The 288,358-nt window shown below is 30.2% G+C and overlaps 5 protein-coding genes across 5 annotated transcripts in view; 1 reads left to right on the top strand and 4 right to left on the bottom strand.

Moving 5' to 3' along the window:
* The first annotated feature begins 19,457 nt into the window (after positions 1-19,457).
* LOC129971094 (kyphoscoliosis peptidase-like) lies at positions 19,458-87,934 on the top strand. Its single transcript, XM_056084570.1, has 10 exons — positions 19,458-19,760; positions 49,876-50,463; positions 57,130-57,494; positions 57,998-58,113; positions 58,252-58,356; positions 74,329-74,486; positions 81,384-81,504; positions 82,060-82,363; positions 84,441-84,695; positions 87,475-87,934. Exons 2-10 carry the CDS (start codon positions 49,884-49,886, stop codon positions 87,760-87,762), a joined length of 2,292 nt encoding a protein of 763 aa, XP_055940545.1. The 5' UTR covers positions 19,458-19,760; positions 49,876-49,883; the 3' UTR covers positions 87,763-87,934.
* Positions 87,935-95,367: 7,433 nt separating this feature from the next.
* On the bottom strand, positions 95,368-109,701 carry LOC129971553 (cyclin-dependent kinase 1-like). Its single transcript, XM_056085428.1, has 7 exons — positions 109,562-109,701; positions 109,142-109,186; positions 106,184-106,340; positions 102,885-103,008; positions 101,338-101,672; positions 97,745-97,886; positions 95,368-95,700 (listed from the first exon to the last, which is right to left on the bottom strand). The coding sequence occupies exons 2-7, from the start codon at positions 109,176-109,178 to the stop codon at positions 95,587-95,589; spliced, it is 909 nt and encodes a 302-aa protein (XP_055941403.1). The 5' UTR covers positions 109,179-109,186; positions 109,562-109,701; the 3' UTR covers positions 95,368-95,586.
* Positions 109,702-127,918: 18,217 nt separating this feature from the next.
* LOC129972932 (palmitoyltransferase ZDHHC6-like) lies at positions 127,919-143,828 on the bottom strand. The gene is made up of 9 exons (XM_056087255.1): positions 143,153-143,828; positions 141,761-141,852; positions 139,468-139,624; positions 138,544-138,675; positions 136,421-136,474; positions 135,716-135,868; positions 133,761-133,948; positions 132,228-132,268; positions 127,919-130,501 (listed from the first exon to the last, which is right to left on the bottom strand). Exons 1-9 carry the CDS (start codon positions 143,390-143,392, stop codon positions 130,404-130,406), a joined length of 1,155 nt encoding a protein of 384 aa, XP_055943230.1. The 5' UTR covers positions 143,393-143,828; the 3' UTR covers positions 127,919-130,403.
* A 9,108-nt stretch (positions 143,829-152,936) lies between these two features.
* On the bottom strand, positions 152,937-262,039 carry LOC129971726 (uncharacterized). The gene is made up of 22 exons (XM_056085703.1): positions 262,019-262,039; positions 260,392-260,661; positions 255,196-255,327; positions 252,569-252,676; positions 250,026-250,296; positions 246,105-246,264; positions 239,995-240,195; positions 238,755-238,988; positions 229,215-229,497; positions 227,550-227,652; positions 226,491-226,783; positions 214,117-214,516; positions 210,078-210,170; positions 193,910-194,080; positions 192,127-192,222; positions 187,902-188,012; positions 185,283-185,470; positions 179,790-179,938; positions 171,377-171,419; positions 157,091-157,277; positions 156,010-156,145; positions 152,937-154,803 (listed from the first exon to the last, which is right to left on the bottom strand). The coding sequence occupies exons 1-22, from the start codon at positions 262,037-262,039 to the stop codon at positions 154,752-154,754; spliced, it is 3,702 nt and encodes a 1,233-aa protein (XP_055941678.1). The 3' UTR covers positions 152,937-154,751.
* A 10,867-nt stretch (positions 262,040-272,906) lies between these two features.
* The window catches only part of LOC129971725 (uncharacterized), a 1,062,831-nt gene continuing 1,047,379 nt past the window's right edge, over positions 272,907-288,358 (bottom strand). Inside the window, exon 8 of the mRNA XM_056085702.1 lies at positions 272,907-273,131. Coding sequence (XP_055941677.1) covers positions 272,907-273,131 — 225 coding nt within the window. The remainder of the gene's footprint in view (positions 273,132-288,358) is intronic.

Raw genomic sequence — 288,358 nt, 5'->3', positions numbered from 1 at the left:
ATAGATGCTTAAATATTTCTGCTGAACCGTGTTGTGTTTCTAAAGTTATTTCCATGTTTTCAATAAACTAAAATACATTTTCGAATTATGAGTATTTATTCATTTCAATTAATCTGCTTTATTTTATTAATCAAAGCAAAATTTTATTAGCATTTTAGAAATCAGTTAAACGCAAATTAATTTGTAATAGAGATATAAGGAAGACATTCGGTTTTAATACTATTAGCGACATTAGGTCAGGCTAATATATTAAAGTTGATAAATTAACTTTTGTAACTGTAATTTAATAATAATGAACAAAACAATTTGTATATATACAAAATGTATAGAAAACCAAAGTAATAGTTCCAACTAAAACCATCATTGATCTAATTTCGCTAATTTTTATTTCAAATGAAAGCTCATGGCGTTTAGATAAAGTATCAATGATTTATCTTCTTTAATTTTAAATAGAAATCTCAAACATATTACTTCAGTTTACATTCATTATGGGAGAAAAGAGATCCTCAATTAATAAATTGGGTCTATTTCAACAATTTTAATTTTGCCATTTGACAAGCATAGATAATAATCAAAATGCTCTAAATTTACCATACAATTATAATTTAAAATTAAGTTTCTTCTGTTGAGTTAACATGTCGCTCAAAGTTGTTTGATATGACTAACTTAATGTTATTAATATGGAAGGCGAACAGCTATCGACGATGGTGGCTGGTATATAATTGTGTTATAACTTATTTATATGTTAATGGGATTTTAGCTATCGTTTAAAAAATAATACTATTAGACAAGTTTGGCATGAAATTTTCTAGCGTAGGATTCCGTCCTTTAAAATACAGTATATCTTTAAATTATATTAATTAACACGTTAATTGCTGTTTTATTGTCTATTTTGTATTTATTCTAAGAAATGCAGTTTTGATGATTAATGTGAGAAATGATCACCAAAACATTTAAAATAGAATATATATCTATTTTACAATTTGCAAAGAAAAAAAACCATTGAAAAGTACGGAAAATATTCTTTTTATTTCAAGTGATGTATAGAAATTATTTTTCCTAGATAGAATACGTAGACTATCACAAGTAAACTTTTCTTGAAACAAAGATAAAAGGCATACCATTCGAAATCTGTGCTATAAGAATGAGATGAAACAATTGATTTCTATCAAAATAATTTAAGATTCCGTTTCTAATCTGTTCAATTTTTGCAATTCATGTCATCCTTTTTTTTAAAAAGTAATATTGTGTTGAATCATTAACTTCTGAGCTTTAAATCATAAATTAAACAATTTCTGATATCCCAAAAAATTACATTTCAGAAAATTGCTGGCGTAACTTTTTTAAACCTTTTTTCAGTTCCATCTAAATTTAATGTAAATAAACATTTAGTAATATCAGAACATTCCAATAATAATAATTTTAAAACTTGGAAAAACTAATTAAATTTTTAATCATTGTTTTTTGTGAATAAACAAGCAAATCTCTTTCTACAATAGTTCCAAGTTACGGTCAACGAAAGGATAAATTCACCGTTATAGGATGCATATAATAACTATTACAATTTTCAGAAAAAAAAGATTGTTTAAAACACTATATTGTATATTATATAACACTAGTATAAAACACTAGGATATCTGAGTTAGTCTCCAAGTTTACACCTCATAATTATCTAGTATAAATATATAACAACATTCAAATATCAGAGTCTTAAACAATGCTCAAATAAAGAAGAGAAATTGTTTTACATTGATAATTAAATAAATGAACATATATTAATGAATTAGAAATCAAAAGTGTTGCAAGTTCTACTTAAAACTAATTACTGACGACTCACTGGTAATAAAGAAATATCGTAAATGTTTTTACTTTTCACCTAATCTACCCAATAGGCATTGAAAAGAATCATTAAGTAAGGTTTTTTGTAAACATAACAATTTCACTTAAAAGAAAGCATTTAACGTTCAAAACCAAGCCAAAAGGAATGTATTAAATACAAATAATTTAGTAAATCATATTCTAGTTTTAGGTTGGTTTCAATAACAGAAAAACATAAATAAAATAAATCTGACATTCAATTATAGTCAACAATTTTATATTTTTCATCAAATTGACTGAGATTTGATAAACTGAATTCGAGACGGAAATTTATCCTGCAAGTACCAACGGATTAATACAAATGCGTCCTGTTTATATGCTTTGACGATCTGTTGATTATCCCTTGTCATCAGTTGAGAGCATAAATTATCCAAACTAATTAGAATTTAGTATCATCAGGCGGAAGTTTAATTTCAGAACAAATTGATGTCTCCCTCAATGATTAGAGACTATTTGATCTGAATATTATTACCAATAATACTTTAATACTGTTTCTATGCTATTCGAGATTATTAGATTCATGCATTCTGATTAGAACGTCTTTTGTATCAGCCAGAACATAGCAAGCATTTGAGAAGGAACAGATAAATACGAGTTCCACAAATTTTTAGATTATTTCAAATTTTATTTATGCATTATAAATTAAGTAGAATTGATCAATTTTTAAAAAAATATAATTACAATTTATATTTTTATAACATTTTCACTAAAAAAATTTAAATTTCTACAGAAATTACAGTTGTTTTTTTTTAAATTCAGCATTTTAGTCATGATCACAAGCTGCCATCAAATTTTTTTTTGTTTTTCAATTGAACATCCAGATTTCTTACATGAATTATTTAGTTAAACATGCTATATGTGAAAAATATCAAGAAACATTTGTTTTGCCTAGCAGGCAATGCGGTTAAGAGAGAACTTCGAGATATATTTTACTTAAGAAATAATTGCTTTTGGTGGTAGATGTTATAATATGAAAAGAGGAAGCAGACCTTGTCCTAAAATAAGTCTGTAAGTCGAATAGAACAGCCATTACATGAATAATGTTATATATATTTTTAAAGATGCAATTTTATAGGCTAGTTTTTTGGCATTAAAATACGCCAAAGAATGGCATGCCACTAGCAAGCTGCAGTCTGTCCATATGTGATCGACATTACTCAAAAGTTTAATCTTACTAAATCATATTCTTATTTACATTTTGAAATCTGAATTTTTACTAATAATTCAAAAGTACTATTTTCTCGATGCTACACAAGTAATATTGCAGACATATATTCATATTCATAAAATACCGTAATCTAATCGTTTTTTGTAATTAATTGCTACCATATTAATTTAGCAGTAAACTACCATAATTTTTAAATGCAATTATTATAGACTAGGGAATATATGTTTTATATAATACAAAGCTAAAATAAAGCTTCCTAAATTATAGCATAAATTCCACATTTTTTACAAATATACGCTTTCAATATGATAGAACCAAAATGTTAGAAAAGTGAAATATTACAATGAGATAAAATCACATTATTTGATAATCATATGAAAAATATAACGAGCATTTCATTTATTATAGAATAGCAGATTTTTCTTAATCTGTGTTGTGACAAAATCCCACAAGATGCGCCATTACTTCAAAATTAATATCCCACAACGCATTATCACGTAATTGTAAAATCTGTAATCTGAATTCTGATTGATACTATTTTTATCTCCGTAAAAAAAGCTTCACACCTTTATTCTGAAAAGTTAATAATTTTAAAATGCTATAAATTAATATTACCAAGAATTTTACATGATAATTAGAAAAAGAATTTTAAAAAAAATATTAACTTCTTCCTAAGAGAATCATCAAACTGCCACCATATTGAAATTTGAATAGAAAATTAAATACAAATAATGGTAAAAAATTAAAATAATGGTATTTATACAAACAATAGGGAAATTCGAATAAAATAATGGTATTTGGACATCTAGCATTGTGATAAAGTATAATTTCAATGTATAATATCTATTACAGGTTAATTGTTCTTCAAAATGTAGTGGCATATTATGAAGCATTCAATAATTTTTATATTATGTAATAATTAATGACAAAAAACTAAAATATTAGCCCTCTTGTTAGCCATATTTTACAATTAATAACAATTTTCTAAAAATTCTATATCCATTTAATCTATTAAATTGAAAATGTCCCTTTGTCAAATAAACAGTTTCTGAAAAAGATTTGAGGAAAGGTTTAATAATTCTTCGCCACTTTATCTTATACATACTTTCCAATATATTTCTAGAAACAAACAACTAAGAAATTCATAAAATAATTAATTCATAATTTTTCAAAAATACCATGTACTAATGGCATTTATGTACAAGTGACCCGCGTTACATTTTGTTTTATTTTAATGTTCTATATATACAAATACGAAACGAGTTTAATATTTAAACATCGAATTTAAACAGAATACCATTTAAGTTTTACATCGCTAACATATAATTAAAAATAACTAGTTATATAGTTTTCTGCTTGAAAGAAATTATATCAAATTATTTTTTTTCATTGCAATAATAAGCTAAGTGACATTTTAGGATATGCATGCAATATAGTACAATACCTAATATTCAATAATTGTTAAGACATAAAAAATTTAACTGAATTCCATTTTTTTTCGAAGATAAGCACTTGTTTCGTTTTCGAAAAAGTTTTACAGTAAAAATTAAGGGTAAATAAAAATATATAGACAATAATAATAGTTTTAATTAATTAATTAAAACGTAATAGTTTAGATTACTTACCTAGTTTTGATTTTTTCGATTGAAATTTCTGGTAGATTTTTATAATCTTGAAGATTCCATAAATAACGATGAATGCACTCATGGACAAAAAATCGGACACTTTAAGTTAATCATAAGACAGCTGTACAATCGCGATGACATTAGTACTAAAATTCTAAATTAACTTACCACAGAAAAGGAGAAACCCTTTCTCCTTCAATAATATATAACAATTATATGAAAAGAAGAGAATAAAAGACGATTTCTCGAAACCTTCTAAAGGTAATAATAAACGTTGCCAAAAAGAAAATAAAACGCCGTTGAAATAAACATTTAAATATATTTTCAAGTAATTGATTATTTTAAATATCTAAATAATGTACAAACGATTTTTTTTCTTTACTTTATATATATTTTTTCTAAAGCGATTTGTTTAGTAAATAATGATTCATGTTCTAAATAACAAAAATATAATTAATGAAACATATTAATTCTTTTTAGCTCACATTAATAAGCTCAAAATTTAGCTTATTAAATAAATTAATATTTCAAAGGCGGATAATATAAGTGTTCAAATGTTTGTATTATCATAATTGAACCCAAAATTCTTTTGAAAATTTGCGCAGAAGATTAATTACAATTTTTTAATTAAAATTATTCACGTTTTGGCACCCATAAACAAAAAAAAAATATATACATAATCTTTTATTTATATATTTTTAGGCAGAAAAGAAAAGATATTGTAAACAGTTAAAACTTTAATAAGTAGATTTAAATATTGAAGATAATGGAAATTTCAAAGAAAGTAAAATTTTCATATTTTATTAAATAATTATATTTTTATATAATGCTATAAATTTTTAATTAACGACTATAATCAACTCTTTTGACTTGTATCGAGCAGTTTAATTTTTGAAAGAACATCTTTTGTCATACATTTTAAACGAACAGGAAATTGTTAAGTTATCGTGCTGCCCTCTATATTTAAAATGTTAAGCTCTAATAATAACATATTTTCTACGCTGCATTTGGCAGCAATTTTTAAAATAGGTGTTTTTAAAAATGATGAGGTAAAACACAAAAAGAATTAAATTTATAATGTCCATTTTTTTTCTATTTCTATAAAAATTCTTTAAAAAAAAAAGATCTATGAAAACATTTGCAAAATAAAATTTTTGAAATTGAATTAAAAGTTCCAAGCATTTCCAAAATTACAAAATATTACATCTGTAATTTTTTTTAATTTCAATGCATAATGTAAAAAAAGATTTAAAAAGTGAGTTTTTGAAGCATTTGTATAATGGTCTGAATGTTGTTTTTACATATAAGATAAAAGGAATATTTTTCATAACACTCGATATCAAAACTCGATTTTATTTTGTCTATAAGTTTTACGCGTGCATCTTTTAGAACAATGCAAGATACAGTTATTTGCCAGAAATAGTTTCTATAACCAAAAGCGAGAATAATTTAGGGGCTGAAAACGTTTGAATCGAAATATTTCAGCACAGAAAAAGGTGTATCCAAACGGAATAAAATATAAAATTTAATAGAGGCACTCTTAATTCGAAGAGATAAAAAAAAGTAGGTGAAATTCTGGCGCGAACTTTTTCATTAAATTCAGTGTATAAGTTTTTAAAAAAAATTATTATTGACAACTTAAGGTTTACACTTGCATCGGTAAAAAAAAAAAAAAAAAATAGTATAAGACAATTTTTAACCAGTTATCGGACTTAACCAGACTCGGTTATACAGCATAAAAGCTGCTATAACCGAGAAAGAAAAAAGAATGATTTAACAGCTGGAAAAATTTTCATCGAAATTTTTCAACAGAGAGAAATGTGCTTTCTTTTTAAATAAAATAAATATAATGGGGACAGCCAATATTCGAAACGATAGAAAGATAAGGGAATGAACATTTCTGACTCGAAATTACAATTCGAATTACATTACAATTCTGCGTATAAATTCTTAAAATACGAATAATGCCTTCGCAATACAGCTGAAAACACTAAAGTTAAAAAAAAAAATTAAAGTGTTTTTAAGTTAATGTATTTTTTTAAAAATGTCTTTGCAAGAGAAAAAAAATCATGCATCTGAATATATCGTTATTATAACATGTATACTGCATGACATTTTTTTTTTCCGATTTGATCATTTGTATTGAAAAAATATGCTTATTGATAACATAACTGAAAAGATGCTGAAATTTATATGATTATTCAAGTCTTTTAGGGAGCACTAATTAATTTTTTTTATTCAATGAAAAAAATGACCAAGATAAACTACAATATTTATGAAAACATTACATATTATTTTATGTAACCATTCTATGAAATCTAACCTAATTTTAAGAATTCTATAAAATTGCCTGCATACAATAAAATATTAATTTGCATGTAGTATATAGATACTGCTATTTTATCAATTCTGTTCAAACAGAGCCACTTTTTAAAAATTTATTCCATGAAATAGATGCATTTTATTTACTAGGAAATAACTGAACCTTTCTACTTTCTTATATGCGGAGATAAAGTATCGTTAACATTATAAAATTTAAATTCTAGACTTCGACGAATCTCTCTGCTCTAAATCTCCCTGAATCCGAAAAACACATTGTTGGAATATATTTGTCTACCTGTCAGTCTATAGGCACGTGATTCTGAAATGTTTTGAGCTAGATGGACTAAATTTGGCATGTGTTTTACATCAGATTTTTAGACTTGTGGTACTCTGCAAATAAAACTCTGAACACTCCTTTCGCCACAATTTGGCAGAAAGTCCACAATTTATGCGGGAAGAGGGGAGGGGGGATACAATTTTCTTAAACAATATGCGAGAAAATTGCGAAAAGTTGTTGGGAACTTGATTACTTTCATAGTCCCGGCCATAAATCGCCATTTAAAATCTTTCACCATCATGAAATATAAACATATTATGCATCATGGATCTAGACGATCTTCGTTAGCATTACTTGAATATCGCGATGTAAAAATGGGGAGCTGTAGAAATAAACAAGTATTGGTTGTTTTAGCTTTTTATTTTCAAAAGGATTTTGTTTTTGTTTAACGTTTATTCTTTTATCAAAAACTTTCAATCGTTGCTTGCATTTATTTACAACTAGCCGCCTTTGGCGACCAGCCGGTTCGCCAATCTTAATGTTCGTTAAAATTTTAATAATTAAATATTTTATGCAATTTCTACTTTAATAGCTTCTTCATCAAAATATTTTAAAACTTCAAATTTTGATTATCATATAATTCATTTATAATATTATAAAGTCCTCCAGTCATAACGTAATATGTATCTCTCTCATTTTCTGTTAGCACCCGTAGAATTTATGCTTTAAATTAAAGTGGAAAGAATTTATCTTCAATTAATATAATAATATTTTTTACTGAAACAAAGCATTTTTTTATAATCTGATTACTGAAAATAGAGTCACTCAGCGTTTAAACTTTATGGGCACTAAAGAATATCTTTTTAAATTTATGTAATATCTCAAGAGTTGGTCAACAAAATTTTCTTAGATTCATTATCAGCAGATCGATTAATTAACAATGTTTAAATTTAAATGCATCAAACACTAAGAAAATAAAACGAATCGTTTAAAATAAACGGTTGAAAACAAGTTTTAAAAAAACTACTTAAAAAACGATGTACTTAAAACTATAAGCATATACAAAAAATATATAACTGACATAAATACAATTTACTTACAAAAGCATGCAACTAACCCAAAAATAATTTAAATCATCCATTGATAACGTTGTCATGGCAACAATCAGAACAGAATGCGCATGCGTGAATTTTCTTCGCCGGTTACGTAACGCTAATACGTGATTTTTTCTACGCCAGTTGGGGTAACGCTATGCGGAATAGAAATTTTTAATTTCCTTTATTCTGTTTTATTTTAATTCAAAAGTACTTCAGAATGAATCTGAAAGATTGATTCATTAACAATGTTTAATTTTAAATGCATCAAACATTAAGAAAATAAACAGAACCGATTGAAATAATCCGCCGAAAAATTTTAACCCTAGCCTCATTACTGTTGGGAGAAAAAAAAACTGAAGCCTTTCTCGTTTGGCGCTTGGGATAATGGAATATTTTTTTGGCGGAAAAGTTGGCGGTGGGGAAAATGGAAGATTTTTTTGGCGGGAAAGTTAGTTTTTAATTAATAATTAAAATTCTAATTAAAAATTCGAAAAAAGAAACCCCAGGTGCACATTCCCAACCTCCAAGGTATGCATGTACCAAATTTGGTAGCTGTATGTCAAACGGTCTGGCCTGTAGAGCGCCAACACACACACACACACACACACACACACACACACACACACACACACACACACACACACACACACACACACACACACACACACACACACACACACATTGAGCTTTATTATAAGTATAGATGTTGTTAATAAATGCAACTATTGTTGAAAAATGTTTACAATATTGTTAATCCTAAACTAATTAATAATTATTGTTAGTTCTAAATTAATATAACAACTATTGTTGAAGACTGCTTACAATATTATTAATCCTAAATTAATATAACAACTATTGTTGAAAACTGCTTACAATATTGTTAATCCTAAACTAATAAATAATTATTATTAATCCTAAATTAATATAACAACTATTGTTGAAAACTGCTTACAATATTGTTAATCCTTAATTAATATAACAACTACTGTTGAAAACTGCTTGCAATATTGTTAATCCTAAATTAATATAACAATTACTGTTGAAAACTGCTTACAATATTGTTAATCGTTACCTAATAAAATAATTACAGCAAATTATACAAATTAGAAACAAAATTAGAAACTGTCAGCATAATTGTGATAAACATTTGTAGAATTATTGCTTATTCAAAATGCTAATCTGATATATTAGCAATTTGTAGGCTTTTACAATCGGTATATATAAATGATTACTGCCGTCTGTAAGATGGAGTAGAGTTAAAAATATCCAAGCTCCTTTAGTCTGCACTATTACCGATACATAATTCCAATTTCTGTTTTGGCATCTGAAAATTGAGATAAGCTTTTAAAATGCTTAAATTGATTGATTGATTTATTAGTGAACAAATAAAACTAAGTATGAATAAAAATTAGTTATAGGATCGTAAACTTCACATTTTATTTACATTTTTATGCTGTGCTGAGTTATAGCAAAGGTTTATTAGATGAGGGCTGTATTTTCTTATAATTTTGTATGTAAACCGATTTTAATTATTGGTTTTCAATTGGGTGTGTAAACATAATATATAGAGAATATCCCATTGCAAAGAAACAAAACTTTTAAAGTTGTTATTTTCATTTAAAAATTACACTAAATATTTTTATTATTATTTCTTGACCACTCTGCCAATGTGCGTAGTGGATGGATGGATAGTGGGTTTTAGTGGCGCAAGAGCCAAACTTGACTATACTGCGGCCAATGTGCGTAAGAGATTCTACTACAGCTTTCGTTACATTACCTGTGACAATTAGATCTGAGACATTGTTAAAAGGATATAAATTATCTTGGTTAAAGGATCTTGTTTAGGAATAACAATGCTCTTCTGCCATTTTATCAAAAATTAAAATGCATAATAAAATAAATAGTATGCGCTTTTACTAATGCAAAATCGATCTATAAAAAAAGAAATTCGCTAAACCCAACCATCATTATGATATATATGTATTTAATGCATGTATTGATCCTTTTCTTGCTTAAAAAAGTATCCACATCGATTTCTTACAAAAATAATTCAACATCTGAAGGTTAGAATTAAAAATAGAGGCTTCCTTTTAAAAAAACATTTATCAACGTGATTTATTAAGATCTCCAAATGGCTACCATTTGGGTCGATAGTATGCATGCACTTGAATCAATATATAAGGAAATCGTTTGATGTAAATTCTCTAAGGAAATGGCGCGGTAAAATGTATGGCGCAGAAATTAATAAAATAAAAAAATGCAATTACGTTTCAATTCAGTTTTAGTAGTTAGTTTTGATTTGAGTGTTCGCTAAGCATTATGGATAAAACAGAATCCCATTGCAAAGAAACAACGACTACATGTTGGAAGGGAAAATGAAGGCAAAAAGCATTTAATCAAATATGTGATATTTAAAAAATTATAGCGCGTTTATACAGGCAAATTATCTATTAATGAAATAGTGTTTAAAAAATCAATTTCTTGCAACTTGTGTATTTTTCAAAAAAAAAAAAAACAACAACCTACAATGTATTTATTCCAATAATTGCGAAAAATATTATTTTAAAGAAAAAAAATTAAAAGAACTTCGAACTTCTCATCCAAAACACTGCAGAGCATAATATTTAAAGATACATTCATCTATGTTTGTAGTATTTTTATATATTTTTATGGTAACGGTAAATTCAGCACAAAAAAAGCAATATCGTTGCAAAGCGACTATATCAAAGCGTAGTTACTGAAACAAGGAAAACTATTGTTGGAAAATGTACATAAGAAAATTTTGAAAATTTATTAGAATTTAAGAATAAATTGTATACAGACGTGAATTCAATTCCATTGGAAAGCTAATATTTTTAGTTTAAGGCAATGTAAAAATGGTGTCCATGCTAATACATGCTTTAAATTTGATGAGAATAAAATGTTATATTTTTTAATGAAAAATTAAAATTCTGAAAAATTCTTTTTTAATGAGTGCCATTGAAACAAGAAGTAATTACATACTTAACTCTAAGTCCAAAGATGTGCCTTGTAGAGAGTTTGAACATATCAACTTTAAAACATTTCATTTTGAAATGCTTGGCTACAAAAGAATATGAAATATTGAAATATTTCTTGTTTCAAAATAAAAAGCAAAAACTGTAATTGGAAATATTAAAATAAAATCAATATATTTCTTAAAAATACCAAAATTAACTGCGATTTAGTAAATTAATAGTCAACTCGTGAATATTTTTCAGTTTATAAAATTTGAAATCCTTCATCCTTTGACAACGAATTTTTAAAAAAAATCATTGTCATAAGGTAAAACAAAGAAACGAACTCCACACAAGAGAAATGAAGAAGTTCTAAATAAAACAAATTTGTTCTAGAATTTTTTTGTAAATGGTTTTTAATCGGGACGTAATTGGCAACAACCCCCAAGAAATTACTTTTACTAAGAGCTAATTAAATTAACTTTTAACTCTTTCCACTCGGATATCTCCTCTTAGACACCACTGAAGATGGTGCATCATTTTTTAGTTTTATTTATTTATTTAATTTTTATAGTTAAAAATACCACAGAATGGTAAGAAGATGTTTAATTTTTCGGGGAAATTCAACTGGAGAATAATTATTTATATTTATTTTTCAGAGCAATGAACAAGTTAGTATAAGGTGAATAATTATGTATCGAATTACTTTTAAAAGAACAAAGGGTTAAAGATTAATGGTATGTATACTTTTCATTAGTAGTCAAAGGGTTAAAATGCAACTTACTTTGATTATCGTAACTAGAAACAAATTCTGCAACTATCTTGGTAACAATCTCGACACAACAGTATAAGAAAAATCTATTTTTTTTCAAACTTTTCATGATTTTTTAAAATCTAACCTGCATTTTTTTCCACTTAATGTTAAAAATGGCAATCTAATCAAAAGATTAATAAAGAACAATATTTGTGCATATTGTATAAAAACAGCACAGAATGTTCTTAAAGCGTTAAATTAAATTTCCACCATTTTTTTTCGTTATATAAGCTTTAATATTTAAAATTATACCTTTTTATTCAAAACATGATTAAACCAATCAGATATTTCTTTCCTCTACATGTAAAATTAATTATTAAGAAATGTAATAAGCGTAATATGCTCTATTTTTTATTGAAAATTTGCTATATGGAATGCAGTTTATGAAAATTTAATTTTATTTAACTACAAATCACTTACGAGCAGTGTCTTCTTTATAAGAACATCGTCAATAAGGTAAACAACATCGGCAATTTGGTTTCCAGAATAAACTAAATAAAAAAAAAATATTTAATTTATCCTTTCAGTATTTTTTTTCTTTTTCGTTTCACTTGCATATAAACCTTACATTTTAATAACCATGGCAATATCATGGCAAAACACCGTCGTATAATTAGATTTTTAAAAGTTTCACCTCAATTTTTACATCCAGTATTCAAAGTAATTTTAATTCCGAAAGACATTAACTGCTTGACATACGAATTTGTTGAACTTCCCAATTAGATGACGCATCCTATTTTGGATATTTATTGTTATTTTAATTCATATAATAATATAAGGAGCATTTGAGATACTGAATAATTTCAAAATGATTTTTAAATACTTAATGCTGTTCGCTTAGTTTCAGACTTAAAACTAAAAATTCAGTAATTTGATGCGGGTGTCAGACATGTCTTCGTATGCGAAGGGTGCATAAAGTGCATTTTATTTTCAAAGTTTTTTTTTTACTTGGGAACTTTACTGTTTGCAGGAGGTGAAGATATTTTATTGCGACGTGAAATATTCCCTCGACTTCTATTCATATGTATGTTTTTTTCTGTTTTGTATTAGATTGAATGAACATAAAGAAAAGCTGACGCGCAAGTTAGTATTTCTCTAGTTTTATTTCGTTATCTAGCCATGGGGTTGTAGTGAAAGCTTATAAGCCAGTTAACAGCTACGCTACCCGAGCAATTGCTTTTGTATCGTGGTCATGTTATTGGGCTGCGAACCACAAGGTCCCAGGTTCTACCCTCGCTCATCACATACCGCTACATTGGTGACCTCGGACGATGAACCTTCAACCTTCTTACAGTTGTTGTGGCGCCATCTACCCACAGCAAACTAAAGTTGTCAGACTCACTTGAGGCAGCAACAACACGCTCGCCATAACGCTTGGCGCTACTCAAATGGGTACAGGCGCATTAGAATCAACAGCTAATACATCACCACTCAACAGCCATATCGTTCGACTCACTGGAGGGAGAGTCTGTGGTGAAAGCTTATAAACCAGTTAACAGCACCGGTACCCGAGCAATTGCTTTTGTATCGTGGTCATGTTACTGGACTGCGAACCATAAGGTCCCAGGCTCTATCTTCACTCATCTCAATTCGCCACAGGGTAAATACTGGAGGATTAACATTGGCTCAAATTTTGTCATTAAACATTTCGAAGCGTGAAAGATTCTGTGACACTCGAAAATACGAATTGATATTCATTTTGTTAGTAGTGGTAGGTTTCCGCGTACATATCGTACCTTCAGATTCTTGGGATGTTCAAATTTAATTGACTTGCTTCACAATAATAATGGATGGCGTATGTACTAAACGATTAGGTATAAGGAAGGGCCTTCTAAATAATTTTATGTATCAGTTCTTATATTGTTCAAATTCACCTCGATTTGTTTCCTGTAATATGATAACTAAACTAATTGATTCCATATTGTATACATCTATATTATAACCAATCACATATTAGCAAATATACTATAAGCCAAAAAAAGAGTTAAAGTTAATTAAAATTCGCCAAAGGAAAGTAAGGTAGTGATGGTAAATTACAACCCATTTAGAGACTGCCCAAACCATTGCAGATTTTAAAATAGTATAAAAATTTTTAATGTTAGTACAATAATGTGATCAGTATATACCACCTCGAATAAGATTACGAGGAGCATTTAGAAACGTATTTACAGTTCCATTCATCGCATTCATTTAAAATAATTTTAAAGGAATTTTTATAGCTTATTAAATTTGTTAGTCAATTTTGACCTCTCCTAGAAAAATTTAATTGATTATGTAGGAAGGAGAAGAATGTAGGAAATTTATATTATTAATGAAATTATTTTACATATAATAAGGTTTTTATAATTTTAATAAATTATGTAATACATCACAGGTTCTATAATTCATATATGTAAACATATTTTAGCAGATGCGTGGCCGAAAAGATGGAATTTTTGTAATTTTATCTTCGATTTATTTCATCCTGGGAGGCATAATTTGTACAGATAAAGTGCGGTAAAAAATATACCTGTCTTGTAACATTCACCGTTTCCCAGTACTAAGACATTTACAGCCAGCTATGTCGTCGCTGTTACTTACTAAACTCCTCGAGATAGCCAGATGGTGGATCTTTTCAACTGAGTGGTCTCGCATCTGTTTATTAGCGACTACAGTGAAAGATCACATGTGGAATTCCTCGTCCAAGAGGTATTGATAGTACCTTCAAAGAGAAAGGGGCGTCCAAACATCTGGATGCTAGATGTTTCTCTTTGTAAAAGGACCTTCCCACGACCCACTGGCGCCGCTGAGAGGGCATATTGCTGAACCCCGATTGGCCGGAAGAGGGCTTAAATGACCAATGTAAATTAAGAGGTGGAGATTGTCGCCGAAACAAAGTGCGGAGATTTTTTTTAAAAAAAAGGGGAGAAGAAACGAATTACTTGCGGACTGTTGGACTACGGCCACGAGTTCGGAGTCCGAGAACCAACTGAGTTTCAAGAAAGCCTTCGACTTTAACTGTTGTATCTCCTACTACAGGTATAAATAACTATTTATTTAATCAAGATTAGAACAAGTTGTTCTTTGTATATATAGGGCTGTAAAATAAAGAATTGTCTGGAAATTCCGCTTCGTTATTTGATCAGTCTAGATCAAGACATTACAGTCTACATCGCAGAGCAAAAAGAGATCGAAATTTTTCCTTCAATGATTTTATACTATGAGATTCTGATAGGGATTTCTTTGACACGTGTTATTTAGGTAAGGTAATTTAAGTATCTTTAAAAGAATGTGGTACACATCAAGGATTTTTATCTCTTCACTCGGAGCAAGTGAGTGTTCAAAATTAAGCCTTTTTATAGAGCGGTGTAACATTAATTAAATAAAAAAGGTGGATTTATATCAGAAAGTAAAAGATTACTTTAGAAGGAAGTTAATGTGGGTTAAATTAAGATAAAAATTAAAAAATTAATTAAGATATAAATTATATTAACAGATATCATTAAATATATATGATTGTTTATATATCTATACTAAAAATTTGAATAAAAAAACAATTCTAAGTTCCTTTATTGTTCTGTAAATAGCAAGTGACTTAAGTGAATGGATTAACGCAACTGTCAATCCAACAAAGCAGCTAATGAGATTGATAGAAACGTGATTTTGAGTGGAGCTACGTGGCATTACAACTGCCGCTGCTATTATGCAATATAAGGAATACAAATTCTGACTTACACCATTTGAGATCTCAGTTTGATTTTCATTAATTCTGATGGTCATATTATTTTGTGTAGGGCCAGAGGATGCAGTTGTTGAATCACTCAATTTTATTTGTTGCGAAGGTTTATTTGTGCATGAGTCAATACATATTCCTGACCGTGCTATTGCTGAATCATTAGTTTTCAAGCACGGGAACTTTGGACAGCTGGAAATGAAATGCATGTTTCCGCTTTCATGCATAATGATCTAATCCACATCATAAAAGTGTAATTCTGTCTCAAAAAGATAACTAATTTTATTTATTTATTAAATGAGGTCAGCGCCTATTAGAAATTATCACAGATCGCATTCGGATTTTTAAATTCTAAATTCTATAAAAAAATTATTATTTTGAGCTTTAAAAAAATAGTGAATTTAAAAATAGTATATTTCTATTATTTACGCTCTTGAACGTATGCAAATAGATTTAAATCTTGTTTTTTAACAGTTCGAAAACAAAGCAGTGAAGTAATAATTTCAATAACGTTGTTCACCTTAGCGAGAATTTTAATATTTATATCTCCTTCATGAATGATAAAAGAAATTCAGTGAATAAGAACAATCTTTCTTAAACAAAGAGAATGCGATTTGCCGATTGAATAAAAATGATTAAACTCTTCGACCAAAAAAAATTAGAATTTGGGAATTTTACATGATTTTGAAATTGCGTTTTTCCGATACCACCCTACCATAAAAATGACCATTGTCTAAATTACATTAAATTTTAATAAATTATAAAAAATAAATGAAAGCGAATTGAATTGAATATAAATTCAATATTTGTATTATGTTCGAAATCTTACAGGAAAAAAAAAGATTTAATTCTTTTGATTTAAAGCTATTTTCTAAACTTTTATTTAAACAAGTCGCTTAATCGCAGTTCTTATTTCAGCTCAAACCTAAATTACTTTTCAAATCCATATTCTGGAAAATAATCTGAATATTCTATGCATATTCCGAATATTCGAATGCATACTTGAATTCGATGATCGTGGAAACGAATTTAATTAATAAATTCCTTTCTCAGATCATTCCATTTTCCAAATATCTGATGAATTCCAAATAAACAATGATTTTCGTTCATTTGCATGCAGTCAAGTAATAAGATGCATGGCGATTCAATGAATAGAGAATTATGCTTTTTAAAATCTTAAAGTAATAGGTTCATTTTTTTTCCTAAAAATTAATTTGTGAATATTAATAACATTGTTTTAATTGTCTAGAGAAAAAAATGTTAAACCAAAAAAATTATTAGAATGATTCTTGATGGTAAACTCTCGAATTCGAAGAATTAAAGGTGAATTCCAGTTGTTGATGTTATTGTATTTTATGGCGAAAGAAATAACTGGTCATGCTGCGCCTGTTATATTGAAGAAAATGTAATTATGTTAAAATTTAGGAAATGAACAAATGGCGTTAATACCCATAATAATAAAATTCTTAAATCTTTGAATGTAACCTTATTAATGCAGTTTGTGATTTTATTTCTTTTGATATTTTAATTTTGCTAACATTTTTTTGCTGTTACTATCTCCACACATAATAAAGGAGAATATATGTTTAGTGAAAGCTTATAAGCCAGTTAACAGCTACGTTACCCGAGCAATTGCTTTTGTATTGTGGTTATGTTACTGGGCTGCGAACCACAAGGTCCCAGGTTCTATCCTCGCTCATACCAATCCGCCACATATGTATGAGTGAACGTGCGTCAGTGCATGAGTGTGTGTGTTCTACAGGACAAATCATATAACTTAGAGCTACAAATTAGTTAAATGTGTACTTTAGAGGGTGAATAAATTTATTAATTTTAATTAAAGATTAAGCGATATTTTGAATGGTTCTTTCCAATAACTTTTAAGGATATTATTGCACGGATGGATATTTGCAGCGTTTTAAAATTTTTCTTTTTGAATGGTAAAAATTTAGTTCGTGTACAATTTTTTTTCTGAATTTTAAAAGTATCTTTTGCATAATTTCCAATTATAGATTTCATTGTTGGAATGAAATGTAATAGTTTTCTTAGTTTTTATAGTTTCTTGAAATGTTTCGTCGAATAATGTTTAATTAGTGAAAACTAAGGAAGAAGGAATCCGCTTATTGTCAATGTAGCTGCATTATTTTATTATCTATACACTTTACATGACGAATCAATTAGCATAAAAGACAAGCAAATTTAAGCAAAAGTTTTAACGGCATTTGAATGCTATGTAACTCAAATCTATTGGGAAAGTTCATGCACACAATAAACAGAATAAAGTTGTAAAAATCATACTTTTTTAATGTTTTTTTCCATGTCACAATTTGATGCTCAGAAATATATGTATTCAAAGTTCATGAACACAAAATTATGCATAAGAGATTAAACAAAACATAATTAAACATAACCAAAATTCTCAATGAACCATAATTACCCAAAGTCGAGAAAGTAAACCAACAATAAATATTTATATAAATACCTATAAAATATTTTACATGTTATAATCAGTTTGATTGTTATGTAACATTCGTTCCGTGGTTGGGTTTAATTTTGAAAAAGCAATACAAAAACCGACTTCAGCACTTTCTCAGGTAAATCCAGATAAGTTGGAGTGCCAAAGATTTTATTTCCGGAGGTTTTATCATCAAATAAAAAGAAAACATTTACAAAATAGAAACAAATGTAAATTCTAAATAATGAATACAACACTTATTTTACACCTCGCCATTAGAGTTAGTTACATACGAAAGATGTTAAGAGTAAAGGTATTAAAAAAATGTAAAAATGAAATTTAAATGTACATTTTAACAAATTGTTATTAAAATATTTTAAATTTAAATAAAACTTTCTCATTTCATTCTTCATGATATTTTAAGAAAAATATGATCCTACATATGAATCATTTAAAAATCCGAAAAAAAAAAATATATGTATCACTAGGATTTCAAAAATAATTGTAATTAGAGATTTAAAATGATGATAAAATACTTATGTACATGTTATACAAAATATACTCATTGATTGCTGTTTCAGTGGTCAAATATGCATACATTTTGTCCGTTATTTTGTTAATTGAACAGAAATTATGTGCAATATTTTCAGATGTTAATAGAAATAATTGAACATAAAATTAACATTAATAATTATAAAGCTGATTACTTCCACTCTCAAAAAATCTAAGGTATGAGTTTCATCTACGAGGGGCAAACTTTTATTAATTAATTTTCTTTAAGGCATTTGGTCCATATTTCTTCATATAAGCAACATGTACAAGGAAATTTAACTAATGGCCTGAAAAACCCAGCTCCAAGAAGAAAAAATAAAAACATCAACTTTGACCAAATGCATATCCATCAACGAAAAGAAAAAAATAACTTTCCATACATTAGTCTTATTTTCTTTTGAACTTTCTAATACCCACGTGTATGATAGGGATAAAAGTTATGCAGCTTATTTTTATTTTTTTTTGCTATTGATTCCCATAGTTAGTGCGCAATCGCCGTTGCTATGGTAACATTCAAACACACAACAGTTCTCTTAACAAACGACAGGTTAGGAAAAAGGGAGGGAAAAATCTGTAATTGAAGGCTAGTGAATTCATGCTAGATTTTTCCCCATCTGTGGGACCTGTAGAGTCCCGTAGAATGGCATGACTTGTCAACCCGAGTGTCACGCGTCTCTCGCAGAAGAAAGTTCCACAGATTTCGGATTGAAAACTTTCGTCCAGTGAATCTGCTTTTGCAAGGCCAGTATGAAATTGTGCGTGTATTCCAAAGTGGTGAAAATGTATGCATTTTCTTTGAGGTGCGTTTTGGTCTGCAGTTAAGGATATGTGGGAAATGGAAATGGACAAAACTCCATATCCGGTCAAGATAAACCCAGGATAAGTGTGAGTTAATTTTAAAATATTGTGGAATAGGAAAAATATAACATCTTACTTCATGCTAATTACTTTTAAAAAATTATTTGCCTTTTAAAATTAAAAATATAAATTACATAAGTAGAAAATAAAAGTTATATAAAAAAGTTCTAATTAATAAGATAAAATATTTTATAATGATTTAAAAATATACATAATGTATTTTAAAACATTTATTATAATTTTACTACAGATTTTATAAGCGTAAAAATAATAGTTTACATATGCAGTCTTAACTGTGTAATAATAATGACAAAAATTGAAAATTAATAAAAGTACTATAAATGAAGTAATAAGATAGGAATTAAAAATTAATAAAAGTACTATAAATGAATTAATAAGATAGGAATTAAAAATTAATAAAAGTACTATAAATGAATTAATAAGATAAGAATTAAAAATTAATAAAAGTACTATAAATGAATTAATAAGATAAGAATTAAAAATTAATAAAAGTACTATAAATGAATTAAAAAGATAAGAATTAAAAATTAATAAAAGTACTATAAATGAATTAAAAATTAATAAAAGTACCATAAATGAATAACTTCGAGAAAAAAAAATAAGTGCATCATAAATGTTAGTTTCTTGAACAAAAATTATGCGAAAAATTTGAAAACATCGATTTCTTAAAAAGTCGCGTTTAGTTAAGTACAGTCACAATCACAGTTAAACACAATCAAGCAGTTACATCGAAATGGATTCATTTTTTTTTTTGTTAAGTTATCGGGCTTTTCTTTTTTTCAAAAATGCAGCAGATCACGAAATATACAAATAAAAAAAGCTACATGTTGTAATTTATTAAAATCAAATTCTAATTTCTTGAAAATTTGACATATTAGCAAATGTGAATTTTTTTTTATATTTAGAAATTTTAGATATTATAATATTTAATTTAAACAAGTCTGTGAAGGGCCCAATTAAGAATAATATTACTTCAGTTACGAAGAAATACCTATAAATAAATATTTTAAATCAATTCAACTATTTAAATACTATAGCATTCATGTTCAATAATCAAACGATCTTCCAATATGCATCGATTTAAATATCTTAAATTTTAATGTAAATAAAAAAGTTAATGAATTATATAAAACAGTTTTCAAAATTATAAATTACAACTATTTAGAATTATCTTTAGTTTTCTAATATATAATTCTTTATTAAAAATACTATGAAATTTTGGCATCAATATTTTTCTTACTAGTTGGCGCTACAGATATGGAACAAAATTTTAATCAATTAACTAATAATTATGTTCTGAAAATGTTATAATCGGGCATTGTTTTCGAGCATTCATACGTGCACAAAATTTCAAAATTCTGTTTCATTAGGGAGGGCAAGAAAAAAAAAAGATTTAGAAAAATTGCCATTTTTACATACATGAAATAAATTATAAAAATTTTATAATTTATCTCAACTATTTTCTTTTCTGAAGCTAAAATATGAAAATTTATTATCTGTTTTTCTTCTTTTTTTGCCATCTATTAGTTATCTTTCCTCAGCAAAATTTAGGTTGAGGAAATTGAAATACAGTACAGAATAATAATATATCTTGTTTTAAAGCTTGTATTTCAAATAAAAACTGTTAAGTGTTAATAAATGTGATAAAATTCAATGTAAAACTATCTTTCCTAAAACGTTCTCCAATTATAACCAAACTTTGACACAGATTTACTATTTTAGAAAAAATATATGTTAACAACATAACGCATGCATTTATCTAAATCCTTGTGTTTGAGACATAGCGTTTAAATCCATGATAATGTACAGATCGACACATAGTTAACCCTTTGATAGATTGAATTTCAAATATGAAAACTATCTATAATTTAGATGCAAAATCTACTTACCAAATTTAATTCTACTAGATCTATGCGATTTGAAGTCATTTGTATTCTGGCAAACAGAGTTCTTGTAATCGGATTTCATTAAAAATGTGATGGAAATCTACAGATTTGGTTATAGATCGCATGCACCGAATTTCATCTATATAGCATTAAACATTTTTGGTTTAATCATGAATTTTCATACACAGTAAACATTATTGAAAGGGGTTCAGTGGTTTTGATTAGGACTAGTAAAGGTATTTTCCTATATAGAATGTATTAGATTTATCCTAAAATAAAAAACCCTGGGTAGCAGACGACCACTGATACAGTATCGAAGGGCTGAAAAGCTTTCATGAAAATAAAAATTGGTGAAATCAGACCAGTGATTAGAACTGGAGATTGCTTCTTTGGCTTTATCAATAATTTTAAATATGCAGTTGATAAACTACAATATATTTGTGTAAGTACGATTACTCTTTATAAATACGGACCTTCGAAGGCCTGGTAGTAAGGTATTATCTTTATGACCAATTCCACCTAATGTCCATTGAGCTTGGGCCTGGTAAAAGTTAAGGTTGCCGTTTAAGGGTAAATGTCTTCTAGCTAATGTAGGATTTCTTAAGGCTGATATATCGTTCCAGGTGCCTTGTTTGTTGTTTTTTAACCATAGTTTAAAATTATAAGCGCACCATCATGTAGTATCAAAATAGAGTGTCCGTCTATCATAACTCTAAGCCTGAAATTTTATTCAATGTATAATTCAATTACCTTATTGTTTCGGAGAAGGAATTTATCAGTTATCTCCAATGAAATTACAAGACAACAGAGTAATTTATCATTTATCTCCAATGAAATTACAGGACAACGGAGATCATTCACCTGAAAATTCAGATTTAAAAGATATACTTGTTTTGCTTGTACTTAATAACCTTTCCAAGCTTCAAAAGAAAAACATTGTTTAACAGTTTTTTCTGAAACCATCTAGTTGTATTTATTGCGATTTAGATTATTGTGGCTGCAGCATTTCTGATACCTTTGTGATATTTTGATATCTAGTCTTTTTTCAGATAAAAAAAAGCTATTTTACATATTATTTATTCTATGTTTTTTATAACATTTTTCATATAAATAAATTTTCAATGTTATTTAACCATTTATAAGTTATCGAAGTTTAGTCACATTTAATAAACATCGATATTTTAGCTTAAAAAACAAGGCTTAAGTTGATAATTATTCATAATAATTGTTGTTAAAATTTCTCTTGAATATTAATCCAAGGTAAAATTATTATATGCCCTTCTTAAACTTAAAAAATAAGAATGAAGGCTGTAAACAAATCAACTTCAAAAACTGTTTTTATTACTTTTCATGCATATAAATACAAATAGGTAAAAAATTTTAAGTGAATAATTTAGAAAAATTAAACTAAAAATAATGTGTGTGAAATGCGATTTTATTTAACATATTACGCTTCGTCAGCAAAGAATACAACATTTTATCAATCTGCCGTTTTTCAAATGATTAAATAAAAGGATACAAAAGATTATTAGACGAACATTTTCTTTTCAGTTCGTTGTTATCGCCACTAATATGGAAGATGAACATGTGTGTTAGTGTTAGTATTCTTTGTATTAGAGTAGTTACTTATTATTCGTGTCAGGTTAAGCTGTATGACCGAGCTGGTACATTTGGCATTTGCGTATTTTGAAGGGTGGAAGTCTTAGGAGCTCGAATGCTCGATGGGGCTTCGTGGAGGGATCATTTTGAAATTTTAATTAAAAATTAGGAGATTTTTAGCGTTTTTTAAGAGATTACTTCATAAAATATTATAGCACAAAAATTATTTTTACATCTTCTTAAATTACCAAAAAATTAATATCATTTTTTTGTTAATTATTTTTCATTTTTAATTAGCCTTTTAAAGCATTTTAAGCACATTTTACAACAATATACTTCGTTGTTGAAATTAAACTTAAATTATTTTTATTGTTGCTGTTAAATTTTCAGCCTAGTTTTTTCTTCTATTATTGGTTATCAAGATAAAAAAAGATTCGGTTTTCTTTATATTGAATAGGTTTCAGTATAAGATATATCTTTAATAAAATTTTCGAAATATTGGCGCATTTACAATTAAGTTTTAATTTCAGAACCAAACAATGACAAAAAATTTTAATATGTGCCCATTTTAAAACAAAGCTACCCTTTTCTGTGATAAAATTGGATGTATTAATAGAAAATTAGAGAAATGCATTGTAGGTTTAACAGAAATATGTAAGGGCTCTAAAATAGCATGAGTTATATGTCTGTAAAATTGGAAGCTAAAAAAATATTTTACCGTGAAAGTCCCTAAGAACAAGTGGCAAAAAATAGACAACTGAAATTTTAACTTATTTAATTCTAATGAACCATGTGGCTCGCCAAAGATAACTAGTACAGAAATAAAAAAAAATGCATTAACGTATAAATCTGGTCGGTAAATATATATGTGTTATAAAATATTTACAATACAGCTTAAACATTATTTTAAGTGAAAATTAAAAACTATCACAGTTTTATACAGCAATCTATTTCTCCAACTTAAGATCGCTGTCAACCAGAATTAAAATAAGGACGAATGTTATCAATTATTTTATGTTACATATGATATGTTCATGAATTTACAAATATTTAGATTCTGCACCAGAACAAAAATGTGAGATCGTTATAATTGACAAAAAATGAAAGAAAGAAAGAAAAAGTAAATACTAAGAAGAACATATTCTATAATCGATACTCATTACTAAAGCAAGAATGCGAGAAGCATTCAAGAACAAAAATAATAGATATATTTTCCCAAAAAAATTAATGATAATGTTCAGAAAGTAATTCGTATCTTTAGTTTCTTTAATCTTTAACGAAACTTTAGTTTCCATTTTTTCTGGTTTCTACTCAAAATTTATCAATACATACTAAGTTTTAAAATACTTAACTTCATTATTCTTTAAAATTAGAACAATTTTCAAAGTTTTTAATAGCATTTATATATTTTATTAGATAACTTATCAATAAATGTTGATTGGAAATAATTTTCATTATTTTATTTGATATTCGCATTCAAGAAACCTAGAGTTTCCATTTTTCTGAATATTTATTTTTTGTTTCCTACTCAAAATTTATCAATTCATACTAAATTTGAAGGTAATTCAATTTCGTTATACTTTTAAATTAGAACAATTTTCAAAGTTTTTAATAACCCTTACATATTTTATTAGATAATTTATTGATCAATGATGGTTAGAAATAATTTTCATTATTTTATTTGATATTCGTATTTAAGAAATCTAAATTTTAAACTAAATTTTAAACTAAATCACACTAAATTTTAAAATATTTAATTTCATTATTCTTTAGAATAATTTTCAATGTTTCTAATAATGCTTGCTTATTTTATTAGACGATAATTTATTAATCAATGGTGGTTGGAGATAATTTTCATTATTTTATTTGATACTTTCCACTGTCCGTCACTAAGGGGGGGAAATAATAAACTTCTGCACGAAACAATAATGACAAGTGCTTCAGCTTCGATACTCATTGCTTAAAGTTTGCGGGAAAAAATATGTGCTGTGAACATTGCTCTAGCCCATTAAAAGAACTAAAAATCATACCGTTCATCATTTTTACTTTGTTTGACATGGTCGGAAAAGAAAGGTATTTGTCACGCAACCGAAGTTCCAAGTCTTCTGTTGCATTCCTTAATTTTTCTATAATCGATTTTCTATTTCTGTTTTTGAAAAAAGTAAGCATGTACTATTAGAACATTTGCACATTTGCCAAAATATTTTTTTTTGGTTTCATTGATTTTACTCTCACCAAAAACACAGAAAAGGTACATTAATTAGTTATAGTATGATTGTTTTATTGAAATTATAGTAAAAATTTAAAAGTGATGTAAAAGTGTCGAACTTCACTGTTGTCTATGAAATATTTGTAAAAGAAAATAGAATAAAAGTTAATGAGTTGCAGCATTTTTTTTTTTATATAAAAGATCCTCTTTTTTTTACTAAAATGTGTCGAGAATTCCTGAAAAATATCACTCTACTAAATACCATTATATTTTTTTATGTAAAAATGATTTAGCTAAAGAATTAATACTGAAAATATTTAAAGAATTTAATTTCAATACTGATGATTTTTGTATAATTTAAGTAATCAGAAATTTTGGGAACTTTACCAAGAGGCCATTATGTAGCTTTAAAATCAAGATGTTTTTCTAACAGGCCAATTTATAGCGTAGATTTGATTTTCATAATTAAAAATTTATCATAATTAGAAATTTGTTTATAGATTGCAGCGTAAATTCATCAAATAATTTTATTTTGAAGGGAAAAAAGTGAAAATATTTAAGATCATACTTCTAAAACTTTAATTTCGAAACCTTTCTCGGTTCGATTTGGTTGAAATTTATATTTCTGTATTTCTGCTATGAATAGTTATGCATATTTGATATTCAAGATGTCCATACTAATCATGGTCCAGCTGTTAATTTGTTAGAGATAGGTGTACAAAAATTACTTTAAATGAAAAAAATGATTAATTTTTATGTTTTTTAAATAAATAAATTCTGTCCTGAAAAATAACCAAATCTAAAATTTTTTAGCCGTTCTATCTATGATATTTAACAAAATATTTTTCACGCACTAAAATTTTAAATAAAGTTCGATTCTACTGCTACTAAAGCTGATTTTTGGTCAGGGCAATGCCGTGCTCCAATTAGCATATTACACAGAATTACTCCACTTAGAAATTATTAATTTAATAGGTATTGTTTCGATTAAATTTTGCTAGACTGACATAAAATATAGTCCGTTATATTGAAAAATGTGGGGTCTTACAATATTTGAAGATGGAAGTTGTTCAAGTTTGTTGCTTAGAAAAATAATTTTATCTTAAAAATTGGAAGCCGAAATTATCAGAAAAACGTCAATTTCTTTCAACATTGGAGAATGTTCCAATAAAAATTAGAAGATGAAAAGCAATACTATAATACATATTCCATAGGTTTATTATAATACATATTCCTTTCACCATATAAGAAGGTGGTCCAAGACCTGCATTTTTTTGCTACAGAAAACAGCTGTGTGCGTTTTCACGCTCTTCCCTAAGTTGAAAGCAGTTGATATTTAGTATCACAGAAAAATATTTTTAATTAAAATCTACTCCAGTTTACAAGAAGATTATATAAATATAAAAATATAATCGTTTGCAAGTTGACAGCTGAATCGAGATCTTTCAGAGAAAGTTATCGTTTGCATTTCGAAATATAAAAACATTTTGTGTTGTTTTCTTATAGAAGGAATTCCATTTCTCGTTATTTCTATGTTGATTTAAAATATCTTACAATGCTTATAGTAATAAAAGCAAATCTTAGTTTTAAAAAATAGGGAAATATTCAGCATTTATGTCTTCCTATTGCAAATCACAAGCAATCTTTAAATAATCTTCACCAAGAACTTTAAATAATTTAATAAAAACAATTTTTAAAAACTATGCATTTATTAGTATGTTTTAAAAACTATAATAAATAATATATAAAATAATTATACTTATTATATTATCATATTTAATATTTTCTATTTTTTTCCCCTTAATTTAGAATTTATTATTATAAGTAGTAAGGAATATTGAAATAAATTTTTCGCATATTCTCTACAGATGCGAGTAAAATTTCAATAAGCTATCTTGATATCTATTTTTCTGATATAAAACAAGTTAAATCTTATATTAAAAATAAATAAATTCCAAAAACTAATACAATTCACTTTTAAAAAATACCTTTGAATTAAATACCCCAAAACGATTTAAATTGTGAAAAAATCAATGTGTTAAAATAGAACAAAAATAAAAATTTTTCCTCAAAAATTGCTGATTTTGATGTACAAACAGCGAGATCAAATATTATCGAAAAATTTAATACCCCATTTATTATAGCTTTTAACAAATAAGATAAACTAATTGGATTGAAATAAACAGCTTATACATTGGAATAACTTAATTTTATTTTAAACATCTCTTTGGTACCGTGAAAGGAAAAACCTAGATATCACTAAAAAGGAAACAACATTTTTTTAATACTAGGACCTTTTTTAAATATGTTCCGACGAACCATTTAAAACTAATTTAAATGCCAACTGCAGCGGTCAAGCTTTACCACTTCTCATTAGTTGAAATGTTCTTTCAGTTTTCTTTTAAAGAATGAATATTTAAAGATTTTTGTTTCATAGTCTATCAACAAAGTTCGCAATTCCGGCATATTAGTCTGCCACATTATTGCCAGGGTTCCCAGCATTCCCCGTTTCTTTTTAACAGTGTTATCAGAATATTCTGATGAAGTTAAACCCTAGTCCTCCTTCATGGAGAACGCGGCTTAGAACCGAGGGATTTTCACCTCTTACTTGAATTAAAGAACTGGTCAGGAAACCAAAATAAAAATTCCGAATTAATGAAGCATTTAGGAAGAATGTTAAGGTCCACCCATCTCATATTAATGGTAGCAACGTTCTTCGAAACCTGATCCATCAACATGGCAAAAACATGAGTCAGAAAGTAGCCATGTTTGAACATGACTTTCGGCAATAAATTCATTTTGCTCTATACTCTTATCTTCTTTTAATGGCATGTCAGATCTTTGTTATGCAAGGAAATAGTTTTGTCTAAATCACTGCATAAAATGAAAATGACTTAATTGTGTGTATTATAACTTTGTGAATTTTTGGAAATAACTTTGTTTATCCTTAAAATAATGGACATGGGCAAAATAAAATGCCAAAATGTCATTCAAAAACTTAAAATAGTAAACTTAATTAATTTTTGAGTCTTTATCATTGTATTGAAGTAAGTTATTTCTATCCAAAATTAAGTTAGCACAGAGAATTTAACATGTATTATATGAGTAGTAGATAGTAGATTTTTAGTAGATAGAATCGTCAAATAAAATTGAAATAAGTCACCGAATCTTGAATAAAAAAAGATTTAGCCTTATTCTCGAAATAGTCGACTTCAAATGCAGTGCAATTTCTATTCTTCCATTCATTACCGTAGAATTATTAGCCCTATTTCGAGACGCTTCCGTGTCATTAACCGTTGCTTAATTCAAGCACGCAATCTGAACACGAGATGATGAGCCAGCATGAACTTTTCGAAGCTGTTCGTGCTGATAATTCATAAACGTTTCCATTCGGAATAAAAAAGAATAAAAACTTAGAACCATATCCGTTCTAGAATGATTATTCTGCTAATCTAATTCATTTTCTGTTCTCAAGTCTGAAGATGAGACTCGATGACATTTTCGGTGAAAAATTATTCTTTTTACAGAAAATTCTCTTAAGCCTAATATTCTGATGATTTTTAATTGGATATCGGAGATCGATATTGTTCTGCAATTAAATTATTGCGTGTGTTAATTGAGTTTTTTTTTAATATTGAGATTATGGTCTTGAAGCGATTAATTTGTTTCCATGGTAATACTAGTATAATGAGATGGATAATTAAGAATATATTGTATAAATAACTTTAGAACAAAAATTTTATATCACTATAATGAGAACATTCAACAAGAATCCGCTTATTTTTATTTATTTTTTTTAAAATTCTGAAATTCTTTGATATATTAAAAGAATTCATTTTACTTTTAAAACAAGAACATTTGTTCGAAGTTTTCGTCATTGAGTGTTTTATTAATTATAGAATCTTTTAAAATAATAATCATCCTCATATCTATAATTGATAAAATTATCTTGGAATGATAAGTATATGCTATTTCATATTTGAGGAAATATGATTATTATTAAAATATTATTACGATGATTATTATTATATGATTATAAATATTAATTATTTGTATATGGGTATCATTATATAATTAGTTAAAGGAAAACACGAAATACTGAATAAATAACAGAATAATATTATAAGTGAAACTGGGAAGATTTGATCATAGCTTTCATTTTCCTAATATTTCGAATATTAGCATCTTAAAAAGCTTAATTCGTAGAATAAGATATATACTTATACTAAATTCGTATCTTACACAGTAAAGTAAATATGATTATTGGTAAATCCTGTAAATAAATATATTTCAGGAAATTACCAATGATCAAGTACTTCTAAGGACTCCTACATTAGAGAGATTTGACTATATTTATTCTTTCAGTAACTGTTAAGTCAATAATATGGCTAAAAGGAATTTCAACTATCCAACTTAATACTTAATTTTTGAGTTATTATATAGGCGGTTATTATGCATTATTTATTATATTTTTGGGTTATTATAATGAATCCACCTCTGCAAAATGTTGATTCCAAATAGCACAATTTACTTCAATCGTTTACAACCAATCAACATTAAGCAAATAACAAGTGGTACAAATATTAACTTTTGTTTTGGGAAGCTTTTGATGTCAAGTCTCTTGAATTAGCCAGACTTAAATCTTACAAACTTGATTTATTCTATTTAATATATAAATAGAATTAATAAAATTTAAGATATTGAATAAGTCATATCAAATTATAGCTTGAAAAATGCTTAAAATTTAGAAAAAAAATCCATCACTTAAATTAATTAGCAACAATTAAATTTGTGATACTATTAACAAAATTACAGCCTGCCTAGATAGGTATATCTTCTAGTATAGATACGTAAACTTATTTTAGCAATTGCGTGGCGGAATGGAAAAATTTTTCAAAATTTTAAAACTTCGATTTATTTCACCACGGAAGGCATAATTTACGTACAAAGAATAAATGGTAAGAAACAGAAATTATTCCCTTCAGTGACTTTACTATGAGATTTTGATAGAGATTTCTTTGACACGTATCGATTTAGGAACGGCACCTTAGGTATCTTTGAAAGAATGTTGTAAGCATTAAAGATTTTTATTCTTTCACTCAGAGCGTGAGGAAATGCCGAGACCAGCAGTTTTATAGAGCGCGTGTAAAATGAATTAAGTAAAAAGAAGGAATTGGATCAGAAATAAGAGAACATTTTAGAATGAAATTAATATGGGCTAAATTAAGGTAAAAATTAGAAATTAATTACGATATAAATTACATTAAGAGATATTATATATATACATGCAATTTTCTGCCCAAACTCTGAAATGTATCGTTTCATTCACACATGTTTAATTATAATTATGCATCTTATTACTTTTCAGAATGCAAAGTGCTAACTGTACAATAGATCTAAATATGGTTCTACACAAAGCATATTTCAAAGCTATAATTTACACCATTACATTAAACGCAAACAATTCTAATAGAAATTAAAAACAAAGCTAATAATTTTGTAATAACCAAGCAAAATATTTACTTACCATTAAATAATTCTTTAGCTTTTCTTAATATCAACAAAGCTGGTGATGAAATATCAAGCTTCTTAATGTTCTCTCGGGTGATTATGAAAACAAACTACAGCATGTCAGTTAGTTTTTCTCATACACTAAATGATGAGGAAATGCAGTTTGTCTCATGCTATTGCACATTTTCCACATCTTTACGTTTCCAATCCCTTCGACATGTCTAGTTCGATTAATGACAAATTTCAGAAGCTATACTTGGGCTATTTTATGAAGGACATCGTAATCTTGAGCTTTGAACAGATAATAAGAATGACACTCGAGTTGGCATTTCCCTCTTCAAACTTTTTCACCACATAACATTTAGTTTTTTTGCTCACAATTGATTTAACTTGCACCAAACTAATTCACATAACCGATCTTCAGTGAAACTGACGCTTCAGTCTGGAACCCTAAAGTAGGATTTACATTCAGTCAACTACAATCCATCTAGTAAGACCACGCAGAAACTGTACAACAGCAATACTTGTCCCTTCAGGTGGGTTCACACGAGGCCAACTATTGCGCGCAATCGTTGTCTCTCTATTGTCCCCGTGTGAACAGTTAAGACAACGTTGATGGGACAATGGCTAATAGTTGTCCCGACGGGACAACCATTTGCCATTGTCCCGTTGCAGTCACGTGATTTTCCTGAAGTAGGCGTGACCTTCTATTGCGCGCAATAATAAGCCTCGTCTGAACCCACCTTTATAATTGTCTGAATTTAAACTCGCCTTTAGGGCCAGGAGGCCGAATTCTATCGCCGCGACTCTAATATTTATAGGAATTGTACGCATCTGAAAGCTAAAAAATAACCAACATGAGTGGTCTCTCTAAACTTTCTTGCATACCCTCTAATAAAGGTGTTATCATTACTAAAGGGTATGTGAAGTCCCTCCTCCCTTATAAAATTGTAGATTTTGGCAAATCTGTTGCCTGCCATTGGCGAAAATAGTAGTAACGAAATATAAATTTTTGGCTTGAATCTAATACTTTTACTGAATCTATCATGCGAACTTTGGCGATTTTTGGACGATTAATCTCAGACAAGCAGCTAAGTAAATATGAACGTATCTGAAAATCGAATTTGTATCATGGACACCCTTTTTTTTCGGACCGATTGAAATTAAAATGTCATATGAAATTGCAATTGTAGTCACAAGATCATGCATCAAATTAAGTCGTTGCACTTTGGGGCTATAACGTTTGCATGCTTATGAAAGTACAGACTAACAAAAGATCAATCCTCAGATGGAGTTGGTTTCAAATACAACAGGTATCTACACTTTAGATGTTAAATCTATGTGCCAAATTTGTAGTGCTATCTACGTGCCAAATTTGTAGTGCTATCTACGTGCCAAATTTTTTTCGTTTTGTAGTATCGTGTAATTTATGCAATATCGTGTTAATTTATATTCAGATAACTGAAGATACATACTGCCTTTGAATGGATTTCACTCATGATTTGATAGAAATCGATAAATTTGTTGTAATGACCATATACCAAGTTTCATCTGTCTAGTTCATAGTGTATTTAACTTATCCAGATTCACAGACAGAAATAATTTTGAAAAGATGTTTTTCGAAGTATAGAAGATCTAAAACGTGAAAATTTGTCAAAATTTCGAGCTTGGATTTTTTAATGGTTTCTCTATACTTCGCACACAAGAAAGAAAAAATTAAAAGTGCTTATTTGCCCAAGATTGGTAAATGATATTTCATCAAAAATTCTTGAATAAATATTTGCTCTCTTGTTTAAAGCGATTACCAATTGACTAAAATGACATTTTAAAATCATATTTCTGTAATCATCTGCTCTTTGTTGTGACTTTTATCAAACTTTGTAACTACAAATCCAATAGTCTGCTCTACTAACAACAGATGTACAGTAGAATTAATTAATTACTGATTGAGATTTGCTTCGTCATGATATTCGCGGCTTCTGTATGTAACTGATTTCAGATTATTTTGAGATGATGATGAATAATATGAATTTAATGATGAAGATAATGATGAATAAGAAACCTATGCTTTATAATAATCAAGACAAAGGTATTTTCAAATGATATCCATGCGAAATCCCATTTTCACCATCCTTTTAAGCATGTAGTTTTGATATGGTTTACCTTACACTCAATGGCAGATTTCGACATTTTGTGGCAGCAGACAGTATATATTATGATGCTTCTGTTTAAAAACTGATTAAATTAGTATCTCATATCAGTTATTAGTATCAATATCATAATATATTTATAAATTAGTAAGTATTCAATGAAGAATTAGTAAGTATTAATTTTTCATTTTAGTAGCGTTGGAAATGTGGTTTTCCCCCCCATTTCTCTATGCTTGTACTACATTCATATTTGTTCGCAATGCTATTTTAATATAATTCATTATTTATAAAATTATTCATTATGTTTATCCATATCAGTAAAAATATACAAATAAAATGAAACAGGATTCTGATCAATTTCACTTCTTAAATTTTAACATTATAATACTGTTTTAAAATTGTAGAATTTGTAATCCTTTGCGAATTTATTTGCCAATTTGGATAATAACATATTTTTATTGACCTGTCGACGCCCCAGTGCTCAGCCCAGTGGCTCTAAGTAGCTAGCTGCCTATAGACTAATCGAATTGTCGTGAAAAGTATCAAAATGTGGAAAAAATACATAAGAGCAATTTATGGGTTAAGCTGTTGAGTTAGCTTTCAAAACACGGGATTTAAGTTTGCACCCGGATATATCAGCGGATAAGGGTAAGAGAGGAGGAATGAAAGATGAAATATCGTTTTTCTTTTCTTTTACATAAAAAGTATTAAACTAAAACAAAAGCGTGAACTACAAAGCTCTAAGTATTAAAAGTACCTATAAATCGAACTGTCGAACACTATGACAGATTAAACTAGATTAGTAGTAAATTTTTAAAAAGTGTACGTTTGGAAAACTACTTTTTTTTTAATTTTAGGGAAATTTTCTTAATTCCATATAAACACATTTTGCATAGAAGGGAATAACTGGTAAAAAATTCAGATAATTTTTTTTAATTATTTCAAAGAGCTATAGAAAATAAAGTTTCCAAAATTGTACATCTTTTTTTATTTTACTCCTAACCGAATCAAACTTTACAATATTCTACAACTCATTTTACAGATTTTGTAATAGCTACAATTTTTTAGTTTATATATTTTTCTCTCAGTTAAATAATTTTTTTTTATTTAAACGCGAAAAATCGTTTCAAAGCCTTTCAATCCCTTATCCGATAACATATTCGGGTGCAAACTTTGAGGTCTATTTCGAATATCTAATTGAACAACTTAAACTAATAAAATCGTTATTATGCAATTTTTTACAGGACAAAGGACAATTCGTCTGGGTTACTAGTCAGAAATCTACCATTGGTTATATTCACAAAGTACGTTAAATCTGCTCATGCTTGAAGTGTACATACTTTCATTGTTGTAGATGTCTGGAGTTTGGGTGGCTGACCACCATTTCCGGTGTCTCGTCATTTGTCCCCGATATTCACAGCTCCGAATTTTATGTATATTGAACCCTCTTTTGGTATAAAAAGAAGGCTTTACGTGACTCGCAATTAAATAAATCCAATAACAAAGAAAGTGTCTAATTTCAAAAATGTTTTTTCCTAAAATGCTGAGAAAAAATCGTTTGTTGTTTGAATAGTAATTTCCTTTAGCATATTGCTAGCATTTATTTTGTGTTTGACATTTTTTACAATTGTAAAACATATTAAATGTTTATTTTTATTTGAAAATCACAATTTTTGGAAAAAATAAATAAACTGCATCTTTTTATTTAAGTTTTTAATTACTATTTAATTTGCCGAATTGGATTTCTTTAACAATTATCTACAATTTCAAAATGCAGCAAAAGATACTAATGTTTTAGAAAGAGAAAGAATTTAAAAAAAATTAAGAATCTATTTATAAAGACAAAAGTTCTATGTCTTATTAGATTTATAGATATTACTTTTAAATTAAAATCTTTAAATTCAATATGCCCAAAATGTTCGATCCCTCCTAAGTTGAAGAATTAGTTTATCCAAAGAAAAGTAAGAAGTGCAGAAAGTAAGAAGTTAATCCAATTGCGACATAAAAATATATTAATATATTCATTAATTCAAAAATATGATTCAATAAATTTTAAATGCAACATTTGCATTTCATTATCATTTAATATGATTTTTATCATGTATGTAAAAGAATTTTCAAATCGATTTTTTACTCTTTTTTCTAGAGTATTAAAACTTTGTTCACTTTTCTGTTTTTAATAACATTACACTATTTTAAATTTTCAGAATCTGTCAATCCTCATTAAGATTAAATTCTAAATCTCTACCGGTGGTGCCACAAAAAAAATTTTTTTTAGAAAAATTGATATTGAGATTCTATAATTTTTATTATAATCTGTTATAAATTAAAGGTTTATAGATAAATAGTAATTAAAATTAAAAATTACTTTTTAATACACCAATAAAAAGGTTTTAATTATTTTTAATAAATATATTATTGATGATTTTTGAGTAATATATTAATTTTTTTAATGCTTGTCTCGTATAATGCTTTTTTTGTCAAAATAATTTATTTTTTATAAATATCTTTAAAAATCAACAAGGAATCGAAGCAATTAGGTGCACTCACATTAAAAATATTATTTAATTATAAAAGAAACTTTCGCATTTTAGTGAAAACAGAATACAGACTTTACCACCGGCATCCATTCTAAGGTCAATACTACTATTTGGCACTTTCTGAGAACTTATTCGTGTATGGCAAGGCGCCAAAAATTAAACCTATCGATCAAAGTTAGCCGCTATTTCTTTTCGCAGACAGCAAGTGCATCCATCATATTAGATGCCAATACGTATGTCATCATTCGACGCAATGGCACGCCAGAAATCAGTTAGTTAACTCGAGAATGCAACTATGGATTCGTTGATCAGCTGTTTAAAATACAGAATTGAACTAATGAAATCTAAATTTTTTATAATATTATTATTTCCATTTATATTGTTTTTCTTCAAATGGTTGGTTTAATAATGAAAGAAGATTTAACCCTTTAAGCTAAAATCGTAAATATTAAAGAGTTATAGTTATTTTCCCATATAGAAGTATAATAAAGAGAAATTGTCAAAAAAAATTCGCACAAAAAATTGTGTATGTGTTAACATGATTTTGCAGCTCTGTGGTCGAGAAGAAGAAATTTTTGGAATTAGATTTCAATTTATTTCACAGAAGAGGCATATTATATATAGGGAAAAAGCGATAAAAGATGTGTCACCTGTATCGTGACACAAGAGCAAAAGAGACAGAAATTTGTTCCCTCAGTGATTTTACAATGAGGTTCTGATAAGCATTTCTTTGCCACGTGTAGATTTAGGCAAATGAATCTTAGATATCTTTTTAAAAAGATGTGCAGATGTTAATGATTTTTATCGATGGATATCGATTTAACGATGAAATCTAGCATATACAATTTGGACATCAAAACTGAATATCTTAAATTTCCAACCCATTTGATCAAAATACGTAACTGATTCTATTCATTATATATATATTATTTCAAATTCAATGGTTAATGAGTAAATAACTCAATATTAACTGTAATAAAATTATTTTTCTGCATTTAGACTCATTATTTTAGCTATCATCTTTTCAACAGGCAACCCTTCCACACAAATAAAAATTATCTGCAGCCTGAAATTCTGATTTACTACTGTTTGTTCCAGAATTCCCCATCTGTTAAAGGCCGAGTTATTCCACAGAGGGTTGTTGCTTAGTGAAAAAGTAGTTTTTCTTTCTTTGGTAAACGCGGTTTTTTTTTCTTTTCTTTTTTGTAATTCTTTTTTATTATTTCTGTTTTTATTTTCTTTTTGATTTGTCATAGTCTGATTTGATTTTAAAATTTTGAAAGTCCTCATTTAACATTTCAAGAAAAATACTGTCGGGAGGGTCTCTCCAAAGCTTTTTCGAATGCTATGTAATAGTAGTTTTACCCCCCCCCCTCCCTCCTTAACTTAAAATGAGAATGCCTTGCATGTCCTTTTCTGAAAATAGCTCCGAAATATAGGTCAAGCATTTTTACTGTGAATATAGTGTTGTCTTTGACCATTAATCTCTGACAGGTAGTTAATATAGACTTCCTGAAAATCGAATATGTCTTTCGGGCGTCTTTTTTTCCACACATTGAAACCAAAATTTAGCATGGAACTACAATTGTAGTCACAAGATCACATACCAAATTTCATTTATTTATGATGTTTTTTTAGTTATCGCGCTTACATACATGCAAAAGTACAGATTAGTAGATGGCCAACAGAACCTGAACGGATCTTTCTCAATTAGATGAGAGTCTACAGTTATATGACAAACATGTGCATCAAATTTTATCCAACTCATGTTCACTTGTACTGTGAAGGTTGAACAAACAAATCTTCTCTGAATGGATTTCTTTCAAAACTTAATAGAAATCTTCAAATCTGGTGTAAAAAATTCACATCCAAACTTCATCCATCTAGTTCCAAACGCTTTTGAGTTATTGTATTCACAGGCAGATCGACAGACAAATATCATTCCAAAAATATATTTTTCGGAATCAGGGAAGTTTTAAATGCCAAAATTTAAAAGAAATTAGCCAAAATCTCTCGAGTTTGAATATTTTTGATGATATCAATATCTGCCTTTTGTATAGTTCACATATTATGAAGCATTAAGAATTTCTTGCACAGCTTAAAGGTCACTTATATTTTAATGTAATCAAAACTGAGTGACACAAGCGCGGATGATATCTAGAAAAATGCGAAAGTAGACGAATGTGAAATATAATAATTAGATTTCTTTTCCAGTTGTGGCTGATGTTATCTATCCATTTCTGAATCATATTCTAGATTTTTATTCATTTTCACCGTTTATAACTTCGCATCTTTTTTACTTATAGAAAAAGTATAGTAATCGTATAAAAAATTTGAAGTCTAGATTTTGACGCATCTCCACGTTTTAGATCTGCCTGAATTCGAAAAACACATTTTTAAAAAAGGCTATCTATCTGTCTGTGACAATAATAACTCACAAAAGCTTTGAGCTAGATATTTGAAAGTTGGTGTGTGGTCTATACACTTGATTTGTGGATTTCTATCAAATGTTGAGCAAAATCTGTTCTGAGGAATTTCATCTGTTCGGCTGTTCGAATATAAGTTAACAGGATAACTACAAAACGAAGAGAGCTGGATGGATAAGATTCGGTACACAGATTTTACATCTATAGTGTAGGTGACTGTCAAAATTTGAGCCAAAACCAACAAAGGGTCTATCGGTCTTTACTTTTGGAAACATGTAAACGCAATCATTCAAAAACGGAATGACATAAATATATCAAATTAAGTATATGATTTTGTGACTACAAGTGTAGACCTGTGTCCAGTTTTGGTTTCAATCGTTTTAAAAGAACGCGTCTAAAAAACACAAATTTGATTTTTGGATACTATTTACTGCAAATCAGGGATTAATTGTCCAAAAACTCGCCAAGGATGACACGATAGATTCAGTAAAAATGCCAAATTCATGCCAAAGTTAATATTTCGTAACTATTGTACGGCAGTGCAATGTAAGGCGTTCTCCAGCATAACGTTTGTTAGAGAATATGCGAGAACAGCGAGTGGGGGGGTGGGTGACCGCTCTCATTGGTTCCTTATTTCCTCTTTGTTTAATGTATCCTGTAGCTGCTTACGAAATCAGCAAATGAAGAAAATAAATTAGAGTTTTGAAATACAAGAAATGTCTTTGAATGAAGGTAAATGGCAATCATCTGTTTACATTTATATTTATGCCCTGCCGACTAATTATTAAAGCATATAAGTATTTATTAATTAAAGGTTTCAAGTATTGAAATTTTACAAAATAATAAAAATTTAGCAGCTTAAACACCAGTAGTTTTTTAACTGATAATTTGTTAATTAACAATATTTTCATAATATTAATGCATAATATTAAATGCATGCTTCGGATAAGATTTTAGTGAGGATCTCTGTCAGTAAAAAAGGTCATTGCAATAAAAGATTTTTAACAAATTATTCTATGAAAATTCAATTAGAATAGCATAATTTTAGTTTGGGATAAAAATAGCAAAAATTTTTTATAATAATGCATAAATTATTTTCATACATATGTTATCTTCAGTTTTATTTCCATTAGTCAATACTTTGTTAGAAAAAAAAAATTATATCTTCTCGCTGTTTCAACAAAACTTTTTCCATTTTTCTTTTAATTAAAATTTTTTTAATTGGTCTTCAATTTAATTAAAAATCAATTTGACAAAATAGTGCGAGGGTATATCATTAAGTAATGAACATAATTTTGCCCGCAATATTAAAAAAATGTATGAATGACGAAAATAAATGGATATGAAGAAGTATTACCAATTTGTTACTTAGCTATGTATTACTATATTACTATCATAGCTATGTGGCATTAGTCCCAGTACTGAATCAGTTTGAAAATCCCAGTTTCGTGTAATGTCATCGGCCTGTTTCGAGTAGTAGTCGTCAGAGCCAAGACTCTGACCAAAGAAGAACCCCTTTGTAGATGCAAACAGTTGAAAATCTGTGTGTGACATATCCGGGCTGTATAATAAGGGCTCTAAAACGTCCCAACTGGATCCTTTCAATTTTGCAAAAACGATGGAAAGGTAACTGAAAGGTTTCGAATGGAAATGTTTTGGAGCGTCTCTTATACAGCTAGGGCTTGAAATTCTTATTTTATCTACATTGTTTCAGACTATAAAGCAAAAGTGGATGTATCAATATAAGACATCTATTACTATCTCAGCAGCATAGAAAGCACAGGAAAGTATTGACAGGAAACTAACCGTTTGAGACACTGCATACAAATGCTCCGCATAATGGTTAAAAATATCGTATATAAGGAAAACATTTCAATATTTCCTCCCTCTTCCCTTTCTTTTCTTGAAAATGTCGTGTCAAGCCCCAGATAAGTGTTTGCCAAAAATATATCTTTCGTTTTATACTTATGGTCATTCTTTTCCACTTAAATTTGGTATCACACGAATTAAGTTCACTATGAAATGTATACTGTTAAGAAATCTGAAATAACTGTTGAACAAAAAGGATCAACGATTTCTAATCTCTCTCTCTCTCTCTCTCTTTTTTTTTTTTGACTTTATTACATGAAAGCCTATGGTTGATTGTATGTTTTACAGTCTGTTTTTCCAGTAGAATGCTTCGTATTAAAATATCTCATTAAAATATTTTAATTTTATTTTCATAAAGATTGCTTTTTTTGTTGATAGTTTCTTATGAAATTTAGTGTGATTTTGTGACAACAGTTGTAGTTCTACGTCCAGTTTTAGATTCTATCGGTCAGAAAAAAGACTCACAAAAATACATATTCCTTGTCGTAATTATTGAATCTTATCCATATCTCATCGATTAATCGTCAAAAATTCTCTGAAGATTGCATGCTAACAGGCTCTTTTGTAACTATTATTTGCCAACTGCTTGCAGTTAACAATACACAAGTATAATTATTAGAATATACAAAAAAGCTTTGGGTAATTACTATAATTGGTTTTCTCTACTTTAAAGAATTTTTTTTATGTATCCATCATCTAAGGTCTGTTTCTAACCATATGTACTAATCTTGGAAGAGATCATTTCTTCTATTTATCTCTTTAAAAATAATTACCAAAATAGATAGTGGATGGAATTTCATGCGCTTCACCATAACTTGTTCCTTTATTTATTCAAAATATCTTGAAATAAAAAAATAAATCTCTTGAATATTAATTAATATTTTGTTTATCTTTTACTTTCTAAATAGAACTGCATCGTTTGCATTCCCCCCTCCCCCTTTTATCATGTTTTCAGAACAAACAGGCACACTTCAATCAGCAAATTGAAAACGAAATTCTATGCTCCCGTAATCTGATTGTTTTAAACATTACAATGAGTGCAGAACGATACCTACATGACTGACAACAATTCAACCTCTAATAACATAATGGGATATGATAAACCCATTTCCATATCAGAGCGATAAGTTTGAATGAAACCATTTTTCTTTTTAAAAAAAAGCATTTTGTCTCCACTTTATTCGCTTTTTCATCACGTTAATGCATTCTTCTACAGATTATCTATGCTCACAGCACTTCAAACACTCAACAGTGAACAGACATTGTGACATTAAGAACTCCAGAGATTTGAAAGTACTTTTACGTGGGCGTATGGGAAACTTAATCAAGGTATTGAGGCCATTAAGTGTTCACGTTTCATTCGGACTCTTTTGTTCGAAATTGGCACGCTACATGTGGCATTAGTTTTTTGGGAATAAGCCAAAATTATTTTATTGTTTATTAAAATTAGATTTTTCTACTCAGCAGATTAAATTTTATTCATGCGATGATTTTTATTTTGACATTTTTTAATATAGAATTAAATTATTTATATATAGTTATAATTCAAGTTGAACTTTCGAGTCGATGTCCAAATTTCGAAGCTTATTATATTTCATTTAATAAAATCATCTAAAATTAGCGAAAAATGTGTGAATCCTTTTTATGCATTAATCATTATCTTATTAAGTGATAATAATTAATGCATTAAGATTCAGGAGACTATAAAAACACGAGAAATAGCTGAAGTCAGGCGTAGAGAAAATTCTCTCTTTAAAATGTTGATGGCCAGCGAGTTCTATCTGATCACTTGTGCCATTTTATTTATTTAATAACAATTTTCTGCGCATGTATGTGCTGTTGATATCTGCAAATGCTGTCTTTGCGTAAGTTTCGGCTGTGATTTTATGCCTTTGTTTTTTTTTCTCTCTTGGGGAATAAAGAACCAATCAATCTCATAGTAAAGAAGAGAATCTTATATATAGTTCGAACGGAAGTCGAGCAGATTCCGGATAAGTAATCTTCAGCTTTGGCGACCCTTTGACGACAGAAATGAAGTCTCTTGAATATATGCTAATCTTGACGTTATCTTTATTAGAAATCAATATCCGAATTCTTTTAGAGAATTCGATATCTTGTTTCGGAAACTGTAAAAACACGCGCGGCAGAGCTGAAATCAGCTTTGTATTATTTTCTCATTTAGGAGTGTTGATCTTCAACGACATATCTCTGAAGGCCTTTTGTTATCTCTGTTAATTAATAAAGATTTGCTGCTTAAACAGTAAATCTTGCTTTTTCTATTAGTACTTGTCTTTGTGTACGCTACCGCTGTGTTTTACTACTTATTTTTCCATTCTTTGTTGGGGAATATTGCATCATTATTTGCTTAAACTTGCTGGACAATCTCCTTTTTTACTGAATAATTTTATGTTCACACAAGGAAAAAAAAACACTAAATAAACGAAACAACATAGGACATATTTTTAAAACAAAAAAAAAAATTGCAATAGGAGAATTGTTTAATTTTTGATCTTTCTAATCGTATTAGCCAAACTTCACAATTTAATAATACATTTAAATTATAAAGATCACTTAAATAATTATCAAGGCATGGAATAAGTAATTTAAATACACGCCTTCGATTGCTGCTTTTATATATTGTTACAAAATTTTTCTATACAGCAAAATACCGTCGATCAATCGTAATGCATTTAATCTCTAATAGTTCAGCAACTTGCTTGCTTGCTAATCCTCTAGTCTTTTTCTACCTGTCGGCGACTCCGACCACTCTCACACACACAACTTCCGCCGATACATACAATTCTTCCGATACACACGACTTCTCCTCCAGCTTCAGATTGCCCATCTTTTATAGTACCGGGAGGCGGAGCTAGAATCTTCAGACCAATCAGGGCGTACCTGGCTGTATCTCGGGTCTTAGTGGATGGATCGTGAAAGTTCTCGAACTTTCCAGTAGTACCCATTTAGTCGCCAAACTCGCCAAATTCGTCGCCAAGTCGCCAAATGGTCGCCAAGCTCTCAGGTCATTGACGCACAGGACAGATCTTACAAAGGGTTTTAACGGCTTTTCCAGGATGACACTATTCATGCGGGATAGCAAAATTACAGATTTGTAACAATATATATATATATAATACTTATTATCTATTTAAATGATACTTCCTCTGCCCAACTTAAGTTGTCCCATTTATGATTTTTCAAACTGTCTAACAAAATTAATTTCTATTTAAGAGACAGAAGCCTGTAATTGTCAAAGTCCTTCGAATCTTTCCAGGAAAAGGATATATAAATTAGGAATAAATAAAAGATTTTTGAGTGGCTAATAACAGTTCATTCGAATAGCTTTGGCTATTTCATCAAAATTCGTCTAGTGGATGTACGGTAAAATAAGTCCAAAAAGCTGGATAACGGAAAAAGACGTTTTCAGTATTCATGTTAATATAAAAGCATAAAAAGACATATGACACGAAAAAGGCAACAAAAATATAGCCAACATATATACAGAGAACAGCATTAACAAACAAGCCCACTATTGATAGTGATCGGCATCTACAGCGTACCAGCACTACGAAAGAAACTCCAGAAAAAAATCAAATAGTTCTTCGTCATCTGGTTTATGTGGCTTCCTAGAAGAATGTGACGTCACATGGGATATTTACATCTAGGAGAATCTCTAGTTCTCGGCTGATAAGAGAGATAAAGCATAACTCTTGCATTTCCGAAAACTTTCATTTTTGTTGCCAGATAAGAAGTCATTGGCTTGTTATCTATCAAGAATCTCTGTAAGTCTTTCTTTCCTACCATAAATTAATACAGCAAGAAAATGGTATTCCAAATCTCTAACACTATTTTCTCCAAAATTATTGTAAAAAAATCTATTCGGGATTTGCTGCTATCATACATTTCAAAAATAAATAGCTTTCGTTGTGTTTGATCAATCAATTACACTAGGAAATACAATTCGTTTAAAGTTCTCATTTATTATAAGACGTGCTCAAACATCAGACCAAATAACATGAAATGCTCTTAAATGGTCAAATTAGATACTTGAAGTCTTTTTGATGCCTTACGAGAGAAAACAAGTGGATTATATGTCATCAGTTGCTGGCCAAAAATTCAGATAGTATGGAGTACAGTTAAAAAAAAGGTAGGGACGTTGTATATTTTGTTTTATATTTCATATCGTAAAGAAAAAAAACTGAGTATGGATTTTGGATGCCTTCCTTTCCAATAATTTGAATTGATAATATGATTAAAATTTAACATGTGCCAACAATTTTGTCCTCAAGATCGTATATCAAATTTAATTTAATTGAATTTATACACATGCAAATTTACAAATTAGTAAAATGTTCCAGTCTTTGAAAGTTTTAGTCTAAAGTTTATTACACATTAATTTTGATGATAAATCTGTTGATCAAATTTCATCTTTATAATTGTTTGAGTTTTTGATTTATCTAGTTCACTGCGTACGACTTGATAAACAAATGGATTTCTTTAGAATGCTGACTGAAACCTACAAATTAGGCAATAAAACTGCATACCATATTTCATCTGTCAAGCTCAAAGCGTTTTTGCGTTATCGTATGAAATTATTGGAAACTTGGAACTTGGTTCTTAGTTCTTGGAACTTGGACAGATATAGTTCCAAGAATATGTTTTTGAAATTCAGGAAAATCTGAAACGTAGGAATTGTTATAAACTCGAATTCGAATTTTTGATAATCAATGCTTTTTCTTTGTGTAATTTAGTATACGGAAAATAAAAAGTATTATAATTTTTATGTTCTCCAGCTTGATGAAAATTTACTTGAGCTTTTCCTAAATTTTATAATTATTGGAGCTGTACATTTGACATATTTGGAACTGTCATATTTAATATTAATATGCCTACGAATGCTCTAACTTCATTAATTAAATCAAGGAATATAAAGCATCTATTAACAAAGTGCATTTTAGGTTATCTTATTTCAAAATTTATGTTAACCTCTCAAACTAAAATTTTATTATATAAAGTTGCCAGTATCAATTTAGAAACTTCAGATTTCCTCCACGACCAAATACATATTGCAGCAAGAACTTCAAGTAATTTTTGCAAGTATTCACCGAAAAATGAGACCGAGGATGTTGTAATCCAAACGCTTTAGTGTAATAATTAATTATTATTAATTAGTGCTTAGGGTACTATAAGCCTCTTAACAGGCAGAAGTTTTTAATAAACTATTTTCGTCAATAAATTCGAATATGAGCACCATTGGTTGATCGAAGAACAAATATTACGGCATTATTCGAATTCTCGCCTAGTATTTTCCCCACATTCGGTAATAGCCGATTCAAATTAAAGGTACCAAAAGGAACTTTCTCTTTCGTTGAAGCCATTTTGATTATAATCGAACGTAAAATCATTATTTCTGCATTCGCTTCATTATCTGTAGGACTAAGGAAAGTTATGAATGCGATTATTTCATGGTAAAACTTTTACAGTGTTATTTTCAACGGTTTCTTAGGTAATATTTTTTTTCAAATTCAAGGAAACACTTATAAAATCTGTGTACCATATAGTTACTCTATCTCTACATATCTATCTAACTGTCTCTACCATATCTAACTAACTATAGTTTAGTCATAAATAGTAACCACTCTGTATAACAATCTGAAATCTTATTAAATAAATTACTATACCTCTATTAATGTATTCTTTTGTGGTGCATAGCTTTTTGGCGATTTTCTGATTGCACATAAGATCGCCAATCTCCATTAGATGTAAGATGCCAAGATTTCGCAAAGACGCTTGCATTCCAAGTTTTACTTGATGATTTTTATATTACGACAAGACCGACATTATAAATAAGATGCTAAAATGGTTGGTACAACCTGTAAAATGCATCTTTCTCATTAATACGTCCTTTCAAAGTTCTCCATGCGAAAAAGATCTTACTACCATTACGACTGGACCTTCAGATAAAATAAATGTAAAATTTTAATAGTTCCTCAGTATAAAAGATCCAACTCATAAGATATTGGTCCACAAAGCAAATCTAATTCAAAATATAAGTTAACATTTTTCTCTTTGTAACTACAACAAAACTAAACATCACTAACTGCTATAGATTGGTTAAAAAGCTAACAATAAATGTGTCAAAGATGCATGACCTAGATATTCGATTGCATTCCTTTTCGCTTACATATTCAAAAAAATGTATTAAAATTATCCTTGAAATCATAATATTTATTAACCTAACTGTTTATCGATGGACTGATAAATGTTGCAACAAAATCAGGAAAGAGAAGGGGGGAAGGAAAATGAATTGGAAATAATCATTCGGATTCCACCACCACCACCACCACTGAAAACTAATAGGGAAAATGGGGAATCAAGCCAATGATTTCCGTTTGCGTGTTTAAACCATTTAAAAAAACATCCACTGTGATCGAAGTCCAAACTAGTCATAAACGTCTCGTTGGTATCCAGGCGTTGAACAAAGCAACGTGTTCGTCGTCAAAACTAGAACTGCTAATCATTATCAAAGTACGTGTACACCAGGGCGACACATCAATAAATGAGTGTGTACTAATGTCTCAACAACAGAGAAATGTGAAGAACAATGAAAAATTAATAGGAATAAAACCCATATTTAAATATTAAAAAGGTTCTTTCTATTATAAAGAGCCTTTTGATCAATGCGTTTTATATTTGTGTCAAAATTACAGAGGGGAATTTTGTATTGCAAACTATTTTATAGATATAGGTTATTAGCGTTTTTTAATAAATTCCTAGACCCTTTAACTTAAATATTAAAAGCTGGTATTGATGTTTTTGTATGACGTGTTCTACTTCTGTGAAAATCGTCTGCGAATTGGCCAAAATAGATTTAAGAATATTCATTATGCAAACGAAGTAATGCATATTGCATGAATATTAGTTAAGCAAAATACATAATTCGTTAATGTACTGATATATCAAGTGCTTTTATAGGTTTCTGAACAAAACGTTCAGATTTAAATAATTAGAAATCATCTACCTTATATTAGCTTTAAGAATTACTAATCAGAGAAAATATTCTTTCAAACTCATTATTTAAATAGAATAATATATAATGATCAATTAAATACAAAGCATTAATTTTTAATACACTAAAATATTAAATAAATATATATAAATAAATATATTTATATTTCATACAATATATATCTCATACAATGATTCATGCATTAAATATGATATTTAAGTTTAATTTCTTATATTTAAATTTGAGACTAATTACGTGAATAAAATACTTTATCAAAAAAAATTAAACGGATTAATTTATTTTTATTGTGTTAAAAGATTAACCTGTACACACAATGACATATCGATCATAAGCAATTGATTTAAACATTCAGCTGTCCTAAGTAGAGTACATTCTGAGGACCCCTCTTTTAACATATTAATCTATTAATTCCACATTTCAACTCATTTTTAGCTTAATCAGCATGTTAATTCTACTATTAGCTCTCTCTCTCTTTCTATATATATATATATATATATATATATCTTGTTCGAATTTTCAATCGTTAATAAAATACTTTTTATTCATCCACTCGAGTTCAAATACATTTTTTTAAATTTGTCGTGGATGACACTTGATGTTAATCAAGTTTTTTTCTTCAAATATTAATTAATTAATTAAATTTGTCCAGTAACTTCTATTTGGTCGCCAAATCTGTCGCCATGTCGCCAAATGGTCGCCACGTTTGCCACCAATTTTGTAATTATTTAATAAAAAGCAACGAAAGTAAAAAAAATAGTTGACCTAAGTAGGAATTGACTTAAAAAATTTTGTTTTATATATTACTTGTTTATTTATTATGATTCATAACTATGCAGCTTAATGCAATTTGAAACGATACACGGTATATATAAATGCTATATTAATTAAATGAATGTAATAGCACGTATAGAGAACATTACTTATTATATTTGACTAAGTATTAAATTTAGTCTAATATATTTATGATTCATAAAATTTATATTATTAACAAATTTATTCGTTTGGAAATAAGGCTAATCACATGGTTTAATAGGCCTGCCTGCCATCTCATACAGGATAATAATTATAGGCAGCTGCCTAATCAGAACCTGATTAATTATATTTGACCAAGTGTTAAAGTTAGCCTAATATTTTATGATTCCTAGAATTTGTATTTAACAAATTTATTCGTTTAGAAACTAGGCTAATAACCTGGTTCAATCGACTTGTCTGTGGTCTTTATCAGGCCAATGGCTCTAGGTAGCTGCCTAGTCAGAACTTGACTAATTTGATAAAGTGTTAAACCTGGCCTAATATTTTATGATTCAAAGAATTTGTATTATTAACCAATTTATTCGTTTGGAAACTAAACTAATAACATCGGGTTTAATCGACTTGCCTACGGTCTCCTTTAAGCTAATGGCTATAGGCAGCTACCTAATCAGAAATCTCATTCTGTCTACAATGTCACGAATAAGTAATTTTTTATTTAATTTTTTTAAACTCATTTTGCAGATAAAATAGCATATGATAAACAATTAAACGCAATGCGTTTTTTTATTGGATTGAAATATTAATTTTTCGATAAATTGTCAACGTGTGATTATTCATTCATTGAATAACAGAATTTTTAATATTTAAATATGTAAAATAGTAAAAAAAATTACATTAAAAGACAGTAATCGCCTGGATACGCTTAAGTATCTCAGATACCATTTTAGTTCTTGTATTGATGGAAATAAAAATTATTGCCCCCAGTGGGATATGTTATCAAATTAAGAGATTAAATTAATTCATAAATCGAACCTTAATTATTCAGATCAAACAGTTTGAAAGCTGTTTGAACAAAACTCCGATTTCTGAATCGTAAGAGAGCTAATTTTTACTGAAAATGAATTGAAGTTTAGGTATCGAAAAATATTTTTGCATTGAACATTTGCTTTCCTTTCTTTAACCTCTTGATCTATGAATTTACAACTCCCTAATTAGATGAAACATCCTGTTTTGAACATTTATTATTGTTTAAATTACTATAATAATATCAGGACATCTGAGATATTGAAGCATTTTTCAGTGCTTTTTGCACTTATTTTATAGTTTCTATTAATTGCAGATTTAAACTTAAAAATTCAACAATTTTTGCATTGAACATTTGCTTTCCTTTCTTTAACCTCTTGATCTATGAATTTACAACTCCCTAATTAGATGAAACATCCTGTTTTGAACATTTATTATTGTTTTAATTACTATAATAATATCAGGACATCTGAGATATTGAAGCATTTTTCAGTGCTTTTTGCACTTATTTTATAGTTTCTATTAATTGCAGATTTAAACTTAAAAATTCAACAATTCGATGCACGAATGAGACTCGTCATTGCAACTTCAGATTATTTAACTGCCACCTCCATATTAAATCAGTCACTCAAAGGAAGACTATTTATCCTATTCTTTTGTTTGCAAATAATAACTTATTGCAAAAACTCATTATTGGAAATTTTTAAAAATAGTCTGATTCATTTGATACACAAATAAAAAATATTAAAAATTTCTCGATAAAAAGACGTTGCCTATTTTTATATTTCATACTAATTATACATAAAAAATATAATTGAGAAAATGTGATTTTTGGACTGGAAGAGGTCTGAAACGTAGAAATTCGTCGAAATGTTGAATTCGAATCTTTTCATGATTTCAATACCTTATATACTATTTACACGATAAAGTAACGGCATTTAAAGTAACAACATTATTAAAAACGACATTTAAAGTAACGAACATTATTAAAGTATCGACATATTATTAACAATCTTAAATAAGCGATGCTCTATACGCTTAAAAAATGAAAAACTGAGTTGAAGAAGTCCATCAGATTAATAAAGGGAAGCAAGTTAACTTTAATTAACGATTTCCTTTCGGTAGGTGACTCTATGGGGTGTGGTTCCAGTCGAAGAATACAGGCAATCACCTCAACCCCAATTCAGAACTCTGCCAATCACAACAAAGACATGGTGCTACCTGTGGCTTGGATGTCCCAGGCCAAGAAAGCTGTACCCATCTCGGCAAATGCATCCGCGCAGACCGACGCCTGTTCCAGAATGTCGGACACTGACGCCCAGACGGACATCGAGCTCACGCCCATAATGGGCTGGGACACGAGGGACGTCGAGACCCAGACTCCAGTGGACGAAGGGTTCGACAGTCTGGATAGGATCCTTGCCAAAGCGGATCAGTTCTTGTTGATGCCCAAGTACAGATCTGACCACTTTGTTACCACCTGTGTCGATGCGTCTGTCCAAACGACGTACAGCAGGGCTGAAGAGTCCACGCAAACAGATCCAGAACCTTCGAGAGATGACTATCGTCAAGATGTGAAGGAAAACGGAAGTTTCGATTCGATTTTCGCAGATCTGTCCAATAAATATGACACTGAAAACAGAATTGATGATTTATTAGCAAGGTCTACGAAAATGTCATCCATGGAATCTCAGACAGAACCGGTTAACAGAGGTAAGTGGAGCAGAATTCATTTTTGCCCCTTTTTTGGAATTAAAGAAAAATGTCAGTTATTTTGAAGTTAATGTCATAGTAGAACGGATTATTAATTCATTAATTGAAGTTTAACTAACTTGAGTAATTATTAACTCTTTTATTACTGCACTGACCCAACCGGCCGTGCAAATTCTATCCTAAAAGGTCAGTTTCTGTTTCAATTCAAAAGTGCAGGATGTAATATGATTTATCACCAAAGATGTTCTCGTTTTACATCCTGTATCCCTCTTTTGAAACAGAAACCGGCCCACCAGGGTTAAATTTGTACGGTCGGTTGAGCCGGGTAAGTGATGAAAGTGTTGAATGATAGTATGATACTCCATCAATACACAGCAATTTAATAAAAAAAGGAAAGAATAAATGCGTACAATTCTACAATCGTTTGTAGCATTGACTATTGAAGCTTAATGTATTTATTCTAACCATGACTAATCTATAATAATATGGCTGCTTTAATTCAAGACTTCGGTAATTCCTGGTAATTTACCTATTCCTTCCTGGTAATTAAACTATTAATATGTAATAAAGTTCACCTTTTCATTTATTATGTGTACAAATAAAGTTCACCTTTTCATTTGATGAGACTGAAAAAATATGATTTTAATAGAATTGTTCTATTTTAAAGAACCCGGTGGCGTAGTGGTAGCACTTCTCGCTCCCAACCCGCAGATTCGAAACCCGATCCTCGGGTTGCGCAAAGCCGACTCAGTCTTTCATCCCTTCAGTGGGTCAATTTAATGAGGTTCAAGCATGCTTGGGTTTAGTTTAGTTTAGTTATATTAACGTCCCGTTGTAAAGCAACACTAGGGCTATTTTGAGACGGATCTCGTCATTTTGAACCACGGTCAGATGACGAGGACGGCACCTGAGCTGGCACCTCCCTCTCCACACCACACCACACCACACCAGCGGGAGGACGTTATTATTTACGGATTTAACGTGCAACAGACCCCCTTACACGTCGGCTCTTCGGTGGAATCGGGTCTCGAACCTGAAATCCTACGGCTCACAAGCCGAGACCTTACCACCAGGCCACCGCGGCCCATCAAGCTTGCTTGGGAACTAAACACTGGGGCTTTCGCGTTAGGCTGACCACCTTACCTGGACATATGTCTTGCACGCCAGGAATCTCGGTCAAAAATGCAGATATGGGCACTGTAGGCCTTATCTCACATGGGCTGCCGTGCCGCTGAGTTTAGTCGTTCTACTTTAAATCATTGCGCGTGCAAATCAAGAAATACATATACTATGAAATAAAAGCCGAAGGGCATCTGCATTAATATTCAAAGATTTGTATATTAATTTTAACAGTATCAAAAGGACGCGATTGAATAGTTTGATGGAACATTGAAATTAATTTGAATTTCGACGTAAGAATGAAAATTTTTATAAGAGATTTGTATCTTTCTAAATTTTCAAGAATCTCTGTAAATGAAATTGGTATCATAAAAAATAATTTTTCAATTTAGAAGTAAAAAAAGTAATTACTACAATTTTTTTTAATTAATTTTTTCAAAAAGTGTAAAAATTATTTTTATGTATTAATATTTTCGTAAGATATAGCTGAAAAAAACTCCCCAAAATTGAAAACTTTTAATCAAATTATATTTTAACCCTTTAAAGGGCCATTTTTTTTCTAGTCATATTATGCTAAAATATTTTTAGGCTTGAAATTAGAATAAGAAAAGGGATTCATTTAGCTTATTAGATAAATTTAATTAATTAATTAATTAATTTGGTTAATTAATAATTAAGTAACAAATCAAGACACATCATTTTGTCTGAGAGAAAGAACTGAAGCATCTAAGTTTCTGACTTACTAAAAAAATTTGTCAGAACTTATGCCAATCTACATAATTTCATACAAAGATTAATAAATTTGGTGGGAAGCATACTTCCCACGGCCCTAGAGAGGGTTAAAAAACTTTTGGATTGTGAAGTGGCTTTCATTTTCTATAGAACAGCACATATGCCAAATTTCATCAAGGGCAAGCAAAAACTGTTTATTTGTATAAAAGACACACAAATCAACATTCATTTTTACATACATATTAACACAATAATAGGGTTCTACATCTGGTCATTTTTTTTTGTTCGCTTCAAATGTTAGATACATGTATTTTAACATATTGTCGTCTAATGGTGAAAATAATTTCTTATATACTCTCTAATTTGGGTAATTCTGGCAAATTTGTATACATTTGGTTAACTTACCAAAACTTCTTTTTTCAGAGTCAGAGCTCATTGCGATTAAATGTAGCTTCATTAGGCTATCTTTCTTCATCATGATATGTAATATAGAATTGCCATTGGCTTGATAGTTAGATTTTCAATTCGGAACCATGATGTCTAGACAATTGCTTGATACAAAGATCCACCTAATATGGAGTTCCGGTATAGGCAACCCAAATTTTCGTAAATGAGTTGACGTCCAATCACTTTTGCAAATGTTTTAATAGTAGAGTCCTGGTCAGATCATGCCACCACAATTCAAAATCACAACAGGCGCTCTGAACCCATCGTGAAATCCAGAACCGAACATTAATTTCCAAACACTTATAAACTAAGGAAATTATTGAAGTAAGAAGATATTGGATTTTTAGATTCAGATTGGGTGAAATTTCAAAATTACCATTAAAAACAAGAATTTATATGAAAAGCAAGTAAGAGCTTTTTTTTCTGTCAGGTCGTTGAAACACAAGGTCTAGAGTTTTGCTACTTGTCTGCCTTCATTGTTGGGAAACCTAGATATCAAACGAGCAGGAACGTACAGGGTTAGCAAGAAATAAGTTACCCACTTCAGATGGCTCTAAAATGCGTTCTATTGGTCCAAATAAGACTACAGATTATTCAGATGATGGGGTTTGCATTTATTAATTTTAAAAACTTTGTACAAAAATTCACCAATAGATGGTGCTGTAACAGAAATGGCATTTATTTGCATATGTTGAAAATGTGAAACATAATTTGCTTTACAGTGCATGCCTATTACCACTTTTCTTTGGATAAAAAGAAGGCGGATTCTTCACGAACATTAGTTTCTTTTCTTTTCGTCATGCCTACGTTACAAGAAAAAGCGCTACTGGTGAAATTGTTCTACCAGAATCAAGAAGACTCCGTTGCACCTCTAAGGGAATTTCGTTGTATGAAGCAGATACGAAGAGGTCCAATGTCTCCATGTGCCCTACGCAGGACGATGCAGAAATTTGAAAAAAACTGGGCAACTTGGCATTCTTCCAGGTAGAGAACGAAAATAAATTCCAGCTTCCAGCTTCGAAAATGATGCGACCACACTCATTGAAGCCAGCAGTCAGTCGCCGCATAATAGTGTAAGTTTGCCAGTTGTTTCCCATGTTCTGGATATGCCGTATTCAACTGTACGAAAAATAGTACAGCAGATTTTGCATTTTTATCCATACAAAATTAAGTCTGTACACCTGTTGCATGATGGAGACTTAGAGATCCGTAAAACTTTTTCACTTCAGTTCCTTGCTCGAATGGTGGTTGATACAATTTGGCAATAGAACATTCTGTGGAGTGATGAGGCCCACTTTTACCTCAATGGACGAGTTAACACCCACAACTGTCGAATTTGGGTAGAGGAAAACCCTCACGTTATCCAGGAACAAGCCTTGCATCCTGAAAAAGTGATAGTATGGTGTGGTTTTACATCTACCTTTATCATTGGGCCGCATTTCTTTGAAGAGATAACTTCAAATGGAATCCAAACCTGTTCCGTCACAGGACAACGGTACCATGATATGTTGAGGGATTTTGTAATCTCAACTCTTCTACAGCATGGATGCCTTCAAGACATCATTTTCATGCAAGATGGTGCACCACATCATATTGATCGTCGTGTAAAGCGAGTGTTAATACAGAATTTCACAGAAGCACGAGTTATTTGCCGTTATTTCCCAATAGCATGGCCTCCTGGCTCCCCAGACATCACCCCTTGCGACTTTTTGTTGTGGGGTTATTTGAAGAACAATATCTACCGTCAAAGGCCATCATCTCTACCAGATCTGAAGGACAACATTTGGCGCCATATTCTTAATATTCCTACAGACTCATTCCTGTCATCTATAGAAAATTTGGTTCTCCGCTTAGAGCATATTGTTGAAAACGAAGGAGGACATACTGAGCAATTTTAATTTTACTTTATTTAACAATTATAAGCCGTATTAAATGGTTTTATGTGTATCACAACGCCACCTAATGGTGAATTTTTATACTATTTTTTTTTATTTAATAAATGCAAAGCGCATCATCTCAATAAATTTCACTTTTTGTTTATTGTTCTTTCAGATTAAAAAAAATTATTATCCGTTTTGACACTAATTAGCTGAATTTGATCTTTCTGCTATTAAATCTTCAAATAAAGAAAAATATGATGACTAAAGATAGTATAACAAATTTCTAGTTGAATCTTAGAATTAGTATGTATGCAGTGCATTACCATATGTATTCGAAATAATCATATAAATAATGTATATGTTATATATATGTACGAATTGTCTAACATATAAATGAATATATTCTGTACATAATTCTAATCTTAACATATGAATAGATATAATCTGACAAACAATATATTTGTAATGTTTCATATTGGACAGCCTATATATCCATATAAATATCCTGGGCATAATCATATTTATTGTTCTGCAATATGATACCAAAGTTTAAACTTTAAATAATGAAAAGCAAAAATCAAATGATTTGTAAAGATAAGAGTAATGTAATTTTAACAACGTTCTCGATTTAAGGTTAAAATGCATGCGTATCAAGGATCAGATATTCACCTATTTCCAGGTGCCGTTAGTCCACAGTTAATGGATAATACCCAAAACGTACAGCAAACATCTCATGGAACACTATATGGAAAAGAAAGTAATCCAGAACAAGGGATTCTGAGCGAGGCCGCCAGGCCTTATGTAGTGGAAACATTTTGGGACACACTGGAAAGGCAAGTTGAATCTTACCAGTCGCCTTCTAAGAATGCGCAGAGTCCTCAAAGATTTCTTGGCGAAGCTTATACCCTGTTGTCCCAGGCGCTTCTCGACCGGATGATAAAAAACGCCGAGCAACCTTGTCAGTCCTGTTTAGCTAGGAGAGGTGATAAAGCACGCTACTCAGAAATGTGTTGTATTAATTTTAAAATTTCAATGTTATTCTTATGCTTGTCCATGTTGTCTTCCGCTGAATGTTCACATGTAGCTTTATCTGCTTGACTGTTTTACATATTCCTTTCATTTTGCATGGGTATGATACAAGTCGAGCACAATTCCTATTGCTGAGCTAAGACAGGTACAGGGAATGATGATGATCCAATAGATGGCATTGTGTATATATCACTTCGGTGCTTGTAACTTCTCTATTGCACTGCAAGTTACCGCAGTCGTTCAATATTTAAGTTCCCACTCAATGTAAGATTTTGATTTTATAACATACAAGAAATCTCTTTGTGACAAGGGGATAACAGATGGGATGGGGAACGAATTATAAAACAAAAAAAAAGATATGGCAACCATATATAAGCGGTAATTATACAGTTATGAGGGAATTTAGATGGATTCTCCATTAATTTGTTTTTGATATCTTCGACTAGGCCCTCAGTATAATTTAATCTTAGTATGATTCAGATGTCTTCGATTTGGCCTTCAATATAAGTCAACTTAATCTCAGTATGATTCAACATGTCCTCAACTAGGCACTCATTACAAGTCAGCTTGATCTCAGTATGAGTCTAAGCTTTTTTCAGAAACAAATCCAAGTTATTTCAAAGGATAGCTGCTTACTGCATGAATTAACAGATTTCATCTTTTTAAGCTCGGTCTTTACCTGAATTTTTAATCTGTGTTTCTTACCAAAACGGAGTTGTTCATAAGTATATGCCTTTTTATTCGAATGGTTATGTAAGATTTCCATTACGTAAAACTATTAAAGAGCAAATGGCACAAAGCTAAAACAAAGACTTTGGTATAATATTTATTAGTAGATTTTATTCATGTGACATCGAAGTTATTACATTGGCCATAGCCTTGAATATCTGGTTAGCGTTATATTAGAGAATCATTATTGGTAATTTGAAATTCGTTCAAGATAGAAGTGGTAAAGGAGAAAATATAATTGATAGTTCTATTACTATATAAGTTCCTCGGGATATAGCACTCAACGTTCGGATTTTCGGTTTATAACATCAATTATGATGATATCCCTTCAGATCCTTTGTTAGACTACAGCACGAGTAAGCCTTTTACAAACTGTACATTGCTGAAGTTACACAAATTTATATTTCATTCATGTCTTAGGTTCTGGTAGAAACTACCGCTCGTCTTTTGTCCAAAAACAGTTTGTTTGTTTTGAATCCGAACTTTGCATTCGGTTCATTATTACATGAATCTTAAAATGAAATCATGTTTGCAGACTACAAATGTAAAAAAGGGGCAAAATTTGCTTGAAGATCGCGAAAGATAACCTTGAAAGGACATGACCAAATAAAAAAATACTTATATATTGAACGACCTTCTTTCAATGTCTTAAGAATGCAAACACTGGAATGCTGCATGTTTCTCATAACGCAAAAAGGTCGCTTCTGCATTCCATTTCGTTCTCTTTCAGCCAAAGCTGCCAACACCGCGGACAGCGAGGCGGCCGGCGTGCTCTACATGAGCGAGTTGCTCTCGCCCTTCGCCCACCTGGAGAAGGAACTGGGCAGCGGTGCCTTTGAGGACAGTCGCCTGTCGAAGGACGCTGTCCAGGATGGTATCACCAGGCTGCTGATGGACGTAGAGGACAGCTTAAGCAAGCACGCCGTCCTCGACTATGCCCTCAAAATGAACCTCAGGGAAATTGGAGTACAGACAGACAACGATCCGATAACAGACGAGGCCCCTGAATATGCGGCAAGACCACCACCTTGCAAGAAGCAAGAAATGATTCCAGATATGAATGTTTTTGAGGAAATTGACAAGCATGCCACTGAGGTAAGATCAAAAAGCTGGTGCCGAATATTGTAGAATCAATGCTTAGATTTTTTCCATCAATTTATAGTAATATCTTATTGTAAGTATTCTTGATGCATTATCTCCCAAGTATCAAAAATATCCTCGATACATTATTTCTCAAATATAAAATATTTGACGTAGTAATTTTAATATGTAGGATACCAAAATATTTATAAATATTCAAAGCAATAATATTGTGATCTGCATTTATATATGTTTAAAAAATATCCTAAGAACTTATTATTTAAGTGATCATTTGAAAAGTGTTTTTAATTTAACTTCATATACATTGCTAGACTGAACACAAAAAATATTACTTATCAACATAATGTAATGATACAGATTCGAAAACTAAAATTAGAAAATTTAGTGAAATGAGAAATTTCAATATTTTGCATAATTTATTTTTATTTTTCTAATTTTCAAAATCTAACGATGCAAGATTTTACTTCAATAACGTCTTTTTTGTTTCTTTTCCAAAGGCTCCAGAATCTACAAAATCTTCCTTGAGAAATTTAGTAAATTACCTGTGTGCTGCCGCTGAAAATGATCTGTTCAAAGTTCGAGCATTTTTCAGATGGATATCCAACAACATCACGTAAGTTTTGCAAACTTGTTTTTGCATATTCTAAATATCTGATTATGATGTTTATATTATTTATCATAACTAATCTGTGCTTTAGTAATAAACATTTACATGCTACGTTATTTATCTGTTTTGCTGAAATATTTTAAGGTATGACTGGAAATATATGGATGTAAAGCTTGGAGCTGATCAAGTTCTGGTTCAAGGAGAAGGCGTGTGCAAGGATTACTGCAAATTATTTGGGGAAATGTGCAAGTAAGTACACTTAGCCTGTTCGAGATTAGGAATACTATAGCACTTTATTTTCATTCTGTTGTAAAACGACATGAATGCTCATACATTAAATTTAATTAACTTGCATCTAATTCTATAAACAATAATTCTATAACTTGCATCTAATTCTATAATTCTTAAATAAACAAGCTTCCTTAAATAAATAACTTTAAATAATTCTAAAAAGTCTGTAGAATGACAATTATGCACTTTAATAGATATTATAGCGCATTTATTATGGATGCGGTTTATGTTGGATATTACGGATGATAGCTTTTTTTGAAATTTTATTTCAACTTTTCTTTGTGTTTCAGAAAGATTTGTTGAGGTATATCAGGGCATAGATTAAAGATGTACATATTTCCATAACATCTGCATCCAATATGCTTTATAAATCGATCACCCGTCTATTTTGTGCATCTCACCAATATGTTTACTACCCACGAACGTGCTAGTAGAAAATCTACTTTAAAATATGTGCCATTTTAACCCAAAAAAATAAAATACGTTTTTACTTTTAAAAATTTCGAAAGAATAGTATTCGCAATAACATTTTCAAACAAGAAAAAACATTTCGGAATTTCAAAATACTGAAACAGTCTTTAAATGATCTTAATATTTTTGTTTTCTTAACTCCTTTCTTTATCATAGATGAATTAATTCTCCTATAATATAGAAATTTTTCACAAATTCTCTTTCTGCGAAAGATAAGGCATAAGGCAGATAAATATAAGGCATCTAAAAAGGTAATATATAAAATTCAATTATACATATGAGAAAATTAAGAAAGCAGAGTGGAAAAACCCTTTATTAATATTAAAAACAGCATTATTAAGAAACATAATGACAATATCAAACAAGAACAATCTATTAGAACATTTAAGGCACAAGAATTTAACGCAAAAACCGGATATCTATTAGCCAAAAACATTCAAAAACTGTAATAACAACCTCTGGAGTAAAATGCCAGTTTTTTTCTTTTCCAAATACAACTTAGTGCAAAATTTCACTTGCTAAAAGAAATATTTAGTAACACTTAATTTATACTTTTCTTATCAAAGTAATAAGATTATTCCATTTTTGGAATAAGTCAACAAAAAGTTTTAAGTTTCCTTCCGTATTAGCAATATGCATTCTGGAAAGAATCCATGGTTTTATGAGTAACTAAAAATTCATAAGAAGTTAGAATAAAAAGAATTTCATTTTTTTTCTCCGTATGGGTCAGTGATACGCATCATTCATTCTGCGCCAAAAGCGCCAAAATGAGCGAAATAAAAGTTTCAAATTCATTTAGTTTGCAAGCCTCGTGCCACGCAAACTAAATGACGTCACGCAAATTTAAATGCTTGGCAACGGTCTTAATGCCGGTCAACGATCTGACTGGGCAAAAAAAAAAAAAAAAAAAAAAAATGTCATAAACAAATTTTATGGAGCAAATGTCACATAAAACATTTAAAATTCGGGTAGAGTTATTCTAAAATTCATGTTCTTACTTTTTTTGTCTCATAGAAGAAATATTCAGAGAAGTATTGCGATTGTGAAAAAATTCAATTTTGTGATTTCGACGAATTTCCATTTTTCAGATCCTCGCTCAGGAAAAAGATTTTTTTGGAATTATTTTAGCTGTAGAATGCGATAGCTCAAAACTGTTTGAACTAGACGGATAAAAATCTGGTATGGGCTCTTAATAACGAATTTGTAGGCTTCTGTCAAATTTTAAACGAAATCCATCTACAGAAAATCTATCTGATTGCCCAATGACAGTGAACACGATGGTCACAACCCGTAAAGAGTTAATAAAAATTTAAGTATTCAGATTTAACATCTAAAATGTAGATCTGTATATTGAAACAAATCCGTTGAGGATTTCACCATTTATTGATCTTTAATTTCGTATGATTGTAAGCGCCGTAACTCAAAAACGCACCATCTCAGTTCAATAAATTTTTGTTATTTTACAAAAATTGTAATTTTGTTTTGAATTTTAGTTCTAATTTCCTGGGGAAAAAAAGATGATCAAAATACATATTGGGTTTATATATATATATATATATATATATATATATATATACAAAAGTATTAGAATCGAGTTAATAGGAAAAACAAATAATCAAATAAAAATTAAACCAAAAAAATTATAAAAAATATAAAATATATAAAAAAAAGAATCCGGCCTGAAGACTTTTTCAAGGGTCACCCTCAGGCAGGGATTCAAAGAAAGGGATTTTTTCTGTGAGGAAATACAGATATTGTCTAATAATGATTCCTCGTGACCCGAAAATCCCCTGAAATTATGCTCAATTTTAGTTGCGATTTCGAAACTGTTTTTGTTTCGTTTTCATTTTAGTTTCGTTTTCAAACTTTTTCTTACTTAAGATTGGTTACTTATATATATACAATGAAATATAAAACTCGAATCTCTTGTTGTCGTGTGACTATTTTAAGTCAAGTTTTTTCGCAGTAGCTTCTGAGGGTAAAGACCCCTGAGCACCCGAGAGCTGAAGTCTAAATTCGAGCTCATATGAAAATGGCACACACACATACACTCGCTTGCACAACCTCTTTTTACAGGGGGGCTCATTCGCACCTCACAGGTAGAACACAGGGTAGAGAACAACCATGCGCGAACCAGGATTTGGACCCGGGACGCCTAGATCACGAGGGAGACGCGCTACCCCTAGGTCAGGAAGCCAGCACTCAAATCTCTTGAACTCTGAAATAAAAATCTGAGCACTCTTGGTAGTCACGGCCCACACTTTTATGCTGGAGAGAATACCTTTATGGAAGAGTATGCGAAAAAGATTCGGAGAGACCACACTGGCTGGTTTTTTATGTGCATATGTCGCTTCAAAAAATATTGAGGTGTTTATTGGAATCGAAGTAGTAGGCTGATATTTTTAATAAGGCAGTAGATAAGGTAAACTTTAATAATAAGCTAATAAGCCAGAATTTTAGATGACTGAAGTACCGTATTTTGTGATCACTTTGAATTATTGATTGCGAAAATATAAGTAGGAAATGTATACGTAAAGAAATAGAAAAAGGATGCCAAATTGATGACTAGACTTCCGATAACTTCCAGTAGGATAATAATCTTGAATTGTGATGCATAAGAAAGAGCTAATTTGGTACTTTTAGGAGTCGAGATATATCATTCGTCACCATTGCTGTAGCTTGCCGACTGACTGGTGTAATGAAGTTGCAGTCGTTCTGCAATGAAATATAATAATAACAGATTAAATAAAGTTTTTTAATATATTAGCATATTAAGCAAGTAGATTTTTTTTTATTATTTATTTATTTACTTGTTTTTTAACATTTAATTTATAATTGTGTATTATAAATATTATGGAATCTTAAAACCAATTTTTCTCATATTCAGTAACAGATGGCGCCACATCATTGGAACCAAAACTTCGTTAAAATAATTCTAATAATTGATAGTGTAGTTAAGTAAATACTAATATGTATAATACTGTCATCGTGAGTGAAGTGAATACAATTTCATAGTGCTGTGTGTCGAAAAATAAATGAAAAATTTATTGTTAAAATTCTATTTTATTCGAACATAAATCAAGATTAATAAAAAGAATTTATTAAATACAAAGAACAACAATTTGCATTGTTATTTTTTCATTAATTCGACAGAATTCATCACTCAATTTGGCGTGAAATGTAACTTTTCTGCATGCACGATGAAAATCAAATAGCATAAATAAAATTGCTTTAACCTTTAACCAATAAGTAGGCAACTGCTATTACTTAAAGTTACGGGAATTGCGACATTTTGGCTGCTTTTGGACTACGGAAAAAGTACATACATAAAAAGAATCAAATTAAGTCATAAAATCAGTTTGTGCCTGGTAATAGCAATAAAAATGAATTTTGTAATATATATATATATATCCATTTCACACAAATTGAAATAACCAGTGAGAGTGATCACCCTGAAACTTTCTTGGCGTTGCATGTACTTGGCGTCTTGACGAACAAAATAGCAATGAAATATAAATATTTGACTTGAATCTACTAATTTTAATGAATATGTATTTTCGACTTTTCTTCTTTGCATCCGACTGAAATCAAATTTAATATGGAACAATAATTATACTCACAAGGTAGCATACCAAATTTCAGTTATTTAGATGATTCAGCTTTGAGTTATCGCGTTTAGATTTATTTGAAAGTACAGACCGACAAACAACCAACAGATTTGATTAAAAAATCTCGTAATAATCAACACTATAGATATATAAACCCCCGTTGAGGCACCTCGAAATGAGGATGAGATGCCTCCGGTATGGTGGTTGGATCTCGCCATCCTGGTGTGTACATAAATAGGTGGGGGATCTGGCTCCTCCCATCGATGATGGGACGTACTTCCTTCGGGAAGGGTTGTACCGTGGCCGGTGATGGTCCTTAGGACTAAGCCACAGTTACCGCCAATGTTGCTGTTGCGGCTGTCCGGTCAATCAGTTTTCTTTATCCGTGTGCCTTCGGGTGGGTCGGAGAGTCAGTGATATGACTAGACTGTAACTAGATATTAAAATTATGCTCTTAATTTTATCTATCTAACTCTTTACTTTTTGTAAATTATCGTCTTAATTTATACTCTTACTGCCGGACAGATAGACTTCCTTTGAATAGATTTTTTCCATATTTTATAGAAAATTATAAATCTGGTGCAAAGACTCCATACTGTATTTCATTCGTCAAGCTCAAAATATTTTTTGAGTTATGTTCATAGACAGATATATATACGTATATGTATATAATTTCTGGCTAGGGAAGGTCTGAAACTTGAATTTTGTTAAAATCTCAAATTTTTAATTTTTTATGGTTACTATGTATACTTCGTATGCGAAAAAGTAACCAGCAAGAGTGGTCTTGGTCTCCCCAAAACTTTCTCGCATACTCTCTAATAAATGTGTGGTTCAAGATAACGTCTTGTATGTTAGTGGCATATATTAGTCATAAATATTAATATTTGCCTTAAATTTGGCATTATCTTGTGCTAAAGTTATCGTGTGATTCTTGGCGAGGTTTTTTTTTTTTTTTTTTTTTTTTGGTGATTAATCCTTGGCATGAAAATAATAGTATGGGAAAATAATTGTGAATAAAATTTGTGACTTAGACGCGTTTTTTTTCCAACGGATTGGGACGAAAATTTGACGCAGAACTGGAATTTTAGGCACAAAATGACATCAAATTTGATATATTTAAGTTGTTGCGTTTATAAGTTACCGCATTTACATGTTTCTGAAAGTACAGACTGACAGACGGTCAACCTTTTGTTGGATTTGGCTCGAAATTTGATAAATGTCTACACTATAGATATTAAATCTGTGTACCAAATTGCATCTATGTAGCTCTCTTCGTTTTGTAGTTGTCGCGTTAATTCAGACAGACTTCTTCCTCTGAACGGATTTCGCTCAAAATTTGATAGAAATCTACAACTTTAATATTAAGATCGTATACCAAATTTCATACATCTAGCTCAAAGCGTTTTTGAGTTATCTTTGTCGCAGACATACGGACATTTTTCAAAAATGTGTTTTACGAACTCGGAGAGGTTTGGAACGTGGAGATTCGTCAAAATCTCTAGTTCGAATTTTTTGACGATTCAATACTTTCTCTACATTTCGTATACGCGAAAGTAAGAAGTTAGTACTTAACAATGACATCAGTATCACTGTACAATTTTTCTTTAATTATAATAAATTTTTAAAAAAATATTTTAAAGTATACATTACACCAACATTCTTTTAACCCTTTCTAGAGCCGTGGGAAGTATGCTTCCCACCTAATTTATCAATCTTTGTATGAAATTATGTAGGTTGGCATAAGTTCTGACAAATTTTTTTCGAAAGAGAGAAACTTAGATGCTTCAGTTCTTTATCTCACACAAAATGACGTGTCTTGATTTGTTACTTAATTATTAATGAACCAAATTAATTAATTAATCAAATTAAATTTATCTAATAAGCAAAATGAATCCCTTTTCTTATTCTAATTTCAAGCCTAAAAATATTTTAATATAATATGACTAGAAAAAAATGGCTTTTTAAAGGGTTAATTTATGAATTTACTAAAGCTGTGCGCGTGAAAGTTGCCGTAATCTCAAATATATTTTTGTGCATATCTTAATGATTGCTTTATAATTAAGACTTAAAAAGTATTTGCCTATTAAGCGCATGCCATTGGCTAATATTGCCAAATTTTTGTTACGAAAGAATATATTAGAGAGGGATCTTTGGCTATTTTTATGGGGGGGGGCTATTAATCGCCGGCATTCGATCAACAATTAAATACCAAAGAAATTTTTAAAATGGAATTAAGACAGACAAATTGAATCTAAAATATTTTTATGCTGCAATATTTCAGATTAGAGGTTCAAATCTCTTAAATTTGCATCACTATCGTTAAATAAATTTTTTATCATGACTGAAAATGAAATTTTTTATTTTTTTACCATTTCCATTGTTATTTTTATATAAGGCGATTATATGAAATACTCTAAAATATTGATGATGTTTTTATGGCTACTCGTAAAAATAAGGCATGGTTGTGAGAAATTGATTTTTTTTTTTTTTTTTACTCTTGATTTTTCAACAAATGTAAACCTGAAAATCATTTTTACTTTTGGCGAATTTTTGGGTGATTGATACGATTATGGCGTGCTTTGTGAGAAAAAAACTGCATTGTTATTAACTTTCACCGTTATTAGTTTGTTTTCATTCATTCTAATGACTCGGATACTTTATCTATAAGTAAAATTTCTCTCAATTTCAATTTATAAATCGATAATTTTGTATCCATAATCAGAGGAATTTTTAATTTCACTTATTCTTTTTTTTAAAAAATGAAGAAATATGAACAATTATAATAAAAAAAAATTAAGCATAGAATAAGCAAATTTTCTGTGATCTAACCATGATTCAAAAGTACTAGGTCCATTCCATAAAAACTGTAGTTTTTTTTTTTTTTTAAGGATCGTTAATACAGCTAAACTAACACCATTTTTTTATAATTTAAAATATTAAGTTAGAAAAAAATTCATTAACCAACTTAATGTAATCGTCAAAAAATTCAAACTCGAGAGTTTGACGAATATTACTTCGGGTAATGTTGAAATCTCACTTTAATAGCATTATTATCGCTTGATATTGAGCAAATGCTCGTGCAGCGTAGCTGTTAACTTGCTTATAAGCTTTCATCACAGACTCTCCCTCCCCTGAGTCGGAGGTGAGTGAGTAGCACGTCCGGGTCACCAATGTGGCTAATTGGAATGAGCGAGGGTAGAAACTGGGACCTTGTGGTTCGCAGTCCAGTAACATGACCACAATACAAAAGCAATTGCTCTGTGTAGCGTAGCTGTTAACTGGCTTATAAGCTTTCACCACAAAATTAATGAATTAAGTTATATCCTGTTATTGTTATTATTAAGTTATGTATTATATAATATAATGTTGCATTGAAATAATCTTATTAGAGGATACAGTTCGAGGATTTTTTTCCTTTAAAATATTCATTAAAGAAATAAGACATTTTTACTTTCTCGTATTCAAAGTATAGAGAAAGCATTGCAGTCGTCAAAAAATTTTAACTCAAGAGTTTGACGAATTTCCATGTTTTCTTAGACATCTCTGAGTTTAAAAAACACATTTTTTTTGAAAATTTTCATTTGTCCGACTGTGACAAAGATAATTCAAAAACTCTCTGACGTAGACAAATGAAATTTGGTATAATGTCTTTACACCTAATTTGCAGATTTTTGAGTAAAATCTGTATTAGGAAGTTCATTTGTCCGGCTGTTCGATAACTGCAAAAGGAAGAGAATTAAACAGTTTAGATTCAGTACCTACATTTAATTTTTATAGTGTAGACACCTGTCAAATTTTGAACCAAATCCAACAAAGGCTTCATTGGTCTGTACTTTCAGAAACATGTAAACGCGATAATTCAAAAACGCAGTGACTTACATACATCAAATTTGGTATGGAATTTTGTGATTACAAGTGCAATTTTGTGCAAAATTTTTCTTTCAGTCGGTCGGGAAGCACGCGTCTAAAAACAAATTGGATCTTCGGATACTATTAACCGCATGCAAGGGATTAATCACCAAAAGAATGCGCCAAGGATGGCCCGATAAATTCAGTAAAAATGCTAAATTCATGCCAAAATTTAATATTTTGTAACTATTGTACGGCATTGCCATGCAAGGCGTTCTTTAACATGACCAAGTCTATTAGGGAATATGCGAGCAAATTTGGGGGTAGGGGAACCCCTCCCACTGGTTTTTAAAGAAATCTCAACTACACTGAAATTTCGATACAATTCGATTTTAACGGTAACCAAAAAGCACCAAGAAAATATTTCGCCGAATTATAAAATATACTCAAGTGCATTATTATTTATTATGAAAACTTTGATGATTGAAATCGCCAAATTGGCGAAATTTTGTCTTGTAGCTTTTTGGTCGTCTTTACAATTTCCGTTATTTTCGATACATTTTCGCTCTCAAAATTTCTATAAATTATTTTTTATTCATTATTCAAATAGAATTTTTTACTTTAGAATCAAATAAAAGTTGCTTCAATTAATACATATCCTTTTTAAATCCTTTTTTCAATAAAATTCATCAATTACTTTCATCACTTCTTGTTCCGTGTAATTTTGTGCCATACCAGCTTTCAAATGCAGTAACTGCCTCTTCAAATTATTCACGAGTTGCATTTGTTTAATAACCACCTCGCGAAGCTCCGATTTTTGTCTGGAAAGTAATTTATTCGACTCCGTCAACTCTTCTATTTGCTTTTGGCTAGATATTTGGGCATTTTTACCTCCAAGATTCATTACATCAAGTTTGGATCGCAATTTTTCCTTTTGCGCCAACGTTTGGCGTAATCGTTTCTCTAAATCTGCTATAGTGTTATCTGCAATCTTTTTAGCTTGTTTCGCTTCAGCGATGAAAGCATTTGCAGCATTTAAATCCTGTTCAACTTTATCCTGTTTATCAGTTATTTCTTCTAAATCTTTTAACAGCTTTTCGCTCCTTTGTTCCAAATGTAAGCATTTCTTTTTCGTTTCTGAAAAGTTTTTCTCCGTGTCTTTTAAACGTTTCTCCAGTGATTCTATAATATCTTCTTTTTCTAAACATTGCTGAATAAGGGCCTTCATTTCTTCTTTTAAATGTTTAAATCCATAATCTAGCAGATGTTTTGATTGTGTATCAACTGATACAAAGCCGGTTGGATTCTCAGGTGGGATATTAACTGTTCCTGAAGAAGCTACAGCGTTTAGAGTAGACAATTGCTTTTTTGTGTTACATGCTTCTTTACATTCCTCATTGTTTTTAATTTTATCCGGTTTCTTGAATTTCATTTGAAAATTAACTTTATTGCCCTTCGAAGAAAAAACTTTCTTTTTTGAATTATTATTTTCTTTGATGAGATTGCTGTGAGATGGTACTGCTTTCCTTTCATTTTTTGAGTCATTTGGTTTGATTTTGCTAAATTTTCCAGTTTTTATTTTCTCTTGCCGGTTACTAGCTTTCTCATATGTTGTGTCATTTGTTTCAATTTGTTTCACATTAATATTTTTGCTTTTCATTAATGAGTCATTAACATTACTAAAATGTGACTTAACTGAATTATTATTATTATTTTGATGAATCTCGTTTTCTTCAGAATTCTCGCAGATTGTTAGGTTATTCTTTTCTTTAATAGTGTTTTCATCTGATATTACTGCATTTTCTTGAGAACATTTAGCTTTTATTGCACTTTCCGATTCCAAATTTTCTTTATAAATTTTCATTTCGTCCAAAACTGCATTATCTGTTTGAATATCCATAATTCCTTATCTCAAATATTGATATTTGTGTACGAAAAAATATTACCTGTTTCAAGAAAAAAAAGAGTTAAAATGTTTTTAAATCTTATATACCAAAATAGCAATAGTAGCATAAGTATTAGTTCTTTCTTGTATCTTTTTTATACAAATGCATTTAAAGACTCATTGCATAACCTGATTTTACACTATAAATAAGCGCATGATGCATGGTTTAAACTGAATTGCTCAAGTTTCTACAATGAGATAGAAAGTCGGTTTTACCTCAAATGATGTGGCAAACATAAAAAAAGTTGATGATATTAATTAATGTTGGATTGGCGATTCGTTGGCGATAATTTTGGCATCTTTATTTATTTGTTTATTTATTTTCATTTTTACATCAATACTTTTGACATCTTTTAATATAAACAGCGTAAACAGATGCTTGTATTTTTTTTCCTTGTAAGATAGAAGCGGACAGGATTGCAATGCCAATTTGGTTTTGGTGTTACATTTGGCGAGTTTTAGATCTTTCACCGTTGATTAACACGTACTCTATAAACATGCGTATCATTTATTGCTTTAAAATGAAATTGAGATAAAGAGTCGGCTTTACCTCAAATGATATGGGAAAACAAAACAAAAGAAAGAAAAATGATAATAAGTGTTTCAAAAGCTTTGGATGTGGTCTGTAAGGACATGGTAAAGTGGGAAATTTTGTGTAGTTTCTTTAAACTAAACAAACTTCCTCCGACTAATAAAAAAACTTCATAAATCTGGACTTATTTCAACCTCATCTGTTTTCTACAAGTAACAAGATTGACAATATCAGACATGTCGTTTTTTGGCTTCAAAAAGTTCTCATATATACAGAAACAAGTTTTAAAACGTTTGGGAATTCTGCCATTCTCTTTCCCGCTTTTTTGAACTTCCGAGATGCAGCAAAAAGAAATTAGCGAGAATGGTTTCCCAAAACCTTTCTACTATATATTCTAAAAAAGACATTATTCTAGAGAACGCCTTGCATAGCATTTGTGTACTATAGTTACAAATATTAATCTTTGGAGTGAATTTCACATTTTTATTGAATCTATCGTGTCATCTTTGGCGAATTATTTGGCGATTAATCCCTGTCATGCGGCTAATAGTATCCAAAAATTGAATTTATGCTTTAGATGCATTTTTCCGAACAGATTAAAACAAGAATACAAAATTACGCTTACAGTGACAAAATCAAATACCAATTTTAATATATTTAAGTTAGTTATTAAGATTTTGAATTATCACTTTTACTTGTTTCTGAAAGTATAGACCTTCAGACCGTCAAACCCTTATTGGATTTGGCTCAAAATGTGATATGTATCTAATCTGTACAATTTAAATCTGTGCACGGAATTTTATCTATCAAGTTCTCTTCGTTTTGTAATTATACAATTAAACTTTATTCGAAGAGCCGGACAGACATACTTCCACTGAGAGAAGTTTGCTCAAAATTTGATAGAAATCTATAAATTTGGTATAAAGACCATATACTAAATTTCATCTGTCTAGATCAGAGCGTTTATGAGTTATCTTTGTCACAGACAGGAAGATGGACTTTTTCCAACTCAAGGTGGTCTAAAACGTGGAGATTCGTCAAAATTTTAAGTTCGAATTTTTTGACAATTACTCTATTTTCTCCATACTACGTATACGAGAAAGTAAAAAAGTCAGAATCAAATTCCACAAAAATTTTTGATTCGATAAAAGTAATTATGAAATTATGTATCTACATTTTATAAACACTTTTGTTTCTGTATTATGCAAAGCCTTTGGACCTCATCATTTCAATTTCCAAGGAATTATAAACTAAGAGTGGCAGCATTTCATTTTTACGCCTAATTATTCTCGCGAGTTCGCAAATTGTACAGACTAAGTCTGTGGCAAAGGATACCGACGTGCTCTGATTGGTTTAAGCCTTGGCATCTTTTTGGCAATGTTTTGTACTCATATTAGTCTAGTTTTCGCTTATTTGGCTCAAACCTTGTACCTTTCATTAGTATTATGGAAGATACGAGTGAATATCAACACGGTCTAATTTATATTAATATAATTGTTTTCTCTAATTATTAGTAGTAATACTACTAATACTAATTAATAATAATAATAATAATAAATGTTACTAATAATACTAGTAATACAAGTAACTAATGTTGTTTATGCACAGAAGTATAAAAACTATATAAAAGTAATTACTCAACATATGATGAAGCAATTAAATAATTTTCATTTTTCTATGATTTTCGCGCCTTTATTAGATAATTTATACAATCATTACAACTTGTTGCTGAACTTTTGTTACTTTCCCATCAACTACATATAGGGAGATGATTACTTAATGCCCAAAACGTATAAATATGTAAGCTTTAACGGAATATGTGATTTCGTAGCTAATTTTTTTTAGTTATATCAAAATAATATTAAGAAGAAACACATACAAAAATTATTTATAATAAATTGTAATTTTTATATCTCCTGAATTTAGGTTTCAGGATTTGATCTTTTCTGCTTTATATGCGTTCCAGATTAATAATACATGTAAACCGTAAAAAATATAGGTAAAAAATTCACATATTTTATTTATTTTTATAAAAATATATTTCGGTATGGCATCTTTTTTTGGCAAAACATTGCCAAAAAGATGCCAAGGCTTAAACCAATCAGAGCACGTCGTTATCCTTTGCCATAGACTTAGTCTGTACAATTTGCGAACTCGCATATCTAACAGATTAAAAAAAAAAACTTTGAATATAATGACTGAACAAGCAAGTATAAAACAAATACTGCAATTCTAATCAGGTTGAAAATTGATATTTAAAACTTTTGCTACCATTAAACAGCTTTTGACGGTGTACAAGAATTTTATCTCAACATTCATGTAGCACTCAAGTAGCAACCAATCAAATCGCATGCTTTTAACTGTCATCATTACTGAATTTCGTGACGAATCATCAGATAACGTTTATGATGGTGGGCATACATTTTTATTCTGCTTGTTTCATGCATTCTTCAACAGCTGTGTCGCTTTGGAAGTTTTCCGGGTTTTCTTTCCAGAATTAGGATTCCTTGCCCCAGATTTCCTGGAAGTTACTTATTACTATTAATCAGTTGTTTCTGGAAGGAAATTTTAATGACATCGTTTTCCAAGTAATAAAATTTTCCAAGTAATTCCAAGTAATAAAATTTCCAAGAAAACTTCATTTTTGAAACTCGTAATAAAAATATCACTAATTTATGACTATCCTTAAGTCTTATATTTTAGGCAAGATTTAATCATAAATTATATTTTTGAACTTCTTAGTAAAATATATATTTATCATGCAATAAACATCTTAGATGACTCGTAATAAAAATACTTAATAATAAATAATCTGTTAATAAAGTAATTATAATTGTTGCCACTCATTTTATATTTCGCACTTCCTATTGTCTTTTTTAATTATGTAACTTGTTATTCAGCTAGCAATACTGGCAACGGAAGAAAAATTAGTGTAGAATTTCATCCATGTTTACGTTTTTGATATAGTTTCTGTACATAATGTAAAATAAATAGTTTTATAGATAAAAGATCGTCTTCAGTCACAACAATAATAAATGTAAATGGCCTAAGTGAAGATTAGTGTGCATCAGCTGTTTGTCGCCAATATTGCAACCCATCGGATCCCTCTTATAGCAACCGTACTCTGTTTTGTTTACTACTTTTTGCAATGGTTGAGTTGTACATAAACTACAATTACATTATGAAAAATGTTAAATTAAAAATATTAAAAAAAATATCGATTAAAGATTTTAATTTTGTTCTTTATTATAATTAAAATTTATTAAATAAAGAAAGTTAAGCTTATAATTAAAAGTTATTTTCTTCTTTCTTTCTTTTTTTAATGTGAATACGAACAGAAAATATTTATTCTTTTGCAATTTTTAATTGTCAATATGCGCTTTAAAAAAATCGTCTGTATTCTCACTTTAAAAGACAGCTGCAATGGAATTCTTCGCAGTTCTCGTAATTCTTTTGGTGTTATAACGGTTGGTTCCCTTCATAATTTGTTATGTTATTAGAGTATTTCGAACCTGTAGAAAGGATGAAGAGTGAGTTAAATATGCATATATTACGAGTTGATGAAGTTAGGAAAGAATGCTTTGAAATTTTGTATGGAGAATGTTCCGATTGCTTATTTCTCCGTTTTTTATTCTCTTTTGGTTATGTACTGTTTATGTTACCCACACAGTCTTTATGTTCAATGTGCTAGCGAAGCTACTAGGTTCCCGCTCCCGCTGCTAGCGAAGCCGTAGGATGTTTTTTTAAGTTAAAAAATTCTGCCCGGTGCCTTCTACAGATGCCTTCGGCATCTGTAGAAGGCACCGGGCAGCATGGGAAAAAAAAATGCTTATCAGTAAAAAGCTCTAATTAGATGGCGGGAAATGGTAACCGTAACTAATCCGCGGAAGTATTTGTTTATTTTGTCCGCCATCTTTATTGGCGACTTGGCATTGTTGGCGCAGCAGGGTGCACACTAAAATTCACTTTTACCATGTAAATAATAAATTTTATTAATTATACATAAAATATATCACATATTTTTGTTTTTAGAAAAATATATTTTTGTCATTGAATAAATCCATTCATTTTTAAGTTATTTTATAGTCTATTAATATTTAAAAGTCAAGTTACAAAAAATATTCAATCAAAATGTTTAGCAATCATTAATTCCGACGAATCAGGCCAAACGCGGCTATACCTGGCATTTCAATATATTAAAAAAATATTTCTATAAGATTTCTATCCTTTCAAGTGCTGCAAATTCAGATTTTCAAGAATATATGGAACATAGAATAGACCTTCGCTGAAAATTGTGCATCATGGTACCAAAACATGTATCACTTGAATGAATTTCATTTGAAGAAATTATCTTAAAATAAAGATTAGCAGATTTAACAATATTCTTGTAAAATAATTTAAGTAAAATCTTTTAGTATCAACGATCTTTAATACTGAAATTTTCAAATCAAACATTAAATGATATTTTAATTATATGAAATTATGATTTTAAAACTTAAATTATTAATGTAATTTATTAGAGAATTTATCCATTTATTATCTCCCAACTTCCTTCTTGTATGTAATGCGGTAAATTAGAAATTGACCTTCGATTTAAATATGAAAGACATTAATACACTATTAGCCCGCGTTCCATATGGCGACTTTTCAATATAACAGTAACCTATCAAACATGAAAATTAATTCCTCTAAGTCCGTAAAGTCAATGGGTTCGCTTATGTAGTGGGTTGTGGTGTAACACAATCAGCAGGCCTCAATAACAAATAACGACGTTTATTGACACGAATACACAGACGAGAAAACTCAGCCGAGACGTACACAAGCAATATACAGTAGCACGCTTAGAACAAATAGCAGTCCACAAGTAGTAATCGGTATTAAATAACAAACCACAGCACACAAAGCGAGCAGACAGAACTCAGCAGGAGGAGAGGATCTACGTAGTTATTCACGAAAGTGTATTTAAACGCCTTCTATCCTCCACTGTCCCCTCGCATTAGCTGTACTCATCTGCCGATTCACTACTATAAGACTGGCTGCTCAACAGATGGACTCGATGCAGCTTCTATATTTTCCCCCAAGACTAGGCGTACAGCTAAATCCACCAATCGTTTGAGCTCCACTCAACGCTTGCGCTTCGCTGGACTGATCCAATTAGTTCGTCACTAACTAACGATAAGATTGACTAAACGACTAGCTTAGGCTTATACAGCTGGCCTTTTATAGATTCCAGAACAGGGCAGAGAAGGTTCTCGAAGAATCAAGCGTAATTCGCCACCTATTGATCCTATCGGCAAAATTCCAGAAGATTCTAGTATCATGCAATTTGTCATCAAAATCGCCAAATGGTCGCCAAGTTCGGGATTCGTTGATCCGGTATCCGATCAGCATTCAATAGAGCTAATCGTAAAACTGTTTTTCCGATGAGGGAACTAACTGTGCTGGGAAGTAACATTACAGATTCGTTACAATATCAGTGCTATCAATTGAAAACTTTGACTAAGAACATCAATCACCTCTTACAGGCTGGCCAATATCCGGGTAAAACGCATACATGGATTTGCGAAAGGATTCGACTACAGGCCCGGTCACCAATTCCACCCCGGAGAGGACATCACGCATGCCTGGAATGCTGTCTTCATTTTTGGAGCCTGGCGTCTCATAGACGTCACTTGGGGAACAGGTAATAATTTTTTGCAATATGTTTTAGTTCAGTGTTATTTAGTTCTCTTCACTTTTAAATCCTAGGGAGGGGGAACACTTGAGGGACAGATGACAATTACCGAAGCATATTTTTGTGATCAAATAATTCAAATCATTAAATGTATCACTTTTGGCGATAAGGAAACGTGTATTAAAGAAAGAAGGTTATTAATTCTATATTCTGTGCTTTTAACCAACATTATTCAAAATGTGGTTGACTTTTGTTTTTGCGTATATCCAAGGTATATTAAGGCCGATGAGGATGCTTTCTTGATTTTTCTCCATTTGAAGCCTAAATGTTTATGTTTTCATGAAAGACAAAGGCAGCGAACCCTCATATAATGGAATAAGTCAGATTTCGACTCAGGTAGCCCCTAGATCGAGTTGATCAATTGAGGATGCCTCAATTATTTATCTTTGTAGCTAGGTATTTCCATGAACAAAGTATATCCATGAACTGAGCTAGATATAGTGGACTAAATAGTATTAGAGCCCCCACTAGTCTTTAAATTATGTGAGAAATAAATTATTTTTGTAAATTGTTAAAAAAAATTGACATAAACATATAGCAATTTTTTTAAATTATTGGTCCCTTTTTTTTTTTTTTTTTTTTTTTTTTTAACTCAGCTCTCAGCTGTATTGTCCGCATTAAGTGTCCGCGCTACATGATCGTAGTTTAAAATTTCGAAGATCTTTTTAAAACAATCCTCGAGTAGCTTCAAAACTAGCTAATAATCTAATTAAATTGTCTTTTTTTCTGTCTTCTGAAATGTCTATCTTAAATTTTTCTCTAATGATTTTACTTAATTCCAGCGAAACAAACAATCTTGATTAAATGCCTTTTATTTATTTATTTTTTCTTGAAGTTTGTTATCCAAGAATTATGGAAATAAATATAAATTATTTGAATTTTGTAAAAATATTTAACATATTATTCTGAATGTAAGAACATCAACCAAATAATAAATTCAGAAAACTTCATTTATTTTTTAAGTGGGTAGATTTCATCCCTTGAGCAATATTTTTCTTTCCGTTTCTAATTATCTATAAATTTAAATTGTAAAAAATCAAGTATCAGACCCTCATCCCCAAACACTAGTCCGATTTTGCCAATTTATATCCGGTCTGAAAGAATTCCACATATATCATCAAGGTTCGCTTGTTCCCCACCAATCCTTACTATTGGAAAGAAATCTAAAGAAAAAATGCTTTGGCAAAAATCTCATTTTCAATATCTATAGCAACTTCACTAATTAATTTCGCTACTTCGCAAAGATTATTGCATGTATAATTTGAAATAAAACTTTCTTTTGCTACGAAAAAATGTAAGTCATACATTTAATATTATCAGAGCGAACAGTAAGAACCGAAGGCTGCTACTTTTACTTTAATATTTCACTGAAAAATAAAAGTGTTTGTAACGTCATCTAACCGCAATTCGAAGTCGAGCTGTCTCGATACGGGACATTAAATTAAACTCCATTTAAAACATTTCCAATAATTGTCCTACTTTTTTTCTCTTTATATATTTTTATGGAAGAATTATTGAAGTTTTCCAAATTCTTGCTCTGAAGCGAGGATGTTGTCACATAAAAGACTTGCCACCAATTACAAGATTTTATCACCACTTTTAAAAAAAGATTTTAAAAGAAACTCATTTATTTTTCAAATGCGTGCATTTCAATCCTTGAAGAAATGCCTTTCGTCGTTCTAGCCCTTTTTAACTTGCCAAGTTATCCAGACACTAAATGTAACCTTGATATTCAACGATTTATTCCTTCTAATACATAAAAAAGATTCCTTGAGATATGTTCTAAGCGTTATGAATAATACATACGAAAGACGAAAGACGTATGGCGGAAAAAAAGAAAAATAAATGTCTACTGGAACCAATAACTACCAACACTCCACTAGACAGAAAAATGGATTTCAAAAAATGAAGAAACGACTCGTTTTATTTCTCCCTCTTCTGACATGATAACTGTCAACCACTATCCAAACTCGATAGGTATTTTATTCTTTCTGTCACCGGACGATTTCAGATGAAATGAACGGCAAGACAGAGACTCCGACCAGAAATTATTTCCACAATGTCTCTCTCACGTGACTGGTGATTGATTGGGGATGACCGTTGTTCTCGCTTTGGTTGGCACAGTCACGCTTAGCAGGTCACGTGTGAAGGCGCCCTTCGGGTCTTGTGTATTACAGGGCCAATAGGACAGCCGGTAATAATGCCTCATGGAAGTGCACTTATATAATTAATAATATTTCATGTCCTCATAAATAGTCGATATTACGCTCAAATTTTGATTAATGGTTTCGAAAATTTAGTGTTTTGGATAATATTTAAGTCTCGACATCTTCCATTTCTTTTGCCACGAGCAACCTTCCAAATTCAGTTAAAAAAATGCTTTACAATTATTACGTGTTTATTATTTTAAATTAGAGCTATAAGTGTTGCCACTTTATGTGATGTCATTTAACCGCTTAATTCACAGGTGCGCGTATCGAAACAGTACATTTCCGAGTTGCCGCTAAGCTGTTGGTAATTTCTTTACGATTGTTTTTTCTGTTGGTGATTTGGCGAAAATAACGGCCCTTGGAATATAATGGTACTTGACTATTTCCGAGGTCCGTAAAAAAAATCGCCAAGATGTTGGCAATTTCTTTACAATTTTTTTTCTGTTGGTAATTTGGCGAAAATTTAACTGTCGCCAATGGTTTTTGGAATATAAAGGTACTTTTCCGTTTCCAAGGGTCGTAAAAAAATCGCCAAACTGTTGGCGATTTTTTAAACTATTTATTTTTTGTTTTTGTTGGCGATTTGGCGAAAATAATTTAACTGGCGCCAACGGCCTGCGGAAACGGGAAAGTACCACAAATTCTTTACAGTTATTTATATGTTTATTATTTTGAATTTGAACTACAAGTGTTTCCACTTGATTTGATGCCGTTTAACAACTCGAGGTGACAAAAATTTCACAGATGCTTCTGCCACCAAAACAGTCCATTGTATCTCGCAGCAAAGGCCACACTAAGCATTCGATACCTTATAAAAATAGGAAAAAGATTTATACCTTATCGACCTGAAACCGTGCTCCTGTAAATTGTGTTCCGGCAAACAATCTCATTCGACTGGCCACAAGCATCGATTTTACTTCTGTGACAATTGCCTGCTGACGTGTGTGGCGCGTCGTTGGCCATTCTGTGACAAAAACAGCTTGACGTGTGTTACAAAGCTTGTCTATCAGATAGTCTATAAAAAATTCTGCTGCTAAAAACGACAGACATTTTATTTGCATTAATATATTTCAAAATAATATAACAAGATATGAAAATAGTCCGTTACATCGTAATCTGAAAAATATTAAAAGACCACCAGCAAATATATTTGTACATTATATTAATATTTCAGTAGTTGTCCCAGAGCAAAATAACTAGAGCGTATTATGAAATGAGTCCAAGGTATCACTATTTAATCCTCAATCGAAGGAGGAATTTTTGTATATTTCCGTATTAGTAATATTTCCGATTTTTTTAAAAAAAATACGTTAAAGGTAGGTAAGATATGAAAAATGACTTCTTTATACTCAGAGCAAACAATAATATTTTAACTTTTTACATTTCAAAATGTAATTTTTTTTGTGATATTTACTACTAATTTAAAAAAATCCATGCGAAAAGAATTTAAATTGTATCTGACTTAGATAAATTCCAGTTCACGACTCTTGTAAATCAAATGAAGATATATAATAAAATTATGCTTAAAAAACTCCTAAAAAAATCTTGACTTGAAGTCCTTAATCATTTGATAACTTAGCCTATGTGATAATCAGGCTTTGGTCTGGGTAACATGGCTTTACATGGATGTGGAATTATGTTTTAAAGTGTGGGGACGACTTAATTGTTGTCAGCATTATCTGACCAAAAATTATGAGATTCATCCAGAACCAGTACGCATATATTTCTAAAATCGGCAATTAAACCAAGAATTCAGATACTTCATTCGATGCAGATATTATTTATAAGCAAGACAAAAATTTTCCATAAATCAATCGTGATTACCTCTTGCTATACTTAAAAATACAAATTTATTCACCGATTTTACCAGTCATATAAATTAGAGTTAAACATGATGCAGAAATGATAGATTTATTGAATTGAATCAAATATTTTTGCAGCAATCAATCAAACAATGATTGATTCATTGAATTGAATCAAGCATTTCTGTGGCAGTCAATTAATCAATGATTAATTCATTGAATTGAATCAAACATTTCTGCAGCAGTCAATCAATCAATGATTAATTCATTGAATTGAATCAAACATTTCTGCAACAATCAATTAATCAATGATTGCTTCATTGAACTGAATCAAACATTTCTGCAACAATCAATTAATCAATGATTGCTTCATTGAATTGAATCAAAGATTTCTGCAGCAATCAATTAATCGATGATTGCTTCGTTGAATTGAATCGAAGATTTCTGTAGCAGTCAATTAATCAATCAATGATTGATTCATTGAACTGAATCAAAGATTTCTGCAGCAGGCAATCAATCAATGATTGATTAATTGACTTAAACAGATTCAAAGGATTTATGAATCTGTTCAATTGACTCTGTAAACTCAAATTTATTTTCTCGTCCACCATTTTTATCCAATTCATCCTTCTAAACAGAGTGACACTTTCATTACCAAATCTGCCTTATAAAAGGGTAATTTCCATTCGGCTCGTCCCTGCAGAAAATTGAACATCCAGGCCAATGAATAGGTAACCACCCTTGACATCCAATCTTTCTATCGAATGAACAGAATTACCTTCGGGGGGGGGCAATTTTCCCATGCAAAAAAAAAAATAACCACCCAGCTTTCTAAACGATTAAAGCACGATGACGTGACACGAAACGACAACATACTCGACACGTAATTTGCAGTCGTTTGTTTCTATGATAATCGAGAACATCGAATACTTGAATACCCCCCTCTCCCTCCCCAATGCTTTCGAATCAAATGCTGCCTGCCTTGGAATAAAACATTGGAGTTTTCGTAACAAGGTAACATTGGTAACAAGGGACATGTCAGGTGATCATTGGGCGTATCTGATGAATTTCCTTTTTGATGTATTTTAAGACAGAGTAACTCTTCTCAAGCAGACAATAATACAAAATAAATGGGTTTTTGGAATCTATTTTGGGGTCTTCACGTGGAGGTATCAACAACGAACGAGTTAATATTGATCGATAATTGGAAATTTTTGCTCTTGTTGTTGTTTTCGAGCTTTTAGCCATTTTAAGATCCCAGAAGCAATAGAATCAATTTTAAAACGAATATCATTTAATATATTAAGATACGAATATACTTACCGAATACACGATGTATTAAACAATTTTTGATATAACTACACATTTTTTTACTTTCTCGAGTATATAGTATATAGAAAATATTGTAATCGTCAAAAAATTCGAACTCGAGATTTTGACGAATCCACATTTTAAACCACCCTAAGTTCAAAAACATTTTTTTTTTTTTTAAGGAAAATGTCCGTTTATTTGTCTGTCTGTTTTTGAAATTCTTTGAAAGTATGCGGGAAATCTACCATGTCCTGATATAATTTGGATTATCAGTGGATTGCATCTTCTTTTTATTTTTGGAATAAGAATGAAATCATAAGCTACTCTTCCATTTTTAGGCATATGCTATCTGTCAAACCAATGCAACTGAATTTCTTTTCTTAAATCTCACCACCCCCATTCTGGTTGCCACACTAGATGCAGCATAAAAAAAAACCCTGTTATGATGTGTTATCTTCTATAATAAAACTGTTACCGTATTATATTCAGTGTGTGTATGGAGGGGATGGTCTGTAACAGCTATTTGTAATTAGAGAAAGAATTTGTGACCACCCTATAATATATAAAAATGACACCTAAACCAACATTTGCTTCTTCCTGTCTCACCCCGGCCGTATCTGGACTCCAGATGGGGGAAATTATTTGCGTCATGCTGACATATATGACAATATTCAGTGGTATCAAGTCTCAAATCCGCTTTTCTCTGATACCTAAACCAAGATCTCAACACCAAACTATTGAGTCTGCAAAAATTTGATCTCAAATATTTTTAAAAACACAGTTTGTTCTTTGCAGTGTCAAATTAAAATGAATTCTACAATTAAAACTGAAAGTTCTGACACCATCTCATTTATATATTTAAAATAATTTAGAGCCTTGTTCAATCACTAGTCCGATTTTGTCAATTTTTGCATCATATGAAAATTTATGACTTCTAGATATCATTGGATATATGTCCTCCACCACCTTCCATTTTTAAGTGAAATTTCAAAAAACTCTACTTTACTGTATATTTCTCTACAATAATAATAATAATAAATGTGTTAGTTTCGAAATTTTTATTTGTGATTTTTTTTTAATCCGAAGGTACTTTATTCGTCTGACTCCATAATTCGTAAAACAAACTTTGGCAGAACTCCAATTGCACCGATTTCGCCAATTTGGAAACACTGCTAACCAATCAGAATGCTCTATGCTTATTGTACAAATTTATTTTAAAACAATACTTTCTTGTGTTTATTAAATTATTACTAATATTATTCTCAAAACAAATTACTAATATAAAATTTACAAAACAAATTACTAATATAAAATTTACAAAACTTATCGATCTACCGGTAAAATTACCTAATGTTCTGCCTGAAGTAAAATTCAACATTTTGTTTTCTCATTATTTTATAATAGAAATGAAACAAATGATTAAGATAAAGCCTTAATGAAAAGGGCTTGGAAAAAATATTTCTCTGTATTTATAAAATTACTTTAATTCATAATCAAACACGTCTTCTTTTTTTAAAACTCAGGTTATACAGATCACACGGGGAAATTCCAGCGCAAATTGAACGAGCATTTTTTCCTCACTGACCCAGAAGTGCTAATTTGGACGCATTTTCCTTACAGTGAAATGGAAAGTAACTACTCCAGGTAAATAGAAACATTTTTTTTTTCCCCTTCAGTCTTTCATATTGTTTTTTTCTTGTTTCTTTTCAAAACATTGGTGTGGAAATTTCATTCTTTTAATAATAATATAAAATAATATAAAAGTTTTCAAAAACGCTCTTTTATTAGTAATTTAAAATCAGTATAGTAATTTTATCAAAAATTAGCAGAAAAAATTGGTGTGGGAAGAGGTTAAGATTTCTTAGGCACTTGCTCAAATCCCTCGGAGTCGCATTCGACAACGCTATTTAGCAAAAACTTCTTTCATGCAGAAATAAGGATTACAAGTCCTCAGTACAAGCTGATACCCTAGATACAGGCCATTCTTGTATATGATATCATGATGTCTCCACTTCACTAGTTCTTCGAAACATCGCTCGTTACATTTTGTTTTAGTCGTTATTCAAATCAGTCGTTATGGAAGGTATCCGTTATGCCAGGTTTGACTGTATTTATTTAAAGCCTTTCATTTTTTAAAAAATTATAATATAAATTTAAGAAAATAACATTTTAGTCTCTTAACTTTTTCTTCATCTTCAGATGGCAGCTTCTAGACAAGCCACTCAAACTGGACGAGTTCAATGCCCTTCCAAAAGTGACTCCGTTCTTCTTCGAATACAACCTGCGAATCCGATCCCGTCCTCAAAATCCCGTCGTGTTCCGATTCCAGACAGAGCTTAAAATCACGGCCCACAAGCCGACGAGGTATAAGTACAAACTGTATTCGGTGGAAGACAGAGAGAATGGGGCGCTCAACAACTACGTCTTCTGCCAGCTGAAAGAGGATAGACTGCTGGGCTCCTTTGCCATCAGCCCGCCGTCCGAAGGAATGTATTATTTCAAGGTAAGAGTCCGTCTGCACTTTCAGCAGTAGAGGACTATGGCGTCAATAGGATAACTATAGAAGGCCTATAATTTTTGGATACATCTCTCCGAGTTATTACAATAGCATATATATATATAGACATTGCTATTACCCGAATCTCAAAGCCTGAAAAAGAAAATGAGGTACTAATGCAACAAATGCCCAACTGAATTGCACAAAATAAGATTATAGCACTTTAAGAGATCTAAACTCCTCACTCCCTTAAACATTTGCTTACTTACGTCACTGGATAATATAATTTCGATCGAGTTCGTATTCGGAAGTTGGAGATTGGAAAATTTGATTCAGCAAAAGTTTATGAAACATGTGAACCTGATACAATCTTTTATCGTGGATCTATGACGTACAGAATGTGTGTTTTATATACAGTCGCACACAATCAAAAATAATTTTGATGAAAAAAAAATTTTAATTCTTTTATATTATAGTAGGTATCTAGAGGAGGCTCAAAGTGGAGTCATCAATTTAGGGATTAATTTATCTATTTTATAAAATTTTTCATGCCATTTTAAATAGAGACTGTCTTAATTTCGGCCTACTTTTGAGAATTATTTGCTCATTAATCAAATTATTATTACTTAGTCATAGCATTTGGCTACATAATATATATGAGAGTTTTAATTTAGTATTCAAAAGCATCTAATAAACTAGAATTTAACTACATGAATAACAACAAACATTTTTTTGTTTAGTGTTTGGAATTTCTAACTAATTTTAATTATATTAGATATTGTTATGGACATCCGTCAGGAGGATATTGTGCAAGAAGTCCAACATGCTTATTAAAAGATAATGATACTTTATTACGCGAAAAACATGAAGTATATGAAATAAAAACACAGTACTAGCAACACACGTGTAAAAGGCAAATCATAATAAAAGGCATCAGAATGCAATTAGAGAGCTCGCTCTGTGATCAGCATTCAAAAGAAAGAATTCAACTGATTCGATTTAGCTCCGACAGGGCATAGAATTTTTACGAAGGATCCTCATAGTTCAGCTTCTAATAGAGATATTACTTCAATTCTTGTATTTTTGAGAACTTTCATTTTGTCGCCAAGGTGTAAGACATATATTAAAATCTCTCTTTTCAGCCATGAGTCTAATATTGCATATTAATTGTAGCTCATAAGACTATTGCATATTCATAGTAGTATGCTGATTTCAAATAAGAAGTTTTCCCCAGTCATCTCAACTTTTTGAAATTTAGTGTACCTAAATTATAAAATTCACAAAATTTTAAAGAACAAATTATTCGTCGAAAAGAAGAATCCCATGGGAAAAAAAAAGAATATTGGTTTAGTATTTGTTCTCGCACAAAAAATACTGTGGTGAATAAAAAGACAATATGATTTCAAATCTTTGATAATGATGAAAATTAAGTTCAGGTACACTAATGGATAATTTATTTGAACTTAAAAATAATCTAATACTTCGAGAGTTATTTCGTACATTGGTTGACAGAGCGATGAGCAACAGAATTAAGATGGGTATAATACATGTTTGTAATTATTCTCATTAAAAAAAATATTTTTATTTATTTGAGTTTTAATTCTACTTTAATTATTCGTAATATTGTAGAAGTTATATTTAAATAATAATAAATAAATAAAGGCCGTAATAAAATCAGCCTTTTTATATTTTCACCACTTTCTGGTCTAAATATCACAAATGCCAATGGGGCTTTTAATGATCCTACCTTAACCCCTTAACTGTTTTATTTTCTTTGCACTCTAATAAGATGAACCTTCTATTTTGGGAATATTTATTTTGATTCAAATGGAAATCCATTGAATACTTGACTTATCTATGTATTCGAAGTAATTTTAATATTGAATTATAATCATTATATGGTTTATTTTTTTCTTACAACTATCAAAATTCGATGCACATATGGCACTCGGGCAAAACAGTTAAGCATTTTAAGTAGTATTTTGAGCTTAGCATTCAGAGGATTAAATTGATATTCTCCAAAATGATATTTAGTTATTTAGAATTAAAAATGTATTTAATAGATTTCAATCACACTTTATAGGTATATGCTAGACCCGAATGGCAGATGTATGAAGACACAACACTCAAAAATGTAGCCATTTTCTTGCTGGAGTGCTTAAAAGCAAAGAAGCACATCAATCCCTACCCCTTGCACGACGTACCGTGGGGTCCTGCACAGTCTTTCTATGACTTCAAGATGAAGTTGATTAACCAGGTAGGACCTGTCATAGTAACGTGGGGTGGAAAGAGGAAACTGACTCTAGAAACAGCGACAGTCATGCTCATCACACAGCAAGTAAGCATCCATTTCTATGTAGATCATTCATAAGTTTTTCAGTTATGTTAAAGTTGAAAATTCTTTTAACTTCCGGGAAAGGTGGAATAGCTTCACTTTCTGGAAGTGAATTAATCTGAATTTTAATCATCTTTCCATTTTAAAGGGTCAACTCAAGCTATTGTCAAATATAACGTGCCAAATTAACACATTCACTATCATGAACATCATGCATGTATCACACTTAATTTCTAATTGTATCGGAACATTTATTGTACAGTTCAGCAACGGATTGTAAAACCCTCCGCGCTTTTACGCATGCGTTAGGGTGAGTTTAATCCGCCCAAATAGAGGTGAAAAGAAAGATGAAAGGAGATGTTTACATTTACTAGTACCAATAGGTATCTAATAGGGGAATTCCAAGGTCAAAGGGAATACCAGAAATGCGCTCATCGTTCCGCGTCTCACCCCTTAATGAGACGGAGTCGTCGAAATGTGGTCGTCTCAGAATACGTTGACGAACTATATTAGAATGATTCCTTATCTACCATAATTAAGAGATAGCAAAGAAGGGGTTATTTCATTAGATAAGTGGTTCGAACATCAGGCTTGAAACGTGGCAGTAAAGATATTAAAAATGGGGACTGCTGTATTTCTTGCATTTATTTATTGCTCATGATCTTACACTTTAGGTATAATGGCAGTTGCGGATGGTAAAAAATGGCTTGATGCCCAGATGATCATTGAATCGAGAACCGATTGGATGGGAAATCAGCCATGTAGAGAGCAGTAGCGTACATGTGGCGCTTGATTTTTAATCACTTATGACATATGATTTTTTAATCACTTAGTTGCCATAAATGACTTTCCAAATGTGAATGACACACGGGGGAAATTATTATTATTTTGCTTTCTCACCAAATTTTATTTTAAAAAGTGAGATATGCACACTTATTGGATGAAATATACTCAAGTTTTCTACAAATGGCCCCGAGATATCTATAGCCCATCCATCGCTATATCATTGATATATGGGCCTGATAAACGTCAAAAGCAACGACACCAAAACATCCAACGATTGGAGAAGGGATGTAATATCCTTTGACAACAAATCAGACCAAGAAATCTTCCCCTGCACCCAGTGTAAGGCTTTTGGTGAAGGACAAGAGATGTAGGAGTGTTGACAATTGATGTAAGGAGTCTGAATGACCACCTACGGCAAGTCTCCAGAGGGCGACGACGAAGAGAGCAATTAAGAGCGGGAAAATTGTCTTTTTAGAACCTCCTTGCCGTATGTAATGAAAAGTACATATCAAAATCTATTTTAATTTTTAAAAAAGCAAATAAAAGATGTATAGAATTTATCCTTGTCATTGACTTTGATAAGTCACACAATTTAAAAAACCAACAACACCGAAATGTCACAACTGTCTCTTATAACGTCCCCGTCATTCAAGCAGCTTTCAGAAAAGTGGCCCAAAATAACCCTCGTGTAATTTTAAGTCATATATTAATAAAACTAAACGTAATATTATGCCACAACACAAGATAATGTGCTCAAATGACGTATGACAATTACTTTTGTCGTATAACTGTAAAGCAACTTGAATTGGCTCCGTTGAATTTCATTTACTTTTTTTTAATTATCTGCCTCTATAGAAAAAATTTTAAATTCTCTCATTTTCAAAACAGTTCAAATTTATATATGCGTGTCTTTTTTAATATATCACATCAGTATTAATTTTCATTTTCTTAAAGGAGTTATTATTTATTTTACACCAAATCTTAAAATTATCCCTTGATTATTTTTTAATGAACCTCAGTAAGATTCAATGATACTTTGGCATCATTTAATTTTAATCAACGAATCATCTTAAATGATTCAGATTCCGTAAATGATATTAAGTCAAAATGAGAGTTCTATCCTCGAATTTTTCATAAAGTTCCTCTTTACAGCACTTGTGTGTTTCATTTGGAATTGTATTTCATCATATAGTGAAGCAAATTGAATTTGACTTTTGGAAAAGCACTCCTTCCTTTTGATCGTTTAGGCCTAAAATTTGATTCAGGCCAATAATTTATGTCAAAATCTCATATCAAATTTCATTTATCAAACTTTCTGCATTTTGCGTTATCACATTCAAATATCCATAAATAAAAAAGCAGTGAACTAATTTACGAACTTAGTCTAAAATTTTATAAGGTTCTATAATTCTAATGATAAATGATAAGACAAATTTTCATATATATAGTTAATTATACGTTTTACTGTAAATTATCCTGTTCAAATAAACGGAATGTAAACGTCCAGACAACAAATTTCTCCCGAAATTTGGCACAGATATACAATTTTGTGATGAGATCATATAAAAATTTCAGCTCTCTGTTTCTATTTTTCAATTATCGGGTTGAGATATAATTTCAAAAATGCTTCTTTTTCAGAAGAGGTCTAAAACAAACTTGGAGATTCATTCAAATATAATGAATCCTCAAGAATAATGATCCAATCTTTTTAATGATTACAGCATTTTAGTTTTTATACGACTGAACGAATAAATGCGAGGGAAACAAAGGGATACAAGAATATAAAAAAATGGAGAAATGATTTAAATCTTTTAATGATTGCTACAGAGAAACTGCAGTCAAAACTTTCGCCATCTTCCGAGCAGTAGAGTCATGACTGCCTGGAAGATATCGAAAGAAAAAAAATCTCGTTTCCTCTTACCCTTCCGCTCTCAACTATTCCAACTTTTTGATATCCATTCATAATGTGAAATGCTTCATCTCTAAATTGTTTCAGCTCTTTGACGCCAATAACAAGGAGATGGATACCAGAGGAATCATCAGCCGTGAGGACTCCGATATCCGCATCACCTTTACCATCACTCCCCCAAGAACAGGCTACTTCAAACTCCTCATCTTCGGGATTCCAAAGCCCAAACTCAAAGGCAAGTGGCGACTGCCGCTCCTGGCCTCCTTCCTGATCGACTGCAAGCTCACCAAGAACCCTGGGGATGACGATCCTTACAATTCCAACACCAAGAAAGATACCAAGAAGAAAAGAATGAGGGTGCCCACGGTCAGGTGAAGGGGACCTGGCCGTAAAAAGGGCTCCTGGACATGATGGCCTCTTGCAGTGTTGAGTGCTTGGATCGCGCCTCAGGTTATCCATTGTTTGGTTCATTTGCTTTATTTTTCTTTCATTCTGCGACATCTGGGAATGGAAACTGTTTTATTAACAGAAAGTAATTAATTAGCTGATGGTTAATTTAGAATATCTTAATTTTAGAATTAGAATTTTTAGAATTTTTTTTATAATCAACCATAAAATGTTTATGATTGAAATTTAATTGTAATGCTAAGACTAAACCTGTGACCTAATATTTAAATTTTAATTAGATGACGACTTATTTGGGATATTTATTGCTATTTCAATGCATATTCAATGTAAAGAACAGACAGGATACATAAGCGTATTCAAGTGAATTGTCATTTTAATTAATAGCTAATTGGACTTAAAAAATTTCTAATTAATTGCAAATTTATATGCATCATTGTATGCCATTGGATTAAAGGTGAAACAAGCCTCCTTGAATTGATTAAGTCAGAAAATGTTATTGTAATGTTACCAGATTGGAGAAATCGTGTTGCTCAAGATGGTGCCACTAAAAGAGTGAAATTCATAAGTCATCAAAACATATGAATGATGTTCCGCCCAATTTTCATGAAAAATTTATTATCTCAAAAGATAATATAAAATGACGTCGTTAAAAGATTGAAAAGCATGGTATCTTCTAAAAGCCCTGTAATGTCCGTCCAATTTTAATTAAAAATTTGTCTCGAGAAACTTGCCAGGTATAAGGTGTCATCATCAAAAGACTTAAAATCTTAATATCATAATTAAAAAAACTCAGTGATGCCCTTCCATTTCTGATACATTATCAAAAAACAAGTATGTATCAAATAGCATCACCAAAGACTGATAATCACACGTGGTCGAAAAGTTCAATGATATCTGTCCAATTTTGATTAAAAGTTTATTGCTCCAAAAGATAATGTAAAATGATATCAATCAGTTTAAAAATCATGTATCATCAAAAGGATCAATGATATCCACTCATTTATAATTTTAAAGTTAAATATTTCCATACTGAAAATTTCTACTTTAATAAATTACAAAATCAGTGTTAGAGTATTTATTAATTTTGCATGTGTGATGCTGAAGATACAAAGAAAAGGTTTAATTCTGATGAAGCTTTAGCATTGGCTTTAGTGTTTAATCTATGAAATTATCTATTTCTATAAAATAGAATATATTTGAATTTAATTTCAAGCTTCAGAATAAAATATATGCAAATGTATCATAAATAACCTTTTGATGTTAAATTCAAAACAAATACTACTTCAACAAATTGATGTGGGTATCTTCTGAAGAAAGAGCGAAAATAATTTGAACGGGAAAAAAAATACAGAAAACTTAAACACTCGACTTAGAATAAAATCATATATTAAGGATCATATCATTTATGATGACGAACTGAAATGCAACTTGCACTATAACAGCAATCTTTTTACCCATTTACCAAAAGAAATTAATGAAACTATGTGATGTCACAATCACATGAGGAACATAGCTATATTTGTCATTGGAGATTTAAACTAAGATGTGATATTAACCCATTTTGCTTCTTAAGCAAGAGGCTTTATAAATTTGACCCGAGTCATATTAGTATTAAGTGACTTCATTAAATTTAAATTTATTTCAAACCTAAAGAAATTGAAGCAACATATGAAAATTTTTTTGAAGAACGATAAAAAAAAATAATAATTAAGGTTTGAAAAGGAAGGTTAATGGAAATTATATTTGTATATATGAGCTTAATTAATTCCAGATAAAAGAAATTTTATAACAATATTTCTTTCTACTGTATTTTTAAAAGAACATTTCTTTTCCATTCATGGACAGTTTTAAATTAACATCCTTTCATCGGATCAAAATTTAAAAATTATCACATAAGAATATAACTGATATAAATTGCACCCTAATTTTATCTTAATCACTTCTATTATATAATACTATACAAGAAATTAATATGCACAATTTTGATTTTATTAAAAATGCGTCTTGAAAAAAATTATTATTAATAACCAATTAAATTATCGGTTAAAAGAAAAGCTCTTTTCTTTTTGCTGAACTCACTCTGCATATACAATTCAAAAGTATTGCTTGAGAAATACTTTGAAAACAATATTTATCTACTAGTTTAAGTACACACATAATTTAATACCACATTTCGGCATTGAATTTGAAAACAATTGAAATTCTAGTTATGCTTCAAATTTTGCATCGAATTCTTTTAAAATTATCAGATGAAAAGTTCATAGAATCCTGGATTTTATTCACATGTTTCAAAAAATAAAAAAAAAAAAATCTTATTGGCCTAATTTTTAACTATACTAATAATTAGCGAATTAAATTATAAGTATATCTTATTCAATAAGTTTTAACACATTAAAAAAAAATTGTTAAGTGAATTCATATTGTATGAAAAAGAACTATTATAAAAAAGGTTGATTTCAAAAATTTTGAACTTTATTATTTTTATAACAGAAATATAACTTTATGAAAGTTCTTTTCACTAAAAGAATAATGCTGCATGTAATAAATGTTATTTTCTTATCCATTATCACTAAAAAATAAATTTTAAAGAAATTGAATATTTGTGATACTTATAAATTATAAAAATTATTAGTTACTTTTTTCGTTCCAAAATAATTCTAAATTAATTGTGATGCAATTTTGAATGTACATAGCAAATACAGATTTTTACAGTCAATTAGCTTTTTAAAAAATCCATATGAATTATTTAAAACTTAAAAAGAAATTTTCGTACAGAGGCTTTACAAATCCTAAAGTGTAAAAATTTTCATTAAAATTTATTACTTACATTTCCTTTTCTTCTCTAAAAGAATTATACTTACATTAACAGATTTAGTCTGAACCTTAACATTCTTTGTTGTGCAGATAATAAAATGACACTATTTATTCAATTGTTATTGTTTGTTTTATAATGAAATCCCTCAATTGTTGTTAAAAACCTATTTGCAGCAGGCAAAAGACAAGCCATTTTCATTGTTTTTATTTAAATTGCTTCATTATTATTATCTTTTTAATATCTAAAATAAATGCTGCAGATAGTCGAATAATGACTACCTATTACTATACTATATTATCTATTAGTGTACTATATTTTCTTTCTGTAGGTATATTTGTAACATTTTTTGAAATTAAATTAAAATTCAAAAGTAAATACTAAATACAGTTTTCAAGAAGGAAAATTATGAATGATCGGAAATTCCATAGCCAGTGCATGTTTAAACCTGAAGATAGCATTTTGCATAAGTTTGTACAACTGAAGTTTTAAGAAAGTTATTTATCCTCAAACGATACATCTGAATTGTAAGTATAATGAATTCAGTAAATGCAGTTTTATCTTCCTCCCCTTCTTCAGTTGTATATTTTATAAAGGATTGTGAATTGAAGGCCAAGGAGTAAGAATGCCCAAATTAACACCAATAAACGCGAAGACGCGTAATATGTAGAATTCTAGGTAAGTGTAGTAGTATGCAAACTTGTAACAGATTAAATATTGCAACATTTTTGAAGGAAAGAAAAAAAGATTGCCAATTTAAAGAAATCTTAGAATTATTGTTTTAATAAAGTTGAAATTACTATTACTAAATAAAAATTTAAATCTTGTTAAATGCAGTATTATAAAAAATTTGTTAAAAATAATCTGAAAATGAATCAACTATTTTTAATATTTGACTTGAAAAGAATTGCTTCTAAAACTATAAATGTTAATTTAATTTTTTTTTAAATATCACCATAGGAAATTTATAGATATTAGCTTCAATGCCGTTTCCCCTTTTCTTAATCAATATCAAATAATATAATAATTCATTGGTAAAATTATTATTTAATAAAATTAATGACTTGGCATCTTTTCATAAATATACCTAAAACAAAACAATATTTTTTTATGTGATTTTCACTTGTTTATGTAGATTCTAAAAATTCAATTGAAAAATAAAATCTTGTACCATAAGGTCAATGCTTACTTTAAAATTATGTTAAAAATTGACTAATTGTTTTTAGAATAAAAATTGATTTATTAGATTAATTTGTCACAAGGCATATAATAATTTTCATGAAAGCATTTTGTTAATTCGGGCTAGTAAGAATCATTTGTTCAAGAACATTTAAAATGTACAAATTAATTTTTGGGAATAAGATCTGTTACAATTTTGCCATAGAAGGAATAGTTCAGAATAGATAGTTAACCAATTATCTTAATATGCTTTTACTTTAAAAATATTGTAAAATAAGTTTTTCATAGACTAAATAAGAAATTTCATGCTAGGTAAAGAAAAGCAGAGAATAAATTTTTCTCATGTAAAATATCCAAGGTTAGTCTGCCCATTTTTGTCTATCCGTCCATTTATATATTTGCATCTAAATATTTTTTGCTTGTATATATCAGAATTGATTATCTTAAAGCATGTAAATACTTGTGCACAGTTACTTTCAATTTTTTAGTGCCTTTTGTATTATGAAAATTCAAACAATGCTGTATAATCGAAACTTTTCTCACCTTCATTAGTAGGATAATTCCTGGTTTTAAAAATACATATATCTGATATATATTTAAAAAATGAAAATATGCATATCAAGGATGTATTTAAAGTCTTCAAATAATTCCAAAATTTTCTATCATTTTTTAATTTTTAATCAGCAATCAGAAGTATTCCAGATTCAATATACATTTAAACTTTACTTATTACTATTTATTGCAGATCCTTATTAACTGCATATTAAATGTTCACTCAATAATTCTATACAAGGCTCCCATGGCCATTTTGCTATTAAGTCCTGAATCCACGAAAGATCCATTATATATATGATCTTGAAGCATATTAAATTTGTCAAACACCAAATATTGTTTCATTGAAGTTGCATAGAAATATAGAGGAGAATGCCAGTTCAGGCATCTGGTTTTAGTTTGAAATTACAAGATCCATCTAAATGTATCGGCAAGGTAGGCAAATAGGCCAGAGTTATTCCAATGATAGTATGTTTGGTGTTATAATTCGATTTTGAGTTCATTTGAATTTGTTAACAGAGACAACAAACAAATCCATCATAGATATAAAATAAAAATGTAAAATACACCAGTCAGAGAAATGAGAAAAGCAACAGTGGAGTGTCAAATCCTCAGTCCTTAATTAGAAAAATTAACTTTAGAGCAAGCTTTCTAAGAACCAAAGTTCTGTGCTTGCTTTGCCTTATTAGAAACAAAATCACTCCTACCAGCTTATATTTGCTGGGACATGTTTTGTAACATTTCTACATAAAAATATTCGATGGCAAAATTCTACTATATAAGCTAAATTTCATTGTTACTCAAAACTCCAGGAAAAATTTGGAGCAAAGATATGTAACTTGACATAGTCCCTCTTCCCATTTATTTACAATTATAGGTCACATTTGGAATCAATGAAGGCTTCCAATACAACCTGTACTATTGATACAGATATTTTACTATGAACTAAAATGGTTGCAATTATGTTATATAGAATTTTCTTGCTTCGTAATGAAAATTATTTTTAAAGCCCAAAAGCATGATCGGTAAAACAACATTTTTCGTTTCAAATATTTAAAAAAAAATTCATACTGATTATTTCAAACAATTACATTACATTATTCAGAACATTACTAAAGTAAATCTTCTGAATATGAGTAAGAAAGTTAAAAGTGAAATCCTCCAAATATTTCAACATTCATTCTTGAGAATAAAGGAATCAATAAAATATATATTATTTACATGCAAACATACCATTGACATTTTAATAAGTGTTCAACATTTGAAAGATTACTTATAAGATTATTACAGCATTGTTTGTCTGTACATATTATTAGAAGCTGTTTTACAATTATTGAATATGTAAATAAGAACTTTGAATGAACTCTGCAAGCACAAAAATGTGCTTATGCCCTTATACATTCCGTCCAAACTGAATAATAAACATTTTGTTACACTAAAACAGCATTTGTTTCTTTGAATATCAATTTGAATGCATGAAATGTTAGCATTGTTAGAGCAAATTTTTATACAGCAAATTATCGTATAATAAAATTTTCAACGACAACGAAAATATTGACTTTTTTGTGTACAATTTGTTAGTAATATGTAGAAATGTATCAATTTCTACTGAAATAATGGCTAATAATTGCTCAACTGTCTCAAGTTACATTCCATAAATGAATGATGGAAAATATGTGTATAAATACATGTTTTTTTGTGCCTATACAGGGCGATTTTTTTTTTTTTTTTTTTAAACTGAGACTCTTCAGAGTTCTGTAGCTGAAAAGCTCCAAAATTTGGCTTGGGGACTAATAACATGGAGAAAAGGAATCCACGAAAAAAAAATTAGTTCCAAAACTAATCGATGGGGGAAATTTGGAACTTTTTACATAAATTGGAGATTTAACTGCAAAATAAAATTTTTGACTATGTTTAAAATAATACGTCAAAAAATTTAATCTGTAGGTAAAAACTAGTTTTATTACAGCTTCTGTCATATTTTTTAAAATCAAGTATTAACTTGAAGCTTTTTATTAAAATTTATCAAATAAATGCTTAACTATATTAAATAGTTTCTTGGTTGCTTTATTCATCTAGCTGCTACAAAGTTTCAGCAAATAAAATAAATAGTGAATGGGACAATAGGTCTTGTACTAGCAAATACAAACCCATATAAAAGCAAAACTTCTATTGATATAATAAACAGAATGTATTTAAAATTAATTTTTTTCAGAACAATTTGTAAAATCACAAATCATTTCTTCACAAATCTTTAGAGCATTAACATTATAGCAGTACTTATAAAAAAATTTCATCGTTTTAGGAGTTCATTACCAATACTTCAAATTAATAATTGTTCAATAATACACAAATTCAAAATGAGTTTAACTTATTGATTTCGCTGCAATTTACAAAAATTCCTCTCAGAAGCTGGAAGGCATAGGTAGATTTTTTTACATCTTAGTTACATAATATAAGCATAAATTGTTGATGTTAAATATGCATAATTAAATATACATGATATTAGAAGCAATCAAAATTAGGACTTGAAAATCCCTTTTCAGCCTTTAACTTCTAAAATATTGCTTAAATACAAAAGATGCTTGTCTTAATGAAGCGCTAATTTGGCTAATTGGATTTATTTTTCTGTCTTCAACATTAAAAAGGTTATAGAGAAATTAGAATTTCAATTCCCCACCACTTATGAACTTGTTCAAGATTTTTACATTTCAAACAATATATTCCAAGTTAAAATCCAAATGAAATTACTCTAGTTTTTCCTGTTCACAAAATAACATGGGCAAAGTGTTTATATATATAAACTTTTAAACGAAGGATAGTTTTGAATCCTAGGGACCATGATCAGTAAAGAACTGAAAATTTTTCCCTGAAGTCTTGTTTACGAGAATCATTGCAATAGGTAGTCTTCCTATAAAAAACTATTCCTGCAAATACAAGCATTAAGGAGTAGGACGTAGGGGAATAAGTATTTAACAAACATTTTGTTGGTTAAATACTATTAATTTTTTAAATATTTCAAATAAGAATAATTGTTATAAAAGATATAAAATATTTATTAAAACTAAATTTACAAAATGGGTGTTCAAAGACAGTACCACATGCTGATTTACCTAATTTCACAAGACAGACCTCGGGTCTCTAAGCAGTACAAAAGAGTATAAAAAATACAAAAATATACAGGTGCTGAGATGAAGAAAGAAAATTTTCTTGCATTCCCAATCTTCTATTCTACACAATCTTGAATATCAAGCATTGTTGATTATAGTTGGAAGAGAATTTTTATCAAAATCATCAAAATATGGGTGTTTCAATGCATCCAAGGCACTTATTCGCTTACCGGGATTGTAGATCAACATATCCTAAAAAAGTTAAAATTTAATTTAAAAAAGACCCTGAAATATTATTAGACTAATATAAAAAATAATGAATTAGAATATTTTAGTAATAGTACAGTTAATTAATATGATTTTGTTATAACTCACAAGTTCAGTTAAAATCTTAATCCATTTTATCTCAAAACATAACAATGGCAGTTAGGAGTAAATGCACTCATAATTCCATAAATCAAGAATTTAAAGAAAAATTTTAGAGAAAATTACTAGCCCTTTAGATTATGACTCAGCAAAGTGAGACTTGCAAGAAATAGAAAAATGTCCTCTTCCACTCTCCAAATTATCAGAAGATGTCTTAAGAATACTAATTCTTATGATCTTCCATTGGAAATAGTTTATTTTACACGTTATAATATAATAGTGCCATTAGTATGTCTACTTTTACTGTGACCCAATGATAAACTTTTAAACATGGAAATAGACATGCTTTGTATTGTTAGCTAATCTAAAAATATAAATTTTTTTGATGCTGTTAGTCTGTTAAATTTATATAACATTTTAAACAAAAAAAAAATTAATATTTCTACAACTAAAACTAACCAAATTATGAAGATATGAACTTTGTTATTTTAGGGTTCTTGACAGTGGCCTTGAAGAAGAGCTTAGCACTAAAAGGAAGACAGACTTTTGAGGTGACAAAGTGATCGAAAATAATGATATTCAAAATTTTTCAGAAAATTTCACAACCTCAGACAGTTGTAGCTGCAGAAATGTGGAATATTTTTTTTTTATTTGTTTAAACTGTTACGGATATTTTACTAAGTATGACTAACAGAACTAGAAGACTATATAAAAATTCAATGTCTACTCCCCCCTTTCAGAATTACATTTTGACCAAAACAACATAAAATATAATTGTTTATGACATTTAGAAATTTTTTTTTAACTGGAACAATATGCCTATCTCCAATGGTTTAGAAATCAGTCCTGATTTAGTGAAGACACCCTGTATAGTAAAATTAAAAACACAACAGACTAATGCAGTAAAAGAACGAATAGCACAGTTAAAGACCAACAAAGAGATAAATGGTACATTCAATATAGAATGATTTATCTTCCTTTGTTCAATTAAGTTTAAATCACCATGGAGACAACATAATCCCCTGACCTGTTATATCAAAACCAATAACTAATGAGGGATAACAATAGATCAATTTAAAATCATAAAACCTACATTGATTACAAATCTAAATTTCTAATGTGAAAGGCAAAAAGAGCACATTCCAGTTGCTTAGTTTCCTTAGGTTTTCATAATCATAATTTAGATGCCAATAATATGGAAAGAATTTTAACTTGTTAAATTTAAGTATATGCCTATTAGGTTTCTACATTTTGTTAATGAGTTTGTTTGTACCAAAAATCAAAAGAAATCTGTTATTTACGATAATTCCAGCTACTCGGTATCTTAACAAACCACTTCAGTCAACAAGTGTTCTTTTACACTACAATCTTTCCTAATATGGCTAATCTGAATTGAAATCATAAACATTTTGATCATAAAAACAGAATCAATGACAAAACAAAAGATAAAAACAGTAATTTATTATCCGTTTTGAAAAGATTAAAAGTATATTCTAAATATTTTTCTAAACAGACAATATATATTTTTTTAAAGCAGTGAAAGTAACTATTTCTTAAACATCATTTCAGTATTATTTCAAACTATCCAAAATTTCAGTTAAAATTTTTTGCTCATGAATTTTTTTTAGTATAAGTTAAGAATATATAAACTAAAAAAAAAAAAAAAAAATTAAGAAATTCAAGGGAAATTAATGCTGGTGTAAGCCAATTGTTTGATTTGATTAATTTACCAATCAAATTATGCATACCTTAACGGAGATCAGATCAGTTACATAAAATTATACAAAGTATTTTAGTTTTTTTATACATACTTTTAATACTAAAATATTTTTTTGCAAAAAAAACCTTTCTTGCGCTTTAGGGTAATTATTAAAAACTTTAAAACTGTTTCAAACACAAAAATATAAATGTGATGCATTAGATTACTTACTGCTAGCAAACTATGGCCATCAGTTCCTAGTCTAGTAGAGAGCACAGCTAAGGAATTTTGTCTCCAGTTTGGGAATGTTGTTTTATAATCTGGGAGTTCAGTTACGCCAGGCCAAATATCATCATTAGGTGTTCCTAAAGTCCTAAATAAAAATAAAATGGTTTTATTAACTTAAATGATAACAAACCATATTTTTCAGTTAAATCAGGAAATTGATAATCCTGATTGGATTCCATTCACATCTGATCATTAAGATAACACTAATTGATTACATGTGAAAGTGAATTTGTGTAGGTAGGTTGGGAGGACTACATCTACATACTATTAAACTTGCTATACATGCTAAAAAATACATGCAAAATTTATATAGATATATATAGCAAATTTAAAAATGTGAACTATTTATAAATATGAAAGTATGAATTTCAAAAATTACCTAACTTATCTATAAATCTTAATCTAGCTTGGGTAGATACTGAATTTGCAACTTAAAAAGTTATCACTGAATATATAGCAAGCACAACAGAATTATCAAGCCAAATTTTTTTATTTAAAATTCCCTCAAAATAACCATTATATTTTTTAAAAAATAAGCAATAAAAATAAAGAGCACTTTTGATAAATGGTAATGATACAAGTTTTAAAGAAAGCTGTCGGCTGAAATTCAGCTGTGCTTTTTATTACTACCAGTCGTAAATCTGACATCATAACCGATATATTACAATGGCAAAATGCTTTCAGAAAAATGTATGTTGCTACGAGAGCATTGCTATTAAAAAAACAATCGTATATACAGGGTGTTTATAAAGTCCCGGACCCATTTTGATGTTTAATAACTCATAAAATAGTAAAGATAGATTTAAATTAATAACATAAATGGTTAAATAGACTCAAAAAGTTTCATGACTCTTGTCAATGAACTTCCACATGTGCCCCCTTTGTCGCACGGAGAATATCAAGTCGATAGTCAATTTCATGCCAGGTATGGGCAAGCATGTCGGCATCCACAGAGCCATTTGCGCACATTATGGCGATTAACAATGCCAGAAACATGAAAGGATGCTTCATCGGAAAACAATATGCTCTTCAGAAAATCAGCAGCATCTTCTATCTTCCTTAGCATATCTGTTGCAAAGGCCATCCTACTAGGCCTATCGTTCGGTTCCAAAACTTGAACAATTTGAACTTTGTGTGCATGCAGTCTTAATTTTTTCTTAATAACCTTGTACACCGTCGAAATTGGCATATCCAATTCTGTTGCCGCTGATCTCACAGATATTCTAGGATTGTGTAAAAATGTCTCTCTGACACGCTCAACATCAAAATCACTTGTGCAAGGACGTCTGGAACGTTTCTTATCTTCGATACTTCCAATTTCTAGAAAATTCTTTTTCCACCGCAAGATGCTGTTTTTGGATGGAGGATCTTTTTGGCAAATTCTTCTGAAATTTCTCTGTGCTTGCACTATCGATTTCATTTCTATGAACCCCCATAAAGTCTGTGCTTTCTCTTGTAGTGTATGCATTCTCCTTAATATCCGCTCGAATAAAACATCACATACAAAAGTACTACGTAGAACAAACACATCAAAAGTAATCGTAACATTGCAATAGTTGCCAAAAACAAAAGAGAGAAAAATGCAATTAATAAACAGACAATATTTAAAAAAGTACAGATATTTAGACTGGAAAATGAAATTATCTGAAATTAACCATACGCGCAGATGATATTTACAAAAGTAAAAATATTCAAACCTGAAAAGGAAAATATATGAGTTATCCCATCAATAAATGCCATAAGTGTGTTTATATCTTTATTATTTTATGAGTTATTAAACATCAAAATGTGTCCGGGACTTTATAAACACCCTGTGTATATATATATATATTAGCAAAAATGCATTAAATGGTGGAAATTTTCTATACCCAATATATATATATATATATATGTCAAAAATTAATATCTTAGGCTATCTGACAGCCAACACAGAAAAGCCATATCTGTGTTTAGAGTGCATTGTGAAGCTCTGCTAAACTAAAGGGAAATTATCTTTTAAGCAGTTAAGAGTGTTTGATGTGTATAAAAGTCATTCCAAATCTTCATCTTAGTGCAATCAATGTACAATTTCTCATTTAATAAAAACAAAATCTTATTAACTTTATTATGATTTCTTTTACTATGCAACCCCTTGTATTGTGTTCAGTGTGTATATGTGTCATCGCTTGACTTTAAAAAGGACTTGAGGGATTTTAAAAATAAATTCCATAGTTATCTGGTTAGGATTGTAATGAGACCAGATTATCTCCAATCACACAGAAGATAACAAATCTCCTATAGACCCTGATTCTCTTTATTTTTTTAAAATTTAATTTTACTATTCAGCAAAAGATGTCTCAAGCTTGGCACTAAGCTCAATTTTTAGCTCATTTTATTCCATTAAAAAAGTAGAATAAAAATCAATGAAAGTAAGAATTTTGAATGCAGTGTAAGCAACATTTTCTTCTTTACAAAGACAGTTGCAATCATCAAAACATAACAGAGATTTTGATGAATCTTCTCATTCTCATTTATTTTCTAAAATTAAAAACTGCTTGGGATTATAATTCAGAAATGCTACAAAGTAGATAGATGAAATTTAATATATAGTCTAAATCCCAAATTATACAATCTAAGCACATTTTGACAAAAAATTTTTTTTAAAGAAAATCGATCTACATGCCCATGAGTGTGTATATGAGCTTAGCAGCTCAAAAACATGAGCTAAATAGATGATATTCTGCTTGTGAAATTATTACAAGAATTTTAGATCTGTATCAAATTGTGGACCAAAATTCTTGAAGGATTGACGGATTATTTGTTCATACATGACAGCCATAATTCAAAATCGCAATGAGTTAGATTAGTCAATTTTAATATATCATCTTCATTCTAGAAATATATCTATATTATATAAGTTTATTACGATATCCACCAAGTGAAGAGATTGTTCTCGCGCATATGAATACAGTAGCTCCAAAATGCAATACATATGAATTTGAATGTCTATCAAAACCAAAAATTTTGGATCCAATAAAATGATGGGATGGCCTTCAAAATGCAGTTTTGATTTGGTCACTATATAAGGTAAGAAGATGGTGTAAAAATTTGAAAGAGCTGAAAGAGGGACATTTCCATTGGTCTGGACAGATTTCAACCCCTGAAGAATATCTTTTGCATTACTATTAGATTTTAAGTTGACAAGCTATCACTGCTTGTGTGTGTGTGAATTTGAGTTCAAAAATGTGTATATATCATATAAATTTTTTATTAAATTTTATGAAATATTTTAGTGAACGACGAGTCAATTTTATGGTAACAAATACAGCAACAATTCTTTTACATTAAGAAATGTAGCAAGCCCTTGTGACAGATTCCAAGTATTATATGGGTTGTCTCCATTTATAAATTCTAAGTTAGCAAAATTAATAAATTAGTTTTGATAAACTTTTCCATTTTAACCCAAACAAGAAGCTTGAAATTTAAAGATTAGTATAAATGAAGAAAATATTAACAAAATGGAGGATAATAGACAAACAATTATTTGAATTTCATACCTGAATATTCTGTATAGTTGATCAATTTCAGAATCTCCACGGAACAAGGGCGCTTTATTCGCCATCTCAGCAAATATACAACCAATACTCCAAATATCAATTGGTGTAGAGTACCGTGGTGAACCGAGAAGCACTTCTGGTGCTCTGTACCATAAAGTGACAACTTCATGAGTGTAAACACGCACTGGAACTCCAAAAGCTCGGGCAAGACCAAAATCTGCAATTTTAATGGCTCCTTGTTGATCAATCAAAAGATTTTGAGGCTTTAAGTCCCTGTGTATGATTCTTCGTCGATGACAATACAAGATGCCATCTAATATCTGATAAAGATAACTCTGAAAGAATGCAGGGGGGAAATGCTAAATAAATCCACCAAGTCAACAGCAAAATTCTTACTAACAATAAATGTGAAAATCTCTAATGGTTAATTAGCACTAAACAGTATTTCAGTTAATAATAATAATGCATTACTAGAGTTTTCTCCCTACCTAAAAACAGTTTTTTCAATTGCAAAAAGAAATGAAGTAATGTATTGGACACTTATGAAAAAAATCAGTTAAGCTGTAGATAAATTTGATTATTATAATTAAATAATAATACAATAGAAGATTCAAAATCAATTCAACATAGATTCAAATTTATTATCATTATAAATATATAATTATTAAATTGGACGCTTATAAGTAATGCCTATAACCTCAATTCTGAAATTTAAATTTCTTAGATTTTCTCTAACCAGAAAGCTGGCAGTCATTTCACCATACAAAAGGAAAGGTAGCTTCAGTTCATATCAGTTTCTTAAATGACAACTTGCCTGATTTTGCCTGAAAAATTTTGTCAGAATCCCAAATTTGGAAACTTAAAAAATATTTTATACACTTTTGGAATATTAATATTTTGATGTTTATGGTACAAATGAATTAGCTATGATAAAAACTATTATTATAAAGCATATTGAAAAAAAAAAGACTTTAAATAATAAAGTGGCAAATTAGAATTTACATGAATGTACTGATAAATAAAAACAATAAAAAAATACAAAACTGCAGCAATGCTACTAAGATGTGGAGACCAGAGCAAAAACAATAAGAATCATTATCTTCAGCAATGATAATATCAAATTATTATCATTGTTATTAGTATTATCATTGTCAGTAGACAATGATAATATAGTCACTAAATAAACTGCCATGAAAAATCTATTCAGATTTATTTATTAATGAATCTATATGATCACATGCATTTTAAAAAAAGGTACATTAAAAATATTATTTTATAATTTGCTTACACTTACAAATGTCATTTTTGAAAAGGGGAGAAAGTGCATGCATATGTAAAAAACAAAAATTACAATACAAGCTTTAATTATTAATTAACATTAACTTAATTATTAATTAAAGTTCTTTTTAGAAAGCTATAGAAATCATGCATGTTAAAATGACTCCATATAAAATTAACCAAATTATATTTTTCTAAGTTTTTTAATTTTTTTAAAGACAAATTTTTATTGTATCACATAAATTTTATTAAAGAAGAAAAATAATCACCTTAACAAGTGGTCTTTCCATAAACTGCCCATCAGGTATGCTATCAAGATACTTCTTTAAATCCATAGACAAAAACTCGAACACAAGATATAATCTGCTTTCCTGCATCACCACTTCTAGAAGTCTAAAATCAAAAATTATTTGGCTCACAATTTTTATTAAAAAATAGCTATACATAAGGAAATTATTTCACCATTAAGAGAATTTGATAATCAAAAATATTGTTTCAAAAATTTTGATCGAGCTTTATTGATTTTGCAATAGTTAGATGTAACTTGAATAGAAGCACATTATTTCTGAAATATTTTCATGTTAAAAAAAATTACTAGCTTAAAAATATTTTTTAATAAAGCCTTCTTTTGAGATTAATTTTTCAGTTTCTAATATTTTCGGACTAACTTTTTAAAAACAATCCATAAAATGAATTTAATAAAATAAGGGATTGGATTTCTACAACAGTTTGTGAGAAAAATAACTATTAATTAACTTTTTTATTATTAACTATTAATTAAAAAATTAACTTTTTGCAGAACTAGAAAATATCAGACATTTCCATCTTCAATTATCAAAATAAAATCTAATTAAAACCTTTATAAATTTATTCCTAATTATTTTAAGATTAACTTAAACAAAATGTGAGTCACTTAACATTTTGTAGCAAATGCAATTTTGGAAGGGGTGGGAAAAGCAGACTACGGGAGAGAGCAGCTTTAAAGATATCAATACAAACAAATAAATAAAAATTTAAAAATACATTAATGTTGTTTCCTTATTTTAAACAATAATCTTACACTTGCTAAGTTATAAGTTATTAGTATTATATATTTATTACCACATTTCTTAATATGCCTTAATGCATATAGTAATAATAATTTGAATAATTAAGAAAATTTTAATTTTTGTTAAAAATTTTCATGTCAGTATACTTTAACTCATTTTCAATTCTAATGATCAGATATCTATTAATGCATACTGCAAACTAAACCATTAGATTGAAATTTTAAAGAAATTAGTTATTTTTTAAGCAGGTAAAGTTTCGTTTCCAAACGAATACAGGAAACAGAAGTTCATGGAAAGTAAAACTAGTTTACAAATATAAGTACAAAATCAAATTTCAAAGAAATCAAACTCCTACAAAAATAAATCAACTAAAAATAAATGTAATATCATAAGACATAACTGTGGGCAAGCAAACCACTAATGAACTTAAATAGTAATGACAAATAATTGAAAACAACATCACTATGCATGTTCTATAAAAATACTAAGTTATTCAATGAAATATGTAACATGCAATTTTGTGTAAAACACTTCTCAACTTTAATTTGATATAATTCATATATAATTTTGAAATTTTCACCTTAAAGCAAGATTTTTGTTCAAATGCACTGAAATTTCAAATCATATTATTAACTGAAAGCTATAATTATTGAATAAAATCATGCATTAAAAAAGTCAACTCTTTTAAAAAAACTTTTTTGCTTTTCACCAACATAAATATTTGTAGCATTTTAGCCATCATTTCCAACTGCCTCTCAAGCACATTTGAATACTTAATTATCATATTTACAATGAACAAACCCAAATATTTACATATCTGTCATGAAATATATATAACACGTTTATACTTCAATATTATGTGGTTCATAAAGCAATTGACTATTTGATTATGGAAGAATGTTTCTTTTGGGCATTTCAACTTTATGACATTAGATTATCATTTGGGTCACAAAGCAATATTATTGTATTTTTAGTACATCAACAAAGACATTTCTAGTAATTCATTTGTATCACATCTTTAATAAATTTGCCAAATCTTGCACAATAGTTTTATTTCCTTATTTTGAATTATGAGGGATAGAATTGAAAAAGCACTAAGAATCATTATCTTTTGGACAATTGGAAAGTTGACGTCTCTCTAATCAATTGATATACTATGAAAGAATTATATAAATTGCAGTTTTCATATCATTTGTATCATCTTTGTGATGTGAAATTGCCAACTGATAAATTTTTTTTTGTTGTAAAATCATTCAATCTTCCACATTTTCTTATCACCTATAGTCATGCTTTGTGCTCAACACTCTAATGGATTATCGTTCTCTGAAAATTGTTATATTACTGCCACAAAGTTGTATTTCAAAAAGATTTTGAAAGTTTTTACTGCAACCATCATACAAAACTATGAACATAACTAAATCTCAAAGAAGGAGAATATTTTCAAACAATTTCCACAACTTTTATTTCCATGCAGCTAGATGATTCAATGTAAATAATATTACATTCATTTTCAAGCTCTTTGTAGAAGGAATTGGAATCAATACCCTATAGAAACATTTAAACAAATTTCATGCACATTATATGCAACTTCTAAATCAACAACAAAACCAGTTAATGTATCAACTATAATGCTGATCTCCACAAGTGATCTAAATCCAGGTATTAATCATAAAGTATGCTCATAACATTGATCTCACACTTTATTTTAGACAGCACAACAGAAAACAGTTCAGACATTGGCTTGTATTCTTCATCTAATTTTCCAGCATCATTTTTAAAACTACAAGATGAATATGGATCCTTATTCAATAACAAACAAAAAATTTTAAATGCAGAGTAGCTTTTACTTGTTAGAGAAAAAACTTATATGGTGTATAAATTAACTTCTACACAAGATTTGTTATCTGCTCAAACTGAAGAGGTAAGCAAGTTTACTTTTCATAATGATAACTGCATATAATTCATTTCAGAAGAAAATCCAGATAAGAGGTCCAGTTTCAATGTTACTGTTTTCTGAAGGCAGCTTCAGGAACAAGCTTCATGATAAAACATTTTAAAAGTTGCTTTGTCAGCACAAAAATTCATTTTCTTCTAAAGTAAGTCCAGAATCTGTTTTTTTTTTTTTTTTTTCAATGCTTAGCTTTAGTTTTATTGTTAAATATGACAAAGTAAAAACTATTTAAAATGGCAGATTTCATTCATTCAAATTTCACCTCTTATTCATAAATAAGAGGATATGATTGTCCTTTAATTCATGACATTTCACCATGTTACTGAAATTTGAGTAAATAATAAGCTACTCTGGTCTTTAAAAAAAAAAAACTTTATCAAAAAAGATGAAAATACAGCATGGAATTCACAGAAAAGGAAAATTGAAAAGCTGTTCAAAGCAAAGAATAAACATTAGGATTAAAAAACCGCTTTGCTTCATAGAAAAACCAAGCAATGTTATTTGGCATATACAATTAGCATGCTGTAAAAAAATACCATAATATATGAAATTAGTCTTGAATGATTACCCAACAATATTAGGATGTTTCAGTTCCTTTAATGAAGATATTTCTCTGAGAGCAGTTGAAGGCACTCCTTCATCTTCATTTTCTATTCTTATTTTCTTCAGTGCAACAATCCGACCAGTCTTTTTGTGTTTTCCTTTGTAAACAACTCCATATGTACCTAAACAAATATAAAAACATACTTTTATCCCTATACTGCAAAAAAATAAATTATCTTAAAAACTAACAAAATATTTTAAAAAATAGAATTTTTGAAGCAAAAAAATTGTGCTTTACAATAAAAAAAGAAAATTACAATAGCACATATTGTTTAAATCTATTCCTGTAATGCCTGAAACTGCAATAATTGGAATTTTTTTCAAAATTGAAAGTTATGATGTAACTGATTAACTCTTAAAAGATATTAAGGTAATGGCCCCTTCAACATTACAGCATTTTTTTTTTTATTTCCCTAGTTATGTCGAATTTTAACTTTTTAAAACCTGAGTATCTCGCATACATACTCACTTAATACAGTAAAACTTACATCATTCACCTCATCTTATGTCTTTTTTAGTAATATAAAAATATTCTCCCAAACACACAAAAATTCCATGTTTTAAAAAAATCCTTTTTACTAGTATATCAAAACAATATACTCTTAAAAGATATATTAGGACAAACAATTAATGTTAAGAATGTCCAAATAAATTCTAAAATCAGAATGCTAACTCTACAATATTTGCTGCCAAATAACAAGTGTTTTTTTATTAGTAAGAATATTGAAATGAAATTTATTTTAGAAAAAGAAGAAATCTATAAGAAAAACTAAAAACCTGGATGCAGCTAACTCTTTAGACTTTTCCATATAGGTAGTAGAAAAGCTAAATGATAAAATAAAATGTTTGCCTTTGATCGGCAAGCAATTTTCTATATCAGAAAACATATAGGATTTCAAATCCGTATTAAACTAATCTCTCTACAATCTAAACGTGTTTCATTTTATTTCCCAGCCCTATCATATCATATGTGACAGTAGATTGATTGTCAAAAAAGGGGAAAAAGACATTAAAAGAAGACACAAAACTTAATTCCAATATCTTGAAGGGAGGAGAGAGAGAGGGGGGAAAATACTCCACCTCCAACTCATAATTTAAAAGAGGAAGAGCAACTTTCATAAAATAGTAAATAAGTTCAAAAATCAATATAAATGGTATGTTATATAAGATTCTGAACCTATAAATCAATTTTCACTCTCTCTCTTTTCTTTTTTTTTTTTCTTAAGCATAGATATTTTATAATGTGCAACAGATGTCTAAGAAAATTCAAGACCTTTTGGGATGGAGAATAAAAGAATCAAACCATTTTTTTTTAATCAAAAATAAAATTATGCCCTAATCTGAACACTTTATGTATAGTAGAAAAATAAATTTTTTTCAAATGAAATAACACTTTAAAAAACAAAAGATTTAATCAATTTTTCTACTTCCAATCATTATTTATGTGACTGAATATATAACATTCAATTTTTCATGTTTTTAAAATAAATATCTTCCAACTATCTGAATTCCAATTTCATTTTAATTTCCAAGTTTAAGGAAGTTATGAATTTTCCAACCTGCTCAAAGCCTCATTTCAGTAACTTTGACAGTTCACAAAGAAGCTATAATACCACAAGTAAAATCATGAGACTAAAATAAATACATGTTTAGATAGATTTTGAAAAAAATCTCCCTTTGAAACTACATTAGCTTTGTATGCATATGCATGGTTATTTTTCTGATTTCTGCCTTTTTGCAGTACGAACACTGCTGTCTGTTCATGAATTTAACAAAGGACTTTAAAAAACTGCTAAAAAAACAAAACCAAGGTTTTTTTTTTTTTTTTTTAAATAACAAAGATGAATACAGCTGCGATTTCTCTATGTAGCAAATGCATATCCAATTTGTGTTTGCTTTGATTATATAATTTGAAAAAATACAAATATATATATATATATATAATATGAGAAAAATTTTACTTTGAAATTTAAAAGCATTATAGAAATATAGAAGGGAAAGAGATGGAACAGTATTTTTTTTAAAATTTCAATTGCATGAGAAATTATTTAAATTTATGTTTCATTGTTCACATTTTTAAATATTTATATAAAAGATTATCAGTATTATTACTACATTGGATCTAAGAATTTTGTATTTAGGAAGGTTTAAATTATCTTTTTGCCTTGAATTATAATGTAAACTTGGACATTCTCTAGTACAAAGTATTTTAGATTATTTGCAAAACCATTCCACACAATAGTATTATGACAAATAAGGAGTTTTACTGTATTCTAAAGCTAATGTTTCATGGGAGAAAAAAATAGAATTAAAAGCAGAGTCAAATTAAAGGAAATGAAAGAAAACCTTAGTAAAATCACTTTTCTGTTTATTCATATTTAAGATGATCAATCTGATTACTGAATTGATAGACAACTAAGTGTTATATTTAGACAGATTTTGTTTAGTAAGCTTTGTCAAATAGTCTTTTTACTTTTAATATATTGTATACACTTTTAAAAACAAAAGAGCTAAATTGAGGGTGTAATTTATGACTATATTAAGTTAAAATTATTGGCAACCAATACAAATAATTTTTACTTGAAAAAAGTTGTATAAAAATTGCAACTTTTGCATATAAAATGCATGCACTGTATAAATATTTAGTTTCTGATAGTGATTCAACAAAAAAAAAGGTAAAATAACCAAATTTTCTTACAACCAAAAGCATAATAATGATAGAATATTACATAAAAAATAAAAACAGTAACACATTTTTTCAATGCTAAAATTTCTAATAATTTTGTTTCTAGTTACTGTAAAAATTGTACAATTCAAAAATTTTTTGATTTGGTTTTTCAAATTTTTAAGCTCAAAAATATTCTTTAGATCTAAAAAAGCAAGCTCTTAAATTACATATATATACATTAACATAAAAACTTACCCTCTCCAATTTTTTCAACTTTTATATAATCCTCCATGTTGTGATCTGTTGACAGAAATAAGAATATTGTAAATAAATTCATAAATAAAGATGATTGAAATAAGCATAAAAATCACAAGTATAGGATTACATACAAAAAAGTAACCGTTCATAACGAAGATATATATAGTAAACGATTAACTACTACACTTGTTTACCAGTAGCAAAAGAAATGAAGCCTTTTGGAAAATTAAAATTTAAGAAAAGTATATTTTATACTAGTAGCAAAAACCACGTGCGTAATGATTAAACAGTAATCGATTAAAAAAACATGCCATATCCAAAATTCAAATCAAAATCTGATTTGAAGGTCAGTACATTTGAGACAAAGAGAAAAATAATTACCAATAAAAACCATTTTATTTAATTTTTAGTACTTACACAGAAAAGATGTTAATGCTCTAATCAATTATAAATAAATCGCAGAGATGGCTTATCTCTACGAAAAACAAATGTTACCGGTAAAAAAAATTACATACAACCAAATTCAACGTTCAAAAACGGAGCGCGCTCATTTTGATTTTGACTTGCATTAAACAGTTACAGTTAATAATTTATTTATGTATATTTCTTTTATTATTATTTGGCTTAACAGCTAACGTTATTTAGCAAATGACTTTAATAAAATATAAATTCAATTTAAAAATCATATTAATGCACATATTGTGGAATATTTTAATCATTTTATATTTAAAACTCAATACAAATAGTGATAAGTAATAATTTATACTTAGTGCTCGACTTAGGCTAATTGGGGCCCCAGGGCAAAAAATTCTTTGGAGGCCCCCTTCTGCTTCACTACTTTAGTTCATTAAAGAAGAAACGTAAGATAAACTTTCTATTCGATTTGGGCCCTCCTCTGATGTGGGGGCCCGGGGCAACTGCCCGTATGCCCCTGCCTTAATCAGACTCTGTTTATACCACGCAGTAAAATATCGTATAAAAAATATCCGAAGAAGTTAGTGCTCCAGTGAGCGCACAAAATTAGACTGAAGAGAAAATAAATTAAGTTCTAAAATGGATTATAATAAACTCTCATATACATCGAGCTACTTCAAATACAATACGATATACAAGAACTCTAGTCCTTATTAATATAGGCTCTGGGATTATCCAGATTCATTGAAACCAGATCATATAAGGATGATTGACGGAAAAGTTTATTTCTTTAGGAAAAACAAAAACTGCCGATAAGTTAGTAATTTAATGATTTCAAAAACAATATATATATATATATATATATATTTTTTTTTTTACATTTTGTTTACTGAGTAATGCATCAATCCTTTTATCGCCATGCATCACTTGCATCAAATCATCACTTATAAATTAAACAATTTATATTATAAATCGATGCATAAATTACACATAATACACAAACACGTATATTCAAGTATTTTATAGAATCCTTTTTTATGACAGGATGTCCAACTTTTGAAGTTGAATGGTTTAGTAATGTATTTATTGCCTTTAAAGCAACAAAACCCGGTTTCCTAAGGAAGGAACTTCCCTTAAGATATGTAACTAATTTTTTTCTACTGTGTAGTCCTCAAAAATTTCTCCTTATCCACAACGGGAATAATAATTCAGCATGGTCATTCCCAAAAGTGCGAGGAAAGTGTCGTAGAAGTGTGCCAACTTTCAGCAAACGAGTCACCAGATTCAGCAAGATTCATCATATATAAAGGCCGTGAATTTTATAATTATGCTTTTTCACACTTTCTCGCCATAACATTATCTAGAGTCCCTTTACATTTTATAAATTCTATTATAATCTGATCAGAAAAATTTCACAAGATCTGCTGAATAATTTCGAGTTATGCATATTTTCTTTTTTAAAAGACGTAAAAAGAAAGAGCATTTACTTCTTGATGGGCTAGGGGGGGGCTGCTCAGGTCAGGGAATCCGATGCACTGCAGCTGCTGCATCCTCAAATGGCTGGAAGGTCATGAAATGAATAAATAAAATTAAAGTTGGACGATTTTTTTAAACAAAGATTTCTATGAAAATTTTCGAAATAGATGATTGAATATTCTCTACTATATCTCTATTCCAGATATTAAGATGATATTTATTAAGCATATTTGTGAACAACAATTGTAATCGCTTAAATTCAGTAATATTAACTACTAAGTTAATTTCATTTCAATATACTTTTATTTAATTTGAGGTTTGTAACGATAGAATTTTGCAACCGACACCCTGGTGAATTAGATTGAATATCTATTGCACTTTTATGTTCTCAACAGCAGAATACTATAATATTTTCATAACTTAATCAGTTATTTAATTAACCCTTTATTTACCGAATTATTTTAGCAAAAATTTTTCAATTTTATTCTTGTACCATTAGTTAAGTTTCCCTTCAGAATGAATGCTCCACTCCAAGGGGAAAATGAACATTTTTAAGTAATTAAAATATCTTAATTAATTTTATTAATAATTAAATTTTTAAAAAATTTTTTAGCTTATATTAACTACTTGCCACATAAGTTAAGTTCCTCGAGTTCTTTTAAATACCGCTAGAAAAAATAGTCACATCACAATGACATAAGTCAGATTTAAACGGTGCTTTTATGTACCGTCGGTAAATAAAGGGTTAATCTAATCACATTTTTATTCAATTGTAACAGCGCCTTTTGGCAATCAATGTGAGAAAAACTGACTGCAAGATTTTACGATATTTACACTGCGTAAAAAAAGTAGAAGGACAGTGTCTTTTTGCCAATTAATATCTCTTATTTTCTCCTAACTACCAGATATTTATGCAGATTAGTTTGTTTTCATTTTAGGCAAAAACTAAACATCTGCCACTAATATTATTAAGAAAATTAGTATATATAATTTCCGATGCGTAAAAAAAGTAGAAGGACACTTGCTAATATATTTAATTTAGTGAGTTGTTTTTTATTTAAATAGTGATTTTGTGTTTTGTTTATCCTTTTCTGTCAAAAAAATCGAATTTGTTTAAAAGTTACGTTGTTTCTCCGTTCTCAGAAATGCCTAAAGGAATACCTTTGAACGATTTGCAAAAAGAGCAAATTTCTGCATATCAAAATGATGGTAAATGGTGTCAGAGAGATTGCTCGATTGTTGCAGGTGAGCCTCAATACAGTTTCAAACTTTATCAGAAATCCGTATAAAAATGGAAATAAAAAGAAGATTGGTAGACCGAAGAAGTTAACACCACGTGATGAAAGAAAACTTGCTCGTGTGCTGAAGAAGAACAAAGGAAGTGTTTCAAAGGCAAGAAATCAAGCAGGACTTAATCATGTGACGAAACAAAGTTTACAACTATATTAAAAGATCTAAAAAATTCATTTTCAAAAAACGGAAACATCATCCTAAGTGGAAACAAGCTCACATTGATAACCGTTTAGCGTGGGCTAAGGAGCACATGTCCTGGACTACAGAATGGACTTCTGTGATATTTTCTGATGAAAAGAAATTTAACTTAGACGGTCCAGACGGATATCAGCACTACTGGCATTGTCTGGGGACTGAAGGCGAACACTATTCAACACGACAAATGGGAGGAGGGAGTTTGATGGTCTGGTTGGCTGTTGGATACGGAGGAAGGACAAGTCTGGTTTTCTTAAATGGTAGGCAAAAACATACAGACTATATTCCAGTGCTCAATTCCGAGCTTCTTCCTTATGCCTCTGACATGGGGGGTGAAGAGTAGAAGTTTCAGCAAGACGGAGCTTCCATTCACACCGCGACTGGAGTCAAAAATTGGTTCCTAACAAATAATGTGGATGTTTTACCATGGCCAGCCAAACGTCCTGACCTTAACATAGTGGAAAACATCTGGGCAATGAAATAGTTCGTTGAGTTTATGCTGATGGAAGGCAATTTGATTCGCAAACTCATCTTCGAGAAGCATTGAATGACTCGTGGGACAATTTTTGTCAAAATGAAATTCAAACTCTATACAATTCACTTCCAAACAAAATATTTGAAGTTATAAAGGCCAATGGGAAGACCATTCCTTATTAAAGTCACTATTTTTTCATTCATTATAATGCTGTCCTTCTACTTTTTTTACAAAGTTTCAAAAAAGAGAAACTATTTTTGTTGCCATTAATATTTTATGTTTGAACATCATAATTCTGATGTTAAAATTGTATTTTTGAAATATTTGTTAAATGTTTCTAATAAAAAATTTTAGTAAAAATAAAATATTTTTCGGTTATTGTTACAAAATCTAGTGTCCTTCTACTTTTTTTACGCAGTGTATAATAAAATATGAATTAAATATTATTATTGTGTTCAAAAAGTATCTGAAATGGTGGCATAAAACAAATGGCATCAATTTATTGTATCTCCTTCAAAATAATTTCTTTCTACCAGGGGTGTTTGTGGGACCCCAAAAAATCCCCTGAAACTTTTACGGACTTACTACCGACATTTTGGAGTTTCGAGAAGGGGGGGGGGAGAGAAATGAAAAATTACGATTATGAAGTATTGAATGACCTAATTATAAAAGTTTAATGAATTACTTTTTTTGCAAAATTAATAACCATTAATTTTGCAAAATTAAGACCTTTGAACCCAGGTCACGTGATCGCACATCTGGTCAAACGAAGTCTCTCCCTTTTTTTTCTGCCGCGCCTACTTGCCGAAAAGAATCCAGAAGAGAATGTCCGAGAACCGGGGGAATGAGTCATAACTCGCAATAAGGAAAGAACAAAAAAGAAGTTTTCCCCCTTCTTTCCACGCATTATCACTGCCTTTGGAGAAAGAAAGGAAAAGTTTTCACCACACACACTGACCTTGCGTTTTCTGCTTTCAAAGCAAACAAAATTACCCAGATCAAAATAAATAATTCATTATTATTCCTACTTCCTTTTGAACGACGATCCCCGGAATTTCCGGGTATCGAAGTTCAAAATCCCCGGAATTCCGGGGTTTCCCCGGAGCACAAACACCCCTGTTCTACTGTAATGCGCTTCTGCCATTGTCTTTTTCCAATCATGAAAACATGCTTTAAAATCACTTTTACGAAACCTCTTCAGTGTTTCCTTTCACCAAATAAATGGATTCAAAACTATGAAGAAACATTTCAAACACGGAAATAATAATAATAACAACAAATTTATTACGAGATTATAGAGCTTGTGGAGCCTTATTTGTTAAATGTTAGCTAAAAATTCACAACAGCAAATGCACTGTGAGAAAGAGCATTATTATGGTGCAATTCCGAAGAGTTTTTTCGTCCCGTTTCAGGCCGGTTTGGACGAATTTCTTTATGCAAACAAAGTAAACACACACAAATAATAATCTTCATTGATTGTCTGGACAGTTGCTAGGAATTTATAATGCAAAACACCAAGCAATCAATCAACATTATCTTGATTTTTGAGCGATTTCGAAGTGGTTTCCGCTAGCTCTTGATCTTTCAAGCAGCATTTACTTGATTATTGCGCTATTTTTGTATCAAAAGCAAAAGCATATATCTGAGTTTCACCACCGGTAACAATAAATTTTAGAAGAGAACCGCCTTCCGAAAGCAAATTTTGGCTACTTGAGCATCGTTGTGTTTGGAACAAATTTGAAGATTTCAAGAAATGACGTGTTGTAGCTCTAAATTATTTGACAAGAACGAAATGATATATAAATTTGTTCAGTAAAATGTCGATTCCTAAACACAAGTTCTCAGACCTTACCGATATCTTATCATTAACCGAAGTGGAAGGTCTACCAAATCCCAGGATCATCTACAAACAAATTTTCTACAGTGCGAAAATTTTTTATGGCACTCAATTACGGTTGATTTTGAAAAAGAGTTGTTTTTAAAAGCTACATGCAACATTTCAATCTCTTTCGTAATAGGAAAAATAAAATGTAATGCACGCTTTTTACTCACTAATATTTGCCCTTTTTGATTATCAAGTGAGTGAAAATGTTTCCTTCATTAAATGTAAATTTAATTTCTGGTGATAATATGAAATAAATTCCTGACAATTATCAGATGCTTTAAGAAGGTTTTAAAATATTTGCAGACGATATCTACTATAGTTGCATTATAAATGAATAATTCCGGATGCATTTTGTTCATAGTAATATAGACTTGAAAATAACCAAAATTAAAAAAAAAAAAAAAAAAAAAAAATGCTTCTGAAACAAAAATAAACGTGTTTTTAAAAACCGTATTTATAAAATTTATTGAAATATTATTTTCATTAACATATAGACAAATCAATGGATAGTTAATCTTTTATCAACTTTTTGAACTAAATTCATTAAAAATATACAATTTGAATACTAAAACAATACTTCCACCCATTTAGCTTGTTGATTTTCTTAAAGGATTTCACGTGTACTGCGATGTATGGAGATACATGGCAGATTGATTTCCAAAAAAAAAAAAAAAAAATAATCTTTTTAGGGCTCAGGGAAGTTTAATATGTTAAGATTCATTAAATCAACGAAGACGAATTTTTTTGATGTTTATAATTTTTGTTTTTTGCATTTGTAGTTGGCGTTTTAGTTGCAAGATTTTTCCTTCTGAATGCTACCTTATTCGGTATAATTGATTTTTAATCAGATAAAATTGAAATTTTTTTTCATAGCATCAGAAGGTAATCTTGGCGTTCAATGCAATGAAGAGATTTATTCCATTCCACCTTCCGATATACCAAAACATTCAATAATATTTATAAAATTCTTGTCGGTGTCATCAAATTCCACAAGAATTTTTTTTCTTGTAGAAGATACTCTGTTACGAATATTCTCTTTTTCAGAGATTTGTAAACCATTATATAAATGCTTCAACTGCTGTCTCATAGTTTTCCTCTCTTTAATGCTGCTCTATTTTATAAAATCTACTATAATTTTTTAAAAATTACTAACAGTTATGCGACCAACACCTCATCCACTTTCTTCTCTTCCTTTATTTTGTTTTCAGTCATCATAATAAGAATTGCTTAGGAAAATGCAAATAAATCACCAATTATATAAAAGCCAGTGGGAATGGATTCTTAAAATTTTCCGTTACTCTTTTCAATATAGGTCTACTTTCTCCCGTCCGTAAAATTACGGATTCTCGGTAAGGGTAGCGAATGCCTTGCTTGGATGAATAATAGTAACCAAATATAAATCCTGGTGTGCATTTAACTTTTTTACTGAATCTATCACGCGAATATATATTTTGGATGACATTTTTTCTTATCAATTGTAACCAAAATTTGACATGGGACTAGAATTGTAGTTATGAGATCACATACCATCGTTGACATTGTGGTGAAGCTTATAAGCCAGCTAACAGCAACGGGGCACGAGTATCTACTTTTGTCTTGTGGTTTGTTACGCGGCTGCGAACCATAAGGTTCCAGGTTCTATTCCAGCTCAATTCGCCAATCATCCACAATATGCATGTGAAAGTACGTTTATTGCATTGCGTTTACATGCATGCGAAAGTACAGATCACTAGATGGTCAACCCTTTGCCAGATTTGGATCAAAATTTGATGAGAATTTACATTTTAGATGCTGAAATTGTGAACCAAATTTTATCTATCTAGTTCACGTTTTGAAGTTACAGAGCTCAATTTTATTTGAACAGCTACACTTCCACTGAATGGATTTCATTAAAAATTTGATAGAAATTTGTTCTAAGGTCCATATACCAAATTTCATTTGTCTAGCTCAAAGCGTTTTTTTTAGTCAACTTGTTCTCAGACAAACATAATGTCAAAAACGCCTTTTTCGAGCTTATAGAGCCTTGACATGTAGATATTCAACGAAATCTCGATGTTTGAATTGTTTGATGATTACAATGCTTTCTCTGTACTTTGTATGCGAGAAAGTAAAGAACCTTAGAAATATTCATTTGTCTAGCTCAAAGCGTTTTTTTTAGTCAACTTGTTCTCAGACAAACATAATGTCAAAAACGCCTTTTTCGAGCTTATAGAGCCTTGACATGTAGATATTCAACGAAATCTCGATGTTTGAATTGTTTGATGATTACAATGCTTTCTCTGTACTTTGTATGCGAGAAAGTAAAGAACCTTAGAAATATTCATTTGTCTAGCTCAAAGCGTTTTTTTTAGTCAACTTGTTCTCAGACAAACATAATGTCAAAAACGCCTTTTTCGAGCTTATAGAGCCTTGACATGTAGATATTCAACGAAATCTCGATGTTTGAATTGTTTGATGATTACAATGCTTTCTCTGTACTTTGTATGCGAGAAAGTAAAGAACCTTAGAAATATTCATTTGTCTAGCTCAAAGCGTTTTTTTTAGTCAACTTGTTCTCAGACAAACATAATGTCAAAAACGCCTTTTTCGAGCTTATAGAGCCTTGACATGTAGATATTCAACGAAATCTCGATGTTTGAATTGTTTGATGATTACAATGCTTTCTCTGTACTTTGTATGCGAGAAAGTAAAGAACCTTAGAAATATTCATTTGTCTAGCTCAAAGCGTTTTTTTTAGTCAACTTGTTCTCAGACAAACATAATGTCAAAAACGCCTTTTTCGAGCTTATAGAGCCTTGACATGTAGATATTCAACGAAATCTCGATGTTTGAATTGTTTCATGATTACAATGCTTTCTCTGTACTTTGTATGCGAGAAAGTAAAGAACCTTAGAAATATTCATTTGTCTAGCTCAAAGCGTTTTTTTTAGTCAACTTGTTCTCAGACAAACATAATGTCAAAAACGCCTTTTTCGAGCTTATAGAGCCTTGACATGTAGATATTCAACGAAATCTCGATGTTTGAATTGTTTGATGATTACAATGCTTTCTCTGTACTTTGTATGCGAGAAAGTAAAGAACCTTAGAAATATTCATTTGTCTAGCTCAAAGCGTTTTTTTTAGTCAACTTGTTCTCAGACAAACATAATGTCAAAAACGCCTTTTTCGAGCTTATAGAGCCTTGACATGTAGATATTCAACGAAATCTCGATGTTTGAATTGTTTCATGATTACAATGCTTTCTCTGTACTTTGTATGCGAGAAAGTAAAGAACCTTAGAAATATTCATTTGTCTAGCTCAAAGCGTTTTTTTTAGTCAACTTGTTCTCAGACAAACATAATGTCAAAAACGCCTTTTTCGAGCTTATAGAGCCTTGACATGTAGATATTCAACGAAATCTCGAGTTTGAATTGTTTGATGATTACAATGCTTTCTCTGTACTTTGTATGCGAGAAAGTAAAGAACCTTAGAAATATTCATTTGTCTAGCTCAAAGCGTTTTTTTTAGTCAACTTGTTCTCAGACAAACATAATGTCAAAAACGCCTTTTTCGAGCTTATAGAGCCTTGACATGTAGATATTCAACGAAATCTCGATGTTTGAATTGTTTGATGATTACAATGCTTTCTCTGTACTTTGTATGCGAGAAAGTAAAGAACCTTAGAAATATTCATTTGTCTAGCTCAAAGCGTTTTTTTTAGTCAACTTGTTCTCAGACAAACATAATGTCAAAAACGCCTTTTTCGAGCTTATAGAGCCTTGACATGTAGATATTCAACGAAATCTCGATGTTTGAATTGTTTGATGATTACAATGCTTTCTCTGTACTTTGTATGCGAGAAAGTAAAGAACCTTAGAAATATTCATTTGTCTAGCTCAAAGCGTTTTTTTTAGTCAACTTGTTCTCAGACAAACATAATGTCAAAAACGCCTTTTTCGAGCTTATAGAGCCTTGACATGTAGATATTCAACGAAATCTCGAGTTTGAATTGTTTGATGATTACAATGCTTTCTCTGTACTTTGTATGCGAGAAAGTAAAGAACCTTAGAAATATTCATTTGTCTAGCTCAAAGCGTTTTTTTTAGTCAACTTGTTCTCAGACAAACATAATGTCAAAAACGCCTTTTTCGAGCTTATAGAGCCTTGACATGTAGATATTCAACGAAATCTCGATGTTTGAATTGTTTGATGATTACAATGCTTTCTCTGTACTTTGTATGCGAGAAAGTAAAGAACCTTAGAAATATTCATTTGTCTAGCTCAAAGCGTTTTTTTTAGTCAACTTGTTCTCAGACAAACATAATGTCAAAAACGCCTTTTTCGAGCTTATAGAGCCTTGACATGTAGATATTCAACGAAATCTCGATGTTTGAATTGTTTGATGATTACAATGCTTTCTCTGTACTTTGTATGCGAGAAAGTAAAGAACCTTAGAAATATTCATTTGTCTAGCTCAAAGCGTTTTTTTTAGTCAACTTGTTCTCAGACAAACATAATGTCAAAAACGCCTTTTTCGAGCTTATAGAGCCTTGACATGTAGATATTCAACGAAATCTCGATGTTTGAATTGTTTGATGATTACAATGCTTTCTCTGTACTTTGTATGCGAGAAAGTAAAGAACCTTAGAAATATTCATTTGTCTAGCTCAAAGCGTTTTTTTTAGTCAACTTGTTCTCAGACAAACATAATGTCAAAAACGCCTTTTTCGAGCTTATAGAGCCTTGACATGTAGATATTCAACGAAATCTCGATGTTTGAATTGTTTGATGATTACAATGCTTTCTCTGTACTTTGTATGCGAGAAAGTAAAGAACCTTAGAAATATTCATTTGTCTAGCTCAAAGCGTTTTTTTTAGTCAACTTGTTCTCAGACATACATAATGTCAAAAACGCCTTTTTCGAGCTTATAGAGCCTTGACATGTAGATATTCAACGAAATCTCGATGTTTGAATTGTTTGATGATTACAATGCTTTCTCTGTACTTTGTATGCGAGAAAGTAAAGAACCTTAGAAATATTCATTTGTCTAGCTCAAAGCGTTTTTTTTAGTCAACTTGTTCTCAGACAAACATAATGTCAAAAACGCCTTTTTCGAGCTTATAGAGCCTTGACATGTAGATATTCAACGAAATCTCGAGTTTGAATTGTTTGATGATTACAATGCTTTCTCTGTACTTTGTATGCGAGAAAGTAAAGAACCTTAGAAATATTCATTTGTCTAGCTCAAAGCGTTTTTTTTTAGTCAACTTGTTCTCAGACAAACATAATGTCAAAAACGCCTTTTTCGAGCTTATAGAGCCTTGACATGTAGATATTCAACGAAATCTCGATGTTTGAATTGTTTGATGATTACAATGCTTTCTCTGTACTTTGTATGCGAGAAAGTAAAGAACCTTAGAAATATTCATTTGTCTAGCTCAAAGCGTTTTTTTTAGTCAACTTGTTCTCAGACAAACATAATGTCAAAAACGCCTTTTTCGAGCTTATAGAGCCTTGACATGTAGATATTCAACGAAATCTCGATGTTTGAATTGTTTGATGATTACAATGCTTTCTCTGTACTTTGTATGCGAGAAAGTAAAGAACCTTAGAAATATTCATTTGTCTAGCTCAAAGCGTTTTTTTTAGTCAACTTGTTCTCAGACAAACATAATGTCAAAAACGCCTTTTTCGAGCTTATAGAGCCTTGACATGTAGATATTCAACGAAATCTCGAGTTTGAATTGTTTGATGATTACAATGCTTTCTCTGTACTTTGTATGCGAGAAAGTAAAGAACCTTAGAAATATTCATTTGTCTAGCTCAAAGCGTTTTTTTTAGTCAACTTGTTCTCAGACAAACATAATGTCAAAAACGCCTTTTTCGAGCTTATAGAGCCTTGACATGTAGATATTCAACGAAATCTCGATGTTTGAATTGTTTGATGATTACAATGCTTTCTCTGTACTTTGTATGCGAGAAAGTAAAGAACCTTAGAAATATTCATTTGTCTAGCTCAAAGCGTTTTTTTTAGTCAACTTGTTCTCAGACAAACATAATGTCAAAAACGCCTTTTTCGAGCTTATAGAGCCTTGACATGTAGATATTCAACGAAATCTCGAGTTTGAATTGTTTGATGATTACAATGCTTTCTCTGTACTTTGTATGCGAGAAAGTAAAGAACCTTAGAAATATTCATTTGTCTAGCTCAAAGCGTTTTTTTTAGTCAACTTGTTCTCAGACAAACATAATGTCAAAAACGCCTTTTTCGAGCTTATAGAGCCTTGACATGTAGATATTCAACGAAATCTCGATGTTTGAATTGTTTGATGATTACAATGCTTTCTCTGTACTTTGTATGCGAGAAAGTAAAGAACCTTAGAAATATTCATTTGTCTAGCTCAAAGCGTTTTTTTTAGTCAACTTGTTCTCAGACAAACATAATGTCAAAAACGCCTTTTTCGAGCTTATAGAGCCTTGACATGTAGATATTCAACGAAATCTCGATGTTTGAATTGTTTGATGATTACAATGCTTTCTCTGTACTTTGTATGCGAGAAAGTAAAGAACCTTAGAAATATTCATTTGTCTAGCTCAAAGCGTTTTTTTTAGTCAACTTGTTCTCAGACAAACATAATGTCAAAAACGCCTTTTTCGAGCTTATAGAGCCTTGACATGTAGATATTCAACGAAATCTCGATGTTTGAATTGTTTGATGATTACAATGCTTTCTCTGTACTTTGTATGCGAGAAAGTAAAGAACCTTAGAAATATTCATTTGTCTAGCTCAAAGCGTTTTTTTTAGTCAACTTGTTCTCAGACAAACATAATGTCAAAAACGCCTTTTTCGAGCTTATAGAGCCTTGACATGTAGATATTCAACGAAATCTCGATGTTTGAATTGTTTGATGATTACAATGCTTTCTCTGCACTTTGTATGCGAGAAAGTAAAGAACCTTAGAAATATTCATTTGTCTAGCTCAAAGCGTTTTTTTTAGTCAACTTGTTCTCAGACAAACATAATGTCAAAAACGCCTTTTTCGAGCTTATAGAGCCTTGACATGTAGATATTCAACGAAATCTCGAGTTTGAATTGTTTGATGATTACAATGCTTTCTCTGTACTTTGTATGCGAGAAAGTAAAGAACCTTAGAAATATTCATTTGTCTAGCTCAAAGCGTTTTTTTTAGTCAACTTGTTCTCAGACAAACATAATGTCAAAAACGCCTTTTTCGAGCTTATAGAGCCTTGACATGTAGATATTCAACGAAATCTCGATGTTTGAATTGTTTGATGATTACAATGCTTTCTCTGTACTTTGTATGCGAGAAAGTAAAGAACCTTAGAAATATTCATTTGTCTAGCTCAAAGCGTTTTTTTTAGTCAACTTGTTCTCAGACAAACATAATGTCAAAAACGCCTTTTTCGAGCTTATAGAGCCTTGACATGTAGATATTCAACGAAATCTCGATGTTTGAATTGTTTGATGATTACAATGCTTTCTCTGTACTTTGTATGCGAGAAAGTAAAGAACCTTAGAAATATTCATTTGTCTAGCTCAAAGCGTTTTTTTTAGTCAACTTGTTCTCAGACAAACATAATGTCAAAAACGCCTTTTTCGAGCTTATAGAGCCTTGACATGTAGATATTCAACGAAATCTCGATGTTTGAATTGTTTGATGATTACAATGCTTTCTCTGTACTTTGTATGCGAGAAAGTAAAGAACCTTAGAAATATTCATTTGTCTAGCTCAAAGCGTTTTTTTTAGTCAACTTGTTCTCAGACAAACATAATGTCAAAAACGCCTTTTTCGAGCTTATAGAGCCTTGACATGTAGATATTCAACGAAATCTCGAGTTTGAATTGTTTGATGATTACAATGCTTTCTCTGTACTTTGTATGCGAGAAAGTAAAGAACCTTAGAAATATTCATTTGTCTAGCTCAAAGCGTTTTTTTTAGTCAACTTGTTCTCAGACAAACATAATGTCAAAAACGCCTTTTTCGAGCTTATAGAGCCTTGACATGTAGATATTCAACGAAATCTCGATGTTTGAATTGTTTGATGATTACAATGCTTTCTCTGTACTTTGTATGCGAGAAAGTAAAGAACCTTAGAAATATTCATTTGTCTAGCTCAAAGCGTTTTTTTTAGTCAACTTGTTCTCAGACAAACATAATGTCAAAAACGCCTTTTTCGAGCTTATAGAGCCTTGACATGTAGATATTCAACGAAATCTCGAGTTTGAATTGTTTGATGATTACAATGCTTTCTCTGTACTTTGTATGCGAGAAAGTAAAGAACCTTAGAAATATTCATTTGTCTAGCTCAAAGCGTTTTTTTTAGTCAACTTGTTCTCAGACAAACATAATGTCAAAAACGCCTTTTTCGAGCTTATAGAGCCTTGACATGTAGATATTCAACGAAATCTCGATGTTTGAATTGTTTGATGATTACAATGCTTTCTCTGTACTTTGTATGCGAGAAAGTAAAGAACCTTAGAAATATTCATTTGTCTAGCTCAAAGCGTTTTTTTTAGTCAACTTGTTCTCAGACAAACATAATGTCAAAAACGCCTTTTTCGAGCTTATAGAGCCTTGACATGTAGATATTCAACGAAATCTCGATGTTTGAATTGTTTGATGATTACAATGCTTTCTCTGTACTTTGTATGCGAGAAAGTAAAGAACCTTAGAAATATTCATTTGTCTAGCTCAAAGCGTTTTTTTTAGTCAACTTGTTCTCAGACAAACATAATGTCAAAAACGCCTTTTTCGAGCTTATAGAGCCTTGACATGTAGATATTCAACGAAATCTCGATGTTTGAATTGTTTGATGATTACAATGCTTTCTCTGTACTTTGTATGCGAGAAAGTAAAGAACCTTAGAAATATTCATTTGTCTAGCTCAAAGCGTTTTTTTTAGTCAACTTGTTCTCAGACAAACATAATGTCAAAAACGCCTTTTTCGAGCTTATAGAGCCTTGACATGTAGATATTCAACGAAATCTCGATGTTTGAATTGTTTGATGATTACAATGCTTTCTCTGTACTTTGTATGCGAGAAAGTAAAGAACCTTAGAAATATTCATTTGTCTAGCTCAAAGCGTTTTTTTTAGTCAACTTGTTCTCAGACAAACATAATGTCAAAAACGCCTTTTTCGAGCTTATAGAGCCTTGACATGTAGATATTCAACGAAATCTCGATGTTTGAATTGTTTGATGATTACAATGCTTTCTCTGTACTTTGTATGCGAGAAAGTAAAGAACCTTAGAAATATTCATTTGTCTAGCTCAAAGCGTTTTTTTTAGTCAACATGTTCTCAGACAAACATAATGTCAAAAACGCCTTTTTCGAGCTTATAGAGCCTTGACATGTAGATATTCAACGAAATCTCGATGTTTGAATTGTTTGATGATTACAATGCTTTCTCTGTACTTTGTATGCGAGAAAGTAAAGAACCTTAGAAATATTCATTTGTCTAGCTCAAAGCGTTTTTTTTAGTCAACTTGTTCTCAGACAAACATAATGTCAAAAACGCCTTTTTCGAGCTTATAGAGCCTTGACATGTAGATATTCAACGAAATCTCGATGTTTGAATTGTTTGATGATTACAATGCTTTCTCTGTACTTTGTATGCGAGAAAGTAAAGAACCTTAGAAATATTCATTTGTCTAGCTCAAAGCGTTTTTTTTAGTCAACTTGTTCTCAGACAAACATAATGTCAAAAACGCCTTTTTCGAGCTTATAGAGCCTTGACATGTAGATATTCAACGAAATCTCGAGTTTGAATTGTTTGATGATTACAATGCTTTCTCTGTACTTTGTATGCGAGAAAGTAAAGAACCTTAGAAATATTCATTTGTCTAGCTCAAAGCGTTTTTTTTAGTCAACTTGTTCTCAGACAAACATAATGTCAAAAACGCCTTTTTCGAGCTTATAGAGCCTTGACATGTAGATATTCAACGAAATCTCGATGTTTGAATTGTTTGATGATTACAATGCTTTCTCTGTACTTTGTATGCGAGAAAGTAAAGAACCTTAGAAATATTCATTTGTCTAGCTCAAAGCGTTTTTTTTAGTCAACTTGTTCTCAGACAAACATAATGTCAAAAACGCCTTTTTCGAGCTTATAGAGCCTTGACATGTAGATATTCAACGAAATCTCGATGTTTGAATTGTTTGATGATTACAATGCTTTCTCTGTACTTTGTATGCGAGAAAGTAAAGAACCTTAGAAATATTCATTTGTCTAGCTCAAAGCGTTTTTTTTAGTCAACTTGTTCTCAGACAAACATAATGTCAAAAACGCCTTTTTCGAGCTTATAGAGCCTTGACATGTAGATATTCAACGAAATCTCGATGTTTGAATTGTTTGATGATTACAATGCTTTCTCTGTACTTTGTATGCGAGAAAGTAAAGAACCTTAGAAATATTCATTTGTCTAGCTCAAAGCGTTTTTTTTAGTCAACTTGTTCTCAGACAAACATAATGTCAAAAACGCCTTTTTCGAGCTTATAGAGCCTTGACATGTAGATATTCAACGAAATCTCGAGTTTGAATTGTTTGATGATTACAATGCTTTCTCTGTACTTTGTATGCGAGAAAGTAAAGAACCTTAGAAATATTCATTTGTCTAGCTCAAAGCGTTTTTTTTAGTCAACTTGTTCTCAGACAAACATAATGTCAAAAACGCCTTTTTCGAGCTTATAGAGCCTTGACATGTAGATATTCAACGAAATCTCGATGTTTGAATTGTTTGATAATTACAATGCTTTCTCTGTACTTTGTATGCGAGAAAGTAAAGAACCTTAGAAATATTCATTTGTCTAGCTCAAAGCGTTTTTTTTAGTCAACTTGTTCTCAGACAAACATAATGTCAAAAACGCCTTTTTCGAGCTTATAGAGCCTTGACATGTAGATATTCAACGAAATCTCGATGTTTGAATTGTTTGATGATTACAATGCTTTCTCTGTACTTTGTATGCGAGAAAGTAAAGAACCTTAGAAATATTCATTTGTCTAGCTCAAAGCGTTTTTTTTAGTCAACTTGTTCTCAGACAAACATAATGTCAAAAACGCCTTTTTCGAGCTTATAGAGCCTTGACATGTAGATATTCAACGAAATCTCGATGTTTGATGATTACAATGCTTTCTCTGTACTTTGTATGCGAGAAAGTAAAGAACCTTAGAAATATTCATTTGTCTAGCTCAAAGCGTTTTTTTTAGTCAACTTGTTCTCAGACAAACATAATGTCAAAAACGCCTTTTTCGAGCTTATAGAGCCTTGACATGTAGATATTCAACGAAATCTCGATGTTTGAATTGTTTGATGATTACAATGCTTTCTCTGTACTTTGTATGCGAGAAAGTAAAGAACCTTAGAAATATTCATTTGTCTAGCTCAAAGCGTTTTTTTTAGTCAACTTGTTCTCAGACAAACATAATGTCAAAAACGCCTTTTTCGAGCTTATAGAGCCTTGACATGTAGATATTCAACGAAATCTCGAGTTTGAATTGTTTGATGATTACAATGCTTTCTCTGTACTTTGTATGCGAGAAAGTAAAGAACCTTAGAAATATTCATTTGTCTAGCTCAAAGCGTTTTTTTTAGTCAACTTGTTCTCAGACAAACATAATGTCAAAAACGCCTTTTTCGAGCTTATAGAGCCTTGACATGTAGATATTCAACGAAATCTCGATGTTTGAATTGTTTGATGATTACAATGCTTTCTCTGTACTTTGTATGCGAGAAAGTAAAGAACCTTAGAAATATTCATTTGTCTAGCTCAAAGCGTTTTTTTTAGTCAACTTGTTCTCAGACAAACATAATGTCAAAAACGCGTTTTTCGAGCTTATAGAGCCTTGACATGTAGATATTCAACGAAATCTCGAGTTTGAATTGTTTGATGATTACAATGCTTTCTCTGTACTTTGTATGCGAGAAAGTAAAGAACCTTAGAAATATTCACAATATTGGTCTGAGTTTGTAGTTCCCTTCAATCTGGCAAACATTGCAATTTAATATCGTCTTGTATATTTTAGGTGACACTAATGATTTCCTTGTGTTATTGAAATTTATTTAAAGTATTAAAAAAAAAAAGCAGGCTAGAGTGATTCTCTGTAATTGTTTTTACATATTCTCTAATAAAAGCGTTATCTCCTTTCTGCAACATAAAACCATGGACTATGGGCAAGGCTGTGAACACCATGAACACTCAGATTTTTATTTTCACATTAGAGTTGTATTAGTGTAGTAAAGAAATCTGTACTTGTGTATTAACTAATGCTAAAGTCGGACAATAGTTACTAAAGATAAATTTTTGGTGCTTAATCATTGACATGCAAGTAATAGACAATTAATCGAAAATCAAATATATGTACAATGGACACCTTCCCCCTCCCCCCATCAAATTGAAAGCAAAATCTGATCAATAACTAAAATTGTGCTTAGAAGATCACATACCAAATTTCATTGATCAAAGTTGTAACAATTAAAAATTATAATATGCATACACACATAAGAGTACAGACATAGATTTAACACCAAATTTGATATAGAAACATTTTAGATGGCAAATCTGTGCACTAGATATCTATACAGCACTTTATATTTAGTGGTTATTGTGTTCATTTATATTCGGTCAACAGACAGACTATCTAAAATAAATTTTGTTCAAAATTTTATTAAAAAAAAATCTACAAATTTGGTGTAAATTCCATAGACTAAATCTAGCTTAAAGTATTTTCGAATTGTTGCATGCACAAAAAGACATAATACCCCCCCCCCCCCCGCCGCATTTTTTTCTGACTCGGGAAGATTTGTCAAAATCTCTTTTTGATGATTACATTATTTTGTCTTTGTAAATATACAATAAAGTAAAAAGGAAATTGGCAATTACTATTACTAAAAATACGCTAAATTTATTTAGATCAAATACATTCATAAACAAATCCATTAATATTTTATTGATTTTCACTATCAGAATTCACATGTGTAAGGCAATAAATTACATGACTAAGTTTAAAGATTGTAGAAAACTTCTAATTATATATACACATGAAATATTATGTATGACATACATTTTATACAATCTTATTATAATGAAATTTATAAATATTAGGAAAAGTTAATTTACATTCCTTCAAAAAAATAATACTAAATAAATGAAATAATCATATAAAATATAGTAAATGTAATGTACAAAAAAATACAACCTTATAAAAGGATCTCAGTTCAATAGGAAATATAAGTGACCTTATTAACAAAAGAATATAAAAAGGAGCAAACTTTATCACTGTTTTTTCCCCTCCTCTAAGCATTTGCATTTTGTATAGAACTCTCCTCAATAAGGCAAATTATTTTATTAGTGTAAGTTTCATTTGAATTACCTCTTATAAGATATATAATTAAACAGATAATAATAGTTTTTACATTAACATTACTCACACATATTTTGCATATAATTAACATAATTTGAAATTTCATTTATGGTAGATAATTTATTGTGAAATTAAATAACAGCTAGGATAAATGAAAAAGAAATGTCTTTTCAGATGAAATTCATAACCTGTATAAAAATAGATCTAATATATAGAAAGTCAATAAGTCTTTTTATTTAGAGTTTTTTTCTTCTCTTATTAGAAAAGATATTTATCAGATTTTAAAATACAAAGGAGAGTTAATTTGTATTTTAAAAACAATTTCAGTGCAATAATCTATCATGATGCTGCTGAAATAAATTTTTTTTAGAAGTGAATAAATTGCATAAAAAGGGGGAAAAAACCCACCTCTAACATAATTTTTTTTTCGTTGAGTAATTAAGAAAATTTTCTTTTCTTAAGCTACCCCTAATTTTTTAAATGTGATTCTTTAAACAAATGATTTATTATGAGGCTTTTATTCACTTTTATTTTCGATTCTTCTATTCTTCAAACTTCTAGTTTACTTCCTATGTTAAAAAATAAATTTTCCAAGAGCAAATTAATATTTAATGGTTTTCACAAATTTTCAGCATAATATTAAATACAAATTTCATTGAAATATTTGTTTGTAATAAACAAATTTTCTTTTATAATTAGCTATTCACAGCATGAATAATAGCGGAGTATAATATCCTAAGTTTTCTCAATTAAGTTGAGAAAATAAATTCAGAGGAAAAAATTGAATTTAAAAATAATGATATATCATAATTTTGGAAGATCCAGGTTAATCACTATGCAAGAGCATATTACTCTTACATCACAAATTTTATTATTTACCATTTTTTTCTGCCATCAAATACAATAATGCAAAAACTTAAAGTACCAATAGATTAAGTAATTTTAAAGAAATGAAAGAAATTTGTTTCTCTGATAAGTTTACCAGAAAAGATAAATAAAAAAAAAAAATTACCCAGAATGATAGAGCACCTGGTAAAAGTATTCAGACAGTGTTTTAAATGGCATGAAAAGCAATATTTGGTTAATAAATATTTATTAATATTAAAAATAAGGAGATTTACTGATTTATAAATGTAAATTTCAACATATAAATAAATAAAAAAAAATTAGCAAAATCCTAAAAAGATTTAACAAGTGAAGAAATTCATAAATATATTTTGCTGCAGTTTACTTATCATTAAGGAAATGGCAAATTCATAATTAGCTAAATAAAACATACACTCAACTACTTATACTATTACTTTTAAGCTTTAGAATCAAGTTGATGATGGCATTAAGATAAAAAGTTAATGATACTGAATAAAAATGTTTGATAAAATCATTTCAATTCATACAGTATTAAAAACTTTATAGTTTCCATAAATTTTTCAGCTTTAATTTGTTATAAAATTTCACACAAGAAAATTAAAAAAAATAAATAACCAAAGCGATATTTTATTAAATAAATATAGAAAATTTGACAAATTTACAATTTATATAGAGAGGCAATGCGAGTTTCAGTAAAATATATAAGTATTTAAATAAAATAAGCACACAACAAGTTTAGAGCAAAAACATATCACATTATTCATACACAGCTTTTTTTTTCTTTCAATATTTGAGAACATATAGTTTCTATTTTTATTAACTATATTATCATGTGATAACATTACAAAATATTATTATCACATAACAGATAGACTAAAAAAACTTAACAATTATATATTTTTCTATTAAATCTACAGATGTTTATTCATTTAAAATGTTCACTACAAAAATAATTTTATTTCGGGATATCTAAGCAGGAAAAGATTGATCATATTTCATTTTAATACAATTCAGAACTATATAAAAATTAGAAATTTAAACTATTAAGAGCAATTTGATTTTTAAATGAACCTGGAGCCTTTAGCTTTATGTCATTTTGAAGAAATTTGGAAGCTCTTTGGAAAAATCGTTTGGTTTATTTTGTAAATCATATACATTCTTCTTATAATGTTTGCTTATTTATTGTTGCAGGGCTCACTTTATCACAAATGCAAATACAAATGTTGCAAATTTGAGCAAAGATGTTACAAAAATCGCACACTTTTTTCGGGAAAGTTGTAATATCACAATCATGATAATTTTTTTGAAACTTTTGTCACTTCTCCATCAGTAGTTGTGAATTCAACAGCACAACAACGTGGAAACCATCCTTTTGAATCACGTTCTTCTAACAGAAAAAGAATAAGCATATCAGATTTGATAGGTATAGTATAACTTCATAACCATAAAAATTATGAAAATTTGAAAAACCCTATAATAAAAATTAAGCAAACCAAGCATTTTAACTTATTATAAACAAGCTGTTAATGTCTACTAGTTGCTGCACAAGGATTACAAAATGTATTTTATTATTTAAGGCCTTTTTTTTTGCATAATTTGAGATTCAGGAATCTCTAACAAAAGCATTTTTAAGCATCAAATTGTAGCATGAAAGTTATTTTATTATAATAGCTTTATATTTGTTCTGCTTATTGTAGTTGAGTCCCATGATATCATTGTCCATTAAAAACTATATTAAGGTAATCTATTTCAAATTGCATATTTTCCTTGGCAATAATGTATTTTATTTTGTTTCCTTATAAAAATTGTTCAAAAAATAAGGAAAACCATCCTAAAGAAAATAAGCAGAGTGGAAGAAAGTCAAGCAAGGGAATACTTGATGAAATAATGAAAACTGTATAAATTTCATTGCAATAACAAAATATAGTTGGAAATTATGCAAATTTTTGAAAAGTTCCAAAATATAAGAAAAAAATTAAATTGGTATTAAAAGTGTCACTTAATCTTTAAATAACTAAAATAAAAAAAAATATCATGCAAGGCACATTTCCATTTTTCAGTCTATGGGAAATTTGAATAACTCTAGGTCAAATGATCTGTCCTATAGGATGTCAGCATTAATTTTTTATTCATTGAGATAAGAGTTACCAGTTTATGTATGTATGAGTGTGTGTATGGGGAGGGGTGATGAGAAACAAAATCTACTTATGCTACTCAATAGCTTCTGTTTCCCATTCATCAATTTTAAAAGTTAAAACATTTGTTAAATTGTAAAAGACTCTGTTTAATAAATATTAAAACCATTGAAGTCTTTCTAGTTAACATCAACATGAATAAAAAATTTACATTAATATTAAAACAAGAATATTATACATTCTGAATAAAAATACAGAATAAGCAATTCCTTCATTCATCAAAATAATTATTTAATTTATATATATATCAACAAGGGTATCTAGAATGCAAGAGCAAAAAGAAATTTTGGTGTGCTTTTGTAAGTTCAGAAATATTCAATCCTTCATCTACAAAAAAAATCCAATTTTGCAATGACTATTTATATAATTTCGTACTTTATATCATATACAAAAATGATGCATAACAGAAAAAAATAATTAATTGAATATTATGTTTAAAGAATTATTAGATACCAAAAAATTTCATTACTTTATTTTTCATATCAGAACTTAGGAAATGTTATTAGTTAAAGTAGATTTATAAAAACCAATCTCAGATAAGATGCTGTTTCTTTATGGTCAGACCAATTTAAAATATTATTATTATTATTATTTTTTTTTTGATGAAGATGAAGTTACTTTGAATCACAAACATTTCAACAATCAAATGAATGATATATATTTATATTTCAAAGACAAAAGAAATGCAGCTGTCAAACATCAACAGAAAAATAAAGAATATAAGCAGCATTTTAAGACAATTTTTGATTTTCTTTTCTGAATTTTTATTAAGAAAGTCATATATTATCATTAAGAAAATCATGTATAATATCAAATCATTACTTCATACTTTATATCATGAATCAACCATATTATACTTTATTTTTTGGTACATAAAAATTCAAGATATTTCTATTCATTAAACAAAACTTATATTACCTATTTCATTTGTACTGCATTTTTCGCCATATAGCCATCTCCTGAAAACAAACAATGGTAAATGCTTTATTAAAAATTATTTAATATTTTTTCAATGTTGATTAGGCAATAAAGGATACAAATATATTTTTCAATTTCAAATATTATATATTTTCTTAAAAGCAGAAGGCAGGTTTGAAGACAGTGAAGACACTTTGGATTTTTAAATTCTCTTTAATATCCATTCTGGGAAGGCATAATTATTTACTAGCAGAGACGCGGACAAGGTACATCCACCACAGTGTGGACAAGGCACGTCCACAAAGGGAGAAGTAAGGAAAGGATGAAACAAATGATCACTAGTCTTATATAACATGGGATTTCCGGCCACGTATCAATTCAATACTCGTGTTGACCTTGGCAAAGGCAACTGATTGCGCAGTAATTTTTACACAGCTTTAGTTGAATTAAAAAGTGGAATGATATCAGGAAATAAGAGAATATTTTAGAATGACTTTGACATGGGCTGAATTAGGCAAACATTTAGGAAATTAATTTGGATTAAATTAGATATTAAAATATCATTACATATATATATATAGGTGGAAGAGGAGAAATTCATATAATAGGAATTTCTACACATTTAATGAAATTCAGCATTTAAATTATTGTAAATCAAAATTCCGCCTTAAAAAAGTTTAGCACTATAAGTTTTATTTTTATAATCTGAAGTTTTGTAAAACTAATATCAATATTTAAATTAGTCATACAAAAATTTAATATAAGAGAAATAATTTTGAACATTTTGCAAATTAAAATTTACAGAAATTGATGCCCTATTGAAGGGACGAGAGTACTATAAATCTTACATAAGCATTTAAAAATCAAAATGCTCATTTCCAAATTTGTAAACTATTGAATTATAATGATAAATTTAAATCTGAACAAAATGTGCCTTAAAATATATATGAAGATTCAAAAATGGAATCTCCAATTTCATGAGATATTTCAAACAAAGACAATCCAGAGACATTTATTTAGTCTATTTGGAATTTTTAACACATAAGGCTTACAAATATAACAGTGCTATTTGGTGTATTAATACATGAGAAAATGGGACACAACGTTACATGTTTTTATTTTCTGCTATGGCATTAAGAAAATAGAGATCTTTAAGTGGTGTTAGATCTTTTACATGCATAGCATATCATTAATATTAAAAAGTATAATATTTAAGAATAATATTTATACTTAAATGTTTTTGGCATTGATGAATATTATAATACTGTAGGAGTACATTGTTTACTGGTTATAAACAAAGCACTTTTATTAAATTGAAAATTATTATTTGAAAATTGAAATATACAGTTATATAAGGATTCCTATAGTTATCTCTACAAAATACCACATTTGATAACTGAATAGCTTTAGAGAAATTCACTATAATACTAAGTTTTCTAAATTTTTTTAAGAAGCATAATGCATTTTTTTTTTTTTTTTTACCATTTAAACAAAGAAAAATCTCACATCACTTATTGTTGAATGAGTACTTACTTCCTCCACCTTGTGACATAAACTTTATCACCAACAGATAATGGAATACGATATTCATCACTGCATGGAGGTGATAAACAAGTTCTAAATCCTTTGGATATTGGAAACCATGATCCATTATAACTCTGAACTATAGTGTACTGCTTCTTCCTAGCCTTTTTATCTTCTTTTTGAATTATCTGTTCAATCTAAAATGAAAAAACAATTTCGTAAATTTTTAGTATGTGTGTGCGTGGAAATTAATAAAATATTCTACCACTGTAATTATTTTATTTTTATAAATTATTTTTTAAAATTCATCTAACTATGCCTAGCAGAAAAATTTGAATACAATCTAAAAAGTATTATATTTTATGGATTAAACTAACAAATCACTTTAGTATATTCAATCATCAATTTGACATCAAAAAAGATAATTTTGCATTACATCTTATAGCATTCAATTCAAAATGCATATATATAATTATTTTGGCCATTTTTTAATTAATTATTTTGTATCTATGAAAAATAAAAATTGATACTTTTGAAAGTTCTCAGTGGCAACTTGTCAACTCAAAAACTAGCAATAGTGTAAAATATATTTTGTAAGAATTCATTTTCTCAGCAAATCTTACCAAGCCAAATGAAGTATTAACTCTAATGTTATCTGATATGCTTGCACAAAGTGATTCAATGACGGATATGGTCCAAAATTAGAGAGAAATATAGAATTTTTATGAAATATTCAAACAACTTGCTTTTTGTATTCTGAATTACCATGTTCAAATATGAACAAATAAACACACATTTTCTTTGATAGATTTGGTCCAAATTTTGATACACATCTATAGAATAACAGCAAAAAATGCTGCTAAATTTTATCAAGCTAGCTTGTTACTTTTTTTTTTTTTTTTTTTTGCCGTCTTGTTTATATACAGGTTGACTGACAAAAAACACTTCTTCCTTTTGAAAAATTTAGGCAAAGATGTATGGCAAATTTACGATTTCAGTTTAAAGACATGTATTAAATTTCATCCATTTTAGCTTGAAATATTTTTGAATAATCCCTGTTCTTGAATTGACACATATAAATAAATAAAAATATTATAAGTATCTGACAGATATGTTAAAGAGTTGATTTAGTAAAATCTAGGGATTGAATTTTTGACAACCAAAATACATTTTTTATATATGAGAAGTAATAAATAAATGGTAATTTTTTATAAGTAAAAGTTCTTACATTCAGCATAAAATGTATTTCTTGCATTTTAACAGAATGAAATAAATAGCATTTAATGATTTTTCAACTAACTGAATTAAAAACTACATTTAAGCAAGAGCATAAAAAAACAGTTTCACAAGGACATGGAAATCCTTATTTATATTCTTTATTAACAACTCTAACTTCCAAAATAGGTTTATTTCCCCTGATATGTACTGTATTCCCCAATATGTATGCAAATAATTAATTGCTAAAAAAACCAAAAAAAAAAAAAAAAAAAAAAAAATGCTAAATTGCAAAAACTATTATCATTCATACACTAAGTGAAATAAAATTAACAGAAACAAACAGATAGAGTGAAAGGCAATAAATAAAAGTGACAGTCTATGACTTTCCTTATGATTAAAGTCTCAGAGTAATTCTGAAGAGACTGTACACCTAATTTAGCAGAACTTCATGACATTCTGCTAAACAGATAAGACTTATTTTATGCTATGCCTAAGAAAATCCGTACTTGATTTTCCATATACTATAACAATGAAGACAATGTAAATAAATGTAATAATACCGCCCCTCACAAAAAAGATATTCTTTCTGGAGGATGCAAGCACTTGCATATTATTCTTTGAATAATATAATTTTGAATTAGATGTTAAAAATTTGTATACAAATAATGAAAACAATATATATATACAACAAATAATACTTTGATTTTAAAAATATTAAATGTTGAAATAAAAGCAGAATAGCTTACAGTGAGTGTGTAAGGATGACAACATAGAACAACTGGCCAATCAGTTAAGCCATTTCCTTGTGGTTCCCAAAATACTTGTTTGATATTTTTCCACCATCCTAAGTTATAAGGATAAATAAAAATATCACCTTCTGCTCGTGGTCGACTTGTAGCCTAGTAAAAAAACACGAGGAAAAGTAATTATAATGTAAATAAATTATAATTTTAATAAATTTCATGATTTGCAGTATTACATTTCATTTATGAAAAAAACTTCAATTAAATCATATTATCATGACTGTTATATACACTCTATTGAATTCTACACAGATGAAAAGATTTGTTATATTCAGTTTAGTTTATAGTATTAAAAAATAAAAATTAGAAAAAAAGTCAATATATGCTGCATACATGATACAAATTTAAAGCACCAATAATAATATTACAACATATCTATTGTTTTCATCAACAGATAATCAATTATTTTTCAGACAATATTCCATTGCAATACTTTCAAATTTAGTAAACCATCTTCAATTGTTACAATTTTTCGTTCTTTTTAAATCCATAAACACAGTAATTCTTCAAACATAAAAAAATATTTGGATCAATATACAGATAACAACAAAAAAGAAGTAACTATTTACTTAAACTAATTTTTTAAAAGAAAAATGGAGAGTACTAAATCTTCACATGACAACTCTTAAAAATTTTCAAATCACTTACCTTTATTACAATCCAATTTTCAATGCTTGTTTCATTTCTTATAATTTGTTTCATCTGCAAAATCAAAGCCCTAATTAAAAATGTAGGCAGAATAAAAATTGCAGCAAATAATAATAAAAAGGTTTAAACAATTCAAATTTGAAAAAAAAAAAAAAAAAAATATTGATTTTTTATGTTTGATATTAAAAAGGATAAATTAATGCCTTAGTCTGAAAATATAATTATTGAAAATTTGTAGATTATTATGTTTCAGTTTGAAATTATACATACTTATATAGAAGACTAAAAAGTCATGCAAAGACCTGTTCACTAAGAAATACGTAAATTTTAAGTTTTTAATTGTGTGCATAGTTTATTAGCACACACATTTTTTTACACCTTTGACTAATAATATATCTAACTACATAACTTTTATTTAAAACATTTTTGAAAATTTATTTTAAGATAAATAAAAAAAAATTACAAATCAAGTTTATGGCAGTGACAAGGGTTATAACTACCATAAAAGCTGTACCTTGAAACTTATGAGTGATGAGGAAAAAAATTGTATAGACCTTTTACATAAAAGATTTTATTTAAAAAAAAAATGGAAAATTAAACTTTACTAACAATATTTATATTTTCACTTTAAGCTGAGAATTGATTTAATCAGAAATAAATTTGTATTCTATAAATTAAAAAAAATATATATATGCAAATGTATTGATGATGAATCATACTAGAAAACATCAAAAAGTTTGTACATCACATTCTTTTTGATTTAGCAGAATAAAACAGGAATAAAAGATAAAATATATAATAATAGATAACAATAAGGCATTTATCAAAATAATAATAATCCAATTAAAGTGCACCATTTTAATTATTAAGAAATTGGTAAAACCAGCTGTTGAGTTCTGTGAATCAAATCCAAAGTTCTTAGAAAATTTAAGACATAATATAATGAAATATGACATTATAAAACTTTTCAAAACAAATCCTTTTAACTTTCATGTATATGATTGCCCATTCTTAAAAAATTTTATTTACTAGTTGTTTATGTGATTTTATTATTTATAATATTTTGTTTTTATTTAATTACTTTATTTGTATTTTTTATTCTTTGTATATTTATTCATACAGTAAAGATTTATACTGAACATAGATGGCGCAGTATGCGCTAACCCATATGTATGTTTGGAATGTGGGGGAGGTGCACTTAAGCTGTTTTTGTAAACACTTGACTCTGAGAGTTGGTGAAACTGGTGCAAGCAGGTACCGCTCGCTCTTTTGTTAGCGGCAAAAAAGAAGTATTCGTTCGCTCTTTGTTAGCGGCATTTTCTAGTTTAATTGTATATAGTATTATGTGTTACCTTATATATGTGTAGTCATCGTCCATGTGTTGTTATATGTGTGTGTGTGCAAAATAAATAAGAAAGGAGACAAGAAAGCATCTTTCCTTGGCTTAAATACACGCAGCCAGCTACACTAGTTATTTATTATGTATTCTGTCTTTAAAAAACAACAACATAATCTTTATTGAATTTTCCTTTTAATTTACACATTACTTAGCTAATTTAATCTATATCATAATATGGATTATAATATATCATATCTATATAAGCATCTACAGCCATGTGTTTACGAGATGAACCAGTAAAATATAACTATATTATCTTTTTTTATATAGTTAATGATGTGTACAAATAAAATACTGGAATGAAGTATAATTCAAGAGATAATTATCAGTTTTTTCAGAATAAACTTTCAATTTGGTCTGACAATTTAACATAATTGTAAAGTTCATTATTGTCAGTTACTATTTTAATATTTGATCTTTTAAAAAAAATATTCAGAAGAGTCGAATTTTTGTTTTGTTTTGTAGTTTTAAATTAATTCAAATTTTACACATAGTTGCACCTTCAGCAACCAGCTTTGTAACTTTATGGCACTTTTTTGTTTTGTTTATGATCATAAAAAAAACCTATTATGACTCAGATGCCATATAGTATTGTTTAATAACTGAATAAAAAATAAATTAATAGAATGAGCATACCGATATAATGTAATTTTTACAATAAAAAAAATGTAGTTAAAGATATTAGTGATTTATGTAATATATAAATGTATAAATATTTACATACTTGAACATAAAATAATCCACCAACGGCCAGTACAACTCCAAGAGCCAAACCAAAACTGAATACAGTAAAGGCTAGCTGAGGTATAGTAAGGTATACTATGTATTGGTGATCTCCATATAAAAAGTACCAATTCTAAAAAAATAAAAATAAATCAATAAATGAAATTAATTAAAATATATAAAGACATATTATATACATAAAAATCATTATATAAATTTAAAAACATGCAACGATTCTGAAGAGTAGATATTTGAAATGAGCTGATAAATTTGTAAAAATAAGAACTTATTTTCTGACTTATAATTACAGATATATGAAATTACTGCTTTAAAATGGATTAAATTACCACTTTAAGAAAGCATTTTAATTAAATCCAAGCATGTGCATGCAAAGTAATATGAATCATCAAAAAGCATCAAAAACAGATAAGAAAGGATGGAATTATGGTTAATTAAGCTTTCAAAATAATGGAATCCCTGGATTTTTGTTGATTCAGCAATGTAATTGCCTTGGGATGTTAAAAGGTAAGACAATTTCTTCTCCTGACAGTAACATCATTCATTTTGAGAGACACAGGAAATTTTTTTATAAATTTGCATAACTCATATGTTTAAGTAGGAATACTTTAGATGAATTACAAATAGATTTATCTTTAAAATTTAAATATTAAAAATGCTTCAAGGGTACAGATATATTGAAGATATCCCATACACATTAAATACAAACAGACAGAATCAAGCTTTCTATAAAACATTTGTGATCATGTGATAAAGTGATTTCAGTATTGTTGGAGAAAATTAATAATAAAAATTTAATTAAAGTACAGGATTATAATGCTGAAAATAAACGAAAAACAGAAATTTGGTGAAATAAGATAACTTTAAAATGTATATATACAAAAATATCCACAAATTATTAACTTACAATTCGGAATGCTCGATAAAGTCCTATGAATAGAAGAATTGATGATAAAATGCAACCACAAACAGCTGAAATAAGGAATAAAGTGAATTTGGCATGATTGCGATGACCACAACAATTGTTGATCCATGGACAATGATGATCCATTTTCATCACACATCTATTGGGAATACAAATATAGGTAAATAATTTAAAATGTAAGAAATCAATACATTCTGAAAATCTAATTGTTTTACATGTAGATTGTGTTATAAAAGGAACTAACTAGAAACTAATACTTTAAAATACCGTTATATATATATATAAACAATTAGTCTGCTATAATAATATAATAGAAAAGAAACATTTTAAATAAGTATATATAAAATAAATCATTTCATATTCCTGCCTCCAAGATACATATATCTTATTTTAAAATTTGCTTTGAAAGAAATTACATAATGAAATTGCTCCAAAATAGATAAAATCCAATTTTATCAAGAGTTTTCCAACAAAATATAAAAATTAAGAAATATAATAATGTTTGATTAAGGAAGAAAAGTGATAAAATTTGAATATAAATTGTGTGGGACAATTAATTTGAAGCGGTATATAAGACGCGTGAGGATAGAAGCTGGGACCTTTGGGTTAGCAGTCCAGTAACTTAACAATTATACCAAAACGATCGTTCGGGTAGAAGAGTTGTTACTGGCTTATATGCGATTCACCACAAATTGGATACCAGTTTTAATGTAGTATTGGTTGAAAATTTGAAAGAAACAACACAGTGATGTTAGTTACAAGATAGATATAAATTTTATTAATAATTTTCCAATAAATAAATTAAGGAAATTTTGTGTAACATCAAAAGTCTAGTTTCAAATGTTTATAAATGTGAATTAGTTTTCTTCAGTTTCTTCAAAAAAATTTTTTAAGTAAATTGTTTGCAGATTATAGAAGACAGTGCATAATATAATTCTGTTTTAATGGTAATCAAAAAGCACCAAGAAAAACTTTTGCCAAATTATAAAAATATACTCAAGTACGCTATATAGTTTGACGATTGAAATCACCAAATTGGCGAAATTTTTTCTTAGTGCTTTTTGGTTGCTATTACAACTGACAAGTATCCAGTGCAGATATATTAATCAGGAATTATATCAGTGTCAGATTTCATATTTTGGATGAAAAGATAAAAAAATTCTGCATTTGAATTTAATTTTAATCTAAAAGTTGATTTATAAATATTTTATTAGTCATTATTTTCTCTTATTAAGAGATTTATGTAACTCTTAGTTATTATCTGTATGGAACTTTTTGCAATATTTATAAAATTTCACAAATAAGAATCAATTAAAATTATATTTTAACATTTCAAGGATTGAAATCAAGAGAAATATTCTTAAAAAGTTTGAAAATTTTTGTCAGATGAAAAGTTCCAAAGGAATGTATGATCAACACCCATTTTTCATGAAAACAACAACTTTAAAACATAAAAATTACTTTTTTTTCTTTCTTTGGATCATTTACCTTAATACAACATAGCTATTTTGAGATGGATGATTATAGTTTTGAACAATGATGAATACTTTTCCAAACTTTCACATTCACCAATGGGTAGATCAATGATCAGAAATTATTTAACCATGCACTATTTCTGCGTAAAGTCAACTGTGCAGATAGATGACTTTTAATGCAATCAGGAACTAGACCTCTCACATTGTATCCAAAGCTTTGCCGCTAAGTCACTACAGCTTTCAATAAGATATTAAAAATTGTTTAAACTTAAAATGACTTTAAATAGGCAAAATCAAAATTCGGCTAGACGACTTATTTTCAGTAACCTCAGATGCCCTGGGAAAAAGATGAAGGCATTGTGAAAGATGGTGGTCAAATTGCATTACAATGTAAGATGAAATGATCATATTGAGAATTTATCATATGCATTCATTGACAAATAAATGTTAAGAGCAAAATTTTGACAGCATAAAAATATAAAAAGGCTTCAATTAATTCAGATAAAACTTTAAAATGATCCAAGTATTTACACCTAAAGAACAGCACAATTTTACATTGAGAGATTAAAATAAAATAAAAGCAACAAATAGATTAATATATTATGTAAGGTGAAATAATTGTAATAATATCTAATTTTTCTAGAAAAATGAAAATAATTAAACTTGAAAAATCACGACTTCATACTTATATTCATTCTGATACAGTTAGAGGTAAAGAAAACTTTCAGACACTATTATATGTTTAATATGTCAACATTTTCCATATTCAAAGAGTACATTTTCTAATTGTAAAGCTTTACCTTTTACATTTACGGCAATGATGAGCTCTTGGTGCTTTATAACCATTACATAAAGTACAATATTGAAGGTAACGGCATTCTTCAATATTTTCCTATACAATAAAAGAAATTAAATATAAAAAACAATAGAATTAGATACAAAGTTTAATAAAGCCAAAATAGCAATAATGATAATTTATTCTATATCCAAGAAAGGCAAAACTGTTATGAAAGGATTCCAATGATTATAATAATCCTCACAGTAAACATAGGAGACAATAAGGTGAAAAAGTTGAAAATTCATTGGTAATTTTATTAACCCAATAACAGCCAAAAATTTGGTACGAATATAATAATTTTGCATCATGAAACTTGCAATCTTTTGGCACCTACATAGCATAAGTTATTTTTCCCAAACACTCACATCTGGAGGTTTCTATGTTATCAGAAACATGTTTCACATAAAGAAAAATTATTATTGTAAACAACTACTGCAAATGCAATGGAAGATTTTTTTTTTGGAAAAAAATGTAAACTTCAGAAGAAAGTTAAAATATATAAAATAAAGTTTAGCAGTATAACAAAACATTTTATAAAAAGTTGAGTGAAGATTTGAAACAAATTTTGATCATGAATCTTATTATATGGTAGTCTTAACCCTTCACATACAACTGGAAAATGCATCATATTTTAATGAAAAAAACAATCATGACGATACACAAATTAGCAATAGAAGCCACAGTGTTATTTAAGTAGAATTGTTACTACCCAACAAAAATATAATAATTTAAAATTTTCAATTAAAAAAAAAACTACCATCGACAAAATCTTACTTAGATAAACCGATGTTTAAGTTAAAATACATTCAGTAATAAAACATACATAATAATAATTCACATAGATTAAGCATATATTTGATTTACTAGCAAAAAGTAATTTCAAACTGTATGTTTTTATTCAGCATATTCAAAGAACCAAAATAATATGTTGATTGAAAGTAAAGGGTACAGAATTAAGTTTCAAATGAAGAAAGCTATTAGTTTAACATAAATATTCCCTGAGAAATGGGTTTTTTTTTTTTACAATGACTGTATGGGAAGTTATGTGTTCAATAATATTTTGATAATAAAAAATTCGAGAACATAGAGATCTTTTAAGTGATACTAATTGCATGTTCTGATAATACACTAATTTTCCTAATTTATAATAAATCTAAAAACATCTGTAAATCAGAGCTAAGCAATAAACATTTAAATAAATATGTTTCTATAATAAAATCGCAATATTAGACAAATTATAATTTAACTTAATACTAATACTGAATAAAATCAATTACCTAATATCATATCCAATAAAAATCTATAAATTAAATTAATGAGACACTGATTACAATAAAAAATTTATTGTACTTACAGGATGCCAGCCTAGTGGAACATAACCAGGACCAATAAACATGGCACAAAAGAAATTGTAAAGTGTGCAGCTCACAAGAAAAAGAAATAACACATAAACACAAACAGACATCCATGATGAAAAGAATGGGAGCCACATCGACGTTATTTGCAGAGTAGAAAATGTTATGCAATTTATGATGATCATGGCGATTATGGGCCCCCAATGGCTAATACGGTAAAAAATTTCAGACATATCCATTATTATAAGTTAAATAATGCAAATATGGACTGAATAAACTTTATATATTATATTATAAATGTGTTATAGAAATACAATATTGATATAAATATTTGGATAACTTTTTCTAATCGTAAATAAATTGATGCAATTGATTTGTACCATGAGCTAAAAACATTACAGGCCAGAAAATGAAGTTAATAATCATGATGCATTACTTTATGACTTTTTAATAATTCATAAGAATGCATCGATAATACATTACATATCTTATCATATAAGTAATATTTATTATTGTGCACAGTAAAGAACGCAACGCAATAAGAATAAATTGTTTTGCATGGCAATGTCAATTTTTGCAAATGCAAGAATAATTTACATCATTACATTATATTTATTTATAAAAATAAATAATAAAACAGCAACTCCTCGTCAGCTGAGCTGCAGCACTTTTAAATAAAATGTGTGTATCAAAATTCTACGGATACAGTTTACCCTCCTTGATTTTTTTTTAGAAAAAAAAATTGAACCAAATATGTCATAGAGGCAAATAAATAGTTATATTTGTTAATAAATATTTTTAAATTTCCTTTTCCTACGATTCAATTATTAAAAAAATCACACAAGATTCTTATTGAGGGAAAATACACAAGTTTTAAGTAAAGTAGGGAATACTACATTGATATACATTCTCATTGAAGAACATGCAATATTTTTTTGTGATATGTAAAATATTTGTCAAGCAGAATTCTATGACTTTTCATTAAAAAGCTTTTTATAAAGGAAGTTAGCTATGCTTATGTCTAAGTTCAAAATTCTTTTTTTAATACCGCGCAAATGATCGTGTAATGTTCTGTGATCAATAATTCCTACCGAATTTAATAAAGGTTGGCCATTAAAAAAAACAGAAAGTTTTTTTTTTTCTTAAAAAAAAGGAGAAACATTTGTTCATTTTCTTAAGATTATAAAGTATTCTTTAGGAATTAAAATGATTATGTATGTTGTTCAGAAATGAGTAAAACTCACTGAGTTTTTCAACTCCAATGAAAAACCAACTATTCTCTATTTTATTATTTTCTATTTTAATCGTTGGCTTTTTTCCTTTCATAATACTGAAAAAAGTAAGCAAAACTTTTCTAGATCGACTGCATCTAAAATAATGAAAAGCATTTGCAAGAGTTAGCTTGATTTTATATCATACTATCTTTTAGGGAATTTTTATAGGAAAAGACATATAAATGCTTTACTTGCCTAAAAGGGAGAAGAAAATCAAAGATAAATTATGTTTTAAATTTGACAATTTCGGTAAGCTATTAAATTAATTAGATGCAAATGGTGTATAAAATCTGAGTGTAACAGATTTTATTTCTGCAAATTTTCGTCTCCTTATTTTCAGTTGCGATATTAGCTTTATTATCCAACTTTTAGCTTTTAACATATTCATTGCCACGTCTCACATTAGTGGTTCACACCTACTTTATAACTGTACCGAACCATATATCTAATTAGATGACTCTTTCTCTATTATAGTTAAGATATTTCAAAGAAAGGAAAATCGGTGGTCGGAATATCAGGCTTGAGTATTAGCAGTTAACGTATTAAAATTTTCTTTTTTTCTTTTCTTCTTCGTTTTTTTTTTTACATTCGATTTCAAATGACCTCTTTTTTAAGCGAGTTATTATGATACCTGCTAATCATCTAATGAAAGGAAAATATTATTTGTCATTATTATTGCCTTTTTTCTTGGCTTAGTAATTATATATGGTTATTTGAGCCACTCCGAATTCTTTGTCATTCTTTTCATATCTTTCAACTCCCTTAGAGGAGTTTCCCAAAGATTTAGAGAATGGATTGATTGATTAAGGACTTTGGTTAAGAATGATATATTGCTTGAGAAAAACTCAATAAACCTTTTGAAACTGTAGGAAGTTTAAATCATCTTGAAAATATTCAGAGAATTATTTTTGTCTTTAATTGAGTATACGAGAATTATTTTAATAGAAACTAGTTATAAAAGTACGTTTATTGCTATGAGTAATCTATTTGGTCTTCCAAATAATAAAACTAATAATAAAATTTTTTTATAAAAAAAATTGAAATTTTTTAGCTGAAATCCAAATATTTCTTAGAGGCTTTTAATTATTGCGTTTCTGAATCGAGTTAGTTTATATTGCCTTTTTAGTTTAGCCAGTTTAAAAGAATATGAAAACACTTTATGAAAAAAAAAAAAAATACTGATAAAGAAAAAAATGCATTCTTTACAAAACTGGAAAAAAAAAAAAAATCCTTTTTGCATTTTGAACAAAAATGACCACCCACTTGCACTGACCGATCTTCGCATAGATATGAATTATCATCGAGACAAAAGATAGGTTTTCTTAGATAAAGGATTTAATTTGTTGATTTTCTGCTATCAAAATGTTCCATAACATTTGCTTAATTTGGAAACCAAACATAACCATTTTAAAACTGTGAATGTGAAGAAGTAATATTTATTGAGTTTGATATCAAAAATATTGCAAAATGTGGAATAAGTAATAATACACAATAAACTTAAGTACTCTAAATCAAATTCATAAAAAATAATGATAGCATATTAAAGATGGATTACGTTAATTTCTATATATGTGGTAGAAGGTAAGTCATGTCACTGACTCTCCGACGCGCCCGAAGGCACACGGAAAAAGAAAACTGAATGCCCGGGCCGCCGCAGCAGCAACATTGGTGGGAACTGTGGTTGAGTCTTAAGGGCCGTCACCGGCCAAGGTACAACCATCCCCTAAGGAAGTACGTCCCATAGTCGATGGGAGGAGACAGATCTCCACCTATTTATGCGCCCTCCGGGTTGGAGAGATCCAATAAATAATCTGGAGAGATCTTCAAAAGAGGATGCCGAAAGCATCTTATCCTCTTTTCGAGGTGCTCCCCCAGGAGGTTGTTGTAGATGGTAAAATAACTTTTTCTTATTGGTAGACTGTAGCTTGAGGAAATTCTTAGCACTATTAGAACTAAAGAAAAAACATGAAACAATAGGTAAAATCAATTAATAAATCAAATATAAAAGGATATACTTTTTTAGTTCATATAGAGAAGAATACTGACATTAGTATCTTTCTTTCTATTCAAAACTAATGTTATAATTGAGCGTAATTGTAGAATAAACGGAAATTCGAAAACACATGCTTCACAAAAAGATTTTTGGCAAAACATTGAAGAAAATTATTTTTGTGCTATATTTTTTCCCAAATTAATTATTGCATTATCTGTGGTTGTTTGTGAAATGAATGGTGTCCAACATTCGGAGTATAGTTAGTGGCTTTGTTTCTTATATTTGTCCAATTAAAGTACTTCTAGATACTTACTAGGTAAGTATTAAACTTGGTTCTCAAAAAGACTGAAAATTGGACAAAAGTAGCTTAAAATTTTGAAATTTCTTTAATATGCTTATCTGATCTATGCTTCTGTCGTCATTTAAGGTCGGATTGAGTTCTCTAGATCCCCTTAAGCGATGCAAATCTCGGAGTACCCTTTCCTCCTCCAAATATTCAAATAAATATTTTTATTAATTTTAATTTAATTTCCATGTTAGCAGCTTTAAGTAGCAAATTTTTACAAAGTGAATTAGCAAAGAGTTTAGTTGCAGATTATTTTCTAAAAAGTTGATTTCAAAAATATATCGCGTTTAAAAAAAATACACAACTGAAATTTAAAAATAATTCTTAACAAAATTGTGATAAAACTTTTCTTAACATATTATAAATAATGTTTAATAATATGATTAAGCATTTTTTTAAAGTTTTAAGGTGCCATATTTTTTTAGAATGATAAAAAAAATAACATGAAATTTGCAAATGTTAATTAATAAGAAATGCTACTAGAATAATGTTCCAAGATTAATTTAAACAATACATAATTTTAATTTCAATAAATCTGATTGTCCATCCCTTATAATTAAATGAAGGCACAAAGTTAAATTACTTTCAAAATACCGCAAGAAAATTTTTAGGACACGAGGTTTCCTAAAGATGGCAAATCCTTAGTTCCCTAGGCAAATCCTTACATTACCTGTTTAATAATCCAACCCTGTTCCATGCAATTCTTTAGAATTTTATACTTTTTTTATCATGTTTTTTTTTGTTATTTAATCTTTATCTTGTTGCATAAAAAGATGTTTTCTTTCCTGTTCAGATAAGTTTCTCTCTAATCTCTGAATGATAATAGAAATAAAATTCAGCTAGTTTATTTGTTGGCGTTTTTCTAGGACTGATCGTTATGCTTAGATCAGCCAAAATTAATAAAAGCTCACTTTAATGTGATTACGATTAAATTAACGTGATTATACTTTATTTAATATTCGATTTAAAATGACTCTACTGTGTCTAACGGTATTACTTTATTCCAAATTTTAAGTAAATTCAATTGATTAGAAATAAAATTTTTGTTTACAGAATTTGTTGCCAGTAATTCTCCAAAAAATTACCTTATGATAATAATTTTTTGCACTACTTTAAAAGTAAAAGCATTTCTTATGATAGCGTTTTAAACATTGTACAAACTATTTCTAATTTTTTTAAAAATGCATCACAAGATACGAAAAGAGAACAGTAATGGTTTTCCTAAAGGAACAAAATAAATTTTTTCGAAGAGAGAGTAAATAGGTACAGGTGAAAGGAAAACCCCAATGGCACATTGATTTTTTTGAAGTTTAAGGGGAGGATGTACGGCATTTATAGCATACTACTTATTTAAAGCGATTTTCAAAATTGTTATAAAATATAGATTGAGAATAAAATACAAGTACACAAAAATTCCTATTTTATTCCTATTGATTTATTCCTAATGATTATGGTACTATTTTTGTTTATGCTGAAAACTCATTGCGACAATTAATTTTCTAAATAATTTTTTTCTACTGAAATGGAATCTACCACAAATGAAAATAGACGCAGTGAAATTGAGAGCAACCTAATGCATGTAAACTAACATGTACAGCTAATAACCATTTTTTGTTTATAGCAATATATTATTTGTGAATTCAGTACTTTAAATTAATCTTATATGTTGTCATTTATTAATAAAATTTAAACTTACACCCTTTTCAAAATCTTTATTTCCTCAGTAGCACGCATTCATTGTACAATGTTGTATGATAATAAAAAACCTCCACAATATTGTGAAATATTATTGAATATTGTATAATCTTACATAATATCACACAATATTGTATAATATTATAGAATATTGAATAATCTAACATAATATCACACAATATTGTATTATATTATTGAATATTGAATAATCTAACATAATATCACACAATATTGTATAATATTATTGAATATTGAATAATTTAACATAATATCACGCATTAATGTATAATATTAATGGATATTGAATAATCAAACATAATATTATACAATATTGTAAAATATTATTGAATATTGAATAATCTAACATAATATCACACAATATTGTATAATATTATTGAATATTGGATAATCTATCACACAATATTGTATAGAGATGCATAATCCACGATTTTTTGAATAACAAATAATATTGCTATTGTTATTTTTAAATATGCTTTCCAAATATCTGTTATTTCAATCATATTATTAATTAAAAATTATTACTTAATATTAAATATAAAATTTATTAACTGTAATTAATACTTAATTTACTAATTTAATTAACGTGGGATTGAATTAATTTATCTGTTTCAGCTTACTTCTTAAATTTTATTTTTTTTCTCAAAACTATTTATTTAATTTATTTATTAAAGTGAATTGAATTAATTCACTTTAATGAATATTTCACTTTAATAAATAACCGTGGGATTGAATTAATTTATCTGTTTCAGCTTACTTCTTAAATTTTATTTTTTTTCTCAAAACTATTTATTTATTAAAGTGAACCATTTTCTGGAAAAGATGAGTTAAAAATATATGTCATTTCTTTAAAATGTTTACTTTAGTCCTATATTCTACCAATAGATGGCGCCAGCAGTAAACAGAGTACATGTAATCAAAGTCAATCATGTCACGAGCAATTAAAAATGATCTGTATGGAATAGCGCATCATCAAATACAAATATCGGTCACTCCCGTAAAGTGGAGCGGTGACTTCGCACTTTCCAGTGAAGCCTCGCACTTTCCGGTGAAATCACCGCTCCGATAAATTTCAGTGATATGCAATTCAATGATACGATACGATAATTCCAATAACCGGTCCGTCCACTTTTCAATTCAATCACAGATTTCTTTCGAGAGCTTCCATTGGACAGATCGTATTGATTCTTACTTTCCAGTAAAGTCACCGCTCCGGCAAATTTCAGTGATATCGTATCGATTGTTATTTTCTATCGTGATCTAAAACCTGTAATCGAAATACCATCAGTAAGATCATATCAAGGATTTGAATCACACCCCTCTTTGAAAAGTATTGATCACTTGTATTTGTGACTTTTTGATATTGGTTACGTAATAACCGCTCTGAAAATATTCGTCATCCCTAATATTGTAAAATGTTGTGCTACTAAGATTTTTATCTGATTTTTAAAAGGTAACTAAATTTATCTCAGATAGTAATTAACAAGTAAAATTAGCAGTACAAATTTTAAAATTAAATATTTTATATCTGTTCTCAAATTCCCATCAAGATTGCATTTATTCTGTCTAAAATGTTTACCTTTTTGATCTTTTACCTTTTTTGAGAACAATGAGACAAGACGCCAGTTATAATAAAAATTGTGAAAATGACTTTATTTATTTATTCATACAACAGTAAGTAGGAAGATTGGGTAGCAAAATTGTCACAACCACAGATTGGTGTCAGGCAATTTGCTTACAGTAAAAAGGGGGTTAATATTTTAAAATCTTAACTAGATTAAAGTCTGATTTTGAATATAACTTTCGTTTCACTTTACTTCTTTCTTTAAATTTAATTCACTTTGGCACAGAAGCAATAATACTGATTTCTTGAATGTTGTTTCATGATTTTTGAAAAAAGGAAAACTTATATCAGGCATAAAAAATAATGCATTGGTATAGTATATTATTTTTTAAGTACATAGTCATTTGATGAATTAAAATATAATTTTTTTTTGTGAAATCTAATATTTTTTGGGAAGAATTAATACATTTTTATTCAGTCTTAGTAAGTATAATAATAGGTTTTTTTTAAATGTCAAAAAATGTTATAAATTAAACATTGTATACGTAAAGTTAGCACTTTTAAAAGCTTTTTAAGAAAAATAAACATTTTTTTTCAATTCTTTTTCTAAAATTTATATGAACAGTAGTATATTCTTAATACCTTAATATTACTTGTAGTCGAAGTTTGTTTATTCCTTATTAAATTTTCAAGAACATAAAATGACTAGAATAATAAATAAAAATATAAATAACAACAGATATTAAAAATTATGAATATAAAAAATATAACATGATATATATCTGATAAATAAATGAAAATATTTCTCAAAAAATAAAATATATAAATATTATGAAAGACATTAAAAATATAACAAACAACAACAACAAAAACTTTGATAAAATTAAAAATACTGTAGAAATAAATATAAATATCATTAGGATAAATCTAATGGATTAAAAATAAATTATAAAAAATGCACAAATGTACATGCTGATATCTCTTCCTGAAATTTGTGCTTTTCTTTACTTTTCCTGTTTAAAAATGTTTTAGATATTTATATAGGAATTCATTAGCTTCGTTTATTAATAAATATAACTTTTAAGTGAAAAATTTATTTTTATTGATTAAACAAATAAAAAATAATCATGTAATTAAAGATTTGTAATTTTTATTTTTTAATTCTTACATTTTTTTGTAAGTTTCAAAAATAATGTATTGTGAATCAATGTTTTCGTTAAAAAGGCATGGATTTCTATACGCAATTTTAACTGATTTTTAAATTAATTTCACTACTATTAACAATCAAAGAAAAAATTCAAAAAGGCTTTTATTTTTTAAACATTTTTATGGCTTATAACATGTGAAGTTCTTCTAAAAGAAATCATTTTTTACTAAGAAATCAAGAATTCTTTAATCAATGACAGATTCTTTTGAGAGAATAAGTTAAGAATTTCTTAATCATTTTCATAACCAATGAATTAATTACATAAAATAAATCACAACAAAGTTAAAACTGCATTATTTTTCAAGAGCCATTCAAATTCATAATTTATGAAATAAATTTATAAGAATAAGTTAAAAATACTTTAATCAATCAATTAGATATAATCAAACTGAAAAAAATATCTTACAATAAAAAAAGTCTCATTACTTTAATAGATTGAAAAACAACAACAACAAAAAAAAAAAAAAAAAAAAAAAAACAACCCTCGGCTAATATTTGATACAGCAAATATTTATATCAATAGAGGACAAAATTTCCTCTCCTTTAAATTTTGTCTAAAAGAGAAGAATTTTCAGGAGTTATAATTTTAACAATAATATTTCAAATTTTAAACAATAAATATTTATAATAAGTCACATCTATTTAGATAATAATTTTTGTTAAATTTTATTAGCTTACAATTCATTTAGGCAATTACAAATTCAGAGACCAATTAATTAACATTTAAAAAAAATAGCAATTGATGAAACAAGTAATATTGGTTCCAGCTTTTTGTAATAATTAAACGGGAAAAGAATAAAAATGAAAGACATAATATGCATTTTAAACTATTTTCCGCAATAAAGATTGTAAGAATTGGTATTATACAGCATATTTCCAATTCTTCGAATAAGTATTAAAAAAATACTTCACTTTACGTTTAAGTGACTATATTTATTTACTGAATTTTACTAAAGAAAAAAATCTAGTTATTGTAAGAAATGAAAACTCTTGATAGTATACCGTTATTTATAAGTAATAATCAGAATAAATAAAACGGGACGAAAAAAAGTATTTTTCTTTTAAGAATTAGAAATTTAATTCATTTTTTTTCTTATTTGTAAAACAAATGAAATGATTAAATTGAAAAAAAAATTAGCTATAGTAAAAAATATTTTGTGAATAAGAGGTTTGATAAGAGAAATAAAAAGGAATCTAACCCTATAACATACGTCAATGTTTATTTGCATAAGTTATGCTTTTTCTTTTTAAAACAAATTTTGAATAATTTAATAATTAATAAATTCTCTTTGTTATTAAAATAATTTAATTAGGAGCTTATTAAGGAATTTGTTTTATTATTAATAAAAGTTAAAACTTCATAATTTTTAATTACAATATAGCTTTATAATTTCTATACACTTACGCTTTATAATTTTTATTAAATTTTAAATTCAAAATAAATTTTTTAAAATTTTATATATTTTACATATTAGGTTCCATTAAAAATACAACTTCAATAATAAAGAAAAAACAATTCCGTTGTATAGTTTTAAGTAAATACATAATGCAATAAATGAATAATAAACGAGAAAAATTTCTTCTTTGTGTTATAATGGAAAACTTTTAAGATTTTGCTTTCATTAAAAGAATTATTTCATTTCTAAAATTGAAAATTGTATCAACTAATACAAAATAATCCTCAGAATTTACTCATTATTTTATGCTGAAAATTCTTTTCAGTCATTATCTTTTCATTTTCATGCGTATAATAAGGAGCAAGTTTTAAAAATTGATAATTCGATTTAATACTAATTTGCATATTCAGTAATCTTCTGTTTTTTTTTGACGTAATTTTCCTCATTTCCACTGATTATCCCATTAAAAATACTGATGACATCACTTGGTTTAAAATAATTTATATAAATTTAAATTTCTAAAGTTCGTCTAAACATATGTTATAAAAAAGAAAAGAAAAGAAAAGAAAATTCGAATCTGGGGTTGTTTTTTATTTAAAAGGCCTTTATTGAACAAATCTAATTTTCGCATGATACTCTGGTTTCTCTAATGATATTTTCTGTAAATATTGTACTTTTTTGGGATATTATAAACTATATCTAAAACCCCAAATTTAAATATAATCTAATCTACACAAACTGCTCATTGGATATTATTTCTTGATAATTTATTTTTTTAGAAGCTCTGAAATTTGTAATACTGTAGATAAATATGTTACACATTCTTTAATACTTTCTCTTAGGTATGAAATTCTTAGTTTGAAACTGCCATAATCTTTCAAATTTTGTCCAATAATTATAACTGGAATAAAATGCATGAAAATACATTTGTTTACAAATAGATGTATACAATACACACTCGACTTTATGATGTATTTTCATACAAGAGCTATTTTTTTCCCCACATAAGATCATATGAATGTCCATTTTTTTTTTGAAAAGGCAGTGTGTATGTTATTTTGATTATACAAAGGAATCCGACTAAAGTAAAAACAAAACAAAACAATTATTTCATTGAAATTACAATCTGGCCACCTTTCATTTGCGGTCTAGTTGATGAATTAAATTAAAAAAAATAAAGGAAAAGTGGTGTTGTATCCACGAATTTTCACCTTCATTTAGAATTCGGAAACTAAATTCATCGTCTTCAGAGGCATTACACAGCACTCACTGGACAACGTTAACGCATGCGCAGTTACATTGACGATAAGTTGTTATTCGCTTTGGGCTTATTTTGAGAATGAAACCACACCATACCATTGGTGAATCCATTCTCATTAGAGTCGTGCGAAATTCAACGCCATTTCTTAAGAACCATACAGATGTTTATCAAAATTAAGCCAAAATTCTGCCAAATATTTTAAATCAAGTTGTTCTGATTCATATCAGAATTAATTCCAGCGTAAAAGAATTATTTTTTATTCTTTCATTTTTCTTTCCACGTTCGCGTACGCAGAAAAGAAAAAGAGCCAAACGATTTCTTGATACGGTATTTCAAGCGCTTATATGATTGGTCAGCGCAGTTATCCATTTTTTTTTTTTGATACTGCACATTATTCCATAAAGTACTGCTTGTACTTATGCTTGAAATCCTCAGTAACATTCATATAAGGGCGTTATTTTAAATAAATCCTAAGCCATCAAGAATAACATACAGTTCCAATTACAGCTGAGAAAATGCACATACATGTATATATATATATAGATATCTGTATACATATACATTAATAACATATCATACTCCAAACATAGCTCCATCAAACTTATAAATTACTCTACATTATGCAATATACATAAAGATTCCAACAATTTTTTTTATCACTCTGAGTTCTTTTAACACTTATTTAAAATGCCACTCATCAATATAATGTTGAATTTACAGCGAACATCTGCGCAGTGTCCGCCGTTTTCCTCAAGTTCTGAGCATATTAATTGGACCACAGATTTTTTATTATTGAATATCAAGTTACTGGAGATTATTCTTTAGAAGCTAAAGTCTTTGTCGTTATCCAATTTTGATCCATCTGTCTATTGAATAATCTAACGCTGATAACCACCTGGAAAATAATAAAATAATAATTAGAATTTTAAAATTGAGAATTGAATTGAATTTGGCGTTGATAAAGACTGAAATTGAAAAAAAGTATGATTTGAAATTACGTCTCTTGCTGCGTTAAAAAAATATTAAAAATATATGAGATTGTAAAAAATTTTCAAAAATGTGAAGCGCAGACAGCAATACTCTAAGTAAACTGAAACATTATATGTAATTACATTTATAATATAATTTTAAAATTTTAATGATTTAGGAAACCTTTTCTATATAATATTTATTATGGCCCAATTTTCATATAGTATTATGTCCATGCCTTTATAAATTGTGTTTTGATCTTTGTATTTAAAAAAAAATTATCTACTGTATAATAAAATTTCTTAATTTTTATTATTTCCTTCCTTTAAGATACAATTTTTATAAATGTTAAAAAATCTTGCAATAAATTTTTCTCTGATTTATCAATAGATGGTGCCACTGATATGGAATGAAAATTTAATTAAAATAATCGATTAACTGATAAATTTTAAAAAGCTTAAATTATTGTACTGTATTGGAAACATAAAATTGTATAATCATAGAACTCTATTATATCAGGAATGAGAGAGAAATAAATACTGAAATTCAATCTTTAGAAATATGACAGAAAAATGAAAGCAAGCAACAGAGACTAACTAATTCGAATAGCATTAATTTTTATAGAGTCAATTCTAAAGAGACATAAAGTCAGTCAAACATTACTATGTATGCATTTTAGCATTTAATTATATGTTTTTTTATGCTTAATTTAATTTTTTTCTATTTTATAATCTTAAGATCTACAGTTTTCTAAATTCATTACCTGATGGTATAACTGATAAAGAAACACAGTTTAATTTTATTAATAATTAACTGCTAACCAAGCTCTTAAAATAATATGGCATTTTAATCAAGAATAAAGTCTGCAAAATTTCATTCTTCTAGCATGTAAAGGAGTGCAAATTCGGCAACAATATTCCATCTTTACAAAGTACTCAAATTATAGAAAAAAATTTGTTTAAAATAAATGAAACAAAAGAGATTTAGTATTATTTCTCCTTTATTTACTGACAAAATAAAAGAAGAAAATTTTTCTTTCAATAGGAACAGTTACTGAATGCAAATCCTATTAAGTTTGTAATAAAAAGAGAAACAAAGTAAAATTAATTTATTTTCGAAGAATAAGTTTCACCTTTTCTTCTCGTTTTCAGTGTCTGCTAGGAAGTAAAGATATTTGTATCTGGGCTCTGGTGGCACGGCTTCAAATGCATTCTTTTGTCCGTGACAACTGCTACTTTGGACCTTGTAACCATGCAACTGAAACAGACCTGAAAAAAAAAATCCGAGAGTTTGTTACAAAAAGGGAATCAAAAAACAGGACAAAGAAATATGGTAGAGTGTCATATTTTATTTCCTTTAGTTAGGCATAAACTTTTAACTTTCTAATAAAAAGTCAGAAATGTCGTTTCCATCTGTTTTCTAGCTTTTTACGAGCTTTTTACCAGCAAATCGCTTTTACAAGAGCATCGAAAATAATGATAATGAAGCTGTAAAGTAAATAAACCTGCATAAAAAAGAAACTTTTATAACTTAGACTCCAAATTTCAGAGATCCAGGCATACTTTGCTACTTTGAAGTATACAACACTGCTTTTCTGGGATCTGTTTTTCTCATATACCAATTTTTCATTAATTTAATATGAAAATTAGATCAATATTCTTCAAACCTGGAATAAAAAATTCAGGGAATATTTGATCCCAATGGATTTTGCGTGTAGACTAATTTACAAGGCTATTCTTCGGTGGTTCTGAGGTTTGAACCTGGAATCACCTGATCCCAAACGCTAAAACCGTACTACAAATCCACCATGGCCCAGTAATAAATAAGGAATAGTGTTATGTGTTCTTTAGACTTTAATAAGTTTTCAAACTTAACTACAATTAAGTGATTTAAATAATAAAAAAAACTTAAAAAATCTAATTGAATATTTGTTATTGAAATCTTATTATTAAAAAGTTGATAAATGCTACGGGAATGAAATTTTGAGATTATTCTAAGGGTATATTAGTCTTTGGCAACAAAAAGGAAATTATTAGAATTTTGGTGATATATCGATTAAGAGCGAAGATAGGATATCCTTCTAGAACCTTCGATGCCTTGTAACGGGAACAATAAAACGTGTACGTCTAAAAGATGAACCATCATTGGATTGTAAAAAGGAAAATAGATAACTTAAGGAAAAAGAATAATAAATGCATCCACCTTATACCCACCTAAGGCAACTTTGGCGTTGCGGTCGGTGTAGAAGTAAAGGGAAGCATCCTTCAAGAGGAAGTAGCGCCTGCGCCAGGTCTTCCAACGATTGCTGTACTTGCTGAGGGGACCCTCGCAGTCAACATTCGGTATCGATATTGAAGGAAGTTGGGCGTTGCGTAGGCTCTCGTCCACATATGGGTCCACCTGTGAATAGATATCATTATGAGTCAGTTCATATAATGCTAATGACAAAAGTAATTGCACTTGTCATTTAAATCTCTACAAATAAAACTATAACATCAATTTTTTTGTTTTCTATATAAAGTTAAGCTACTGAATAGATAATAGACGAATTTATAAAATTTCCTTGGGTCTTAATGTGTCTTTTAAAATATAAAAGTTTTTCTAATACATACATTTTTGTGCATATTAATTAATTAAATTATAAAAATAAAATGCCATTTCAAAAAAATTATTAGATAAAATAATTTAATAAAATGTAAATAAATATCAATACAATTTAAATTATTTTTAATCTAGAAAATGCTAATGCAACGAAAAAATTTCAAGTTTTCAATAACATTTGAAATAAAGTTCTTAAACTTCGTTAAAAAATATCTAATTAACTAAGGTTTTTTAACAAAAAAATATCCACCCAATGATATTCAACACAATAACTACATTTGTATTACCGATAGAAATATATAGAAAAACGAAATATTTATTAAAAACAACCAAACAAACATAACTAGCATAAATGAATCTTTTTAACACACTCCTTAAAAAAAATGTTAACCCTTTATCACCGCATAAAAATTATGGGCTTTTGAGTCTTGTACATGCACGCTTTGTGCTTTTTAGAGTAGGAAACAAATCAAGAATGAATTTGGGTGTCTTGTTTTTTCGACTGCTTAAAAACAAAATTTGACACAAAACTGCAATTTAAAAAAATCGCATATCACATTTCCTTTAAGACGTTCCGTTTTTGAGCTATTGCGTTCATATGTACGCGAAAGTACAGACGGACAGATGATCATCCCCTTGGTCAAAATGTATGTGAATCTATAATTTAGATGTAAAACTGTGTATTAAATGCCATTCATCTAAATTATTGCATTTACTTGCCCAGGAAAGAAATGTCCAACAGACGATCAACCCCTCGATGGATATGATTTAATATTTGATATGAATATATATTTTAGATTTAAATCTGTACTGTTAATTGCGTTCTGTAATTTCCGAGTTCGTTTCCCCTCAAAATAAACTTCCTGTGCATAGATTTCGTCCAAAACTTGATAGAAATCTTTAAATTTGTTGCTAAGTCTGTACATTAATTTTTCACTGTGTAACTCAAAGTCTCTTTGAGTTAACATATTCACAGAGTGAAAGTCGCTATTCCAGAACTTTGTTTATCGACCTCGGGGTGACTTTGAGATTCATAAGATTCATTAAAACCTTGATTTTTTTTTTTTTTTTGCGACGGTTACAATATTTTTCCTCTCCATATATTGTATATGTGAAAGTAAAAAGAATGATTTTGCCAGAAAGATGAAATTGTGTACTACAGCAAACATGCATGGTGTGCAATATTTACAAAATTAGGATTGGTACCCAGAGTTTTACACCTTTTGTGTGAGTAGGGATATATTCAAATTTCAAAATCGAAATATGAAAATCTATCTTTTTACTTTTTCTCGACTCTTTTGCCAAATGGACAACAGTGTGGCGTATTGGAATGTGCGAAGATAGAACCTGGGACCTTGTGGTTCGCAGCCCAGTAACATAACCACGATACAAAAGCAATTGCCCGGGTAGCGTAGCTGTTAACTGACTTATAAGCTGTTCACCACAGAGTCTCCCGCCAGTGAGTCGGAGGTGAGACGAACGATATGGCTGTTGAGTGAATATGTATTAGTTGTTGATTCTAATGCTCCTGTACCCATTTGAGTAGCGCCAAGAGTTATGGCGAGCGTGTGTGGGTGAGTGGTTGCTGTTGCTGCGTCAAGTGAGTCTGACGACTTTGGTTTGCTGTGGGTAGATGGCGCCACAACAGCTGTACGAAGGTTGAAGGTCACCAATGTGCGTATTGGGATGTGCGAGGATAGAACCTGGGACCTTGTGGTTCACAGTTCAGTAAAATGACCACGATACAAAAGCAATTGTCCGGGTAGCGTAGCTGTTAACTGGTTTATAAGCTATTCACCGCAACAGCCTTAAATGAAAAAGACAAAGATCTTTCATGTAGCACCATAAATGACATCACATAGTAGTGAAAATGGACTGTTTATATTTATCTGGAGTGCAATTTCGAGAAAATAAAGTTTATGTAAAATCTCACTAATAAGTAACCTTAAATGACCCTAAACAATGGGCTTTGTGATAATAGATCAGCCAATGAAATATTGATACATTAATAAGGAAGGTGTCAAAGAAACTCTGGATTAGATTCCGAGGAGTTATTTTGGATTGAAGTTTATCATTAAACATGCAATAGTCGTGCAAATTATAGCTGGATATCGTACAGAATTTTTGATAGTTATGATTAATAGTACAGAAGTTTTGATAATAGGGTTTTTCGATTAAACTATCTTTATGATATAACTAGCCGCCTTTGGCGACCAGCCGGTTCGCCAATCTTAATGTTCGTTAAAATTTTAATAATTAAATATTTTATGCAATTTCTACTTTAAAAGCTTCTTCATCAAAATATTTTAAAACTTCAAATTTTGATTATCATATAATTCATTCATAATATTATAAATGCCTTCAGTCATAACGTAATATGTATCTCTCTCATTTTCTGTTAGCACCCGTAGAATTTATGCTTTAAATTAAAGTGGAAAGAATTTATCTTCAATTAATATAATAATATTTTTTACTGAAACAAAGCATTTTTTTATAATCTGATTACTGAAAATAGAGTCACTCAGCATTTAAACTTTATGGACACTAAAGAATATCTTTTTAAATTTATATAATATCTCAAGAGTTGGTCAACAAAATTTTCTTAGATTCATTATGAGCAGATCGATTCATTAACAATGTTTAAATTTAAATGCATCAAACACTAAGAAAATAAAACGAATCGTTTAAAATAAACGGTTGAAAACGGTAGAATTTATGCTTTAAATTAAAGTGGAAAGAATTTATCTTCAATTAATATAATAATATTTTTTACTGAAACAAAGCATTTTTTTATAATCTGATTACTGAAAATAGAGTCACTCAGCGTTTAAACTTTATGGGCACTAAAGAATATCTTTTTTTAATTTATGTAATATCTCAAGAGTTGGTCAACAAAATTTTCTTAGATTCATTATGAGCAGATCGATTAATTAACAATGTTTAAATTTAAATGCATCAAACACTAAGAAAATAAAACGAATCGTTTAAAATAAACGGTTGAAAACGGTAGAATTTATGCTTTAAATTAAAGTGGAAAGAATTTATCTTCAATTAATATAATAATATTTTTTACTGAAACAAAGCATTTTTTTATAATCTGATTACTGAAAATAGAGTCACTCAGCGTTTAAACTTTATGGACACTAAAGAATATCTTTTTAAATTTATGTAATATCTCAAGAGTTGGTCAACAAAATTTTCTTAGATTCATTATGAGCAGATCGATTAATTAACAATGTTTAAATTTAAATGCATCAAACACTAAGAAAATAAAACGAATCGTTTAAAATAAACGGTTGAAAACGGTAGAATTTATGCTTTAAATTAAAGTGGAAAGAATTTATCTTCAATTAATATAATAATATTTTTTACTGAAACAAAGCATTTTTTTATAATCTGATTACTGAAAATAGAGTAACTCAGCATTTAAACTTTATGGACACTAAAGAATATCTTTTTAAATTTATGTAATATCTCAAGAGTTGGTCAACAAAATTTTCTTAGATTCATTATGAGCAGATCGATTAATTAACAATGTTTAAATTTAAATGCATCAAACACTAAGAAAATAAAACGAATCGTTTAAAATAAACGGTTGAAAACGGTAGAATTTATGCTTTAAATTAAAGTGGAAAGAATTTATCTTCAATTAATATAATAATATTTTTTACTGAAACAAAGCATTTTTTTATAATCTGATTACTGAAAATAGAGTCACTCAGCGTTTAAACTTTATGGGCACTAAAGAATATCTTTTTTTAATTTATGTAATATCTCAAGAGTTGGTCAACAAAATTTTCTTAGATTCATTATGAGCAGATCGATTAATTAACAATGTTTAAATTTAAATGCATCAAACACTAAGAAAATAAAACGAATCGTTTAAAATAAACGGTTGAAAACGGTAGAATTTATGCTTTAAATTAAAGTGGAAAGAATTTATCTTCAATTAATATAATAATATTTTTTACTGAAACAAAGCATTTTTTTATAATCTGATTACTGAAAATAGAGTCACTCAGCGTTTAAACTTTATTTGCACTAAAGAATATCTTTTTTAAATTTATGTAATATCTCAAGAGTTGGTCAACAAAATTTTCTTAGATTCATTATGAGCAGATCGATTAATTAACAATGTTTAAATTTAAATGCATCAAACACTAAGAAAATAAAACGAATCGTTTAAAATAAACGGTTGAAAACGGTAGAATTTATGCTTTAAATTAAAGTGGAAAGAATTTATCTTCAATTAATATAATAATATTTTTTACTGAAACAAAGCATTTTTTTATAATCTGATTACTGAAAATAGAGTCACTCAGCGTTTAAACTTTATGGGCACTAAAGAATATCTTTTTAAATTTATGTAATATCTCAAGAGTTGGTCAACAAAATTTTCTTAGATTCATTATGAGCAGATCGATTAATTAACAATGTTTAAATTTAAATGCATCAAACACTAAGAAAATAAAACGAATCGTTTAAAATAAACGGTTGAAAACGGTAGAATTTATGCTTTAAATTAAAGTGGAAAGAATTTATCTTCAATTAATATAATAATATTTTTTACTGAAGCAAAGCATTTTTTTATAATCTGATTACTGAAAATAGAGTCACTCAGCGTTTAAACTTTATGGGCACTAAAGAATATCTTTTTTTAATTTATGTAATATCTCAAGAGTTGGTCAACAAAATTTTCTTAGATTCATTATGAGCAGATCGATTAATTAACAATGTTTAAATTTAAATGCATCAAACACTAAGAAAATAAAACGAATCGTTTAAAATAAACGGTTGAAAACGGTAGAATTTATGCTTTAAATTAAAGTGGAAAGAATTTATCTTCAATTAATATAATAATATTTTTTACTGAAACAAAGCATTTTTTTATAATCTGATTACTGAAAATAGAGTCACTCAGCGTTTAAACTTTATGGGCACTAAAGAATATCTTCTTTTAATTTATGTAATATCTCAAGAGTTGGTCAACAAAATTTTCTTAGATTCATTATGAGCAGATCGATTAATTAACAATGTTTAAATTTAAATGCATCAAACACTAAGAAAATAAAACGAATCGTTTAAAATAAACGGTTGAAAACGGTAGAATTTATGCTTTAAATTAAAGTGGAAAGAATTTATCTTCAATTAATATAATAATATTTTTTACTGAAACAAAGCATTTTTTTATAATCTGATTACTGATAATAGAGTCACTCAGCGTTTAAACTTTATGGGCACTAAAGAATATCTTTTTAAATTTATGTAATATCTCAAGAGTTGGTCAACAAAATTTTCTTAGATTCATTATGAGCAGATCGATTAATTAACAATGTTTAAATTTAAATGCATCAAACACTAAGAAAATAAAACGAATCGTTTAAAATAAACGGTTGAAAACGGTAGAATTTATGCTTTAAATTAAAGTGGAAAGAATTTATCTTCAATTAATATAATAATATTTTTTACTGAAACAAAGCATTTTTTTATAATCTGATTACTGAAAATAGAGTCACTCAGCGTTTAAACTTTATGGGCACTAAAGAATATCTTTTTTAAATTTATGTAATATCTCAAGAGTTGGTCAATAAAATTTTCTTAGATTCATTATGAGCAGATCGATTAATTAACAATGTTTAAATTTAAATGCATCAAACACTAAGAAAATAAAACGAATCGTTTAAAATAAACGGTTGAAAACGGTAGAATTTATGCTTTAAATTAAAGTGGAAAGAATTTATCTTCAATTAATATAATAATATTTTTTACTGAAACAAAGCATTTTTTTATAATCTGATTACTGAAAATAGAGTCACTCAGCGTTTAAACTTTATGGGCACTAAAGAATATCTTTTTTTAATTTATTTAATATCTCAAGAGTTGGTCAACAAAATTTTCTTAGATTCATTATGAGCAGATCGATTAATTAACAATGTTTAAATTTAAATGCATCAAACACTAAGAAAATAAAACGAATCGTTTAAAATAAACGGTTGAAAACGGTAGAATTTATGCTTTAAATTAAAGTGGAAAGAATTTATCTTCAATTAATATAATAATATTTTTTACTGAAACAATGCATTTTTTTATAATCTGATTACTGAAAATAGAGTCACTCAGCGTTTAAACTTTATGGGCACTAAAGAATATCTTTTTTAAATTTATGTAATATCTCAAGAGTTGGTCAACAAAATTTTCTTAGATTCATTATGAGCAGATCGATTAATTAACAATGTTTAAATTTAAATGCATCAAACACTAAGAAAATAAAACGAATCGTTTAAAATAAACGGTTGAAAACGGTAGAATTTATGCTTTAAATTAAAGTGGAAAGAATTTATCTTCAATTAATATAATAATATTTTTTACTGAAACATAGCATTTTTTTATAATCTGATTACTGAAAATAGAGTCACTCAGCGTTTAAACTTTATGGGCACTAAAGAATATCTTTTTAAATTTATGTAATATCTCAAGAGTTGGTCAACAAAATTTTCTTAGATTCATTATGAGCAGATCGATTAATTAACAATGTTTAAATTTAAATGCATCAAACACTAAGAAAATAAAACGAATCGTTTAAAATAAACGGTTGAAAACAGGTTTTAAAAAAACTACTTAAAAAACGATGTACTTAAAACTATAAGCATATACAAAAAAAAATATAACTAACATAATTACAATTTACTTACAAAAGCATGCAACTAACCCAAAAATAATTTAAATCATCCATTGATAACGTTGTCATGGCAACAATCAGAACAGAATGCGCATGCGTGAATTTTCTTCGCCGGTTACGTAACGCAAATACGTGATTTTTTCTACGCCAGTTGGGGTAACGCTATGCGGATTAGAAATTTTTAATTTCCTTTATTCTGTTTTATTTTAATTCAAAAGTACTCCAAAATGAATCTGAAAGATTGATTCATTAACAATGTTTCATTTTAAATGCATCAAACATTAAGAAAATAAACAGAACCGATTGAAATAATCCGCCGAAAAATTTTAACCCTAGCCTCATTACTGTTGGGAGAAAAAAAAACTGAAGCCTTTCTCGTTTGGCGCTGGGGATAATGGAAGATTTTTTTGGCGGAAAAGTTGGCGGTGGGGAAAATGAAAGATTTTTTTGGCGGGAAAGTTAGTTTTTAATTAATAATTAAAATTCTAATTAAAAATTCGAAAAAAGAAACCCCAGGTGCACATTCCCAACCTCCAAGGTATACATGTACCAAATTTGGTAGCTGTATGTCAAACGGTCTGGCCTGTAGAGCGCCAACACACACACACACACACACACACACACACACACACACACACACACACACACACACACACACACACACACACACACACACACATTGAGCTTTATTATAAGTATAGATAAGCTGCTTTGTGGTGGTTAATAATTATTAAAGGATTTGTTTGTAAGTGTGCGTATGTTGGCACTCGGTAGGATAGTTATTAGACTAGAATTATCAAATTTAGCACAAATATAATTTAAAAGATCAGAATGTGCCCCATAAAGAGATTTTTAAAATTTTAATTGATTAAAAATTAGGAGAGAACATGATGTTTTCAGGAAATATTATAGCACAAATTTGATTTTTGCATCACTTTAAAATTTAAAAATTCTCTTTTTAATAATAAAAAATTCATTGTCTTGTAATTAGTTAATTTTTTTTGCTTGATTTTCAGTTATAAATTTCATTGTTGTAATAAAATTCACACATTTTCAATGTTCTGTCAAATATTTAATTGTTTGCTTTTTTTTGTTGTTGTTGCTGGGAGGTAGGGGAGGAAGATTCTGGCATTAGCCCAGTAGTTTAGTTCATGAATCAGAAAGGGAAATTACATTACTTCAAAAGACAACATGCAATTTGAAATAGATAATCAAAACACTTAATGGAACTTTGATATCATGAGATTCGATTTTCATTGAGAATCATAAATATGCAATAAGAGATTTAAATTAAATTAAAGCAATTAATACTTCGAACAAAATAACTGGTCCGAAAGGTTATTAACTATACATAAAGAAAAAAATGAATGTAATAATATTTAAAGCTTTGGTTATGATCACATTTGGAGCCATCAAAAAGATATTAGGGTCGCGAAATCCTGGCGAAATTATTGTTTTGTCTTCAGCATTTATAACCGAAAATAGTTAAGGAAATTATTTTAAATCAAGGCATTTCTTTGGAATCTCCTAAATAATAATTATTAATCGAATTTTCTAATAGTTATAATGAAGAAATATTTTATGTTCTTAATCTTTTTCCAGCTTTCGGGCCACGGCAAAATTTATCCGCCAACAATGGAAATATGAATCTTCTTCCACCAAAAGAGGCTCTATAAAAAGTTTGAGAGGCCCTGTTTAATCAGTGGTTTAGCGATAGTAAACGATCAGTTTGATTCACGATAAGTTTTATCCACTTTCTATCATTATCAGTATAAATGGCGCCAGCTATACGAAGATTTTTGTTTTTCTTTCCCTTATTATATTTGTTTCAAAAATAACATAAAACACGCTGATATTTTGTATCTATTCTGATTCCTAAAACTGACATTTGGTGCATTTATTTAAAATCTTGCTTCCGGTCGTTACGCCATTGTATTTAACATGCAGCTTGAAATAAGCCATGACGCAGGATAATTTGGAAAAGGGTAATTTTCGAGTCACGAACTAATCTGATCGTTAGAAAGGTCATTAGAAAGACGAAAACATTTCCCTCATGGATTTTGTCGGATTTCATCAGTTCCTGTTACTTGTTATTTAAACCTTAACAGCAGAACTGAGGTCAACTAAACAGAGTTCCACATTTTCTTTCAGCATTGATAATGTACGAATCCTCATAATTTTTCATTTAAGCATTTTAGAACAGAATTTAGGTTACCAAGCAGAATTTGACATTTATTTTTCATCACAATGGCCAGCCATTTTCCTCCACACAGCAAAAAAGTTAAATAATACTATTAAGCAAAGTAAGAACGTACAAGATCACCGTTTACTCTGTTTATTTTCTCTAGTTTGCAAGCTAACGATATGTGATATGATGCATCATAAAAGACCATATGTTTGCGCACCATTTTGTTCTGGATCCGAGGCAGCCATCAAAAAGTTGATCGAAGAAATGAAATCTGCTTCAGAATTTTAAGTTATCATGTGCGAACATTATTATTTTAAGTCATGTGGTTTCAATACGATAGAAAAACATGTCGTGTTCTCACATGACTCATATTTCACAATCACCAACATTCAGAAAAGCGATGATTTTTGACCATCTCAAAATCAATCGAGTTCTAAAATTTTTTTCTTGAGATCAGAATATTTTTTCGCGAAGAACCAGTTTAAACAGGTTTTAAAGCATCACGTGACTATCAGATTGCGCATGCGTCGATATTTAGAAAACTATGTTTTTTTTTTCTTTCCCATTCCAAAATCATTGCAGCACCAAAACTTTTTTTGCCAGCTAGAAAAATAGAAAATTAATATTATATATATATATATATATATCGATATGGACGATAACTTTTTACAACCCTGCCTTTTATTGGCCAGACAGGAGAATCGGGTAAATGGCGGACATTCGCGCCAAGTTGCACCTTTTGTTGGTGATAAGTCACCAAATGTGACATTTTTATCCAAATGTCTGTGCCATATTCTAATAACCCTGAAAGCGAAAAATTGATGCCTAAAAAGCAATAAACCACCAGTTTTCTTTCCGTGTAGTTTGAGGCAACTGATGAAAAACCTTCAGTTTTTCAATTTTACCATATTTCAGACATAAAAGAAAAGAGAAAAGGTGTCCTTTGTATAGACGTTCATTAAAATAATAATTACTAAAGAATTTATTGTAATATGAAATTAAAAATATTCTGATGCGGTATTTAATAATTATTTTTTTTTACTATTATTGACCAAAATAATGAATACCAAAGATTTTTTTTTAAATTTTTAATCTCAAACGAAACTAGAAGAAAGAATTTTTAAAATCTTTTGAAAGATTTACCACTACCTTTTATTTAGTAAATCTTTTTCACATACTTTGAAAGGGATAAAAAGTGGAAAAAACGTGAGTACCAATGCATTCATAATGCTGACTTTTATTTCAAAGATTTAAGAATATAAAAGCTTACTAAGCATAAAAAGAATTTATGAATTAAACCCTTTTTTTTGCTTCCTATTTTGTCACTTGTGGAAACTTATTTTTAGATCATCTTTTGAACCAAAACTTTCTTAATTAATTTTTTGTAGCTCTGATGATATTTTTACAGGTAATGGAACAAGGAAAAAAGTTTAATTTAAGACATTTTTTAAAGCATCATACAATAGATAATTATTTTAAGTTTGATATAAGAAATTGAATGACTTTTTTTAAGTTAACACTTTTTTTGTTTAATCGAATTAAATGAAGGGAGAAAGATTAACTGCATTATCAGAACAACACCAAAACATTTTAAGGAAATTAGCTAATTCAGAATCTGTTAAGATAAAAAAAAAACAACTGAAAAATGATGTGTATTTATTATATGCAAAATCCTTTATATCAATGCTTCTTATGTGGATAGATGTTGAGTTCGCAATGGAAAATACTATGGATGCGAAAAATTTCACATGATCTTTTATGAATTTCTTCAACATTTTTAAGCAAAAGTAATTAAGAAGCCCTATTTTTATTAAAAAAAATCTTTTAAACTTTTCAAATAAATATTCTTTTAGTTATGATAATTTAAAACTTTTTTATTTAGTTATTTACCAATTTTGTACTTGTGAAAGAGATTTTTTGTGATTTGTACCCCTCTCCCCTACCCAGAAAAAGGCCATGAAAGGTAACAATTTAAAATCTCTGATTTAAATTCTTTAATTTACTTTAATTCGTCTAAAAATAACAGTTTCTAATAAAAATTAATTTATTTAATACATTTAGATGATACTTTGGGATTATCTCGTCGATCATTTTCGCCAAACCCGATATTACCGCCAAAAGGTGTCTTTGCGCCAATAACCGCAAATTGCTTTTCATTATGATGGTGCCAAAAGATTGGCGCATTTCGCGAGCTTTGGCAACCGTGACATCTCTCGGGGGTCATGTGACAACTCGAAGGGATAATTCCAAAATACCATTTAGAAATATATCTAAAATAAATAACAGTTTTCTGCTAACGAATCATCTTCAAACAAACCATTATTTTAATGAAGAAAAATCTTTATATTTTTTAGGTTAATATATTTGCGAACAATCTCGAGATGAAAGAAGTTTAAATTGGATAAATTGATATTCATTTTGATGTCAAATTTCAAATTAATTTCATTATTTCTCAGCTATATTCTTATTTATGTAATGCTATTTATAAAAAGTTAAATTTATAAAAGTTAAAAGTTAATTAGAGGAAGCATTTATTTATTATTTACTTAATATTGACTAAAGGAGGTAAATAAATAGTTTAAATAATTATGTATAAATAGCTGTTTCTGCTGATTAGCTAAAATACCACGAATACTGGTTATGTATAATTTTCTTATGCTTTGTCAACAAAGCATTTTTAAACAACAAATTGTGATAGATATTAAATACCAGATTATTGCGAGCTTGGGCCTTTTTAATGGAGACCAGTTTCCATGGCATCGCATTTCTATTAAAAACTTGAGTTAGAGTAACTTAAATTCAAACCGCACATTGTTTTCCTTTGTGAATATATTTTTATTTTCTGATTTCTCATGTGAACTGCTGAAGTGATTAACAATATCTTTCTTGCATACTTATCATCTCATTAACTTATACAACGAAGAAAAGTGTGCAATTAAATATTTGGTGAACCAATAAAAACGCTTTAAATTTCATGGCAAAATAAAACTATTGCAGAAAATAAAGCAAATTAAAAGAAAAAATGCTAAAATTAAGGGAAATATACCACAGCAGCTAAATTGGTATTATTAACGATAAATGCAAAATGATGTAAAAATAGTTTTGTGCAATAATATTTTCTGAAGTATGTTTCTATTTCCCACTGAAATTAATAAAATTTTCTACTCAATTATTGTGTGAAAATTTCGTTAAATTTTTAATTGATTGAAATTAAATTTTCTGGATGGCCCAATCTACCTTAATAAAAAAGTATATTTGAGTTAAATCTGATCTCCAAAAGGCAAATACTACGACCAACAGAGCGCCAAGATATATATGTAGTATAATTTAGGAAGATACGTAGCTGAGAAGATGACACTTTGGGAATTTCAACTTTGATTTACTTTACCATTGAAGACATAATTTATGCATGGGGATGAAAATGGAACGCCCTAGAAGTCAAAAACTAAGTCACAGAAATATTTCCCTTTAGTGATTTTACTTAAAGATTCTGAAAGGGATTTCTTTGAATCATGTCGACTTAAAAAGGAAGCCTTAGGTTTCTTTGAAAGGAATGCATTAGTGTTAGGGATCTTCGCTCATGGAGTGGGAAAAAAAAGTCTGCAATTTTTTAAAACACGTGTTAGAAATAATTAAAAAAAAAGAGTGGGATTGGGAAGTAAGAGAAAGTTTTAGAATAAAGTAACAAAGACTAATTAAAGATAAAAAAATATAGGAAATTAATTCACACACACACATGCACTCACGCACGCACGCACACACACACACACACACACACACACACACACACACACACACACACACACACACACACACAACTTAGCTTAAATTCTGTTTTGTTTTTAACCAATTAACTAACTTTGTTTTTAGATAATAAAAATAATTTCAAAACCTCACTTCGAGGTACACATTTCCAACTACCTAATTATAAATGTCCCAGTTTTACATTAAACCCGTCTGGCTTGTAGAGCGTTTATGCATACATGGTTTTATTTTTAATAGATACTTATCACCTGTAGTTTTTTTAAAAAAAAATTAACTTATTCCCTTTAATCAGGGTCAAAAAGAATTTCGAAACCATTATAGATAAACATATACTTTCAGTTGAAAAAAAAATGCTCTTATATTACACAGAATTATATTTTAGCTTGTTTAAGTTCATAAATGCAGACCTGAAAAATTATGATACCCAAATTTTCATACAGTTTTTCAAGCTTTTTTATTATATTTAGTAAAATTTTCTTGAAATACTAATATTTTAAACAAAATTAGAACAGAACACTTTATAAACCTTTTAATACCACAGTTAAAGACGATTTCAGATTATATCATTTCCCGAGGAAGATTATATAATGTTTCAGATTATATAATTTCCGCTCCGAGGAAGTCTGCCAATCAATAGGTAGCTTGATTGATTTAAAAGAATCAACATCAAAGTTTCAAAATTCTGTCAGATTTGGGTGCAGAAGTGGTGAATATTTTTTTGTTCTAACTATGTGAGTATGTCAGACATTTTTGAAATATATTAATTTTGCTATGAATTTCTTTCAGTACTACAATTATTGACTGAGACTGCATAAAATATAATTATTTATGTTATTTTAATCCTTTTTTTCCAATTAGAAATATATTTGTCTCTAATAAAAATTCTAATAAAATGTCTAATGAAAATTCTAATGTCTAATAAAAATTCTTCTTGAGAAATTTTTATTTGAAAGCGTAACTTATTTGCGAAAAGTCTTACTGCATTAATTTATCTACTTTTAAATCCTTATTTTTTTTTATAAAAAATACTTTCTCAAACTTGATAAATTAGCATCTTTCATCAAACCACTTGAGCTACGAACTTTTCAATCTGTTTTGTGTTTCCACAAGTTTTAAAGCGCAGTTATTTATTTTACAATCAAATCAGATTACGAGCCGTCCGACTTCGGGGAGCATGTTTTGAAAAATAATTCAAATGAGTGTTGACTTTATCCGAAACTATTTCTCCAAAAAGATTTCCATTTAAATAAATTAAAGCACACTTACCCGTGAAGCCGTTGCAGCTACTTGATTCAAGGCACTGATCCATCTACAGAGTAACAAAGAATGCATTAGTGCAAGAAACTAACATGAAGTAATTATTTTATTTAGAGTCTGAAGATTTCAATAAACGCGATGTCGTTGATGTTAGAAAGAAGTTCTGATGCATATTTAATCAAAGAGTGGAGAAGTTATTAATTTAATGAAAATTTTTCTTAACTGGTTTTTTCTGTTAAGTATTCAGTAGAACTGGTTACAACTGATGTGTTATTTTCTTAATAAATGCTTCTTTTAATGAAATGATAAATAAAGGAGATTTATAACTTTTATTTTTACTCAAAAGATATTTCAATTTTCTTAGAGTTTTTGAAATTCATAATTAAATAAGTGCTAAGCACTGTATACTTAAATTAATCACACAGCTACCCTTGGCAAGCCAAACGAGCAAAGTGTTCCAGGTTTGCATCGATTTTGCAAAAAATTGGATTATTATTTTATTATATATGTTACCGTTAAAGTATGTAATGCAGTCATTTAATAAAATACCTAGTTATTCCAGGAAATAACTGATCGTGTCCGTTAAAGTGTGTAATATGTTATTAATTTGACACTTTAACTAGTTATTCTATGAAATAACTAGGTATTCTATAAATTAACTAATGAGAGACAGTTAAAGTGTAAAATAAACAATTTATCTAAAATGAAATTAAACTAATGATAGACAATGAAAATGAAAAAGAAGCAATTTATCTAATTTATGCAGCGTATATATGGTATTTATGGAAACGTACCATAAAATCATTTGTTACAAAAAGGATTACTAAAATGACACTTGGAATTACAAAGAACATATTCCTAAAACAAAAACATTTTTTGTTGACACACTGGGTTTTACACGAACATTTTTTAAATCCCTGACCAGTACCTAAACTTTGAGCTGTAGCAACCGACCGCAGCGATATTTCTACATCCGGTACTTCTTCGATTTTAATTAAATTTTGTTCGCAGACACTGAACTGGGATCAGGAATATAATTGTTTTATGCCGCCGTTTCTTGTGCCCAATCGGAAAAATCCTTCTTCGGTTATTTTTATGATGATAGCTAAAATAGATTTGGCATCACCTTTTCCTCTGTCAACTTCAGGCACAGGGATACGGACGGTAAACCCCACAGAGGCTTCAGAATGAGATTTATCCGACATTAATTTCATCTTTTTCGCTTGAATTTCTAAACAGTTTTTAGACTTTTCTCTTTCTCTTTGAACATTAAGTTCATTAAAACACAATTTGCAGATTTTCTGCTCAACTTCATCTTCAAAAACATAATCTTCAGAACATGACATATGGACAGGCTCCATACATTTGAAGCAAACTATATTTTCTCTGCATTCTTTTAAACAGATTATTTTATACTTTAAAGGGCTGCAGATCGTTATTCTATGAAATAACTAGTTAAACCATGAAATACAAGAGAGTTTTATACTTTAACGTACACGATCAGTTATTTCATGGAATAACTAGGTATTCTATAAAATAACGGATTTCATACTTTAACGGTAACATATATAGCATTTTAATTATTCAATGCATCCGTTCCAATCGTCATTCAATAGCTACAGTACACTCCCGAGTATACGGCTTGTGATTATCCGGCTTCTGCACTATACGGCATAGTTTTCTTTTATCTTAATTAAATGAGGAAGGCAAGTCGTTGCATTGGCAACATTCCAAGATATTAGAAGCGAGGGTCTGATACGACCTTCCTACGTGTCGTGTGCAAATCACAACAGGAAAACAGCAGCGTTCTGTTCATTGTTTCGTCAGGCAAACGGACTTCAATTGTTGCCTCTATTTCTGATTATAATTGTACAGTATGTACAGTATTTGTAAATTATTTTCGGAAGTTGCTTAATGTTTTTTAAGTGTATCACAGTAAAGATTTTAAAATGAGTGATAAACTAAAAAAAAAAGTTGTAGTGATCATGGAGGAAAAATTACTAGCTACACAGCAACTAGACTCTGATGTAACAGCAAAAACCGGAAACTGATTCTAAATTCTGCGTTCATAATCTACTTGGCTTGAGATAAATGGAGGGTTTCGTATTCAACAAGAAGTGAGAAAATAAGTAATATAACAGTGAGCTTTGGTATAAAAAAATTTGGTCTTCTGGTGTTGGCCAAAGAAATGAGTTCATAGAACTATGGCCTATCCTTCCCACACATTAGGCTGCATATTCGGGAGTATCCGGCCTAATGAGGGGCTCTAATGTAATTTGCTGAATTTTTAGAATTAACTTATAAATAAAAAAAAATGGAGGGCTTAGTATTCAACAAGAAGTGAGAAAATATGTAATATAACAGTGAGCGTTGGTATAAAAATACTTGGTCTTCTGGTGTTGGTCAAAGAAATGAGTTCATAGAACTATGGCCTATCCTTCCCCCACATTAGGCTGCATATTCGGGAGTGTCCGGCCTAATGAGGGGCTCTAATGTAATTTGCTGAATTTTTAGAATTAACTTATAAATAAAAAAATGGAGGGCTTAGTATTCAACAAGAAGTGAGAAAATAAGTAATATAACAGTGAGCTTTGGTATAAAAATACTTGGTTTTCTGGTGTTGGCCAAAGAAATGAGTTCATAGAACTATGGCCTATCCTTCCCCCACATTAGGCTGCATATACGGGAGTGTCCGGCCTAATGAGGGGCTCTAATGTAATTTGCTGAATTTTTAGAATTAACTTATATATAAAAAAATGGAGGGCTTAGTATTCAACAAGAAGTGAGAAAATAAGTAATATAACAGTAAGCTTTGGTATAAAAATACTTGGTCTTCTGGTGTTGGCCAAAGAAATGAGTTCATAGAACTATGGCCTATCCTTCCCCCACATTAGGCTGCATATACGGGAGTGTCCGGCCTAATGAGGGGCTCTAATGTAATTTGCTGAATTTTTAGAATTAACTTATAAATAAAAAAATGGAGGGCTTAGTATTCAACAAGAAGTGAGAAAATAAGTAATACAACAGTGAGCTTTGGTATAAAAATACTTGGTTTTCTGGTGTTGGCCAAAGAAATGAGTTCATAGAACTATGGCCTATCCTTCCCCCACATTAGGCTGCATATACGGGAGTGTCCGGCCTAATGAGGGGCTCTAATGTAATTTGCTGAATTTTTAGAATTAACTTATAAATAAAAAAATGGAGGGCTTAGTATTCAACAAGAAGTGAGAAAATAAGTAATATAACAGTGAGCTTTGGTATAAAAATACTTGGTCTTCTGGTGTTGGCCAAAGAAATGAGTTCATAGAACTATGGCCTATCCTTCCCCCACATTAGGCTGCATATTCGGGAGTATCCGGCCTAATGTGGGACCCTAATGTAGTTTTCTGAATTTTTAGAATTAACTTATAAATAAAAAAAATGGAGGGCTTAGTATTCAACAAGAAGTGAGAAAATAAGTAATATAACAGTGAGCGTTGGTATAAAAAAATTTGGTCTTCTGTTGTTCAGCAAAGAAATGAGTTCATAGAACCCTGGCCTATCCTTTCATCCACATTAGGCTGAATACTCGGGAGTATCCGGCCTAATGTGGGACCCTAATGTAATTTTATGAATTTTTAGAATTAACTTATAAATAAAAAAAAATGGAGGGCTTAGTATTCAACAAGAAGGGAGAAAATATGTAATATAACAGTGAGCGTTGGTATAAAAAAATTTGGTCTTCTGTTGTTGAGCAAAGAAATGAGTTCATAGAACCCTGGCCTGTCCTTTCCCCCACATTAGGCTAAATACTCGGGAGTATCCGGCCTAATGTGGGACCCTAATGTAATTTTATGAATTTTTAGAATTAACTTATAAATAAAAAAAATGGAGGGCTTAGAATTCAACAAGAAGTGAGAAAATAAGTAATATAACAGTGAGCGTTGGTATAAAAAAAATTTGGTCTTCTGTTGTTGAGCAAAGAAATGAGTTCATAGAACCCTGGCCTATCCTTTCATCCACATTAGGCTAAATACTCGGGAGTATCCGGCCTAATGTGGGACCCTAATGTAATTTTCTGAATTTTTAGAATTAACTTATAAATAAAAAAAATGGAGGGCTTAGTATTCAACAAGAAGGGAGAAAATAAGTTATATAACAGTGAGCTTTGGTATAAAAAAATTTCATCTTCTGGTGTTGAGCAAAGAAATGAATTCATAGAACTCTGGCCTATCCTTTCCCCCACATTAGGCTGCATATTCGGGAGTATCCGGCCTAATGTGAGGCCCTAATGTAATTTGCTGAATTTTTAGAGTTATAAATGAAAAGATGTTTAAAATGGCATAAAGAATTGTATTTTATGTTATTTGAATCAATAAATAATTATTATAACGAATCACAAATTCTAAATGTTTATACATTTTATCGGTTCCATCAATCATGTTAAGAAATATTCTCTGCACTGTAATATTTAAATAAGAAAGTTTTAGTCATCTGCAATCAAAACCGACCGAGTTATGAAGCACTTCATTTCAATATTTTAAATCAGGCAACTGTTTCCAAAAGTAAATACAACAAAATTATTGATGGATCTTTCTCAATGCAATCGTTGAAATGGTCAAAAATTGGATAACATTCAACGCTTCACAAGTTAGTCAATTTTAGTTGAAGAAAAGTGAAATTTCCACCCAAAAATGTTCCTAATGTTTTCACCATTATACGTTCTTTTTCTTTCATCAGTTATTGAATAGTGCAATATAAAATATAACTTTCCATGTCATTTAAAGTAACTTAATGTCATTAAAGTTATAACTTTCCATGTCATTTAAAGTAACTTAATGTCATTAAAGTTATAACTTTCCATGTCATTTAAAGTAACTTAATGTCATTAAAGTTATAACTTTCCATGACATTTAAAGTAACTTAATGTCATTAAAGTTATAACTTTCCATGACATTTAAAGTAACTTAATGTCATTAAAGTTATAACTTTCCATGTCATTTAAAGTAACTTAATGTCATTAAAGTTATAACTTTCCATGTCATTTAAAGTAACTTAATGTCATTAAAGTTATAACTTTCCATGTCATTTAAAGTAACTTAATGTCATTAAAGTTATAACTTTCCATGTCATTTAAAGTAACTTAATGTCATTAAAGTTATAACTTTCCATATCATTTAAGTCATTTTCCAATTGGAAGAACATGCTATCTCTAATGGTATTGAAATTAGCTGTTGGTCCCTATTAGAGTGGACACCCTATATATAGTGTTTTTTTAAATTTTAAAATTTAGGTTTAATTAAAACCAGAACATATTTAAAAAAGTTAGCTTTTCTGAAAATTTTTCGCTCCAATTTATCCTGCTCATATATATACCAAACAAAGAATCACATTTAAAGATGATAACAATTCTAATATACGTTACTGGAGGATGTACCCGTCTAAAAGGGTTGTTATTCTGTTTACAATATCTCGGATCTGACTGTCAAAGATTAACTATTGAAAGTTGAATAGAAAATTTCATATACATTGACAGAGTGTTTAAGAAATTAAAAAAAAATATTATTTGCAGCAAACTTTATGTATAAATATAGTTACATTAAACATTTTGTTCCATTCCAGTAATGGAACAAAACACCAAAAGCAAAACTAATTACTAAAATCAGTCTGAAACAAACAGTGATCCATTGACAGGAAAAAAAAATGCAATGCGGAATACAAAATTAAAAAAAAAATTCTGAAGGAAAACATTAACCTGTAAACGGTATATATTAATCAGCAGGCTTTAATTCATTAACCTTTACTAGAACAATCATTAAAAATATTAATAAAAATGAATTTAGCAATCTTATAATTAAACGTTATGCTCTTGGACATTAATCGTGGGATTCTCTTCCTTGTTAACCCTTGTGCAAGTTTGAGGTTCGAACTCGCAACTTTAGGGTTCATAGCCGAGTAACAAAGTCACAAGACAAGTGTTCACTCCTTTCCGGAGGTTGTTATCTGGCTTATGAAGTTACTACCACACTTTTTTTCCTTGTGGAATCTTCTATATACATAATGTTCACGAATATTTGGAATTAAAACTAATCATTAAAATTGGATTATAATAAACAGTGATTGTCTAATAGAAAAAATTTATTACCTAATTCAAAATGAAAAAAATTTGCTGAAACATTATTATAGAAATAACATCCAAGTGAGAATGTGAAAATAGAAGGAAATGCGAAATGGAACTACAATCTAATAACCTTCTTTCCATCTAAAATTAAATCTTACCATCTATCTTTCATCAAGGCCTTTATCATATTTAGTAAAATTTCATGAATATTTCTGAATTCTGTTTGGGATAAAACGTATTTACATGGTAAAAATTGCAGACCTCAGTTTGATGAACTTTGCATCCAGCATAAAAAATTTAAGTAAAAAGCGAAATGTACGAATACATAACTAATTATAGTTCATGCTTAACTTTATTCAGTTACATATTGTTACGAATCCTTGATGCGGCTTCCCAGCATAGTGGGTTCCATAGGAGATCCCAGAGCTTGGCGACAAACTTAGCGACGAATTTGGCGACTTTGGCGCCAAAATAGATTATACCCGAAACATCGAGAATTTTCCCAATCCGTCCAGTAGGAACGGAGATACGCCTCGAACGTTCCTGATTGGTTGAGAGGCTTCTAGCCCCGCCTCCTGATGCCTATAAAAGGAAGCAGTCCTGCCGCTGCCGAGTAGTCGTGACCCAGCGGTCGAGGACCAGAGTAGTCGGAATCGACGATAAAGAAATGGCCTTCCAGAGATTAGCGGAGCAGCGACGGAGTCAAGTGAGTGCTAAATTAAGGTGTGAGCTACGGTCTCATTAGTGTCTGTTGTGTTCTGTTGTCTGCACGTCTCGGCTGAAGATAATCGTCTTCTGTGCTGTATATAGTTGTCGTCTTTGTGCTGTTCTGTGTGTCTTCGTGTAAATAAACGTCGTTGTTTTATTTTCTACTGACGCCTGCTGATTGAGTGTTCTCCACACCATATAACTCCCACTATCCAAACGAACCCCCGAAATTTCGTAACAATATAAAAGAACAAATCTGTTCTCACAGTTAAAAGTCAAAGCAGCATAATAGATTTCGTTGGACACATATATATCCTGATTATTAACGAGTTAAGATTTATTATGAAGAGTAGAAAAATGACAAAACTGCAAGGAATTAAAGAATTTAATATATTTAATGGTATATAAATAAATAAATAATAAATAATTTAATACATTTTAAGGACGTGGAATGAGGTTTTGCAATCGTTTAATATTATTGATTAATTAAAGAAATTAAGTCAGAAAGAATGAAAAGATAAGCGATTGGTCAACGGAACAAATAGTCCGAACTCCATTTATCGTTCTTGAATGGGATAAATTTGACTTTATCATCAAAATAAATTTAAGATAAAAATTGCTCCTAAACAAAGAAAAGCTATATTTTAACTACAATCGATAGAATATCGAAGAATATTTGCTAAAAAAAGGCTAATTTTAATTAAAATATCATATTAGTCGAAAATCCAACCTTGTATATCTGATCTTAAGTTGTTTATCTGATGATTTAAGTTGATATTTCACCTTTGTCTCTTCTTCAGATAATTTTATAATTGACTTAACTAGTAGTGAAAAAACATGTTAATTGTGATAAGATTTCATAAATTTTCTTGAAGAATCCAAATTTTAGACATCACGTTCGTAAATGGAAAAAGATTTGACATTATTTTAATTTATTATTTGATTTGATTTTAATTTATTTTTATTATTTATTTGATATGATATTTTTTAATTAAAAGACAGAATCTTGCACTTTTTTACTTTTAGGCAAATAATTGATATTGATTAAAATTAAAAATAGATTAATTTATTTCTGTTTCTAAAAAATCTGCCAACCCTACTTTTACTATGTTTGAAATATAGTCATCTTATTTCAGTGAATAATCTTAGTTGCGTATTATGATTGGGTTAATGGCAACGAGTCCAGGTGTCATAGTTAACCTAAAATAATTCCTTTTTTTCTAAGTTGAACCCTATCTCTTCGATTTCCAGATTTTTGTCTGTTAAAATTTAAAAAAAATCAATAAAAATTAAAAAAAAATCTCTTTAAGAATCTGTAATTAATGATTCTCTACTTACAAAAAATGAAATCAGAAACATTACTTAAGAATTGAAAATTTTTCATTCTTTCTTTCTTCTTTCAGAACTGAAAAGTTTAATCACTGAAAATTTTCATATGAATTGTAAACTGAAAATTGAACTCACTGAAAATTTTCATATGAATTGGAAACTGAAAATTGAACTCACTGAAAATTGTCATATGAATTGAAAACTGAAAATTGAACTCACTGAAAATTTTCATTCAAAATATCAATAACATGACTGCTTTTGCAATCAAATGTGCGTGAGTCTCACCTTGTGGCGGTGTCCTCGTCATCGGCAGAAAAGTAATAGGGGCTTTCTCCGAACTTGGACACTTTGAAGGCGTGGGGCGCCCCGGCTTCCGGGACGCGGCTTATTGTCTGGTTTTGAAGCGCCAGGGCACCTAGTGGCTCATGGTCGTGCTGGAAGAGAAAGATTATTGATGTTAAGTATTTAAGCTCTTTGCATGAAATCTCTTTACAATTAATGACAGCTTGACAGCACCATTATCCATAGTAAATATACTTGATTATAATCGTAGAGCATATAAACTATTTGAGCGGCAATTAGTGTGCGCAATTTGCAGACAATATGCTTTGGGCAATATAGTGTAGAACAAAGCTGAAAAATGCTAAAAGGCTGTACTACAGCTTGTGTACAGTGAATTATTAAATTAATTAAAGTATAAAAATTACTTATGTAGCAGTTGCATTACTCTTGTCTTCTCTTTTGGATACTAGATGGCGATGCCTGATTCGGCCATCCCATATGTCATCCCATAGTGCATTGCGATTGTAATGAGAATGAGATGTGACGCTGAACTGTGAAGCCGCGCGCGTGAATGTCTTGTCTTTGTGCCTGTGCTTGTTTAGTGTGTGAATGTGATTATTAAAAGAAATGTTCCTAAAAACATTCGTCCTGTTGCTTCCTGCATGGATCTTAATAATCTACATACCACCACACTTATAATATATAATGAATTATTAATAATTCATTTAATGCACTGTATAATATTTGACTGGTGCTGCAAAATAATAATTTTTACAGTTATATTTGTTCGAAATTCATTATTTCCTTGAAATCTATAATAATGCTAAAATGTTTAATCAGTAATAAAGGAAATCATTAAGCATTACTACATTAATCATTACTAGATGATATGGTGATATGATAGTACAGAGAAAAAAATATCTAACGAAATTATTTGGTAATTAAAAAAAATTATGAAAATATTTCGTAATTATAAAGAATAATTATTATTTTCGCAATACACAATAGAGTTAGCTTAGCTATTGTTAAGAAATTTCCGGGGGTTCGTTTGGATAGTGGGGGTTATATGGTGTGAAGAACACTCAATCAGAAGGCGGCAGTAGAAAATGAAACAACGACGCTTATTTACACGAAGACACACAGGACGGCACAAAGACGACAACTATATACTGCACAGAAGACGATTGTCTTCAGCCGAGACGTGCAGCATACAACAGTATACACAGCAGCTCTACTCCGTCGCTGCTCCGCTAGTCCCTGGAAGACGAGTTCTTCACCGTCGCTTCCGACTACTCTTCGACTCCACTGGTCCACGACTCAATTCACCACTACTCGGCAGCTGCGAGCCACTCCTTTTATAGGTCTCAGGAGGTGGGGCTAGAAGCCTCTCAACCAATCTGGAACGTTCGAGGCGTAACTCGATTCCTACTGGGCGGATCGGGAAAATTCTCAATGTTTCGGGTATAACCTATTTTGGCGCCAAAGTCGCCAAATTCGTCGCCAAGTCGCCAAATGATCGCCAAGTTTGTCGCCAAGCTCTGGGACCTCCCATGGAACCAACTATGATGGAAAGCCGCATCACAGATTCGTAACACTATTTTCCTGTACGCCTTAATAACGCGTATTAATGTAGAAATATAAATACGTTTCATTTGTTAATGCGTGTATGGCTTGGAAAAAGCTCCCAGAATCTTACTCGCAATTCTGCATAAATGGATTTGAGATAAGTGATATATTTGAACATAATTTTAAACACCAGTAATGCATATTATGCGTAATGGCACATCATAATTTAAACGGAATTAATTTCATTCCTTTGAGCTCTTTCTATTATTCTAATACACATTACGGCATTCATGACTTTGTTGAATGTCATAATGACAATTGAAAGTCTTGGTAAGATTACATTCCATTATATAGAAAAAGAATCATTGATATGATTAAATTCACAATACTGTGGTGGATTCTGTGGTGAAAGCTTATAAGCCAGTTAACAGCTACGCTACCCGAGCAATTGCTTTTGTATCGTGGTCATGTTACTGAGCTGCGAACCATAAGGTCCCAGGTTCTATCCCCACTCAACTCAATCCACCACATTGGTGACCCGGACGCGATCCTTCAACCTTCGTACAGCTGTTGTGGCGCCATCTACCCACAGCAACCCAAAAGTCGTCAGATTCACTTGACGCAGAAACACACAAAAAAAGGTTGCATCAACCCAAAAGTCGTCAGACTCACTTGACGCAGCAACAGCATCAGCAACCACTCACCCACACACGCTCGCCATAACGTTTGGCGCTTCTCAAATGGGTACAGGCGCATTAGACTCAACAGCTAATACATCACCACTCAGCAGCCATATCGTTCGTCTCTCCTCCGACTCACTGGAGGGAGAGTCTGTGGTGAAAGCTTATAAGCCAGTTAGCAGCTACGCTACACGAGCAATTGCTTTTGTATCGTGGTCATGTTACTGAGCTGTGAACCATAAGGTCCCAGGTTCTATCCTCGCTCAACTCAATCCACCACAATACATAAGATAAGGAACAATAACTTAGATTAGAGTATTCAATCAACTTAGTTATAATATTCTTTCCATTTTATTTAGGAATACATCCTTAATCCTTCATTATTATCTCCGTTTCATTATAATTATTTTATTTTTTTACCTTTCAATTGAATACTTAAAGCAACATTTATCAATTTACTTTGTAAGACATATTATGTAACGTTTCCTCTTTTCATTCACATTATGCATTACCATGTTCATTATTTCAATTTTCTGGTATTCAAAATAAGTCTATTTTTCTTTTTATCATTGCCCACATGATATTTTTTGTCGTATGTATATTTCTTTGCAACTGATTGCAGTGTAATATTCTTCTTCTTACTTTCTCGTATTCGTTGTATAGGGAAAGTATAATAATCGTCCAAAAATTCGAACGCAAGATTTTGACGAATCTCCAGGTTTTAGACCTTCTTGAATTCGAAATGCGCATTTTTTGGAAAATGTGCATCTGTATGTCTGTGACAAAGATAACTTAAAAACGCTTTGAGCTAGACGGATCAAATTTGGCATACAGTCTTTACATCAAATTTGCAGATTTCTATTAAATTTGAGTAAAATCTGTTGAAAATAAGCCCGCCTGTTCGAATACAAGTCATCACGATAAATACAAAACAAAAAGAGTTAGAGAAAATTCAGCGCACAGATTTGACATGTATAGTATAGACACCTGTCAAATTTCGTGCCAGATCCATCTACAGATTGACTGCCTGTCGTCTGTACTTTCAGAAACATTCGAGCGCGATATTCAAAAACACAATGACTTAAATATATCAAATTTGTGTGTAGTTTTATGTACACGTGCAGTTTTATGTCAAATTTTTGTTTCAATAGGTTGAGAAAAACATACCAGGGTTTAATTGCCAAAAAAGTCGCCAAGGACAACACGTAGATTCAGCAAAAATGCTAAATTCACGCCAAAATTTCGTAATGCCATATAAGGCGTTCTCTGACATTTAAGTTTAATAGAGAGTATGCAAGAAAGTTTTGGGGAGACCAGTCCTGCTGGTTCTGAATTAAATTCACAAACATCTACATCAAACCTGTAGGAGCCACACGAGCTCACTGTTAAGGTATAATGGGGTGTTAAGATGTTAAGAATGTTTTATATACAACTAATTTGAACAATTAATGATTGTAGATGACATTTTAGCGATAGGTGATGGGCGAAGGATAGAACCTGGGACCTTCTGGTTAGCAGTCCAGTAACTGAACCATTTTACCAAACAGCTGTTCTGGTAGAAGAGTTGTTACTGGCTTATGTGCTATTCAACACAGTACTCTCCCTCCAGTGAGTCGAAGGGGAGACGAACGATATGGCGTTGAGTGGTGATGTGTTGAGTTATTAGTAGCTGTTGTTTTAATGGGCCAACCCAGTTGAATAGCGAGTGTGAGTGGTTGCCGATGCTGCTGCGCCAAGTGAGTCTGGCGACTTTTGATTGTACCCAGTTTGAATAGCACCAAGCGTTATGGCGAGCGTTTGTGGATGCAGATGCGCCAAGTGTGTCTGACGGCTTTTGGGTTGCTGCGTCACGTGAGTCTGACGACTTTGGTTTAGCTGCGTCAAGTGAGTCTGACGACTTTGGTTTAGCTGCGACAAGTGAGTCTGACGACTTTGGTTGCGGGTAGATGGCGCCACAACAGCTATACGAAGGTTGTAGGCTCATTGTCCGAGGTCACCAATTTAGCGATAGGTGATGGGCGAAGAAAAGAACCTGGGACCTTCTGGTTAGCAGTCCATTTTTGGATATTGATGTCTATTATATATTCTTCCTTATAAGGTTTTGTTTTATGCATTCTGGGATGTTCCTTTTCTTCCTTATCGGGAAAAGCCTTTTGGTTTTCATTCAAACAATTTTTTCCTCCTTGCAATTTTTTTTCACTGATTAGCAAGGGATTTCATAATTCGTTTAATTGATAAATTGCATTTGTCTATTCTGTGATATGAATTTTGCTTTTACTAGAATTCCTCTTGTTTCAATATTTTATAACAGTGTATCAACCAACCAGGTTAACAAATTATTTTTGATAACAAAGTACAGATTTAAATAACTTGCGAATTTTTAACTAGGCAATTTAGGTCACTGCCTAGAGCCGCAGGGCTTATAGGCACCCGTAAAAAAGCCAATTAACATGTTATTAGATTAATGGTTAAATAGATTTCTAAACATTATAAATTTTATAGAAAATATTTATTAGGACTATGTATGTTTATTTACTTTAGTTATCAAAATCCCCATTAAATAAGTTAAAATTAATTTTACGAATATTAGTCATTCTTTTAACTGACTGTGTTATATTTCACTTGAAAAGTACTGTATTTGTTCGAAGTCTATTGTTTCCTCCTAATCTATTATAATAATTAAATGTTTTCTTTGTAAGCAATTAAATTTTAATCAATATTTATATTAATTTTTCAAAAATTTAATTCCTTAGTTATTCTCCCGTGTTATATATGAATTTAAAAACAAATAAAAATATATCTTTTAACAAAGTTACAAAAATAAAAAATAATATTCTGCATTGTAAATGATTTATTTTAGTTTAATTTAAAAACTGGCAAAAATGTGAACCTGAATTGACCAGTTATTAAATGAAGAGCCTCATAATGTGCAATACTTAGAGCTTCAATATACCAAAATTCACTATTGTTCAACAGCCACAGTTTAAAATGCCTTAAATTGAATATTAAGTAACAATCATGCTACTGAAAAATACCTTATAAGCATGAAATGCCCTAACATCTAACAGTATTGTTACGATATCTTGACAATATTCACCGGCATATCGAAGAACACACCCGAATATCGAAGAATATCGTGGAAATATCGGGTAATATCTTGTGGAGATATCGGATTCTAAGAAAAATATAAAAATGACTTTGTGTGAGATAAAAATGAATAATAATAATAATTCAAAAGATCTTTTGGTACCTTGCTGGTTCTGTACCAGTACAGGACGCCATCTAGTTTGACTGCAAACCACCGTCGACACCACCGGCGACTACGGGCACTTAATCTTTGCAGATAACCAGAATACACAGGGGGCGGCGGGAGATCGTTCAACACCGGCGCTAAGACGTGAATTGTCCTGCACACTTCCATTTTTAAAACATCTGTGCCTAAATCACACAATAAAAAAAAAGACCCATCAAAATTTGAGTTTATAATTTTCTAATCATATCATTAACCTTTTCTAGGATCATCGAAAGTAGATCCCCGCCGAATTCTTCAATCTTTGTATGAACTTAGCATAACTTCTGACAAATTTTTCAATAAGACAAAATCTTAGAGGCCTTAATTCTTTATCTCACACAAAATGGTGTGTCTTGATTTTCTACTTAATTAACAATTAAAAAAGTGAATTAATTAATCAAAAATCAAATAAAATTTATTTAATAAACTATCCCTTTTCCCTTTTCTTAAGTCAGTCTCAATCCTAAAAATATTTTAATATACTATGACTGGACAAAAATGGTTTTCTAAAGGGTTAAGTGGGATTACAAAAAAAAAATAACAGAATCATGCAAGCTCTACCACAACCATTTTGTAAAGATTTTCAATGATCTTTTAAATGATATCCGTAAAGACAGTAACAGATATCATTTAAAAGATTTCATTAATATTTGATAAATAAATATTTTCAATTGAATTTCTTTTTACGTATTTCTTATCTTACGTATTTGTGAATTTCTATTTGGTTGTTATTTAATGATTTCATGAATTCGTTTCCAACGTTGAGAGAGTCAGCAAAATCTTTCTGACTGAAATAAGACCGTGAGAGACAAACTCAAGTAATCTTGTATTATCTGGATATTACACGTTAATCATTCCATAAAAAAGCTGGTATGCCTTAGTGTACTTCTTTATTCTTTATTTAGTTTTCGTATTGTGCAAGACAAGTTCAGGAATTAAGATGTAAAAACTTATGGACTGTCATCAGTAGAAAGGGAATACACGTTTTTCAAAATATGCACTTATGTTTTTCAATTCCATACTAAATCCATAAATTTCCAACGGCACCAAATTTCATAAATGTATAATAGCAAGTTTTCAGATTTCGTTATCGAAATCAACTTTATTATCCATTTTGACAACTCCAAAAACTTCACTTTATTCCAGCATAACCAAGGGCCGCGGTGGCCTGGTGGTAAGGTCTCGACTTCGGAACCGGAGGGTTTCAGGTTCGTGTCCCGATTCCACCGAAGAACCGTCGTGTACGGGGGTCTTTTGCACGTTAAATTCGTCATGACCAAACGTCCTCCCGCTGGTGTGGAGAGGGGGGTGCCAGCTCAGGTGTCGTCCTCGTCATCTGACCGAGGTTCAAAATTACGAGGTCCGTCCCAAAATAGCCCTAGTGTTGCTTTAACGTCCTTCCGCTGGTGTGGAGAGGGGGGTGCCAACTCAGGTGTTGTCCTCGTCATCTGACCGAGGTTCAAAATTACGAGGTCCATCCCAAAATAGCCCTAGTGTTGCTTTAATACGGGACGTTAACATAACTAAACTAAACCAGCATAACCTAGTCATTTAATTTGTTATGTAATAGAAAGAGTTAAATAAAATAATAAAAACTGATGCAAGATTTAACAATTACAAAAAATGCTATCCTTCGCTTTGATAATGCCAGATAATAATTTCATATAATTCGAATAAAAATAATTTAAAAATCGTATCGCTTTTAGTCGTTTTTAAGTTAAAATGATGCTTATTACTTTATTAGACACACAATGTATTCTATGTTAAAGTACTATGGTTAACATAGTTGCCCCTTCAAAATCTCAGGATGTAACTTAAAATAGACAACCAATTCACGTAAATGAAGGGAAGCAAGAGGAGGGTTCTTTGCTGGTGAAAGGGGTCTCGAATGAAAACAATTTAAGAAGCTATGATGTACAGTAAAATGGCCGAATGCTGTAAACACTTCTTTTGGTCCCAGATTGCTCATTTCTCACACATAATTAATTATTTTTTTATTTTAAAATTTATAAGCTATTAATTCAAAATAATTAGCTGCTCAAAAAATTAAAAATATTGGTTGATTTTTTTTTACATGAATTAGCACATTCTCTAACATATTCTTTCATAAAAAGATTAGTATTTTTTAAGACCGCTACAAATTTTTTCATCTTTTAATGATATATAAGATGTTAAAGTAATATTGTATTATACATGCGGCTGTTTTTGACTCTATATTAAAGGGATTTTATTGATGACGAATCAAACCACTGAAAGCAGAAGTCACGAGGTTGTTCTAACTGATGAAATTTATAGTGAAACATAAATAAATATTCTTCATTTTCTTTAATCACTGTTTTTCATTTATAACATCTTACCTACACTTGATAAACACTTTTTAATAAACAACGCTTTACATTCAAGTAGACTATTCTTTCAAGTCATGTTATATATGCCAGGAACAAAATAGAGTCCTAATTTTTCTTTTATTTCATGTTCATATATCAATAGTAAATTATAAACAAGATTTTTCTAGCTTTCGTTTTAAAACAGTTTAATTTTCTGGTGTTATCTAGTATAAAATTAGGATTTTCTTACCAGTATGGGCTAAACGAACCACATCCCCATGAGGAGCTTCCAGAACATTAAGGCCATTGATAGAAATGATGATATCTCCTACTTCCAAACCACTTGTCTCTGCCGGTGTACCTATACAAAAATAGAGTAATATCATTTCATGTATATTATAATGCAATTTTCAAGAAATACATATATTATTAATCTTGCCATCAATAAAAGAAAATATACGCGTGTATTTATGTTAGCACTATATAGTTCACATCATTTTACCTAGATGACGTGAGATTACTAAATAATCTAACTAATTACTAAATAAGTAATTCATCACAATAACATTTTAAAGACTGGAATTATGCTATCTTGGAGCCATTTTTAGATATTAAAAAATTAAATTTATTAATAAAATAATAAAAAAATTAATTAATTATTTCAAATAATTAAAAAATTAAACAAGGCTTTGGTGATTTCTCTGAAATAACCGGCACATATGTTATTGAAATAGACATACATTTTTTTACACCCTTTTAAAATTGAAAATTTGTCTTTTTAATGAAATGATTTTAATTGGCATGCAATTTTTTTCCTACATTTTGAGATTTGAAAAATATATATTTCTGAATAATTTTCAACAATATATTTCGTTGCTGCAATAAAATCAAATCGTTTTTATTGCTCCATAAAATATTCAACCCAGCGATTTTCTTTCAATGTTGAAAACTATAGAAGTCTATTTCTGTTTATTGCGTTCGCAATTTACGTGAAGAAACAGTAAAGGAAATTACATTATTGCATAAGGCAACGTGCAATTCAAGACCGATTACCCCAGCCTTTTTAATAGGGCTTAACTTTTAATTGGACTGTAATGTGATCGGAATCGACTTTATTAAAAAAGCTCCATGTACACAATAAATAATATAAGAGTAAGACTATGAAAGTAGAAGAGCATTAATTCTGTCTCAACCTGAAGCTAAAAAATATTGGAATATTTATCAATATCAAGTTAAACATAAAATATTTAATTGAAATTAAACATAATAAATTTTCTTCGTATATTTTTTTTTCAATCCCAGAATGTTCATTTCTTGTAGAGAAATAATTATTTCATTATAAAAATTAAAAAAATATTTACTAGATATAGAAATTTAAAAAAATTAATTTTTGCAGAAAACACTATTACTACTGGTACTTTATATTAAATATGCACAGAAAAAGTTATAATCAATTTTTTAGAGTGAAAGCAAGTTTATATTTCTTTGAAAATTAATTTCGGTAAATTGCTGTTATTACAGTGTTATTATTATTAGTAAGAATGTTAGTAATAAATCATCCTGGTTTCAAAGGCGTACCCCAATTTTCAAAACTTTTGCCAATTCGACAATATCCGGGCAGAATCCTGTGTTAGAAGAGCAACCCGGATTGAAGTTCAGAAAATATAATCATTATTATTTTTTTAATTCGACTTTCTCTTTACTAGTTTTAAAATCCTTTTATATTTATTTTAGAAGAGAATATTTTAATAAATATATTCATATTATAGAACGTTCTATTCAAATTAAAATAATCAGTTCATTTAATATAAAATAAAAAAAATTCTTCTTTATACTTAATACATAATAATATTGGATTAAAGTTCAATTATACAAAGCAAAAGAATTTATTCTTTATATTTCAAATTACACTATCACCTTGGACTAAAGTTCAGTTATATAAAGCAAAAGAATTTGTTCTTTATATTTAATATACCATTACATTAACGCCCTGAACTGAAATTCAGTTATATAAAGTAAAAGAATTTATTATTTCTACGCAATATTACTGCACGTTAAAAATCTGATTAGTTTCAAGTTCTTTAAATAATTATTTTTAAAAAAGAATCTTTGAAACAGAATTTGAATATTTGAATAAATAATAATATAATACGAAAAGTTCGATTAAAATTCAGATTCTGCTCTTTGGTTCTGTTTAATATCAAAGAATTAATTCTGCATACACTTTATATCAGTGCATTTTCATTGCATACTAGTCTTATTTTCTTTTTATAATTATTTTAAAAAGAGAATATTTGAATAATTATTTAAACTATGAAATTATTTTATATACTATGAAGGATGTTATACAAATTCAGATAATCTGCTTACCTCGCATTATGTAAAAGAATGCATTATTTATGCATACTTTGTAGTTATTTCATAAAGTTATGCAACGCTAAGATGAATTGAAATAATATAGTGTAAAACATGAAATTGTCATAAAAATAGAATATTCGAATAATGATTTTGTGAACAATTAAAAATTGAATAACGAATAATTATTTCACCAGTTTTATATTCTTTTTAAAATAACTTTGAGGGGAAAAAAAAGACTAATAATTATTCAATATAATGCATCGAAATAAAGATGATATTTTATAAAATGAAGAATATGATTCAAATTCAAGTAAACTGTTTATTTTATATCAATATCAAGTTCAAAAAATCATTTCTTATAAATACGGTATAATTATTTCATCATTTTTATATTTCTTTAAAAATTGTCATAAAAATAGAATATTCGAATAATGATTTTGTGAATAATTAAAAATTGAATAACGAATAATTATTTCACCAGTTTTATATTCTTTTTAAAATAACTTTGAGGGGAAAAAAAAGACTAATAATTATTCAATATAATGCATCGAAATAAAGATGATATTTTCTAAAATGAAGAATATGATTCAAATTCAAGTAAACTGTTTATTTTATATCAATATCAAGTTCAAAAAATCATTTCTTATAAATACGGTATAATTATTTCATCATTTTTATATTTCTTTAAAAATTGTCATAAAAATAGAATATTCGAATAATGATTTTGTGAATAATTAAAAATTGAATAACGAATAATTATTTCACCAGTTTTATATTCTTTTTAAAATAACTTTGAGGGGAAAAAAAAGACTAATAATTATTCAATATAATGCATCGAAATAAAGATGATATTTTCTAAAATGAAGAATATGATTCAAATTCAAGTAAACTGTTTATTTTATATCAATATCAAGTTCAAAAAATCATTTCTTATAAATACGGTATAATTATTTCATCATTTTTATATTTCTTTAAAAATTGTCATAAAAATAGAATATTCGAATAATGATTTTGTGAATAATTAAAAATTGAATAACGAATAATTATTTCACCAGTTTTATATTCTTTTTAAAATAACTTTGAGGGGAAAAAAAAGACTAATAATTATTCAATATAATGCATCGAAATAAAGATGATATTTTCTAAAATGAAGAGTATGATTCAAATTCAAGTAAACTGTTTATATTACATCAATATCAAGTAAAAAAAATCATTTCTTATACATACGGTGTAATTGTTTCATCATGTTTATATTTCTTTAAAAATTGTCATAAAAATTGAATATTCGAATAATGATTTTGTGAATAATTAAAAATTAAATAAAGAATAATTATTTCACCAATTTTATATTCTTTTTAAAATAACTTTGAGGGAAAAAAAAGACTAATAATTATTCAATATAATGCATCGAAATAAAGATGATATTTTCTAAAATGAAGAGTATGATTCAAATTCAAGTAAACTGTTTATATTACATCAATATCAAGTAAAAAAAATCATTTCTTATACATACGGTGTAATTGTTTCATCATGTTTATATTTTTTTAAAAATTGTCATAAAAATTGAATATTCGAATAATGATTTTGTGAATAATTAAAAATTAAATAAAGAATAATTATTTCACCAATTTTATATTCTTTTTAAAATAACTTTGAGGGAAAAAAAAGACTAATAATTATTCAATATAATGCATCGAAATAAAGATGATATTTTCTAAAATGAAGAGTATGATTCAAATTCAAGTAAACTGTTTATATTATATCAACATCAAGTAAAAAAAATCCTTTCTTATACATACGGTGTAATTATTTTGTCATGTTTATATTTCTTTAAAAATTGTCATAAAAATAGAATTTTCGAATAATGATCTAAATGATACAAAAGAAATGACCATTATGTTATAAATAGTAATCTGTTTTTTCAAACGAGTCGAAAAAACACGATAAAGGATGAACGCTAATCCATTATATATGATGATTTTCTTACATGCTGTCAGATGCATTGGACCGTGCCATGATAAATTCAGTTTCGTAGAGGAATGTTTTTGTCAGAGAAGAGAATATAGCGACATCTTGGTATTCAAGAAATGCATGCATATTTCGAAATTCCCTTTTACCTTTTTCTATAGATGACACAACAACAGGTCTGTTCCCATGAATCTTGAAGCCGAATTCTCCGTTATTTCTTTGAACTGTGATTCTTTTATCGACTTCTGCAATATAAAAATACATCGAGTCAATATTTCGAGGAGAGGAAACAAGCAAAGAATAAATTGAAGCCGTTGCTAAGACAACGCCTTACAGAATACTAAAATATAAAACAACCATATAATTGAATTAAGGGAGAAGACATGAAAAATAAAATTTATTCATTTTAATTCAATATATTTTTGAGTAAAAATGTTGGATTTAAGAGCATGAAAGTGATAACATAATGCAATAGAATGATGTTTTTTGGAAAGAAATTTTCTCACAGAAATCCAATGGTATAATGAAAGAAGGTGTTGAGGCCTTTGGACCAAAATCCCATATTCCAACACTTCTCATAGATATAATCAAATGTAGTGAAAATGGGATTTCAAAATCTATCTGGACAGTAGTTTGGATGGGTAATCAATAACTGACTACTCTGACCCACCCACTCTAAATCACAAGCAAATAAACTGAATGACCTGACCACCGCGACAGCAACAATGGCGGGAACTGTGGTTGAATCGTAAGAGCCATCATCAGCCACTGTACAATCCTTCCTTTGAGAAGTGTGCTTCGTCATTGCTGGGAGGTAGCTAACTTCCACCTTTTTCCGTACCCAATAGAGAGGCGAGCACCATCCACCATACCAGAAGTTTCTTAACCTCACTTTTGAGGCGTGGGAAAGTTTCGAAGGATAAAAAAATATTTTATAGGTCAACAGAAAATTACTTTAATACAACAAATTGAAAATGCTGAATTTCGAAATCAAGAAAAAGCAGGGAAATAGTGTTACAAAGCAAGATGTTAAATAAATTGTTAGCAAAAATTCCTGATTAAATCTTGAAGACCTATTTTAGATTCAGTATATGGTATAACATTTAGTGGATATCATAACAACGAAATGACTTTAACGTATATTTGAAATAATGTGGTTTTCTAACTTAATCGCTTTTACATTGCTTATGAAAGTACAGGCTGCAGTTGACACGAGATATTACACAATCTATCTGCTTTTGAAATTGCTTTGAATCATGTTTAAATTATAACATATTTTTACGATGTACTTTTGGAATATCGTAAAAAATGATAACTATTTCAGTTAATTTAAAATATGTACTAACAAGAAAGTGATACAAATATTTTTTTAGAAGTTTTCAGATTTCACAAATATCTAGCAATTCATTTTCAAAGATTTTTTGAAAGTAAATTCATTTTTATTGTGTAAATAATTTTTGCCACCATGGTTTGACCAATATGGGAAGCGAGATTGTAATACTAAAAGGTTGAAAGCATTGGCTTATTCTTGTTTTTGGTAACAATGACTTCAGAAAGAAAATTTTTCTTTTTTATTTAGACCCAAGAGGGGCACGGACCTTAGGGGGACACCTCAGGCATAGGGATGTGAAGCTTTCTGTCGGCGACACCGCTGTGGTGTATATAAAAATGATGTGGGGCTGGCTACTTCCAGCCAATGACGAGACGTGCTTCCTTTGAGAGGGATTGTACCATGATCTCAGGGCTGAATCTTAGTTCCCGCCAATGCACTCATAGCGATCCGGTCATTCATATTTTCCCGTGGGCTTAAAAGCAAGTCGAAGTAGTCGTTTGTAATTACCATTCCCATGAGTATTTTCTCAATTCCGCGAAAAAATCAGGAGCGTTATACATTTGGATACAAATTCTAAGGAACTCAAGCTCCAAACTTACCAAAGGTCCTGTTGGCAAAACGCTTGTACATTTCGACGCTGCACTTTCGCTGAATCATCCGATGGGTGACGATTTCGTATTGTTTGAGAAACTCGTGCTCTGAAGAAGTGGATTCCGTCGAATCTGCCCGCTGCAGGGGAGGATGACCTGGACCCGTCGAATCAGATTCCTCTAGGGACAAAGACAATGCGTTCAGAATGGATTTATTTACATTTCATATAAGTTACAGAACTTTATATAGTATTGCTACGAATCTATAATATTGATTTCCGAGTAATAATTTTCTTCAAACAATGCTGAATGGATGAAGGATCAATGACTCCTGGTCATAGTGACCGGAGTCATTTATGAAGAATTTGGCAAAAAAATGAAGAATCCCGAATAATCGCGTATTTTGGTAATATATATATATATATATATATATATATATATCTCAAGACTAGAGTTCTGACGTTGTTCTAGAATATTCGATGAATTGTCACAGGAGCTATAAAAGTGAACGCGAGCAGACGAATGGAGTAATTGAGCGAATTCTCCCTCTGACATACTGATATCCACAGGTATACTTTCTCTGCATACTTAGGATTGACTTAGGAGGTCTGAAATATGGATGAAAGATATCGAATTCAAATTTTCAGACGATTACAATATTTTCTGTTTGAATATTTCGCATACGAGACAGTAAAAAAATATTGCGAAATACAATCATTCACATCAATGAACTGTCTTTGCTATTTTGTATCGAAATTTCGCTAAATATTTAAATTTAGCAACGCAAAACACACACACACACACACACACACTCTCTCTCTCTCACACACACACACACACTCTCTCTCTCTCACACACACACACTCTCTCTCACACACACACACACTCTCTCTCACACACACGCGCACGCACGCACACACACACTCTCTCTCTCTCACACACACACGCACGCACGCACGCACGCACGCACACGCACACACACACACACACTTTTAAATGCGGAAAATAGAAATAGGTTTCGCATGTCAGAAGTTATTAATAAAAGGACATAGAACATTCGAATGAAACAAATTACATTTTGTGTACCAGACCATGAATACATAAAAGTTTCTTTTTATATGGACGTAGTATTTCTATATATTATATTTTGGAAGCAAAATTGTTTAATCTTCTAATTAAGGAAGCACGTTATTGGGTAAAATGAGAAAAATTGCAAAATTCGATCGGCAAATGTTCATTTAATGCAACCCAAACTAATCTACAATTATGTTACATATTTCAGGAAATAATTAAATAATACAACTACATTTTTATGGAGTAGGGACTAATTAGGGCAAATTGCATATAAATGTATGTAATTTACAAAGTGAAATGAATCTTACTCTAGTTATTATACAACAGACTACTTATAATGTCATTATTAGCGTTAGAAAAATGTCTCCGGAATCTTTTCTTTAATGCTTCACAGAAACATATTAATTTCAAAGTATGCATTTTGGGTGTATACCCGAATGCATAATTACATCCAATAATCTATTCATTTGAACTATTACAACATTTTTCCTGAAGAATCTTCCAACAGTACAAGTATTTGCTATTATATGCATATAAATAATATTTTATCTACAACTTTTTTATAGACCTTTCTATTCATTCATATACAAATTATACAAAGAGAAAGCACTGTAATTGTAAAAAAAAAATTGGCATTGATATTTTGATGAACATTTCAAACATCTATAAGTTCGAAAAACTCAATTTTGGCATTGTTTCTATCTGTAGAAACGATAAATCAAAAGCACTTTGAGCTAGAGGATGAAATTTGTTGTGTGGTTTTACAGTAGATTTTGAAATTTCTCTCAAATTTTAGATGGAATCTACCTAAAAAAGTTAATATCTCAGCCGGAATATAAAAGAATATGATTAAGACTGAGACGAATAAAATTTAGCATACAATTTTAGCATCTCAAGTGCAAATCCGTCAAAGATTTGACTATTTATATAATCCAGTGTATGCAAATGAGACAATTTAAAAACGCAACAATTTGGATATATGGAATTTAGCATGTGATCTTGTTATTAACTGTTAGTTCGGTGTCAAATTTTAGCTTCAGCCAGCCGAAAAGAAGTTCAGATATATATTCTATTTTCTTCACTACACCAAGAAGTAGAAAACGCCCATGTGATGATCGGAGGAGGGGGGGGGCACTAGCTTGTTTTACCTCACTTCTGCTTCTCCCATGGTTTACAATTCTCATGGCGCGGGATTAGGATAACACTTTTATTAAGTAATATTCGAGAACATTTCAGGGAGATCATTATTCTCTTTGGTTTAATGCAATCGATGATCTCAGTAATATAAATAGGAAATAACAACAATAAAAATTAAAATATGATGATGATATAGTCCTAAATCTTATAACTTCGAACGAGCCGGCGTCCTGGCATAGGGGATGCGCGTCTTCCCCGTGATCTGGGCGTCCCGGGTTCGAGTCCCGGTTCGAGCATGGTTGTTCTTCCTGTTCTATCTGTGAGATGTGTGAACATGCCCTCCTGTAAAAAGGGGTTGCGCAAGCGAATAAGTGATGCGTGAGTAGTCAAGTCGTACTCTTGGCCCAAGATGGCTCTACGATAAAAACAAGAGGCGCTCCTCCTTAGGCTTAAATCGGCTGTCTTCGAACAGCGAGCTTGTCCGTGACAAGTGCTATAAGAAACAACAACAACTTTAAACTATCAATTCTTGTATATATATATAAATTTATTTATTTCTTATATCTCGGAAATGGCTCCACCGATTTGGATCAAATTTTATATTTAGATAAGATTTTGCTTTTTAAGTTTATTATATAGGTTGTTTTTCTAAAAAAAAAAAAAAAAAAAAAAAAAAAAAATGCGATTTTACACTCCTTTCCCCTCATTTTTTATAACTAATTATTAGAGCCTTTTTTCTATCTGCTCTCATGCTGACAATGGCACATAGCGCCATCTGGTTAATGTTTGTGAAAATCTCGTAAATTGTTGCTATAAGATGATACCTTACTAGTACCTCAAAACTTTGCGAGATGGCGTTGATGGATGTGATATGAGGTAAGATTGAAAAATATTCATATGTAATCAGTATGCGATTCGTATTTGATATTTTCTAAAAAAAAAAAAAAAAAAAAAAAAAAAAACTGATTTTACAAAAATAAATAAACTGTCGAGTGAAGTTGGGTCTTTCAGATATTCCTATAAATCTTAAACGTCTACAAAATTCCTCATTAAGTAAAGAAATCCAATCTATTGACTTTTGGGGAATTGGTACGAGCGAGGATAGAACCTGGGACCTTGTGGTTTGCAGTCCAGTAACATGACCACGATAAAAAAGCAATTGCTAGGGTAGCGTAGCTGTTAACTGGCTTATAAGCTATTCATCACAGACTCTCCCTCCAGTGAGTCGGAGGTGAGACGAACGATATGGCTGTTGAGTGGTGATGTATAAGCTGTTGATTCTAATGCGCCTATACCCATTTCAGTAGCGCCAAGCATTATGGCGAGCGTGTGCGGTTGCTGATGCTGTTGCTGTGTCAAGTGAGTCTGACGACTGTGGGTTGCTGCGGCCTTTTTGTGTTGCTGCGTCAAGTGAATCTGACGACTTTGGTTGCGGGTAGATGGTGCCACAACAGCTGTACGAAGGTTTCAGGTTCATCGTCCGAGGTCACCAATGTGGCGGTTTGAGATGGGCGAGGATAGAACCTGGGACCTTGGGGTTCGCAGTTCAGTAACATGACCACGATACAAAAGCAATTGCTCGGGTAGCGTAGCTGTTAACTGGCTTATAAGCTATTAACCACAGACTTTTACATACTATACATTAAATGAGTCATTTCAGTTTAATTTTGAAATCCATTACGCACCATGCAGAAGCAAATTCATCAAACAAGGTGTTGTTAGCTATGAAATGATATGCGCAATTACGTTTATTATGTTACTTTGGTATATTGTCAATTGAAACTCCACTGCACTTATTGCAGAAAAATTGCAGCAGTTCTCTCATGTTCTGAAACTGATTATTTAATACAAAGCATAGATTTGGATTGGAAGGAATGGTTTCTTAACTGATAATTGTGTCTATAATAAAAGAAATATTTTTAAATAATTTTTTTATTATATTATTAATTATCCCAAAATAGATACTAGCAAAAAATTAATGTTCAATTAATATATTATTGTTTTTTTTTCTTTTTCAAAAAAAATATGAATAGCAGTAATATTTTGGAAGCGCAGACTAGTATAAGAAATGCCGGCGAATCAAACAACAAAAAGAATTCGCAAGATAATTTTTTTTTGCATATTTTTTTGCAAAACAAATTAAATCTAAAATTATATATTTGAAATTATATAAAAATAATTAAAAAAATCAGATTTTTATTTCTTAAAATAATAATACATAAGACCAGCAGACAATTATAAAAAAGTATGTCGAGCATAAAAATAGCAAGATCAAGGGAAAAAACAAACATAAAGTTTAATTTTTTGAAATTTTTTTTAAACAAACCATTTTTTATAAATTATGTCATTCGTAAAACTTGCATTCAAACTAGAAATTAAATAGATAGTGTCGCAAGCATCCACGCATTCATTCTTACGGTAGAATAATTGTTCTATAAAACTATTCTCGAACTACATTATGTCCAATTTCATATTTCCATTGTAGCATGAAAAAAAGTGAAAAGATAAGGCCAATCTTTACGCCTCGTTTTATTCGCGGCAATGATTCCATTAAACTGTTCAACGCAAATGTCGACGACGAAAGAGAATATTTTTTTTTTCTATTGTCGCCAACCTTTGGCGGTTAAACGAATTAAAACGGTCTTCAATTGAATAAGGAAAATGTTCTTTTTTTATTTTTTGTCTTGTCTGAACCATTAGTGCTTTCGCTTGACAATTACAGAAAGGAGAAAAGTCGTTTGCAAAATCAATAGAAAGAACTAACTAGAGCATTTAAGAACCTGTCTTTAAGTATATAGCATTTTTCTGAGAATTAGAGACTAAATATAATAATGAGTCGATTATGGGATTATTTTAGTTCTCCACAGAAATTGAAGTATAGGGCTCTCTATAGTAATTCTATATAGTATTTGAATTATAAAGTATAATTAGTTTAATAAATCTCTCTTTTAACTATATTACTGTTGGCAGGGATATTGTTATATTTAATTTCAGTTTAGTTTAGTTATATTAAGATTCTGTTTTAAAGCAACATTAGGTTCATTGTGGGACAGTGAATAATAATTCTGAACCATTGTCAGATGGCGAGGACGACACCTGAGCTGGCACCCCCTTTCCATTTTAGTTTAGTTTAGTTTTGTTATATTAACGTTCCGTTTAAAAGCAACACTAGGATTATTTGGGGACGGCCCTCATAATTTTGAACAACGGTTAAATGACCAGGACGACACCTGAGATGGCATCCCTCTCCAAACTTCCACACCACACCAGCTGGAGGACATTCGGCCACGACATGTCCTCACACGTCTCACGCTTACACTACGGTTCTTCGGTTGAACTGGGTTCGAACCTGGAACCCAGGGTTCCCGAAAACAAGACCTTAACACCAAGTCACTGCGGTCTATTAGATGACACAGATATAACTTCATATCCGTGATTTCGTTAAACTGTTTTTTTAATTGTCTTATATATGTTTTCTTCATTGTGTACCTTTCTAATGGAGATTAGTCCCATGACATCATAGTACTATTAAAAAATTAAATGTATTTATCTTCTAAAATTCGCAGCATTTTAACTGAATTTTTAAAAAAATTCTCTCCCAAACTATATAAATAATACACAGAATCATTCTATTTGAGATTTTCTACAATTGAAGAAAATTGCATGATTAAATATTTGATGAAACAATGAAAGAGGATTTGAATTTCAGGTCAGGAATATAATTTATTACTGGATATTAGCCAATAAAATATTTTTAAAATTGCCATAATTCAGGAAAATTTTGTTCGATTATTAAATTGATATTATTAAAAAGATAATTTTTTAAATTTGGAAACAGGTGTGAAATTAATTTTTTTGTGTTATAATATTTTCAAAAGTTATCGCAAAAAACAGCGACATTCAGTTTAATTTTTAATTAATTAAAATTTAAAGAATTTCTCCAAGATGCATATTCTTATCCTTTAAGGTATATATGGGACAAATTTGATGGCTGTAGATCTATTAATTTGTTGTGTAGAGCGCCGAAAGTTTGTAGAAAAGGCCAAGGCTATAAAAAATGACGCGCATCTACAAATCATTTTTTATTGCTCCTACAATAAATTCTTTTTACTAAAAGAGACTATTCACAATTTGAAATTCTAGAAAGAAATGCTAAAAACTTATATTTTTATTATATTACTAGCCGCCTTTGGTGACCAGCCGGTTCGCCAATCTTAATGTTCGTTTAAATTTTAATAATTAAATAGGTTGAACCGGAGTTTAACCCCCTTCTTCGCCAAGTTGCGATAACGCGCCAAAGCTGGCAATCTTTATTATGCACTATAATTGAACATATTTTTATATTTTACGCAATTCCAACTTTAATAGATTCTTCAGCAAAATATTTTAAAACTTCAAATTTTGATAGTCATATAATTCACTCATAATATTATAAAGGCCTTCAGTCATAACGTGATATGTATCTCTCTAATTTTCTGTTACCCCTCGTAGAATTTATGCTTTAAATTAAAGTGTAAATGATTAATCTGCAATTAATATAATAATATTTTTTACTAAAACAAAGCATTATTTTAATAATATGATTACTGATAATAGAGTCACTGAGCGTTTAAACTTTATGGGCACTAAAGAATATCTTTCTTAATTTATGTAATATCTCAAGAATGTGTCCACAAAATTTTCTCAGATTCATCATGAACAGATCGATTCATTAACAATGTTTCATTTTCAATGCATCAAACACTAAGAAAATAAAATGAATCGTTTAAAATAATCGGTCGAAAACAGGTTTAAAAAAACTACTTAAAAAACGATGTACTTAAAACTATAAGCATATACCAAAAATATATAACTAACATAAATATAATTTAATTACAAAAGCATGCGAATAACCTAAAAATAATTTAAATCATTGAAAACAGGTTAAAAAAAAACTACTTAAAAAACGATGTACTTAAAACTATAAGCATATACAAAAAATATATAACTAACATAAATATAATTTACTTACAAAAGCATGCGACTAACCTAAAAATAATTTAAATCGTCCGTTGAAAGTGGTTGTCATGGCAACAATCGGAAAACAATGCGCATGCGTGAATTTTCTTCGTCAATTACGGTAACGCAAATACGTGAATTTTTCTACGCCAGTTGGAGTAACGCTATGCATATTATACATTTTTAATTTCCTTTATTCTGTGTTATTTCAATTCAAAAGTACTTGAGATTGAATCTGAAACATTGATTAATTAACAATGTTTAATTTTAAATGCATAAAACATTAAGAAAATAAACAGAATCGTTTGAAATAAGCGGCCAAAAAGCGGCCTCTTTACTGTTGGGAGAAAAAAAATACTGAAGCCTTACTCATTTGGCGGTAGGGAAAATGGAAGATTTTTTTGGCGGAAAAGTTGGCGGTGGGGAAAATGGAAAATTTTAAGTTAAGGAAAGTTAGTTTTTAATTAATAATTAAAATTCTAATTAAAATTTCAAAAAAAGGGACCCCAGGTGCACATTCCCGACCTCTAAGGTATACATGTACCAAATTTGGTAGCTGTATGTTAAATGACCTGGCCTGTAGAGCGCCAACACACACACACACACACACACACACACACACACACACACACACACACACACACACACACACACACACACACACACACACATTGAGCTTTATTATAAGTATAGATTAAGGAAAAAAAATACACTTTTCAAATTACCTAAAAAGCACAATTTATTTATATATGTTAAGTAAAGTTAAGTATAATAGAACTACACGCGACCTCATCGTTTTCGGCAAAATTTTTTATCGAACTTAAAGCTGAAAAATGATGTGTCAGTTAATGTTACTAAAAAGAGTAATTAAATTTAAAAAAAAGATATTGCTACAAATTTTTTTTTACAAATACCACCAATCAATCTTTATATCGCAGCGCATTTAATCGCTAGTTCAGCAGCTGGCTTGCTGTCTAATCCTCCAGTTCTGTTACTTGTCGGCGACTCCGACTACCCTCACACACCACTTCCCTGCAGCTTCAGAGTGTCTGTCTTTTATAGTTCCGGAAGGCGGGGCTAGAATCTTCCAGATCAATCAGGGCGTACCTGGGTGTATCTCGGTTCTTAGTGGATGGATAGTGAAAGTTCTCGAACTTTTCGGTATTATCCATTTAGTCGCCAAACTCGCCAAATTCGCCAAATGGTCACCAAGTTCTGAGGTCATTGACGCGGCACCCGCTCAGTACGCATAGGACAGATCTTACAATGGTTTTTCCCACAATGACACTATTCGTGCCGGGTAGCAAAATTACAGATTTGTAACAATATTTAATGAATTTTAATAAAATGATTTAATTCATAATGATCCGCCTAATCTTTTCTTTTTTACAATTATTAAAAATTTAGCCAGAAGAGGGAAGAAAGTCTTCAACTATGTCTAAGAATTTCGTTGTAATTTAAAATAAACTTGAAGACGCTTTATATTTTTATTAGGCCGCAGTAGCTTGGTGGTAAGGTCTCGTTTACGGAACCTGATTCTACAGTAAGAACTGACGTGTAAGCGGGTCTGGTGCACTTTAAATCCGTCTGGGCCAAATCCCCTCCCGCTGGTGTTGTGCGGAAGTTTGGTGAGGGGATTGCCAGCTCAGGTGTCGTACTCGTCATCTGTCCACAATTCAAAATTACGATGTCTGTCCCAAAAACGCTTTAATGTTGCTTTAAAAAGGGCTGTTAATATAACTAAAATAAGCTTTATATCTATTATAGCTAAATTAACTAAGAGGTTTAATCTTTTTAATTACAGAATCTCTCTACACTTAGTTTCATTCCTGTATTTTCTATTTAAGCGAATTAAATAATATTTATCAATATAACTTATATGAATCAAAGTAAAATGGAAAAATTAACCAGAAGAATAGTTCAGGAAGACACATGTACCCTCCAAGCACATATAGGTTTCTTTGATCATCAGAACTACTTTTTTCACAAGATACACGAAGCTTTTCTGTTGTGTAAACGTGCCTTGCTAACGGCAATGCCGTCGTGGAGGAAGATCACGCAAAAGAAGAAGTAGCTATTCTCTGTGGACCCAGCCCTTAAAGCGATCCATTAGAACGAATTTCGGGAAGTGGCGGTTAATGGCCGCTTTCTGTGCATCAGTCTGAGAAGTGCTTGGAGCAGAGCGGAAAAGCGATCAAATTCAATTTTGTCATTGGTACAGAGACCCTCTCGTTGAAAGGTTCGGGTTGTGTAGTTCCCCTTTCAATCGTAATAACTCTCTCTGAAAAGGTTCGTACGTTGATGGAATATTCTATGCAGGTTCATGTTTTTCCTCTAAAAGGATTTTTTTGTTGTATAAGAGGTGCTGTTTGGGTAAATGAATGTTTTAAGTGAAATTTATGTAATGCTAAAATACTACATTTTTGGAGATTTTAAAATAGGAGTTTAAAGGCAAGATTTAATCAAATTTAAAAAAGTTAGAGCTTTGTATCGTTGTTCAGAATACTGTAAACAGGACTGATTGTTAAATAAATGAATTAAGGAAAGGAATGGGACTTCCGAGCCCACGAGATATTTTGCGGTATTTTGAAGGTTTTTTTTTTTGCTTTCATTATAAAGGCTTTGCAATAGAATTTAATGAAATTAAAATCAAGTAAGGATTGCATTAATTTTAGACCATTATTTTTTGTAAAATTCCTAATTAATTATTATTTGCAAGTTTCATAATATGTTATTTTATAATTCTAAAATATGTGGTACTTTATTATTTAAGAAATGTCCGATTCTGAAATTTAATATTATTTAGATAGTATTAAAAAGCGCTTTATCACTTTTCAAAAAACTATGCAAATTACTTTTAAATTTCTTTTGTACATTTTTCTATACTCGATATACTGAAAATTACTGTTTAGGAAATATTTTCAATTGCAACTCAGTTAAGCAAAATTTGCTTAAATGAATAGTAATTTCAGATTACAGTATACTCCCGAGTATCTGGTCTAATGTGGGGGAAGATCAGGCCGGAGCTCTATGAACTTTTAGGGGATTGTGATGAGCGAGGATAGAACCTGGGACCTTGTGGTTCGCAGTCCAGTAACATGACAAGGAAACAAAAGCATATGCTCGTGTAGCGTAGTTGTTCACTGGCTTATAGGCTATTCACCACAGACTCTCCCTCCAGTGAGTCGGAGGTGAGACGAACGATATGGCGTTGAGTGGTGATGTATTGAGCTGTTGATTGAAATACGCCTGTACCCATTTGAGTAGCGCCAAGCGTTATGGCGAGCGTGTTTTGGATTGCTGCGTCAAGTGAGTCTGACGACTTTGGTTTTCTGTGGGTAGATGGCGTCACACAGCTGTACGAAGGTTGAAAGTTCATCGTTCGAGGTCACCAATAATTAGGGATTGAGATGCGCGAGGATAGAACCTGGGACCTTGTGGTTCGCAGTCCAGTAACATGACCACGATACAAAAGCAATTGCTCAGGTAACGTAGTTGTTAACTGGCTTATAAGCTATTCACCACAGACTCTCCCTCCAGTGAGTCGGAGGTGAGACGAACGAAATGGCGTTGAGTGGGGATGTATTAAGCTGTTGATTCAAATGCGCCTGTACCCATTTGAGTAGCGCCAAGCGTTATGGCGAGCGTGTTTTGGATTGCTGCGTCAAGTGAGTCTGACAACTTTGGTTTCCTGTGGGTAAATGGCGCCACAACAGCTGTACGAAGGTTGAAGGTTCATCGTTCGAGGTCACCAATTTAGGATTGAGATGCCTCTAGAATAGAACCTGGGACCTTCTGGTTCGCAGTCCAGTAACATAACCAGAATACAAAGGCATATGCTCATGTAGCGTAGTTGTTAACTGGATTATATGCTATTCACCACAAATTCATTTCTTTGCCCACAAATATCAAAAGAAAGTTTTAATACCAAAACTCACTGTTATAATACATATTTTCTCACTTCTTACTGAGTAGTCATTCCTCTGTTTACTTCAAGACAAGTAGAATGTGATCGCGGCCCAGTGAATCACAGAAGCAGTTGCCGGTTTTTGCTGTTACACCAATGTCTAGTCGCTGTATAGTGAGTAATTTCACCTCCATAGTCATTGCAACGTTTTTTCGTTTATCACTCATTTTGAAATCTTCACTGTGGTACGCTTAAGAAATACTAAGGATACCCGAAGAACAATTTATGAATACTGTGTGCACTGAGCAGTTATAATTAGAAACAGCGGCGGCAATTGATGTCCACTGCACACTGACGAAATAATGAACAACGAGCAGAAAACTGCTCTTTTCCTGTCACAACTTTTATTTTGCACACGACGCGTAAGAGGATCGTAACAGAAGCCCGCTTCCAATGCCGTGACAATGTTTCTAATGCAAGCCTTGCCTTTCTAATTTAATTACAATGAAAGGAAACTAGGCTGGATAGTACGGAAGCCAGATAATTGCGAACCGGATACTCAGATTATACTGTACTTCTTAAAATTTAGTTTTAACTACTGAAAACTACTCATGTAAAGATTAAATTGAAATGGATGAAAAATGTTTGGTGTTGAAAATTTAGGAAGTAGAAAAGGGACTTCGAGATTAACGTTGACTAAGGGCTTCTGGAAGGTTTAATCCGCCCCTGATTGTAAATAAAAGATACCAATGTTCAAAAGAGAACTATATATTTAATAATTATCCGAGAAATGGGAAACTTGGTGGGGCATCCGAAGAGCAACTTCACCTAGCACGAAAGAACAAACGACACTTGATGACATTGAACACTTGCAAACAACAAAGGGTCCTCTAGAGAGAACGCATATTGGTTCAGGATAAGAAACAGAAAGACACATTACATTTTACAATACAAATTAAATTGTGAAGCATTAAAAATTTATAAAATACATTAAACATAATTCTACGTATTCTACGTAACAGACCATTTAGCTTAAAACGATCGAATTTGGGGATCGAGTTTATTTTAAAAGTGAGAATGTGCACTTTGAAGCAATTTTTAAAATATAAAATTAATTAAAATTTAAGCGAAATTTTCACTTTTCACTATGATTTCCAAAATCATCCAAAATATAAGCGCAGTTTATTTCTACACCATTTTAAAATTGAAACTAACGATAGGGGTCTCCTTCAAACTTTCTTTCTTATTTTCTAATAAATGTACTTATGTATTTTAAATCGTATGCCAATGGTGAATAGCATTTATGAAAGAGCTCATTTGTGTACTATATTTTGCGATTTTTTTGGCGGTTAGTTGTTGAGATACAATTAATACGCAAATGACGGATTAAAAACAAAATTTAACACAGAAATGCAATTATTTTTATAAAATCAGGAACCAAATTTCATAAATTTAAATAATCGCGATATATCGAATTTTTAAGTTATCATCTGTACTATTTGAATAGTCAGATGATTTTGTGAAATAGTCTAGTTTGTATTTTTTGAAAGAGTCAATCCCCTTGATGGAATTGATTCCACATAAATAAAAATCTACACTTTAGATTCTTAATCTGAGCACCAAAGTTTCTCTATCTATTTCTCTTAATTTTATGGTTATTATATTAATTTATATTCAAACAGCCGGACAGAACAGATTACCTCTGAATAAATTTCCTTCAAAATTTGATCGAATGCTACAAATTTAGAGTCGAGAAAAGTTGTTTTAATTGGTAAATTTCATTCAACCATTAAAAAAGTTAGTCAGTTATCTTCTTAACAGACTAACAGACAAAGAGACATCATTCCAAAAATTTATTTTTCTCTCTGCATTCTTTAAAATCTAGAGTCTGAATTATTTTGATGATTGTTAACTTTCTCTTTATTTATTTACTATACAGGAAAGTAAAAATAATTTTTAATAACACAAATTTAATAGTTTAAAGTTTTTTCCTACATTTCGAACATTTCTTTAAAAATATCATTATATAATTTTCAACATATATTTACTTTGGAATAATATTCAAATCTCTCTGATTGTTTCCTCATGTATTTCATTACGTGATTTTCTCCCGTTAAAAGCTAACGTAGAAATATTCTGTAAATTACCTGAGAAATTTACATGAGAAATCAGGAAGTGAAATTACATTACTGCAGAAGACAACGCATAATTTGAATTAGATTACTCAGTCTCTTAAGTTTTTAATGGCACTTTGATGTCGCGAAACTAAGAAATCATTAGACAAACTCCTTTATTATGAGATCATGAACATCAAGTTGTGCATAAGAGATTCAATTTAAATTAAGCACTGCCAATATTTCCTTCGAGCCAATTTGGCGCCAAAGGCCATCGCCAATAATCTAAATATTATTGATTTGAGTTTTCTGAAAAGGAAGCTGTTGATTTTTAGGAAACTTTTTTACCTATAGGGTGAAGAAATATGCATTCATTCATTCAAATGGATGCCTGAATTTGCAGTTTTTGATATATTGTTATTGAGAAATTTTTCAGTTTAATAATTTGTATTTTGGATGCTTTATTCGATGTATTTTGATGCTTGCTGCAAGTATTCGGGGGCAATTTGAAAATCGTAACGTTTTATGCCACTGTTTATCCGGATAAATATAGAATATCAAATTAAAAAATAACTAAAATTCTTAGTACTAAGCATTTTTTTTTTTTGGTGAAATAGGTTTAAAACCAGGAAATAAAGTATCCGTGTATTATAAATTGTTTATTAGTTAAGTTGAAATCGTGGGAATCACCACTCACAGGTTAAATAACGAAAAATGCGATTTTAGAAGTAAAGTAATTAAAGGGAAGTTATCTATCTGGATAAATATAGAATATCAAGTAAACGAATAAAAAATATAATAAATTCTTAGTACTAAACAATTTTTTTTTGGTGAAACCAGTTTAAAGCCAGGAAATAAAGTATTCAAATACTATAAATTGTTTTTTAGTTAACTTTACACCGTATGAATCATTGCTCACAGGTTAAATAATGGGAAGTAAGATTTTGGAAATAAGTAATTAAAGGAAAGTTATCTATCCGGATAAATATAGAATATGAAATAAACAAATAAAAAATATGATAAATTCTTAGTACTAAACAATTTTTTTTTGGTGAAACAAGTTTAAAACCAGGGTATAAAATATTCAAATACTATAAATTGTTTTTTAGTTAACTTTAAACCGTATGAATCATTGCTCACAGGTTAAATAATGGGAAGTAAGATTTTGGAAATAAGTAATTAAAGGAAAGTTATCTATCCGGATAAATATAGAATATGAAATAAACAAATAAAAATGTGATAAATTCTTAGTACTAAGCCTTTTTTTTTTGGTGAAACAAGTTTAAAACCAGGGTATAAAATATTCAAATACTATAAATTGTTTTTTAGTTAATTTTAAACCGTATGAATCATTGCTCACAGGTTAAATAATGGGAAGTAAGATTTTGGAAATAAGTAATTAAAGGAAAGTTATCTATCTGGATAAATATATAATATCATCTAAACAAACAAACAAACAAAATTCTTAGTACTAAACAATTTTTTTTTTGTGAAACAAGTTTAAAACCAGGGTATAAAATATTCAAATACTATAAATTGTTTTTCAGTTAACTTTAAACCGTATGAATCATTGCTCACAGGTTAAATAATGGGAAGTAAGATTTTGGAAATAAGTAAATAAAGGAAAGTTATCTATCTGGATAAATATATAATATCATCTAAACAAACAAACAAACAAAATTCTTAGTACTATACAATTTTTTTTTTGGTGAAACAAGTTTAAAACCAGGGTATAAAATATTCAAATACTATAAATTGTTTTTTAGTTAACTTTAAACCGTATGAATCATTGCTCACAGGTTAAATAATGGGAAGTAAGATTTTGGAAATAAGTAATTAAAGGAAAGTTATCTATCTGGATAAATATATAATATCATCTAAACAAACAAACAAACAAAATTCTTAGTACTAAACAATTTTTTTTTTTGGTGAAACAAGTTTAAAACCAGGGTATAAAATATTCAAATACTATAAATTGTTTTTTAGTTAACTTTAAACCGTATGAATCATTGCTCACAGGTTAAATAATGGGAAGTAAGATTTTGGAAATAAGTAAATAAAGGAAAGTTATCTATCTGGATAAATATATAATATCATCTAAACAAACAAACAAACAAACAAAATTCTTAGTACTAAACAATTTTTTTTTTTGGTGAAACAAGTTTAAAACCAGGGTATAAAATATTCAAATACTATAAATTGTTTTTTAGTTAACTTTAAACCGCATGAATCATTGCTCACAGGTTAAATAATGGGAAGTAAGATTTTGGAAATAAGTAAATAAAGGAAAGTCATCTATCTGGATAAATATATAATATCATCTAATCAAACAAACAAACAAAATTCTAAGTACTATACAATTTTTTTTTGGTGAAACAAGTTTAAAACCAGGGTATAAAATATTCAAATACTATAAATTGTTTTTTAGTTAACTTTAAACCGTATGAATCATTGCTCACAGGTTAAATAACAGGAAATAAGATTTTAGAAATAAGTAAATAAAGGAAAGTTATCTATCTGGATAAATATAGAATATCATCTAAACAAACAAACAAAAACAATTCTTAGTACTAAGCAATTTTTTTGGTGAAACCAGTTTAAAACCAGGAAATAAAGTATTCAAATACTATAAATTGTTTTTTAGTTAACTTTAAACCGTATGAATCATTGCTCACAGGTTAAATAATGGGAAGTAAGATTTTGGAAATAAGTAATTAAATTAAAGTTATCTATCTGGATAAATATAGAATATCCTCTAAACAAACAAACAAAAACAATTCTTAGTACTAAGCAATTTTTTTTTGTGAAAGTTTAAAACCACGAAATAAAGCATTAAAGCTCTACAAATTGTTTTTGAGTGAAGTTAAAACCATATGAATCATTGTTCACTGATTAAATAATGGAAAATAATATTTTGGAAGTAAGTAATTAAAGGAAAGTTTCTTACCTCTCGGTTCCATATGTTGCTTCCAGACAGCAAGTTCGTCCGCGTCTGAAATGTATATCCACGACGAAGCTCTATAGGTTTCAGAATAAACTCCTACGAAAAGGATGAAAAATATTTTATTAAATAAATATAGGATTTTATAAATTGAAGAATAAACTTTAACGAAATAATTAGGAGTTTCTGTATTCAGAATAAACTCCTGCGTAAGGAATGAAAATTATTTCATTAAAAAAAGGGGAGATTTTATTAAAACAACATAGTGACTCTAAAAATGATCCATCATTTCAAATTTACTGCCAAAACTCTTAAGGCGATTCCAGAAAGGAACATGATATTAGACACTAGTACAGTTTCAAATATGATTAAGGTAAGTGGCTACGTTGAAAAGTCGATTTTTTTTGCAAAAGTAACATTTTTTTTTATTTAATATTATTAATGTTTGAACAGGTTTCTTTATAAAGCCTTTAAAATGTTGTTTCTAGGTTTATTGTTTGGGACGTTACACTGGTTTTTGTATTTGATTTTGCAAACATTCTAATGCTATTTTACATTTTTGGATGCTTTTTCTCAAATTTTGGCTTTTCATAGAATTTTCTTACGAAAAATGTCATAAATTAAACTCTAATGCATATTTTTTTGTTCGAATTTGATACAGTCATGTTTCAGTGCGTTTTGTAATACCTGTACTTGAGAATAAGTAATCTGTACATTTAGATATATTTTATAGTTGTTTTAGTGTTTCACAATGTGAAAAAAATTGAAAACTTTGAGTTATTTATCAGTTGAACCCCAATATTTAAAGAATGGATAGAAATACAACTTATTTTTTAGTTCGGGAATTACATAATACATTTCTTAGCTATCTGGAAAATTTTAATCCAATCATTTGATAAATATATAAAGTAGACCATTTTGCTTTATACTTCTTTTTGGTCAAAAAGCCCAATTTTAAAATTAAAAAAAAAAACGTTTATCCCTTATTTGGTATATTTTGGCTTCTTAAATGTTTTTCCAATCTTTTTATGCAGATATTCAAAAATATAACTATTTTCGAACATTTTTTTTAAAAATTCATTTCTTACCTTACCACATACAGCAAGTTATTTTTATTAAAACAAGTTATTTTTAAAGACAAGTAAAAGATTTTGTGCAGTAAAAGTTATTTTAATCTTTAATCTCTCATCTTTTTATCAAGATAAGATTTTATAAATGTAAACAGAAAGCTGTACTAGTTTCCAGTCTCGTTAAAGAACAATAGAAATACAATTAAGAATATCGAAATAATTTACACATTTTTTCAAAAATAATATTTAAAAAAAAAGGAAGAAAAAAAGGAAGAAGTATAAAATCTATCCGGAGACCGAATATATATTAAAAGCAAATCCCGAAAATAAAATCCAAACACAAATAGGCCGTTAAGTAATTCTATTTTCTCCTTTATTAGACTTAAAATAAAGTCTTCGCATTTAGAATATTAATTTGCTAATAAATTTGTCTATGCATGTGAAAGAATAATAAAGAAAAAGACCGAAATAATGAAAGCTTTCAGAAAATCGAATATGTGGTATAAGGATATTCCATTGTGCAGAAAGTCTTTTTAATGAAAAAAAAGTCGCTGTGTGTTTTTAATTTCTTCTTTATTTTATACAAATAAGTTTTACAGTTGAATGCATCGTTCTTTTCATCTAAAATATATATTTAATCTTTCTAGGAAAATCATTAAAATAATGTTGCTGAAGTTTTAAAACAGATTTTTTTTTGTTCCTTTCAGATTTTTAATTAATCATTAATAATTAGGTCAAATAAGTTTTCATTTATCCAATAATAATAGGAAAGCGAATTAGGTCTACTTTAATATAAATTTATTAGCTGTTAAAATTTATTTTAAAAAGTTATTTACTATGTTATCTAATACATTTTATTATTTAAAAAAAATTCCGATTAAACATAATTCTGAGTTATATGATTTGATAAGATGATTAGGAATTCCGGTGGAATTTTAAGAATTTTTCGCCCATACTTATTGAATCTTAATGCCATCTTGTTTATGAATCAATGCGAAGGAATGAAGATAAATAGCTGCCATTTGCAAGTAAAGAACGAAAATGAAACCAGCTTCGCATTTGTCAAGAAGCTGTGATTTATTAAAGGTTTATAATTCAAAGCACTAGGTTGATCTAAAATTGCTAGCGCGGTGCATTACTTAAGATTATAAAATGAAGGTAGTCACTCTGGTAACCAAGAATACTATAATCTTTTATTAAGTTCAGCTATTTGAAGGAAAAAGCACAATTTTCACAGCAATAAGCCTTTATTTTTGTGATACTATAAACGATGAGAAAAAGAAATTTTCCTTTCAGATGTGAAAAAATATGTTTCTTCGTCTTAGATTTGTGTTTCTAAATTGAGGAAGTCATAACGAACATTCTAAGCCTTATTCTACTAATAGTATTTTTATTTATAGAAAAAGCAGCATGCTGCAAACCAGCTGGAATGGCTTCCCCAAATTTTCTTGCATACTATTTATAAACTATAAAAACAAACTATAATAAAAAATGCCGGAGAACGCCTTGTATGACATTAGCATACAGTTATGAAATATTAACTTTTGGCGGAAATTTAGCATTCTCACTGAATCTCTCGTGTCATCCTTGGCGAGTATTTTGGCGATCAATCTCTGGCATGCGATCAAAAGTATGCGAAAATCAAATTTGTACTTTAGACAGGATTTCTCAACCGATTAGGGCAAAAATTTAATACAAAACTGCTCTTGTAGTCATAAAATCCATACCAAATTTGATATATTTAAGTCATTGAATTTTTGAATGATCATGTTTATATGTTTCTGAAATTACAGACAGACTGATAGACAATCAACCCGTTGTTAGATTTAGTTCAAAATTTTATAGATATCTACACTATAGAGGTTAAATCTGTGCACCAAATTTTACCTATTTATCACTATTCATTTTGTAATTATCATGTTAATTTATATTTGAACAACAGATCAGGCAAACTTCTTCTAAAAAGATTTTACTCAAAATTTGAAACAAATGTACACATTAAGTGTAAAGACTGCACATCAAATTTCAATCGTCTTACTAAATAACTAAAAGCGTTGGTGAGTTATCTTTGTCACAAACAGACAGACGGACGGGCGGTGTTCTTCTAACTCATGGAGATCTAAAATGTGGAGATTCTTCAAAATTTTGAATTTTTGGATGATTGTTATATTGTCTCTGTACTACTTATACGATAAAGTAACTAGTGAAGTAGTCTGTCAAAACTTTCTCGCATATTCTCTAATAAGCTTGTCATGCCAGAGAACCCCTTACATGGTATTGGCGTAAAATAGTTAAGAAATATTAATTTTGGCATGAATTTAGCCTAGTTACTATCGTCTTTTTTGGCTAATTATTTGGCGATAAATCCATGGCATATTTTAATAATATCCTAAAATAGAATTTGTGTTTTTCAACCGATTGAAACAAAAATTTGACACAAAACTGTAATTGTAGTTACAAAATACTTTAGGAATCAATTTTTTTCTTCTTTCAAATCTTTCTTTTAAACGATATTTTTTCGTATGATCGATAAATCGCGGAAATCTATATTATTTACAAACGTATATTATTGTGCATATTATTTGCAAATTAACCCTTTAAAGGGCCATTTTTTTCTAGTCATATTATGTTAAAATATTTTTAGGCTTGAAATTAGAATAAGAAAAGGGATTCATTTAGCTTATTAGATAAATTTAATTTGATTGATTCATTAATTTGGTTAATTAATAATTAAGTAACAAATCAAGACACATCATTTTGTCTGAGATAAAGAACTGAAGCCTCTAAGTTTCTGACTTTACTAAAAAAATGTGTCAGAACTTATGCCAACTTACATAATTTCACACAAAGATTGATAAATTTGGTGGGAAGCATACTTCCCACGGTCCTAGAAAGGGTTAAAGAAATTATATGCAATCAATTGTGTATACGAAAGAACGAATTATTCATAGGAAATTCAACAGGAATCTACATACCTGCATCCTCATCCTCATCTGGGTACATTTCCATTTCCAAGGCCATGGCAGCAGGACCCGCACTGGACGAGTCAGAAGACCACGATCTTGGTACATGATAATGACTTCCGGAATATGATGAGCCCGAATATCGTCCATGACCACTGTAACCCATGACTGGATCCCTGTATTCCCTCTGGCGCCACATCATCGGCTGGTGTGAACCATGACCCTCCCAGAATCGTGGATAACCCCTGTCCCAGTCGGGCGGGGCTGATCGGGGAGGTGCGTGGCCCCCACAGTGGGAGCAGAGGGGCGCAGGGGCTCTGCCTCGGAACCAAGGACCCGTTTCTTCATCACTGAGTTTGTTCTCTGGGCTGCGACTTTTAGATCTTGATTTTGAGCGCTCTGCTCGAGAAAACTGTGAAGACATTGAAAACTGTTTAGGAACTTTTAGAGAAAATAATATAAACTATTTTTAGAAAGTAATAAAATTTTTAAATGGTTCATAAAATACATATCTCGAAATGGTCAAAGATATATGTATATATGATATAGAACCAAAACATATGCAGACTGGAGCAGAAACTATTAAATGATGCATATTTGGTGATCCGATATGTTTATAGTTAATGCTGTCTAACACAATGTTGAGTAAAGCAGTTTATTTCTTTCAGATACATGACTTTAAAGAAAATAAAAATCCAAGTTGAACATAATTATTAATATTGAAAATAATAAAAACAGAAACGATAATTCCAATTATTTACCATAAAATGTTATTATAAGTAAGAATAGACATAATAACACTTCAATGTTATTATTTCAAGACTCATTTAATCCGTAATAACAATTCAATATCATCTTAAGAAAATAATTTTGTTTCTATATCATTTTCTATTGAATTTAATGAAAAAAGAACTTTATATGAGAGGAAATAAATAATGCAATATTAATAAATTAATAAACATTATATAATAATGTTAAAAATTAATTATAAATATATTAATATATATAATATATTAATATTAAGGCTAATAAAGTTAATATAAAAATAATTTGCTTATCTTATTATTTTAATAATTTTCATAATGAGATATATAAAACCCCATCACTTATTCAGCTTCGAAATTAGAATAAAATATCAAATAATATATTTTATTATATTAAAAAACAATTTATTCACTTATATTAAATAAAAAAAAAGAAATAGCATCTACTGTAGTGAAAAACAAAATTCATGGCACCACACAGTTTACATCTTAATCAAAACAGTATCAACAGTTTGATAATACTTTCTGGCTTGCATATTTTTTGTATTTTCTTATTTACTCGTTTAGCATTAGCTCACAACATTGCCAATGAATGAAAAAATGTATGATATTGTATGTATAACATTGCCAATGAATGAATGTATAAATGCATGAACCTGTCTGATTTTAATAATTAATTTTTCGAATTGGGTTAAAATATATTCCATCTTGTAAAAAAAGTCAAGCAAAAGTTCGAACAGCTTTTAATTCACCCAATCCCAAGGATTTAAAGCCTTCAGTCAGCATTCAATTTTGGTCGATACAGCATTGAACCTTTTCAGAAAAGCATTTCTCAAAAACAATGATTCTGCTAGGGTTACCAGTCTGCTATTGCCTTTTTCGAAGACATTTTAACAAAGGAAAAAAATAGAAAGGCCCCGATAAATCAGAAATTAAATTAGATTACACAATTCAGTTCTAATGCATTCTCTTTATCAAGAAATTCTTTAGTCAAATTCGAACTACATGAATACTGGAAAAAGGAACCAATGTTAAAATTATTAGCTCAATCAGTATACCTGAGGGATGTTATCTCTAAAAGGTGACTTGATGATTTCCCTATATATTGAATCATTTTTCAAATTATTTCTTGATTTCAATTAATTTTTTTGTAAAATTATCAGTTTCCTAATGGGTTTTGTTACCACTCTGTATTTTAGAGCTATTTTTTTAAATAATCTTTGAGGATTATTCAATTGAAAATAAATAAAAAATCCCTTTTGCAAACAGTATAAATTCATCAAAGAGAGCATTTCCCATACGGTTCCTATTTCTTTTTATTTCTGGACAAGCATTTACGCACACTAAATACACGAATATTTGTGTAGAAAAATTCTACACCATTAATAAATAAAGGAGGAAGAGTGTGCAAGTTTGTTAGTGCTCTCCAAACCAGACCATTTGCCTTAAATGTACCAAATTTGGCACAAATATACTGTGACGATTGGCAACGTGTAGAATGGAGATATTCTTTAAAAAATTAATTATAAATTCTAATTGATTAAAATTAAAGTGAAATTTTGGCTTTTTCCAAGATAACTCCCACATATATTATTGCTCAAAAAATAGATTTTTACACTATTATAAAATTTCAAAGAATTATCTTTTTAATAATATTTATTTAATTGCCTTACAATTTTTTTCTTAAATTGTGAGAATTCGTTAAGAGATTTTTTTCCCATAATCTTTAACAACAGAATTCTTTGATGCAACGAAACTGAAACTCTTTTCAAATATTTAGTCACGTGATTTTCTGTCATCCTTGGAATTAGTAGAATCTGGAGGACAGATTCTACTAATTAACTGAGCAATTTGCATGACGAATCTGAAAGTGAAATTACATTACCACAAAGACATTAGAATGAATTAGATTATCCACAAGCTCAAAGTTCTAAAAGGCCTTTGATGGCCTTTAAAACATGAAGTTTATGGAGCTGGTCTCTATATACACAGTAAGTAGAGCATATATATATGATACGGCTTTAATAACTGCCATAATTTGGTACTTAAAAATACTTTGGTGCGTAAATTAGAACATCAGTTAATGTATATGTCTTGATGGAATTTAAACCCAACCAGTAATTCCGTCCGACCAGATGGTCGTCAAAAGCGGCTAATACGCAGTAAAAGTATTGAATATCAAAAGATTCTGAAAGAAACATATTTTGGGAAAATAATATCTTGGTGGGAAACCATCAAGGACGGGAATTCGTGCACATCTGAATGACAGTTTTTCAATTCTTTCCCTTTGTATATTTCATATAAGAGAAAATAAAAATAAAAAGAAATGGTTTTACTTAATAATTTCACTACAATATAAAAATGTTATAAATTTTAAAATTCATAAAATGTTATAAAATCATGAAATTTTACTATTTTTCATTCTTATGCGTTTAATAATAAAGAAAATATTGACTAAAGATTACATGATGAGCTAAAAATACATAAATTAAAGGAACTGTCTGAAGAACATTATAAATTTCAAAGTAACCTGGAAAAATTATATTTTCTTTCATATAGCTAAAAGCCTTGAAGGTTTTGGTATGAATATCGCATATCAAATATTCTATCATGAAATGAAATATCAATAATACATGTTGGTCCCAATATTACTGAAAACGCCCCTTCAATTCATTTTCGATTTCCAGGATTCTGTTTGCAACAGAAAGATTTTTCATTTATTATGAATGCATTTTCAGCTAGAAAAAGTACATTCTGATCTGCCATATTTCGACGATCGCGTCGTGGATTTCGACAAATATTTCATATCATAAATATGAACAGAATTCCTTCTCAGGATTTTTCAGGAAAGATTTTTCAGATCCTGATAAAACTGGGGTAGAATGAATCCTAAACACACCCACGCATTTCATTTTATCGTATATGTAAGCAATTGTAGTTTAGTTAAACTATTTCAGCTTCTGTATCCTACAGTTATGCGAAGATTGTTTTGGTTTGATTTATGTAAAGGATATTTTGGTCTTTGGTTACCTTCAAGATATTTTTCACAAATTGACAATAAAGATAAATAACTATCTGTTATTTTCTTTATAACTTTTATATCTATTAGTTATTTATAAGTGGTTTTTAAATTATTGTAATTTATCCCTGCAGTATCAATTTTTACTAAAATAACAGATATGTATTCTATTAGATATCTTTTTTGGTGATCGAAATAATTTGCTTTTCATATAAGAAATCTCTTTATAAACATTGCAACGAATGTTGATACAGATTTTAACAAAATGTATATTGTTACAAAATTTTTCTTCTACAAATACCGCCAATCAATCGTAATAATGCAGCGCATTTAATCGCTAGTTCAGCAGCTTGCTTGCTGTCTAATCCTCTAATCCTGTTACTTGTCGGCTACTCCGACTACTCTCTCACACGACTTCCCTACAGCTTCAGAGTGCCTGTCTTTTATAATTCCGAGAGGCGGGACTAGAATCTTCCATACCAATCAGGACGTACCTGGGTGTATCTCGGGTCTTAGCGGATGGATCGTGAAAGTTCTCGAACTTTCCAGTATCATCCATTTAGTCGCCAAACTCGCCAAATTAGTCGCCAAATGGTCGCCAAGCTCTGAGGTTATTGACGCAGCACCCGCTCAGCATGCACAGGACCGATCTTACAACGGTCTTTCTTACGATGACACTAGTCGTGCTGGGAAGCAAAATTACAGGTTTGTAACAATATAGTCTGGATATTTTCTGTTGGCAGATGAGTATTGGTGGATTTATATTTTTTATGGACCTATGCAATGTATATTACGAGGTCTGTTTTACTTTTTCGTATACGTAGTATAAAGAAAGTATAGTAATTGTCAAAAAAATTCTAATTCGAGATTGTGGCGAATCTTCACGTTTCAGACTTTTCTGACTTCAAAAAATACATTTCTGGAAAATGTCTGCCTGTTTGTGACAAAGATAATTCACAAAAGATAATTTGAACTAGACAGTGGAAATTTAGTACACGGTCTATACATCAAATTTCAGATTTCTGTCAGATTTTGAGTAGAATCTTCAAAAAACGTTCTTCTGTACGGCTGTTCGAACATAAGTTAGTATGATAACTTCAAAGCGAAGAGAGTTAGATAAATAAAACTCAATACACAGATTTAGCATCTATATTGTAAATACCTGTACTAGTAAAGACATGTAAGAGATTAATCGCCAAAAAACTCGCCAAGAATGACACGATAGATTCAGTAAAAATGCTAAATTCAAGCCAAAAGTTAATATTATTTAACTATTGTACGCCAATGCCATGCAAAGCATTCTCTGGATGACAAGTTTATTAGAGAGTATCCAAGAAAGTTTCGGGGAAACCATATCTGCTAGTTTAATAAACTATTCAATCTTTGTCCATTTTTCGTGCGATCTCAAATCAACTCATTCAGATCAGAACTGTATAGAGTTTAGCAATCCATAATGGGCAACACTAAACTGGAAATAAAATGGTTTATTTAAAATTACACTTCTCTTGATACGATTCTACTCCAGGATATGAAATGCGCTTCTAGCTACTTTTAATTCAGTTTTTAATAAAAATTATTTTGATATCAAAATTATTGTGCCAATAATCATCAATAATTTGTCAATCAAATCATTCATCATATCATCATCATAAATAAGATGAAACATCAGTTTCAAGGCTATGAAACAAGATAAACAACAGAATTGTCAACAAATCTTTTTCGCAATTTTGCTTTTCCGACAATTCTAACATGATAAAAGGGCTCTAGGGAACTCATTAATATTTAACTCACTTCTATTTGAATTTATGCTGTTCGCCAATTGAAATATTAGGTGTATTATACAAATAGAAATAAACGAAAACGTTGAGATAGGTTGTTTGACTGTAGCCCTATTCACTTTCCTTATATTGCGATGAAAGCTGTTAAATCGTAATTTACAATTTGTCATGTTCCTTACATTTTTAAAAAGATAATGCTTATAGTCAGGGTGTTTTCTGTTGACTGATGTCCATTTAGGGATCCTGCGATTCTATTATGAGGTCCCAATTTTATGCAGCGCATATTATGAGGCATAAGTACATATTAGGAGGCTCCAGTTTTAATAAGCTATTACTTTTAATTTCATATTTCAATAAATCTAAAACTTATCTAACAAAAAAATAAATCTTTATTCTATACATGTTGTTTTATTTTATTAAAGTATATTCCTATTTATTTATTTATTATAAATTAAAATAGTTTATATCGCAACATCTTCAGTTGCGCGTTCTTTTGCTTCATGTGACATTACTATTTAAGTGAACATGAGAAAAAGAGACTGAAATCATTTTACAAAACTCATGCACAGAATCAGCACTTTTTTTTAATCAATAGTAGTTCTATACTTGCAAATAACGGCGAACACTCGACAGAATTTATTTTTCGTGATTTCGATTAATTTCGAATATATTCAGAAATGAATGGGAAGTATTGCAAGATCGCGTGATCATAAGCTATTAATACTCTGAACGAAAGAAAAATGATGAAAATTTTACAACAATGGTAATTTCCTTCCTGTTATATCGGTGAGAAAAATATTTTCTTCTAGATTGAAGTTAGTAAATTACACAAGACAGTGCGGTCATATCAATTCTTAGCAAAATCCAATTTTTTTTCCCTCAAAAATATTTTTAAATAACAGTTTGGCACGAAAAGACGAAATAGAGAATAAATTAATTTTATTTTTCATTACATAAGAAATTAATAGCCACGAAAAGCAGATTATATAGGTTTTTCCAATATTTGGATTGCTAATACATACGTTCTAGAGTTTCCCACAACAATTTCCTTTTAAGAAAAGTAATTATAATTTTGTCACGAATTTTTGTATGCTTATATTTAATATAAAAGTGGTATTTTAACGTCTTATTTCAGGTTAAAACTTCAGATTTTGTAACTGTTCTTCTTATTAATTACAACATATGGTTCTGAAATGTGTATTTTTACCACAAAAATCCAAGCATTAAAAAAAATTAGTAGCATTTATAATACGAGCATTTTTTTTTCAATAAGAATGAGTCAATTGGGCTCCATTGATATTATTTATACTTGATTAAAATCATTTTATGATAGAAGTTAAATTTAGAAGAATGGGATTAATGTGTTCCACTTGTACGATAAAGCTGAATCGTTAGGGTCCATTGGTATTCTAGGTGAGAGAAAAAAAAAACAAAAACCCCACAAATATCTTACAGATATTTATTTTTTAAGAATGGAATTGTTTACACAGAATACTTATATATTACCATCAGGTGAGGTAAGACAACCAACTGACTCACCGACCCGCCACGAAAGCACACGGATTTAAACAATAAAACTGAATGACCGGACTGCCGTAACAGCAACACTGGCGGGAACTGTGGTTGAGTCCTAAGAGCCATCACGGGCCACGGTACAATCCTCCCCGAAGGAAATACGTCCCATCATCGATGGGAGGAGTCCATCAGGTGAGGTGAAAGGAAAGGCATAGTTGGCACAAGGTATATGAAGCTTTTTTTTTACCTATAGATTTTTCTGAGCTCTGAACTAGTGGGAACAATATTCGATAGATTTTAGAATTTTTTCTATATATTTTATATTCTATTCTAATATTCTATTTCTTTGGACGTATATATCCCGTTGATAGTATATAGGTTAAAGTTGCTTTGATCTATAGAATATACAATAATATCTCTTCATCACAAATCCTTAACTTGGGAGCTTAATTAGATTTGGTTCTTAAGGTGGGATTAGAAGCACCACTAGAAAATGTTTGAGCCCGCACATACAGCGGATCGCTAGTACGGAGTATGGTGTCTCAAACCCGTGACTCTTGGCATCGAAGTCAAGACTTTATTCAAAAGCCTTCTTTGATATTTATATCAACTTATTGAATATTTGGATAATATGGAATGTTTGGACGATATAAATAACTCCAAATCTCACAATTTTTACTTATCGACCATCATATATATTTAAATACTGGTGGACAAAACTCATTCCAAAAAAATCATTAAAAAAATTTGAGAAATTGGTTATGGAAAAAAACTCTCTGCCCGTGGTATTTTTAAAAAAATCTTTTGTAAACAACAACAACAATAAACGAAATAAAAAAATACCCGGAAGGGGCGTTGTTATAAGCAAGGGAGTAGGTAAACAAAAGAAGTGACAACTTTAATATCGTTATTACAACAATGAATATTAATCTTTATTGCAAACGCGCCATGTTATATTTTAAATGAAAAAAAAATGTGAGATGTAGTTGTTGAAATATGTAGATATATAAATCTACAATATAGTCCATCTTCATCGCTTTATCGATCGGTGCTGTAAAATTTTTTTGTTTTTTAATGTCAAGAAAGGAGGTGCATTCAATTCCCCAAATTCGATTATTTTTCAAGTTTTTTAAAGTGGTTTTTTTTTGTGTTTCAAGTGATTGAGAAACTCTACATTGTATATGCACTAATTTTAATTTAAGGGATGTCTTTATTTTAGACCTTAAACCAATAATTTAAAAAAGCATTTTCAAAGCTGAATGAATTCGAAGAGTGGATTTTATCAGGACATAAAGCGGATTTAGATGCTTTGAGCCGTTCATTGCATATGTAATGAAACGCATTTTACATGTTTATAACGTTTACATTTTGTCTGAGCGGAACCTCTTATTCAAGACAAACGCACGAAGATTCTCTTTTCGACATCTGTTTAAAAAAGAGTGAAAGAATATTTACCGGCAGGCAGCACCATAGCTAGAACAGGTACTCGGACTCTCAATATTCTCAAGAAATCCTAATTTTTTTCCGCATCTTCGTGACTTACGACAAAAAAAAAAAAAAAAAAAAGAAGAAGAAAAAGAATTTATGCATTTGAATTTCAAACTTTAAAAAAAAGACACTATTTGCGTCTCATAAATCATTCTAGTCTATTTCTTCAGCACCGAAAAATAACATGGAAATTCGAAGGCAAGAATTCTTATTTTTTGCAATTTATGTTCAGATAAGGAATGTCGTGCTCTATAGGACAGACCATTAGTCCAAGAACTACTAAATTTGCCATAGATATGCTTTCGAAGTTGAAAATAAACATCCTTCAAGTTTTATTTTGAAATTTTACACATATGAAATTTGATTTATATTTAAAACAGCCAATATTCCTAACAAAACAATTGGTCGCCAAAATATCTAGTATAATATGGATGTCGCCTTTGGCTAAGGATATTGGTCATATTCAATTTTAGTTAAATCCTTCTATGTTCTAGCACTTTGTCAAATTGTTAGATAATAAACCTTTATTACTTCTAATTGCCTTATATATATTCTATTCACTGTGTACATGAACCTTTCTGACAGAGACAAGTCCTATGACACCTTGGCGCCATAAAAAAAATGTAAATTTGCGGTTCATTACTGACTTCACTTTTTTATTCATTTTATGAACTACACAGATATTAAATAGAATTGTTCTTCTTTTTCTTTCAACAATGGAAGAAAATCAAACGATCAGATAGCTGTTGAAAGAATGAAGACGGTTTGAGTTTCGAAGCAATAAAGTAATCTATTGTAGGATATTTGGAAAAAGGATATTTAAAAAAATTGCCAAAATTGAAGAGAAATTCATAAGTCTATTAATTGGTATCTTTACAAAATCATTTTATTATATAATTCATTTTTGAGCAATAATAATTTTGAAAGTTATCGCTGAAAAATGGCAAAATTCTTCTTCATTTTTTATTAATAAAAATTCTAAAATTCTGATAAAATTTGTTTAAAACAGTTTGCCCTAAAAAAAAGACCATACGATATCAATTGCAGAAATCCGTTTTGAATACAAAAAATACATGAAAAAAGCCATTTTAAAATCCGAAGCAAAGATAGAAAAAATTAAATTGGACAAAACCTGACAAACAATGACCGGACAGCAAAAAATGGGACTGTAGGATCTGAAGTGACGGTATCAAAATCTCTCTATGACCCACCATTTTGTGTGAAATAAAGAACTGTAGCATCAAAGTTTCTGTCTTAATGTGTCAGAACTTACGTCAATCTACATAACTTCATATAAAGTGCTTTGAATTTGGTGGAAAGTATGCATTCCATGGTTTTAGAAAGGGTTAATGTTATTATTTGTGGATATATTGCAGATAAAGGTATGGGAAGAATTTGTGTAATTAATGAGAGCAAAAATGTCCTAAATTACATAAATGAAATACTAATTCCTAAATTTCTACTTTCTGTATTATATTTTTTCCTAGATAATGAAGAATTTACATTTCAAGAGAATTCAGCTCTGCATCATGTCGTCACTATATGTAAAAACTAATTTCAAAGCAATTTTATTTCACTACTACAATAGCCTGGAAATAGTCCAAACTTTAACAGAATCAAAACTCTCTGGAAATGGTTAAAGAAATTTATTAAACAAAAGTAACCCAGCAATAAAATATAATTTATTGAAGTAACAATTCAATCGTATGTCATATTATAACAGCCGAGGAATTAAAACTTTGGTGATTTTCAAGAACTCGAACTAAGTATTAGCAGCATAAGTAAGAAAATCTGTATATGTCACTATTTCTGTGTTTCCTTTTTCTTTCTTATGACTGCTGTTACGATAAAAATATCCATTATTAATGCTGTTTTATTGACTTTTCGGTTAAATTATCTTTAAAATGATATATAAATTTATAGTATTTTTTAAAAATAAAATTGCTGTTACGGTTCATCAAGCTTCAAAAATGTTCTTTTTCTAAAAATTTTCAACAATTTTGGCCTGCATTATATTTCCCAATGTTGAATAGATTTTAATATAAAACATGGTTTAAATACATTTTTTTGAAATTTTTTTATGCTTAAATTAAAATTTAATTTCAAAGTTAAGCAATAGGGAGAAGTTTTAAAGCACATAATGCTGTTTTTTCTCGTGATTTAATTGGGCGCACAAAAGTATAGATTGAAACTTTTAGGGAAAATAGGTCAATAAATAGAACATCGTAAGATCTCTAAAATATTATGAGTTACATGTCTATTAAATTTAAAGTTAAAAAATATTTTCCGAGAAAGCTATTATAGATATAGAAAGAATAGAAGATTTTAGCAACCTCTAATCCCCGCGAACAAACTGGTCACCAAAGGCGGCAAGATTTTCAAAACAGTTTTGATATATATATATATATATATATATATATATATATATATATATATATATATATACACACACACAAGAAACCTGTAATTAAATCTCTAGTGCAAATTTAGTTATATATTTTCTTTATATTTTGCCTGCGTCATTGTTTAAATTTTAAGCAGAAACAATAGTTTTAAGAACTACAGCTCTAAATACACGCATGGTAGATATTTGACTACTGCCACGAAAGCGGAAGTTGACAGGAATCTAAGTATAATTATTTAATTTTCAACTATCCTTCTAGATGGCGCTATCTAACCACCTACCCAGAGTTTTAAAAAAAGGAAAATTGAGAGAGAAGATTGCATAGAGACATATCAAAATTCTGTTAATAGTGTTGGGTTCCTTCATTTAGTGAAAACAGTTTTAGAATAATAATTATATCATTAATGATGCATATAACTCGTGAAACTTTGAATTTTACTAGACGGATGTATAATGCTTTTGAAATATTCCAATCAAACCGCAATTAGAACGAATTCAATTTAGCATAAAGAAATATTTTGTCATTTTTTAAGCGTTCCGAGTTCTCTAATTTATAATACAGAATTCTAAAAGAGCCGCAAATTATTCGGTTTTCTATTTCTTTTGATAGAAAAATGAAGACTTAGCTTTGAAACTTATATCTTGAGACAAAACGGGCATCCATCTAAATATCTTTTAGTTTTAACGGTAAATAATTGAAATTATTAAGATTTACCTCAAATGAAAGGATAATTTCGGCTTTCAGTTTCATTCAAATTTAAGAAAAACATGTTTTATTTAAATTTTCGAAATTTAAGAAGAACTTTTAAACTTTGAATTGTGGTGCTTCTCTTCTCTCTATAGTGTGGAAGTTTGGAGAGGAGGAAATAGGGCAGGCGTCGTCCTCCTCATCTGACAGCGGTTCAAAATTACGAGGTACATCCCAAAATAGCCCCAGGTTGCTTTAAACGGGACGTTAATATAGCTAAAATATAACTAAATTAAACTAAAATTCTAAACTACTTCACCTCTCTAACGAAAGAAACATTGATGTTCGACAACTTTACGCATACCATGCACGTAATACATGTTAGATATTTTTTGGAAACGAGTATCAAACACTTGAACCTCCAGTTTCCGAGCCTTGAAGTGTAATCTCAGTGTTGGAACTTAAGTGTTCAAAATCCTTTATCGGAGATTCGTTGAAAATGTATTGAAACTCAAATATCCCTCTTTTGTATGACTGGAAATTAGATAAGAAGATGAATGGTCAAGCCGAGGGTCATCTAGGCCTGGTTAAAAATCATTATAAGTAAATAATCTTCATGTTTCTCAAAACTGATGTTAACTTAAATAAACCAAGATTTCACAATGATAAAAGATCAGATAAGAGATTTTCAGCTGCAAGAAAAAAACATAAGGGCCTTATAAAGAATTACCTGAAGAGAAGTAACGTGCTCCCTTGGTTCAGATCTGTTCCTCAGACGATCCTTCTTCCGCCTCCCTTCTTCGGGGTGTTTTTGTTTCGGGATCGCTCCTTCGCTGCACCAGGCAGATAAGGCTTGATTAGGGTAGTGATTTCTTTCCCAGTGAGCCTCCCCATCCCTAGGGATTTTGTGACTCACAGAGGAAGAGGAAGATAGCGTCAGGGAGACTAGTTTCTCGGAGAGGTCACTGGTGGCACTGTGGGCTGGAGAGGATGTTGTTGGCCGCTCTCCGTTGCTTCTTTCAGCTGTTTGGTAAAGATTGAAGAAAGGGTTTAGTGAAATGAATGAGGGTTATATGAAAAATCAAGATTTGCCTAATGTTCCTATTTATTCCACAAAGAACCATGTTCCTTGTACTTAAAAGTAATAATACTTAGAGACAAGTATTAAGGATCATATTTGATAAGTATTAACCAGATGAAAAAAACAATCAGATCCATTCCCAGATTCCAATTACATTCTTAAACCTAATTTAATAATTGCGTCAATCAGAAGCCATCAACACCTGAAAAACGCATTTAAAAATGTCGATTAACACAAAATGTTAATAGCATCATCACTTTCCTGCACATTCACTGGAATGTTTTACATTAAAACTGTACCAACCAAAGAATATGATGGAACATTTATTTTAAGTTGGTACGAAATCCTAATGCTCACGAGGGGAATGAAACATGGATCTCTAATTTAAGCTAAGAGCAACTGTAAAATTTACTTTGCGCGCTGTTCATCAAACAGATGTTGGTTAGTGAAACGAATTTAGTCTATGCGAAGCCAAGTCAATTTCACATCAACTACTATTAAAGTCACAAAGGACAATAAATTAATTAAAGGCTTAGTAGAAAGAGTGCCAAAGAAGGGAAATGAATGTAATGTTTTTATTATTTCAATAGTGTTATTCAAAAAAGCTGAATTTCAGTAATGGATGTCAAATTAAAAGTCTCATTGTAAATTTGAAATATTTATTCAAAATACTTGTAAGAGAGAATGCTTATAATACAATTGACTTACTCCTCCCTTGTGAATCTTCTTCAGGTGGAAGCGGTGTCTTTGAAGATTTACTTTCTTTATAACTTTCACTTGCTGACTCACTTTCGGTTCTTGTCTTACTGCCCTGCATAAAAGATTGAGACAAACTATTTAGTGCAATGGCAAAAATACTTTTGTATTAAAAAATATTAATTTAACAAATAAAGCCGGTATAAAACTTATCTTACCGGTGGCGTTCTCTAAAGAGGAACTAAGTTACTGACTTTACCATTTGTATAAAGAACTTGGTAAAGACCTTTTTAATAAGTCTATTATAAGATAATTTTGCGTCCAGAAACAATCTCATATTTTTATTCATCAATCCAAGGTACCCTCATACTGTTCAAAAGTGAATTATTGTCAAGTAAATAAATTTTTTTTCGCAATTGATTAACCATTCTTTATTTATGGGTATCCTCTTTCTCGTGGGTTTCCAAACTTTTAAACATTGTGAACCACAATTTATGAAACGAATCTCTAGAGATTTATTTCTTCCTCCCCGTACTGAATTTTTTCAGATCGAACAGCACACATTTATTCCGAAAGAAGTTTTATGGACTAAAAAAAGAAAACTTTTGTAAAGAAAAAAAATTATTTTTAATAAATATAATAAATGTTTATTCAGATGATAATTAAATTATTTAATATTAATTCGATGCACTCTGAACTGAATATTTAAAGCAAAAGGGAACTTTTGATTTGGTGAACGAGGTGTCAAGTATTATATGGAAATATAATCTTTAGTGAAACTACAGGTTGGAATAACAATTGATGCTATACATATATCCCAAGCAAAAAGTGCGTCTTTAAATAAGTTTTCTACCCATTTAAAAAACAAGTTTAATTTCTTTACTTTTTGTTATTCTACACGAATTACTTGTTCGCGTGTTGCGCTATTTTTTCGTGTTGCTACCATGAAGAATATCAGCTGACTTAGTATTTTTGCAAATTGGGAAAAGATATGTGTTCATTTAAGATCTTGCTGTGAGCCTCCAAATATTGACTCGCGATTCACTTGTGGATAGTGACCACAGTTTGAGACCCTTTTAACAAGCTCAATTGATGACGTTTTCTTTTCTATGCTCTTATTTATTCTGACTGGATACTGTGCTTATTATTTTATATAGATTTCTGAATCGACTTATATGACAAATTCTACAAATTAAATGATAAGAATGGGAATAAAACAAGACCCATATTATTTCAATGCTTTCAGATAAATATTAAAAGTCTGTTGAAATAAAGTTTTAATTTTGATTTTTTTTCCTTCTCTGATTGTTTTAAAATAACATCGAAACATGTATCATCTACTTACTCACAAACTTTTCCCAACGACAATGCAAAAGTCACATTCAAATATCGATCACTAGAATAATTCAAAAATCTACAATGCACATAATGCTAAACGTATTTCTTTCCATTCCCGAATCTATTGTTATTTATTCCAAAAATTCTCAAATATCCATGACATAAAAGAGAAGTTAACCACTGAGACAACCCATTTTTGGAAAGCGATTGCATTATGCCATGAAATGGAATTCCTTAGCTAAGCAATTCTAAAAGAATTGGATAAAAATTTAATACCATCGGAAATCAAAGAAAAGAAAAAAAGGAACCAAAAGATTATTTATTTTTTCTTCCACTCACATTCTTTTCCTTGCTTTCTTCCCCAAGCATCTGACTGGAGGATTCCTCTGTTGTCTTAGCATCGTGATTGGACAGACTATTATAGGAACCGTTCTCCGTGTAGGATCCATTATCAAGGACGAAGCTTCCAGACGTCGTGCTGTCGGGGGTAGTCGTCTCGGAGGGAATGTATTCGGAAGAGGACGAGCGTTTGGAGGATAGTGCTCCTTTAGGGGTACCAAAACGACTCTGGTGGTCCTCTGATATCGAAGACGCCTCTGAAGCTTTGCGGTCTGACTTCTTTCTATGGCAATATAGAACACTATTTAAAATTGTTAAAAATAGATATATACTGAATAATGAATACAATTAACAATGAATGAAAATTTAATAAAAACGAATATAGATTTCAGGAAACATCAAACAAGTAGATCTGGTCTCTTGAATGAACAATTATATGAGTTTTGAACTTAACTGATAAACTAATAAAAATGAATATGGATATTTAAGAATCTTCAGATTAAATTTTTGAGATTCCTTGACATTTGGGAGATTATACACATGAGTTTTTGATTAACTAATAAATTAACTGAGCGAATATGGATATGAGGGAATTTCAGATAAATTGAAAGGTCTGATCATTGGAGGGATCAATCAAATAAGCTAAATAATCATTATATCATGAGGGAAATTGATTAACTAAATGAAAAAAATTCATATGGATATTAAAAATCATTAAACGAAGTTTTTGATGCTATAAATTCTAATCATTTGAGAGATTATGTACTTGAGTTTTGAGATTGAATAAGAAATATTAACTGGTAGTAATTTAACTGAATGAATATGGATATTAGGGAACCTCAGATAAATTGAGAGCTCTGATCATCGGAGACATTAATCATATAAATCTTTAGTTCAATAGATAAACTAAAAGATATGCATATAGATATTGTTACGAATCTGTGATGCTGCTTCCCAGCATAGTTGGTTCCATCAACAGAAAGACTGTTTTACAGTCATCTGTATTGGACGGATTCCGGGTGTCGCGTCGGAGGTCCCAGAGCCTGGCGACAAACTTGGCGACCATTTGGTGACTTGGCGATGAATTTGGCGACTTTGGCGCCAAAATAGATTATACCCGAAACATCGAGAATTTTCCCGATCCTTCCATTGGGAACCGAGATACGCCTCGAAAGTCCCTGATTGGTTGAGAGGCTTCTAGCCCCGCCTCCTGAGACCTATATAAGGATGCAGTTTGCAGCTGCCGGAGTTGTAGTCGGAATCGACGGTAAACAATAGGTCTTCCAGAGATTAGCAGAGCAGCGACAGAGTCAAGCTAGTGCTGAACTAAGCTGTGCGCTACTGTCTGCAGTAGAGTCTTGTTGTGTGCTGCTGTGTGCACATCTATGCTGAAGATAATTGTCTTCTCTATGTTGTATATAGTTGTCGTCTTTGTGCTGTCCTGTCTTCGTGTAAATAAACGTCGTTGTTTTTTTTCTACTGCCGCCTGCTGAATGAGCGTTTTCCACACCATATCACTTCCACTATCGAAACGAATCACTACCATATCACTTCCACTATCGAAATTTCGTTTAAAAAATCTTTAAACAAAGTTTTTAATATTCAATCATTTGAGAGATTATGGGTGCGAATTTTAAGATTAACAACAAATATTAACTGGTAGTAATATGGGTATTTCGAAATCTTAATCAGAACATTTTCATTTGAGGCTTATAAGGGAAAAACTATTTGAAAGATATGCTGATGAGTTTTGATATTAATTAATAAATTAATTGGGAAGAAGTTTCAGCATTAGGAAATGTTAGACTCAGTTTCTTAAAATGCGAGATTCAACAGTTTAATGGATCATGAATGGGGGCTTTGAATGGAATTTATAAATAGGATTGAAAAGAATGTGGATCTTAAGACACCGTACATAAGTCCTCTTAACTTAAAGAGTTCCAACACTTTGCAGAATCACGCAAAAGGATTTTGAATATTTTCAAAAATTTTCGAAGAACATGCTGTTGTCATATCCTTTGTCATCAGAGGGTAAAAACCAATAAAAAATTAATGATTTTGGTTTGAAACATTTAATAAATATTTTTTTAAATTAATATATTTTGCTAGAAATTTTTTGTTTTTTTATTGTTTTATTCGGCAAGTTTAATTTATGTTCTTATTTTTTATATATACCAGTGTTGTAAATAAACTACTAAGGGCAACGCATTTGAGAACCTTTTTTTAATGCTCATACAAGCAAAGTTACATTACATTTCTTCAATTTAATCACCGATCAATAATGTCACAAAGATTTATGTCAGATGTACGGAGGGTATTCCAATACCTCTAAATAACACAATCCCAAAACAGCTCTTTACAGCTCTTGCAACACGACACCGAATATTGTCATGCAACACGACAGATAGATTGTCTGTACGTTAGTTATCGATGTTAAATCTAATGGGAAGTAATTTTCCCTCACGCAAAGACTTTTCTTCAGTATGTGCTCGTGCAACACGACAACGAATATTGTCATGCAACACGACAGATAGATTGTCTGTACGTTAGTTATCGATGTTAAATCTAATGGGAAGTAATTTTCCTCACGCAAAGACTTTTCTTCAGTATGTGCTCGTGCAACATGACACCGAATATTTTCATGCAACACGACAGATAGATTGTCTGTACGTTAGTTATCGATGTTAAATCTAATGGGAAGTAATTTTCCTCACGCAAAGACTTTTCTTCAGTATGTGCTCGTGCAACACGACAACGAATATTGTCATGCAACACGACAGATAGAGTGTCTGTACGTTAGTTATCGCTGTTAAATCTAATGGGAAGTATTTTTCCTCACGCAAAGACTTTTCTTCAGTATGTGCTCGTGCAACACGACAACGAATATTGTCATGCAACACGACAGATAGATTGTCTGTACGTTAGTTATCGATGTTAAATCTAATGGGAAGTAATTTTCCTCACGCAAAGACTTTTCTTCAGTATGTGCTCGTGCAACATGACACCGAATATTTTCATGCAACACGACAGATAGATTGTCTGTACGTTAGTTATCGATGTTAAATCTAATGGGAAGTATTTTTCCTCACGCAAAGACTTTTCTTCAGTATGTGCTCGTGCAACACGACAACAAATATTGTCATGCAACACGACAGATAGAGTGTCTGTACGTTAGTTATCGATGTTAAATCTAATGGGAAGTAATTTTCCTCACGCAAAGACTTTTCTTCAGTATGTGCTCGTGCAACACGACAACGAATATTGTCATGCAACACGACAGATAGATTGTCTGTACGTTAGTTATCGATGTTAAATCTAATGGGAAGTAATTTTCCTCACGCAAAGACTTTTCTTCAGTATGTGCTCGTGCAACACGACAACGAATATTGTCATGCAACACGACAGATAAGAGTGTCTGTACGTTAGTTATCGATGTTAAATCTAATGGGAAGTATTTTTCCTCACGCAAAGACTTTTCTTCAGTATGTGCTCGTGCAACACGACAACAAATATTGTCATGCAACACGACAGATAGATTGTCTGTACGTTAGTTATCGATGTTAAATCTAATGGGAAGTAATTTTCCTCACGCAAAGACTTTTCTTCAGTATGTGCTCGTGCAACATGACACCGAATATTTTCATGCAACACGACAGATAGATTGTCTGTACGTTAGTTATCGATGTTAAATCTAATGGGAAGTAATTTTCCTCACGCAAAGACTTTTCTTCAGTATGTGCTCGTGCAACACGACAACGAATATTGTCATGCAACACGACAGATAGAGTGTCTGTACGTTAGTTATCGATGTTAAATCTAATGGGAAGTAATTTTCCTCACGCAAAGACTTTTCTTCAGTATGTGCTCGTGCAACACGACAACGAATATTTTCATGCAACACGACAGATAGATTTTCTGTACGTTAGTTATCGATGTTAAATCTAATGGGAAGAAATTTTCCTCACGCAAAGACTTTTCTTCAGTATGTGCTCGTGCAACACGACAACGAATATTGTCATGCAACACGACAGATAGATTGTCTGTACGTTAGTTATCGATGTTAAATCTAATGGGAAGTAATTTTCCTCACGCAAAGACTTTTCTTCAGTATGTGCTCGTGCAACATGACACCGAATATTTTCATGCAACACGACAGATAGATTGTCTGTACGTTAGTTATCGATGTTAAATCTAATGGGAAGTATTTTTCCTCACGCAAAGACTTTTCTTCAGTATGTGCTCGTGCAACACGACAACGAATATTTTCATGCAACACGACAGATAGATTGTCTGTACGTTAGTTATCGATGTTAAATCTAATGGGAAGTAATTTTCCTCACGCAAAGACTTTTCTTCAGTATGTGCTCGTGCAACACGACAACGAATATTGTCATGCAACACGACAGATAGAGTGTCTGTACGTTAGTTATCGATGTTAAATCTAATGGGAAGTAATTTTCCTCACGCAAAGACTTTTCTTCAGTATGTGCTCGTGCAACATGACACCGAATATTTTCATGCAACACGACAGATAGAGTGTCTGTACGTTAGTTATCGATGTTAAATCTAATGGGAAGTAATTTTCCTCACGCAAAGACTTTTCTTCAGTATGTTCTCGTGCAACACGACAACGAATATTGTCATGCAACACGACAGATAGAGTGTCTGTACGTTAGTTATCGATGTTAAATCTAATGGGAAGTAATTTTCCTCACGCAAAGACTTTTCTTCAGTATGTGCTCGTGCAACACGACAACGAATATTGTCATGCAACACGACAGATAGATTGTCTGTACGTTAGTTATCGATGTTAAATCTAATGGGAAGTAATTTTCCTCACGCAAAGACTTTTCTTCAGTATGTGCTCGTGCAACACGACAACGAATATTGTCATGCAACACGACAGATAGAGTGTCTGTACGTTAGTTATCGATGTTAAATCTAATGGGAAGTAATTTTCCTCACGCAAAGACTTTTCTTCAGTATGTGCTCGTGCAACACGACAACGAATATTGCATGCAACACGACAGATAGATTGTCTGTACGTTAGTTATCGATGTTAAATCTAATGGGAAGCAATTTTCCTCATGCAAAGACTTTTTTTCAGTATGTGCAATTGATTGATAACTAAGCCCGACTATAACAAATAATTCCCGGTTAGTTCATTGATGTTCTGTGGAACAGGGACCACTTATGATGTCAATGAGAGGTTGAGGAATGGACGACAAACTTGTACGCTGTGAATCCGCAATCTGAATCCGACCCGCATTAAACATTTTGACCCATCGTACAGCTAACTTATATGGTAACATATTTGTGCCACAGGGTTCAGATATTTCTGGATAACATTTCAATGCATTTTTGTCACGGATAACTTGGATTTTAATCCACGAATGCTCTTCACTTTTCGTAACATGATTTAGGGTGGAAGAAACGATATTGCCCAATTCAATGCCACGCAACTATTACTTCTACAGAATCAACGCTTTTATGTATCGACAACAGCGTCGTTCTCACTATTCTGACATTCTGTTTGCGCATGTCCGATGATCCGTGACTTTCTGGATTACATAGCCACTACTTTATTTACTCCCTTCATATTTAGAGAAGAGAAAAACAATATGTTTATGAAGTAATCGGCAACTAGATATATTTTCTAGGCAAAAATTAAGCCATGAAAGGCCGAGAAGGTTTTCTTTGAAAGAAACTAAAGCAATTTTCTCCAATAAGATGTATTTCTATGTTCAAATATGTCATAAATTATATATAAATATTTAATTTATAATGGATGTTTTTTCCCTAAATAACCAAATGATGAATTCAAAAGATTATTCTTTTTGATTCAAATAAGTTTAATATGAGAAGTTTTGATATTCACTAATTATATAATTGATCAATATTTAAAAGTATATAAAAGGTAGCCATAATTTTGCATTAATGAAATCAATCTCTAATTAGGAATACTTTTCAAAATCATACTGCCTCAATTATAAAGGAATTAATTCTAAATCAGGTGTTTGCTTTTTTAAACAGTTTAATTTTTCAAAGTATTAGATGCTATCTAGTATTTTTCCGATTTTAAATATAAATCTATAGAAGCGTTTTGAAATAGGCTCGTGAAACTTTTTTGGAATTCCTTTATTATACATGTTATATATTCTTTCTAGTTAGTTTCTCAAAATAGATACTTTTTGATAATTCTGACAGACCATACTGCAAGGAATAAACCACAAACAAACACACAAAATTACAAAAGCCATTAATGAATTTCAATTACAATTATGTTATGCAAAAACTTCTCTTCATTCGAATAGATTCTAAGAAACAAGAAATTTTCTGTAAAGAAAGTTGTCCTGTTGAAAAGAATACCGAAATATCCTTATCCTGAATGTCCCTTCAAACAGAAATGCTCATTAGCAACTTAATTGAATTTCATGTAATGAGGTTTGAGACTTTTTGACGTCAATGCAGAAATCCTTTTGCAATTCAAACTTTAAAAAGAGTGAACATTTCTCATTAATATGTCCTTACAAAATGGAGAAAACGTAATACTAATAGCTGAAAGAAACATGGATGTAGAAATTATTCTTTTTGTTAATTTTAACTGACTAATTTCAGAAACGAGCAGCATAAATACAAGCTGAATTGAGACAATTAGACTTCTTTCATCAATTGATCATTAATGTATAAATTGGTATCTGAATTCAAATACACTTGAATTCAGATTCATTACTCTTCTTGAATTACTGTAATTTACTCATAGTAGAGTAGATAAGCTAATTATACGAAATTGCAGACCATTAGAGTCTTGCAAGGACAGAAAAAGTAATAAATAGCTTTTCTAAATCGATAAAAGTCGTTAACGAGGCTGTATTCTTCATTAGTTTTATTAACGTTTTTAATTTGACTAAAAGTGAATTTTTTGACATAATATAATTAACTTAATAAGAGCTGATATTGTAAAGTTAAATTGATGTTCTATATTCGAACTTTTAATTCAATAGGCAAGGCAAGAAGAAATCTTTTGGCGCCGCTAGATATCTATTTTATATCAAGATTTGATCATTGCAGATTTCATTACTTTATATTTCATGGGCATGATTTGCATTATGAGGGAGTATCAAAAAATTTCGAAACTAACTCTGTTGTCAAGAAACTACTATAATGATTAACATGAACACATTCTAATTTTTTAAAGCTATGTGTGTTTCCCAATACAGCTTTCTTGCCATTTATGGAATGCGTACGTACACACTAGAAGATTTTTTTAAAATTTTAACTTTAAAAATCCAGTTTTTTCACAGTAGGTCATTAATATATGTTTAAACTCATTTCAGTGAGAAAAACCATATTACACTAATTATTAATTAATTAAATAATATTTAATGAGCTAATTAGCCTATTTTTTGAAACATGATATCTTAAATTCCAATTTGTACAGACATACAATTCTAGTTGGAAATGATGCCTAATATGAGTCTTCATGTTGTCTGCCTCAATCAAGTTATAAAAATATATATAGTTTTTTTTAAACAATTTTTTCATCAACGATGAATAGAAAAAGCGAGATTTTTTCTGTCATTTTAACTTTTAAATAGATGTTAAAAATTTATTTCCATAAATATAACTTTGATTGAGGCACCAAACATTTGCTATTTCATACAGATTATTTTGATATATAAATAACTGTATTTGGTTCATTTCTTGTTGAGTTATGATTGTTTGAATGAAGCAACATAGTGGAAAAATATCATTCTTCATAAAATGACTTTAAAAACACCGTAACTAGAGTTTTTAATGAAAGCATCTCTAGAAAAATAATTATAACTCGAGAAATATTTCGAATATTGACAACATCTTGTTATCGTTTGAAAGCTAAAGGATCAGAGAACATTATAAAGCAATAAAAAAATATTCGATATTTTGAACGATTTTCGAAGTTTCAAGTGTGTACATACATCTTAAATAAATAAAATTCTTGAGTCGTTTTAAACTTATTTTTTAATTTGAATTGAATCTCCATAATATTTATGAATTTCACTGTACAGAAAAGTTTCCTCGTTCTTAAAGTGCGAGTGTCATTCAAAAGATTTTACACTAGTTATGACAGCATCGCCATAATATGGCCCATCATCCTTTGAACTTGATACATAGTTCTTGCCATTTCTGGAACTGTTCTGGAAATCAGCTTTTCATAATGAGCGAAGCAATGGTGTGCCAAATCCATGAAACTTACGGCAGCATCGTCATAACATGGTCCATCATCCTTGGTCCTTAATACAGAGTTCTCGCCGTTTTTAGTACATGCTCTAGAAATAAGCTTTACAGAGTGTGCAAAGCAATGGTGTGCCAACCCCATGGAATTTATGCCAGTATCGTCATAATACGGCCCATCATCCTTGGTCCTTAATACAGAGGACCATGCCATTTTACGTGTTCTAGAAATCAGCTTTACGGAGTGTGCAAAGCAATGGTGTGCCAAGCCCATGGAATTTATGGCAGCATCGCCGTATACGAACCAGCGTCCTTGACCTTTGATATAGAGTTCCTGCCATTTATGGAACATGTTTCAGAGTGCATAAAACAATTTCCTGGATTTGCGTTAGATTTATGCAACAAAGCTCTTTTCTTCTTCCATTGATCTCTTTTGCTCGTGAAGTGTGCATACCACTCAAAACCCTTTGCACAACTTGTAGTAGTATCTTAAAATATGGTCCATCGTTCTTATCCTTTGATAGAAAGTTCTTGCAATTTCTGGGATATGTTCTCGAAATAAGCTTCTGAAAGTCTAACAAGCACAGTCTTTGGTTTGAATTGGGCTTCAGGATGAATCTCTGGTCTGGTCCAGAGATGCTTTTTCATTCCTGAAATACGCATGAAATTCAAAATACAATGCACGACTCATTGCGGCAACATCATAATCTTGGTACATCAATGCATTGCGTACTCATTGATGTGTAGCAGATCTATTGAGTTTCACATAAAATTTCATTTTCGTCTTTTGATCGTTTTGGGATAGTAAAAATGACAAATTAAGAGAAAGGATTAAAAAAAAAGCGAAAAAAAAGCTTAATAATTGCTCAAAGAAATTAAAAAAAGTGCGGCATATCTACCGATGCATATAGTACAATATCTGTTGGAACATTAATTTATGAATATTTGTGCTCCTAGCAATTGTGCGAACAGCTTTTAGCGGCATCTTCTGGCATGGTACAGAACTAATTTCGAACTTTTTGATACTGTCTTATATTATAAAACTAGAAGACGATTAATGCCATTATTATATTATATACAATAATCAAGAAATGATTTCGAAGAAACGGTATTCATAAAAATAAGTAGATAGATTCTGAAACAAATCAGCAAATATTTTTTAATATTCAACAAAAAAAAATTCTTTAGATTAAACATTCAGAACATTAATATTTATTACTTCAATAGAAAAATAATTTTTGCATATTTTTATCATTATTACTAACATTAAGTTGGAATTGACAATAATGCATGCATATAATGAAAATTTAGAATCATAACACTAACTTTCGTACTCGAATCATTCCGTTTTTACTGCTTTCTTCGGAGACTTCGGAAACTGTCGATAGTTCATCGGCTTTTCTGATATCGAGCGGCACGTAAGAACCCATTTGTAAGCGCTCCATGCCACCTCCGTATTTCACGACGTTCTCCATGTCCTGAAGGCCGGAAAGGACGCTGGAACTTTCCGACGATTCGGAACCGCCTCGATCACTGCGACTACCATTTCCTCTTGGGAAGCTGCAAACCGAAGGATCAAATAATTTTTCAGAAAAAAAAAGTCCAGATGAAAGATCCAGTTTCCAGAAAATATCAAAAGATATGAAAAGAAAAAGTCAAGTGGTGAGACAAATAATTGTTGTACTAAAATATTCAGAATGAATATTGCACTTAAGAAATCCGTATAACTTTATTTTTTTCACAACTTATTGTTTGCCTTGATTTATAGTAATCAACAAAAGGGGCCAAAGTTTCAGTTTTGATATCAAAACTCCAATTCCACCAAATATTCCTTATTTATGAGGAAATGATGTTTATTTCTATCGCCAAGCGTCATATATTCTCTTGCTGATGAATATCAGAGAGAGTAAAATGACACTTTAGAGTAATTCTCATCATCGGACCATAAATCAAAAGCATAGTTACAAAAATGTAGTTTAAAATAACAGTCGACTTTAAACTGGATATTATACCAAGAAATCAAACGAAATCAATCTTTGCTTTGAGTTTAAATCTGATCATATTTAATTACAGAGACGAAAATGTTGCTTTGACTTAAATTTTGATGAAGGGCTATACCTATATTGTTGGATTATTGTTGTACTTTGGATTGATCTTCAACAAAAAATGAGTAATGTTTTCCCTTTTCTGTAAGATGAGATATTTTACGTTTATTGGTATACCGTAACAGATATGAAAGAGTTTTTTTAAAACTGATTATGCTTATTTTACACAGAAATACTGTAACAGAAAGACATATACAAAGAAAAAAAATTAAAAATTACCGTTTGATTGATACAAATGATAATAGTATCATAATTATCATAGAAAGAAATAATTCTTTAAATTATATATGGGAACTTGCTAAGTAAAATCAAAGCACTTTCAAAAACAAAAATTGTTTTCTGTGTCATATAAAATCTTATTTGTAGAGTAATGCAGCAAATAAATAAATGAATAAAAATATATTTTTTAGCAATATTTCTTAATTTTTGACACAAGAAGATGATTTGGGAGCTCATCTCACCTATCTTCATCATCGATTTTATCCATATCATCGTCATCGTTACCCATGGACAGAATTTCTTCGGAGGTAGCCTCGCTGCGAATTTCTATGACAGTCTGGGGTTCTTGAAGGCTTGAGAGGGGTTCAGGAGAGGGATCGAAGAGGGCCGTTATGTCGCTCGTTCTGTCCGAGTCAGGAGTTCCGCTAGTGTCATGATGGGCTCTGGGTAAGGAAAAGACGAATAGTATAAGTGAATTCACCGAAAATGCATAAGTGTGATTGACATTAAAAAATAGAAAAAAAAAAGTGTTTGATAATAAGTGCATTAAATCTCAATGCTATGCATTTTCGAACACGAATAATAAAGAAAACAATATCTCTCTAATAAAAGTAAAAAGGGATGTTAGCGGTGTGTCTGTTGGAGCACTGCAAGATACATTGTTTGACTTTCCTCTACCAAATTTGACTCTCATATGTTTTGAAGAAAAAAACATTTACTTATCATTGATTTTTTTTCGGAAATTTTAATTAGAGATTTAATTAAAAAATTAAGTAAGATTTTGATGTCTTTCTGTAATAATTTTGTAAAATAATATTGAATTCAAATAAATGATTTTTAAGTCATTTAAAAATTAAAGGAAAGTTGGTAGTTAATGACATAAATTTGATTGCCTTGCATATCTCGCCTTAATTTGACAGCTAGTCAGAAGTATTTTTTTGCAGAAATTTCAACTCTATTTGCTATTGTTGAAATTGTTGTAACGAACACAAAAAGTATCATTTTCATGGTTTCATCGAATATTTAATTACGGTTTTCTTCTATTGTTGAAAGATAAGAAAGAAAGGTTTTGTTTATTATTTGCGCTGTTTATTTCTAGAATAAGAAAAAAAAAATAAAAGGACTTTACATTATCATGATAGACACCATATAACTTAAAATAGAATGTTCCGATACTTAAATTCGTAATGCTATTATAATATCACGGGACTTGGTACCACTAGGAAGGCACACATGCAAAACTTTATCGTAATTTGATGCTTAAAAACGCTTTGATGAACGAATCAAGATCATCAAGTTATGCATAACAAATTTAACATAACTAAAATCGCTGATGATCTTTCTAGAGACCAAAGGAGGCTAGTAAATAATATGAACCAAACACTTAGTAGTAGAGGGTTGTTGAAATTGAAATTCATCGAACGTGAATGGTATTCTATTAGTCAAATAATTATAACAACAGCAAAAAAATAATCCATTCAGATATTGCATTAACTACACACACACATGCGCGAGCGCAAGCACACACACACACACACACACACACACACACACACACACACACACACACACACACACACACACACACACACACACAATATTGGAAATTCTCAGAAATATAATAAAATCATCCTAGTCAAGTATAAAGTAACAGATAGATAAGAATTAACACTTCTAACAATTGTTTTGCAAATATTATTATGAACCTTCTTAAATTTCAATCTTACAATCGAGTAGAAAAAAAGAAGATTCTTGAAAGAATGCCAAGAAAATATTTTTTTTCGAGAAATATAATAACTTATTTTTATAACAATACTAGCTGACACGGCAAACGTTGTTCTGCCTTATAAATTATTTCTAGTGAATATTTTGGTTGTTAACAAATGCACTGTAAGTGTGTGGGGTTGGGATCTATGACAGAAAGAGGAATGGAGCGCTGTAGAGGATGATCACCGATAAAAAAACACACCAACCATTCATTTTCTCAATACAATGAATTTCATTAACGTAACGAACATATACATTGTTTGATCTCTTAAAAGTTAAACGTAATGTGAAAAAAGTAATAGACTTTTTATCCTAAAGTATAAAAATGAAATAAAGAAAATCAATATTCATTTCGAAGAGAAATTGAGTGTACGATATTTTTTCTCAGTCCGTCTTTAGCCAACACAAATAAGCTCGATGGTTTGCCCACGCGAGAACATTCCACGAGTGAAAAACATGGTGTGCCCAAATATAAGCCGTAAACAGACATCGTTTGATCTTGCTACTTATTAACTGCCACTGCGAATGCGAATCTAATAGGAAATTGAACGCGTTTGAATTCGATTGGCATGTCTGTGAGAATCATTGGAATTCGTGGCAGCAAAACATTTTCGGCTCGGAATTTACCATTCAAAATGGTGGCTTCGACAACGTTTTTCATCAATTTTTTAATGACCAATCGCGTGTCATTGTACAGCCATGGCGGGTTCAAATTCCAAAGAAAAATAACCGGAGATCCAACTTTCAGTCGTAGAAGGTGTGGTGGCATGCCTGGCAAATCCAGTGAGTTCAAAAACTCTGTTGGATAATTTACAGCTTCGTTTCATCGTAAACTGTATCGATCAATTTGTATGATACCAAGTAGCCTGGCAACGACTACTGTATCTTGAAATTTAAATCATTGACGTCCACATTTTTTGCTGCCAAAATGACTCTTTCTGCCAGTCACGCATGAATTATGTATTATGTGCGAACATCGGGAAATATGCTGTCAATGAGAGTATTTTGCGAATCAACGATAATGCAGAAATGAGTGGGCAATTTTATGCATCCAGTATTTTATTAGACAACAACTTTTCTATCGCCGATATCTAACAATTGGTCCGAGAATGTGTCAGCAGATGGATCTTGTAGCATTTGGACGCGCATGTTTATTTTTAGCAGGATTTTTTCAACATTACGCAACAGTGACGATGATTTCAAGCAAGCGTTGATTTCATCAGCGTACGTTGAACATGGAATGACGGGATAGGAACATCCTAATTATCTAGCGTTATGAAATATACTTTACGACCTATTCTCATGCCTACCAAATACACATAAAAAATTTCATAAAAATCGGTTGAGCCGTTTCGGAGGAGTACGAACACAAACACCGTGACATGAGATTTTTATATATTAGATGAAGTCATAAAATAGATTTTCTACAGGTTGAAAATAAATTCCAAAAATCACTATCCTGAGAAATTCCGCATATAAAATGACAAGTTAAAATAAAATACTTCGATTTTAGCTGATTAAAAAATTGAGCAGATGGAAATGCTAAGGAGTATATATGAATCATTCTCTTTTCTATTTGTGAAATCATCGACATCCTTAATATCTAAGGAAATGCTGAAATATTCACAATTAAGGCATGCCAATAATAAGGGAAATATCTTCGTCCCTTTTTTTTGGAACCGAGCGGAGAAAATTTTTATGGTTCTTTACGATGGAAGTATTTTAAGTGAACAGCCGGGCTCATTCTTGTTTTAAGAGACCTATGGGAGCTATTTCATTTCATGCTGGAGATAACGAGCAGAATCAATGACAACAAAGTAAAGGATTGCAAATTTCCAGTAAGCTTTATTAGATTTGGGACTTTCCAAAGTAGTTTCGTTTATTATAGAAAGGCTTAATATTTTACTTTATATCGACGCAAGCACTCATTATCTTACTTAGTTTCTACTTGTTTTACAGATTACTAATTGATTGCAAAGGAAGTAACTAATTAGCATTGTGTGATATTATATTTTAACTAAATTTGTTTGTTTGTTTGTTTGTTTCTTATGGCACTTGCCACTGACAAGCCCGCTGTCACGAAGACAGCGATTTAAGCCTGAGGGGAGCGTCTCTTATTTTTTATAGCAGCGCCAACTAGGGCCAAGAGTACGACTTTGCCACTCACGCATCACTCATTCGCTTGCACAACCCCTTTTTACAGGAGGGCACATTCACTCATCTCACAGATAGAACAGGAAGAACAACCATGCCCAAACCGGGACTCGAACCCGGGACGCCCAGATCACGAGGAAGACGCGCTACCCCTATGCCAGGACGCCGGCTAACTAAATTTAAGCAATGCTGTCAACAGTTTGTTATATTTGGATTGACTCAAACTTTATATAGATTATAATTTACCAGTCTCTTTTGATCATTAACCAAGGGTTACACTAACAATTGTGCGGAGGTTGAGGAGAGATTTGTATTGGGCAAATGGCTGATACCATCTGGAGATTACGAACGCTTTATTCTTTACTTCTTTAATGGAGTCATTTCATTAATGTATTTGAAGTCAAAAAAATCTTGAGAATAATCTATTTTGCGGAATTTTCTATTATCATTCAGTAATAAGAAACTGATTAAAATATTAATCAAAAGTTTATGAAGTAGATATAATTTTTACCATTGACTTTGAATGTTTAAATTTTTATTTTTTTGGCTTCATTTATAAGTTTTATTTTGAGCTGTATTTGCTTGTTTTGAGGCTGAGGAAATTTTTTTACCATTCAAAAGCATCATTCTGAAAAATGAGTTAGATCAACATGTTTTGAAATATTTTTTAATCATTGCTGCTTTTAACCGTTTTTGAAAATATTTTTTAATTGCTTACATTTTTAAATGTGTTGCTTTTAACTGTTTTTTAAAATATTTTTTGACCGTTGCTAAAAGTTTATTTTAAAGAATTCTTTACTTTTATTGCAAAAGATACTTAAAGTTCTTTTTTTAATTAAGAAACTTTAATTAAGAAATTTTAAATTTTAACAGAAACTAAATGCTTCTTTTAAAAAACTTATTCTAAATAATGTAACGATCAAACATTTTTTTTTCTTTTTTACATAATTTACATTTGAGTTATTAAAAATGAAAGAAATGAAAATTTCTGGAATTAAACATTTTAGATCTGAAAACTCAAAACATGAATTTGCATTATCTAAAAAATTTCGTTTTCTAAAACGGCAACATTTCAATTATTTATCTTTGTTCAGAGCGTTAATTTGTATTTCCCGGTTCCCATGAAAACACAATTGACCTTTGATCTCAAACAAACAAGTGCATTTACTGAGAGAGGAAAAGTTATGAATCGGAATTGAGGAGAAATAATTGGTTTGATAAATAGGACATTAAATTGTTGTATTCCAAATTATTAAAATAAACTCGTCTGGTGTCTCATGATACTTAGTTCTCAGCTACTTACTTTAAAGAAAAGAATGATTTGAATGATATGAATTAAATATTACTGTTAATAGTTAAAAAAATAAAATGAACTATTAAGATTTAAATATTTATATATTAGAATTTAAGAAATTAGTTGAATTAAAGTATATTATTGATAAGGAATAGTATCAGATGACTTAGAATAGTGAAAGCATATCAAAGAATCAAAAGTTTTTTGAAAAGTAAAATTCTCAGTTTCTTTCAATATTCATTCTATAAACTCACTTCATATCAATAATTAATATTAAAATTCTTGCCTGAAAAAGTTATTTTATTTATCTCAATTTGTTGAATAAACTTGTGTGAAAGAATGTAGTTTTATTTCATTTCATTAAGAATTCTTTAATTTTGGATTCATTTAAAATTAGATTAGATCTATTGTAGAATGATCTGGAAAAAAAAAATGGTTTTTTTAAGCAAATTGATTCAAATTTTTAGTATTTATTAATTAAAAAAACTTTTAAATACTTTTCCAAATATAAAAATATTATGCCATTGCCATAAGCACAGTGAAAAATAATTTGATCGTCTGTTTATAATAGGTTTCACCTTCATCATCTAAGCACAGCGCACGAGCGTAGCTCATGATTTGTATTCAAAACTTCCCAACACCAATGCACAATTACCTCACAATGTAAAATTACCTTTCAAAACACTTAATTCCACAACCAGGGCATCTTACTGATCACGCTTCATGGGATTTATTTTTCGGTTGAAGAATTAACTAAAAGGTCAACGATTCCTAAGTTCCGAAGAAGTGCAATAACGAAGACACTGAAAGAGGTGGGAAGTATAATTTTTATCTTTTTACAAAAAAATTTCAAGAACCCAGAAGATAGTTGGTTTTAAAGAAACACCAAATAAAACGATTCTATTTGCATTTATTCTTCACCAATAACATATGTTCTAGAACTTTTTGGATGCATTAATAAAAAATTTTAATACTATTTATTTCAATAAATTAAGTAAATGCTGTTATCATTCTGGAAGAAGGTTGCCTATTATTTCTTCCTGCTGCAAAATTAATATAAGAAATTCATTTAGAACCATAAATTTCGGGAATTGTGACACAGTATCTGTTATTATTAACAAGCGATGTTTTTCTTACTTATGGAACGGGGTGTAACCCTCTTCGGATTCTGTGGAAGGCGTAGTGGGCGGAGTCTCTTTCTTCGTGGATTCGTCTGATGATTCGAGGTCGTCTGGAGGTAGGGCAGCCGATAAGTAAATACTTGCATCGTCTGCATCAGTTGTTAGTCGAGGTGAACCTAAAAATAGATTTAAGCAATACAGTGCAAATTTATATCGTCGGAACATTGGCATTATAACATAGGTATCAATTTAGTAAAATGTAACTTTAAAAGTCTACTTTAGATGAATTTGTGAAATTAGATTAAAATTTTTACTTAAAAAAATTATTTAAAAATTGGATAAAATCATTAAAAATTATGAAGAAAGATATATTGACTTTTTGTAATAGCAGAATGTTCTAAAAGGCATTTTAGAGCTTTACACATTCGTGTATTAGACTGTAACAAACAAATGGGAAATTAAATTAACTTTTAGAATTCCAATGGCGCCACAAGTTTAGACTGTATGTATACTTTAGGTTTAAAACGTTTATAATACTAGTCCTTTTTCAAACAGTATAGATAGAAGATCATTGAGAACACAGCTACAAATTTTGATTACTAAGCAAAGTAATTGCTGTTTTAAGAATTGAACTGTAACTGTTACCAGCAAAGGATTATAAGCAATTCATTAATTTTTGGGTGCCAAAGGAGCGGTACAAGTTAAGGTAGGAAAGATAAAATTTGGAGATAATAATTTTAATTATGAATATGAAAGGAAAATTATTGGCTACATCACTGAAAAGGTTCAAAATCTCTTTAACTATTACAATGCAGGCTTTGAAACTTCGACGCATGGGTCCAGCGGACACATCTGGTACATTTCCATCCATGGCGCAATAAACGCAATACAAGTTCGCCAATTCCATTATACTAATTTTTACATCTTTCTGAAATATTGCCTAGTCTGACCCCATTTTCTATATGCCAATGCGCTGGAAATATCGTCCTCTGTCGGTTACATGTAGCATCAAATTAAAGAGATTTTGAACCTTTTTAGTGATGTAGCCAATAATTTTCCTTTCAAATTCATAATTAAAATTATCAATTGGTGTTGTCATGTTGCTGCTTATGATTTATTGCATCACTTGCTGCTTATGCATCACTTATGATTTTGGATAACGTTTGTTGCGTAAAACTTGTTGTCCCATGATACTATGGGGGTGCATGTCATACGATATAACTGTAATCCCTGACATCGAGATCGTAGCTAGAACGATAGAACTGTCAACGACAAGCACGGATCCGAGAACCCATGCGTCAAAGTTCTGAAGCTGCACTGAAGCAGACAAAACATTTTCAATGATGATCAACGTTTTCAATGATACAGAGGTAATAAACTTTCATTCCTTTTCTTAATCGAGTTCGTTTTTGATTGTAAAGTCATGTTAACATTGTTCTCGATTTCCTTTTTTTGGGTCGGTGATGTATATGGATCATCGTAAGGTTTTATATTTGGATAGCTTTTCCGAGATAAAGATTATTCGCTGTGGTTAAACATTGTTTGTAAACGATGCCCTCTACACTAAGATGATGAGGGATGCTCCGTACACTACAATGAATAACCTAGTTGTTGCGGGATGCCCTGCACACTACAATAAATTACTCAGTTGTTGTGGTATGCCTTGTACACTACTGTACCCTGTACACTACTATGAGTAACTAAGATGATGAGGGATGCCCTGCACATTGCAATGAATAACTCAGTTGTTGTGATATGTCTTGTACACTACTGTACCCTGTAGGCCACTATGAGTAATTAAGCTGATGAGGGATGCCCTGCACACTACAATGAATAACTTAGTTGTTGTGGTATGACCTTTACACTACTGTACCCTGTACACTATTATGAGTAACTAAGATGATGAGGGATGTTCTGCGCACTACAATGAATAACTCAGTTGTTGTGGTATGCCCTGCACACTACTGTACCCTGTACACTACTATGAGTAACTAAGATGATGAGGGATGTCATGCACACTACAATGAACAACTTAGTTGTTGTGGTATGCCCTCTACACTACTGTTTCCCTGTACACTACTATGAGTAACTAAGATGATGAGGGATGCCCTGCACACTACAATGAATAACTCAGTTGTTGTGGTATGCTCTGTACACTACTGTTCCCTGTACGCCACTATGAGTAATTAAGATGATGAGGGATGCCCTGCACACTACAATGAATAACTCAGTTGTTGTGGTATGCCCTTTACACTACTGTACCCTGTACACTATTATGAGTAACTAAGATGATAAGGGATGCCCTGCACACTACAATGAATAACTCAGTTGTTGTGGTATGCCCTGTACACTACTATGAGTAACTAAGATGATGAGGGATGCCCTGCACACTACAATGAATACCCTTTACACTACTGTACCCTGTACACTATTATGAGTAACTAAAATGATGAGGGATGCCCTGCACACTACAATGAATAACTCAGTTGTTGTGGTATGCCCTTTACACTACTGTACCCTGTACACTATTATGAGTAACTAAGATGATGAAGGATGCCCTGCACACTACAATGAATAACTCAGTTGTTGTGATATGCCCTTTACACTACTGTACCCTGTACACTATTATGAGCAACTAAGATGATGATCGATGTCCTGCACACTACAATGAACAACTCAGTTGTTGTGGTATGCCCTGTACACTACTATGGGAAACTAAAATGGTGAGGAATGCCCTGCACACTACAATGAATAACTTAGTTGTTGTGGTATGCCCTTTACACTACTGTACCCTGTACACTATTATGAGTAACTAAGATGATGAGGGATGCCCTGCACACTACAATGAATAACTCAGTTGTTGTGGTATGCCCTGTACACTACTGTACCCTGTACACTATTATGAGTAACTAAGATGATGAAGGATGCCCTGCACACTACAATGAATAACTCAGTTGTTGTGATATGCCCTTTACACTACTGTACCCTGTACACTATTATGAGCAACTAAGATGATGATCGATGCCCTGCACACTACAATGAACAACTCAGTTGTTGTGGTATGCCCTGTACACAACTATGAGAAACTAAAATGGTGAGGAATGCCCTGCACACTACAATGAATAACTCAGTTGCTGTGGTATTCCCTGTACACTACTATGAATAACAAAGATGTGGTGTACTCTGTACGCTACTATATTCCCTAGCTAATGCATAGCATTTTTATTTTGCGCATATAATTTTTCAGACTCTGGGTATTTCTTAAAAGAATAAATAGATGTAAGTAAACAATATCTCTAACTAGTTAAACTGAAACTGACTAGGAGTATGATCTGGATCAGATTTGAACTGATACAATTAAGAAACATGCATCAAATTCTGTACCAAGGCCATTGTTGCCACTTCTAATAAGTTTTATATTTCCTGTTTATTCTCATTTTTGAGTTTACGTTGTATCTTATTCCAGCTTGGAATCTGGCAGTCCGGTTTTGATTTAAGTAGAATATGCTGTCTTTGCTTTAAGGATAGAATTTTTTACGTTACGTTATTTCATCTCTTTGATGCACGGAACATTTGATCAATTTAAGTCTACTTCATCTGTAAATACTCTGCCAAGTTTCTATCATCGTTATGTAATTAGCCTCATGAAACTCTCTGTCTTGTGTTGTGCAAAAATAAACTGATTTCAAAACGAAAGCGGAGTTCCGAGTCATAACAGCCATATTAAAAATGAAGATACAATCTTGAACTAAGAAAGGACTAAAAATAACAGTTGTGAAACTTAAAGCAAATTAATATATTAGAAGTATAAGAATAAAACCCACAGAAAACGTAAAAACTGAATTAAAGAAACCACTAAAAACATCAAAACAAGAAAATGTGGATTATATTTGTATTTATTGAACTTCATTCTTGAAAAAATTGCTCTTTCACTTACCTTCTCTTTGTTGGTCAAGGGGTATTATACCACCCTCCTGCAAAAGTGATGGTGATGATCCTGATGATTTAGCTTGTACGTAACCAGAGCTTTTGGAGGGAGAACTGAAACTTTCGAAAGATGTAGGAACGTCATCTTCAGATGGACCCTTCTTTCTGATGGCTGTCCTCTGCGGAGAATGAGGCGAGTGGTCAGTTGCTGTCACATATTCGGAGCTTTCCTCTTCTTCCGTCTCACTTTTGGCGACACGGTTGGAGCTACTGGTAGAAACCTGTGAAGAAATAGCTCATTTTTCCGAATTGATAATTTTAAAAGTTTACTGAGGTCTATTTAAAACTATCAGGTCTATTGAGGTTTGTGTGAAGTTTTTTCCAATGATAAATAACGTCAAGAATGGAGTAGCTAGAACTATAAGAAAATACATTTCTCAATGTATTCAGATAATGTTTGTCGTAGCTGAAGGGATGAAAGTTAAGTGTTAGAAAGCAACTGATGTATTTTTTTTTTTACTTTCTCTTATATGAAATACAGAGGACATATCATAATAGTAAAAAAAATCGAATTCGAGATTTTGACGAATCTTCATGTTTTAGATCTCTTTGAGTTCGTAAAACACAATTTTGAAAGAATAAGGGAAAAAAAAGTGTCAATAAGAATTTCTTTTTGATCCCAAAGTATGAGAAGTTTTCATAAATATGTTTTTCATTGCATATCCAATAAAAAAATACATGTCATAAAAGGACTATATTTTTAAATATAATTATTTATTTAAAAATATAAATTATTATCTATTACTAATATTATTTATTTTTACGATAATATTACTTATTATTATTTTTTAAATTATAATTTTTAAAATTATTTTTTTAGTATAAAATGTTTCCGTTGTGATAAGGTTTTAATAGAAATAGGATACACTTAAACCTCTATACTGAAAATGATAACCTCAAACACAATGTATCCCTGATGTATAGATGCGATTAAGGAATTATAGAGTCTTCAGTTGGCATATAGCAAAAGATGAAAATATTCCTCTACCTTTTTCAAAAATCAAATTTGTTTCCAGAAGCAGTTTGTAAATAACTTAATTGTTACATTTTCTATACTGTTTAAATTTATGATTCTATCTTTTGTGGGAAATGTACTGTTATTTTATTTCACAGAGGAAATCAATCAAGTGATTAATTAGAAACCAATTTTAACTGAATAATTCTGAAGCTTTTGTTTGATAGCAATGCTGAATCTGTAGCAAATCATGTATTTTTTTGAATGAAACTATATGCTTTTACTTAAAATTTAATGGTAAACGGTGAGGAAACTTATTATTTTATCGATATTACAAAATGATTGATACATTTTGATTTTAATTTATAATTTCTTAAAATCCCCCCAAACTGATTAAGATGATCGAACTTGAGATCAAATTTAAGGGATAAACAACAAAACAAAACATCTTTTTATTATCATGTGAGAACATGATGTTGTTTCGGTTTAGGGTTTTTGAAGCCTCAAAATGTATGGGCGACAAATTGGCGATTTATCGCTTTTACGGCATTAATTTTTCTCTTTTAGGGTTATTAGAAAATGATAAAGAAGTTTGTTACATTTGGATATGTATGCGCAATCTAGTAGTCACGTGATTGTTTGAAACGGGTTTAGACTAGTGTTTCACGATTTTGAGATGGCCAAATCCATCGCTTTTCTATGAGTCATGTGAGAACATAATGTTTTTCTGTCGGACTGATGATACCACGTGACTTTAAAAAATAATGTTCGCAAATGATAACTTGAAATTTGTGACAGCAGATTTCAATTTTTATCATTTTTGTTTGTACCATCCAAAATTTTTACAGTAGGGTTAAGAATTAGCTTATTTATCAGAAAATCTGTTTCTTAATTGATGGGGTACATTATTTATTTTATATTCCAATCGAGGTTTATGAAAAAGTGCTAGTTTTTACAAAAACTCTATTTACAAGGACTCTATTTCTCTTCGAATTTTAAAATATTCTTGTATCACACTGGAACACGCTGGCGTCCTGGCCTATGGGTAGCGCGTCTTCCCCGTGATCTGGGCGTCCCGCGTTCGAGTCCTGGTTCGGGCATGGTTTTCTCCACCCTGTGTTCTATTTGTGAGGTGTGTAAAAGAACCCCCCCCTCCCCGTAAAAAGTAATGTTGCAAGCGAGTGTCATTTTCATATGAGCTAAAGTCAGACCGGCCATCGGGTGTTCAGGGGTCCTTACCCTCAGAGGCTACTGCATTTCTCTTTCCCCGATCTCCTGGGCGGACTTGGTTTGAATTGGAGTTCATTCCAAGGAGGGTAAGCAAAAGCAACACTTAAACGCTTCCATTTTTCAAATATATGCGATTGCTTTTCCAGGCAGTATCGTAGAAAAGCGCAACATTGAAATTTCTAAATTCTACTTTGTGATAATATTCTACAAGCAGTTTAGGAATTTTGGGAATTAGTTAAGAAAAGAATTCTGGGTAAAAAGATCTACTATCCTACAGGCATGCATTATTCTACAGGGTATAAGCTTACTTCGCTCCTTGATGTCTCCCTCTCAGTGAATATACTACTGGATGATTCACTGTCGGGTGACGTGGGGTCGTCTCTTCGCGATTCGCTCTTAGCTTTCACTTCACGGTACTGCACGAAAAAAAATTTCTAAGTAATTTTTTGGTTTTTCAGAAAGTTTCAAGACTACTCTACGAAGGTTAATTAAAATTAGTGGTAAGGCAGTGACAGTTATGCAATGTCAATAAAAATTTCAAGGCTACTCTACGAAGTTTGGATAAAAAATTCACTACAGTTATGCAGTGACAGTGAGATTTCAAGGTTACTCTACGAAGGTTGGATAAAAAATACATTACAGTTATGTAATGACAGTGAAATTTCAAGGTTACTCTACTAAGGTTGGATAAAAAGTAGTAGCAAGACAGCGACAGAAAAATTTCAAGGTTACTTTACGAAGGTTGGATAAAAATCAGAAGCAAGGCAGCGACAGCTATTCAATGACAGTAAAATTTCAAGACGGCTCTACGGAGATTGGATAAAAAATAATGGCAAGAAATGGCAGTTATGTAATGATAATAGACTCAAGAATACTCTGAGAATATTGGATGCAAGACAACAACATGCATGCATTATTATATGGGGACAAGGACATTAAAATTTCAAGAATACTGAATACAAAAATAGTGGCAAGATATCGACAATTATGCAATGACAGTAAAATTTCAAGGCTACTCTACGAAAGTTAGATAAAAATCAGTAGCAAGACAGAGACAATGCAGTGACAGTGAGATGATAGCAGAATTCCCCAAACACTCTGAAAATTTTGGATGAAAAAACAGTGCCAATATATTGCCAACGCAATGACAGTAAAATTTCAAGGCTAGTCTACGATGGAATTATAGAGAGCAATAGAATAGACAACAGAATTTCAAGAATACTCGGCAAATAAAAAAATAGTAGCAAGATATCAACAGTTACCCAATGATAGTAAAATTTCAAAGCTACATTACGAAAGTTAGATAAAAAGTAGTAAAAAGACAGTAAAGATAATGTAAAGACAACAGAATTTTAAGAATTTTAAAATGCTGCATAGAAAAAGTATTCCACTGACGATGCTATGCAAAAATTATGCACTATTTTTGATACTATGTGAATTATTACTATTCTTTAAAATTATAATTATGCATTATTTTTTGACATTATGTAAAAAAAAATAGCACAATGACGACATCTAAAGTTATGTAATGGCAGTAAAATTTCAATGCTATTCTACGAGTGTTGGGTACTGCCAATACTACTTATGCGAACTGATGCCATATGCCATAAGGATGTTCAATTTTAATGAGAATTTGAAGTCATGAATATTTCTCGTTTTCTTTATGAAAATGGCGTCAAAGAAATATCTTCTGTTAGAGAAATCGCCAAACAGTAGCTTCCTTTTTAAGCTACATATTCGAATCAGTTTTATCTTTTTTATACAAAACTTCGAGTTTTGAGTTCTTATTGTCAATTATTTTAGTCTGTTATCTCAATTAGGCGAATAATTAAAAATGCCATTAATGATATCGATTACGAAACAAATTAAAAGTTGTTTTTTTAATACCAGAAAAAATGATAATAACATTTTATGGTAGATATTTCGTTAGCAAAAGTTCAAATTCAAAGGCATCCAAATATGCATACATAAATACATGAAAATTGATACTTTTAGAATATCCAAGATAAGTAAAAAGTTTTAAATGCTTTTAATTGTCTGTAAATAGAGTGTTAAAAATTTGAGAATTTTCTTTGAAAAATATTACCCTAGAAACCAAACTCGAGTAGTGAACTCTAAGTAAACAGAAAATTCGTTCATAGGGAAAGGAATCTCCTCTGTTGCTGTCTTACAGTATGCTTTGCAGTGTTGGTTTAGACCTCTATCCATTACCGATTACTATTTTATAAAGAAATATGAAATCAATGTTCATAGTACTTAGAATGAGATTTGCATTTATTTAAATTTTTTTTTGAAGCAATTTTGGCCAAGTTATCATTACATCACCACATATTTTTGGAACCAAATTTTCAATTTCATTAAAGAAGGTTCTTTTTTTTAAGGCATGTTATAAGAATGCTTCTCTTTTTCTCATTTTCTTGAGTTTTCATTTAATTAAAAAGTTAAAGAGGGCGATGGTGAACATCTGTGAAAGAGCGGTATTGCCTTTACTTTTTATCCAACCTATGTCCATATGTTTCATGGGCTTCAAGAAATAAAAAAGTGCGATTCTGTATTGTTTTTGTAAAGTTTAAAGTGATTCATTAGTTTTTATTACCAACTATTCAGATTTCGAAATTAATATGATTTTGTTTTGTTTTTGGTCAACTACTTGTGTTAAATCCTTAATTTGGAAATTGACTTAAAGGCCTAATTAGATGCCACATTCTTTTTTGCAATTTTATTGTTATTTTCATCTTTATAGAACAAGATGGCTACCTCAGATACATAAAACGAGTCTGAGTACTTTTTGTCTATTAAAAATTAATTACTATTTTACTTTTATGTCATAATGATATTTAAAAAATTTAGTAATTCGATGCACGCATCAGATCTGTCATTTCATTTCAATACAAGAGTTTAAAACATATAGAAAGTATGGTAAATGTTGCATTACTTTGTCTAGATATTCTTGTCTTCTTCTTTCTGCCGATTCAAGAGCCTGTCGGATTTCTGGATTTAAACTTTCATCTGTCGTAAATGTCTGTGATTCTTCAAATGAACCGTAATCTTGACAGGAACAAGAGCCCTGGAATTTCAAACAAATATTTATAAATTCTAGTTCAACAACAACTTATGAAAGCGATAAAAATAGGTTTTATTCTCATTCATGTCAGCCTTGAAATTTCAAAATATTTTTACAAATTCTTATGAAATCGGAGGTTAGTAAGACAACCAAATTATCGTATTATTTTCCAGCATTTTGAAAATCAGGATTAGTTATATTAACGTATCGTTTTAAAGCAACACTAAGGATATTTTAGGACGGACTTCATAATTCTGAACCGTGGTCAGATGACGAGGACGACATCTGATTTGGTACCACCCTTCCAAACTTCCATTCACATTAGCAAGAAGACATTTGGTCTTGATGGATTAAACATATATCAAAGCAGCTTACGGAGAGGTTCTTCAAGGGGAATCGGGTCTTGAACCTGGAACTCTCCGGTGCCGTAGCCGAGATCTTACCACCAAACCACCGAGGCCACTTTCAGCATTTTGACGTGTGTAGGAACGAACGTTGATATAAATTCATCCACTACTACACAGTTTCTTTCTTTCTTTTTTTTTTAGAAAATCAAAATTCATTAGAACATTTCACATTATGGCAAATTTAGTTATCAAACTTCTATAGATAGTTAATAGAAATTTTAAATATTATTGTTGTTTGTTTGTTTTCTTATGGCACTTGCCACTGACAAGCCCGCTGTTACGAAGACAGCGATTTAAGCCTGAGGGGGACGTCTCTTATTTTTTATAGCAGCGCCAACCAGGGCCAAGAGTACGACTTTGCTACTCACGCATCACTCATTCGCTTGCACAACCCCTTTTTACAGGAGGGCACATTCACACATCTCACAGATAGAACAACAGAAGAACAACCATGCCCAAACCGGGACTCGAACCCGGGACGCCCAGATCACGGGGAAGACGCGCTACCCCTATGCCAGGACGCCGGCTTTAAATATTAGAATTAGTCAAGTTTACGTAAAATAAAAACTTGCAAAGATAAATTATATGCTCTCTTATATCTGCAAAAATTGTGAAGAAAATTGCATTTCGTCACACCAATAAGTTGAATGGAATTCTGCATAAGTTCGATGAAGAAAGATTTACCACACTTAATTAAAAAATTAATTAATTGGTTGGTCTCAGTGAATGAAAGCTGTATTTCTTTTAATGGCTCGTGAAGTTTCTGCTCGGATGACTGTACTTACCACTAATGACTTACTACTTATTTAATTCTTAAAAATTTCAACGGCAGTCATTGATGATTAGTTCCCTAGTATCTAGCATTCCTCTTCTCAGTTAATTTTAAAATTCTCTCTGACGAAGAAAATAATCTCCGTAGTTAACTTGCTAATGAGATGGATCGAAGCACGAAGTTAACTCGAAATTTCATCGAGAAAGTTATTTTACAATCGAAGAAAATGATTAAATTTCCTTTACTTTTCAAGAAATGTTAGATTCTAAAATTGCACCAGAAAAGTAATTTATCCTTTTCAGATGTTATATAAAAATATTCAGTGTTTTCAGCTCCAGGAACTATTTCGATTAATCTAACTCAAAATAAATAAGGAGAAGACATGTATTGATGAAATTTTTGTGTTTTCATTATAAGATTTGCATATTTTTCCATACTTTCTGTTAATGAATTATTTCTGGAATTTTCTTCCAAAGATAACTAGAATCTCTTGATTCAACCTAATTTACATTCAGTATTGGATTACTCAGCAAAATTTACTAGGAATTTTACCAATTATCAAGTAAAATTTTTTATTATTATATTTCTTAGCTTAAATAAATATTAGGAACTGGAAGATGAGAAAAATGTAATAGTAACTTTTTAGTAAGATCTTATTTCAACTTCCTTCATAATTTTTGGTTAAAACATTAAAATATATAGCATAGTGAAATGTTCAGTTTCCGAAATATTGTCATTTTTTGCATCGAATTTGTCTATAAAAGCTTAAATAAAGTATAGTTTCAGAGTGTCAGGTTCAGCATAAACGATCGAATTTAGATAAACAATCAGAATTTGATCGTTATACTCTTTTTAACAGTAAATTTAAATAGTACGATTGCTTACAATCATAAATGATTTTATCACATTTTTATATAATACCGGGGAATCAGCTGTTTTGCAATAATTCTTGATTTTGTTTTATTCTTTTGAGATTTATTATAATAGCTATTGTAGCAAATAATAGCTTTTCCGTTCGTAAATGCCAAAAAATTCAGTATCTTTAATTTCATAATGTGAACCTGCCTTTGCTTTGTATTTTAGCGTATTTGCATGAGTGAGATTAGAACCTGGGATCTTGTGGTTCGCAGTCCAGTAACATAACCAGGATACAAAAGCATATGCTCATGTAGCGTCGTTGTTAACTGAATTATATGCTATTCACCACAGACTCTCCCTCCAGTGAGTCGGAGGTGAGACGAACGATATGACTGTTGAGTGGTGATATATTTAGCTGTTGTCTAATGGACCTGTACCCAGCTGAGTAGCGCCAAGCATTTTGGCGAGCGTGTGTGCATCAAGTGTATCTGACGACTTTTGGGTTGCTGCGTCAAGTGAGTCTGACGACTTTGGTTGCGGGTAGATGGCGCCACAACAGCTGTACGAAGGCTGAAGGTTCATCGTCCGAGGCCACCAATTTTAGGGTATTGGTATGAGTGAGGATAGAACCTGGGACCTTGTGGTTAGCAGTCCAGTAACATGACCACAATACAAAAGCAATTGCTCGTGTAGCGTAGTTGTTAACTGGATTATATGCTATTCACCACAGTATAATAAGTATCTGCTCTCTTGTATGGAAAATGTGAAGCAAAGCAAAGTTATTTTATAATACTTATACACAAAATTTTTTAAAAAATTCATGGCAATTTGACGGTTTCTCACCAATATCCGAATTCTTAAATTATTAGTTAAATGAGAAAAATTCTCTATTGTTAAATATTTCTTATTGAATAGAGTAGCACTTGTAGACATTTAATAGCAAACTTGTATTACTTTACAATGGCATAGCGGAATTTAAGTTTTATAGCATATAAGACTTAAGGAATTGTAAATGAGGCAAGGGGCATAGTTTTTTCTATGTTCATTCGTTATATGTAATTTTCAAAAATTATAAATGCAACAGCGTTTTGTTTCCACGTGTAAAGAATTTGACTGGAAAATTGCCAGAAGATAGATGGCAGCACCGTATAGATGTAGATAAAAAATGTGATGACATCAAACAGGTAGTACGTTTGGCAGACGAAGATTATTTTTCGGCGGGAGTGAGCGTCGTGTTGTGCTATGTGATGTTGTGTTGTGTTGGAAAGTAAAAGGCATTGATACCTTGTGATGGTGTTCTATCTTGTGGATTAAGATAATGGTCGTGGAAATGTATTTACAAATATTGTAATGTATGAATTTCCTATTGTTTATATGTTGTGAATGTTTTTTATGTTATGTGTTTTGTCCGACTGTGATGTTATAAATAAACAAATTTAAAAGATAAATTTGGCCTATTCACTCTGCTGTATTTTAATGACATCAAATACAGCCGAGTGAATCAGCAAAAATGATTTGATATATCATTTTTTGGCACGGCACTCTCTCTGTCGGTCATCGCATGTGTCAATTCTTGATCTCCTCGACTTTCCGTAACTACGAAATTTTTAGTTCACTGATGTTATTATAATACATACACCAATGGGATTAGTTTTTTTTTCGTATTTAATCAATCAAAATAATAAAATTTTCTTCATGCATATCCATTTAAGGAAAAGTTATCTTTTCAATAATAAATACAGAAATTTACAGACTTATGCTCAATTTTTATTATGAGGAAATGTACAGATGGCGAGAGCGAGATTCTAACATCACGTTATAAAAAGTATTAGAAAGAGTTGAAAAAACTTATCTTAATCGTTATAATGTGTGCAGTTAAAATATTGACATACAAAAAGCAATATTGTTATGAAAATCAAATCCATTAAAATTCGAACGGGTTAGCCTGTAGTGGGTGTAGGGTGACACACAGTCAACAGGCCTCAGACGACGAAACGCAGTGGAGACGTACACAAGCAATATGCAGCAGCACACTTAGAGAAGAAACAGCAGCTCACAAGAAGTAATAAGTAGTAAACAACAACCACAGCACACAAAGCGGTCAGACATAACTCAGCAGGAGGAGGGAATTCATGTAGCAATTCAAAAAGGTATATCAAAACGTCTGCTATTCTCGAATTTCTCCTTACTTTAGTTGTGCCCAACTGCCGATTTACTACTATATGCCTGGATACCAACACATGACTCAATGCTGCCTCAACAATAGACTCCAAAACTCGGCGCACAGTACCGATTCTCAATCCACTATTAGCTAGAGCTTTACTCAATGCTTGCGCTTCGCTGGACTGATCCAACTAATTCATCGTTGGTTCACTATACGACTGACATCGATTTCGATAGCTTCTGGAGCAAGGTACAGAAGGTTCTCGATCAATCAAGCATAACTCGGCTCCTATTGGTTATATCACCAAAATTCCTCACCATTCTAGTATTGTTCCATTTTGTGGTCAAATTTGTTGTCAAGCCCAGTGATCACTGATCCGGCATCCGATCATCATCGAATAGAACTGACCGTAAAATGGTCCTTTCTACGATGGAAATAACTATGCTGGGAAGCAAAATTACAGATTCGTAACAATATCATGTTAGTATTAATATACAATTCAACAAATTAGTAAGATTATAAACGAATGTACTGTAAAAATATCAAACTTATGTATTGCACATTTAATTATTTTATTTCGTCTTTTATTTTAATTTTAGCTAATATTTCATTACAAACGGTTATTCTTTGTTTATTTATGAGCAGTATTTTTGGAATGTTTATATCTAAAATAAGGCTTATATTTGGTTATTCGAGTATTTCTATAATCATTTTTCAACTGAATGTTGTAGTATTCCAATGTAAACTCTGCTATTTAAAAATTTTGAGTTTGAGAATGGTGAGAAATCGAATATACTTGTTATTTTTAGTTGTAGAATAAAGCTTCGTTTTATGTTTCTTTTATAACACTCGCAGACGGTACTTACTTCTGCACTGGAAGAAAATTCCGGCTGAGAAAGTTTTCCTGCATGTCTGGATGATTCGCTGCTGGACTTGGCTGACGAACTTTCCAGTGTTTCGTATGTTCTGCCCCGAGAAGTCATCTCACGTTTCGACGGACTTCTCATTCCGGAAACTTCCGAGCTTTCTTCGGGTGAAGGCTTTTCTTCACTCGATGTTTTTCGAAGCTCTTCGGAATCCTTCGGTGAAATAACTTTTTCAGTCGTTTGATATCTAGATACAGCTTTTTGGTGGACCTGGGATACAATGTTATTATAATTATTTCATAAATTTGGCAAGAAGTTAAAGACTGAATTTTGATTTCAAAGATTTTAAAATTGCTTCTAAAATTTATTAAATTTTACAATTAAAGTATGCTGGAAATATTTTGCTTTAAACGGTATAAAATGAAATAATTTTAGGATTTAAATTATGAAATTATTTGGATCATATTGTGGATTTTTTTTATGCAAAGGCAGAATTAGACTCTTTACTTATAACTTACATACTTCTTGTGGTAGACGTTTTCTTATATTTACAAATTACCTTTGAAAACTCTTTAACATGGAGAAGGAATAAAGTAAGAAATAAATAAATGAGTTCATTTCATTGTAATAGTGAAATGATATTTATTATAAAGTGATACCCAAAGCAAAAAGATAAAATTCTGTGTATTAATGCTTCCTGAATTTTTTTTATTTTTGTATTAAAAAATCATGTGAGACTTTAGTATTAGAGAAATACAAATCTTGTGTTTATATTTCAATAGTAAATAACTAATATAGCAATTAGAATTCTCCAATCTCATTGAAATACCGAGATTGTCAACAACATTAATAAGCTAGTAAATCGACAGTCATGGGATAGTGTCATATGATTTTTTATTACATTTATTACTATCTTAAATCAAGCGTGTTTTAGGAACTGAAATTTTTACGTTTATCTAGTATATTTTTCCGAAGAAAATTGTTTAAGTAACAAAATTCGAAACAAAAATTCAGTTCAAAATTTCCAGTAAAAACTTTTTAACAATAATGTTTTTATTCATATAATTTAAAATTTGGTTTACATTATTAAGATCAATGCCATAAAGTAAGAGATAGTTTTTGTTTTTTGTAAAATCCACTCTAAAATATTCTGTTTATTAGGATGATAATTTAATATAATTTGAACAAAAGATTGAGAATCTCGACTTTCAACAGATTTCTATGTATTTCTTATCATGCACAATTAAGAAAAACTTCTAATATCAGCAATCATATTGTAAAGTGTAATGATTTATAAAAAGTCGTTAGAATTTCAAATGTAAGAAGAAGCTTTTAGAACAAACAAAGATTTTAGATCATTTAAAAGTTTCCAATTTCATAATTAATAAAAAAACTAAAGACTTTAAAGAATATTTTTATTTATATTTTAAAATCTAGTTCAGATTATTAAGATAAAGGCCACATGGTAAAAATAATTGTCATTTCTCAGAATAATCATTTTAAAAAGTTCCATTTCATATTATAAGAAAGTAACATGGAAACCGAGCTTTGCTTACCAGAGATTTTTTTTTTGTAAAATCGTGAATTTTCGGAGAAAATATTTAGAAAAGAATCGCATACTGATTACATATTCAGGTTTTTCAATCATATCTACATATAAACATGTCATTTAAATAGAAAAATCATGCATGTACTTTGTTCAGCATGTTATTCGAATTGGTTAACACAGTAATTGCATCGTTGATATTAGATGTGATCCGAGTAAATTCGTATTCGGATAATGTCATATAGCGCCATCTCACAAAAATTTGAGGTACCATTAAGTTATCATCATATGGCGACAATGTTAGTATTACAAAAATTAACGAGATGGCGCTTTATGACATTGTCAACATGAAAGCAGATAGAAAAAGGCTCTAACAGTTAGTAATATAGTCTAGACATGTTTTATATAAGAAAAAGATTTGGTAATGTATCAAGAGAAGCCATCTCACAAAAATTTGAGGTATCAGTAGGTTATCATCCTTTGGCGACAATGTTAGTATTACAAAAATTAACAAGATGGCGCTATATGACATTGTTAACATGAAAGCAGATAGAAAAAGGCTCTAACAGTTAGTAATATAGTCTAGACATGTTTTATATAAGAAAAAGATTTGGTAATGTATCAAGAGAAGCCATCTCACAAAAATTTGAGGTATCAGTAGGTTATCATCCTTTGGCGACAATGTTAGTATAACAAATATTAACGAGATGCCGCTATATGACATTATCAACATGAAAGCAGATAGAAAAAAAGGCTCTAACAACTAGTAATATAATCTAGACATGTTTTATATAAGAAAAGGATGTGGTAATGTATCAAGAGAAGCCATCTCACAAAAATTTGAGGTATCAGTAGTTTATCATCCTATGGCGACAATGTTAGTATTAGAAAAATTAACGAGATGGCGCTATATGACATTGTCAACATGAAAGCAGATAGAAAAAGGCTCTAACAGTTAGTAATATAGTCTAGACATGTTTTATATAAGAAAAAGATTTGGTAATGTATCAAGAGAAGCCATCTCACAAAAATTTGAGGTATCAGTAGGTTATCATCCTTTGGCGACAATGTTAGTATAACAAATATTAACGAGATGCCGCTATATGACATTGTCAACATGAAAGCAGATAGAAAAAGGCTCTAACAGTTAGTAATATAGTCTAGACATGTTTTATATAATAAAAAGATTTGGTAATGTATCAAGAGAAGCCATCTCACAAAAATTTGAGGTATCAGTAGTTTATCATCCTATGGCGACAATGTTAGTATTAGAAAAATTAACGAGATGGCGCTATATGACATTGTCAACATGAAAGCAGATAGAAAAAGGCTCTAACAGTTAGTAATATAGTCTAGACATGTTTTATATAAGAAAAAGATTTGGTAATGTATCAAGAGAAGCCATCTCACAAAAATTTGAGGTATCAGTAGGTTATCATCCTTTGGCGACAATGTTAGTATAACAAAAATTAACGAGATGGCGCAATATGACATTGCCAACATGAAAGCAGATAGAAAAAAAGGCTCTAACAACTAGTAATATAATCTAGACATGTTTTATATAAGAAAAGGATGTGGTAATGTATCAAGAGAAGGCATCTCACAAAAATTGGAGGTATCAGTAGGTTATCATCCTTTGGCGACGATGTTAGTATTACAAAAATTAACGAGATGGCGCTATATGACATTGTCAACATGAAAGCAGATAGAAAAAGGCTCTAACAGTTAGTAATATAGTCTAGACATGTTTTATATAAGAAAAAGATTTGGTAATGTATCAAGAGAAGGCATCTCACAAAAATTTGAGGTATCAGTAGGTTATCATCCTTTGGCGACAATGTTAGTATTACAAAAATTAACGAGATGGCGCTATATGACATTGTCAACATGAAAGCAGATAGAAAAAGGCTCTAACAGTTAGTAATATAGTCTAGACATGTTTTATATAATAAAAAGATTTGGTAATGTATCAAGAGAAGCCATCTCACAAAAATTTGAGGTATCAGTAGTTTATCATCCTATGGCGACAATGTTAGTATTACAAAAATTAACGAGATGACGCTATATGACATTGTCAACATGAAAGCAGATAGAAAAAGGCTCTAACAGTTAGTAATATAGTCTAGACATGTTTTATATAAGAAAAAGATTTGGTAATGTATCAAGAGAAGCCATCTCACAAAAATTTGAGGTATCAGTAGGTTATCATCCTTTGGCGACAATGTTAGTATAACAAAAATTAACGAGATGCCGCTATATGACATTATCAACATGAAAGCAGATAGAAAAAAAGGCTCTAACAACTAGTAATATAATCTAGACATGTTTTATATAAGAAAAGGATGTGGTAATGTATCAATAGAAGCCATCTCACAAAAATTTGAGGTATCAGTAGTTTATCATCCTATGGCGACAATGTTAGTATTAGAAAAATTAACGAGATGGCGCTATATGACATTGTCAACATGAAAGCAGATAGAAAAAGGCTCTAACAGTTAGTAATATAGTCTAGACATGTTTTATATAAGAAAAGGATGTGGTAATGTATCAAGAGAAGCCATCTCACAAAAATTTGAGGTATCAGTAGTTTATCATCCTATGGCGACAATGTTAGTATTAGAAAAATTAACGAGATGGCGCTATATGACATTGTCAACATGAAAGCAGATAGAAAAAGGCTCTAACAGTTAGTAATATAGTCTAGACATGTTTTATATAAGAAAAAGATTTGGTAATGTATCAAGAGAAGCCATCTCACAAAAATTTGAGGTATCAGTAGGTTATCATCCTTTGGCGACAATGTTAGTATAACAAAAATTAACGAGATGGCGCAATATGACATTGCCAACATGAAAGCAGATAGAAAAAAAGGCTCTAACAACTAGTAATATAATCTAGACATGTTTTATATAAGAAAAGGATGTGGTAATGTATCAAGAGAAGGCATCTCACAAAAATTGGAGGTATCAGTAGGTTATCATCCTTTGGCGACGATGTTAGTATTACAAAAATTAACGAGATGGCGCTATATGACATTGTCAACATGAAAGCAGATAGAAAAAGGCTCTAACAGTTAGTAATATAGTCTAGACATGTTTTATATAAGAAAAAGATTTGGTAATGTATCAAGAGAAGGCATCTCACAAAAATTTGAGGTATCAGTAGGTTATCATCCTTTGGCGACAATGTTAGTATTACAAAAATTAACGAGATGGCGCTATATGACATTGTCAACATGAAAGCAGATAGAAAAAGGCTCTAAAAGTTAGTAATATAGTCTAGACATGTTTTATATAATAAAAAGATTTGGTAATGTATCAAGAGAAGCCATCTCACAAAAATTTGAGGTATCAGTAGTTTATCATCCTATGGCGACAATGTTAGTATTAGAAAAATTAACGAGATGGCGCTATATGACATTGTCAACATGAAAGCAGATAGAAAAAGGCTCTAACAGTTAGTAATATAGTCTAGACATGTTTTATATAAGAAAAAGATTTGGTAATGTATCAAGAGAAGGCATCTCACAAAAATTTGAGGTATCAGTAGGTTATCATCCTTTGGCGACAATGTTAGTATTACAAAAATTAACGAGATGGCGCTATATGACATTGTCAACATGAAAGCAGATAGAAAAAGGCTCTAACAGTTAGTAATATAGTCTAGACATGTTTTATATAATAAAAAGATTTGGTAATGTATCAAGAGAAGCCATCTCACAAAAATTTGAGGTATCAGTAGGTTATCATCCTTTGGCGACGATGTTAGTATTACAAAAATTTACGAGATGCCGCTATATGACATTATCAACATGAAAGCAGATAGAAAAAAAGGCTCTAACAACTAGTAATATAATCTAGACATGTTTTATATAAGAAAAGGATGTGGTAATGTATCAAGAGAAGCCATCTCACAAAAATTTGAGGTATCAGTAGGTTATCATCCTTTGGCGACGATGTTAGTATTACAAAAATTTACGAGATGGTGCTATATGACATTGTAAATATGAAAGCAGATAGAAAAAAAGGCTCTAACAACTAGTAATATAATCTAGACATGTTTTATATAAGAAAAGGATTTGGTAATGTATCAAGAGAAGGCATCTCACAAAAATTGGAGGTATCAGTAGGTTATCATCCTTTGGCGACGATGTTAGTATTACAAAAATTAACGAGATGGCGCTATATGACATTGTCAACATGAAAGCAGATAGAAAAAGGCTCTAACAGTTAGTAATATAGTCTAGACATGTTTTATATAAGAAAAAGATTTGGTAATGTATCAAGAGAAGGCATCTCACAAAAATTTGAGGTATCAGTAGGTTATCATCCTTTGGCGACAATGTTAGTATTACAAAAATTAACGAGATGGCGCTATATGACATTGTCAACATGAAAGCAGATAGAAAAAGGCTCTAACAGTTAGTAATATAGTCTAGACATGTTTTATATAAGAAAAAGATTTGGTAATGTATCAAGAGAAGCCATCTCACAAAAATTTGAGGTATCAGTAGGTTATCATCCTTTGGCGACAATGTTAGTATAACAAAAATTAACGAGATGCCGCTATATGACATTATCAACATGAAAGCAGATAGAAAAAAAGGCTCTAACAACTAGTAATATAATCTAGACATGTTTTATATAAGAAAAGGATGTGGTAATGTATCAAGAGAAGCCATCTCACAAAAATTTGAGGTATCAGTAGTTTATCATCCTATGGCGACAACGTTAGTATTAGAAAAATTAACGAGATGGCGCTATATGACATTGTCAACATGAAAGCAGATAGAAAAAGGCTCTAACAGTTAGTAATATAGTCTAGACATGTTTTATATAAGAAAAGGATGTGGTAATGTATCAAGAGAAGCCATCTCACAAAAATTTGAGGTATCAGTAGTTTATCATCCTATGGCGACAATGTTAGTATTAGAAAAATTAACGAGATGGCGCTATATGACATTGTCAACATGAAAGCAGATAGAAAAAGGCTCTAACAGTTAGTAATATAGTCTAGACATGTTTTATATAAGAAAAAGATTTGGTAATGTATCAAGAGAAGCCATCTCACAAAAATTTGAGGTATCAGTAGGTTATCATCCTTTGGCGACAATGTTAGTATAACAAAAATTAACGTGATGGCGCAATATGACATTGCCAACATGAAAGCAGATAGAAAAAAAGGCTCTAACAACTAGTAATATAATCTAGACATGTTTTATATAAGAAAAGGATGTGGTAATGTATCAAGAGAAGGCATCTCACAAAAATTGGAGGTATCAGTAGGTTATCATCCTTTGGCGACGATGTTAGTATTACAAAAATTAACGAGATGGCGCTATATGACATTGTCAACATGAAAGCAGATAGAAAAAGGCTCTAACAGTTAGTAATATAGTCTAGACATGTTTTATATAAGAAAAGGATGTGGTAATGTATCAAGAGAAGCCATCTCACAAAAATTTGAGGTATCAGTAGTTTATCATCCTATGGCGACAATGTTAGTATTAGAAAAATTAACGAGATGGCGCTATATGACATTGTCAACATGAAAGCAGATAGAAAAAGGCTCTAACAGTTAGTAATATAGTCTAGACATGTTTTATATAAGAAAAAGATTTGGTAATGTATCAAGAGAAGCCATCTCACAAAAATTTGAGGTATCAGTAGTTTATCATCCTATGGCGACAATGTTAGTATTAGAAAAATTAACGAGATGGCGCTATATGACATTGTCAACATGAAAGCAGATAGAAAAAGGCTCTAACAGTTAGTAATATAGTCTAGACATGTTTTATATAAGAAAAGGATGTGGTAATGTATCAAGAGAAGCCATCTCACAAAAATTTGAGGTATCAGTAGTTTATCATCCTATGGCGACAATGTTAGTATTAGAAAAATTAACGAGATGCCGCTATATGACATTATCAACATGAAAGCAGATAGAAAAAAAGGCTCTAACAACTAGTAATATAATCTAGACATGTTTTATATAAGAAAAGGATGTGGTAATGTATCAAGAGAAGCCATCTCACAAAAATTTGAGGTATCAGTAGTTTATCATCCTATGGCGACAACGTTAGTATTAGAAAAATTAACGAGATGGCGCTATATGACATTGTCAACATGAAAGCAGATAGAAAAAGGCTCTAACAGTTAGTAATATAGTCTAGACATGTTTTATATAAGAAAAGGATGTGGTAATGTATCAAGAGAAGCCATCTCACAAAAATTTGAGGTATCAGTAGTTTATCATCCTATGGCGACAATGTTAGTATTAGAAAAATTAACGAGATGGCGCTATATGACATTGTCAACATGAAAGCAGATAGAAAAAGGCTCTAACAGTTAGTAATATAGTCTAGACATGTTTTATATAAGAAAAAGATTTGGTAATGTATCAAGAGAAGCCATCTCACAAAAATTTGAGGTATCAGTAGGTTATCATCCTTTGGCGACAATGTTAGTATAACAAAAATTAACGTGATGGCGCAATATGACATTGCCAACATGAAAGCAGATAGAAAAAAAGGCTCTAACAACTAGTAATATAATCTAGACATGTTTTATATAAGAAAAGGATGTGGTAATGTATCAAGAGAAGGCATCTCACAAAAATTGGAGGTATCAGTAGGTTATCATCCTTTGGCGACGATGTTAGTATTACAAAAATTAACGAGATGGCGCTATATGACATTGTCAACATGAAAGCAGATAGAAAAAGGCTCTAACAGTTAGTAATATAGTCTAGACATGTTTTATATAAGAAAAGGATGTGGTAATGTATCAAGAGAAGCCATCTCACAAAAATTTGAGGTATCAGTAGTTTATCATCCTATGGCGACAATGTTAGTATTAGAAAAATTAACGAGATGGCGCTATATGACATTGTCAACATGAAAGCAGATAGAAAAAGGCTCTAACAGTTAGTAATATAGTCTAGACATGTTTTATATAAGAAAAAGATTTGGTAATGTATCAAGAGAAGCCATCTCACAAAAATTTGAGGTATCAGTAGTTTATCATCCTATGGCGACAATGTTAGTATTAGAAAAATTAACGAGATGGCGCTATATGACATTGTCAACATGAAAGCAGATAGAAAAAGGCTCTAACAGTTAGTAATATAGTCTAGACATGTTTTATATAAGAAAAGGATGTGGTAATGTATCAAGAGAAGCCATCTCACAAAAATTTGAGGTATCAGTAGTTTATCATCCTATGGCGACAATGTTAGTATTAGAAAAATTAACGAGATGCCGCTATATGACATTATCAACATGAAAGCAGATAGAAAAAAAGGCTCTAACAACTAGTAATATAATCTAGACATGTTTTATATAAGAAAAGGATGTGGTAATGTATCAAGAGAAGCCATCTCACAAAAATTTGAGGTATCAGTAGTTTATCATCCTATGGCGACAATGTTAGTATTAGAAAAATTAACGAGATGGCGCTATATGACATTGTCAACATGAAAGCAGATAGAAAAAGGCTCTAACAGTTAGTAATATAGTCTAGACATGTTTTATATAAGAAAAGGATGTGGTAATGTATCAAGAGAAGCCATCTCACAAAAATTTGAGGTATCAGTAGTTTATCATCCTATGGCGACAATGTTAGTATTAGAAAAATTAACGAGATGGCGCTATATGACATTGTCAACATGAAAGCAGATAGAAAAAGGCTCTAACAGTTAGTAATATAGTCTAGACATGTTTTATATAAGAAAAAGATTTGGTAATGTATCAAGAGAAGCCATCTCACAAAAATTTGAGGTATCAGTAGGTTATCATCCTTTGGCGACAATGTTAGTATAACAAAAATTAATGAGATGGCGCAATATGACATTGCCAACATGAAAGCAGATAGAAAAAAAGGCTCTAACAACTAGTAATATAATCTAGACATGTTTTATATAAGAAAAGGATGTGGTAATGTATCAAGAGAAGCCATCTCACAAAAATTTGAGGTATCAGTAGGTTATCATCCTTTGGCGACGATGTTAGTATTACAAAAATTTACGAGATGGTGCTATATGACATTGTAAATATGAAAGCAGATAGAAAAAAAGGCTCTAACAACTAGTAATATAATCTAGACATGTTTTATATAAGAAAAGGATGTGGTAATGTATGAAGAGAAGCCATCTCTAAAAAATTTGAGGTATCAGTAGGTTATCATCCTTTGGCGACGATGTTAGTATTACAAAAATTTACGAGATGGTGCTATATGACATTGTCAACATGAAAGCAGATAGAAAAAAAAGGCTCTAACAACTAGTAATATAATCTAGACATGTTTTATATAAGAAAAGGATGTGGTAATGTATCAAGAGAAGCCATCTCACAAAAATTTGAGGTATCAGTAGTTTATCATCCTATGGCGACAATGTTAGTATTAGAAAAATTAACGAGATGGCGCTATATGACATTGTCAACATGAAAGCAGATAGAAAAAGGCTCTAACAGTTAGTAATATAGTCTAGACATGTTTTATATAAGAAAAAGATTTGGTAATGTATCAAGAGAAGCCATCTCACAAAAATTTGAGGTATCAGTAGTTTATCATCCTATGGCGACAATGTTAGTATTACAAAAATTAACGAGATGACGCTATATGACATTGTCAACATGAAAGCAGATAGAAAAAGGCTCTAACAGTTAGTAATATAGTCTAGACATGTTTTATATAAGAAAAAGATTTGGTAATGTATCAAGAGAAGCCATCTCACAAAAATTTGAGGTATCAGTAGGTTATCATCCTTTGGCGACAATGTTAGTATAACAAAAATTAACGAGATGCCGCTATATGACATTATCAACATGAAAGCAGATAGAAAAAAAGGCTCTAACAACTAGTAATATAATCTAGACATGTTTTATATAAGAAAAGGATGTGGTAATGTATCAAGAGAAGCCATCTCACAAAAATTTGAGGTATCAGTAGTTTATCATCCTATGGCGACAATGTTAGTATTAGAAAAATTAACGAGATGGCGCTATATGACATTGTCAACATGAAAGCAGATAGAAAAAGGCTCTAACAGTTAGTAATATAGTCTAGACATGTTTTATATAAGAAAAGGATGTGGTAATGTATCAAGAGAAGCCATCTCACAAAAATTTGAGGTATCAGTAGTTTATCATCCTATGGCGACAATGTTAGAATTAGAAAAATTAACGAGATGGCGCTATATGACATTGTCAACATGAAAGCAGATAGAAAAAGGCTCTAACAGTTAGTAATATAGTCTAGACATGTTTTATATAAGAAAAAGATTTGGTAATGTATCAAGAGAAGCCATCTCACAAAAATTTGAGGTATCAGTAGGTTATCATCCTTTGGCGACAATGTTAGTATAACAAAAATTAACGAGATGGCGCAATATGACATTGCCAACATGAAAGCAGATAGAAAAAAAGGCTCTAACAACTAGTAATATAATCTAGACATGTTTTATATAAGAAAAGGATGTGGTAATGTATCAAGAGAAGGCATCTCACAAAAATTGGAGGTATCAGTAGGTTATCATCCTTTGGCGACGATGTTAGTATTACAAAAATTAACGAGATGGCGCTATATGACATTGTCAACATGAAAGCAGATAGAAAAAGGCTCTAACAGTTAGTAATATAGTCTAGACATGTTTTATATAAGAAAAAGATTTGGTAATGTATCAAGAGAAGGCATCTCACAAAAATTTGAGGTATCAGTAGTTTATCATCCTATGGCGACAATGTTAGTATTAGAAAAATTAACGAGATGGCGCTATATGACATTGTCAACATGAAAGCAGATAGAAAAAGGCTCTAACAGTTAGTAATATAGTCTAGACATGTTTTATATAAGAAAAAGATTTGGTAATGTATCAAGAGAAGGCATCTCACAAAAATTTGAGGTATCAGTAGGTTATCATCCTTTGGCGACAATGTTAGTATTACAAAAATTAACGAGATGGCGCTATATGACATTGTCAACATGAAAGCAGATAGAAAAAGGCTCTAACAGTTAGTAATATAGTCTAGACATGTTTTATATAATAAAAAGATTTGGTAATGTATCAAGAGAAGCCATCTCACAAAAATTTGAGGTATCAGTAGGTTATCATCCTTTGGCGACGATGTTAGTATTACAAAAATTTACGAGATGCCGCTATATGACATTATCAACATGAAAGCAGATAGAAAAAAAGGCTCTAACAACTAGTAATATAATCTAGACATGTTTTATATAAGAAAAGGATGTGGTAATGTATCAAGAGAAGCCATCTCACAAAAATTTGAGGTATCAGTAGGTTATCATCCTTTGGCGACGATGTTAGTATTACAAAAATTTACGAGATGGTGCTATATGACATTGTAAATATGAAAGCAGATAGAAAAAAAGGCTCTAACAACTAGTAATATAATCTAGACATGTTTTATATAAGAAAAGGATGTGGTAATGTATGAAGAGAAGCCATCTCTAAAAAATTTGAGGTATCAGTAGGTTTTCATCCTTTGGCGACGATGTTAGTATTACAAAAATTTACGAGATGGTGCTATATGACATTGTCAACATGAAAGCAGATAGAAAAAAAAGGCTCTAACAACTAGTAATATAATCTAGACATGTTTTATATAAGAAAAGGATGTGGTAATGTATCAAGAGAAGCCATCTCACAAAAATTTGAGGTATCAGTAGGTTATCATCCTTTGGCGACAATGTTAGTATAACGAAAATTAAAGAGATGGCGCTATATGACATTGCCAACATGAAAGCAGATAGAAAAAGATTGTAACAGCTAGTAATATAGTCTAGACATGTTTTATATAAGAAAAAGATTTGGTAATGTAACAAGAGAAGTTCTCACAGAATCTTAAGAAAAGTTTTATCTTTTGGAAATATTAATCAGTGTCATAATCTTAATTCATGCCAAGAATCAATGAAATTCTCATCAGAATTCTTTTTATTTCTCGGATTATTTATCATCTTACTTTTTCAGGGAGTTTCGTCTCTTCTTTCGCTCGTTTCTCAGGCTCCGGAGGTGTTATCTTACACTTTCTTATTGTTATCTCCACCGCGTTTGATCTCTCAAGGAAATCTTCTTGAGACTCGTGTTTCATTATCGGGGTGGTTTCGCGGGCAATTGAAGAAATCTTCCGGTGCTCCCTGTCCACTGTTCTTGACACCGGACGATCTCCAATTAAAACCTGGAAAGAGAAAGAAGAAATTATAATAAGGAAGAACGTAGAGTATTCTTTTTTTTTCATTCATTACTTTTTGTTTTTGTTGTGGAAAACAGTCGATGTTCGTTACCTGCTTCTTTTATTTATACATTCCTTTGTATTCATCATTCGGTTCTTCTTGTTTTTATATCTTTTTGGAATCCTATTTTAATTTTCTTCGTTAACGAAACTTAGTTTCGGGTTCGAAATGAAGTTGATTTTCTTTTTGCTTTTCCTTCAGGGATAACAACGACAACAAACTGACTGATATTTTTCTTTCAGAAATAAAATATTGACTGATACTTTTCTTTTATTTATATATTTCCTGCAAAGAGGAAACTTATTTTCTTTTTATCTCTTTCATTGATCATATTGGGATTTTTTTTTTCATTGAAATTCGAATTTCTTAGATGATGCATAGGATTGTTTGATGAAGCATTTTTATTGCTTCTACAAGAATTTCTTTTTGGAATAGAAGGATTTCAATTTTAACTGTAAAAGAATCCATATAGAATATTTTATAACTAGGGTCTATATCCGTTGCATATAAAGTACATACAAAGAATTAATAAGAAATGAAAATATGTGCGTGGATTGGCTCTCTGCAAGACAGATTGTTTAACCCTTTAAAGGGCCATTTTTTTCTAGTCATATTATGTTAAAATATTTTTAAGCTTGAAATTAGAATAAGAAAAGAGATTCATTTAGCTTATTAGATAAATTTAATTTGGTTAATTAATAATTAAGTATCAAATCAAGACACATAATTTTGTGTAAAATAAAGAACTAAAGCATCTAAGTTTCTGTCTTTCTAAAATAATTTGTCAGAACTTATGCCAACCAACATAAATTCATACAAAGATGGATAAATTTGGTGGGAAGCATACTTCTCACGGTCCTAGAAAGGGTTAACTTAGAGCTTCTAAATTAAACATATATATATTTTGACTGGACATATGCGCCTTATAATGAAATTTTAAAATTTTCAGTTAATAAATAATTAAGAGATTATAATGAATTTCACAAAAACTCCTTAAGATAGTTTTATATGAAACTTAAAAAGATAATTTTTGAAACTTTGTACAAACAATGATGAAGAAAAAAACACCATGTACAATGTACACAATGGTGTAGAAAAGTATTTTTCTACACCATTTTAAAATTTAAAAAAATTTCTTTTTAATGATTAATTTGTTTTGAAATTTTTTAATGCGATAATTTTTGAGTGTGATTTTTGTGATAATTATTTTAAAAATAATTGTATGCATAATTTCCAACGATAGATTTCATAATTGCAATGAAATTCAAATAGTTTCCATTGTTTCATCAAATATTTAATCGCTTGATTTCCCCCAATTATTGAAAAGTGAGAAAGAAATATTTTGATAATTATTTACTCAGTTCATACCAGGAATCTGAAAGTGAAATTGCATTACTACAAATGACAACGTGCAATTTGAAATAGCTTACTCAGAACTACGGTACTTGACAGCATTATGTCACAGGATCCGATACCATTAAGAAATACTCATGGACATGACAAAAAAAAAATAAACAAGTGGGAAAACTATAAAAATAACATCCACTTAATTTGATTTCTAGCATAATTTAACGCTTAAAAATATTGAGGTAATTGTGAATATCATCTTATGATTATGAGATTTAATTGAAATTAAACAAAATCGATATTACTGGTGAACCGAAGACTAAAAGTGGCCAGTAAGAATAACAAATGGTGCACAAAGATGCATGTTTCATTAATATAATTTACCTTTCAAACTAAAGGCTAAAATTCATTTTGCCCGATTTAATTTTATTCCACAATAAACTGTTTGTGCGAAAGTTAATGTGAATATAATTAATTTTTTACAATTATATAACATCAGTAAATATTTACATTGGATTTTTAAATACAATTTATGTATTTAATGTTTAATAAATTTGCTTTGCAAGTTACATTTTGATTCATTTATTTTTGAAATATATTGTTATAGCATTATTCTGCAATCATCATTAGAGATTCTGTATGTAGCATTCCGACTATGTGTTTCTACATATGATTTTGTTTTTGGCATGTTTTCCCTTCCTTAAAATATAACGAGATGCTTCCGAATTACTCTGTATATTGATGATGATGTCGTGTCCGCGCTGCCACGGAAAGAGGGTGCAGTAGTTTCTGATGGTAAAGACCCCCTGAGCACCCGAGGGCAGAAGTCTGACTTCTAGCTCATAGGAAGATGAAACACACACATTCGCTTGCACAACCCCTTTTTACAGAGGGGGGGGGCGGATTCAAGCACCTCATAGATAGAACACAGTAACAACCATGCCCGAACCGGGACTCGAACCGAGGACGCCCATGTCACGGGGAAGATGCGCTACCCCTATGCCAGGACGCCGGCACACTGTATATTTGATATATCAAATCAAATTAATCAAACTTTATTTACTTCGGCAACAAGAAATATAATATTTATGGAACTTTGAAACAAACCCCGAAGAAAATATATTACATCTATTGAAGAGATTTTTTTTCTTGCTGACCAATTTATAATAAAAATTGCTTTCATCTCGTTGTTCTGAGTCCTTTTAATATCACTTGTTCTCTAAAATGTTTCTTGTGATTCTTCATAAGCTGCACTATTTCATCTTTCAAATTTTTTCCACTTATCTGTTCATGAATGAAAATATGAAATTCCCTCAATGTCATCAACTTAGAAAGAACTTCCATCGTTTTTCAATAAGCGCATGTAACAAAAAAAAAAAACAGATATATATATATAAAAAATGTGATTTTGTCGGGAAAACATGAGAGCAGATCCGATCAAGATAGCGAATTTATCTTCGAGTATTGAGAGAACAGCTATTGAACAATAAACTTGGGCAAAAAAAAAAAAAAAATCCTTGCCGAGTCAATGAGAGGAATCCACACTCACAAACTGGCTACTCTGACCCTCCGGAAGGCACGTAAAAACTTAAATGACATGACCGCCTGAACAGCGACAGTGGCGAGAACTGTGATTGAGTCTTAAGAGCCATCACCGGCCACGGCACAACCCTTCCCTAAGGAATTACCTTCCATAATCGATGGGAGGAGCCAGATCTTTTCGTATACCCACAAGGGTGGTGAGAACCAACTTTGGATACCGGAAGCCTCTCATCATCAATTACAAGGTGCCCCCCCCCCCCCTCCTTGGGGCTCCATGGGAGGAAAGCAACATTTTTGCTTTCTGATCTGTTACTTGCAATGCACAGTGAGAGAATTTTAATGATTTCGAGAGTAAACTACCGTACAGCTCAAGTCTGTACATCTCTCACATGTTGAAATTAATTTTACGCTTTACTTCTTCATTTATTTTTTATCATTTTCGTTGCTCATTGAACTCTCTTAGCGAAAACAAAATATTAAAAACAGTTAAAACGAAAAAGCAAGACTTTAAAATAGTGTGAGAGAATTTCGTTAATTAGTTAAATCATATTAATGTCCCGTTTTTTTTGAAGCAACACTAGGGCTATTTTTGAATGGATTTCGTAATTCCTGCGGTCAGTTGACGTGGATAATACCTGAGACTCTTTTCCAAACTTCCACACCACACCAGCGGGAGGACGTTTGGCCTCGATGGATTTAACGTGCACCAGACCCATCTGCATGACTGTTCTTTTATGGAATGGAATCTCGAACCTGAAACCCTACGTTCCGAAGCCGAGACCTTACCACCAGGTTACCACGGCCTTATAGTATGAGAAGAAGGAGGAAGAGAGGCTGCATCCTTAATGAATGTATCGATAGCACATTTACTATCCCATTGGTTTAGTTGATTGGAATTGTCACAAAAATTCATTAAATGACACATTTAATTCCCCACAAACAACGATGAATAAGTCCATCATATAAATATAAAACTTTTGAACACATCTTTTTAAATTAATCACTTTTAATTTATTTCATAATGAATGTAAGCTAAAATGAAAAATCACATAAATGAGTATATTATTATCGTGAAAACAATATCATTGTCACCAAAACTACACTTAATCGTTTTGAAATCATACTGGAAGTCTTCAAATTGAACGACGCCATTCCGATTCAGTCCGACATGTTACGCCCAATATACACCAAACGGGCGTTTACTTTCCTTTTCATAATTAAGTGGCTGCCGCCAAACATAGAAACTCTTAATCGATATCTCCTCCTTTTTCTTGTTTCCTGACACAAGTACCAAAGGGATAAGCCTCTTTATCACCGATGATAATTTCATGAGCTTTCTATTCTTATAAAACAGTGGGGTTTTATCTTAACAATTCGTATTGTTCTGTGGATTATTTGACGGCTTCTAGGATTTACAGGAAATTTTAGTTTGCGGATTGTTGAACTTGATTCTGATTTAAAATGGAGAAAAGATTTATTACAGATTAGAACAATAAAACATCATTTATTGTAAGCTGTTGCGATTACAGAAACAGTTGATTAAAACACGCATGTGTATAAAATTGCTCGCAATATCTTATATGAAAACAAATAAAATATTGCAATCGTTCAAAAATCCTACCTCACATTGCTAATGAAGATTCATCAAAGTCTCAGAGTCCCAATTTTTTGACGATTTACAATACTTTTTCTACAACTAGCATGCAAGAAAATAAAAAAAAAGTTACACATATTACTAGCAGTGTACGAAAAGCCTTTATAAAACTCCTAGGCGATGTTTAGGTGTTTTTCAAAATTTCAGACAATTGTCAAACGACTGTTTTATTTATTTCTTAAGCCCCCTATGCGAATACCAAAAGAAAAAAAAATTAATTAATTATAAAGTTCATTCGTGATGACATATGCGTTGTAACATTTTAACAAAGTGTAAAAAAAAAAGAAAAAAAAAGAACTATATAGAATCCCTGGGTAATTTTTTAGAATATTTGATGTTTCGTATAAATCATGGATCATTTAAATGTCAGTATGTATACTTTCATTATGAAAGATATGCAATGTATAAATTTTACACAAAATGTCGAAGACTATATAGACTATGTATTACCCATTTTAATGAATGGACGCGCAGTCTATAGAAATTGTGTAACTGGGAAACAAAGACTGAAGGAAAATGAGAAATTCTCCGTCTGAGACGAGGATCAGAAATCAGATACCCTAGACATGCGATATAAGAGATGTCGCAGAGTTAGAATTTTATATTTCTCGGTTTGTCTTTTGGCATCGCATAACATGTCTAGGATATATGGGAAATCTTTTCATATATTTTACTCCAAAACATTAGACTTTCTATACAATACCTATTTTCATACAACGGCAGTGACACACGAAATAGTCTTCGAGCATTTTCTTGTGAATTATATATTTAAGCAAAAGGATTATACCGCCTTTATTTAAAAAAAAAAATTAAATCTCTTTGGTTTAAAACGAGCATACAAAAAATTACACTAGGAGATTATTTACTCTCTTGTATAAGAGGTATACAAATATAAAGCATTAATGTATTATAGTCAAAAAATTCAACCTCCAAAATTGTGATGAATTTCAACGTTTTAGACGTCCTTGGGTGCGAAAAACATAATTTTTTGATTTATGTCTGTCTGTGAACACGATAGTACAAAAACGTTTTGAGCTAGACGGATGAAATTTAATATGTGATTTTAACAAGTGTAATTTTCTATCGAGTTTGGAACGAAACCCATTCGTAGAAAGTTCACCAATCTAACTATCTGAAAGCAACTAAACACGATAACTATAAAACCTAAAAGATTAGAGGAGTAAAAATTGGTGTCCAGTTTAAATGCTTAAAGTATAGATCTATATCATATTTTGAATAAATTCTGTTGATTCATGCATTCCACTACATACAAATGCGATAATGTGTAAATGTAATTCAACACACAGACAGACAGACGCTCATGTACGGAACTCTAAAAATAAAAATCTGAGCACTCATGGCATTCAATACGCAATTTTCATGCGGATGGGAGAGAGATATTGCCTTTAATAGGAAGGATACGAGAAAGTTCCAGGGAGATCAACTCTTCCTTGTTAGTCATAGGTAAAAAAGTTTCAAATTTGTGTACCAGATAGGAGCCAAAAGGGTTTGGTTATTAGTTTAAAACTTAAAATAAATACTGTTACTTGAGGATTATGAAAATAGTGATTAAAAATATAGCTTTATCAACCCTTATTTTTTACATATAGACTGCAAATATATATGCGAATAGTAAAAGAAATATGAACAAGAATACAAACAAAGAACTGCTTCCAGAATTCTGCAGTCATTCAAAGATAAAAGTTTAAACAGGTGGGGCACCTCAGGAAGATGGTATTCCTGGAGTTTAATTAAATTTAATATACTGTTCATAGTTTTATTATTACTCCCCGTTTTGGTCTCTTATATATATATATATATATATATATATATATATATATATATAAGAGACCAAACTTTTTCCTTCAGTAGTTTTACTATGAAATTTTGATCGATATTTTTTTGACATGTGTTGATTTAGGAAAGGGAATTTTAAGTACCTTTAAAAGAATGTTGTAAGCATTAAATAATTTTATCACTTCATTCGGAGCGTGGGAAAATGCTGAGGTGAGCAGTTTTATAAAGCGCGTGTAGAATTAATTAAATATAAAGGAGTAATTTCATCCGAAAATAAAAGAACATTTTAGAATGAAGTTAATGGTGGCTCAATTAAGATAAAAATTAGGAAATTAATTAAGTTTTAAACTAACATTACACACACACACACACACACACGAAAACTAAAAAAGTAACTTGAACAAGAATTAAACCTACTGCCATCTGTTTCTGGAAGAACCAGCAGAATTCTGAAAGAACACAAAGCGAATAGAGCACTTCATAAGTATTTTTTTTATAAAATTAATCGAATCGAACTATTAATAAAATTTAGAGAAAAAAATCTTATGAATTCCTTATAAAAAATATTTAACAAAATATTTTGATTTCAATGTGATTATGCTTCCTAATTTCCTATATTTATTCATAGGAAAATTACCATAAATAAAGTGAAGTTTTAGTTAATTTTTTTTATTTACCAAATATTTATTCAGTCATCCATCAAACCATTTCCCATGAGCAATGGATTCCAGATAATCGCCGAGAAGCTAATTTGTGCTGTAAAAATTCCCAAATCTCATGACATGATTGATTAAAGCAGAAGTATTTTAATAGCTTGTAAGCGAGAACTTTTAAACGCATTTTGCTGCGAGACAACTCAATTTGCAAGGGTTGATTTATTAGTACAAATGTAACATTGGAGGGTAATTATGGATTAATTTATTTTCGGAATAGGAGTGTCTGTTTTTGCTGTTTCGATGGTTGGGTTCTGGGTGATATTTCCTATTATTTATACTTTGGGTGCTACATGATAGCATCAATATAAAATATTGCTTTAATTTGAATTTATTTCAGTCAATTAACTGCGCTATAAGTTTTTCAAATAGGAATTTAAAAAGTAAATCAAACCATGCCTTAAAAATATTGATATAAATATGATCGTAATTTTTAAAATAGTTCTTTCCTTTGATAAATTTTAAAGGTTTTTTTTAAAGGTATTTTTATATATGACTTGCTGCCTTTGGTGACCAGCTGATTTACCAGGATTACTGATTATATAAAATTTCAATTGAATTTCTTGTACATAATTTACTCTTAATGGTCTCAAATTATTTTGAAACTTCAAAACTTTATAGTTAATTACTTCGAGTAATTTTAGAACCTTACAAAGTTCTATAAGTTGAGATATATGCCTTCTTAATTTTCAGTCATTTTGGATCAAATTTGTATTATTCAATAAAAAAAAATAAGAACGCTACGATTAGAAAAAAAAAATTCAAGTTAAAAGAGTATATTATAAAAATATTTAAAAATGAACGAACATTAAACGATATTAATCATTACTTATTTAGCTGAGATGGCCACATATTCAAAAATTTTATTAAAAGCATGCTTAATACTGAAATGCTCTTAAAATAGAAAAAAAGAGCAGTATCTTCAAATCTTGATAATTTACAATTAAAAAAAAGCCTAGTTGAAATATTAATCTCAACAATGGAAACGATTATATATAGTAAAATATGCGCACAATAGTTTTTAAAAATTAATGACAAATTTAAATTATACGACAAAAAATAATAAACTAAAACGATAATTTTTTAAATTTTAAAATGTTGTAAATATTATTTTTGTGCTCGATATTTTCAAAACTTATCGCGATAAAATTGGAAAAATTTCGTTTAATTACTGCTAAAATTAAAAAAACACCCTCCGAGGTGCAATTTTCTATCGTTTATTGTATGTATATATATAAGCTAAGCTTCTCAACTCTAGGCTAAATGGTCTGGCCTGTAAAGTGCTGAGTTGGTTCGTCCTGTTTTTCATTTAACTCGGATTATCTTGGGATGGACTATAGAGCAACAGATTAAATGAGAAATCAAAGAAAATCTTTATTTCTAACATTGCATTCATTGATTACGTATTCATCAAAAATTATCAAGGCAAAAGTATTTAATTTTAATACTTTTTTTTCTGATTACTTTGAATCTTTCGCGCCATAAATTCTTTCCCCCAAATCATTGCCACTGAAAAAGAACTCGTAATGAAACTAGACACCTCATTCTACCAGTCTTCTGCTTTCCAGTGTTAGCGGTGCACCAATGACACACCAAACTTGTTGTTGTTTCTTATGGCACTTGCCATGGACAAGTTCGCTGTTACAAAGACAGCTATTTTAAGCCGGTGGGGGAGAGTCTCTTGTTTCTATAGTAGCGCCAACTAGGGCCAAGAGTACGACTTTGCCACTCACGCATCATTCATTCGCTTGCGCAACCCCTTTTTACAGGAGGGCACATTCACACATCTCATAGATAGAACAACGGAAGAACAACCATGCCCAAACCGGGACTCGAACCCAGTGCGCCCAGATCACCGGGAAGACGCGCTACCTCTATGCCAGGACGCCGGTACCAAACTTCGTAACTGTCACTGATTTGCACTGGATGTCACCTCAACTAGAAACTTTAAAGATTCCGATTTTATCTATGATTATCATACGAGTGTTGTTTCATTTATAGATGTCAGTGGTGCTATGATCAATTTAAGGTCGAATCTGTTGTGATTGAAGGCACGGTGTCATGACACTATATGCGGTTAGATGTCATCTAATATGCATTTATGTTTGTAATATGACTGAGTCATCACGTAAATTAACACCGTTTGCACATTATTATAGCAAATACTGGTAGTCAGAGTGGCATTTATTAGATGTCAAGAATACTAGTCGGTAGCCAGTGTTTGGTCTCTGTAGATGATGCTATAGACGCAGATGCTAGCCGGTTAATAACTAGCATCCCATTTTTATCACTTTATAGTATACGAAGTTTAGAGAAAGCATTTTAATCATTAAAAGACTTATAGCGGATTGGAATGAGCGAGGATAGAACCTGAGGCCTTGTGGTTCGCAGCCAAGTAACATGACCACAATACAAAAGCAATTGCTCGTGTAGCGTAGCTGCTAACTGGCTTATAAGCTTTCACCACAGACTCTCCCTCCAGTGAGTCGGAGGTGAGACAAACGATATGCTGTTGAGTGGTGATGTATTTATTAGCTGTTGAGTCTAATGTACCTGTATCCATTTGAGTAGCGCCAAGCGTTATGGCGAGTGTATGTCGTTGCTGTTGCTGCGTCAAGTGATTATGACGACTTTGTGTTGCTACGTCAAGTGAGTCTGACGACTTTGGGTTGCTGTGGGTGGATGGCGCCACAACAGCTGTACAAAGGTTAAAGGATCATCGTCCGAGGTCACCAGTGTGGCGAATTGGTATAAGCGAGGATAGAACCTGGGACCTTGTGGTTCGCAGCCGAATAACATGACCACAATACAAAAGCAATTGCTCGTTTAGCGTAGCTGTTAACTGGATTATAAGCTTTCACTACAGATTCAAACTCGAGATTTTGACGAATCTCCAAGTTTTAGACTTCTCTGAATTTGAAAAACACATTTTAAGAAAATGTCCAAGATAATTAAAACCAAGTGACCAAGATAAAATAAGTCAAAAATGCTTCTCAGTAGAGGGATGGAATTTGGTGCATGATTATTATACTAAATTTGTACATTTCTGTCAAATTTTCCGAAATATATTCAGAGGAAGTCTGTCTATCCGGCTGCCCGAATATAAATTCACATGATAATTAATCACAAAACGAAGATAGCTGGATGGACAAAATTTGGTATATAGATTTAACATGTAAAATGTAGATATTTACCAAATTTGGAACTAGGATTCTAGGAGTTGACTTCCTGAGGTTAGTACGTACTTTCACAAGCATGTAAAAGCGATAGCTTAAAACTTATAAAACTTGATATGTGGTTGTAGCTTTGTGTCAAATTTTTGTTCCAACCGTTTGAGAAAGCCGGTTATTATATTTTCAGACACTATTAACCACATGACAGGGATTAATCGAAAAATAAAATCATGCAAAACATAACACAGGCCAAGGTCAGTAAAAATGTTAAATTTAGCCCAAATAACAATATTTCATAATTATTGTTCACCAATGCATGCCATGAAAGGTATTCAAATTTTTATAGTGTCCAAAATTATATGTAGGAGGAGAAAAATAACTGAAAACTTTATTAGAGAACTGGTTAGAAAGTTTTGAGGAAACTTTATCGGTTTGTTGAGAGATAGAATCGGTTGGAATTCTGGGAAACATCGTTTATATATAGTAAATAACTTAAAATAAATGTTTATATGGAGGAATAAAATTATAACTAGGAAAGTGTCATTCAGATGATAAATTTATCAATGAATAGCATCAAACAATTTTTTTCCTATTTTCCACGCCTATCTAACTTATCCATAAAGTGGAAAGCTTGACTCGAAGAGGCGAGAAATACATTCGGTAGATATAAACTTTATCCATGTAAGGGACGTAATTAAAAAAAATATACGTCGGAAAAGACAATAAAAAATTTATAAAGAAAAAAATATTTACACTATGCAAAAAATATATAAGCATTGCATAAACAAACATAGTCTTAAAAAGTAAGTAAATGTAACAAATAGCATTTAGGTACACATCCCAAAATTTATAAACATCCAATAGATTCGAGTAACATGAAATAGCAAGTGTCTAATAAAAAAAAGAGAAAAAGTGATTCGTTGAAATACAATTTTAAAAGAGAGGAAAAAATAATGTTTACATTCGTATTTAGAAAAAAGGAAATTCTAATAAAATTTAGAAAGAGGGAAAAAAGGACAGTTATTGTTTCAAATGAAAGATGCTAGCTAGTAATGTTACTATGATAATCTGTTTCATATGGTAAAATTGATTTTAAAAATATCTCCAGTTGGAAGAATAGCAATTCTATATAATATTTTCTGAAAGTTTATCTAAATGAAATGCTTTCCATGCAGAGGAAATCAGAAACATGACAGTCCGAGTCCCTTATTTTTCTGCAGACACAGAGAGTTGAAACAAAGGTTTTAAAATTGCTGAGGAAATATGGAATCATCTATCAATTTTCTGAGTTGTGACATAATAACCTTTTATCCTCATACAAGATATGATTGACTATTAGTGCTTTTTAAACACAGTATAAATTGACTTTTCTAATTATTATTTTTTGGAATTTGCAGTCTTCAGCAAATATAATAGTACTCACCAATTTTGACAACTGATAGACCAGGAATGTTAGTTGTATTTATTAAAATTTTGCATAATTTGAGCTCCGTGATTCTCTCAACAAGAGAAGAGAGTGACAAATGAAATCGAACCCCATTACATCATAGAGTCATTAGCAATTTAAATATCTGCAGCTATTTTAAACTGTATAGTGTTCTTTTACGATAATAAAATTCCATTTTTTGATTACTCATATAAATTGTGTAAGTATTCAGGCATTTAGAAGAATTGCAAGAGAAAGAATTACAATTATAAAATATTTGTAGAAACAATGAAAAGGTTTCACTTTCATTAAAACAATGAAATTTATTGTTTGAAATCAGGCAAAATTTTTTTTAACAAATTATAAAAATTCAGAATTACAAGAAATTAAAATTTTTTAAATTTTTAATTAGTGCCGAAAATGTTATTTTTACGCTATAACACTTTCGGTTGTTATGAGAGAAAGATGACAAAATTTCGTTTAATTTTTGATTAATCAAAATTCTAATTAAAGTTTAAAAAGTAATAATAAATGCGAATTGTTATTTTCTGAAGTATATTTGGTGCTTCAAATTTTAATGGTTTACATTGTAGACCGCGGACACATAAATAAAACATTTCCTACGATAAGTATATATGTTACCTCTAAAATGAAGAATTCAGTTAATCTGAATGTTAACTAAGGTAATTCGTTAAAGTGCGGGAAATTGTTTTATTTCTCAAATTACCTAGGTAATCTTCGAAATACCTAGATAATCTGGCCATTATCTACTAAACACTCTTTAAAGTAAAAATAAAATCTTTGATTCAGCAACATCAACGTTTTTGTACGTTTAAATTAAATGTTATTTATTTATTTATTGATATTTGAATAATCAAGTTAACACAATCGAACAATCAACACATTATTTGATAGAATTAATTATCAATCAATTGAAAAACTTCAATACAAAGAATCAAACGGGTTAAAATATTGTTACGAATTTTCCGGGTTCGTTTGGATAGTGGAAGTGATATAGTGTGGAGACCGCTCACTCAGCAGGCGACAGTCGAAAAACAACAACGACGTTTATTTACACGAAGACACACAGGACAGCACAAAGACGACAACTATATACAGCGTAGAAGACAATTATCTTCAGCCGAGACTTGACACAGCAGCACACAACAAGACTCTACTGCAGACAGTAGCGCACACCTTAGTTCAGCACTAGCTTGACTCCGTCGCTGCTCCACTAATCTCTGGAAGGCTTGTTCTTCACCGTCGATTCCGACTACTCTTGTTGTTTACCATCGCTTCCGATTACTCTCCTCGACTACTCACAACGACTCCCAGGCAGCTGCAGACTGCCTCCTTTTATAGGTCTCGGGAGGAGGGGCTAGAAGCCTCTCAACCAATCAGGAACTTTCGAGACGTATCTCGGTTCCCAATGGACGGATAGGGAAAATTGTCGATGTTTCGGGTATAATCTATATTGGCGCCAAAGTTGTCAAATTCGTCGCCAAGCTCTGGGCCCTCCGACGCGACACCCGGACTCCGTCCAATACAGATGACTGTAAAACGGTCTTTCTGATGATGGAACCAACTATGCTGGGAAGCAGCATTACATATTCGTAACAATATTATTGCAATTAAGGAAATAGGCATGATATTATTTATTAATTTTTCGATATCTTGATTTTGAATTTTTGCTAAAGCAGTTTGCAAAGAAGTCTTTCTTCATTTTACTGACCCATTCGATGCTCGCTTGCAAACATGGAGCTAAATTTTCTACTTTTAAAAAATCACAACGGAAATTCAGGCGCTAACAGACAGAAACTAATTTGAAAACAGAATTATCTATGCTACGAACTGGCAGCAGATGCAAATTATGAGAAAAAAAAAGCAATCGTCGATATCCAGACGAGGGCGAAACCAAAGTATCAGTAGAAAGTGTAGAGAAAAGAAATAAGTTAAACAAACTTTTGAACTTAAACGATACAGAAGCCGGTAATGTGCACATTACATATTTAAAATGCGGAAAATTCTTGATTCCGCACTTTAACGGAGCAAATAAGTTAATCCGTAGATTATCTAAGTAATCTGCATATTAACGGCTTTCGAGTTTTAACAGTAACATATACAAAAAAGAACAAATGTAAACTAAAACGCGTCTGATAATAATATTGTATATATGTTACCGTTAAAGTATGGAATCCATTATTTTATAGAATACCTAGTTATTCCATGAAATAACTGATCGTGTCCGTTAAAGTGTAAAACTCTCTTGTATTTCATGGTTTAGCTAGTTATTTCATAGAATAACGATCTGCAGCCCGTTAAAGCGTAAAATAATCTATATCATATATCTCGCACGACAAATACATTTACCTTCCACCCCTACTGCATTTATGTTTTTGTTTGTTTGTTTGTTTGTTTTAGAAATAAAAATTTTTTTTGTTTTAGAAATAATGTTCTTTGTAATTCCAAGTGTCATTTTAGTAATCCTTGTTGTAACAAATGATTTTATGGTACGTTTCCATAAATACCATTCATACGCTGCATTAATTAGATAAATTGCTTCTTTTTCATTTTAATTGTCTATCATTAGTTTAATTTCATTTTAGATAAATTGTTTATTTTACACTTTAACTTTATCTCATTAGTTAATTTACAGAACATCTAGTTATTTCATATAATAACTAGTTAAAGTGTCAAATTAATAACATATTACACACTTTAACGGACACGATCAGTTATTTCATGGAATAACTAGGTATTCTATGAAATAACTGCATTATATACTTTAACGGTAACATATGCAATGCGAAGAAAGTTTGCATTATGTCAATTTTCTAACAATAATAAAATAAGTCTTTCTGGAGGCGAAATATGGTAACAAATAGCAAAAGAAAAATGCAAAATGTTTCAAACCAATCCCATCGCATCCAGATCGCACTCCCAAAGCTGAAATAATTTAGCAAGAAAGCAGAAAACGTAATGCTCTAGTGAAAAATAAAGAACCCTCGCATTAATTTCTTCTTCCTTTGGAGACCTGACTGAAGCGACTTTTGCAAATTAAACGGAAACACCACTGAAATTTTAATTTAACTGTTGTGATTTAGGGGCACACCAAGTAACTAACTGAACCGAGAGAGAGTAAAAAAAAGGAAGTTAATTTAAAACAGGAATGCGTTGTAAACTTTCTCAAATAGAGACGACTTTTCCATAATCCTTGTTTCGCTAAGTATACATCGGGTTATTTATTTCCAGTGAACAGGTGCACAAGTTTCTTCTCGAAATTAGAAGATGATTGGCGAAAAGGAAATCGTCTGCAGAATGTGAGAGCTTGTCATCCATCTTCTAGTCGTTACCAAAGTTTCGAATGGAATAAAAGTTTCTTTGATTTAACATCTTGAGGAGGATGTTATATGGTGGGTGTTTTGATTACTTTAAAAAAACTGAAACGAGTTGGAAATAAATAAAAGTTTAAAAGTGTTGTCCTCCGAGTAACATACTTTTGATATTATGTCTGGTTTCA

Source organism: Argiope bruennichi, chromosome 6 (genome assembly GCF_947563725.1).
Source record: "Argiope bruennichi chromosome 6, qqArgBrue1.1, whole genome shotgun sequence".
Taxonomy (NCBI): domain Eukaryota; kingdom Metazoa; phylum Arthropoda; class Arachnida; order Araneae; family Araneidae; genus Argiope; species Argiope bruennichi.
Note: the sequence above shows the minus strand (reverse complement) of the source record. Positions and strands in the feature narration are given on the sequence as shown.

What these genes read in the sequence shown, in the direction of transcription:
- LOC129971094 (XM_056084570.1), top strand. Translation starts at nt 49,884, where the DNA reads ATGGGGTGTGGTTCCAGTCGAAGAATACAGGCAATCACCTCAACCCCA. An exon ending in TTATTTGGGGAAATGTGCAA is followed by an intron (nt 58,357 to 74,328) that starts GTAAGTACACTT and finishes CACCTCTTACAG; the next exon opens with GCTGGCCAATATCCGGGTAA. An exon ending in AGACGTCACTTGGGGAACAG is followed by an intron (nt 74,487 to 81,383) that starts GTAATAATTTTT and finishes TTTAAAACTCAG; the next exon opens with GTTATACAGATCACACGGGG.
- LOC129971553 (XM_056085428.1), bottom strand. Translation starts at nt 109,178, where the DNA reads ATGGAGGATTATATAAAAGTTGAAAAAATTGGAGAGG. An exon ending in AAACATCCTAATATTGTTGG is followed by an intron (nt 103,009 to 106,183) that starts GTAATCATTCAA and finishes TTTTGATTTTAG; the next exon opens with ACTTCTAGAAGTGGTGATGC. An exon ending in ATGGCCATAGTTTGCTAGCA is followed by an intron (nt 95,701 to 97,744) that starts GTAAGTAATCTA and finishes TAACTTTTTTAG; the next exon opens with GATATGTTGATCTACAATCC.
- LOC129972932 (XM_056087255.1), bottom strand. Translation starts at nt 143,392, where the DNA reads ATGGATATGTCTGAAATTTTTTACCGTATTAGCCATTGGGGGCCCATA. An exon ending in AAAATTGGATTGTAATAAAG is followed by an intron (nt 135,869 to 136,420) that starts GTAAGTGATTTG and finishes TTTTTTTACTAG; the next exon opens with GCTACAAGTCGACCACGAGC. An exon ending in GTCATCCTTACACACTCACT is followed by an intron (nt 133,949 to 135,715) that starts GTAAGCTATTCT and finishes TTTTCATTTTAG; the next exon opens with ATTGAACAGATAATTCAAAA.
- LOC129971726 (XM_056085703.1), bottom strand. Translation starts at nt 262,039, where the DNA reads ATGATTGAAAAACCTGAATAT. An exon ending in GACAAGAATATCTAGACAAA is followed by an intron (nt 252,677 to 255,195) that starts GTAATGCAACAT and finishes TTTTTCGTGCAG; the next exon opens with TACCGTGAAGTGAAAGCTAA. An exon ending in GGTTACACCCCGTTCCATAA is followed by an intron (nt 240,196 to 246,104) that starts GTAAGAAAAACA and finishes TTCCTTACCCAG; the next exon opens with AGCCCATCATGACACTAGCG.